Below are 288358 nucleotides of genomic sequence, written 5' to 3'. Positions count from 1 at the left end.
GACAATGCGCTGGCCGGCAGCGGTGGCCGTGCGGTTCTAGGCGCTTCAGTCAGGAACCGCGGGACTGCTACGGTCGCAGGTTCGAATCCTGCCTCGGGCATGGATGTGTGTGATGTCCTTAGGTTAGTTAGGTTTAAGTATTTCTAAGTTCTGGGGGACTGATGACCTAAGATTTTTGAACAATGCGCTGACGCATGTTGTCAGGCGTTGTCGGTGGATCACGATAGCAAATATCCTTCAACTTTCCCCACAGAAAGAAATCCGGGGACGTGAGATCCGGTGAACATTCGGGACATGGTATGGTGCTTCGACGACCAGTCCACCTGTCATGAAATATGCTATTCAATACCGCTTCAACCGCACGAGAGCTATGTGTCTGACATCCATCATGTTGGAAGTACATCGTCATTCTGTCATGCCGTGAAACATCTTGTATTAACGTCGGTAGAACATTACGTAGGAGTCGCGCGGGATTAGCCGAGCGGTCCGCGGCGCTGCAGTCATGGACTGTGCGGCTGGTCCCAGCGGAGGTTCGAGTCCTTCCTCGGGCATGGGTATGTGTATTTGTCCTGAGGTTAATTTAGTTTAAGTAGTGTGTAAACTTAGGGACTGATGACCTTAGCAGTTAAGTCCCATAGGATTTCACACACATTTTGAACATTACGTAGGAAATCAGCAAACATTGCAGCTAAATTGCCATCGATAAAATCGGGGCCAGTTATCCTTCCTTCCATAATGCTGCACCATACATTAATGCGCCAAGGTCGCTGATGTTCCACTTGTCGCAGCCATCGTGGATTTTCCGTTACCCAATAGTGCATATTATGCCGGTTTACGTTATCGCTGTTGGTGAATGACGCTTCGTCGCTAAATAGAACGAGTGCAAAAAATTTGTCATCGTCCCGTAATTTCTCTTGTGCCCTGTGGCAGAACTGTACACGACGTTCAAAGTCGTCACCATGCAATTCCTGGTGCATAGAAATATGGTACGGGTGCAATCGATGTTGATGTAGCATTCTCAACACCGACGTTTTTGAGATTCCCGATTCTCGCGCAGTTTGTCTGCTACTGATGTGCGGATTAGCCGCGACAGCAGCTAAAACACCCACTTGGGCATCATCATTTGTTGCAGGTCGTGGTTGACGTTTCACATGTGGCTGAACACTTTCTGTTTCCTTAAATAACGTAACTATCCGGCGAACGGTCCGGACACTTGGATGATGTCCAGGATACCGAGCAGCATACATAGCACACGCCAATTGGGCATTTTCATCACAATAGCCATACATCAACACGATATCGACCTTTTCTGCAATTGGTAAACGGTCCATTTTAACACGGGTAATGTATCACAAAGCAAATACCGTCCGCACTGGCGGAATGTTACGTGATACCACGTACTTATACGTTTGTGACTATTACAGCGCCATCTATCACAAAGCGAAAAAAGTGGTCCAACCAAAATATTCATACTTCTTTACGTACTACACGAATATGTAATAAAAATGGGGGTTCCTATTTGAAAAAACGCAGTTGATATCCGTTCGACCTATGGCAGCGCCATCTAGCGGGACAACCATAGCGCCATCTGGTTTCCCCCTTCAAGTTAGACAAGTTACATTCTTTGTAGTTTTTTCATTTGACGCTTATTTCGTGAGAAATTTGGCCCGGTCACGATCAATGGACCACCCTGTATAAGATCAATTGTCTATTAACGAACAATTTTTTTTAATAATAGACAATGTACTATGCTTTAATAATAGACAAGATACTATGTCTCTAATCAGTGGTCAAATATAAGATATTTTCATGTCTTCTGATACCAGTTTTGTGTTGTAACTTACAGGCTTTGAAAATGACAGAAAGTCGAAATGCATAAAGTGATTTTGGAAATAATAAGAAAAGTGTGGTCACGACAACACAAAAGTTACTAAAGTGCGTCCAAATTTCCACTTTGTCTCATAGCATTTTCATGCAAATTGCAGATAAGCAGTCACCTTCTCAGCACCTCACTGGATTTGTACTAGTACTGCATCTTCCCATAAGTGCTAGTGCCAGTGTGAAATTCTGTCTGAGCATTCTCAACATAAAATGCTAGGACTGGAGAAGATGTTAGTACCTCCCCAATGACAAGAAAAGATCTATCTTTCTTGTATCTTGTTGTGTGAAAACCTGGCGTCTCCGTGCAATAATTCATGCAACGAGTGTGTCTTCATCTGGAAGCCATTTATGAATCACTGGTAGTACAAGCACATTCCGAGAATCTCCCCACATCACGAATGTACCGAGGAGTGAGAAAATCTGTGAGGTCATTGATGTAAAGGGATAATACTATAAACGAGTCTTGGAACCAGCAGAAGAGCAACATGATGAAACCAGGGCAATGCCGAATCAGTCGCAGCTGGTGAAGGGGCTTCGTTGTCAGTGATTTCACAACGCTGTGGTGATGACAGATTACCTGGGCACCAATGTACAGCACAGCCTGTAGAAGTATTGGAACCCAGTTATGACAGCCGCGAGGTCACCGACAGGTCCCAGGAAGTTCAGCACAGTACATTGGCTGCGGTAAACAACAGAAATCAGCAAGAAGAAGCAGGATTTAAAGACGCTTGAACCAGCCCATCATTGTTGAACAACTGGGTAGTGAGGTGACGTCAGACACGCCAATGGTACAGATGCTTCTGTGTCAGCCAGCACACAAACCGAAGCCTGCAGGCTAAGCCTCTGTGTCCCAGGGGCAGCACTGCACATGGCCACCATCCCAAAAATATGACAAGGAGGTTCCAGCCATCCCTGCCCTCACTGGGACACCAACAGAAGATCTCAATGCTGGAATTGTGATGCAGGCCGAATGAAGAAGTCATTGCAGCGAATATCAAGCCATCTTCAGCTGCCCACCATCCTCCTTCAGCAATGTATTCTAGACCTCATTAAGCTATCTGAGCCATCCCGTTACAATTAGTGTCAGGATGACAGCTGTAGACGAACGTAAAAAAGAAGATGGGCTGCCAGAAGAGAGAAGCCAGAACCTTGGACCATCTGCAGCATGAACGTCCTAAGTAACAATACGAGTAAGTGCCGAATTCAAAGTTTTGTTTGAGCCAGTATGGCTGGTTTCCTATGCTTTCTTCGGCCTTTCATTGTTTGGGTACACTGATACTTGGGTTGGAACGAAGTAGGTAAACAGAAGAGCAAGTTTCGGCCCAAGATGCTATTCAGCTGTAAATAAATCAAGTAGCTGAGTTACAGGCAGAATTAGGGCAACTAAAGGAGGAAAGGAGGGAACGAATGCTTCCTAGTACACTCATCCTGGATACCAACCAACACCGCCACGTTGGTTGCACCATTTTCGGGTTTAAGAAGGGAGTATATCCTTCTATTTTTCCATAATTTGGACACAGTCGCTAGGTTGTGAAATTGGAGTAATGACTAACTGTTGAGTGTAGCCAATCTAAAACTAGAAGGGGACGCTAGAACATATTTAAGGTGCCACGAAAATTTAAGGGAAACATCATTTGATGTCTTCAGGGAAGGGTTGTTAGACAGATACGGGAGGAAAAATACATCTAGATACTACAATGAGCTACTTAACAGTGTGTTTCAAACACGTGGTGAATAAGTACAGAGTTTTGTAGGCCGCATTCACAAAATTAGTATCAATACATATGAACACATGGCAGTCGACAAGGCTAATGGAGCCATCTTTCAGGAAGCTGAGCAGAGAGCACTTGACGTGTTTTTTACGGGGTTCAGGACCAGAAATTTCTCGAAAATTTCAGAGGAATTTTCAAAGACTCTAAACGAAGCAGTAGGAATAGCTTTAGTGTTAGCCAAAACTGATGTATCACCAAGCCTCGGGGAAAGAAGGTGATATTTACTACAGATGTTAAATGTTTTAAATGTAGACATACAGGGCACATGAGGTATGATTACAGAGAATAACAGCGCTAGATATATGCGTGGAAAATGGGCTACCGAAGATGTGATAGCACAACAGCGACACGCCATAGAGAGACAAACGTTTTCCACACTATTTATTACTGAGCACAATGTCCGCCACCGCAGCTGAGTGGACAGCATTCCAGCTTGTCATGCCGGGGGGCCCGGGTTCGATTCCCGGCTGGTTTGAAGATTTTCTCCTCTCAGGGACTGGTTGTTCGTGTCGTCTTCATCATCAGCATTTCATCCTCATCGGCGTGCAAGTCGCCGAAGTGGCATCACCTCAAAAGACATGCACCAGGCGATCACGTATACCTACCTGCCAGGAGGCCTTCGCCGCACGACATTTGATTTCATTTCACTGAGCTCAATATACAATAGACTTGGCCACTGTTTCTATGTTTCGATACAGTGTATCGATACGTGGAACTGTTTCAGTGTTTCGGAACGGCTGTGGTTCACTGTTTCGAAACAGTGGTGTTTCATTCCGCCCCTGTCTCGGATAACCGGACCAGATTCGATCTCGAGCTAGACACAGAAACTGTATCGTTGTTTCAAAATAAGGCTGTTTCAGTCCACCTGTGCTTGGAACGGACTAATTGTATCGAAACAGTGATGTTTCAATCCGCTGTGTCGGACGAGATTCGGGCTCGGCACAGGTACTGAAACACAACATACCACTTCGTGAAACACTTTCCAGAGTGTAGAAATCTTCTTGACAAGCAATAGCATGAAGCTTAAGATATCCGAAGATAAAGCTTCGTTTCTAGCTGACTGTCCTCTTCCGAAATGACATAACATCTGCTTTATAAACACTAACCAAACAATAAAACAATGCATACTATTCACATTCAAAATAATAAATATGTGAAAATCATTCAGTTAAATTACACTTTTGTATAACATACGCTTCTCTGTTCATGTACAGTAATCATATTAAGAAACGCAAGTAAGCCTACAACATTTTGAATAAAAAAGGGCGTAGATTGACAATTAGACATACACTCCTGGAAATTGAAATAAGAACACCGTGAATTCATTGTCCCAGGAAGGGGAAACTTTATTGACACATTTCTGGGGTCAGATACATCACATGATCACACTGACAGAACCACAGGCACATAGACACAGGCAACAGAGCATGCACAATGTCGGCACTAGTACAGTGTATATCCACCTTTCGCAGCAATGCAGGCTGCTATTCTCCCATGGAGACGATCGTAGAGATGCTGGATGTAGTCCTGTGGAACGGCTTGCCATGCCATTTCCACCTGGCGCCTCAGTTGGACCAGCGTTCGTGCTGGACGTGCAGACCGCGTGAGACGACGCTTCATCCAGTCCCAGACATGCTAAATGGGGGACAGATCCGGAAATCTTGCTGGCCAGGGTAGTTGACTTACACCTTCTAGAGCACGTTGGGTGGCACGGGATACATGCGGACGTGCATTGTCCTGTTGGAACAGCAAGTTCCCTTGCCGGTCTAGGAATGGTAGAACGATGGGTTCGATGACGGTTTGGATGTACCGTGCACTATTCAGTGTCCCCTCGACGATCACCAGTGGTGTACAGCCAGTGTAGGAGATCGCTCCCCACACCATGATGCCGGGTGTTGGCCCTGTGTGCCTCGGTCGTATGCAGTCCTGATTGTGGCGCTCACCTGCGCGGCGCCAAACACGCATACGACCATCATTGGCACCAAGGCAGAAGCGACTCTCATCGCTGAAGACGACACGTCTCCATTCGTCCCTCCATTCACGCCTGTCGCGACACCACTGGAGGCGGGCTGCACGATGTTGGGGCGTGAGCGGAAGACGGCCTAACGGTGTGCGGGACCTTAGCCCAGCTTCATGGAGACGGTTGCGAATGGTCCTCGCCGATACCCCAGGAGCAACAGTGTCCCTAATTTGCTGGGAAGTGGCGGTGCGGTCCCCTACGGCACTGCGTAGGATCCTACGGTCTTGGCGTGCATCCGTGCGTCGCTGCGGTCCGGTCCCAGGTCGACGGGCACGTGCACCTTCCGCCGACCACTGGCGACAACATCGATGTACTGTGGAGACCTCACGCCCCACGTGTTGAGCAATTCGGCGGTACGTCCACCCGGCCTCCCGCATGCCCACTATACGCCCTCGCTCAAAGTCCGTCAACTGCACATACGGTTCGCGTCCACGCTGTCGCGGCATGCTACCAGTGTTAAAGACTGCGATGGAGCTCCGTATGCCACGGCAAACTGGCTGACACTGACGGCGGCGGTGCACAAATGCTGCGCAGCTAGCGCCATTCGACGGCCAACACCGCGGTTCCTGGTGTGTCCGCTGTGCCGTGCGTGTGATCATTGCTTGTACAGCCCTCTCGCAGTGTCCGGAGCAAGTATGGTGGGTCTGACACACCGGTGTCAATGTGTTCTTTTTTCCATTTCCAGGAGTGTATATACAAATTTGATGTAGGTATAATTGCAAGCAATCTGTTTGACCTATCACTGTTTTTTTTCTGTTATATTTTGTTATTTATTCGAATTATTTGGCATTATTTGTGAGTCTATAGTCATTGTACCTATTATCCACAATGATTCCCTTTGTGTGCATGGAAATTGGCAGGATGGGTACATTACCCATACTAACGGAATGTGGGAATCCCTGTATCATATCCGTTGTTTCTGCAGTTTGCTCCCACCTCCAGTTCCGTTCGTGGTGGCTCTTCTGTCTTCAGCTATGGCTGTCCTCAGCCAATTGAAAAGTATGAAAGTCACACGACACGAAAGCAGCGCATTTGCTGCATGAAATACGAAATTGCCAAGACGCCTAAGTGATAGTTTCATACTTTCTGCGATATGATTAGCGCTCTCGCACCTCATTTGTGTTTATATGGACAAACTTATACAGTAGACATTCAAGATGATAAAATGTGTAGGTTTATTAAATTACAAAACACAAACTGTTTCTCTGTTTCGAAACAGAATATCGAAACATTACATTGTACTGTTTCATTTGTTTCGAAACAGTTACGTGTTTCAGTTTGCCCATCTCTAATATACATAACTCAGGTAATCGTTACAAGCATAATGACTCTCCTTGCCTCCCAGGGTAGCGATCTTCCTTTTCTCCAGTCAGAGATATTACACCACCGCAAAGCACGTGGGGAGAGGCTGCAGCAGGGCAGCGTCTGTCGGATATGGTGTAGACTGCTGTGTGATGGTGGATTAGATTAGATTAGATTTAGTTTTCATTCCATAGACCCGAAAATTAGATGATTCTCGCGGGTTTGGAACAAGTCAGAGAGTATGACATAAAAAAAATAAAACACTTGAATATAATGCTCACTACCCTGATCATTTGTCAGGAGATTGTCTAAATAGGTGAATACAATACAGTAAACTGGAACTGCTTATATTTACGGAATTAATACACTGTCTGAATAAAACATAGGTACGCACTTTTAAGAAATTTATCATTTATCACACACTAAACATCTAACCTTTAATGCTGTGACCAAGTGCTGCCAAAACTGAAATCTAACAGACTTTTTTACTTAAGCTGGTCAAACAGTCCCTGTTAAGATATTCATCAGTAGTGTAGAAAGAGTTGCTTATCAAAAACTCATTCAAATTCTGATTAAACTGTGCTTTATCTGAAACGAAGGTGGAAGACACATCATAGTCAGTAAGGTGCACTGGGGGCTTGCAGGAAACGCCCAAAGCGCAACGTTGGCTGTGCAACTAACAGGTTGCTGCCAGGAACAGGTAAGGACATAGTCTTGGCTGCGCCTTTAACTGTGCTGGCTTGGCAGTGGTATTTGAAGAGGGAGGCATATTGATGGAGTTTCCTTGCATTGTTGCGTCCATAGGAGGTGCCGTGGGGCCTGCAGCACAATCGAGTGCAGTGCTACACTACACCTCCTAATCAGTGTAATTGGGCTAGATGTTGGCAGTTGTGCTACATTTACAAGCAATTTTGGAACACAGAAAAAGAGGTTATGTCATGATCGCATGGATAGACCTGACATAAAATCGATAGAATACCGAAAAATGACGAGGTAATAAGTATAAATTGACCGAATATACATCGAAATTGAGGAAGTACTTACGTATCTTCTGGTTCGCGCCGGACAGTTTGTAAGTGGGAACAAGTATGCGGCAGGGAATCAGGGAAGCAGCCAATTTTTCTCCGTGAGGCACCATTATACTGTATGACTATTGAGGTACCAGTGATACATGCGAGTTGACTACTGTATTTGATGTTTTTCAGAAAACCAGAGAATCATCCGCCTATAAACTTACTTGCATCTGCGTAAAGGATAACAGAAAGTGGACGAATGTTTATTTTTGTAAAATCTATATTGTTACTTGAATGTAAAAAAAACTAAATTTAAAGTGAGTGAAGTTTTTCAAGAAAGGGAAAGACAAATGAAGAAAGGACTTGAGAAGGAGACAGTCTGTCTCGAAACGTTCACAACAAAAAAGAAAGTATATGTATTTTTAAAGAATATAATTTTTTGTGCGAATTAAATGACTGTTATTTTGATGAATGGATATACATAGGAAAATAGTCAAAATATAGGTAGGTGCTGAAACAGATATAGTTTGTTTTCCTGTGTATGTCTCCTACATAGTGTCCACATGAGAATGTTAGGAAAGACATTGGTGATTCTGCAGTCCGGCTATCCGTTGACGAAACCACGGATTCTTGCGGTCAGTATATGGTGCACGTCATAGTTGGAAAACTCCCTGCTAACAAGGCTGGACGAGGACACCTCATACTGTGCGAAGAAGTGGAACGAACGACACACGCCACGATTGCACACGCAGTGTAGGAAGCATTATGTAAGTTTCACCATTATTGAATGGTTTAAAATAAATTACATGTAATATAAAAGTGCAGTTTTTCACATCATATCCCAAGCCAATAATTAGTTTTTCACATCATGTCCTGAGCCAATAATAAAATAATAAAAAAAATGTCTAAAATTTGTAAAATCCTTTGATTTTCTTTCAGGCGTGCTGTGGAGAAGTGAAGATCAGAAACGTGGGGAGAACAAGGTTTCGGCCATTGTGACAGATAGTGCCACATATATGTTGAAGGCCACAGAGTGTCTCTGGGTGTTTTACCCTAAAATTATTCACCTCACGTGTCTGGCTCATGGCATGCATCAAGTCGCTGAAGAGGTCAGAGCCACACTGCCAGAAGTCAACAGCATTATATCATCGGCAGCGAAGGTTTTCATCAAGGCACAAAGTCGAGTGAGAGCTTTCAAGACTGCTCACCCTGACTGTCCTCTGCCACCTGAACCAGTCTTGACGAGGTGGGGAACGTGGATACCAGCTGCAAACTATTATGCAGACAACCACAGAAAAGTTGAAGCGGTATGGATGCGTATGTAGTTCTGGATAAATTGAATACGCAAAGAAAACGAATACAACATAGAATTCCAATATTAAGCTTATTTCTCTGTACAGCAGTTTTCAGCTTAAACCGACATTCTCTAGGTTACTACTTTCTTGTTCCAAGTCCTGAAGGGTTTTGAAGATAGCAAAAATTTAGCCATACCAAAAGTCAAGGACGCCTTGAAGAATTTCAGCGTGTTACACATCCTATCTTTCATCCGGGCGTACTTGGGTGGCCTTCCACACCTAACTGAGAAACTTGAGACTCGTAACATGGAAGTTACGAAGGCAGCGGCTCTCGACGAAGGACTCAGGACACAGAACAAGAATTGGCCAGGTCCGATCGGTGAGAGACTTAGAAAAAAGTTTGATGCAGTTCTCCATAGAAATCCTGGTTGGCCTACGATTCAGAAAATCGCTCAGTTACTGGAAGAAGAGAAACGCTCCGAGAATCTAGATGAGTTCACGTCGTCTAATGTCGCTGCTCTTAAATTTTTACCTGTCGTGTCATGTGACGTTGAACGATCATTTTCAAGATAGAAAATGTTATTATCTGGCCACAGGAAAAATTTTCATTTAGAGAATGTGGAAAAATGTTGGTAGTTCAAACAAACTCTAATTTTTAGAATTTACCAAATTTATCGTGTAAGTTGTGGTGTCACCGCCAGACACCACACTTGCTAGGTGGTAGCCTTTAAATCGGCCGCGGTCCGCTAGTATACGTCGGACCTGCGTGTCGCCACTGTCAGTGATTGCAGACCGAGCGCCGCCACACGGCAGGTCTAGAGAGACTTCCTAGCACTCGCCCCAGCTGTGCACCCGACTTTGCTAGCGATGCTACACTGACAACTATGCTCTCATTTGCCGAGACGATAGTTAGCATAGCCTTCAGCTACGTCATTTGCTACGACCTAGCAAGGCGCCATTACCAGTTAATATTGAGATTGTAAAACCTGTACAGTCAAGAGCGATGTACACCAATTATGGATTAAAGTTAAGTATTCCAGCAGCAACGTACCTTATTGGCTATATTAATTACATTGTCATTTTCCAGACCTCACGGCAGCCTGCGTGAGCTTAAAAGCGTGCATTTCGGCCTCCTCTAGCAACACGGTATTGGCTCTTCTGCCAACACAATATAAGTACCTATGTTACACTTCATTTTATTCATTGAATTATAGCCATTATTGAAAATATTTGATGGTTATTCATTAATTTTCCCATGTAAGATGCATATTTTAAAGAATTTATCCAAGAAAAATGAATAATTAAAGAATTTTATCTGCATATTTAAAGGCATGTACTGGCAGTAAGAGCATATTTTGACTGGATATTTCGAGGAGTTTTGGCGCATATTTCGTGGGTTTTAAGTGCATATAGAGCCGAACACTAGTGATAATGATATTAGTTTGTAGCCCAGAGTGTGTTGAACTAAATGCACTTTATCTGAAAGGCTTAGGACAATCCACTACTGAATAATTGTAGAAAAATGTAGTTGCTTGCAAATACGAAAAAAACGCATGCGGCCTGGAACGAATATGGCCGCCATTTCAAAATGATAAACAATAAATTAAATTAAAAAAATATTTTTGTGACTACTAAACATTGGGAAATTCACCCAGCAAATATTAAATTTTTCTGAGATGGTCAAGCAACAAATTATTTTTTCCTTGGAACATTTAGTACGGATTGACACTAATGGAAGAGGCACTGAGAGCAGGCCTGAAGCTGAATATGGATAAGACAAAATACCTCATAGTTGGCAGAGAATATGATGACAGACTCTTGAAGCTGGAGGACAAAGACTTTGAAAGGGTAAAAGACTTTAAATATCTTGAAGCTATACTCGATGAAAGGAAAGAGGTAGAACAGGAAATTACCGCATGAGTACAAACAGGAAACAGGTCAAGGTTTGCTCTGGGAAAGCTGTTAAAGCCCTGGCTTCTACTGAGATCCTCACAGACCAAGATCTACAAGACAATAATACAACCTGTAGTCTTATATGGAGCAGAGACCTGAACCCTCACCCAAAAGATGAAAAAAAAGCTCCTGACATTTAAGAATGGCATCCTCAGACAGATTTTTGGGCCAGTAAAGGATGGAGATGAATGGAGGAAAAGAAAGAACTGTGAATTGCAGGAGCTATACAAGTCGATGGACATCGTGGCAGTGATCAAAGAAAGAAGACTGAAGTGGTGTGAACACACAATGTGTCGAGAAGGCCAGGTCATCAGGCAGGTAGTGGAGGAAGGTATTAGAGGCAAAAGACGACGGGGAAGACCACGACTCCGATGCATTGATCAGGTCAGAGAAGATATAAATACGCTGGGGCTGTCTGGAGAAGAATACATGGACTGCGGACGCTGGAGGAGGCTGATTGGTGAGGCCAAAGACGGACTGCGGTTTGTGTGACCAACGCAGTAAGTAAATAGTGATTAAAATCTCCAACGATGATTGCAGTATGATTGTGGAACTTACGTAAAAGTTTTCGGTTGTATCAGGAGATGAATTTGCTGGGCGATAGAATAATCCTATACGATTTTATGCCCACTCCTGATACCGAGTCTTGCCCAAACAATATCACATGCAGCTGCAATCTCTACCTCAATGGATTTGAGTTTCTTGTCTACTGCGACAATTGCTCATCCTTTCGATACACACTTAAATTTCCCCCCAAAATAAGATTTCAACCAGCTTCCTGTACCTAGTATTATGTGAGCTACACTGCTTTTCAAGAGCACTTCAATCTCTGGCACTTTGTTGTGAATACTTCGGCAGTTATCATAAAGATTTTAGTACTGTCATCTGTGGGGGATATTTCTTTCGATCTTACACTTATACTTCTGGGTTTCCTGCAGTTATCGTTATCTGAATTGGATGGATAGTCGCTTAATCTAAAAAAAAACTTGCGTGTATCCCACACACAGTCAGCTACCTGAGTAGCAGCCTCTGATGTTTAGTGCACACCTGATCCATTTAAGGAGATCCTGTAGTTCTCAAACCTATGGCGCAAGTTCAGGAAGTCGCAGCCTAGCTTCTCATAGAACCTACGAAGTCTCTGGTTCAGTGCTTCCACACGACTCAGAACTAAAAGGCCACGATCAGTCCTGGGGACAACGCTGCAAACTGCGAGTTTCGTAAAACTCCATGTGGAATGCTGGACTCCCCAACCTTCTCTGCCAGTCGCTGCAATGACCCAAGAATGTCCTTGGAGCCCGGATGATAGGCATCATTTGTCCCAATATGCGCCACAATCTACAGTTGGTTGCTGGAACAGCCTCTTCAACACGTTGAATGAGGCCTCCAGATACACACAGTGAGTGCACCTGGTGTCCTTTTCTGTCCCTTGCTGCCGTTTCCCTATGAGGAAATGGCAGATTATGCACACTCTACACACCCTACTACAGCACAACCTGTGGAAACAGACGATGTCATGGAGAAAGAGGCAGCCACTGTCTCAGTATCATACACCAGCGCACTATTGAGGAAACTGGGCACATACTGGAAACGTACAGATTAAGAACTGTCTGTAGCCGACTCTGTAAAATGCAGTCATTATTGGAGAGTCTCAAAGACGATCTAAGTTAAGAGAAGTACTGGGTGTACCAGATTCTATGCCAATATGACAATACATATATAATGGGCAAACGGTTTCTGTCTCAATGATCAGTGCCAAGAACACCAGTGATACTCTTGACTAACGTTGCAGAGCACTTTTTGTCCGAGACTCATGCAACGGAATGCGAATGCACCAGGAATGTAGCACAAATGTGCAAATAGTGTTGTCCTTAGAGAGGCCAACACAGTATCCACCAGGGACAGTCTCATCAACTGCGATGTGGTTATAGACACAGCAAAACTTGGGAATCTTCCTTGTGTCTAATTAAGAAGACACTCAGAGAACACAGCGATCTGGTGGATGGGTGGATTGAGTGCCTGAGTCTATGCTATTACATGTCCCTTAGGGCATTTCCGGCCACAGACACTGATGCAATTGCCTCCTCTGCGTCTAGCAAACGCCTCTGGTGCGGACCGCTCACAGAATGTCCGCGAGGGGGGGGGGGGGGGGGGGGGAGGAACATAAGTTGGCCGTGTTTCAGCACATCTGACAATGGCGACATTTCTGATCACTGAAATATTGTGTTTGTTGGACGCTAAGAACAGGCAGTACACTTGTGTACTGTTCGGTCATCATATTCTGATTTACTTAAAAGGATATCGAGATTTATAGAGTCACTTGCCTTAACAGATCACGTAGCCTATAATTTATTATCTAACTAATTTAGTAAAAGTCTTTCATTAAGGGTGACACTTTTTAAAATTGTAGTGTCCAATTTGTAATACCTTTAGTGTGCTTTCAGCACGAGAATATCCAGTGCAGTTTGCAGTTTTATCACGCAGCGAGTCACGCGTCCTGAATGTTTAGAAATCTTTACAAAAATTTTCCGAAGTGGCAGCGTAGTTGTGATTGCCCATCGTTTGTTCACTAGGGAACTGGGCCACCATCGCCGTTTCTCTATTCAAGTTACACCTCCACAGTGTGGGCTAGTTTGACTGAGATTTCACTCTGCACGACCAGAAGTCACCAACGAGACAACGTAAAGCTCGAAGTGAGAACAATATCGCAGCAGTAGCGGCCAGTATTGAGGAAGAGCCGAATGTGTCAGTTTCAACACGATTTCAACGGTCTGAGACATCAGTCTGGCGAATCTTGAGAAAGGATTTGGACCTCCAACCATACATCTACATCTACATCTACATCTATACTCCGCGAGCCACCTTACGGTGTGTGGCGGAGGGTACTTATTGTACCACTATCTGATCCCCCCTTCCCTGTTCCATTCACGAATTGTGCGTGGGAAGAACGACTGCTTGTAAGTCTCCGTATTTGCTCTAATTTCTCGGATCTTTTCGTTGTGATCATTACGCGAGATATATGTGGGCGGTAGTAATATGTTGCCCATCTCTTCCCGGAATGTGCTCTCTCGTAATTTCGATAATAAACCTCTCCGTATTGCGTAACGCCTTTCTTGAAGTGTCCGCCACTGGAGCTTGTTCAGCATCTCCGTAACGCTCTCGCGCTGACTAAATGTCCCCATGACGAATCGCGCTGCTTTTCGCTGGATCATGTCTATCTCTTCTATTAATCCAACCTGGTAAGCGTCCCATACTGATGAGCAATACTCAAGAATCGGACGAACAAGCGTTTTGTAAGCTACTTCTTTCGTCGATGAGTCACATTTTCTTAGAATTCTTCCTATGAATCTCAACCTGGCGCCTGCTTTTCCCACTATTTGTTTTATGTGATCATTCCACTTCAGATCGCTCCGGATAGTAACTCCTAAGTATTTTACGGTCGTTACCGCTTCCAATGATTTACCACCTATGGCATAATCGTACTGGAATGGATTTCTGCCCCTATGTATGCGCATTATATTACATTTATCTACGTTTAGGGAAAGCTGCCAGCTGTCGCACCATGCATTAATCCTCTGCAGGTCTTCCTGGAGTACGTACGAGTCTTCTGATGTTGCTACTTTCTTGTAGACAACCGTGTCATCTGCAAATAGCCTCACGGAGCTACCGATGTTGTCAACTAAGTCATTTATGTATATTGTAAACAATAAAGGTCCTATCACGCTTCCTTGCGGTACTCCCGAAATTACCTCTACATCTGCAGATTTTGAACCGTTAAGAATGACATGTTGTGTTCTTTCTTCTAGGAAATCCTGAATCCAATCACAAACCTGGTCCGATATTCCGTAAGCTCGTATTTTTTTCATTAAACGTAAGTGCGGAACCGTATCAAATGCCTTCCTGAAGTCCAGGAATACGGCATCAATCTGCTCGCCAGTGTCTACGGCACTGTGAATTTCTTGGGCAAATAGGGCGAGCTGAGTTTCACATGATCTCTGTTTGCGGAATCCATGTTGGTTATGATGAAGGAGATTTGTATTATCTAAGAACGTCATAATACGAGAACACAAAACATGTTCCATTATTCTACAACAGATTGACGTAAGCGAAATAGGCCTATAATTATTCGCATCTGATTTATGACCCTTCTTGAAAATGGGAACGACCTGCGCTTTCTTCCAGTCGCTAGGTACTTTACGTTCTTCCAGTGATCTACGATAAATTGCTGATAGAAAGGGGGCAAGTTCTTTAGCATAATCACTGTAGAATCTTAAGGGTATCTCGTCTGGTCCGGATGCTTTTCCGCTACTAAGTGATAGCAGTTGTTTTTCAATTCCGATATCGTTTATTTCAATATTTTCCATTTTGGCGTCCGTGCGACGGCTGAAGTCAGGGACCGTGTTACGATTTTCCGCAGTGAAACAGTTTCGGAACACTGAATTCAGTATTTCTGCCTTTCTTCGGTCGTCCTCTGTTTCGGTGCCATCGTGGTCAACGAGTGACTGAATAGGGGATTTAGATCCGCTTACCGATTTTACATATGACCAAAACTTTTTAGGGTTCTTGTTTAGATTGTTTGCCAATGTTTTATGTTCGAATTCATTGAATGCTTCTCTCATTGCTCTCTTTACGCTCTTTTTCGCTTCGTTCAGCTTTTCCTTATCAGCTATGATTCGACTACTCTTAAACCTATGATGAAGCTTTCTTTGTTTCCGTAGTACCTTTCGTACATGATTGTTATACCACGGTGGATCTTTCCCCTCGCTTTGGACATTAGTCGGTACGAACTTATCTAAGGCGTACTGGACGATGTTTCTGAATTTTTTCCATTTTTGTTCCACATCCTCTTCCTCAGAAATGAACGTTTGATGGTGGTCACTCAGATATTCTGCGATTTGTGCCCTATCACTCTTGTTAAGCAAATATATTTTCCTTCCTTTCTTGGCATTTCTTATTACACTTGTAGTCATTGATGCAACCATTGACTTATGATCACTGATACCCTCTTCTACATTCACGGAGTCGAAAAGTTCCGGTCTATTTGTTGCTATGAGGTCTAAAACGTTAGCTTCACGAGTTGGTTCTCTAACTATCTGCTCGAAGTAATTCTCGGACAAGGCAGTCAGGATAATGTCACAAGAGTCTCTGTCCCTGGCTCCAGTCCTGATTGTGTGACTATCCCATTCTATACCTGGTAGATTGAAGTCTCCCCCTATTACAATAGTATGATCACGAAACTTCTTCACGACGTTCTGCAGGTTCTCTCTGAGGCGCTCAACTACTACGGTTGCTGATGCAGGTGGTCTATAGAAGCATCCGACTATCATATCTGACCCACCTTTGATACTTAGCTTAACCCAGATTATTTCACATTCGCATTCGCTAATAACTTCACTGGATATTATTGAATTCTTTACTGCTATAAATACTCCTCCACCATTGGCGTTTATCCTATCCTTGCGGTATATATTCCATTCTGTGTCTAGGATTTCGTTACTGTTCACTTCCGGTTTTAACCAACTTTCCGTTCCTAATACTATATGCGCACTATTTCCTTCAATAAGAGATACTAATTCAGGAACCTTGCCCTGGATACTCCTGCAGTTTACCAATATTACGTTAACTTTTCCTGTTTTTGGTCTCTGAGGACGGACGTTCTTTATCAACGATGATAATGTCCTCTCTGGTAAGCCGTCAGGTATTTTATCGTTTCGCCCAAGGGGGGGTCCCTCTAACCTAAAAAACCCCCGTGTGCACGCCACACGTACTCTGCTACCCTAGTAGCTGCTTCCGGTGTGTAGTGCACGCCTGACCTGTCTAGGGGGGCCCTACAGTTCTCCACCCAATAACGGAGGTCGATGAATTTGCAACCATTATAGTCGCAGAGTCGTCTGAGCCTCTGGTTTAGACCCTCCACACGGCTCCAAACCAGAGGACCGCGATCGACTCTGGGCACTATGCTGCAGATATTAAGCTCAGCTTGCACTCCGCGTGCGATGCTGGTTGTCTTCACCAAATCAGCCAGCCGCCGGAAGGAACCAAGGATGGCCTCAGAACCCAAGCGGCAGGCGTCATTCGTTCCGACATGTGCTACTATCTGCAGCCGGTCACACCCAGTGCGTTCAATAGCTGCCGGAAGGGCCTCCTCCACATTACGGACGAGACCCCCCGGCAAGCACACCGAGTGCACACTGGCATTCTTCCCCGACCTACCCGCTATTTTCCTGAGGGGCTCCATAACCCGCCTAACGTTGGAGCTCCCTATAACTAATAGGCCCGCCCTCTGTGACTGTCGGGACCTTGCCGGAGAATCGGCCACTGGCCCAACAGGCGAGGCATCCTGTAGTGGCTCGGAAACGATGTCATCACCACTAGGAAGCACCCCGTACCTGTTGGAAAGGGGTAAGGCAGCTGCCACGCGGCCAGATCCCACCTTCGCCTTTCGGCCAGGCACGCGAGAGCCCACCACTGTCCGCCATTCACCCTGGAGTGATGGCTGACCGGTAAGATGCTCACTGCCGGAAGACGCAGCGACATCAGGGGTTCCATGTGATTCCAAGGCCACCGAAGTAGGCATGGGTCTCACCACAGTTGCCCCAACGCCACTACGAGCCGACGCCTGCGCCTCGAGCTCGATGAGCCTAACAGACAAAGCCTCCACCTGCCCCCGAAGAGTGGCCAATTCTCCTTGCGTCCGCTCACAACAACCACAGTCCCTACACATGACTATGTTTACCCTACCCTATACGGTGACAAATTCCCAAGATAATCTTCTGATGAGCTACTCTGATAATCAAGAAACACTCACTGAAATACGAGACGCGAAAACTACGCTAGGTTTTCCCAGAAAAACTATTTAAAAGCTAAGCGCAGCAAATAAGTACAAAAACGCTTTATACAAACAGTACTCGCTGCTGCTGGTGCTCTCGCTCTGGCTGTCACAAGACAACTGCTGATTCAAGTGACTAGTGGCTAACGGCCGCGAAACAAACAAAGACGGTTTTAGGGCGCTTTCTGTTCTAAACGATCAAGAAAACACTAAGAAATCTAACACGAAAACTACGTAAAGTTTTATCAAGAACTGTTAGTTACTATGCAGAGCAGATAAACACAAATAGAATCCCTTCCTTAGTGGAAGGTCGTAAACAAAATGCAAAATAAACGCTTTATACAAACAGTACTGTGCTGCTGCTGCTGCTGGTGCTCTCGCTCTCGCTGTCACAAGACAACTGCTGATTCAAGTGACTAGTGGCTAACGGCCGCGAAACAAACAAATGACGGTTTTAGGGCGCTTTCTGTTCTAAACGATCAAGAAAACACTAAGAAATCTAACACGAAAACTACGTAAAGTTTTATCAAGAACTGTTAGTTACTATGCAGAGCAGATAAACACAAATAGAATCCCTTCCTTAGTGGAAGGTCGTAAACAAAATGCAAAATAAACGCTTTATACAAACAGTACTGTGCTGCTGCTGGTGCTCTCGCTCTCGCTGTCACAAGACAACTGCTGATTCAAGTGACTAGTGGCTAACGGCCGCGAAACAAACAAATGACGGTTTTAGGGCGCTTTCTGTTCTAAACGATCAAGAAAACACTAAGAAATCTAACACGAAAACTACGTAAAGTTTTATCAAGAACTGCTAGTTACTATGCAGAGCAGATAAACACAAATAGAATCCCTTCCTTAGTGGAAGGTCGTAAACAAAATGCAAAATAAACGCTTTATACAAACAGTACTGTGCTGCTGCTGGTGCTCTCGCTCTCGCTGTCACAAGACAAAGTTGTACTGACTGAAGAGTTGAAGTCAAACGATCACGATCGCTGATTGGATCATGAACCAGTTGGAGGCTGATGCTGATTTTAGAGGAAAAATCATTTTCTCAGACGAGGCGCATTTTTGTCTTAAAAGCTTCGTCAGTACGCAAAGTTGTCGTTATTGGAGCAAGAAGAACTCACAAGTGTTCCATGAGGCACTACTGCATATAGAAAAACTCATTGTGTGGTGCAGTTTATGGTGTGTCGGCGTCACTGCATCTTATTTCTTTCGAGATGATGAGAGAAGAACCATTATCGACAAAGGTAACCGCTACAGACCCATGTTAACGCGAATTTCTGTGGCCAGAACTTGAGACTATGATTATTGAAGAAATATCGTTGTAGCAGGATGGCGCTACACGCCACATAGCAGATACTATGCTCGATTTACTGAGCGAGAAGTTTAGCTACCGGATCATCTCAAGACGTGGATATGTGAATTAGCCATCACAATCATGTTGTTCAACACCCATGGATTTTTTCTTTGGGGCTACGTCAAATTCCAGGTCTGTGCTAACAAGTCACAAACTACATTTTGAGGTGAACATTCGCAGACATAACGCCAATAATGGTGGACAAAGTGATCAACAATTGGAGCCATCGTGTGTGTCAGTGTGTTCAAAGGAATGGTAGGCATTTGAACGATATTTTGTTCAGAACATAATAACTGCAATGTCTAAGCTTCACGATAAATGTCGAGTGGCGTTTAATCTAATTTTAGAAGGTTAACTCTTATGAAAGACATTGTCACTCAATATGTAAACAGTTTTCGCAACAACAGGTTCATTGTAATTATACTTCTAGTCTCTCAGGTACAATACAATGTTTATGCTGTCCTAAGAGTACTTGATCATCGAATAAGCGTGTTAACAAATAAATCGTGAACTTGATTTAACACTGCTTCTCACTGGACGTCAATGGAACAGGATACACAAGCGATGTCACCGGCAAATGGTTGTGTGTTTAGATTAGATGCAATGTTGTTAGGTCGCAGAGAAAAACTCCAATACAGAAGAATGTTGAGGCATGATAACTACATTCCACTCTTAAAGATACGCAGCTACTGACACGGTTGACATGCTAATTCCCCTAGTGTCGTGTCAATGCGGGGTAAAACTACTGTAACTACAGTGGACATAGCACTGCATCAATTGCCCGTGAGCGTCATCTACAGCAAGACAGCGAAACAACTCAGAAATACGTAGGCTCGATTACCCAAGCAGAAGCAAAGAGTTCAGTCACAAAGCTCAGTGGACCTGTGTTTCAGGCCAGATAGACTCTGCCAGGCAGTCTTCAAGCAGATTCATTGTGGTCAGAGGGACGACACTAGTGATGGGGAGCTCGTGAATGAGTCGTTCAAATGAACGCTTCACTCCAGTGAAGTGTGAACTAACCACTCAATTTCAATGAACTGGTACTTCAAAATCTTCACAGATAACACACTCCACACTTTCTTCTAGCTCACTCACTCTCTTCCCCTCTCCCTCATCCCATTACATCGGCGCGACGTCACTCATTCTCCCTTCACTTCAGTCCCCCCTCTACTGCCTGTCGACGAATCGCGGTGCGTTTGTGGGAGACTATAGGTTTGCGATGGGTTGGGGAGGTGAAGGGCGAGGGGAAGGCAGCGTCAGCTGCTTCCTGCAGTGCTGACATCATTACCCGTGACTATTTGTGCAGTTCAGTTATACTTCGCGTCTACCGGTAGCCTACCGTTGGCAGCGCTTGCGGACAAATTAATATTACAGATACAAACGAAGAGGCTGGCTGTGTGAGCACGCACAGCCAACATGAAAATAAAAGTTTTGTTAATAACACTGAAAGAGGGATTTTACCTGAAATCGTACCAAAGACTACAGGTGACAGCTTACGTTTTGAATCTGGAGGGTTATATTATTCTCAACAAAAACAAAATCTACAGGAAAACTTCTGAATAATTACTTAACCGTAGATATATATAGAGTTTGTGACAGTGGTAAACATACTCACTCTATTTTGGATTAAATTTTAAAAGGAACATGAAATTGGACTGCACTTTGTTGGTAGCGCTAGTTTTCAGTCCATGAATACAACAAATAATGTTTCACTTGGCAGATAAGGACTATTTTGGGCGCTTCATGAGAAAATGTCGAGCAAGATTAAATGTAATACCTTCTTTATATGTGACAGGCTTCTCTGTTTATCTTTCCTTTGTCCCTTTCGACCATGCTCTGTTTAATTTAGCTCAGACGCTGTAAGAGCGTAAAACGTTGCGTGCACGTTACTGCATAGTTGGCCATCTGTTGGTAAAATTATGAAGTATTACGAAGCTTTATTGTACGAGCGAGGCGCAGCGAGTGTAGCCGCGGCTGAACGGCGAACTGGGCAACTTCGCCTGGCTTCCGTACTTCATGAATGAACTACTTCATTTGAACGCTTCACGGCAAAGAGTGAAATGTAATGTAATGAAGTAGTTCACGGGAATGAACGAGTTCGACCCATCTCTAGACGACACCACCAGTCTGTTCATGGTGAATGCAGCAGGCGATCGGCATGTCACCATCATCTGCACTACCAACAGTCACTAGTGCTTACAAGACTGCTGCACAACGCCAGTGTGCCACCTCAGCAACATACGATGTCTTCAGGTATGGCTGCCTCCACAGCACTGGGTATGAAGGCACTGCATGTCAACGTCAGGCCATTCCAGCGCAATGTATCAATAAAGAACTTTACTGTAATCCATCTTCCTCGCTAAAGTTACCCTCACCTTCAAACGACTCATGACTCCCTCACCCTCATTTGAATTTATAACCTCTGAGTGGGAGTGTGGCTATGCCAGTCAGACAGATTGAAGCAGCACTATGTTGTGGGGAGGTGACTGACTGCTTCTTTTCTTGTCCTATCCTTCTTGTATATAGGAGGATGATGTGTATAATTCTTTCGTCTTCTAATTTACTGAGTTTCGCTTTTAATTAATAAATCTGAGTCGGATAAACTTGTGACAGTGTGCCACCTCTGACTGGAAAAAGGAAGATCGCTGTCCCAGGACCTAGTATGAGTTAGTATTCTCTGTACATTTGTAGGTTAACGATTACACGAGTTATATATATTGTACTCAGCAACAGGTAGGGTGGAAATAGTATCTCTATAGTGTGTCACTGTTCTGCTATCACACCACCGGTACCCCACTTTCCACAGTGGTGATCCCGAATTTCCGCCTCACGCCGCGATTTTGCTGTTAAGTCAAAAATCTGCCGCGTCGGTTACGCCATCGAGAATGCTGCCGTTACAAACGGTGTAATCTCAACGTTTCTTCGGCAATGTCGACAACATCTCTCAACAAGTGGTCGTGAATTCCACGAACTTCCGTGTGCAAAATGGCTAAATATCCGCCAAGGCTTGGACGATACTACAGTGCCGACGACAAAGCGACAATGCTTTCATTGTTCGGCACATCTTCAGACGAAACTCGCGTCGCCGCCGATGTCAAGCAGTGAATTATGCCACGACGAGTGTCGTATTTACAGAATGATTTCACGATGAACATTCCAGGTTGACACCGAGTGAACCTATTCCTGGTGCTTCAGATAAAAGTGCTGCAGGTAATCACAATAAGCAATGGCCGTCAACCACCGTAATAAACGTTAATCTAAATGCTTTCGACGCGTGTTCCAATGCTAATGACAATGAGCAGTATGATACTCGCATTAACGACTTGAGCCATACGGACGCCTGCCGCAGTGCCATTACTGTTGAACAGTAATTGCCCGCGCTATACCACTCTGTTCCTCTGTTTCGTCACACATCTGCCAGTGGACCGCGGGATCAAGGCTTACATCATCTTTCGGCACCTCCATATTCCGATTTTCCAAATCCAGTTCCGACCGTTGTGACTCAACGCGAATTTCATTAGACAGACTATGATGTCACTCATACCCCAGCCGTGCGAGGCATCGCAACCGACACGTTTCCAGTCCAGCACCGTGCTTTGCAGGTTCATCATCCGCACCCAGCACCAAAACCAACTATGGACTCCGAGACCGTGTTTCTCACGACCTGCCTCAGCAAGGTCAGGTACCTATGCCTCCCGGCTCGAATGATGTCACACCCGCGTTAGCCGCATTGCTTATGACTACACGTCCACACAAACTCCTTGAGTGCCTGTGCCTGTGGCACTGGATAATAAATGGATCACACCTTCCTTCTTTACGATATCACGACCTCATGTGGTCTCTCACATACATTTTCTGCCGTCTCAGACATGTGACAATGGGAAAGTCGTACCTACTGCATCGGCCCCGAAACTTCACTCACATGCGCAGCCGTTTTTCGAACACCCACCCGAGTTCTATGCACATCGCTGCGTGGTACCGACGCCACCCACGCCACAACAGGAATCGCTTCGTCACTCATCTCCCAACATCGAACCGCATTTCCTGCCCGTCTCGCGCACCGACACTCCGGCGCCTCCCACGTGTCCCGTGCCCTGCCACGCCCATCTCGCGATGCTCTACACTCAAACCACTGACGGCCATCATAGCGTCCACCACCATCCGAAACTACTGTTGTTTCGCGCGGATTCTCTCTCGATCTCGTATGCCCTCAGCGTTTGATGTCAGCCACTGGAGACGACGAGAAGCTTGCCACTCTTCTTAACCACCTCGGAGACGGTGTGGACCTTATTAGCGACTTGCTTTTGGACGTTCCAGCTTCTCACAAATACCAAACTGCCACGACACTACTACTACAACGACTAACATGCACGCCTCAATAGCAGCTGCCGCTTGTCATCAATGAGACTACTTTAGGCAACAGCACGCCATCTTCGCTCTGGGCCACATGCAGTTTTTAATTGACCCTGATCGCACGCTATGGATACTTTGTTTCCTAAAACTGCCAGAGAATATCCATACAACGATGCCACCGCATGAGGAGACACCTCTGGAGTTTATACTTGGACTCGCTTACAGAATGCAGGCACTATCACAGCACAGCATTGTAACCAGCAATCAACAGCGCTATACTTCAGTCGACGCCCAGAATGCCTGCACCGAAACAGATTTTGCATGCACTTAGCTGAGCTGCCCCGACATTCGGCGCATCCGTGGACTGCTGGATGACAGCCAGGCTGACCTTTACTGGGCTGTGCCTCCCGCGTCCATCACACCGAGCACCTTTCATGGCTCCGGCGGTCAACAATCGCCTACTGGAGATGGGTCGTTCGCGAACTAACGAGTCCAAAGGAACGGTTCACCAACATGAACGGAAGGAGCGATGAACGAATTCTAAGGAACGATCCTTCATAGTTCACCTCGGTCGCAGCTTATTACTTATAGTTCCCGGGAACGGGAAACCGTCGTTCCCGCAACGGCACGTTCAAATGGTTCAAATGGCTCTGAGCGCTATGGGACTTAACATCTGAGGTCATAAGTCCCTTAGAACTTTGAACTACTTAAACTTAACTCGCTTAAGGACATCAAACACATCCAGGCCCGAGACAGGATTCGAACCTGCGACCGTAGCGCCTAGAACCGCTCGGCCACACCGACCGGAACGGCACGTCAGTCGGTCTCGTTCCAGCCTCGGTCCCGTTCCCGTCCCTGTCTCGGTCTCCCTCGGCCGGACTCGTCCTTCTCTGCGTGGTCACTCTTCGCAGTTCCACTGCCGACTGCCCCTAGTTAGTTCAGTGTCGGGTTGTTCGTTTCGTTCGCTGCGCACGCCCATTCTAGATCTGCTTCAAACCTTTCTTGAACTCTAGATTTCTTGTTTTTTCGTAGGCCTATACAGATTAAAATATATTTTAAATATAAAATATATTTTATAATTACGTAAATTATATAAAAATTACGTTGCCTGTAATACATACATCTTACCAGGTAACAAAAGGACATATCAGTTTACTTCATTATTTCGATAAACAGCAGAAGACGTACTTATAAAAAGACAATTTTTTTGTTATTACACATGCAAAGGAAGTCGGTACGGCACACACGAGTGGCCATTTTCCATCTTTTTTAATCCAAGGTAGAACACTACGTTCGTTGTTATGGAAGGCAGACCGACTTATAACCGAATGAAGCCCACGCTCCATAATCGAGTGTCTGGTCTCGTATTTTGTAAAGAGAATATGATAACTTCCACAATATTATTTCAGTGGCACAGTGTGGCGCATGAAAAATCGGCCCGAGTATTAGACTGCTCACTGTCGCCCACCAATCGTTATCTATTGTTTCGAAGTTGCTGTTTGCATTAGCTTATTAGTTATTTCTCTACTGCCTAATCGTTATTACATATTTATCTATTCTGCTAGTAGCGGTCAACAAATCATGCGTACCTGGCGATCAGTCTGTACTCGGGGTGTTTTTTTCGTGTGCCACCTTCTATTAATTCACCCTGATCAGCCACATAACGCTATAGTTCTCTAAACGAGAGGTTTTCCAGAATCATGGAAATTACTTCTACAAGTGTGTGAGAATTCTGTAATGAATGAAAACTCTGTAATACAGGGGGGAGGCTAGTGCCCCCTCTTTGCGCCTTCCATCCTTCAGTCACCTATGCTACTAATTTTAAATTTTTCATAAGAACCATATACCATACACAATAGAACAGTGAAGGAGTAAAAATGAACGGTTCCCAAAAAAGAGCGATCACCAGTGAACTAGTTCCCAAGGACGAACGAGTTTGCCCACTTCTATCGCCTACCGCGACAGCCAAGGTTGTGGCCCCCTCGAGCTGCCCACCGCCCTGACTCTGACTATAAACAAAAGCCACGGCGACCAAATGTATCTCCTGCTTCCACGGCCAACACACAGTACTGCTAATGCTGGTTTCACTCCAGATTTGGGCAGGAAGCATTGCTCTGCAGACGTAGGCGCACCAGGCCGCCCTTCATTAACAAGACGCGCTTCTGCACACCACAGCAAAACAGCACTGATGCAGCATTTCAACGAGAGGTTCCCGACTAATTGTCCATAACAAGTACCTGCACACATATTTCCTCATTGATACTGGGCTGAAGGGAGCACTCTGCCGCCTGCTCTCATGCCTGCTTTACTATCGCCTCGCCACTGCAGCTGTGCTAGGCCAATGTCACTGTAATTGCAATTGCACTTTATAGAAACATACACATCACACTTGATCTTGCAACAGATATGCAAATACCTTGAACATTCCTAGTAGCAGAGGCAGTTGATCCAGATCTGTCAGCCGATTTCTCCAGCATTACCAAATACTTCTGGACTGATTCGCTCCGTCCTGTTATGATGGGGTGGCCAGCAGCTGATCTGTGGACAGCGATACACTACCTGTCAGCACTGCAATGCCCTCGGTCATGCTTGCCCTGATCGACATACCACTCGATCTGAAGCTACAAAGAGAGGCACTTTTCAACCAGCTCTGCTTAAAAGCAGCCGAGTACTCATCATTTCATCATGACGGTGAGGTCAGCAATGAATAACTATGGAAACGAATCGTGGAAGCCACCGCATTATTACACGCAACTCAACTGCATCTCGACAACCTTCGTCACCTCGATACCGACCACTACCATGGCGACGATACTACAGACACTTCTGAGGTTAGTGAAGCATCACAACCCCATTCGATTGCACTCCTGAATCAATGCCGTATGATGTTAACAGCGATGGCGAATCACATCACGCTCTGCCTCCTGGACTCACTTCGTGCTCTCTCATTAGACCACATACAATCTGTGCCATGCGGGATGGTACAGTCTACCACATTACAATCACACAAGGTCCCCCTGTCCGTCGCTGCCCACGTCGTCTAGCTCCCTACAAACGTAAAGCTGCAGTGGACGAACTTTTTGCTAGCTGTCATAGTCTGGCCGTCAGACAGTGTTCAGGCCTCCCCTATTAAACTAGTTCCTAAAACGAACGGTACTTGGCACATATGCGGTGACTACCGCTACCTCTATGTCCATACAGTCATTGACAGTTACCCCGTTCCGAGCACGATTTTTTCCACGTCTTGGCTGGGACAAAAATTTTCAGTGTCGTCGATCGCAAAATAGCATACCTCCAAATTCCGATGGCGACTGAAGTCGTACCATAATCTGCAATAATCACACCATTATGTCTCTTTGAGTTCCTCTACATGCCATATGGACTAAAAAACGCGACACAGACGTGGCAAAGATTTATTGATAGCGCACTGTTCAATTTGCCTGTTTTAATGCCTATCTAGATGTCGTCACAATCTTTTCACAAACCAAGGAAGACCATGGCGACCACCTGCATATCATCCTTGATAAGCTGGCCTCTCATGTGATCATGGTAAACGATGAAAAGTGCCAACTTCGGCAACCTCATGTGACCTTCGCTGGACATCACATCGACGCGTCTCGAGTGCATCCTACTCCTGAGAGAACTGATCAGATACGCCTCCTCCCACCTCCCAACAAGTACTGAGAGCTGCATAAGTTTTTGGGGCTCATAAATTTCTACAGGAACCAATCGCCACACGCTGCTAAGACTTTACTAACACTCACATAAGCATTGCGTGGAAAGAATACATCTAGTAAATAACGCTTCGATTGGACACCACAAATTCGGACGACCCTTGACAAAATAAAAGAACACCTCTGATATGCCATGACCCTCACCCACACATCGCTCGACGCATATCTAATTATCACATCCAATGCTAGTGATCGTGGACCTGGGGCTGTTTTACAGCAAGAAATCTGTAGAATCACTACGCTGCTCAGATTTTCTCGTGCAAACTTACCGATACCCAGAAAAAATTGTCGACATTTGATCACGAACTACTACTCAATACGAAGCGTTTGTCACTTTCAAGACGATGTTGAGGGGAGACCCCTTAACATAAACAGTTTGGACCATTGATAGTGACCGGGCCAAATATCTCACGAAATAAGCATCAAACGAAAAAACTACAAAGAACGAAACTCGTCTAGCTTGAAGGGGGAAACCAGATGGCGCTATGGTTGGCCCGCTAGATGGCGCTGCCATAGGTCAAACGGATATCAACGGCGTTTTTTTAAAATAGGAACCCCAATTTTTTATTACATATTCGTGTAGTACGTAAAGAAATATGAATGTTTTAGTTGGACCACTTTTTTCGCTTTGTGACGGATGGCGCTGTAATAGTCACAAACGTGTAAGTACGTGGTATCACATACCATTCCGCCAGTGCGGACGGTACCCGTGTTAAAATGGACCGTTTACCAATTGCGGAAAAGGTCGATATTGAGTTGATGTATGGCTTTTGTGATCAAAATGCCCGGTGGGCGTGTCCTATGTATGCTGCTTGGTATCCTAGACGACATTATCCAAGTGTCCGGACCGTTCGCCGGATAGTTACGTTATTTAAGGGAACAGGAAGTGTTCAGAAACATGTGAAACGTTAACCACGACCAGCAACAAATGATGATGCCCAAGTAGGTGTTTTAACTGCTGTCGCGGCTAATCCGCACATCAGTAGCAGACAAACTGCGCGAGAATCGGGAATTTCAAAAACGTCGGTGTTGAGGATGCTACATCAACATCGACTGCACCCGTACCGTATTTCTATGCACCAGGAATTGCATGGCGACGACTTTGAACGTCGTGTACAGTTCTGCCACTGGGCACAAGAGTAATTACGGGACGATGACAAATTTTTTGCACACGTTCTATTTAGCGACGAAGCGTCATTCACCAACAGTGATAACGTAAACCGGCATAATATGCACTATTGGGCAAAGGAAAATCCGCGATGGCTGCGACAAGTGGAACAGCAGCGACCTTGGCGGGTTAATGTATGGTGTGGCGTTATGGGAGGAAGGATAATTGGCCCCCATTTTATCGACGGCAATCTAAATGGTGCAATGTATGCTGATTTCCTACGTAATGTTCTACTGATGTTGCTACAAGAGCTGGCCAGTGTGGCTGAGCGGTTCTAGGCGCTTCAGTCTGGAACCGCGCGACCGCTACGGTCGTAGGTTCGAATCCTGCCTCGGGCATGGATGTGTGTGATGTCCTTAGGTTAGTTAGGTTTAAGTAGTTCTAAGTTCTAGGGGACTGATGACCTCAGATGTTAATCTCATAGTGCTCAGAGCCATTTGAAGCATTTTTACTACAAGATGTTTCACTGCATGACACAATGGCGATGTACTTCCAACATGATGGATGTGCGGCACATAGCTCGCGTGTGGTTGAAGCGGTATTGAACAGCATATTTCATGATGGTGGATTGGTCATCGAAGCACCATACCATGGCCCGAACGTTCACCGGATCTGACGTCCCCGGATTTCTTTCTGTTGAGAAAGTTGAAGGATATTTGCTGTCGTGATGCACCGACAACGCCTGACAACATGCGTCAGCGCATTGTCAATGCATGTGTGAACATTATGGAAGGCGAACTACTTGCTGTTGAGAAGAATTTCGTTACATGTATTGCCAAATGCGTTAAGGTTGACAGATATCATTTTGAGCATTTATTGCATTAATATGGTATTTACAGGTAATCATGCTGTAACAGCATGTGTTCTCAAAAATGATAAGTTCAAATAGTTACGTGTATCACATTGGAACAACCGAAATAAAATGTTCAAACGTACCTACATTCTGTATTTTAATTTAAAAAACCCTGCGTGTTACCAACTGTTCGTCTAAAATCGTGAGCAATATGTTTGTGACTATTACAGCGCCATCTATCACAAAGCGAAAAAAGTGGCCCAACTAAAACATTCATATTACTTTACGTACTACACGAATATGTAATAAAAATGGGGGTTCCTATTTACAAAACCCAGTTGATATCCGTTTAACCTATGGCAGCGCCATCTAGCTGGCCAACCATAGCGCCATCTGGTTTCCCCCTTCAAGCTATACAAGTTTCGTTCTTCGTAGTTTTTTCGTTTGACGCTTATTTCGTGAGATATTTGGCTCGGTCACGATCAATGGACCACCCTGTATACTGAGCATCATCCATTGGCAGAGCATTCCACAATCTGTCGACGGAATCTGCACTCAGGAGATTTCGCTGCCTAGATTTCATAGCACAAGTTCACTACGATGTGCGATACATCAAAGATCCCAATAATATTGTGGTGGACTATCTTTCCTGAATCGCAGTTACCTCCACCCAGTTGGTCTTCGATAGGATTGCAGTTACACAAACAACAGACGCCGATCTCCATAACGTATTTAACAAACCAGACACCAGACGCCAGCTGCAGCAACATATGTTACCCAACACTAAACAAGTTTGGTGTGACGTTTTGAATGGACGAGTCTGACCGGTCATCCCAGAAAAATATCTCAGAACAAGTTTTGACCTTCTCCGCAACGTTGCACATACAGGCAAGCGTACCGTATGCCTCATCACAGAATGGTTTGTCTGGTCTAACATTAAAAAGGATTGTCCCACGTGAGCCATAATTTGCATTCCATGCCAGCAGGCAAAAACTTGCCGCCACGCACAGTCTCCCTTTGGTAAAATCCTGAATCTGAAGGGGCAGTCCCAGCATGTCCACAATGACATTGTAGGGCCATTCCCCCAAATCGCGTGGTCACCATTACATTCTGTCGAAAATAGATTGCTTGACACAATGGGTGGAGGCCACGTCCATTTCCGACATATCAGCAAACGCAGTAACAAAAACTTGCGTCAACAGTTGGAGTGTCGGACTCGGCTGCCTGGCTTCCTTAACGTCAGACTAGGGCCAGCAGTTCGAATCCCAACTGTTCAATGACTTATGCCACATATACGAATGCCACCAGTTACACACAACCACCTACCACCCCAGTCCAATGGTCACATGGAACAGTGGCATCCAGTGATGAAACCTGCTCTCATGTGCCACTCAGAATCGTGAGTGTAAGCCCTTCCATTGACTATTCTACATAGTTCACATGGCATGTACAGAATACCTTGAAGTGTGACTCGCCAAAATACTATACTGCAGCCCCTCACCCTATGTATTGAATCTATAGTGCATGAAACGGTCTCCACAGCACAGGACTTACCAGACTCAGCCGCATGTGTGCACAGACATAGAAAAAACATCAGTGTGCCACCCCATCCCATCACATGACACAACAATTTTTTATTCATAAAGACCTGGCCTTATGTTCGTATGTAATGTTATGTACAGATGCAGTGATACCCACCCAACAACTGTCATTTATAGATCCATACCGAGTGCTGAAATGCGATACAAAAACTTTTGATATCGAAATTGCTGAAAAACATACAACGGTGTTGGTGAACCAGCTTAAACTATCGTGGTCTTTAGCGGATCTGCCACAAGCGACACTACTCATTCCACTGTCTCCTATGCATTCGTTAGTCAATTTCCAAGTGCCTGTGAATCTCCATAATTTTCTGCCTGACAAAATATCTATCACATTACGAGTACTGGGGCTACAGGGATGCCACCCCACATTCCAGTGTTGCCAGATGTACCCAAGACGGAAGCACGTAAACTTGGCAACAGAACGTGACATCATCAAAGATGGCGCCTGTGACATCTTTTAAGATGGTGGATTTTGGCAGGAAGTTTAAATTTTGGCAGGAAATTATGTAAATTGGGCTACCTCTAGTAACCTAACCATCCCCTCCCCAGAAAATGGCTGGGAGTTCAAGTTCCATTAGGCAATGCAACATACCAAGGCTACCTCCACTAACCTAATAAAATGGCGGGAAAAACGGCACTTGGGTTACCTCCACTAAACTAAGTCATCTGACCGCCACCTCTTCCTAAGGATTGGTGGGAAGTTTTAATTTTGGAGGGAAGATATGTCAAGTGCCCTATCTCTGCCAACCTAAGAAAATGGCGGGAAAGAAAGGTCACCTCCACTAACCTAAGTCACCTGACCGCCACCTCCTCCTATGGATTGAAGGCATAGGACTCGATCTTTGCTGGACTTAAGTCTTTATTATTTTGCATGCACTATTTTATTTAAACAATGAGAGGCACTACCACCATCCAGTGTGATCGCCAAGGGGTACAGACTCCAACTGACCTAGTACACAGTACCACCACCAGAGGGTGCTGTCATCAATCCTGTGACGTAACCGAAGATGCTGGGAGGAAACGGCGGAAAACAGTGTGATCACCATGGGGTCATACTCCAACTGACCTAGTACACAGTAACACCGCCAGAGGAAGCTCTCATAACTGACATCATCCAAGATGACTGGCATGATGTCAGCTGATGACACAAGTACCTTTATCCAAGATGGCAGGAAACAGTGTGCACACCACGAGGTCTGGGTCTAGTACACAGACCACCACCAGAGATCGCTGTCGTCATATCTGTGACGTAATCCAAGATGGCGGGCTGGGGTAGGGGAAATGGCAGGAAAAGGACTCTGCCTATGCAGGCAGTGTCTCTACCATGAGCTGTAGAGTCCAACTGACCTAGTACACAGTACATCCACCAGAGTGTGCTGTCATCCCTTCTGTGACGTAACCCAAGATGGTGGGAGGAAATGGCAGCAAACAATTTGATCACCATGGGGTCCAGACTCCAACTGACCTAGTTCACCGTACCACTGCCAGAGGACACTCTCATCCATGGCATAATCCAAGACGGCTGCCAAGACGTCATCTGATGATGCAAGTACCTTTATCCAAGAGAGCCTGAAACAGTTTGTTCACCACGAGGTCTAGGTCTAGTACACAGTACAACGATCAGAGGATTCTGTCGTCAGTTCTGTGACATAATCCAAGATGGCGGTCTGGGGTGGCAGAGAAAGGCGGGAAAGGGATTCTGCCTGTGCTGGACATAAGTCTTTATTTTGCAGGCAGTGTCACCACCACAAGATCTAGAGTCCAACTGACCTAGTACACAGTACTGCCACCAGGGGGCGCTGTCACCCTTCCTGTGACATAATCCAAGATGGTGGTCTGGAGGGGGAAACTGATGCGATAATGGCTCAGCCTGCACTGTGCTGCTGGAGAGAGTAAGGAAGGAGTGTACTTTATTTACTTCAGAACCATTTATTTAGGGAGGGAGTATATTTATCACATTGACACAAAACACATGCTCTGACATGCTTGGGGTCACGCCACACAGCCCGAAGTCCTGTAAACAACTCCTAAATAATGCTCTGCAGACATGTAAACAATTCCTAAATTACCCAAATAATTTCAGTACAGACATGCAAACTCTTCCTAAATAATGCAGTACACAGATACGCAGATATGAATTTAACTCATAAACTGTCCAAATAATGTATAACACAGCCTACAGACCTGCTCGCAAAATAATGCAACAAACATGCAATCAACACGTGCAAGCACTGTCCATCCCCCCCCCCCCCCCCCGTCGTCCACTGGACCGCACAGAAGGCCAGTGGCAGTCCCCATGAAGTGATGCGACCATCAGCTGTCAAACCACACAAAGGCCCCGATTCAGGTCTCGCAAAAATGAGGCAGCGACATCACTTTCATACTTGGTATGTGAGAAATTCCTATCGAAATATGAGTTCACCTAGGCACCGTTGCTTGTAACCTCCCCCTCACTTATCGACCTTAATGACAGTTACTGCGTGCATCTATGGAAATTTGGGAAAAGCAATCATCACCAAAGGAAATTTGTCGGTAAAGAGGGAGGAAATGGTTTATCTAAATGAAAGGAAAAATGCAAATGAAACTGGTGGAAATTAATTTTGAAAGGGGTACAGTTAATAAAGAAAGTAAATGTGTGGTCGTTACGTTAACAGTTAACTGACGTTAATTAGACATTTGAGATTTGGGGAAAATTACAGTCGCCAGTCCTATGGAAAACTACTATAATAACTGAAAAAGAAAGGTTATTGCACATATAATTAGCACTAAAAGCGTGGCAACTGAAGGTTGACACATGTTGTGTGAAAACTGAATGTTTGTCAGAAGTAATAAATTTCGCTACACACTGACTTAATTTAGCAAAAGAATTAATAAAACCGGAAAATTGAAAGTTAATTTAGTGACTGAAATTAATAGTGAACTTTGTTTCTGAAGCACTACGAAATTCAATAAAATAAGGTTGGTCTTGGGCTACCTCAACAATCATTTCAAAAGCTACTTGAATCTACGCAATTTGGAAATAAGAGATTTAACTTTGAACTTGAATTTCAATGACACTCGTGTTCATTCCATAAAAGGAAGGGACCCTGCTTGTTAATGCAATTGGGGCAATGAGCAACAAAGGTTCATGCTAAGTTGCTGTATTTCTGTGGTGCAACAGTTTAAAAAGCTTAGGTCTGCCATATGGTTCTAAAACTTTATGTGCTTTTTGTCTTCCTTGTTGGTTGATTGAAGGTTTGCAGTCGTCGATCGAGGAGGTGGCGACAGTCACTCATTGTCAGCCGTTGCTGTTGCAGAAGCTGAATGTTGGTGCACCTTCTTCTCGACACGGTCACCAGGCAAAACGGGCTTTTGATGTGCGCCAGCTAATGCTTCCCGTCTGCGACACCATGTCAGAAACTACCATAGCAAGTCGAGCGCAATTACATGCTGCCAAACCCCGAAAGCGCGGCAACTCGCGGGAGCGTCACACAACACACCTGCTCCACCGCCTACTCCAGCGCGACCCTCTCTACCCGCGCTCTATGCAGCAGAGTTAACACTACCAAAGATCCTAAACACTTTGGTTCTCCACATGACCTATCGATGTAGTCGTTCGATAGCATAGTTTTCCCTAGGCCAGATATATATATATATATTTACAAAACAAAACAATTATACGTCGACATAAATGCATATATATATATATATATATATATATATATATATATATATATATATATATATATATATATATATATATATATATATATATATATAAAACAAATAAAGGAAAAGAATTTATAGTACAATAGATGGAAATAGGAGGATATGCATTTCTGGCGTTCCACGTGCCCCACATTGTCTGAGGTTGTTCGTGTAACCTAAACAGACTCAGAAAATGTCGCAAAAAGGAAAAAAAAGCAGCGGAAATGCATATGCTCAAAATATCAAGAAAATTTAGCATTAGGCTAATTAACCATAAACCAATTTTTAGAACCTTATTCCAGACTGTCATCTTACACAAAAGAAAACAGGTTGGCAACATATTAAAATTCATAGAAAACATAGAAAATGGTTCAACTATTCTAAATCAGCAAAATTCCTAATAGTATCAATAAATGGAATACTCTTTACAATATGAACCAGAGTACATGGTCATAAAAACAGGTACATCAAAATACGCAAATTAACAATTAATTACATAGAGTACACATTTTATATAACCTTTTCATAATTAATATTCTTGTCATGAGAGTCCACTTAACGCTAAACAAGAAAATAATACACACCAGTTCGAAGAAAAAACATAAATATTGACAGCAGAATTCTTTCACATCAGCTGTCCAGGAAGAAAAACAACTCCGCCTTCCGTACCCACAAGTACAAAGAATGCCGACGGCGGCACAAGAGCCGACAGCGGCTCCGCTTCGCCAGTATTGTTGCGCCCGCCTGTGCGGCACGCTTGATCTCACTAGCCTGTCTAACGGCATTTCCAGAACGTCCGTTTCACTGAATTCTTTCGGAAAAACTCACTCCCGAGTAATCTCAAGGAGTCCATTAATACTATCACAGTGGATAACTCAACACAGTCCATCATCACATGCATGTACTCGCCTGAAACTTAAAGCAGCGTCTAAGTCGTACATCGGCAATGACTAGTAAATCACATATTCATGAAACCTTACAGCTAGTTACAAAATCATATTTACATTCCTTAATCTACTGTGACTCAGCTGAAAACTTAAACTAGCAGCTTGGATTTTTCAACTGGTTAATAATCAGTTACTCTTAATCATTTAGTCAAAATTAATTACTTATTAATTACAACTTCTGTAATGTCCTCTTGGTCAGGCAAAAGTATGGCAGTCTAGCAAATCGTTAAATCTTACACTCTATATTTACATACTGTACAAATTACCCATTCTGTGGTATTAATCAATCCTAGGTTGGTACAATTTCAAGTCTACAATGTTCCGTATACCTAATAGTTTTCCAGAGCTTGGATACTCTAAGCAATAAGCATTTGTGTGAGGTAAACCAATGACTTTATATGGTCGATTATAAACAAACTTAAATTTGGAGATTTCATTGTCTATCTCGCTCAATTTCTCATGAGTTTTTACAAGCACTAAGTCTCCGATTGCAAACTCAGCAAAATGCGCTTTAGCGTCATGACGACGTATGCGAGCTTCGGCTTTTAGCTTCATTATTTCTCGCAAAGGATCTTTTTTCACACCAATACTAATGTCAATCTGTGGAGGGAATTTGGTTATCTCTTCCACTAAACTTTTACTTCTGTCATCTAACAGGATTTGCTATGGAGAAAATCCAGTAGATTCATGTCTCAAGGTGTTCATAATTCTCTTAAATTCTGCTACATATTTGCCCCATGCCCTATGGTTGTGATGGCAATAGGTACGGGAAAGTCGGCCTCGTCTTTGTTCGTGTGTTACATTTGACACACCGTCTACAATACTTTCCAATTCACTTTCTACACTATTGTCAATGCCGAGATTCCTCACGTTACAGCAGCTGAAATTCATGGCTACGTCAATGACATCCGGCCAGTTAACAATGCGTATAGGCTGGTATTGCCTATGCACACCGTCTCCTGCCTCGTCAAAACTAACTACTATTGTTTTATCTTGTGACGTTCATGTCACAGTTTTACTTTCACATTTAATCACTGCACGGTACTTTAATAGCCAATCTAACCCGATAATTACTTCTGTAGTTAAATCTGGCACGACGACAAACTCTTGTCCAAATCGTGCCCCACATATCTCGAAGTTGACAAAAATCTGTTTTGTGACCGGTTTACTGGCCTTCCCAGTAGCACCGACAATTTTCACTCCTGTTACTGGCATAACTACGATACCAGGTCTGTCTTCCAGTAACTCAAATACTTTCCCAGATACAGCACTCAATTCTGCACCGGTGTCAATCAACACGTTTAGTTGTAGGTCGTGCATATTAACAGACACTACTATCTGTCTACACTTGTCCTCGACTGTTTCTTTATTTTCCCACAATAAATCCTCGTCTATATCCAGGTCATTCCAGAAAAAAACCATCCGGCTTTGATCCTAAATCCGGCTTATCTGGCGGCTTTTTCAGCCTCTGTTCACATACAGTTTTAATTTCAACACGTTTGTCCTGAGGCTTAGTCTGTAGCTTCGCCTCCAATACCGAAAACCTTTTCCTGTAACTCGTCAACTAGTGAGTGTTGCTTTGCTATCAATTCACTAATTGTCACCTTCGTTGATTCCTCTTTGGTCAGATTGATCTCATCTGCCAATCTACCTGGCGGAATGTGCCCAGTAGTATCTGCAATTACTTCCTCTGGATCTGCGCAACCCACACTGCTACCGTCCGACCGTATAACGTGAGCTCTAACCTCATACACGCTGTAATCTGCGTGCTTTTCTACCAATCGTGTCCGGCTATCACTAAAATTCTCGTAATCTTTCTCCCTAATACTTTCGCAATGTTTAAACTGGAGTTTTGCGTCGGATGGGTCGGCCACTTCTACCACTATAACTTTCGGTAAAGTCTGCCGGTCAGGGCGAGAACTTTCCGTTACTATTTCAACATCTAACTCCTGCGGGACGAAACACGACGAATCTTGCTCGTGCTCCCCATTAACATCAACTATTTCCGGTAAAGTCTGCCGGTTAGGGCCAGAACTCTCTATCACTTCACAAACACTATCTTCCTGCGGGACAAGACGCGGCAAATCCTGCCCGCGCTCCCCGTGAACACTTCTCCCGTACAGGCCCCTATAATCTCTTAGTTCGTCGTATAAACGACCGAACTGCCTTAACCAGACCTCATCCCTCTCTGCATCCCCTCGCTCGATGACGGACGTGTTATCCGACATCTGATCTTCTCTCAAGAATTGCCAATCATTCTTAAACTCAATCTCCAGTTCCGCGGTGGGTGTTAACAGCTGCCACTTTCCGGAACACTACTTAAATTGTTCTCACTGACAGTGAATGTATTTTCTACTGCCGTGTCTACAGCTGATCTACTACTTGTGGGCGCACTCCTTTCTCTTAACACTGGCACACTCTCCCGCCGTTGATTATTCCACAGGGAATTTTCACAACGACGACACCTCGGTTTTCTCCTGTTATTGGGCCGCCAAAACTTCTCAACCCCCGGTCGGCCCCTCACCGTCCGGCTAATGGTTTCCCTGTCTCATCCCAGCAGATCCGCTCCCCGGATGCTGCTGAGGCGGCTTATCACACCCTCTGGCATTATTACTATTCTGTGAAGCCCATATCACGTTAGTATGATACTGGTTTCCGTCATTTATTATTTGCATTGTACCGATTGTCATTACGGTCCGAACCATTATTGTTATTGCTGCCATGGTTGCGGTATGCATTATTCCCATGGTCATCGTTGTTGTGGTTTCCGTTGTTGTTACCACGGCCTCTACCGCTGTCGCGATTATTGCGCCAATTATCTTCGTCCTCAACTCCTTCCAGGAAATCATTGATTGTCTTGTAATTGCTTCCTACGTAGCGTTTTGTATCATCTGGAAGCTTCTTGTAGAGTTCCCAGACTATTTCAGATTCCGTGCGGCGATCACGCAAATATTCCAACTTGCGGATCCAGCCCTCACAAAACTCCTTCATCGAGCCACGCGAATTCGCATCGAAAGGCCTCGATACGACAAATTCGAGCCAGACACTTTGTTGTTTTTGCTCTGACCAGTATTCAGCCAGAAACAAATTTTTAAACTCGTTAAAAGTCAGGTTCGTAATGTTGAGGTTTAAGCCCCAACGCTTGGCATCACCAGCCAACACGTCAATAACCGCATTAATTTTTCTCTCGTCAGTCCATGATCTGGGTAAAACTCTTTCACAATTTTTAATGAAATCCGTCGCGTGTATACCGCCGTTTTTCAAGAGGTCGAACCGCTCCTCTTTCGTCAACAATTCCGAACTATATGCACAGATTGGCACATAGCTCTGTTTTTCGTCAAGTTTCTTTTCTAATTCCGACACACTCGTAATTACTCGGCAAGCGGTTGTCGCAAGCGTTTCCACTTCTCTCTTTTTGTCTTCGCAGGTATTAGCCTGCTCCCTCACTTTAGTATCTACTTCGGACACTAAAACCTTTAAAGTTTCCACCTTCTGTTGATCCTCTTGTTTCACTAATTGAATTTGTTCCGCCACCTTATTCTCGATGATCGGAGCAACTGCTTCTCCTACACTTTTCTCGATTCTGCTAATTTCGGAACCAAAACGAGTATTTATGCTCGCAATTTCCGCCTGGACGCCTATCATTTCCTGTTCAAGTTTACCGATTTCGGTGTTAACTACAACAATATCTTCTTTGATTTTATCAACTTTTGTGTTAACAACTCCAACATTGTTGTTAACAACATTAATAGCTTTGTTCTGATTGTCTAACTTCCTGTCAATTTTTTCATACTGAGCTTCTTGCTTGGCAGGCTGAGCTTCTTGCTTGGCAGACTGAGCCTTGATTTCGTTAATCAAAACATTCAATAAATCAGTTAAATTTCCGGAAACTACCGGTTTTACTTCCATAGCCGGTTCCTCTTTAATTGTACCCCCGTATTTCTCATCAATTGGTCCAGATTTGATTTTCATTTCGGTTCCGAAACATTTTCTAAAGTTTGGAATTCCATTTCTGCTCTTTGTTGCGTTTCAGCGGTCGCGTCTTTCATGCTAGCCGCCTGCCCCTGAACAATGGGTTCCGCGGTGCGCGTTTCCCACTGTTTGACCGATTGTTCCGTACCCAACTCTACCAAATTCTGGTAATTGTTGCCTTCACTTATTTTACCAATTTTCAATATAAATGCCAAATCTCAAATCTAATTAGGATTCCTACCACTACTTATTCTCACTGACGTATCGACCATTTCGTAACCAGTACTTTGTTACGAGATTAGCACAATGTAAAATTCGTGTCCAGAACAACCTCAAACCCGAAGTTTGTCCTGTCACCAGATCGCCACGTGTAACCTCCCTCTCACTTATCGACCTTAATGACAGTGAAAAATTAAACCGCGTGCATCTAATGGAAATTTGGGAAAAGCAATCGTCACCAAAGTAAATTTGTCGGTAAAGAGGGAGGAAAGGGTTACATCTAAATGAAAGGAAAAATGCAAATGAAACTGGTGGAAATTAATTTTGAAAGGGGTACAGTTAATAAAGAAAGTAAATGTGCGGTCGTTACGTTAACAGTTAACTGACGTTAATTAGATATTTGAGATTTGGGGAAAATTACAGTCGCCAGTCCTATGGACAACTACTATAATAACTGAAAAAGAAAGGTTATTGCACATATAATTAGCACTAAAAACGTGGCAACTGAAGGTTGACACATGTTGTGTGAAAACTGAATGTTTGTCAGAAGTAATAAATTTCGCTACACTTTGACTTAATTTAGCAGAAGAATTAATAAAACCGGAAAACTGAAAGTTAATTTAGTGACTGAAATTAATAGTGAACTTTGTTTCTGAAGCACTACGAAATTCAATAAAATAAGGTTAGTCTTGGGCTACCTCAACAATCATTTCAAAAGCTACTTGAATCTGCGCAATTTAGAAATAAGAGATTTAACTTTGAACTTAAATTAAATGATTCTGAACAATTAACAATAGTAAAATTTAGTACGTACCAAGCTGAGCTGCAGTCACAGGCAAGCTAAAATATGGTAACAAAACTCGCACTCTTAATTTGTGCTTGTGTAATCTAAATATTGTAGCCAGCTATGAATACTTTAACTGAACTTTTAAATTAAAGCAGTGAAATGGAATGATATTACTTTAATGCTGGCGTATGAATTTCAATGACACTCGGTTTCATTCCAGAAAAGGAAGGGACCCTGCTTGTTAATGCAATTGGGACAATGAGCAACAAAGGTTCATGCTAAGTTGCTGTATTTCTGTGATGTAACAGTTTAAAAAGCTTAGGTCTGCCATACAGTTCTAAAACTTTACGTGCTTTTAGTCTTCCTTGTTGGTTGATTGAAGGTTTGCAGTCGTCGATCGAGGAGGTGGCGACAGTCACTCATTGTCGGCCGTCGCTGTTGGAGAAGCTGGATGTTGGTGCGCCTTCTTCTCGACACGGTCACCTGGCGAAACGACCTCTTGATGTGCGCCAGCTAATGCTTCCCGTCCGCGACACCGTGTCAGAAACTATCATAGCAAGTCGAGCGCAATTACATGCTGCCAAACCCCGAAAGCGCGGCAACTCGCGGGAGCGTCACACAACACACCTGCTCCACCGCCCTACTTCAGCCAGACCCTCTCTGCCCGCGCTCCATGCGGCAGAGTTAACACTACCAATTCCTAAACACTTTGGTTCTCCACATGACCTATCGATGTAGTTGTTCGATAGCATAGTTTTCCCTAGACCAGACCCAGCGGGACATAAATAAATAAATAAATAAATAAATATATATATATATATATATATATATATATATATATATATATATATATATATATATATATAGTAAAACAATTACAATATATAAGGACACAGAAATGTCATATATTCAGGTAACAAATAAAGGAAAAGAATTTATAGTACAATAGATGGAAATAGGAGGATATGCATTTCCTGCGTTACATGCTGACACAACGGGACGGGATCACAGACTGATTTGCTGTGCGTGACGAGACCACCACAAGCCACCGTCACATGCAAGCCAGTGCGACCCCTTCACTCTCACACCACTGAAGGTGAACGTTGGGCCTATTTTCTAGTATACAGTCAGTGTTATACTGATGTCACAGAACTCCAAGCTGCGTTCTCACCGGTCTCATACATCAGACATCTCTGGACAGCACGTGTGTTTACTGTTGAAGACAGAGTAGCAGAGTGTGCATTGTTGCTAGCGCAACATGCGAGACACGTCTAACAGTGCTTAACTGCCCACTGTGACTGCCGCAACGCCATAAAGTGTGCGGGCGTAGCTACAAACGATCACAAGTGCATCAAACAACGTTCTCAGTCTTATACTGATTTCACATGGCTATACAAAATAAGAACCAAGTTGACCTCTCGGAAATTGTATAGTGTCCATGAAATAATTAACGCTATCTTTCTTAATGTCTCAGCTTGTATGCACGGAAATTCTTACCCTAACAGAACCTGTTTAAGAAAATAGTGCAGAAAAACATCCAATGCAGTCTTCCTAACAGTCCTAATGTGGCATCCTGTCCATCACGTCTTACCCTTCCTGCTTTCAACACATACACAACCATTCCCAATGCTATGTAGAGTCTCCTATATCCCAGCACAAAAGAATGTCTTTTGAATGAATCGAGCATTATGATTGGCTCTTATCGAATTTACTCTCCGAATTACTGCTGCCGCTGGTATCGAAGCACCATCAGACGAGACTTTCAGCGGCAAAAACTATTTCACACTGGTCGCCATATTGCACCGACGACTAAACCCTGCAAAGTTTCCTATGTATCAACAAATATGAAAAGACTCGTACTCAATTACACTGCTCTCTCACCGAGGGCAGGAGCTTGAACATTAGAATGTGTAACTGATCTCTGACCCATCAATATATCACCGCGTACCGTGTCAATGTAGTAAACATACTAAATCGCCCCTTTCACATCATTCGTACATTTACCGCGAAGACAGACGGCGCCGTATATACTCATCCCAGCACTAGATACCCCCTGCGAGTTCGGCGGCCATCCACGCGCGACAGGTGACCAGAACGCCCTCAGCGGACCGAAGTCACTCCCAGAACAGTTCTACATATTCCGGCTCGTTCCCCTCGGCACACACGCGTTACTGTTTCTGGTCCGCACTTGATTGATTGCATGCTTTTTTCTACACACATGTCTAGACTCTAGGATTACAAGAACACATGTATTTTCGCATGGTTTGTACACAGCAGAGGCCTACCGATCGCTCGTGCAACATAATTCCGAAGATAAAGACTGGAAATTATGTCTCTACAAGCTAGAAACTTTAGGCTTATCCCATCTGCGAAGACCTTTACGTGAGAACACGAAACAAATAGAGGAAAGTGGGTATTTCTACTAGCGAATACCGATGTCACTGATGTAACAGATTTCAAATCATCCCTATAATTTACGAAGTCAACTAAGGCATATCTCATGTCTAGAGAACAAGCAAATGTCTCTTACAACTGCTAGATGCACACACCACAATCGATGTTCCCTTAACTAAATATAGGTGCGAAATTTGCACGAGCAGTCAACTGACCAATTTACATGGGAGGGAATAACGGTCCAGTGCAAACACACCTCCATATTCAATCTTCCCAAATTTCCACTCGATCACGAAAGCTATCCAACACATACTAAGTATTAGTTCATTATTCGGTCGTCTAGAGGACAACATGGTTATTCCATCTACATTCCTACACTCCATCAAGCCTCTCCATTCCGACAGCTCATACAGTTAACGTGGAACGTGAATCATTCACGTCACCTGCGCTGCACACTGAGCACACATAGGCAGAATCATCATCCTAAGAAATCGGTTACATACATATTTTATCCCTGTACTTACAACTAAATGTTACGATCGCGGCCTCAGTTGAACGACATTCGACAATGAGCGAAGTATCGTAAATACACCCTGTTGGTGGCTGCGGCTCTGGAAATAGAAATATCTGTACCATTCTTATGACTCGACATATTCTTCCCTCTGATATCACTGTATTCCACAGTCATCTTCATTGCGCATGGCCGAACACAAACACATACTTTATAAGGCTGATGCTCAAAGTGACCTATCACGCATTCCCTACTACTACTAAGTATATTACTTGGCCAATAAATGATTCCAGACGAAACAAAATAATACTGAGAGGAAATCAACCAGTCGTAATCGGCCAGATGTTAAAAAAAAAAAAGCCGATCCCAACAACTACTGTGTGTTTCCAGAATGAGATTTTCACTCTGCAGCGGAGTGTGCGCTGATATGAAACTTCCTGGCAGATTAAAACTGTGTGGCCGACCGAGACTCGAACTCGGGACCTTTGGAAGGTAGGAGACGAGATACTGGCAGAAGTAAAGCTGTGAGTACCGGGCGTGAGTCGTGCTTCGGTAGCTCAGATGGTAGAGCCCTCACTGTGTGTTACTGTCACCAGTGGTTCTGGTTCTACAGGTGCATACAAGTATCAATGTTAAAAGCTATACCTGCTTTACAAATCGAAGTATGACATTACCTCTGAATGAGGTAGTCTTTTGTCCAGAGAAATACCATGATATTTCTACAGTATTTATCTCGATACATAGACATACAGAAAACAGAGCAAACGCTCTCGAAATGTGGAGGTGAGACGACACACTCGCGTACAGTGCTACGCTACACGTCCCGATCTGTGCATTTGGATTAGGTATTTGCAGCTGTGCTATATTTAGAAGCTATTTTAGAACACAGAAGTTATGTCATGATCGCGTGGATAGAACTGAGATAGAAAAATCGATAGAATTGCGAAAAATGATGGGTTAATAGGTATAAAATGACCGAATATACACCGAAATGCGGGGAACTTGAGAAAGTACTTGCGTATCTTCTGGTTCGCGCAGAACAATTTCTACGTGGGGACGAGTATGCAGCATCAAGAGGAATCCGAGAAAACTTCGACATGGAAGCTAAGGGAATCGGGGATGCAGTCGATTTTTTCTCCGTCGAGGCAGCGTTATACTGTATGTCTTTTGAGGTAGCAGTGATACACACGAGTTGACTACGCTTTTGAGGAAGACCGAGAAGCATCCGCCTCTAAACTTACATGCATCTGTGTTAAAGGGTATCGGAGAGTGGATGCAGTGATCGATTGAGATGGAGCTGTAATGAAGTACTATTTAATGGTAGACTGATGACGCATTCTAGAGAGGTGTGAAGTTGCTGCAGATCAATTTTCCACTGTTCTTTCAGGACGCATCACTCGCATGATGTAGCATGCGTTCGACTCGTATACAGCCACGTCCTCTGTATGTGACTTAAAGCACTGTCTGCTTGCGATCGTTAACGGTAAACCTGGAGGTCATCAGAGGACTTCCATCTCATGTGTGACGAAACAGGGCACATTTCTCTAAACGAACTATGATTTACGTGAGGTACTCCACCCCCTGTCGCATCTTGAGTGTAAAATCAAGATTTCAGCTTCCTAACGAAGTTAATGATAGATGCTTCTGAGGCGCTGCAATCCCCATGTATACATTTACCTGACAGATGTGCTGTTAACAGAGTTAGTGACGGAACGACTTGTAATTTTCACATGTCGGACGCTGCTGCTATGCGGTTATCTGTTTCCTTGTAAGAGGTGTTCGCCGTTACTAGTGATCATTTTGTACAGGGCTGATGCAGGCATAGTATAATTTCCGAACCGTGATCGGATGTGAACAGTGGGCGCTATACATCTCCGGAAAGCTATATTGTACTCGTATCACACAGTCAATGTTTTAACGAAGTAGTTTTTTCATTTTACGGTTAGATAAAATAGTTTATAGTAGAGAAACCGCGAAGATGGATGTATGTCTTCCGCTTGAAATATATTTCTTACATTGGGAAATTAACAGCGCAACATTCCATACGACTGATAGGTCGGAAACGCAAGCGATCTAGCATTATAGCCCGTGTTAAGTGCGGAATGTTGTAGCCTTAGGGGTGCGTGTCTTTATGATCTCTCTTACCAATACCTTCCAGGTATCGATCCTACACTCTAGAACAATACTTAAGAGTAGATAGCTTTGTTGTTTTAGGTAAAAATGCGTCGAACTCCAACCGTCTGGAGCTCCAACGTGCAAAAACATCTTTCGTTTCTTGTTCTTTTTAACCGTCTGCTATTACATCACGACACTTTGAAATCTGTTACTATACATCGATAAGGAGTGCTAAGCTCCTCGACATGGGCGCATCTCGAGATATCTTGTGCACTTGGATAGGTGAGGACTCGGAAAGCTCCATTCATTCACGAGACGTGGCGTGTAGCGGTCTACTTCTGATCAGCTGCAAATTAGTTCGGCAACGGTGCTGCAGGAAGGGTTGGTCAATGACAGTGTGCTAAGGGTCTTTCGCTCTCTAATTTTACCCTAAGAGAATGCTCTGTGATTCTCATACGCAGAGAGACGTGCTCCAGGTGTTAGAAATATGTAGAGCGCTGTCTGTATACTTTGATGATTTATGTGTTCGAAAATTAACACTGAATGGATGTACTGCACAGTCATCTATGTACATTCGCAATGATACTCGCAAAGTAGAGAAGGGGCAGTTTAGCTGTGACGCTGAAATTGGGGAAACATGCTGCCACATCATTGGCCGGTATTGAAATTACTGTAAAATTGCTCAAATTGTTCACGCTATCAACTGTGATGCTTATTATTACTGTACATCGGCGGTGTCTTTTCCATCCCATCAGTGCATTGGCGCGCTGTTGGTTACCACATAATGATTGACTGACAGCGCTTGTTTGAGCTGGGGAATGAGTTTTGCGGATGGGTGACGCCTTCTGGGGCTTGTTAGTACCGAAACAGTGATCGCGTACATGAGTGTAATACGAGGAATCAGTCGAAAGGGAACACAGAGTTATCATCTATTCCATCACTGTGACAGATGAGTTTAAATGTAGAGGTCGTGAATCACTTTCGGACATCAATCTGGAAACTCCCCACAATGCAGGCAAATTTTTCTAGTTTCCTTATACTGTAACTGTCTCTTATTTAGAATCATCCACTGTGTGTTGCGTGTTATGGTAGCCACAGTGACAAAATTATTTACAACATGTGATGTCTAATTTTCTGTGACAGGCTATGGATCGGAGTGTCTTAATGTCAGTTTATGACCTGACACAGACCTCGAAGTCGTGGCAGAAAAACAAAATGTATGGCAGTGTACAAAGCATGTTAGAAAACAATGTTTCGAACAACGACACAGGGTCAGAGGGAGTGTCTCTTGCGACTTACAGTATAGTCTGTGGGATATGGTCATCATCCTATAGTAAGGGTGATGAAACCTTAAACTGCCCTCTGCAATGGATCAAAAGTTGTATATTTAATAGGATCGTCCTGCATAGGCAGCAGCAGTTTGATAGGTAAATTCGATGACAGCAGTGTGTCCTGTTAGGAATGCTATTCTGGGGAGCATTGCAACAAGTCTCTCTATGCGCCGCATCCACATCACAACTATGCGTCATCGTGCTTGCAACGGCACCTAGGTGAGTTCTATATCGGATGAAGTTAGTGGAGCTTTTATAGTTCGTAATTTTTCTCTGTTGGATGGTACAGATAAACGATGACAGCATGTTGGACTGATAGATGTGAATGGAACCAGATGTGCTTCGGACTGTATTATCTGTATCTAGTTTGGAGACGTATCACATTGCATGCATTTCCACCAAAGGGTCAACCCACGGTTCTGTTGCACTAACTCAGGTCCTTCTGTTTCTACACGGGTTGCAGAAGGTTGTGGATATGTCTTTCTCCGACTTCTGCTCAGTTCCGAGCTGTAGAAATGGGAGCAGTTGCAAGATGTGTAGGGGCTGACCATAAACAGGTTGGAATTTTACTGTAGCAGACAGGTTCGAGAAAGGTGGCTCGTTTCGAGATATGTGAGTACCAGGTATATGATTGAGTAGTGGTTGTAATCATTAAAGGGATTGTGAATAGGATCCAACAAAAATAAGCACTTGAATGGAAAGACCTGATTCCAAATCATAGACATCATTTCTAGCAGATAGCGTAACACTAGAGATGAGAAATGCTGGTGTACATTTTCTTACGACCTCAATCAGCACACCATCAACTACTGTTTGTGATCCTTCTCAATCAATGATCGCCTATAGCTCAGTGGATATATCACCAGACCTCTGATGTGGGATCGAGACAGAATGCACTACAAATACTGTAAAATATGTAGCTGTGGTGGCGTGAGGGATTCGTAGATACCGGTCTCATACCACGTTCTTTAGCAGAATCGCAATCTAAATTGGGTAATTTTATTACGAGGTTGCACCGTCGGCGACGTGTAAGCGCGCTGTTGGTCTAATACTGTATACTCCTCCGATCGCTGTCACGGTATTTGTCTGGACAAAAACCCACCTCATTCGGAGGTAATGTCGTACCTCGATTTGTAAAGCGGGTATAGCTTTTAACATTGACACTTGTATGCACCTGTAGAACCAGTACCGCTTGTGACAGTAACATACAGTAGTTGTTGGGATCGGGTTTTTTAACATCTGGCCAATTACGACTCTCTTTCTAAGACAGTCGACACACACAAGAAAAACTTATGAGAAACGTCCACCCATAGTTGATATTCTCTCAGTATTATTTTGTATCGTCTGGAATCATTTATTGGCCAAGTAATATGTTTCGTAGCAGTAGGGAATGCGTGATAGGTTAACCTTGAGCATCAGCCTTATAAAGTATTTGTTTGTGTTCGCAATGGAGATGACTATGGAATACTGTGATATCAGAGGGAAGAGTATGTCAAGTCATAAGAACGGTACAGATATTTCTATTTCCAGAGCCTCCGCTGTCAACAGGGTGTATTTACGATACTTCGCTCATTGTCGAATGTCGTTCAACTAAGGCCGCAATCGAAACATTTAGTTGTATGTACAGGGATAAAATATGTATGTAACCGATTTCTTAGGATGATGATTCTGCCTATGTGTGCTCAGTGTGCAGCGCAGGTGACGTGAATGATTCACGTTTCACGTTAACTGTATGAGCTGTCGGAATGGAGAGGCTTGATGGAGTGTAGGAATGTAGATGGAATAACCATGTTGTCCTCTAGACGACCGAATAGTGAACTAACACTTAGTATGTGTTGGATAGCTTTCGTGATCGAGTGGAAATTTGGGAAGATTGAATGTGGAGGTGTGTTTGCACTGGATCGTTATTCCTTCCCATGTAAATTGGTCGGTTGACTGCATCTGCACATTTCACGCCTTTATTTAGTTGAGGGAACATCGATTGTGGTGTGTGCATCTAGCAGTTGTAAGAGACATTTGCTTGTTCTCTAGACATGAGAAACGCCTTAGTTGACTTCGTAAATTATAGGGATGATTTGGAATTGTTCCATCAGCGACATCGGTATTCACGAGTAGAAATATCATTTTCCTCTATTTGTTCCGAGTTCTCACGTAAAGGTCCTCGCAGATGGGGTAAGTTCTAAAGTTTCGATTTAGTAAAGAAATAATTTCCAGTCTATATCTTCGGAATTATGTTGCACGAACGATCGGTAAGCCACTGCAGTGTGCAAATCATGCGAAAATACATGTGTTCTTGTAATCCCAGAGTCTAGAGAAAAAAAGCAGGCAATCAATCAGGTCCGTACTGGAAACAGTAACGCATTTGTGACGAGGGGAACGAGCCCGAATATGTAGAACTGTTCTGAGAGTGACTTCGGTCCTCTGAGGGCGTTGTGGTCACACGTCACGCGTGAATGGCAGCCGACCTCGCAGGGGGTATCTAGTTCAAAAATGGCTCTGAGCGCTATGGGACTCAACTGCTGTGGTCATAAGTCCCCTAGAACTTAGAACTACTTAAACGTAACTAACCTAAGGACATCACACACATCCATGCCCGAGGCAGGATTCGAACCTGCGATCGTAGCGGTCGTGAGGTTCCAGACTGTAGCGCCTTTAACCGCTCGGCCACTCCAGCCAGCGGGTATCTAGTGCTGGAATGAGTATGTACTACTACATCGACACGGTACACGGTGATATACTGATGGGTCGGAGATCGGTTTCACATTCTAATGCTCATACTCCCATCCTAGTTGGGAGAGCAGTGTAATTGAGTACGAGTCTTTCCATATTTGATGATATGTAGGACAATTTGCAAGTTCAGTTGTCGGTGGAATAGGGCGACCAGTGTAAAATAGTTTTTCGCCACTGAAAGTCACGTCTGATGGTGCTTCGATACTGGTGGCAGCAGTAATTCGGAGGGTAAATTCGATAAGAGCCAATCATAATGCTCGATTCATTCGCAAGGCATTCTTGTGTGCTGGGATATAGGAGTCTCTACATAGTAGTGGGAACGAGTGTGTATGTGTTGAAAGCAGGAAGGGTAAGACGTGATAGATGGGATGCCACGTTATGACCGCTAAGAAGACTGCATTCGATGTTATTCTACACTATTTTCTTAAATATGTTCTGTTGGGGAAAGAATTTCCGTGCATACAAGCTGAGACATCAAGAAAGCGTGTGTTAACTATTTCTGGGACACTATACAATTTCCGAGAGGTCGAATCGGTTCTTATTTTGCATAGCCATGTCATATCAGTATAAGTTGAGAACCTTGTTTGATGCACTTGCGATCGTTTGTAGCTACGCGCGCTCACTTCGCGGTGTTGCGTCAGTCACGGTGGGCAGTTAGGCTCAGTTAGACGTGTCTCGAATGTTACGCTAGGAATAATGCACATTGTGCTACTCTGTCATCAATGGTAAACACACATACTGCCCAGAGGTGTCTGATGTATGAGACTGGTGTGAGTGCAGCTTGGAGTTCTGTGACATCAGTATATCACTGACTGTATACTAGAAAATAGACCCAACTCTCACCTACATCAGTGTGAGAGCGATGGGTCGCGCTGACTTGCATGTGGCAGTGGCTTGTAGCGGCAGCCTCCCACTCAGAAAATGGGTCTGCGCTCTCGTCCCGTCGTGTCAGAAATGGTGCCTAGGTGAATACGTATTTCGATAGGAATTTATTAGGTACCAAGTATGAAAGGGATGTTGCCACCTCATGCTTGCGGGGCCTGAATGGGACCTGTGTGTGGTTTGACAGCTGATGGTGGCGTCTCTTCGCGGGGGCTGCCACAACCCTCCTGTGCAGTCCAGTGGACAAGGGGGTTCGACAGTTCTTGCGCATGTTAATTGCGTATATGTTGCATTATTTTACGAGCAGGTCTGTAGGCTGTGCTATGCGTTATTTGGACAGTTTACGAGTTGAATTCATGTCTGCGTATCTGTGTACTGCATTATTTAGGAAGAGTTTGCATGTCTGTACTGAAATTATTTGGGTAATTTAGGAGTTGTTTGCGTGTCTGCAGAGTGTTATTTAGGAGTCATTTACAGGTCTCTGGGCTGTATGGCGTGACACCAAGCATGTCAGAGCATGTGTTTTGTGTCAATGTGATAAACATACTCCATCCGTAAATAAATGGTTCCAAAGTAAATAAAGTACACTCCTTCCTTACTCTCTCGAGCAGCCCATCGCAGGCTGAGTCATCTTCTCGTTATTTTCCCCCTCCAGACAACCATCTTGGATTACCACAGAAGGGATGACAGCATCCTATGGTGGCAGTACTGTGTACTAGGTCAGTTGGACTCTAGATCTCGTGGTGGAGACACTGCCTGCAAAATAAAGACCTATGTCCAGCACAGGCAGAGTCCTTTTCCCGGCATTTCCCGCCCCCCTCCCCTGGATCACTGTCTTCGAATACATGATGGAACTGTCAACAGTGCTCTCTTGTGGTGGTAGTGTGTACTAGAATCAGTGCTTGTGGCAAACACACTGTTTCCCGCCATCTTGGATAAAGGTACTTGCATCATCAGCTGACATCATGGCAACCATGTTGTATTACATCACGTATGAGAGCGCCCTCTGGCGGTGGTACTACGTACTAGATCAGTTGGAGTCTGGACCCAATGGTGATCACACAGTTTCCCATCATTTCCTCCCATCATCTTGGATTACATTGCAGGGTGGATGACAGCACCCTCTGGTGGTGGTAGTGTGTACTAGGTCAGTTGGAGTCTGGACCCCTTGGCGACCACACTGGATGGTGGTAGTGTGTCTAATTGCTTAAATCAAATAGTGCATGCTAAATAGTAGAGACTTATGTTCAGCACAGGTCGAGAACTATGCCCGCCAATCAATAGGAGGAGGTTTTGGTCGGGTGAAAGGTTAGTGGAGGTGACCTTTCTTTCCCGCCATTTTCTTAGGTTGGTAGAGATAGCCCAATTGACCTGTCTTCTGCCGGCCACGGTGGCTGTGCGGTTCTAGGCGCTTCAGTCTGGAACCGCAAGACTGCTTCAGTCGCAGGTTCGAATCCTGCCTCGGGCATGGATGTGTGTGATGTCCTTAGGTTAGTTAGGTTTAAGTAGTTCTAAGTTCTAGGGGACTGATGACCTCAAATGTTAAGTCCCATAGTGCTCAGATCCATTTGAACCATTTTTGAACCTGTCTTCCCTCCAAAATTAAAATTTCCCCGCCAATTCCTAGGAAGGTGTGGCAATCGGATGACTTAGGTTATTGGAGGTAGCCCAAGTGTTCTTTTTCCCTCCATTTTATTGGGTTCTTGGAGTTAGCCTTGGTATGTTGCATTGTCCTGATGGACTTTCAATTGAATTCAAACTTCCAGTTAAAATCCCCCATCTTGCATGATGTCATGCACTGTTGCCAAGTCTGCATGTCGCCATCTTCAATACATCTGGCAACAATGGAGTGAGGGGTGCCACCCCCATAGCTCTACTATTATTATGCAATACCGACCTTATGATTACTGCTACCTTCACATGGTATCACTGCTATTATGTGACCTAAGCAAAGTATTAGATTGCATTCCTGTTGACATACTAACACTACGCGACGACATCACACACATCTATGCCTGAGGCAGGATTCGAACCTGCGACCGTAGCGGTCGCTCGGTTCCAGACTGCAGCACCTAGAACCGCACGGCCACTCCAGCCGGCTACTAACAAGGAAGCAGGTATTTTATGGGGTGGGTGGGAGCACATTGGATGTGATGCATTCTTATTTAAGGAGCAGAAAACATTGTGTATGAGGCAGAAACGTAAATTCCTCCTTAATGGAAATCAGCACACATGTTCCACAAGGATCTGTTCTCGGACACTTCTTCTTCACTGCATCAATCAATGATTTGCCTGATAACACAGCTCATTCTGTCATATGTTGTGCAGATGATACAAACCAATACTGTACATCTTAGAATCTCAGATTTGAATATGATAATAAAAGAAACTCTTGATATAGCCTTGTACTGGTTTGCAGCTTATAAACTCCAGTTAAGTCCCAATAAAACCCAACAACTCCTAATGGGAATGTCTACTGAAATACATTAAGGTATTTACATTGACTCAAAACTCCGCTGGAGGAAATTATCATCGTGTATATGTCAAAATATCTCTTGTGTCATGCTTTATTTAGAAGCTAGGAGATTTAGTGAGCTTAGGGTGACATATTTTGGACTACTCCAGTCACATATGTTATACGGTGTGATTGTATTTGAACACTCCCCTCACAACAAGAATATTAAAAAAAAAAGAAATCTTACATATAACGTGTTACATGGGGTACAAGGAGCACTGTTGTCATGCTTTTTCCAGGCTCAGAATACTCACAATTATAAATGTTTACTTATATCTGTCTGGGCTCTATATCAAAAATAATATTTCAGAATTTGCCACTATGTGAAAACTGCTGGGCACAATGCCAATGCTAAGGTTAATTTAGATATACCAAGGCCCAAGTTAGCAAGGACTGAAATCCTCATGAAGTGAACCCACCCAAAACTTTCAACAAATTACCAATCTGTTTTTGGCCTATGGGTCTAAAAATTTTTAAAGTTAGATGGTACTGCTGACTATCAGATTATCCATTTTAACATATTAAAGAATTATCTGAGATGACTTAGGAGGATTTAACAAATTTTCCTATAGTTTACTGCATCATTATATGGCATGTTTATGTATTGCATAATTATTCTTCTATGTTTTGCATAATTGTTTCCTGTGTACTCTATCCAATTATTATTGCACAGTTTTTGTGTCCTACTACATTATACTGTAGTATAACATATGGACACTAGCTCATAGAAATCATCCTGTAGCATATTTTATTAAGTATGTATACTACAGTTAATTGACATTATTTTATTATTATATACCCATACGTTTTATTACATCCTGTATTGTAGAACAATGGCAAAGCTATTGCCTTGTAAAATGATCAATGGTCAATAAAAATTCTTGATTCTTGATTCAAGGTTTACTTCTAACTGACTCATAGTTGCATTTATTTTTCTGATGATCAGGTTGACCAAAACTGCCACTTCCTTGCTGTTGTGTGTTACAATATTTCGCTGTGTGATTAACGTCATGGCACTTAAAATATATTGGAACAGAAATATAGTATTTAATGTTATGTGCCTGAAATCAATGAACAACTTTCCTCTTTCCAGAAGTATGTTCCTATGTCACTGAGTTACTTCAGTAGTTTCATGGAATCTGTTACTCACCTGATACCTCATCCAGAAGCAGAGTTTTATCTCTTCCAATAATTCAGTATTCTTTACTTTGTCTTTTACGTTCAATTCATAAAAATTTTCTAATACTTACTCATCAGTTGCTTCTTTGGTATTTCATATGTTGCTGGTAGAGATAATTTATTTCTCGATGGTTTGCATTTTATCTTCACAGTCGTTTTAGCTTTGTTGACAGTTCTTTCTGCCTGTTTTGTTTTATGTTTCTAAAATTGTTGTTTTCATGTTGACCTTTTTGTATTTAATTTTAAGATCATATTTTGTAGGGTTAAACTGATTTGGTAAATGTTTCACTCACAACCTTGGCATTCTTGTTGTCTATTGCTAAGCTGAAGCTGGCTGCCGAGTGAGACGACAGGTATTTTCTTTGTCCTCTAAAAGAAATTATTTAAGAGGAAATAGTGTCATATTTAAATTTTCCTTGTTTTGTATGCTTGCTGTAGTGTCAGTTCTTGTTACACAACTAAATATTAGCGTCCCAGCAGAGCTCGTTCTTGAAAAAACTTGTTCTTTAGTTGAAGTCGCGATAATCACGACATAACCCAAAAATTTGCATGACATAAACACAAAAAATTCTATTCACATTTTCTTGATAGTGCAAAATTCGTTTAAAAAGGCAACTACTAGTTTCATCAGTATCTACTGTTGCAATAAAAGTGTAGTTAAACGTTTCTAAATCGTATTTAACTAACACATTTCGTATTGAAAGTTCCTGGCAGATTAAAACTGTGTGCCTGACCGAGACTCGAACTCGGGACCTTTGCCTTTCGCGGGCAAGTGCTCTACCAACTGAGCTACCGAAGCACGACTCACGCCCGGTACTCACAGCTTTACTTCTGCCAGTATCTCGTCTCCTACCTACATTTCGTATTGTTTACTAGCTAGATAGACGCGGTCTAGGCGTAAATTTTCCAAGGTATAAACGTTTAAAAACCTCACCAAACACGCCTGATACCATAAATTCTCTAAAAGCAAAGTAATTACAAATTCATTCTTCTGTCATTGTATCTTTAAACCAGTAAAAAAACAACAACCACCGCACATAAGACCTTTGTGTCATTTTATGTTTACACACAGCCAATCTCGCGTCCTTGTCAAATTTAAAACATTCTTTAAACTTAATTACTCTTTCTAAACTGACCGTGAGTGAGAAATGTGGGAGCTGTTATAGGGTAGTGAACAGAGGGATTTGTTGCCAATCTTGTAGGAAATATTTTCACTGGGGGGATTCAGTTGGGAGAATGTTGGGAGAACAGAAGAGGCTTCCTCCTGGAACTGCAGAGTATGCAGTAGGAACATTTTGATTGGGGAACAGGAAAGGAAAATCTGTACACTTCAGGCACAGTTGGAGGAGGCAAGGAAGGAACTCATAAGGATCAAGGGAGATAGGGGGGAAGAGGATTGGTGGGAACTGGCAGCTGGTAGGAGGATAGGAAGAAAGAGATTGCGATCTGACAGATATCTACCACTGCCAGAGTTAAGTGGAGAAGAGCCTCAGGTAGAATGAGGACCAGGAAATTTCCAGCACATATCAACGAAGGCCAAGAAACCTAGGAATGTACAAAGCATTAGGAAGAAGAAAGTGCTGCTGCTAGGTAGTAGCCATGGGCGAGGTGTAGGCCCACAGTTACAGGAAAGTTTAGGAGCAGCGTACCAGGCCACCAGTATCTTCAAGTCAAATGCAAGGCTAAGTCATGTGATAGAGGACCTAGGGTCTTTTTGCAAGGACTTAACAAAAGAGGACCATGCAGTGATAGTGGATGGGATGGCAAACAGTTTGGACAGGAATGGGGCATATGACATAGTTGGTGACATGTACAAGATAACTTCTCTGACTCATGGCACCAACATACACTTTGTTGAGCTGTTCTGGCATCATGATCGACCACACCTTAATGGAGCTGTGAGGCGAATCAGTGTGGGGATATGGATGGCTCTGAGGACAGCCAACTTTGCTCATGTTTCTCTGGTGCCTGTCGGTACTATCAACAGACGGGGTTTCACTAGGTATTGCCTACGCCTAAACGGGACAAGGAAGGGAAGATTGGTACAGCTGATTCATAGAAGTATAGGGGCTGGATCTCGAGCCACACATGGTCAAATACCTGTTATCATAAGTAGGAAAAGTAGGTCTTTTTAGGATAAATAAATGCAGACAACAGGTTCCCCTGCCTAAAGAGTATCTCCAGCAGTTTAAAAAATACTGAAACAATCACTCACAAGACAGATTTTAACACTTCAAATATCACACATACCAGATGTCACAAAGATAAACAAACCATTGGAAAGAATAACATGGGGCCCTCGGTGGATCAGGTGGATAGAGCGTCTGCCATGTAAGCAGCAGATCCTGGGTTCGAGTCCCGGTTGGGGCACACATTTTCAACATGTCCCCGACGAATTATATCAACGCCTGTTTGCAGTTAGGGTGTCCATTTAATTATCATTTCATTTCTAGCAAAGCTGCATGGTTATCAACGGTAACTGTTCTTTCGGGAACAGATACTACCATCATATATAGTTAAAATATGGTTTCCTGGCCATTGACCTTCTTGTGTGAACGCACACGCTATGCCCGCTCTTGTATGGGACTTGGTAGATTAATCTGCCACGAGTAATGAGTATGATGGGCAAACATCTATTAGGCGCTCTACGAATGTAGTGGTGTGGACATGTTGGGAATGTGGGTCTCACGGGGAGCGTGCAAGGGATAAGTCCCTGCAGGCGCACTATCCTCTGTGCCCTCGGTGGATCAGATGGTTAGAGCGTCTGCCATGTAAGCAGGAGATCCCGGGTTCGAGCCCCGGTCGGGGCACACATTTTCAACATGTCCCCAACGAAGTATATCAACGCCTGTTGTTTGCAGCTAGGGTGTCCATTTAATTATCATTTCATTTAGAAAACATTGTTCTGGTGAAACACAACTAGCTCTTTGTTCACATGAAGTGTTGAGTGCTATTGACAAGGCACTTCAGATTGATTCCATATTTCTGGATTTCTGGAAGGCTTTTGACAATGCACCACACAAGCAGCTTCTAGTGAAACTGCATGCTTACGGAATATCGTCTCACTTATGTGACTGGATTCGTGATTTCCCATCAGAGACGTCACAGTTCGTAGTAACTGACGGCAAGTCATCGACTAAAGCAGAAGTGATTTCTGGCGTTCCCCAAGGTAGTGTTATCCACATGAGTGCTAAAAGGCATCCGTTAAACTTCAGTTACACGATAAATTGATCAAATATAAAGGCCATAAATTCAACTAAATGTCTAGGAATGACAATTACGAAAAACTTAAACTGGAATACATAGAAAATGTTGTGGGAAGGCTAACCAAACACTGCGTTTTATTGGCAGGGTGCTTAGAAAATGTAACAGATCTACTAAAGAGAGTGCCTACACTAAACTTGTCCACCCTCCTTTAGAATACTGCCGCACAGTGTGGGATTCTTACCAGATAGGATTGATGGAATACATCGAAAAAGTTCAGATAAGGCGTTTATCGTTGCAGCGGGATCTTCTCACGAAATTCCAATCACCTACTATCTCTTCCGAAGGTGAAAATATTTTGCTGACGCCGACCCACGTAGGGAGAAACGCTCAGCTTGATCAAATAAGGGAAATCAGAGCTTGTACGGAAAGATAAAGGTGTTCGTTCTTTCCACACGCTATACGAGATTGGAATAATAGAGAATTGACAATGTGGTTCGATGAACCCTCTGCCAGGCATTTAAATGTGATTCGCATAGTATCCATGTAGATGTAGATGTAGACGCTGCACCATCACTCAAGGTGTATTCTCATTGTCTGTTATGTCATGTCATGTCAATTCACTGATCCCAGTACTGTGCGATGAAAGTGATGTTAGGTGTTACTACCCATGATACAGAAAGTCAGAGTATAGTATTGGAATGGAGGAACTAACCACGATAAAGTTTAGTAATGGCCTAAGCAAGCTTCATAACATACGGTCTCGATCAGTTTTGTGTATTACAGTGCTGAGAAGTGAAACAATACTTTAAAAACAGCGACATTTATTTCTAGCAAAAATATATACATACAAACGCATCAAACAATATTTATAAGCGAATAGATATAGCCTTTTTACTTATCCATTATGTTTTTCCTTTACATAACTGATGATCAAAGTATGACTTCGGAGCCCAGATGACAGGCATTATTTGTTCCATAGTGTGCCACTGTCTGCAGTTGGTTGCACCTGGTTTCCAAAATGGCTATGGGAACAGCCTCTTCAGCATGTCGAATGAGGCCCCCAGGCACCTGTTGTCCTTTTCTCCCCCTTGCTGCCATTTCCCTAAGGGTACCATCATTTGCTGTACATTTTAACTACTAATGGTTAATAGACCCCTAACTCTTTGTTCACCTCCTCCTGACGCTGAACAAAATGGGTTTTTCCAAAATATCATAAATGACCATATTTTCCTCCTTCATTAGACCTGATTTTTTTCACTTAAAATGTTGTTTAATCGAAACTGCCTTGGCAACTTATTTATATACAGTGTGACCATAAGCTCTGTTCTGGTATCATTAAACCTAAATAATTTTTCGCTGTCAGATGTCTGACCTCGCTTGTGAAGGAACACTTTATGGAAAAGTATTTGAAATCTGCCATGGTGCATTGCTAGCTGCAACATACAGAAGAAGGACTTTTTTGGGCGTTGCACATTTTCGCGATTTTGACCAGGATACACTCAAGCTGAAGCGTTCTTCTTCGGCATGCCAGATACAGAAACAGCTAAGTGAAATATCCGTGCAACTATATGCACGTTTACTTATATACAAAATCCAACTTTCATTAAATGTTCCTTCATGAGAGAGGTCAGACATTTGAAAGCGAAAAATTATTTAGGTTTTATAATAACCGAACAGAACTGATGGCCAAACTGTATATTAATAATATAGTCTCCTAGGCAGTTTCGATTAAATAACATTTTAAGTGAAAAAGTCAGGTCTAATGAAGGAGGAAAATACGGTCATTTATGGTGTTTTGGGGAAACCTGTTTTGTTCAGTGGCAGGAGGAGGCAAAAACAAGAAGGGGTCTATTAACTGTCGGTAGTTCAAATGGACAGCGAATGATGGAAACCTTAGGGAAATGGGAGCAAGGGACAGGAAAGGACAGCAGGTGCACTCAGTGTATATGCCTGGGCACCTCATTCAACATGTTGAAGAAGCTATTCCGGCATCCATTGCTGGAACAGGATGCAACCAACTGCAGATTGTGGCACACGCTGGAACTTGGATCATTCCAGCGACTGGCAGAGAAGGTAGAGGAGACTGGTCTTGAGCACAGAGTTTCAATAAAGCTCACAACTTGCAGAATTGTCGCCAGAAGTGATCACACCCCTTTGGTTCTGAGTCAAATGGAAGGACTGAACTAGAGACTTCAAAGGTTCTGTGACAAACTGAGATGCGACTTCTTGGGTTTGCGCCATGGAACTGGGAACTGTAGGGTACACCTAAAATTTAGATTAGATGACCCTACATCCAATTTGGATAACGATGACTGTAGGAAACCCAGACGTATCATTGTAATATTGAAGGAACTATCTCCCACAGGTGAGAGTACTAAACTCTTAATGGTTAACTGCCAAAGCACTTGCATCAAAGTGCAAGAGTTTGAAGTGCTCCTAAAAAACAGGGACGCTCACACTGTACTAGGTACAGAAAGATGGTTAAAACCTAAAATTGATAACAGTGAGATTTTTGCGGAAAATTTAAGGATACATCGAAAGGATAGGCTAATGGGAAATGGAGGTGGTGTATTCCTCACAGTAGACAAAAAACTCAAATCCACCAAATTAGAATTTGTCGCCGCATATGATATTGTTTGAGCAAGATTCAGAATCAGGGATGGTCATAAAATAGTAAATGGATCTTTGTATCGCCTACTAAACTAATTTAATCATTCAACGATCGATTGGGAAAATTATAGTTTTGTTTGTGGTGGGTGTGACAAGACATTACTAAACGCCTTCTCTGAAAACTACCTAGAACAAATAGTTCAGAACACCACTCATGATCGAAATATATTGGATCGATTGCCAAAAACAGAACTGGAACTGACTTCTTTGAGGATGTCCACATCGAAACTGGTATCAACAATCATGATGCATTTGTAGCAACAATGATTACCGAGGTATGAAGGACAGCTAAAACAAGTAGAAAGAGATATATGTTCAGTAAACTAGATAAAAAATCAGTAGTTTCATGTCTCAATAAGACTTGAAACTTTCAGGACAGGGCAGGAGCATGTAGAGGAACTATGGCTCAAATTTAAAAGAATCATTGACCATGTGCTGGACAGACATGTACGCAGTAGAACAGTTCATAATGAGAGGGACACTCCTTGGTTTACAGTCGCTGTAAAGACACTTCTAAAGAAACATAGATTACTGCAGAATAAGTGTAAAACAAAGTTGGGACTATAGACAGAGATTTGCTCAATGAAATAGATTTGGCTGTCAAACAGAGAGCAATGGGTGAAACCTTGAGTGACTACCACAGAATATTGTCAAATGATCTTTCGCAAAACCCAGAGAAATTCTGGTCTTATGTGAAGACTGTTCGTGGCACCAAAATTGACCCTATTGAATAAGACAGGAACTGAAACTGAAGCTAGCAAAGCAAAAACTGATATGCTTAACTCTTTTTTAAAATGTTCCTTTATAAAGGAAAATTGTGGAGAATTGCCCCAATTTAATCCTCATGCCACTGAAATCAGTATTAGTGTCAGTGGTATTGAGAAAGAGCTGAAGTTGTTAAAACTGAACAATCTTTCAATGCTCAATGGAATCCCTATCAGATTCTATAATGAATTTTTAACTCAGTTAATCCCTCTTTCAATTATAATCTCTTGTACAGAAAACAGTGCCAAGTATTTGGACGAAGTACAGGTCACACCAGCCTATAAAGAGGGTAGGAATGATCCATAAAACTACTGTCCAATATCCTTGATATTGATTTGTTGTAGAGTCTCAAAGTATATTCTGAGCTCATACATTATGAGGTATCTTGAACAGAAGAACCCCCTCTGTGCCAGCTGGCATGGATTCCGGAAACATCGATCATGTGAAATCTAACTCATACTTTTCTTACATGACATACTAAAGCCTTTGGATCAAGGAAGTCAGGTATTTCAGTATATCTTGACTTCTGAAAAGCATTTGACTCAGTACCACACCTCCGCTTACTACAAAAGTTCGTTCATGTGGAATATCAAGTGAAATTTATACTGGATTAAGGAAATTTTGGTAGGGAAGATGCAGCTTGGCTGTAGAGTCGTCATCAGGTGTAAAGTAACTTTTGGTGTACCCCATGGAAGTGTGTAGAGATCCTTGCTGTTCATGTTGTCTATTAATGAATTTGCAAACAATGTTAACAGTAACCTGAGACTGTTTGCAGATGATGCAGTTACCTAAACGGAAGCACCAAAGAAAGTGGTATAGGCATGTATCTTGAAATACAGAGATATGTAAACAGGCAGAATACGGCGCTGTGGTCGGCAACGCCTACATAAGACAACAAGCGTCTGGCGCAGTTGTTAGATTGGGTACTGCTGCTACAATGACAGGTTATCAAGATTTAAGTGAGTTTGAACGTGGTGTTATAGTCGGCGCACGAGCGATGGGATATCGATGCACGATATTAGGCAGGTGTACCAGTTTCTTTAGCCCTTCGGTATATGAGTGAAATACTGTATGGAAAATACTGCATACATATTCAGCCTGACCTTGATAAGATTTCAAAGAGGTGCAAAGATTGACAACTTGCTTTAAATGTTCAGAAATCTAGAATTGTGCACTTCACAAAATGAAAAAAACATATCCTATGACTATCTTGTAAGTGACTCACTATTGGACTCAGACACCTCTTTCAAATACATGGGTGCAACACTTTATAGAGATATGAAATGGAATGATCATATAGGTTTAGTCACGGGTAAATCTGGTGGTAGACTCTGGTTTGTTGGTAGAATACTGGGGAAGAGCAATCAGTCTACAAAGGAGATTGCTTAGTAATAACTCATACGACCAGTTCTAGAATATTGCTCTTGTGTATGGAACCTGTACCAGATAGGATTTACAGGTGACATTGAGTGTATACAAAGAAGGGCAGTACCAATGGTCATAGGTTTATTTAATCCATGGAAGAGTGTCACAGAGATACTGAAGGAAATGAACTGGAAGACTCTTGAAGATAGACATAAACTGTACTGAGGAAGCCTAGTGACACAACTTTAAGAACCAGCTTCAAATGCCGATTCTACGAATATACTAAATCCTCTACGTGTCGCTGACACATGGTTCGTGAAGATAAGGTTAGAATAATTACAGCACACACACAGAGGCAGTCAAACAATCAATTTTCCCGCGCTCCATATGTGAATGGAACAGAACGAAACTCTAATAACCGGCACAGTGGGACGTACCATGCACTTCATGGTGGTTTGAAGATTGTAGCTCTAGATGTAGATGAAAGCAAAGCACAATAATTGAATGAAGTTTAGGAAGTCACCAAAGCGCAAAATCCACCAATATAGATTAACTTCCGATCTCAACGTACGACATCGTCAAAACTTTCCTCCCGAGAAATACTGACAACACCTGACGGTCATTTGACGGCCTTTGGGAATGCCGCCATTTGATGGCATTGTGGAATGTTTTAACGTGACGACCATTGTGAATTGGCCTTTAAACCACAAGTACACATCCTGTCACCAATTACGTAACACCCATCCACCGATTCGAGATCAGTTTCATGAATTAACTCGGAGAATGAGGGCACCAAAATGGAGCTCTTTACGAACAGTCTACCGGCCAGTAATTACCTGACAATGTGGAACGCCCTGTTCCGTCAAGTGACAATCGACCTGGAACATACTCTCTTTCGTCACTCACAGAACATGTCTCGGCGAAGCTCTTTGCCTCGCTGTCAAAGATGATTTCTGAATTCGTGTAGGTTAGTTTTTATTTACAAATTTTGCATATGCGAAATCTTTGTTGGTGTCAGAAAACATTATTTTCAGTAGTAGAGTGAAATTAGATACAGCTATGGGAGGGAAACATAAACAAGCCCAAAGGACGAAGAATAATGTTCGGGTAAGTAATTAAACATTATGGTTAGTACATATGGTGTTGGCGTATTTTAATTTTCCATGTTTCCGGAACATAACTAATATAATCAGTTTTTCTACTTTACAGCCATCAAGTAGTGGTAGAAGTGCTGCACTGCTAGCAAATACCACGCCAAATTTCCCCGGTTTCGATGCTGTCAAAGAATGTGGCTACATTCCAGCACTATCTGGATTTACAGCACCAAGCCATGAAGATGTGGACCCCAACATTGACGTGAACTTTCAGTTAGTACTGAAGAAAATGAGCAAGAAAGATTCAACGACAAGACTCAAAGTAAGTTGTCAATGTGCTTCCAAAGTGAATTACTCCAATCGTCTGGAAGGTGCCCAATGGTGATCACAATCTGTTGCTACAGTGATAAGAATACAGATGACCATAAAACATTGCGGTGATTTATTTAATTTATAAATGTAGCTTCGTTTACGTTTTAAACATGACTTTCTGTAAGGCAGTGTCCATTCATGCTACATGTATCTGCGGAAGATAGAGCATTGTACCCAGCCAGGAACAACTATTCCCTTCCTCTCGTGCACTGCACCACCCCTCCCCTTCTTTTACCGCTGGAAAAAGAAGTTGATCCTCACAAACCAAATTCCCATCCGTCAACACCACAGTGACTGGACCGAGTGAAGTGGTGCAGTGGTCAGCATACTGGACTCACATTCGAGAGGATGAAAGTTCAAACCCATGTCCGGTCGTCGGGAGGATGAAAGTTCAAACCCATGTCCGGTCGTCCCGATTTAGGTTTTCGGTGATTTCTCTAAATCGCTTCAGACGAATGCCTGGATGGTTCCTTTGAAAGGGCAACGCCGACTTCCTTCCCCATTCCTTCACTAATCTGATGAGACTGATGACTTCGCTGTTTGGTCCCCTCCTCCCACACGAACCAACCACAGTGACTGGTTATATTATCAGTATCAGTTTGAAGATAGCCACTACATGTAATGGTTTCTAACTGTAGTGTGTGTACTCGAAGTCATTTGTCTTTAAATCACAAAACTACATTTGGGAGGGTTGGGTTGTTTGGGGAAGGAGACCAGACAGCGAGGTCATCGGTCTCATCGTATTAGGGAAGGATGGGGAAGGAAGTCGGCCGTGCCCTTTCAAAGGAACCATCCCGTCATTTGCCTGGAAGGATTTTAGGGAAATCACGGAAAACCTAAATCAGGATGGCCGGACGCGGGATTGAACCGTCGTCCTCCCGAATGTGAGTCCAGTGTTTAACCACTGCGCCACCTCGCTCGGTTACATTTGGGAGGGCTTAGAGCTCTGAAAGCGTCCAGTGGTGTTGCTCTTGTGTTTTCCATTGTATTTCTCATGTTACCAGCTGATCTGATACATGAGATATCGCTTGCTGGTGTAAGAATTCGAAGAGCATAGCATGCTGTAGAGATTTTGTTACTAAGTATTTTTACACGCTATTCCCACTTTTAACTGTCGACATCCATTCCAAGGAATTCTGTGTTTTCCATACACTTTTCATTATTTATTTTCACATTGTTGTAATTGGAGTTTTGTTTATGTGGAAGTTCGTAGTACTTATTTTCTTTACATTAAGTGTGACTTTATTGTTTGTTGCCCACTAATTCACATCTAATGTTATTTAGTGCACCGCGGTGTCAAATGCTTTACTAACGTCAGGTGCTTCTAGTACATGTTTTGTGAGATTTGATGTTGCTGTCTTGGTGCCTTCCGTGATTGTAAACATAACTGATCATTGAAAAGGTTGTATTTATTTAAATAGTTCATATGTTTCTCTTTCTCAATAGTTTCTATTATTTTTGCAAAGCACGGGAGTAGTGAGAGTGGCCTGTAATTTCCTGCAAATATTTTCAGTGTTGAAGAGAGGCAGTAATTTAGCATATTTTAAGTAATTAAGAAAGCTCTGTGTGAATGATTGATTTATCATGGTCAGTAATGACGATGTTAGGTTGTCTGTACACTGCTAAAGTGGACAAGTTTGTACTTTGTTCAAACTTGGTGAAATTTAATTTTTCCATTCGCAAATTGCTTTGTAGACTTCCTCCTTTGTTGTGGGCAGTAATAGCATTGAATGTGGCGCACACTTATTCAGCTTTTGACTTAAGGAGCTGTTTGAAATTTTTCATTTAATATTGTTCCTCTAAATAGTAGCTGTCTGTATATTTTGTCAAATCTTTTGGATTTTTTAGTAGTGTCCCCTTGTCCTTAATTTTTCATTTGAGTGGTTCATCTTTCTGTTACCTACATTGTTTTTGTTTTGAGTGGTGAGTATCAGTTTGAAAATATGAGCCTTGTTTGCTTCAAGCAAAACTTTCGTGTATATTTGGCTACAGGCCTACTGTTTATAAAAGTGTGAGAAAGCTGGATTAGATGGGCTGTTTCTTATGGAACTGAGGCACCTCAGTGTTTGGGATGATTTTTTAAAAATCTTTGGTCACCCATTTGTATTGTTCCACTGTTGATAATGGACATAATAATTTAATTAAAGCCTTGTCAAATTCTAGTTTGAATAGTGCTGTGAAATACTGTCAAATTTTAGTTTTAAAAGTGTCATGAAATGTTGCCAAATTTTAGTTTCACTAGTGTCATGAAATTTTTGAATTTTTCATTTGCATCTACCTCTGTGTATTCTACTTCCCATGTTTGATCTGCTGTTTGTTTGACAAACACATGCCTTTTTGTGGCTAAATTTACAAATTGAAGCCCCCTCCCCTGGAAATTTTGGTGGGATGACAGACTGATCTGTAGTCCAGCTCGAGGTCTGGGATTGATTGAAAGATGACAATTTGGTTGCGAGTTGGTGAAGCCAGTGAATGTGGTAGTAGAAAATCTTGTTGTGGTAACAAATTGACTGGTGGTGAAGCCTAATGTTTATTTGTACACCACATTGAAAAATGACAGCAAGGTCCGATGCATTACTTTCACCCTTTTTGATTTAGAAAATATTCATCTGTAGACATGCATTTGCTTTATTTCTGTTGTAGCCACTTTTAGTATTTACAATTTTACTTAAGTAGTCAGATAATCGTAGATCTACTGCACCAACATTACAGTTTTCTTTGTCTCCATCTGTTAGCACATGATCAGTTGCTGTCATTAACTGGTTTGTTATTCTTGTTGCACTGTTAACCTCTTACATTAAACTGAAATGTTGCATGATGCTTAAGAATAAGTTACAGGTAACATCAGGATCAGTGTATTTACAATTATAGAATTCCAGTAAAGGAGTCTCTGAATTCAACATTAAATATCTTAAAAACTAAGATCAACAGATGAGTGCAACAAATCGTATGTTTATTGTGAAAGCTGTAAGAATTTTATTCAGAACTTTTTGAAATAGTCTGAAAAGCTGCTAGCAGATGCCTCTGTGATCACAATATGTAGTGCCTGTAAATGATGTGCCACAGCTCAGAAGGATCATTTCTGTCATTGAAACATGAAAGGTGGGTGGCGTATTGAAGGAAGACCTTGAAATCATATATTCCATTGATCATCATGTTCTTCTGGTGCTGGATATCACAGCTTAGAAAATAGTTCTATGGCAACAAGGCACAGTATTCAAATGTGATTTAATATTCCAAAAGGACCTGCTGTAATATCTAACAGGGAATGTTGCCCCCCCCCCCCCCCCTCCCAGGCAAACTGTGGTTACACCTGAAAATTTTGTCATGTTTTCTAGAATTATTCAGCAAAATCTAAGGAAATCCATCCAAAGAATTGCAGTGGAGACTGGTTTGAAACATTCCAGCACACAGTAAATACTGAAGCAGGGCTTAGATGTTTCCATTCAAAATCCAAAGCCTCCAGGCCATGCCTGTATGAGTTGCTACAATATAGCAGGTCAGCAGCTGGAAGCCGTTAATTCCATAAATTATCTGGGAGTAGGCATTAGGAGTGATTTAAAATGGAATGACCATATAAAATTAATTGTCGGTAAAGCAGATGCCAGACTGAGATTCATTGGAAGAATCCTAAGGAAAAACAGTCCGAAAACAAAGGACGTAGGTTACAGTACACTTGTTCACCCACTGCTTGAATACTGCTCACCGGTGTGGAATCCGTACCAGATAAGGTTGATAGAAGAGAAAGAGAAGATCCAACTGAGAGCAGCGCGCTTAGTTACAGGATCATTTAGTAATTGCAAAAGCGTTACGGAGATGATAGATAAACTCCAGTGGAAGTCTCTGCAAGAGAGACGCTCAGTAGCTCGGTACGAGCTTTTGTTCTAGTTTTGAGAACATACCTTCACCGAGGAGTCAAGCAGTATATTGCTCCCTCTTACGTATATCTCATGAAGAGACCATGCGGATAAAATCAAAGAGAGTAGAGCCCACACAGAGGCATACCAACAATCTTTCTTTCCACGAACAATATGAGGCTGGAATAGAAGGGAGAACCGATAGAGGTACTCGAGACACCCTCCGCCACACACTGTCAGGTGGCTTGCGGAATATGGGTGTAGATGTAGATGTAGATTTTGGAATAGTTTGTTGTCACACTGCTAGCATTGGAAGATGAATCAGACACCAATTGGTCAGTGTAAGATGGAGCCAGCCAGACCACATCGCACGGGACAGTTGTTACACTTTCTTGATGAGTGCTTCATGAATAGAGCCATTGTGTTGGATTATTGCAAATTTACTGGTGCAGGGATGGATCAGCCTCCACATTTGCCTTATCTGACTCCTTGTGACACCTTTCAGTGGGGCACATTGAAAGGTGCTGTCTACCGGAGCCAGTCCACCTTGCTTGTTGTTGTTGTTGTGGTCTTCAGTCCTGAGACTGGTTTGATGCAGCTCTCCATGCTACTCTATCCTGTGCAAGCTTCTTCATCTCCCAGTACCTACTGCAACCTACATCCTTCTCAATCTGCTTGGTGTATTCATCTCTTGGTCTCCCTCTACGATTTTTACACTCCACGCTGCCCTCCAATACTAAATTGGTGATCCCTTGATGCCTCAGAACATGTCCTACCAACCAATCCCTTCTTCTGGTCAAGTTGTGCCACAAACTTCTCTTCTCCCCAATCCTATTCAATACTTCCTCATTAGTTTGTGATCTACCCATCTAATCTTCAGCATTCTTCTGTAGCACCACATTTCAAAAGCTTCTATTCTCTTCTTGTCCAAACTATTTATCGTCCAAGTTTCACTTCCATACATGGCTACACTCCATACAAATACTTTCAGAAATGAATTCCTGACACTTAAATCTATACTCGATGTTAACAAATTTCTCTTCTTCAGAAACACTTTCCTTGCCATTGCCAGTCTACATTTTATATCCTCTCTACTTTGACCATCATCAGTTATTTTGCTCCCCAAATAGCAAAACTCCTTTACTACTTTAAGTGTCTCATTTCCTAATCTAATTCCCTCAGCGTCACCCGACTTAATTCGACTACATTCCATTATCCTCGTTTTGCTTTTGTTGATGTTCATCTTATATCCTCCTTTCAAGACACTGTCCATTCCATTCAACTGCTCTTCCAAGTCCTTTGCTGTCTCTGACAGAATTACAATGTCATCGGCGAACCTCAAAGTTTTTATTTCTTTTCCCTGGATTTTAATACATACTCCGAATTTTTCTTTTGTTTCCTTTACTGCTTGCTCAATATACAGATTGAATAACATCGGGGAGAGGCTACAACCCTGTCTTACTCCCTTCCCAACCACTGCTTCCCTTTCATGTCCCTCAACTCTTATAACTGCCATCTGGTTTCTGTACAAATTGTAAATAGCCTTTCGCTCCCTGTATTTTACCCCTGCCACCTTTAGAATTTGAAAGAGAGTATTCCAGTCAACATTGTCAAAAGCTTTCTCTAAGTCTACAGCTGCTAGAAACGTAGGTTTGCCTTTCCTTAATCTTTCTTCTAAGATAAGTCGTAAGGTCAGTATTGCCTCACGTGTTCCAGTGTTTCTACGGAATCCAAACTGATCTTGCCTGAGGTCGGCTTCTACTAGTTTTTCCATTCGTCTGTAAAGAATTCATGTTAGTATTTTGCAGCTGTGGCTTATTAAACTGATTGTTCGGTAATTTTCACATCTGTCAACACCTGCTTTCTTTGGGATTGGAATTATTATATTCTTCTTGAAGCCTGAGGGTATTTCGCCTGTTTCATACATCTTGCTCACCAGATGGTAGAGTTTTGTCAGGACTGGCTCTCCCAAGGCCGTCAGTAGCTCCAATGGAATGTTGTCTACTCCGGGGTCCTTGTTCCGACTCAGGTCTTTCAGTGCTCTGTCAAACTCTTCACTCGGTATCATATCTCCCATTTCATCTTCATCTACATCCTCTCCCATTTCCATAATATCGTCCTCAAGTACATCGCCCTTGTATAGACCCTGTATATACTCCTTCCACCTTTCTGCTTTCCCTTCTTTGCTTAGAACTGGGTTTCCATCTGAACTCTTGATGTTCATCCAAGTGGTTCTCTTTTCTCCCAAGGTCTCTTTAATTTTCCTGTAGGCAGTATCTATCTTACCTCTAGTGAGATAAGCCTCTACATCCTTACATTTGTCCTCTAGCCATCCCTGCTTAACCATTTTGCCCTTCCTGTCAATCTCATTTTTGAGACGTTTGTATTCCTTTTTGCCTGCTTCATTTACTGCATTTTTATATTTTCTCCTTTCATCAATTAAATTCAATATTTCTTCTGTTACCCAAGGATTTCTACTAGCCCTCGTCTTTTTACCTACTTGATCCTCTGCTGCCTTCACTACTTCATCCCTTAAAGCTACCCATTCTTCTTCTACTGTATTTCTTTCCCCCATTCCTGTCAATTGTTCCCTTATGCTCTCCTTGAAACTCTGTACAACCTCTGGTTTAGTCAGTTTATCCAGGTCCCATCTCCTTAAATTCCCACCTTTTTGCAGTTTCTTCAGTTTTAATCTACAGGTCATAACCAATAGATTGTGGTCAGAGTCTACATCTGCCCCTGGAAATTTCTTACAATTTAAAACCTGGTTCCTAAATCTCTGTCTTACCATTATATAATCTATCTGATACCTTTTAGTATCTCCAGGGTTCTTCCATGTATACAACCTTCTTTCATGATTCTTAAACCAAGTGTTAGCTATGATTATGTTGTGCTCTGTGCAAAATTCTACCAGGCGGCTTACTCTTTCATTCCTTAGCCCCAATCCATATTCAGCTACTACGTTTCCTTCTCTCCCTTTTCCTACACTCGAATTCCACTCACCCATGACTATTAAATTTTCGTCTCCCTTCACTGTCTGAATAATTTCTTTTATTTCATCATACATTTCTTCGTCATCTGCAGAGCTAGTTGGCATATAAACTTGTACTACTGTAATAGGTGTGGGCTTCGTATCTATCTTGGCCACAACAATGCGTTCGCTGTGCTGTTTGTAGTAGCTTACTCGCATTCCTATTTTCCTATTCATTATTAAACCTACTCCTGCATTACCCCTGTTTGATTTTGTGTTTATAACCCTTTAGTCACCTGACCAGAGGTCTTGTTCCTCCTGCCACCGAACTTCACTAATTCCCACTACATCTAACTTTAACCTATCCATTTCCCTTTTTAAATTTTCTAACCTACCTGCCCGATTAAGGGATCTGACATTCCACGCTCTGATCCGTAGAATGCCAGTTTTCTTTCTCCTGATAACGACATCCTCTTGAGTAGTCCCCACCCGGAGATACAGGAAAGCTGCATGCTCTCGGGAAAAATTACGGCTGTAGTTTCCCCTTGCTTTCAGCCGTTCGCAGTACCAGCACAGCAAGGCCGTTTTGGTTATTGTTACAAGGCCAGATCAGTCAATCATCCAGACTGTTGCCCCTGCAACTACTGAAAAGGCTGCTGCCCCTCTTCAGGAACCACACGTTTGTCTGGCCTCTCATCAGATACCCCTCCGTTGTGGTTGTACCTATGGTACGGCTATCTGAATCGCTGAGGCACGCAAGCCTCCCCACCAACGGTAAGGTCCATGGTTGCTTAATAAACTTGTATCAGTGATCTGTGTGGCATCTGAAACCCTTGCGGTTGAGACATTACAGGGTATGATGACAAATTTCATTGTTTGTTTGCATCACCTCTGTATTTTGAGTGGTGGAAATTTCAAAAAAATTGTGATGTAATTGCAAAGACTGCTTGCAGAGAATGAGTTCCATTATGCACGCTGATACTTTATGAGCTGCACAGTGTACAGCACCATCTGTTGACAGTTTTTTTAATTATTTTGGAACATTTTGTATGAATTCTGTGTAAATATTTTACAGCTTTCACAACTGACCATTTGTTGCACTCACCTATCACTCCTTTGGAGTGGATATCATATCAATAATTCGATTTAGTTGTGACAAAAAGATATTTGTATGTCCACTAAGAGATCTGTATAATCATTAAATATGCATTTAATGCATTACTTAACGACTGTTGGCAGTCACCTACCAAAATGTTTAATAATAAAATAGTGTATTTTGTACATTTATATTGGTCCCTTAATTCTATTACTGTGAACTCAAAATGCTTCTCTTCACTATTTCCCAGAGATCGCTTCTGACATTAAATTGATAATTTTGTTTCATATACAGTAAATACAACAGCCTCCATACTCTCTAGATATTCTGCTATATGAACATGCTAAATTGTAAAACTTTAAGACTACATAATTAATTTCTGATTCCAGAATGAGATTTTCACTCTGCGGCGGAGTGTGCGCTGATATGAAACTTCCTGGCAGATTAAAACTGTGTGCCCGACAGAGACTCGAACTTGGGACCTTTGCCTTTCGCGGGCAAGTGCTCTACCATCTGAGCTACCGAAGCACGACTCACGCCCAGTACTCACAGCTTTACTTCTGCCAGTATCTCGTCTCCTACCTTCCAAACTTTACAGAAGCTCTCCTGCGAAACTTGCAGAACTAGCACTCCTGAAAGAAAGGATATTACGGAGACATGGCTTAGCCACAGCCTGGGGGATGTTTCCAGAATGAGACGAGATACTGGCAGAAGTAAAGCTGTGAGTACCGGGCGTGAGTCGTGCTTCGGTAGCTCAGATGGTAGAGCACTTGCCCGCGAAATGCAAAGGTCCCGAGTTCGAATCTCGGTCGGGCACACAGTTTTAATCTGCCAGGAAGTTTCTTAATTTCTGATTGTTCAAACCAGTCATACAAGCAACAGAACTGTCTGTGACCTCGAGCTAAACCTCTAGCTGTTGCACTTTATTTGTTAGACACTGAATATTTAGGTGAACAATTGTTAATTTATTATTACTACATCTACATACATACTCCGCAATCCGCCATACGGTGCATGGCGGAGGGTACCTCGTACCACAACTAGCATCTTATGTCCCTGTTCCACTCCCAAACAGAACGAGGGAAAAATGACTGCCTGTATGCCTCTGTATGAGCCCTAATCTCTCATATCTTATCATTGTGGTCTTTCCGCGAAATATAAATTGGCAGCAGTAAAATTGTACTGCAGTCAGCCTCAAATGCTGGTTCTCTAAATTTCCGCAGTAGCGATTCACGAAAAGAATGCCTCCTTTCCTCCAGAGACTCCCACCCGAGTTCCTGAAGCATTTCCGTAACACTCGCGTGATGATCAAACCTACCAGTAACAAATTTAGCAGCCTGCCTCTGAATTGCTTCTATGTCCTCCCTCAATCCGATCTGATAGGGATCCCAAACGCTCGAGCAGTACTCAAGAATAGGTTGTATTAGTGTTTTATAAGTGGTCTCCTTTACAGATGAACCACATCTTCCCAAAATTCTACCAATGAACCGAAGATGACTATCCACCTTCCCCACAACTGCCATTACATGCTTGTCCCAATTCATATCGCTCTGCAATGTTACTCCCAAATATTTAATCGACATGACTGTGTCAGGCGCTACACTACTAATGGAGTATTCAAACATTACGGGATTCTTTTTCCTATTCATCTGCATTAATTTACATTTATCTATATTTATAGTTAGCTGCCATTCTTTAAACCAATTACAAATCCTGTCCAAGTCATCTTGTATCCTCCTACAGTCACTCAATGACGACACCTTCCCGTACACCACAGCATCATCAGCAAACAGCCGCACATTGCTATCCACCCTATCCAAAAGATCATTTATGTAGATAGAAAACAACAGCGGACCTACCGCACTTCCTTTGGGCACTCCAGATGATACCCTTACCTCCAAGGAACACTCACCATCGAGGACAACGTACTGGGTTCTATTACTTAAAGTCTTCGAGCCACTCACATAATTGGGAACCAATCCCATATGCTCGTACCTTAGTTAGGAGTCTGCAGTGGGGCATCGAGTTAAATGCTTTCTGGAAGTCAAGGAATATGGTATCCATCTGATACCCTTCATCCATGGTTCACAAATATCATGTGAAAAAAAGGGCGAGTTGCGTTTCGCAGGAGTGATGCTTTCTAAAGCCATGCTGACGCATGGACAGCAACTTCTCTGTATCAAGGAAATTCATTATATTTGAACTGAGAATATGTTCAAGAATCCTGCAACAAACTGATGTTAAGGATATTGGTCTATAATTTTGAGGATCCGTCCTTCTACCCTTCTTATATACAGGCGTCATCTGCGCTTTTTTCCAGTCGTTCGGGACTTTACGTTGGGCAAGAGATTCACGATAAATGGAAGCTAAGTAAGGAGCCAATGCAGTAGAGTACTCTCTGTAAAACCAAATTGAAATCCCATCAGGACCTGGTGATTTATTTATTTTCAACCCATTCAGCTGCTTCACAAACCCAGGGATGTCTATCACTATGTCCTCCATACGGGAATCTGTACGAGGCTCAAACAGCGGTACGTTTGTACGATCCTCCTGCGTGGAAGATTTCTCAAATGCTAGATTTAAAATTTCAGCTTTCGTTTTGCTGTCTTCCGTTGCCAGGCTAGATTGATCAGCGAGTGACTGGATGGAAGCCTTCAACCCGCTTACCGATTTTACCTAAGACCAGAATTTCCTTGGGTTTTCAACAAGATCTTTTGCTAAGGTATGACGGTGGTAGTGGTTGTATGCTTCGCACGTCGCTCTTTTTACATCAGCACGAATCTCTACTAACTTTTGCCTGCCCTCATTCTCCCAATCTTTCTTGTACCGCAAGCGCATCTGTCTTTGCTTACTGAGCATTCTCTGAATTGCGCTGTTAAACCACGGTGGGTCTTTTCCATCCGTAACTCACTTTTTTGGCACATGCTTCTCCAATGCGTGATTTACAATGTGTTTAAAATTTGCCCATAATTCTTCCACGTCCATCGTACCAGAAGTAAATGAAGTCGATTCATTTACTAAGTGGGATACAGACAACTGCTTATCTGCTCTTTCTAGTAAGAATACTCTCCTAGCCTTCTTGACCGACTTTTTAACTTTCGTAACCACAGTCGTAATGACAACATCATGATCACTAATCCCTGTCTCAACACTGACACCGTCAATGAGGTCTAGTCTGTTCGTGGCTACCAGATCCAAAATATTTCCATTACGCATTGGCTGTCAATTTAGCTGCTCAAGACAGTTTTTGGATAATATGTTCAAAAGTAATTCATGCAACGGCTTGTCTGTACCACCTGTAAGGAATCCATAGACATCCCAGTCTATACTAGGTAGGTTGAAGTCTCCTCCGACTAATATAGCATGATCCGGGTACTTCTGCGATACAGAGTGTAGACTCCCTTTGAATGATTCTAGAACTGTCATGGTGGAACCTGGTGGCCGGTAATAACACCCAACAATTAACTTTATTTCTCCTAGTCCTGTTAAAACGTGTCCAGATAACTTCACACTCAATCTCTACTTCGACCTCAGTAGACACAATATTTTTGTCAACTGCAGTGAAGACACCACCTCCTATGGTGTCTAATCTGTCTTTCCGATACATGTTCCAACCGTCACTAAATATTTCAGAACTTCCTATCTCAGGGTTCAGCCAGGTCTCAGACCCGAGAATAATTTGCACGCCACACGCTTCCTGGAGGGCAGTAAATTCAGGAACTTTATTCCAAACACTCTGAAAATTTACTGCTAATATCTTGATAGCTGAAGTGTCTTTACACTGAGCGGGTCCTGATTTCCCTGCCTGCACGTCGACTGGTGAGTGTTCATCAGGACACCTCGCACTACTGCCTAGCCTAAAAAAACCCCATGTGCACGCCACAAGTACTCTGCTACCCGAGTAGCCACTTTCTTTGTGTAGTGCACCCCTGACCTATCTAGGGGTGTCCTACAATTCCCCACCCAGTAGCGCAAGTCTAGAAATCCGCAGCCAAGACCGTCACAGAGTTGACGAAGCCTCTGGTTGAGACCCTCCACTCGGCTCCAAACCAAAGGACCCCGATCCACTCTGGGAACGATGCTGCAAATAAAGAGCTCTGCTTGCACCCTGCTTGCGAGGCCAGCGGTCTTCACCAAATCCGCAGCCGCCTGTACGAACTGAGGATCACCTCAGAACCCAAGCGACAGGCATCATTGGTGCCGATGTGAGCAACTGCTTGCAGATGACTGTACACTGTACGCTCGATAGCCGCAGGCAAGGCCGCATCTTGGATGAGGCCCCCTGGCAGACAAATCGAGTGCACGTTGGAATTCTTTCCAGCCCTGTACGCTATTTCCCTAAGGGGCTCCATCACCCGCCATATAGCATTTCCTCTTCTCTCTGTGAATTGGTTTAAGTGCTTCATCATTCCAATTATATTCATGTTTTTTATTTTCAAGAAATATTTTTGAATTATCACCCTCTTAGGACCATCTCAGTTTCCCCTTTTTTTAAAATTATTTTACATATATATCCATGAGCATTTTACTGAAAGTCATTGTGCCTAGTCTATTTAAGTGCATGCCATCCCTTCTCAGACATTTCTCACTTAGAAATTTGTTTGCCAGAGAAGGAACATGTTGTTCCACAAAATTGAGATTGCTGTTTTCTGTTTTAAGTGTTTTTAACCAAAGTATTTAGAGTTGCACCTCCGTAAGACAAATATTGTCCAATTTTTCTGTCTCTTTGGGCTGATGAATATTACTCCAAGTCTGTCACACTGTTCACTAATTCCATTGTTTATTTTGTATGTAAATATTACTCACCAATCTTGTGTGTAAAATTCCACTGAGTGGCAGTCTTGAGCTTGTATGCACCCTTTTGGCTGAGTGAATTAAAATTTGTTTCTCATTCATGTTTTCTTGTCAGCTGCTGCTTCAGATATTACACCATTGTATCTATTGGACACAAATCGGAGTGGTTGCTTTGTGAATTGTTGCACACTTTTTGAATTGTTGCACTCAGAATTTGGCAACCATGAGAGATGATGGGTTTAATTGTTATTGATGCAGTCCGTTGTCCAACAGTTAATATAGAGGGGAAAGAAGAGGGAAGTAAATTTAACCAGAAGAAATATGTTTGAGAGTGTTATTTGATGGCTGTTAAGTAGGTAAGAGCTAAAATGTTAAAAAGTGAGAAACATAAGGGAAGGATCTGGTGTAAATAACATATGATAAAACAATATTCTCTAACTCGCATTATACCTTATTCAAGGAGGGAAGAGGGGTTTGCAAAGATTCTTGTTCCTCTTTATAACAGGTAATTCTCACAATTAACTGAAATCTTATATACCACTTCACCAACTGACAACCAAACTGTTACCTTTCAACCTAACTTATACTTTGCACTATACTTCGGATCAGTCTGTCACCATAACTGACTTTCCAAAAAAATGATATAGATACACACACAAGATAGTCAGCGTTCTGTTCGTTTCCCATTTGCAATATATGACGTCATATGTCACATCATCATTGTGCCACGGTACAAATCTGACATCTGGTATTGGTACATTTCAGTTGACACCTTCCCGTTTTATCTGTAGTCTAAGTGACCTGCCCCCTTTTCTACATCTCGAACCAATTTCTCTCTCCTTGCCAAAGAAGGAGCATGTTGTTCCACAAAGCTGGGATTGCTGTATTCTGTTTTAAGTGTTTTTAACCAAAGTATTTAGAGTTGCACCTCCATAAGACAAATATTGTCCAGTTTTTCTCTCTCTTTATGATTTTTAACAATTTCCTGGTATGTGTGTTCCAGTTTATGTGAGATTTGAACTGATCAGAAATGCCAAAGCATAACAGGCACAATTTTCTGTAAAAGATCAATGAGTAAACCAAAGTCAGAAAAGGTGTCACAGAGAGGAAATAGTGTAATAAGAAGGAGAGAAAAGTTATATTGAGAGCTATATGAAGATATTGTGTTCAAATAATTGGAAATGACATTAGAAGAGACGGGGAAACAGTGATTCATTTGGAGCAACCACAGTAGAGCTACACTTCAGTGATCAGCTTGTGAGACATCTATCTCAGTAAACTGTCTACTGACATAGTGCATGTAATCTGCAGAAACCAGTATTGACAAATATGTTCACTGTTATATTCATCGAAAAAGCTCACCATCCCTGCAAGGCAGCATGAGACTTGGTCAGTGAACACAGAATGAAACCCACCTCTTGATCTAATACCTACAGTCCAGGTGAATTTTACCACATATGTAACAGAAAAGTCTGTTCTCATTTTAATGGTAGTTAAGGAGCACTCTGTATGTGGAGTTATGTATTGCATCTGCAAAAGAATAGCCTGCAGACAAGATGAATGTGTTTTTCATCTTCCAAGAATGAAGTTTTCGGCAGGGTTGCAATGTGAACATCTTAAGAGTAACATTGGGAGGTTTTTATAACACAAATACGCATGTTTCCAGATAGCAATAGTGTACTTATGATGTGTAATAACAACACTCATGCTTTCCCATTTAACGTAATATTAAGGTAGTGATATGTAACATATCAGAAAGCAAAATACTATATCAATTTTTTAGCCAGTACCAGAAGATGGTCCATGCATAGACCAAAAGGTTAAAGTGCACTTATGGTGTCAGCTCTTCTGCTGCATGCTGCTGTGAGAAATTTGTTTCTTTTGACTATAGCCAATTGGCTTATTGTATACAGAAATCAGTGAGAATTGCCGAATCCAATGATTTCTTTTGTGGGAAGATATGATTTAGGCCTAATTAATTTTGTTTTCTGCGTGGGTACCATGAGATTGACAATTATTGACGTGGCTGTTATGGAGTATAAAGTTGATTATTGGTTTTCAAATGTGTGTTTTGTATTGTATGTTTCTCAGAATAGGACAGGATTTCTTGAAGTGTGTAGTTTGGTTGAGAGTTGGTGAAGCCAATAAATATGACAGGAGGAAAACTGGCTGTGGCGATGGACTGATCTGTAACATAGCCTGGTGGTTATTTTGAAAACTCTGTGGGGTATTTTCTAAATGTTGAGGTTGTGCTTACGCAGGAACCTAAGGGTACAGTTTAAATTGTACAGAATATTTTGTTTTATATGACAGCATTCCACACAATACATTCCATTATGCCACCACGTAATTGGATAGACTCCGCATTATGATCACTAGTTTCTCATTGGTTCTGCCATCTTGTCTAATCATCTGAATCATAATGTATTGTGTTCACTTCCCATAATTCTCTGTGCGAACAGTTACTAACTGCAGCATGCAACACAAAGGCCGTCAACACCTTAAGTGCAGTTTTAGCAGACTGAAACTAACAGCGACTTAAGTTTCTGACAGCAGCTGATGATGTAACTAAATAAATTTTTTGACAGTAACTGATGATACAGCTATATAAATATGCCTTCATGAAACGTATTGTATCTGTGGATCACCACTTTTCAGAAATAATATTCATTGCATTCAGTTAATCTGCCAAGTTGTTTGCCAACTCTGACAAAATTTCCTTAAAAGTTTTTATTTCTTCTCTCTAAAATTTTAATTTCCTTTCCAAATTTTCCTTATTTTCTTTTACTACTTTCTCTGTGTACTGATTGAATAACATCTCTCACTCCATTCTCAATTACTGCCTCCCTTTCATGTTATTTGACTCTTATAACTACAGTCTCATTTCTGTACAAGCTGTAGATAATATTTTGCTCTCAGTATTTTATCCCTAGTTACCTTCAGAATCTCATATAACGTACATTTCCTCCTATTTCTCACTCAGCCATACTTAAAGATCATTGATTAAAATATCAGTTTTTAGTGTGTATTGTCTTAGGTTGAATTAGGCTCTTCAGATTATCAGGATAAGTTGATGTATCTCTCCTCGGGAAATGATGAACAGTCTGTACTGTAGTATCTCAAAATCTACAGCTTTGAAATGTGTGTAGTATAATGCTCTAGTAACTGCTATGTGATTTTCAAACCAATTGTGTTTGTATGGCATTTTAGGCTTTACAGGAGTTCACACAGTTGGTATCAGCAGGAGATTCAGCTGAGGCGGTCAAAGTCTTGCTCCCTTGCTGGGCTCGCCTGTTTTGCCAGCTGGTGCAAGACCCTGAACACCGCGTGAGGGAAGCTGCACACGTAGCACAGCGTGCTATTGTTCGGGCCGCCCGCCGCAACTTGGCTCCGCACCTTCGGCAGCTCGCTGGTCCATGGTTCACTGCACAGTATGACACTCATCCCCCTGCTGCCAGTGCTGCTACACTTGCTCTCCAGGTATTGTACCTACGAAGGACATGTGAAAGAGATCATGCCCAATTACTGTATATCAAAAGGATACCCAAAAAAGTCTATAGACATAAACGTAGATGTCAGGTGCTAAGAACAGAGTGTCCAGTCTCTTGGAGGCTATATATCTGTGCAGTACGAGGCCTGTCTGGAAACAAAACTCTTGATGTTTTTTTCAGGACCACTGTCCCGGAACTACATTGTTTATGGAACACTGTACAGTTTTTATCTTTCCAATCTTTGTTACTTCCTTTTCTGAAAATCAGTCACCATTGTTAATTTAGTACCTTTCCTAATTCTCATTTGTTACACATTTGAGTTTTCATAAAAAGCTGCAAACAAAAACAAAATAATATTTTTATTGAGTTAATATTAATATTAATTATTACATAATTTTATCAATATGTGTATACTGAATCAAGATGGGCTTTGTGATGTGATAATTATAAAATGAACTGCAATTAGTAAGTGCTTTCAATGTGATAACTAGAAAAAGCCTAGATCAGAGCCAGTGTTGTACTACTAATGTGTTTTGTGCAGAATGTTGTCAGTGCTTACCTTGAGGAGAGGAAAGAGTATGTGTGAAGCCAGTGAGAGGTCAGTGAATGGAAGATGTGTTTTGAAGGAATATTCACGTTCTCTTGTCAGTGTATAACAACCTCCAACATCATAACACATTCGGAAGAAACAGGCAAATATTTTAACAACAAAAATTAACAATTTAATTTAAGCTGTACTGTTAGGTCCCGACCTACCCACGACCTCGTAATTCATGACATATTCAGAAGAAACAAATATATGTGACGACAACGATCCTATATTTAAATTTTGTGAGTAAAACTGTCATATTCCTCCTAACCTAGGCCTCTGGCTAAGCTACAGTTCAGTCTGTCAGCAAACCAGGTATTTTAGCTTATATATTTGTTGACTTCGCCAACTCTCAACCAAATGGTCATGTTTCAAACTAACCACATCCTTGTAATTTGTTTCGTATTCAGAAAATTCAGTCAAATAATTGTGACAACAAAAATTATATTACTCTTTGTTCTTGGGTAGCATCATAATCACACCCATTGAAGTCATGACATATACAGTAAAAAATAGCTGAATATTTGTGACAAGCAGGATTATAGATTTCACTGCTGCATGCCAAGCTTCAGTACAATTTATAATATTGCTTGTCACAATTATTTGGCTGCTGCAATTGAAGTTGTGCTATTGGTTACCAACCTAACCACAGTCTCACAGCTTGCGACATGTTTGGAAATAGTCAAATATTTATGACAACTGTGAAGGAAGGAATGGTTTCTAATTTCTATTTCAGTGCTAGAAATTCATTATCTCTTTTCTCACCTCTTGTCGTTTATGTGAAAGTGTCGCCCCATTGGCTATGTGAAACTGATGCGTTGCCAACCTGTGAACAGTAGACAAACACCGCCATGACTACCATTACTCCTGATCTAGACTTGAGCCATAATATCTTTTACAGTCTAGGTAACAGTTCAAATGACTTATGACAATAAATAAATTGAATAAATAAATCTGTAGGTAAAATTTCACTGCCCTGGAAGATCATGTGTTATTCACTGTGTTTAAGTTTACCATCATACTGGGGAACTATTGAATGTACAACACAGATGTGGCATTTAAAACTTTCCTGGTGTATAGATTATCTAATAAAGGAGGAGCTCAGTATACTTTTGTCAGTAAACGCATGAAAGTTGCCAGAAGACTCTACACCAAAATATTGTGGGAGCAAGTTACCAACATGTTAGTTCCAAAAGTCACGGACATACCGAAACAGATTTTTTATTTTGGTGCCGTAAATACATGGAAAAGATGTTTTACCAATGGGAAAGCATAGTCTCCTCTCTCATAGGGTTCTTACAATTAGCTGTAGAGACACTCTTTTTGCCTTCGCATTATATGTCCCACCAAATATTGTCACTTTTGCTCCACGTAACATGCATGTAAAAATAACTTTTGGCATGCCTCAAAATACTATTGTGGGACTGTTGCTGTGCACTACATGTATAAATTGTCTAGTAAATAATGCAAAATAATTTTATGAGGCTGTTTCTGAACATTACTGTTGTATACAGGAAGGCTGCAGCACCAAAAGACTGTATGAAATGCAAGAAGAGCTGCAGTGGATCAATGATTGGTGCAGGGACTGACAGCTGACACTGAATGTTATAATGTCATTGATAATGCATGTTTTATGGCCTCTCATTTATGCACCATATTTTTATTTGTTTTAGGATGCTTTTCCACCAAAGAAGATGATTGAAGCAATAATATTTTGCCAACAAGAAATATTAAATTACATAATCGATAATGTCACTGTGCAGACTCCTCAGACCCTGAGTAACCCAAAGTAAGTGAGCTACTCATTTTTATTCTTGAAAGGGCGATTTATGCCACTTATGAAACTCGCTTAATGAATAATATAAATTGAATGCGAAATACACATTTCAAAACATTTATAGAAATTTTTATTTTATGCATAATGTCTCTGAAGATCAGATATTTAGGTAAACGCTCCAGGTTGGAATATCAAAAACTGTGAAAAGGACAGATTTCTTCTCAGTGTAAAGATGCAACATTGAGTTGCATGCAAGCTCCACAAAAAGACTGTTACATACAAAGCTTTCAGCCAAAGCCATCTTCAGAAAAGGAAGGAAAACATACACACCCATTCATGCAAGGAGGCGCACGCGATTGCTATCTCTGGCCACTTTAGTCAGACTGCAACTGTTACATTGAATGAAAGCAGCAGTCCAGAGTGGAATAGAAAAGAGGGAGGGATAGCAGAGTAAGGGTGTGGGAGAGAAGAGCGATGTCTTGCAGAAAGTGGAAAAGGTTGGTGGAAACATTGGCAGACAGTGAGCACAGTGAGGGTGAAGGGACATGAATTGGGAGTGATGGGCAGGATGTGGAGATACTAGGTTATCGTAGATTGAGGCCGAGATAATTTCGGGAGCAGATAATGTGTTGTAAGGATACTGCCAACTATTCAGTTCAGAAAAGTTGATGGTGGAGGGGATGATTCAGATGGCCTGGGTTGTGAAGCGGCCATTAAAAGCAAGCATGTTATGTTCATCTGTCTGTTTTGCCATGGGGTGATCCACTCTGTTCTTATGCACAGTTTGGCAGTGTCTATTCATCCTGGCAGAGAGCTGGTTGGTAGTCATACCAGTATACAAAGCTGAGCAATGATTGGAGCAGAGATGACATGGTTGCTTTCACAGGTGGTCCAGCCTATGATGAGATAGGACACACTTGTGACAGTACTATAACAGGATTGGGGATGTCCTGCATCTGGGTCTTCCAGTGGGATATATGATCCCTGTGGCAGGGGGCTGGGATTGGGTATGTAAAATGCAACACATTAAAATACAGTAGTGCTACTATTACAGTGAAAATACACATGATATGGTCAGTGTCATAAAATTAAATGGAATGCATATCAAACACCTCAACAGCACAACTGTATCGTCAAAGCTGACATGCCCCCTAGGAGGCTCGCCACTCTTTATCGGGCTTGTGCTTGGCTACCATGGGGCCCCAGCCTTTGCAGCATTTTTTCCTTTATGTGCTTTATGTCTGTGCTCTTGCTATTCTTTTCCCCCTCACTTTTGGAACATGTCTGGGATATTATTGGGAATGTTCTGCATTGTCTGTCACTGACGTAAGAACAGTCTCACCTATGTTTTTCGCTCCATTTTCCTTTCCTTGTTTCCCTTCTCCTCTCGTTCCTCCACTTTGGCATTTGAGGTTCCTCTTTTTCTTCTTCCTCCCTGTGCGCTCCTGTAGGACAGCCCATGCGTCTGACGCATAACAGGCGACTGGGTAACACAGAATAACCGGCCCCATGTTGACAGGTAGGGTTTGCACGTACCCCCTGGTACTGGCCAGGCCCAGAAGGGGCGATCGCCTAAGCTGCAACCTTCCCAAATTGCCATCTTCACAATCGGTGTCTACAAAACATAAACATAATGAGGCAATGATTCAATGATTCCCACTGCACCATGTTTCCTCATGGTCTTATGTACTGAAGACAGTCAGTCCTTCGCCACAGTAAATCCATTTATTATTCAGAAAGGTGTTGATCCAATTGCTGGCCCTGTGAAATCCTGCTCTCATTTACGGAATGGCACTTTGCTTTTGGAGACTACTTCTGATTCTCAAGCACAACAATTGCTTGAAGTCTCGCTTCTCCACGGCTACCCTGTTCGTGTCGGGGTCCGTAGAACTTTGAGTTCTTCCTGTGGTGTAATTTACACCAGACTGCTCGATGGTCTAACTAAGACCAAAATTCAATCTTACCTCTCTGACCAGGGTGTCGTTGCCATCCATCGTGTAATGAAATAGGTAGATTCCTCCTTAGTGCCCACCCACATTCTTTTTCTCACCTTTGATAGAGTGGTGCTTCCATCCAAGATCAAAGCAGGCTATGAAATTATCACAGTCCGGCCATATATTCCGAACCTGGTGCGCTGCTACCAGTGTCATCGTTTGAACCACACTAGAACGTCTTGTTGACATCCAGTCGAATGTGTAACGTGTGGTAGGGATGCACCCGATCGCGATTGTCCACCTCCTAATCAAGTGCAATGGCGCCCATGCCATCTCCTCTCGGGATTGTCCCGTGTATCTTGATGAGCGGGCTGTCCAAGAGATCGGGGTAAAGGAAAAAGTGCCTTACCCAGTAGCTCACAGGTTACTGGCTATTCACAAACCCAGCATTCTTCTGTGTGGCACCAATAGTTCTGTTCTTTTTACCCCTCGCTCCATGAAGGACATGCCCACGCAGACGTGCGACCATCAATTCAGCTCTGAGGTTGTGAAATCGCCCAGGTAGCGTCGCTATCTCCCCCGTCCAGCTGTGCAACAAGCCGTCAGACTCTTGCCTCAAGGGGCGAAGCCACCAGCAACACAACCGGTAGGCCGGAGAGGACAGTAGGAGTACTCCTGTGAAGACTTCGTCCATCCCTCCAGCCAAACAACACCGGTGTCTTCCTCTAACCAGTAAGGTTCAAGAGAATCCTCTTTGACGGTGTTGCCCAGCCGGCCTCTGTGTTGCTGGTGTGCACCGCCAACCATTTTTCAACGTTGGACTCCACAGACCGACCGCACAAGCAAGCTGATGCTTCTGTGGACCCCACGGAGCAGGATCCTTCTGCTTCTGTGCCCTGTAGTAGCGACTCTTCACCAGCGGTCACTCGGCAGTTGCCGAGGTGCCACCCCCACATCTCTTCCTCATCATGACTCTCCTCCAATGGAAAGTTCGCGGCCTTCGGTCCCACAAAGAGGATTTACAGCTGCTTTTAGCATCACAGCGTCCCCTTGTTCTCTGCCTTCAGGAAATGAAGTTGCGCCCTCACAACTGTTTTGAGCTTTCACATTTCCTATTGATTCATTTTGACCTTCCCCTGAGGTCGGCATTCCATCTCAATGGGGTATCATGCTGCTCATACAGGATGACAGTCATAGTCAAACCATCTCCCTGATTACTGATCTTCAAGCTGTTGCAGTCCGCCTTTTCCTTTCCCACCTGACTTCTTTCCTCTGTACCATTTATGTCCATCTGTCATTCGATGTCACCATGGCAGACTTCCTTCAGCTTATTGGGCAGCTACCTCCCCCATTTTTGCTACTCAGTCACTGTAATGCGCATCATCCTCTTTGGGGTTCTCCCAGGATCTGTCAGAGAGGTGCCCTCTTGGCTGACCTTCTCAACGAACCTAACCTCTTCCGCCTTAACTCTGGAGCACTCACTTTCCTTTCTGACTCCTTGCACACCTATTCCCATTTGGACCTATCCTGCACTGCCTAGCTTGCCCATCATCTTGAGTGGTCCATTCTTTCTGACACCTACTCAAGTGACCATTTCCCGTGTGCTATCTGGTTGCTGACTCCTACCCCATCCGCGTGCACGCCCAAATGTCAGCTTACTAATGCTGACTGGCAGCGTTACACTTGCCTGGAGACCTTCGAAGAACAAGATTTCCGCAGTTGAGATGGCCAGGTGGAATATCTCACAAATGTTATCCTTACTGCTGCAGAATGTCCTGTTCCTCGCACTTCCTCTTTACCATTTCATGTCCCAGTCCCTTGGTGGACTGAGGCATGTCGTGACGCAATTTGTACACGGAGACATGCTCTCTGCATTTTTAACTGTCATCTTACCATGGCAAACTGCATTCATTATAAACAGATGCGTGCAAAGTGTCGTCACGTTCTTTGGGACAGCAAAAAAGGTAGCTGGATTTCATTCACTAGTTTTTTTTAACAGTTCCACTCCATCTTCTGTCATGTGTGCCAACCTCTGACGGCTCTCTGGGACCAAGATCCATTCCCCAATTTCCGGCCTGACAGTAGCAGATGATGTCCTTGTGGACCCTGTTGCTATCTTCAACACCTTGGACCGCCTTTTTGTGGAAGTTTCAAGCTCGGAATTGTGAATGCTACAATGCCGCCTTTACTATGAGGGAGTTGGATCATGCTCCCAGTTCCTCCTGATCCTCCGCCCCAGGGCCATTCGCCATCCACATTCAGATGTTGCAGCACCTTTGTCTTGTGGGCATGCACTTTCTGCTTAACACGTACAACCGCATCTGGGCAGAGGGCTTATTTCCCGGATGCTGGTGTGAAGCCATTGTCATACCCATACCTAAGCCTGGTAAGGACAAAAACCTTCCTTCTAGCTACCACCCCATCTCTCTTACCAGCTGTGTTTGCAAGGTGATGGAATGTATGATTCATGTCCAGCTGGTATGGTAGCTCGAGTCGTGCAATTTACTGACGAATGCACAGTGTGGGTTTTGAGCGCAGTGTTCTGCAGTTGACCATCTCGTTACTTTGTCCATCCACATCATGAATGGTTTTCTGTGGAAATCCCAGACTGTGGCCATGTTTTTTGATTTGGAGAAGGCCTATGACACCTGCTGGAGAACCGGTATCCATCGTACTTTTTACACATGGGGCTTCTGTGGTTGCCTGCCCTGTTTCCTTCAGGCATTTTTAAAAGACTGAGTTTTCAAAATGTGTGTGGGTTCTGCCTTGTTGGACACCTTTATCCAGAAAAATGGTGTGCCTCAGGGTTCCATCCTGAGCGTCTTCCTCTTAGCTGTCGCCATCAACCCTACAATGGCCTGTCTCCCCGCTGGGCATCTCCGGCTCCCTTTTTGCTGATGATTTTGCCATCTATTGCAGTTCTCCATGGACCTGCCTCACTGAGTGGCACCTTCAGCGATGTGTTGATTGTCTTATGCCTAGAGCATCGACTGTGGCTTTCACTTTTTCAATGACAAAACCGTCTGCATGAATTTCTGGTGACAGAATTGGTTTCTCCCACCATCTTTACATCTTGGGCCTGTTGCCTTTCCGTTTGTTGAAACTACAAAATTCCTGGTGCTCATGCTCGATAGGAAACTCTCTTGGTCCTTGTCTTACTGTACGTGGTTCCTCAATGTCCTACATGTCCTCAATGGTACTTCCTGGGATGCTGATCAAACCAACCTTCTCCATTTGTACCAGTCCTTCGTCCATTTGAGACTCGACTATGGGTGCTTTGTTTATGCATCTGCACGTCCATCCATCTTATGCCGTCTCAACACTATCTACCATCGTAGCATCTGTTTGGCCACAGGCGCCTTTTACACTAGCCCAGTTGAGAGTCTGTATGCTGAAACTGCTGAACTACCACTGCCCTAACGATATGACTTTCTTCTCAGCAGGTATGCACGCCATTAGTTTGCCATGCGTGGCCACCCATCCTATCCCTCCTCCTTTGATGATTCCTTTGATCACCAGTATGGAGCACATTCCTCTTTTCTGTTACCTCCTGGAGTCCACTTTCAGCTCTTGCTACAGCGGCTTAACTTCACATTACCTGTACCTTTTCCTTAATCATGTTGGCTTCGTGAAGTGGCCCATGTTAACCTTGGCCTTCATTCGCTTCCTAAGGACACTACTCCAGCCTTGGTCTGTAGCCTTCAGTTTCATGACCTTCGCATGGAATTTCGCGAGAGTACCTTTGTGTACATTGATGGCTCTCGGACTGACTGTGGGGTCGGGTGTGCCTTCATCATTGGCACCCGTATTTTTCGATATCTGATTCCGGCACACTGCTCAGTATTTACAGCCAATCTCTTCACCCTGTATCAGACCACGGAGTATATCTGGCGACACAGCCTTTTTGATTCTGTCCTCTGCTCAGAATCACTCAGTACCCTTCAAAGTCTATGTGCACTCTACACAGCCCATCCCTTAGTGCAACGGGTCCAGGAAAACTGTCACTTGCTCACTCTTGGTGAAGCCAGTGTGATGTTTCTGTGGTTTCCTGGTCATGTTGGTCTGCCAGAAAATGAGGCTGCTGATGCTGCTGCCGAGGTTGCAGTTCTCGTACCTCAGCCTGTGAGTTCCTATATTCCCTCCGATGATCACTGTGTTGCCATCTGTCAGGAGGTGGTGTCCCTTTGGCATCGCCAATGATCCTTACTTCACGGGAACAAGCTCCAGCTTATTAAGCCTCTCCCAGTGGCTTGGACAACCTCCTCTCAGTCCTCCCCCAGGCAGAGGTCATTTTAAGTAGGCTGTGTATTGGGCACTGCTGTTTTAGTCATCTTCATTTGATAAGTGGTGCTACCCCACCACTTTGTACACATTGCGCCCAAGTTTTAACAGTCCGCTACTTCCTGACGGACTGTCCATTTTTTAACCGCTTACATTCCCGCTTGGGTTTGCTGTCTGATTTATTGGCTGTTTTAGCAAATGACGCGTGAGCTGTCAACCATGTTTTACTTTTTATCCATCAAAGTAATATGGCGAAGTCCATTTAATTTTTAGTTTTGGACCTCCAATTCTGTATGGCGTCTTGTTTTAGCCCTTTTTCCATGTGCCTGTTTTTAGCTGTCTTCTGTTATGTCAGTTGGGGCTGACATATAGTCTTTTTTTTCACCTCCTCTGTCTTTGTACGAGGGCAGTTCAATAAGTAATGCAACACATTTTTTTTCTGAAACAGGGGTTGTTTTATTCAGCATTGAAATACACCAGGTTATTCCCCAATCTTTTAGCTACACAACACTATTTTTCAACGTAATCTCCATTCAATGCTACGGCCTTACGCCACCTTGAAATGAGGGCCTGTATGCCTGCACGGTACCATTCCACTGGTCGATGTCAGAGCCAACGTCGTACTGCATCAATAACTTCTTCATCATCCGCGTAGTGCCTCCCACGGATTGCGTCCTTCATTGGGCCAAACATATGGAAATCCGACGGCGCGAGATCGGGGCTGTAGGGTGCATGAGGAAGAACAGTCCACTGAAGTTTTGTGAGCTCCTCTCGGGTGCGAAGACTTGTGTGAGGTCTTGCGTTGTCATGAAGAAGGAGAAGTTCGTTCAGATTTTTGTGCCTACGAACACGGTGAAGTCGTTTCTTCAATTTCTGAAGAGTAGCACAATACACTTCAGAGTTGATCGTTTGACCATGGGGAAGGACATCGAACAGAATAACCCCTTCAGCGTCCCAGAAGACTGTAACCATGACTTTACCGGCTGAGGGTATGGCTTTAAACTTTTTCTTGGTAGGGGAGTGGGTGTGGCGCCACTCCATTGATTGCCGTTTTGTTTCAGGTTTGAAGTGATGAACCCATGTTTCATCGCCTGTAACGATCTTTGACAAGAAATTGTCACCCTCAGCCACATGACGAGCAAGCAATTCCGCACAGATGGTTCTCCTTTGCTCTTTATGGTGTTCGGTTAGACAACGAGGGACCCAGCGGGAACAAACCTTTGAATATCCCAACTGGTGAACAATTGTGACAGCACTACCAACAGAGATGTCAAGTTGAGCACTGAGTTGTTTGATGGTGATCCGTCGATCATCTCGAACGAGTGTGTTCGCACGCTCCGCCATTGCAGGAGTCACAGCTGTGCACGGCCGGCCCGCACGCGGGAGATCAGACAGTCTTGCTTGACCTTGCGGCGATGATGACACATGCTTTGCCCAACGACTCACCGTGCTTTTGTCCACTGCCAGATCACCGTAGACATTCTGCAAGCGCCTATGAATATCTGAGATGCCTTGGTTTTCCGCCAAAAGAAACTCGATCACTGCCCGTTGTTTGCAACGCACATCCGTTACAGACGCCATTTTAACAGCTCCGTACAGCGCTGCCACCTGTCGGAAGTCAATGAAGCTATACGAGATGAAGCGGGAATGTTTGAAAACATTCCACAAGAAATTTCCGGTTTTTTCAACCAAAATTGGCAGAGAAAAAAAATGTGTTGCATTACTTATTGAACTGCCCTCGTACTATAGTTTTGAATTGGGCACGTGTGACCCCAGTTGTTTTTTTGCGCTAAAGCAAAACAAAACCAAAACCAAAGTTGACATGCATTCAGTTTGATTTTATGATAGTGACCAAGCTATGTGCATGTTCTTTTTACAGTGACAATAATGTATTTTAACATGTTGAATGCTGACTGAGTAATAGAACTCATATGAGGCTTGCATAAATAGTTATATCTTTTTTTTTTTTTTTTTCCTATATGCATTTCACATTCAAGATAATTGTGTCTACACCTACTTTAGCTGTGCGAAACCCTTATTAGGGACACCTTCAAAGATGTATGGAATATATCATGCTAAGTGCATCACAAATTTTGCTGTGATTTAGTATGATAATTGCACAAGGGGATAAAATTAGCTTATCACTGAATTATGAAATAAATTTTTTTTTTTTTCAAAATAAAATAACAGCCTGTGTAGGAAAATGACATCCCCCAAGAAATTTACAATGGCTGTGGAGCCATATGCGCAAAAAGACTGTCAACTGCACTCAGTTACCCTTTATTCAATTTGTTACTGCCCATCTTATAACCTCTATTAGACTGATCTTCCATGTACTTTGCTGTCTCTTGCAGAATCGCAATACCATTGGCTAAAGCTTGAAGCTACTGTTTAATCACTCTGAACTTTAATTCCTTGTTCAGATTCCTCTTGGGTTTCTTTATTGTAAGCTGGATGTACAGATTGAATGACATGGGGCCCCCCTGCGGGTTCGGGGGTTAGAATAGGCCCGCGGTATTACTGCCTGTCGTAAGAGGCGACTAAAAGGAGTCTCAAATGTTTCGGCCTTATGTGATGGTCCCCTCTCGGGTTTGACCTCCATCTTTCTAAATTATTCCGAAGAGCGAGCCAATTGGGGAAGGGCGCCTTACGTGGTGCACTGTATCCGTCGTGCATTGAGACCTTTAGCCGGCTTTTTCGTCGTTGCAATGGTGTCCCACTCGTTTTCCATCTCTTGGGCGAGGATACGTCCCTGGATGCGATTCCCACGCTGCACTTTGCAGTGTTTCTTTTAACTGCGACGACGACCTTGGACAGTTTTGCACCTAAGATCCAGCACAGTAGCCAGTCCATTGTGGTGGGGCCGCCATGTACCCTCTTGGTTGTAGCCCCCTGACAACACAGGGATCACTCTACTGATGCCTGCGCCGTTAACTCCCCACGTATGCCAAGGGGTAGATGCCCGTCTCCCTGGGGCATCAGGACTCCCGGCAATGGACATCCTGCCAGGTGGCTATTGCTGCGGCTGGGTGGCGCCCGTGGGGAGGGCCCTTGGTCGGAGCAGGCGGCATCAGGGCGGATGACCCGCAATGAAGCGTGGTACATCATCTCTCGCTGGCGGCCAGCCGCCAGCAGTCTCTAAGCGTTCTCGGGCTCAATTTAATGCTGAAAAGTACAATCTGAAATCGTTCCCCTCTCTGGCCACGCCGTGGGAGGAGCGTAAGTCTCAGAATGGAGGTAATAGTTATTCGCCCCGATTCTTAGTTTGTACGAGAGCTGATGGGGAGTCTTTTCTCTCCACAAAGCCTCAGTTCTTCGTCGAGCATTTAGAGGACAAGTTTGGGGAGGTGGAGGGCTTGTCAAAAATGCGCTCTGGATCGGTCCTGATCCAAACGGCATCCTCTGCCCAGTCACGACGGTTGCTTGCTTGTGACAAGTTGGGGGATGTTGCTGTTACGATCACGCCGCATAAGAGTTTAAATATGGTTCAGGGAGTTATTTACCATAAGGACCTCCTTTTGCAGTCTGATGACGAGCTGCGCGCCAACTTAGAGCGCAGGGGTGTACATTTCGTCCGGCGCGTTCATCGGGGTCCGAAGGAAAATCAGATAGCTACCGGTGCCTTCATCTTGGCCTTCGAGGGTGACACGTTACCGGAAAAGGTCAAGGTGATGGTCTACCGATGTGACGTCAGGCCCTATATTCCTCGCCCGATGCGGTGCTTCAAGTGCTGGAAGTTCGGCCATATGTCTTCCCGCTGCACTTCCAGCCTCACATGTCGAGATTGCGGACGCCCGTCTCATCCCGATACTCCATGTGCCCCGCCTCCCATCTGTGTCAACTGCGGGGAGCACCATTCACCTTGCTCGCCTGACTGCAAAGTCTTTCAGAAAGAGCGCAAAATCATGGAATATAAGACCCTGGACCGGCTGACCTATACTGAGGCCAAAAGGAAATATGACAGACTCCATCCTGTGAGAATGACATCTTCTTATGCAGCTGCTACAACAACTGTGCTAGCCCCATCAGTTTCGAGACTTCCAGCCAGCTCGATAAGCAGTAAGACTCCTCCTGCCCCCTTGCCCGTGGGGAGCTCTACCCAACCGGTTGCTCCTGCACCACCTACCTCAGGAGCAACCTCCTCCCACCCGTCGGGGACGTCCGTCCCCGCTTCTCAGCCGGAGAAGCGTCTAACTTCTTCGGCTACTCTCGCCCGTAAGAGTTCCCTTGGGACCCTCCCTTCCCAGGGTTCCATCAGCGGGAAGGATGGCGGCCGCCAGTGGCATAATTCCTCCCCAGCGGCCGGGCGTAGGGCTTCACGATCCTCCTCTGTCCCGGAGACTGAATCGGTGAAGCCTTCCCAGCCGGTGCAACCCAAGGTTCAGCGAGAGAAGTCCAAGAGAAAGACCTCTAAGGCCAAAGAACTTGCGGTGGCACCAACCCCACCGCACCTTTCGCGCTCTGCGTCTGAGGATGAAGTCGAGATTCTAGCGTCCGCTGAGGACCTTGATCTCGCTGGTCCCTCAGACGCCATGGATGCCTCTCGTACGGGTACTGAATCGGTGGCAGTGATTGAACAAGCGGCGTAAATTGCCTTCCCAGTCCTTTCACGCCTTTCTCAGCCATGGACAATATCATCCTCCAGTGGAACTGCGGCGGTTTTTTCCACCATCTACCTGAGCTCCAACAACTTATCAGCCTTCACCCTTTCTTCTGCATTGCTCTTCAGGAAACTTGGTTTCCAGCAATGCGAACCCCCACCCTCCGTGGCTATCGGGTTATTATAAGAACCGGGCAGCATATGAAAGGGTGTCGGGTGGCGTCTGGCTCTATGTCCTTCACACTCTGCACAGCGAGTCTGTCCCTCTCCAAACACCTTTAGAGGCTGTCGCTGTTCGGGTGTGGACGCCAAAGGCTGTTACCGTCTGCAGTCTTTACCTTCCACCGGATGGTGATGTCTCGCAGCATGTCCTGGCTGCGCTGATAGCCCAATTGCCGCCACCTTTCTTGCTATTGGGCAACTTCAACGCCCATAACCCTCTGTGGGGTGGGTCAGTGGCAACAGGTCGAGGCGCCATCGTTGAGCATTTATTGTCGCAGCTCGATCTCTCGATTTTAAATGATGGTGCCTTCACACACTTCAGTGTGGCGCATGGCACATACTCCGCCATTGACCTTTCAATCTGTAGCCCTAGCCTCTTCCCGTCTGTCCAATGGAGTGTGCATGACGACCTGTGTGGTAGTGACCACTTTCCAATCTTTCTGTCATTACCACAGCGTCACTCTTCTGGGCGCCCTAGCAGATGGGCTATGAATAAGTCTGACTGGGACTTGTTCTCCTCCACTGCCGCTCTTGAGTCTCTCTCTAATGACGACATTGATGCGGTGGTTCAATCGGTCACCACCGGCATCGTTACTGCCGCCGAATCTGCCATTCCCCGATCTTCTGGGTCCCCTCGGTGGAAGGCTGTGCCTTGGTGGTCGCCTGAGATCGCTGAAGCGATTAAAGATCGCCGGCGGGCGCTCCAGCGTCACAAGCGACATCCCTCCTTAGACCACCTTATCGCCTTCAAACGGCTGCGTGCGCGGGCCCGCCTCCTTATCCGCCAAGGCAAGAAGGAGTCCTGGGAGCGGTATGTGTCCACCATTGGCCTCCATGTCACTCCTTCGCAGGTCTGGGCCAAGATTCGACGCGTCTACGGCTATCGGACCCCTGCCAGCGTCCCTGCGCTCTCACTGAATGGAGCAGTTTGTACTGACTCCGACGTCATTGCCAATTGCTTAGCAGAGCATTTTGCTATGCGTTCCGCTTCTGCGAATTACCCCCAGGCCTTCCGCTCCATTAAAGAGCGGATGGAACGTCGGAGCGTTTCGTTTCGCACCAACCACCCAGAATCTTACAATGCTCCATTCAGTGAGTGGGAATTTTGCAGTGCCCTAGCTGCTTGCCCTGATACCACTCCTGGGCCAGATGGCATCCACTGTCAGATGCTGAAACACCTTTCAGTGGACTGCCAGCGGCGCCTTCTCGATCTTTACAACCGTCTTTGGGTCGAGGGTGTGTTTCCGTCGCAATGGCGGGAAGGCGTTGTCATCCCCGTTTTGAAACCTGGAAAGACCCCTCTGGAGGTGGACAGCTACCGCCCCATTAGCCTCACCAACGTTCTTTGTAAGCTTCTCGAACGGATGGTGAGCTGGCGCTTGAATTGGGTACTGGAGTCTCGGGGCCTTCTGGCTCCGTCTCAGGGTGGGTTCCGGAAAGGCCGCTCCGCCGCCGACAATCTGGTGAGCCTGGAGTCGGCCATCCGTACTGCCTTTGCCCGCCGTCAGCACCTGGTCGCTGTCTTTTTCGACATGCGGAAGGCGTACGATACGACATGGCGTCATCACATCCTTTCCACGCTTCATGGATGGGGTCTTCGGGGTCCTCTGCCGCTTTTTATACACAATTTCCTGTTGTATCGTACCTTCCGCGTGCAAGTCGCAGCCTCCTATAGTTCTACCCACGTCCAGGAGAACGGTGTGCCACAGGGTTCTGTTTTAAGTGTCTTGCTCATTGAAAAATCTATAACTGCTCAACCAACACTCAAGAATGGAAATAGGAGTAATCTGCTGAATTACAGACTCAAATCACTAACATTCATTTCAGTAGGATTTTGGAACACACATTCTGTTTCAACATTATGAATTTCCTTGAAGTAAAAGTTTTATTGACAAATAGACTACACAGAGTCAGAAAATGTCATTCTTGTGAAGGACAACTAGCACTTTACTCTCACAAAGTAGTGAGTGCTATCTAAAGGGGATATCAGATTGATTCCATATTTGTAGATTTCCAGAATGCTTTTGACACCATTCCAACAAGTGACATGTAATCTAATTGTGTTCCTACATAGATAATTTTGCAGGGAGAGCGAATCAAAGACTGTGATTTGTTGGCAGAACACTTCGAAAATGCTAAAGAGACCGTCTGCACTACTCTTGTTCTTCATCTTGTGGAGTATTGCTTTGCGCTGTGGGCTATGCAGCAGATGGATTTATGGAGGGTATTGAAAAGCTTAAAAAAAAAAAAGCAGCTCATTTTGTATTATCTCAGAATGGGAGAGAGTGCTACGGATATGATATGTGAATTGAGGTGGCACCAATTAAAGCAAAGGTATTTTTTGTTGCTACAGGATCTTCTCATGAAATTTCTGTCACAAACTTTCTCCTGTTACTCGGAAAATATTTTGTTGGCACCCACGTACATGGGAAGAAATGATCTTCATAATTAATTCAGAGAAATCAGAACTCGCACAGAAAGATTTAAGTGTTCATTTTTCCTATGTGCTGTATGGTTATGGAACAGCAGAAAACTAGGTTGAATGTTGTTTAGCCCATGTTTGAAAGAAGAACCATCCTTTTGATCTGGCAGTCACTATTAATTAAACACAAAGGAATTGCAGACATTGGTTGCAAGTAAGCATTAATGTGAAACAGTGGAGAAAGTTTAAAATTTGTGCGGGACCGGGATTCGACCCCGCATCTCCTGCTTACTTGGCAGATGTTCCGACCACTAAGCCATCTGGCCACAGTGGTCATGACGACTGGATAGACTACACTAGCATGCTTCCCATCAGACCCAAATCCGCAACTTATCCACACACTATGAATGTAGTGTTCCCTGCCCATTATCCTCATTACATCAGGGCATGTCACCAATTCCCATAAGAGTTTGAGCCTGGTGTGCATCCGCATTGAAGAGATCATTGGCCATATTTGCCTCAGGAGCCTGTTCTTTCATCTGAAAGAATGTGTGAGTAAGTTGAGAATTTGGGTCTGATGAGAAGTGTGCTAGGGTAGTCTGTACAGTTGTTATGACCACTGTGGCTGGGCGGCTTAGTGGTCAGAGCATCTGTCTAGTAAGCAGGAGATCTGGGTTCGAATACTGGTCCAGCATAAATTTTCAACTTTCCCCGTTGATTTACATCAATGCCCACTTGCAGCCAATGTCAGTAATTCCTTTGTATTTAAATCTGAAATAAATAGCAGTGCATTTATATTTATAACAAACAGTTTATTCAGAGTCCAGGCAGTGATGACACCTTAGACTATTGCTTTCTTCACCTTACAAAGGCAGCTAGGTCAGCTGCTGAAATATTCTGCATGAAAGTAGGATCATCAGCGTAGTTGGTCACTCTGAATAATACAGTATTAACAGAGTTATCCTTTGTTGCTAGATATTACATAGACATTGACCCTTTTTTGGGCCATACAGGATATGCTTCCAACTAAATGTATTTCTTCACAGTGTTTAAGGGAGTAAGTGTTACCACTTCTGCACACTCCTGCCATCTAGTGGCAGTTCGCTGCACCAGCTGTGGTTTCCATTTGCTGTGAATTATAGCCTTTAGGACTGTGGGAAGTATATATCTCACCAAACAATGGTTTTTTAATGATTCTTGGGAAGTATGCTTACCACCAATGCAGTTTCTGGAAGGGGCTTGGGAAGTATACTTACCACAAAATTAATTATCATTTGTGTTCCTTGGGAATCATACTTACCATCAACTTAGCGGTATCCCAAAGCTTTTGGGAATATGTCTTACCACCTCTGCCTATGCCTGAAATCTTGTGGTAGTACACTGTACCTGGTGTATAAAAACTGCTACAACAATCAGTTTCTGTTTGTCATGAGACCAGCTGTTATTGGAACACATTGCTTCACATCTGCATTATACATTATTGTGACCTGCATTAGCTCATACCTTATTGCATGATAAAGTTTCTAGGATTATTTTCACATTGTGGTAAGTGAACTTTAATATCGGTTACAAATATTTTTTATATAAAGTAAAAAAATTAAAGTAAATCAAAGTAAATAAAAAATATAGTAAAAAAATAAAAACAGAAAACATTGTTCATTATTTTTTTATGTGTAATGGCAACACATAACAGCTCACAAAAGGAAAGTGGGAAATCTATTTACCACCATAGTTTTTGGTCCTAAATCACAAAAATAAAATTATCAAAAAAATAAATAAATATATAGTTGGCTGATCACAATTCTAATGGGACAGCAAAAAATTATCTTCACTGAGTTGCTACAAAAATGTGCCTGCGAAAGGGTGAAAGTGATTCTTTTCTCTGCATCTGCACCCTGAGTGGAACATACTAGGCTTCATCCTGAGTTAATGTACATAAGAACCAGTTGTAGTTTTATACAGTATCATAAATGTTGTCATGTAATCCTACTGAGGTGTTGTGGTTAATTTGGAATCCTTGGCTAACACTCTCATTGCTTTTGTTTTTTTTTTTTTACCTTCCTTTTGAAGTGTTTATTGTTAATATTGTGCAAAAATAATCTCATCACTAACTAATCTGCATTACTAGACAATAACTGCAGAAGGACGTTGTTTGTGGACAGTGCAGTGTATTGTATGAATAGATATGAGATTAATGTGATTCATGTTTATGCAGGACATCATCTGCTGAAGATATGGAATCCAAATATCAGAGGGTACTTGTGAGCTCCTTACAAGGATATGCATTATTTCTACAGAAGATGCCACCAGAGCATCTTGAGGCTGTAAATGATCTCAATAAAAAACTTGTTTCTTCCAAGAGGTTCTGGAAGCTGGCTTCACATAAAGCCCCACTGGTATGCAGTACTTCGTGTGCAATCTTAAATTATAATTGCATTGAATTTTATATTACTAACTGAAAATTAAAAGATTAAGAAGCATGTACCACTAAACTTGGTTAATTGTCTCTATGCATTAATTTAATTTTGATCAGATGCTGCACAGTTAGATATTTTGATTATCTCACATTTTCCCAACCCAGAATGCACCCCATTTCCACTACTTCTAGCTTACCTGAACACTTGTCGCATTTCACACAATCATTTACACATGCTACCACCAATAATTTGGTTTGGTAAATTTGTAGGTACATTAATTGTGACTAAATGTGTTAATTTGGACATACAGCTGCAAAACTTTTGGTGTCAGATGGGAACACCATCAAGAGGTACTCTGACAAACAAAGATGCTATTGTGTGTGCCCTTTGTGCTCTCTTGAGAACACGCACATCTCTGGGTTCAAATACATCAAGATTGTGTAAAAGGAAAAGTTGAATTCTGAAACCTGTTAAAATCATGAAGTGACAAGTTTGCAAAACATGGATGTAGGTGTAGTACTCACCTTCGTGAGAGACAAGTTACCATAAAGTGTTGGTGTCTGGTGGAACTGACAGTCTTCTCATTGTTTTGACCCTCATTTCTTGAAGATATTGGCACTGAGTTATAGATGCCTTGTTGATCCTTCCTTTCCACCATTAAACAATGATCTTGTTCTTCCCATCATATTTCATAGAAATGACCACAATCACGCAATAGTTCAGTGTCTCTTTTTGAAAGGCTGGCTAACATAATTTCTCATCCCATCTGTTATGGACTTTGCACATGTGACTGTGGTTAAGATATTGGATACTTAGTTTTGATAATGCCGCGAGTCAATTTATAATGCTTAAAAAAACAGTGCAAATTAAACATACAATTTTCCTTGTACACTGTTGAAATGTTATCTACTTTCTACACAAAGGAGATGACATATTGATATTTTTGAGGCACCAAGGTTTAAAGTGAACACACTCATATGCCACGATTGCAGTGTAGACAGTTTTGTTGCTCCAGAATGACCAGTTTCAACAGTCTTATGCTGCCATCAACTGATCTTATGGAACTTGCTATAAAATTGCCATGTTACATTATTTGAAGTCAAAGCATAAAAGGCACTCCCCACATGAACTTGTCTTGATAAAAATCCAGCTGATAAAATACACACAGTGATAAAAAGCACACAGTTAAAATCCTTGTTTTGTCCACGCATACTGGTGATGTACAGGATTCTCACAAGCTTGCATCACGGCACTATGCTGCCAGCAGTGCCCATGCCAGTATTCTTGCATTTTCCCTGCTCCGGTATAGAGCGTAAGTGTCACAAGCTCTTTCATCAGCTGAGGAAATCTGCTATTGTAGAACATTGGCTTGGCACCATCATCATATGGAGTTCAACAAACTGAGATTCTGGTGTGCACCTCCAGCTATTTGGAATAGTGTCATTAAGTATGCAGTTGAGATTAAATTAGCATTTTGCCTCATAAATAAAAATGGAAGTTTTTGCTTAAATTCTGTTTGGTATCGTGCTCTCTCCCAGATGAAATAACAAAGAGAGAGATTTAATGCTTCAAGCTCACTCACTGACAATTCGTACTAACTATTGATAACTTCTGATGTCGTCATCTGTGGTTGTGTGGTGTCTTTCTGCATAACAACAATGTAGGGAAAGATAGATTGCTACTTACCATAAAGAAGACATGTTAAGTTGCAGGTGGGTGAAATTAAAAGACACTTACATAAAGCTTTCAGCCACAGCCTCCATCAGCAAAAGAGAAACATACACCATTCATACCCGCTAGGAAGCACACCTCATGCACATGACTGCCAACTCCAGCAGCTCAGGCCAGAATGCAGCTATCACCTGGGAAGCAAGCAGCAGTCAGGTGGTGGGGAAGAGAAGGGATAGTAGTGTACGGGTGGGGGTAAAGGCGGACAGTCTGGCAGCCTGTGCAGGGACTAGAATACCAATGGGCACAGTGTCAGTAGGTTGTGGGTAAAAAGAGGAGTGGAGTGGGGAAATATGGGAGAGAGTGTTAGCAGGGGGTGGAAGACGGGAATGGGGAGGGGGGGGGGGAGGGGAATGATAGGACAGAGAGGGTGGAAACTGTTGGTTGGAGGGCGTGGGGACAGTATTTTATCATAGGTTGAGGCCAGAACAGTTTCAGGAGCAGAGGAAGTGTTGTAAGAATAACCCCCATCTGTGCAGTTGAGAAAGAAATGCTGGTGGTGAAGGGGAGGAGCCAGATGGCTCGGGTAGTGAAGCAACCACTGAAACAAAGCATGATATGTTCTGCAGCATGTTGTGCCACAGGGTGGTCTACTTTGCTCTTGGCCACAGTTTGGCAATGGTCGTTCATTGTGGTGGACAGCTGGTTGGTAGTCATACCAATATAAAAAATGCAGATGATTGCAACAGAGCTGGTAAGTGACATAGCTGCTTTCACAGGTAGCCCAGCCCCTGATGGGGTAGGATAAACCTGTGACAGGACTGGAAAAGGAAGTGCTGGGTGAGTAAGTTGGCAGGTCTTGCACCTGGGTCTTCCGCTGGGATATGATATTTGTGCCAAGAGTTTGGGGGTTGGGAGTGGCATAGTGGTGGACTAGGATGTTGTGGAGGCTGGGCGGGCAATGGAACATCATTTTAGGAGAGGTGGGAAAGTTCTCGGGTAAGATGTCCCTCATTTTAGGGCATAAGCCGTGATGGAGGATGTGGTTCAGTTGTTCCAGTCCAGAGTGGTACTGGATGACAAAGGGGACACTCCTTTGTGGTTGTTTCTTGGGGGTGATGGGAGGATTGAGGGTATGAGGCGAAAAGGCATGGGAGATCTGTTTTTGAACTAAGTCTGGGAGATAGCGCCAGTCTGTGAAGACCTTGGTGAGGACACTTAGCATACAGAACACGGGAGTTCTTGTCACTGCAGATATGCCGTCCCCGGGTGGTCAGGCTGTTATAGGTGGTTGCTTGCCGATGATGCCATGTTGTACAGTAAGGTGTCGAAGTTGAGTGACAGTAGGAAGATAAAAATGATTTAGACAAAATTTCTAGTTGGTGTACTGAATGGCAGCTAGCCCTAAAAGTGGAAAAATTTAAGTTGATATGGATGAGTAGGAAGAAAAACATGTAATGTTCAGATACAGTATTACTAGTGTCCTGATTGACACAGTCAAGTCTTTTAAATATCTGGATGTAACATTGTAAAATGATATTAGGTAGAATGAGCATGTGAAAACTTTTAGAAAAGAGTAAAGAAGACCAAACATAGGTTGCTGGTGCAACCTATTCTTGAGTATTGCTTGAATGTTTGGTGTCTGCACCAGGTCGGATGAAGGAAGACATCAAAGCAGTTCAGAGGCAGACTGCTAGATTTGTTGCCGGTAGCTTCGAACAACACATAAGTGTTACAGAAATGCTTCGGGAACTCAAATGAGAATCCCTGAAGGGAAGGCAAAGTTCTTTTTGAGAAAACCTATTGAGAAAATTTAGAGAACCGGCACTTGAAGCTGACTGCTAAACGGTTCTGCTGCTGCCAACATACACCGTGCCGTGCTTGAGGACCATGAAGATAAGATATGAGAAATTAGAGCTCATAAAGAGGCATGCAGACAGAAGTTTTTCCCTGCTCTAATTGCGACTGGTCAGGAGGGAAATTACAAGTAGTGGTACGGGGTACCCTCCGCCACGCACCAGTCAGTGCTTGTGGAGTATCTATGTAGGTGTAGATGGGAGGGATTTTTCGCTGTGAAAGGGATGACAGGTGTCAAAATGCAGCTACTGTTGGTAATTGGTGGGTTTAATGTGGACTTAGGTGTAGATGGGGCCATCAGAGAGGATGAGGTCAATGTCTAGGAAGATGGCACGCTGGGTTGAAGAGGACAAGCTGAAGTGCGTGGGAGAGAAGGTGTTGAGTTGGTGAAGGGATGAGGAGAGGGTGTATTGGTTCTGAGTCCCGATCATGAATATATCAGTGAAACTGAACCAGATGAAGGGTTGGTGTTTCCAGAGGCTAGGAAGGTCTTCTCTAGGTGCCTCATAAACAGTTTGGCATAGGAGGGTGCCACATGGGTTCTCATGGCTGTGCCACAGATTTGTTTGTATGACTTTCCTTCAAAGGAGAAGTAGTTGTGGGTTATGATAAGGTCAGTAAGGTGAATGAAGTAGTGGATTTGGAATCTGAAGGATTGTTGATGTATAAGGATGTGGCATCAGCAGTGACAAGTAGAGATCCAGGAGGTAAAGGGGTGTTCATGGTGGAGAGTTGGTGATGAAAGTGTTTGATGTCTTTCATGTGAGAGGCTAGATTACGAGCAGTTGGTTGGAAGTGTTTTTCAGTGAGAGCCGAAATTCTTTCAGTGGGGACACAATAACCAGCCACAGTTGGGCAACCAGAATTGTTGGGTTTGTGGGCTTTGGGAAGCATGTAGAGGGTAGATGTGCAGTGTGTCATAGGGGTAGGAGGGAAGTGGATTCTGGAGAGAGGTTCCAGGAAGGGCCTAAGGCTTTAAGCAGAGATTGGAGGTTGCAGAGTTCATAGGTGCAGGAGTCAGATAACTGTCAGAGGCCTTCTGTGAGGTAGTCACTGTAATTCATAACAACAGTCTGCAGGTGGCATAATTATGTCAAGATTTGTTTTGAGGTTGTGTACAGGAATTCTTTTTCCTACTGAAAAGTTAGTGTTTTGAGGAAGGTACCTGGGGAAGGATGGCGAGGCTACGTTAGAGGTTAGGAATTCCTGGGAGATGACTAGCGGGTGGTTAGGTGGGACGGGGGAGGATTGTGGATGGTGGTATGAACTGGAAGAGGCAAGGGTTTAGTTTTGGAATTTGTTTGGTTTTGATTGGCGGGATTGGCAGCAAAGAACTGCTTCCATTGCAGGGATCGGGAGAAGGAGAGTAGGTCCTTGACAAGTCCAGCATGGTTAAATGTGGTTGTAGGGCTAAAAGTGAGGTGTTTGAATAGGGCTGAAACTTCTGTGGAGCTGTGGGTTTTGCTAGAAAGGTTAACAACAGTGTTACAGGAATGTTTTGTCTATGGATTTGGTGGAGAGTTGGTATGGAGTTTAGGGGGATGTGGCAAGTTGAAAAGGTTAACTAGGTGGGGTTTAGATGCTACGAGGGGTGGATGAGGAGCAACACTGGTGGTAGGATAGGGGTGGTGTCCTGAGGCGGCGGTAGGATTTCAACAGAGTGGATAAATTATGGAGGTGTTGTCTGGAATGCTCCTCCAGGTGCTGGAGAGCAAGGGATTCAATTTCAGAGATGTGATGTATGGAGTAGGGATTGCACAGTAATAATATCTTGTAGAGGGAGTAGAGGTGGTTCTGGCATGCCTGTGACATGAAGAGGTATTTTTACAGTACCAAGTTTGTGAGGGCCAAGGATTAGTTGAATCTGAATAGGTGAAGTAAGCCATATTAAGGTCCTTGGTCAGCATACCCATAGCTGCTGAGCACTTAAATTCCATTGTACAGTGCTCTCTAGTTAAATTTGTGCCTTGGAAATGATGTGGCGTCCACCTGTAGAAATGTTGGTGGTTGTTGAAGGCATTACTTGGGTATCTTCTTGTAAATTATTTGATCATATTGGCCAGCATTTTTGATCTACCCTTGCCAGAAACCCTTGTTCAGGAGAACACTCTGTCAGTCCCAGTGTGCATGATTTTTGGTAGTGTTTCTACACTGCTTGAATTTGGTATTCGCAAGTAAACCACTATGCTTGTTTTGACTCTGGTGTAACATTCAACACCCATGTTCCATCTCCGGTGACAGTAAGAGTGTGAAACTTGTCATGTTTCTTTTAATATCTGGAAGATTATCAATGTTGTGACTATACATTTGGTTTTGAGTTTGTCTGTTTTGAGCAGCAGTGAGTAAAAAATCTGGGGAATTGATGAGTGCCCTAACTGTGAAGGACGGGTTCTGTGAACCTTCTTGTCATACATTTTTCACCAGTTCCGCTGGCACTGGAAGTGCTTGGCCATTACAATCTTTACCGTGCATGTTAGTGATTTGCCTGTGTCATCCTCTAACCATTCTGTCACTCATAATGTGTCGCAGCTGGCAGTGGACCTCTGCTGGAATTTGCTTTTTAGCATGCAGAAATCTGATAATTGCGTGAAGCTCCCACCAGTTTCTCCGAGCACTGTGATATGATCACTGCCATTGTAACACTGAAAGTGCACCACATTATTGTCCCCTGTTCCCTCTCTGCTACCTCAAGGATGCGTTCCACTCCAAATGCATGTGCCATTTTTGGAGACTATTAAACCTTAGTTTCTGGATAATCCTCCTCATTCCAAATTATCAATGAAAATCTGATAAAATTTTGTTTTGCAGCATATGGTGCACATATTAAAACCAGTTTTTTTTTTTTTTTTAAGGGCTCTGTGGCTTGTAATGTATGCTTGTTAGTCAATCTGTACTAACACTGTGTTTGCAGGTACGGAATGCATGGTTTTCTGCACTTATTGCAGTATGCCAGAAAGCACCAAACCTTCTGGAAAACAACGGCAGCCAAGTTACTGTAGCTGTGTTTGGGAAACTTGACGAGACTGACCCAGTCGTACTACCCGCAGTATGGGAAGCAGCGCTGCACGTCCTTACAGTAGTGCAGGTCTGTATGTTTTAGATGTATTGTCCATATACTCTGCCTTAAAAGTTAAAAAGAGGTCATGTGAAATAATGGAAGGCACTGAATGATTGATTGGCTGGCATAACGGAATGCCCAGAATTCTTGAATGAGCATTATTGCTACTTCATTATTGTCATCGTAACTTCTACTTTATCAAAATTTTAATGAAGTAACAGTCAGCATTTTTACACAGCATTTAGGATTTTAGAAGACATTAGTTTTAAATTATACACCTCTCGTTTAGAATGTCCACTGCAACAATGTTTTTTATGAAGTGGATATTGTTATATGAGGATGATAATTTTGTGCATCTAGTTGAATTTCTCAGTAAGTTTATTTCTCAGTTAGTAGGTTAAATAAGTAAAGAACATGAAAGATTAACATAATGTTGGGAAATAATATGAGGGCATGCTGCAAAGCGAAGCCTCCAAATTTATGTGAAAACTCGTAGAACTTTTTAAATGAAATCAGAGTTATTAACATGCTACATATGAATTTTTCAACATAGTCACCCTTGTGACAAACACATTTCTCCCAACGAGAGACCAGTTTGTTGATACGATCACTGTAGAATGTTTGACTTTGTTGATGGGGCCACAATCTTATCTCTGCTTGCACCGCTTCATCACTATCAAAGTGAAGCCCTTAAAGGTGTTCTTAAAGTTTTGGAAACGTGTGAAAATAGAATGGGACCAAATCGTAACTATATGGAGGATGATTGATGAGAGTGAACCCGAGGCATGGGATTGTTGCAGATGTTGCAGCGTTGGTGTGTGGTCTTGCATTACCATGCTGAAGAAGAAGGTGCCCCACATGTGGAAAAACTCTTCAAATTCAAAACTTTATTCACACACTGTTTCTCATGCACTAATATAATTTCATTACACACCACCATGTCACACACCACACTATTTCAAACCCTCCAGCAGTAAAGAGTTGCAACTTGCATCAGTGAAGTGGGTTGGTTGCCCAAGTAGTATGCATGACATGTTATACTTCAACCATTATTGAAAACAAAATAAAACATTCAGACATTACTTTTCAGCATTCCCTTGAAATAATTCTGAAATTTAGTAACAAGGCAGTGTGTCTCCTGTTAAATATAATTTGCTTGAAATAGTATGATGGAAATTTTAGGATGCAAACAAGAAACGACTCACCTGAAAACACTAGCGGGTGGTGCATAAACATATGTTGTGTATGTGTTTGCTTACATACACTACCTGATAAAAAGTTTCCCAACACCTCACTGTAAGGTGGAATTAGCCACTAAATGTCACACGAGGTGGACCAGCCAGTATAAAAGGAGGTGGAGTGTATTGAGTTATCAGTAGAAAAGCAGTAACAGCAGAGTGAATCAGTCGGGAAAGCTCAGTGACTTTGAACATGGAATATTATTGTATGTCATCGAAGTAACAGATACTTTAGGGACATTTCAGCCTTTCTGAAACTGCCCAAGGTGTCTGTTTGTGATGTAACTAGAAGTGAAAAACATAGAGGAACAATTACAGCTAAACCAAGACCAGGTAGATTTCATGTACTGACAGACAGGCGCTGTCGAGGGTTGTGAGAGATGATTGTAACAAATTGCATGAAATCAGTGGAAAGAATCATTTTTGAGCTCCAAAGTGCTACCAGGAGATCAGATAGCATAATGAATGTGTAGGGAGTTTAAAATAATAGGCTACAATGGTCAAGCAGCTCCTTATAAGCCATACCTTTCTGTAGCTATGCCAAGCGACATTTGAGGTGGTGTATAGAGTGACGCCACTGGACAGTGAATGACAGGAAATGAGTTATTTTGAGTAGTGAATCACATTATACCCTGTGGCAAAATGACTGAAGGGTTTGGGTTTGCTGAATGCTTGGAGAATGTTACCTGCCATCATATGTAGTGCCGACAGTGAAGTAGGGAGCAAGTGGTGTCGCGGTATGGGGGTGTTTTTCATGGTTAAGGTGTGATCTCCCTATTGAGCTTAAGAAACTGCTAAATATGAGAGGATATGAATACCTTTTACGGCATTGTGTACTATGTACACAATGTAGAAACAGTTCAGAGACAATGAGTGATTGTTTTCAATGAGTGATTGTTTTACCCTGACTATGGACCCTGTCATCTGTGAGGCAATAGTTTCTGGACAATATCATTCCTGAAATGGACTGGCCTGCCCAGATTCCTGACCTGAATCCAATGAAACACTTTTGGAATGCATTAGAATGTTACCTTCGCTACAGACTCCAGTATCCAACATCACTATTTTCTCTGGTTTCAGTTTTTGAGGAAGAAAGGGCTACCATTCTTACACTGACATTCAAATGATCCATCATAAATGTGAAGAATGGACACACCCTATATTAATCTCCACTAACAAATGTCTGGACACTTTTGATCAGATAGTGTATACTATGAGGAAGAGTAGTAGCTCGAAAGTTAATAAGAATTGTTCAGTGAAATAAGTTTATGTGCCACCCATGAATTTTTAGTTGATGAGCACTTTCCTTACCTCAGTATTGTGCTCTTAAAAGAGTACAAAAATAATATGTAAGATAACATTGTAAGCATTATGAAATCAATATAAAACATATAATGATCAAATCCATGTATTTACAGGTTTACTACCTCATTTATTTCTTTTACTTAGTTTGTATCTTATCTACAAGAATTAATGCAATAATTAAATTGACAGTACATTTAACTTTTGTGTGAAAGCGTATTATGAGTCTCGTATCATGTGTGAAAACTGCTAGTTATGTTTACTAATGACTGCTGTAAGTTGGGCAGCTCGAGTATCGTATTTTGTGTGACCTGGTCTTCTGGGGATATCCTGCTCACATCAGCAACATTTGAAGGTGTGCAAGAAGGCTTTTTAAGTGATTTATGGGGCTGATAATAGCTATTCTGTCTGTACCAGATCTAAAATAGTCGTATTGTGAATGTTTATTTCTACAGTTTGATGAGGTGCTGGAGGAATTTCAACATCAGTGTTATCTTTCCATAAAAGACCACTTTTTGCTGTTTACACACAGTGGTAAAACTGTTGGTCAGACAATGCCTTTTATAGCATAACAGATATGTGTAATTTTGATGTTATTTCTTAAGATATTCACTGCACTGACTGTTCTTCTTACTTTATAATTATCCCCTTCCTATTTCAAATTTTTATTTCAGAAATCCCAGCTCTAATCTGGATTATCTGAGCATTAGAGCCTGGCTTTTATTTGTTTGTTTGTTTGTTTACAACATGTTGCATTACACACTATTTGTAACCCTACAGGTATGCATTTTGTGTGTGTGTGTGTGTGTGTGTGTGTGTGTGTGTGTGTGTGTGTGTCTGTGTGTAGTGTAGTGTTTTTGTTGTATTATGATGATGACGATGAGGAGAAAAGGAAGAGGGTGAAACCCAGTGCCGGGACATAGCTTGCTCCTCATGAATAGCACCAAGGGAGCCACCAAGCTTAACGTCCCCTTCCAAACGGATGGGTCACCATCAACAGTGTCACATGTGCTCAGTTCATGAGAGACTGTGGAGAGGTTTGGTATTTAAACCATGGTGTTGGCACAGAGTCTAGTGATCAGGAACTTTATGCCAGTACCTCTTCTCGTCCCCTTGCCAGCCAAATACTGATAGTGAAAATTTTTTGCAGCACCCGGATTTGAACCGGCTTACCCTTGGGTCAAGCACCACCACACAGGTGTGCTTTAGCAACCTTGGTCACACAGGGGGAACTGGTTCCTGTTGTGATTTAGATGTATCAACTCAAAATATAAATTATTACTTTTTGTAATGTTGATTCCACAAGCTATCTGAGTATTCCTACTAGAACAAGCAATTCTGATTGAGTGAGTGAGAACTTTTCTGTATTCAACTCACAACGAACTACAATGTGTGTCACGTCTAAATTATTGTATCATGTCAGTGTTCTGTTTTTTTCCTTGCAGAATTGTTGGTCACTAGTGGACACTGAAAAACTCGTATTTCCAAAACTATGGAATGTGCTGCGTGAAGGTGGCTATGGAAATGCAGTGACAATTTTCCCAAACCTGCTTCCTTTCCTTAGCAAGCTGCCTGCTTCTACATATGCAGATGATGGTGGCTTTTGTGAGCAGTTCTTTTCCAGTTTGCGGCAAGGGTAAAAGTTTTATTCTTACTTTGTTTTCTAATTTGAAATAAACTAATGTGCCCAGAAATAGTCTTTTGTTAACTACAACCTGACCTTTCTATAGTTTTAAGAGTATGAAACCCTTTTGTCCAGCTCTGCAATGAAGTTCACAACAATGTGACCCTTGCACATTGTCGTCTTATAAGACTTTCCATTTGTGCCTCTTTCTCACTCACTCATTTTGAGATCATCTTATATCATTTCCAAAATCTACCAGAAAACAATGTTACGTATTGTTATTAAGTATAATTGCTTATATAAAATGTGTTAACATAGTGACATTTGTAACACATTAAGCTCCTATATCCACTGTCTATGTGAATTATTTTTGTTCCAATACTCTAAATAATATTTTACTTCAGCATTTGGTAGTCATATCTGGCAGACAGCTGTCACAAATGATGATTCCTGTCTTCCAGTAACAATGACACTTTGAGTTGCAGACAAGCACAACAAAAAGGCTGTTACAAATTTAGCTTTCGTCGAAAGCCTTTCCAGAAAAGAAAACACACACACATTCACACAAGCAAGTACACCTCATACACATATGACTGCCATCCTTGGCAGCTTGGACCGGAATGCATTGGTTGGCACTCCGATCTGAGCTGCCAGAGGTAGCAGTCATGTGTGCATACTTGCTTATGTGCATATGTGCATATGTGTATGTGTGTGTGTGTGTGTGTGTGTGTGTGTGTGTGTGTGTGTTCTTTTCTGGAGAAGGCTTAGGCCAAGAGCTAAATGTCTAACAGTCATTTTGGTGTGCCTGTCTGCAACTCAACATGTCCTCTTTATGGTGAGTAGCAATCCTCATTTTCCTAATATTGTTGACATTCCAATCTGTAGTTTCCATAGTTTGATTATTCCTACCTTCCTGTAGGTTGATTAATCCTGTCTTCCTGTTCTCACAAAAACCTCTTATCCATTGTAACTGATTCCTGTAGTTTTTTCTGCTGTACGATAAGAATTTCTGTTATTTCTGTAGCGCATTGCAAAATACTTGAAGATATTTGAGAAATATATGAGAAGCATAGTGAATGAAAATAGACACTAAGTCTCTTCCCCCAAACAACCCAACCCAACCCCTTGAATCCATTTCAGTTATTAAACACAATCAAATTTTGTTTCAAGCAAATACCTGAATACTATCAGTTCATAGAAATTATACTAGATTTTACAGCATTATATTTGTGAAGTTTACAGGATAGATGGTTGTGTTTAATTATATGCATTAAATACTTAACAGTGACTCTTGTAATATTAACTAAAAGCAATATTTTACCTCATCAGTTACTGTATGTCCTCATCCCAACAATTAACCCTCTCTCATTACTCTTTCCTCTTCCAAACCCTTCATTATCTTTTTTTGTACTGTGTAATATATAACGTAATCTTTATTTCCTTTCTTTCAGATTCAAGCAGAAAACAGTACAGCAGAGCATTTCAGAAAACCATGCTGTTGCCAAATGTTATATTGAATGTTTCCGCTACTTGATAAGCATGAAGAACAATGATATAGAATTTTGCAAATTGTTGCACAGGGAGCAGGTAAAGAACAATATAAACATTGTGTTAAAACAACACTATTAAGGACCTCAGATTAAAATAAAAAGTGTCTAAATGCACATTTTTCCAAAATATACCCAGTCATCAATATTCTAGTTTGGATAATCAATCAGTTTGAAATATTCTTGCACAAAAATTATCACTAATTTCTATGTAAAAGCATGTCCATTTTTCTGTATTAAACTACAACGGTAACAGCATCATAAACAACAATTTGACATCCACTGTTACATAGGATTGTTCTGCAGACTTCACCAGACATTCCAGTCTTCAGCTATACACATCTGTTTTGCACCTGCATGTTTTCTGTTATCATCTATACATCTTCCATTAGTTCATTGGCTTGGTCTTTCCTTGTCTCGTGAAATCCAACGAAGTACTTCCTTGGCCCATTTCATTATCATTACAGTTATAATTACATTTTTCACTGCGGTTTGTTGCTTGTTATATTTGTTTGTCTTCCTTTGTCGCCCAGTAATGCTTCTAACACACAGTTCTGGTTTTTGAGACACTGTACTAACAATCAAGAGGATAGGAATCCAATTCCTTATGTGGACATGCAGGTCTAGGTGTTCTGTGGTATCCCTAAACTGATTAAAGTAAAGACCAGGGAGGTTCCTTTAAAAAGGACACATCTAATTTTTGTATAAAATGATTAGTAAGGAACTAATATTGGCAGCTCATCTGGTGAACTAAGTTGCAGCCCTAGTTGCAGAGCATCAGTAATGTATAACCTTTTTGATATTATTGTTATATTCTGTCAAGCACCGATGAAGAATTCAATGAATTTAATTAATTTGCTACCTAATGAACTGCCAGTGTTCACTATTGTTTAAATGTTCATTTTCTGTGAAATTGGTGGGAACAGAAATTTTACCAACAATTGTCTCCCAGTTCTAAATTTAATGATGTAAAAAATTACTGTTGTTCTATGATCAGATATATTGTACTGTAGACAGAAATTTTGTACAACAATGTATAAATGTGTTCAGAGTTCTGAGTAACACTGTACGTGTAAATATGTTTTGACATTACTCATGCCCATGCACGTAGACTTACATATTATACACAGAAAATAATTCATCAAATGGAAGAATCACTCATAAATTGTAAAATTACAAGGAGGCAGGATGCCCAAGTACTTAACTTTAAGGAGGCAAAATTCCAAGTATTGCTGACAGACATATTTAAAGGTTGTCTGCCTAGGGACACACAATACACAGTTGGTGAGCATGCCCTACAGCAGAATGCCTGCAACACACAAGGGCATTTGCATCGTCTTACCCCCGGTACTAGTTTTCCTGAATTCCAGAGATCAGAATTTGCTATGTGGTATATATCTTCACCCCTCATCACCCTCTATATGTTAACCCTTTCACTGTGTGGCTGTGTATATATGTCATGCCACACTTCCCCACATGTTGAGGACGTGTATATGTGCCTCGCTTGGGTTTTCCTTCAGTACTGTGAATGTCGGAATGCATCCTGAGTTACCACTGTTGCGGATGAGTTACTTCCATATCTGAGTGAATAGAAACGTTTTGAGTATTCATCATGCAACATATGTGCCTCATTGTGTGCTGTCATTTGCAAAAAACCGATTTCAATATCTTGAATCGTTTATGAGATATGACGATTGTTATGACCATATGATTCGCGATGTGCAGGGACATGAATGGGTGCATTGCGTGCGACTGTCCTTTGGATATGAAATGTAATAATTCAGGAATGAAATGAAATATCCTACTCTCAGTTTTAAATAAAATTTAAATATCTTATCTACATTTCATTTGCTGAAATGTTTAAGTTAAAATCAGCCACACACGCGCAAAGTTTATGCAAAGCATTATTGCCTCTCTAAAAATCTTTAAAATTTCACATATTATTTTACTTAATATGATGCAGCAAAGTAAGTATGGCATATAACGAAAAGGAAATCAATCTTTTATTGAATGAAGATATCATACTGTAAGATGTGCAAAAATCATTTTTTTTTTTCCACAAAACAGTTTTATTAAAGACCGGTGAGAAGTATTTCATAGCAGATGACAAGCCCGCATCAACAGAACTGAGCGCATCACACTTGACCATTCATGAGATATAAAACCCAATAACTCGAAAATGAAACAAAATATCATTCTGCTCTCAGTTTTAAATAAAATTCTGATATCTTGTCTATACTTCATTCACTGTAATGTGTGAGCTATGTTTATGCCATTCGTTTTTACCTCTGCACACTCTTTAACATTTCGTGTTGTATTTTACATAATTTGATGCAGTACAGTAAGTATGGCAGTTAAAGAAAAGAAATTCAGTTCTTTATCGAGGTTCTGCATGGAATAGGACAGGAAAGGAATATGTGGAAACACTGACAAGAAGAAGGGACAGGATGATAGGACATCTGTTAAGACATGAGGGAATGACTTCCGTGGTACTAGAGGGAGCTGTAGAGGGCTAAAGCTGTAGATCAAGACAGAGAATGGAATACATCCAGCAAATAATTGAGGACATAGGTTGAAATAGCTACTCTGAGACGAAGAGGTTGGCACAGGAGAGGAATTTGTGGTGGCCCACATCAAACCAGTCAGAAGACTGATGACACACACACACACACACACACACACACACACACACACACACACAAGATATTAGACGGTAAGATGTGAAAAAATAGTTTTTGAAAAATCGAATGATAAGTATTTCATATCGGCCAGAATGCTGGCTCTCAGCGCACCACCAGCACTTGACGAGCAGTACAGCCATAATAAAATCTGCCTCACCATGGAATGCAAAGAGCATGTCAAGTAGCAAAAGGATTAATGAACTTAACCTGTGGTTAGTGTAGTTAAGTCCAGGAGGGTGATGGGGTTCGAAGATATACACTGTACTGAATAGTAAATTTCCATTGTCAGAGTTCAAGAAAACTAGTATCCCTACTACTCCTTTTTTACATTTGGAGGATTCCATTAGTAATTACTTTTTTATTTTTTTATCGCCATTTCTGTCCCTCTTCCTTTCCCCTTTTTTCTCAATTTGGGTTTCTTCCCCTTTCCTTTCCTCTTCTTCATTGTACTATTCATCCCTCTTATCATTTCTCTTTGTCTTAATTGATCTTATTTTGCATTCTCTCCTCCATCACCTTTGAACTGAACCTCTCCCGCTTCATCTTTTTCTCCCCTCGTCCTTGCAGCAAGTGGGACCCTCTCAGTATGGCATCTGAATGACCTGCTCTTCCTTGCCAACCCTCCCCAAGAAATCCCTCTTTCCTTCCTGAGAAAGTAACTGACCATTACGAAAGCTGAGTAGGTTGTTTAACTTTAAAATACATTTAAATATACTGTTTAGGCACATGTGCATATCACCGGTACTCAGTATTTCATCCTCTGAAAGTAAGTACTAGCCATTCATTCCATCCCCTTCAAATTTCGCTAAAGTATACTTCAGTTAAGGAAGACACATGTATTTGTCATTGTGGACTGCTCAAGTCAGTGTTTAAGAAAATTGTAGGTCTTAATTGATATTTATTGTGATTTTGTTTTGCAGCTAATGTCTGTCATTGAACTCGCCTTAACAGAACATACAGTTAACTGTGGAATGCTATTCAGAGAAGTTTCAAATCTCATTCATCACTGGAGCAGGAACAGGCATAATGCTTTGCATGCTGAACTGCTAAGTTTGTTTTGGTGTGGACTATCAGAAATGTGCATGAAGATACTGAAACCTCCAGGGCATGACTCAATGCAGCCACAGGAAATCCCGGCAGAATGGAAGGTGGACCGTGTTGTGGACTTGTGCGCTTTGTTAAAATGTCCCGCTTCTGAGATTCCAAAAAGTGTTTCAAAAGTTAGGTTTTCATCTAAAGAAATAATTGACAATGAAGTGAGTGAAAATGAAAATTGTGAAACTGACGATCAGGTATCATTAACTGTTTTCAGTGAAGATCATGCTGACGAATTTGCCAAAGAATTGAGTCGTTTGAGCTGTGAATTGGCAACTGTGTTTATTAATGAGTTGAAAGAATGTCACGCTTCTGCATATATTAAACCCCTGAAAAATTTGGTGAACTCTGCACTAAGCAGTAATGACTTACTGAATGCTGTGGGGAGCACTGACCAAAATGAAGAACAGAAAATATATGAACTGCAAAAGCTTTTGGATGAAACGTTCTGTGCTTGGTTGCAGGACAAAGCCAGGTGCTCTGAAGCTGTTGTCGAATTAATATTTTCATTTTTGATGCATGTTTCCACCGAAATGAAGGATCGAGTTATTCACCGTTTGTATGAGGTATGTTTTATTCCTAATTTTCTTACCATAGTGTTTGAATTTGAAATTAAGGCTAAGACCAGACTTTACTCTTTCTTAATCTTGGGGACTAAAAAAAGTCACTAAAACAGAGTAAAATGTTACTACTTCAATTTATGGAAGCATCTGAATGCCACACAGGAATGGCCACATAAAACTAGATGTAGGAGAAGGAGATGCCACAGTGAGATTCATTGGAAGAATCTTAAGGAAATGTAATTAGACTATTTAAGAGCGAGCTTACAAATCCTTCAATCATTCAATTCTCAAGTAATACTTGTCATTGTGGGACCCTTATTAGGCACAATTAATGGAGGAAGTAGGAAAAATTTAAGTAAGGGTGGCATGTTTTGTCACAGATTCATTTAATCAGCACAAGAGTGTCAAATAGATGCTGTGGGAGAGGTGTTGTGCATTGTGGAGAGATTTCCTGTTAAAAGTTGTAGAGCATACATTCCAAGACAAGTCGGGCAATGTATTACTTGTTCTATTACATGTTGTATTACATGTTACTAAATGACTGTGATGATTCACCATTAGCAATATGAACAGGATAGGTGTGAAAGTGTAGTGCTAGCACAGGGCTTCACAACATACGTGCTCGCGGAGCAAGCTGTGAGTAGCAAGGCGCGAGCACGGAGCAGCGCGAACACGCTTCCCCCACTATCGGACCAGAGTGGAAAGTGGGGAGAGTCACGTGGGGCACACAACAGCTGCCGCCAGTCAATGTAAATCCGCGGCCACCTGCAGGGATATCACTCACGAATTATTACTGCGACAAATGAAACAAATAAAGGAGAATGTACATGTGCCACATAATTTTATTAGCTTGGTGTATGCCTCTACATTCGTATTAATTTGTGAACTGTTACACAATAAATGGTGTCACTGAAGTGTGGGATTCTCGGTTATCTTGTACTTTTTGTCCTTTACAATTGCGTTTATGTTCGGAGTAATTGTTCTTGTGCATTGTAGGCGCAGTGTGCTGTTTAAATTTTGATCAGACAAAGCGTTTCTCAGGCGCGTCTTGTTACATTTCATTGCAGAGAACAGTTGTTCACAAACATACGTGGAACCGAACATTGATATTATTGTAGCCGCCAGTTTGTGCAAACGAGGAAATCTATCCTGAGGGAAGTGTCTGCAGAATTACAAAATGTTTTTCTTGTTCTGAAATTTGTCTCTATTCTCTGTCACACTGCAGGTCAATAATTTCTAGTTGCAGCTCAGGACGAATCTTTTCAATATTCGCTGAATATGGAGAGGCGAACAGATCAAAATCTCTGTCTAGTGGTGTCAAATCTTGAAAGTGTTGATCAAATTCTTCCTTAAAGGCAACAAACTATGTGAATGACATTCACAGTCTTTGTGAACATCTTTCATGGATGAGAATTTAGGAAAATGAGCTAGATTTCCTGTGTCCAGCTGACTCACACAAAATGTCAATTTCATTTTAAAAGCTTGTATTCGATCTATGAAACGAGTAATTAGCAGATCTTTACTTTGTAGTGAAATGTTCAAAGCATTCAGATGGCTAGTTAAATCTGCTAAGAACGCGAGATCACATTTCCATGAAGGCTCTTTCAATTCAGGAATACACGTTATTTATTTCCATGAACACATTTATCTCATCTAATAGGCAAAAAATCGATTTAATAATTCGCCACAACTAAGCCAGCGGACCTCGCTGTAATAAGGCAGGCTACCATACTGGCTTTCTACACCCTAAAGAAAGCTTTTAAATTGCCTGTGTTGTAGTCCATGGTTCCTTATATAATTGGTTGTACGAACAACAACCATCACATTTTTTTGCGTGATACTCTTTGCACATAAGTTTTCCTGGTGGATCACACAGTGAACCCCCCTTATTTCATTCAGCACTGTCAGTTTTTGCATTTTCTCCTTCAACAGTGCAATGAAACCTGATTTTTTTCCCTGCATTCGGCATGGTCAGTTTTTGCATTTTCTCCTTCAACAGCGCAACGAAACCTGATATTTTCTCTGTCATCGCTGGTGCACCGTTTGTAGAAACTGAAACTAACGAATTCCACGACAATCCTATATTTTCAACACTTTCTTCAACACTACTTAATATATCACCTCTGGTTGTAGTGTTCTTCATGGCTACTACATCGAGGAGCTCTTCCCTCACCTGAAGATCTCTATTAACACCTCTAATAAATATGGCAAGCTGCGCTGTTCCAGTGATAACAACACTTTCGTTCAGAGCTAGAGAATACGCCATAAAATCTTTACAGATATTTGCAAGCTGGCTCTGGACGTCATCTGCCATGTCCTGTATGCGACGCATAATGGTCATGTTAGATAATGGCACAATCCGAAACTGTTCAACTTGAAATGGACACATATGTTCCGCTGCAACTACCAAACATTATTTTATTAAATCGCCATCAGTGAAGGGGCGCAGGGATTTTGCTAAAAGCAAAGCAATTTTGTAACTCACTCTGAGAACTGCCTCAGTTGATTTTTCTTCGTCGTCCAGATCTTCTTTGGGTAGCTTCCTTTTAAGTTTAATAACTTCCTGTGCATGATCTGGTCCATCACATTTTCCACTTCCGTAGTCTTTCGTGTGGTACGACATATAGTGTCGCTGCAAATTAAATTTCCTGAAAGAATTCAGCGTTTTGTGACATACTAAACATTTTGCAACACCATCTTTTTCTGTGAACAGATACAATTCCTCCCAATGGGGGTTGAATTGCGAAAGCATGGTTGGGGTTACACAATGGTGACTTGACATGATTCTTAACCAGCGCAATGACTGTTAGAGCTGATCGTAGTGCTTTAAACATTACACAGTCGGCGCGAATTCAATAGGCACGCTGCGGCCCTATTTAAATGTGCGCACGCATTTCCCATCCCCTCCCTCCCTACTCTGCCACCTTGCACCTGCTCGCGAGCACGTGCCTGAGCAGACGCGAGTACTCACACTGAAAACCGGCCAGTTGTTAAGCCCTGTGCTAGCAGATGTAGCCTTCACTATACACTTTAAGAAGGCATGTGGAGTATAGGTGTTGATGTAACTGTATCCAAAAATAACATCCTGTGTGACATCAGAGTACAATGTGGCTGATAGTTTTCTGCGGGATGTCTCTGCAACTAACATGTACCAGGTTTGAAGTAACACTATTTTGTATGGCTGTTTTGTTTTGTTATGCTGTTTCAACTTTTTTATGTTCCATTTAGTATTCAAATTACATTTTTTCAGTACTTTATATGTTGCTCCACAAATTTTGTAACTATCCTTTAGTTATAAGTGGAAATAACAGTCCTGCCTAATACACTGTTTGATATATCTGGCAGATTTCTGAGTCCCACAGATCAGTGCTTCTGTGGCTCCTGAAGATGTGTGTCAAACACGTTGGTGATAAGGATGTAATTTACTTTATTCGTGGAGAGAAGATGAGTGGAGAACTTGTTGCACTTTCTGGAGAGGTTTCATCTTGTTCTGATTGTGATGGTGGGGATGCCCTTGAAATTCTTCGTTTCTGCCTCAAGACTCCAGCCATTGCAGGTACAACTACATTAATATTAGTTTATAAGTTATTTCAATTAATATATATCTTTATGTATGAGACAGTACACAACACTCAAATTAAATGTCATGAAGAAAAAGCCTTTTGAATATGAACAAAAATAAGCCAGTTTTCTTGATTGTATTTTTAAAGAGAAACCGATGTTTAGAATTATAGTAATCACATATGCTCTTTTCTTCGTGAAACATACAAACTTTGGTATGAATTGTTCAAATGATACACAAAGCCAGTAAAAGAGAAATAATTGTCATTTGGCCACAAGATGTCACTTTAACCAAGCTGGTGCTGTGGCGTTATTGTGGCAGACATGTGAATTTCCAGAGATACCTGCACCACACACAAAAATATCTGGATGAAATAGCATTTTAGACTGTGTTGTTACTATAGGTGAAACATGACGTCACCATTTTTAGCAGCAGAATTGTCTTGGATATGTATGTCCAGGCAAGTACAGCATGCTGTTATTCAATTTTTATTCAAAGAACATCTCTCGTAAAGTGAAATTCATCATCAAATTCAAACTGTGTATAGGGAAGCATGCTTCAAGTCTAGCTGTGTGTAAGAGTAGTGTTCCCGATTTCAGAGTGGCTGAGAAAGTAAAGTAGCATATTTCGTGTGCTGTCAAGTGCTGTGCAAAGACTTTGGATATTAGAAATTTTTTTCTGCAAAATGTACTTTGACACCTTTGTAATGAGCAGAAAGACTTGCATGCGAAAGCTCGTACATCTGATGTGATAACTGTATGAAACAGCATTCTTGGACTGTGTTATGACTATAGATCAAACATGACGTCACCATTTCCAACAGGCAACGTAAAGTGTTGTCAGTCATGGAGAGGTCCATTTCCGCCTAGGGCTGTGAAAGCGCAGTCAACTCCTGTGGCTGGAAGGGTCATGTTGAGTCAGGGACTATTGATTTTGGTGTGAATTCATGTCAGGACTACACACAACTTTCTAAGGATTGTTAAAAACAAGTGATCTGGCAAGTTGTTACAAGTTGCAATTTTGCTTCATGATAACCATGCATTAACAAGGCAAAACAGGATGGTCTACAGTCTTTCTATTGAAATGTATTGCATCACCCTCTGTGTAGTATGAATCTCTCACTTTGCAATTACCATGTGTTTGATTCCTGGATGAAGGCCCTGGAAGGTCATCACTTCATCTGCTGTTGAGTAGCGTCTAATGGAGTAGAAAGTTTTTCCTTCTTCAGGCTTTGACCTTCTTCAGAAAAGGTATACTACAGAAAAACAAGTACCATATTGGGACAATTGCTTAAGCAAGGGGATTGATTATCTGTTGATTGAGCAATAAGTACACTATTTTTGTTCCACTGATTTTTGTTTATTTCAAACTAGTTTTCAGCTTGTTGGGTCATCTTCAAGAAACAACTGACTAGCTTCCGGAAGGGACATGAGTTCTTAGGTAACCAAACATTGTAAGCAAAGATACAATCCACTTGCATAGAGTGTTGTGAATCAAACTTGTTTCTTAATGTTGAAATTACACTTTACCTAATGGCCAATATTAAGCACAATAAATTATTAAACTAAACATTATTACAGGTTAAATGGTTATAATGCTAAAGTCTGTGAGCTCTTGACAGTGGCTGAGAAATTGTTAAATTGAGCTCTCTCCCGAATGAAGAGAGCTCCATTGAATGATTTGTTGAGAGGTGCTTCGAAATTGAAGGATGAAATCTTACGGACTATCAAAGCAGAGGCAGCTTTCTGCTAAGTGAAAGCTGCCATCACCGAAGCTACGCTGTTAGCACATCCTGTCACTCAGGCCCCCCCTCGCTTTGGTGATAGATGCACAGTTAACAGCGATAAGCATTGTACTACAGCAGCAAATAGAACAGTGTTGGCAACCTCCTGCCTTTTTTTTAGCCAGAGGCTTTTACCAGCAGAATGAGGCTAGTCGACATACAATTGTGACCTACATGTGGCACATCCTGCCATTTGCTCGAAGGGCAGCAGTTTATTGTGGTCATCAACCACAAGCCATTGACATTTGCATTTCATCAGAAGCCATACAAGGCATCACCTGACACCTACACCATTTAGATTACATAGGTCAATTTCAGATGCATGTAATCGCATGGGGTAATCTGAATGTCCCAGCGGGTGCTCTCTCTTGTGTTGAAACACTCACAGCTGCAATCAACAGTGAAGCTCTTGCTAAGTCACACCACCTCGATCCATAGCTATGTGCATTACTGGAGCAACCAACTAACCTGCACCTCAATATGTCCCTGAACCACCAGCAAACATGTGGGTGTATTGTGATGTTTCGGCAGTGAAGACACAACTGTTGCCCCTACGGTTTTAACTCCAGGCCACTGCATCATTATATAACTTGGCACTTCCAGGGGCCTGGGTACATTGAATCTTGTAAAACATGCTTTTGTGTGGCTGATTATGGACAAAGCTTGCAACTGTTTTGTGCACCAGTGCATGGCTTGCTAGAGGAATACAATTACTCAATATGTCAAAGCACCATATGGGAATTTCCTGTCACTAAATCAACAATTTGAGAATGTCCATTTAGACATAATCGGCTGTTGCCCTCATCCAAAGGTTTCACTTATCCTTATGCCTCTGGACTGCTTTTTGCCTCCCCTATGGGTGATACAATGACTGAAACTATAACAACCAGATTCATTTCAGCATGCCTCTGCGTGTTAACACAGATCAAGACCAAAAAGTTGAGTTGTATTTGTTTAAAGCTCTCTCCACCCTGCTAGGTATGAAGTATATTGACACTACAGCTGACTACACTGCAGTTAACAGACTTTTGGAATGACTGCACTGGTAATTGAAGGCAGCACTAAAATGTCACAATTCACAACATTGGACAAAAACATTATCCATTGTGCTTCTAGGCCTCCATGCATCCATTGAGGAAAATCTTGAGGCTATATTAAGTGATCTCATATCTGGCCAAACAATACAACTACCAGATAAATTCCTTGAGCATGTACCTTATGACTTCATCGATGCATCTGACTTTGTCTCCAGGCTGTGGCCGCTGATTCAATAACTCCACCTGTCGCACCGCAGTGCCATCTCACTCATCATCATTTTATTTTCAAGGATCTAGCAATGTGTGACCAAGTCTTTGTCTGGTACGACATGGTATGCAAGCCACTCCAATCCCCGTGGATGGGCCTTACACAGTCCTCAGCAGCACTGGAAAGACTTTAAGATTGATATTATGGGTACTCCCACCACAGTCTCTGTGGATCACCTGATGCCTGCATTTTGCAACTTCACCATCGGTACATGCAATCCACCTACTCTGCCTACTGCAAATATAGCACTCTGTTACCATCAACCAACCTGTCATGAACTAGCCACAACAATCGGCAGACACCAAACTTATGGATACTGCAGCAGACATGACTATGCTACAGTGTACTGCAAACAGTAGTCCACAAAATACTGCAGTGGACTCCACGAAGCAAGAGATCATGTGAACAAGACACAACGTCTCTTTCAACACCAAATATCATTGACACTAGTGTGAGTGAGTTATTGATCGCACATTACAGTGACTGTAGTGACATCATGCAGTGTTAAACAATATTATGAAAAGGAAAATTGCTACTCACCATATAGCGGAGATGCTGAGTTGCAGATAGCTTTTGGCCAGCAAGGCCTTCATCAAAAATAGACCACACACACACACACGCACGCGCGCAAGCACGCGCGTGCTTATATGTACGCAACACAGCTCACACACATGACTGCAGTCTGTGGCAACTGAAGCCATACCACAGACTGCATTCGTGCGTGTAATTTGCTCTTTTGTGTGTGTGTGTGTGTGTGTGTGTGTGTGTGTGTGTGTGTGTGTGTGTCAGTCATCTATTTTTGACAAAAGCCTTGCTGGCCGAAAGCTTTGTGACAGTAATTTTGTTGTGCCTATCTGTGACTCAGCGTCTCCGCTATATGATGATTAGCAACTTTTCTTTTCATAATTTTATTACATTCCATCCTGGATTTTCCATTGATTGATTTTTGCCATACAGTGTTAAAAGTATTTATGCTCATTGATACATTCTATAATGTATGTTTAGTCTTTGTTTTGTAGTAGTTAGTTATTCCTTGCTCTTGTTGAATAAATGTTGTATCCTACTTGGATATAGTGCTTCAGTGGTATTAAAGCCTGCGGATAACTCTAATAACCAACAACATATTCCATCATTTTATGCCTTGCCACAAATTAGTGGATTAAAAAAATTAAATACAACGTTAAATTCCATACCAGACTTCAGTTGTCACGACATTTAATTTCAGATCGTATTACAGCTATGGCAGTGAAAGCAAAAGTTATTACTTGTTTGAATACATGCAACACCAAAACTGAATGTCATTTGCGCCTTGCTTGCATTTGAACATTCAGTGATTTGTTAGTGTACTGCTATAGCAATAATATGATCTGAAGATGGTTGCTGTCACAACCAAAACAGGTAATGCAGTGCAATAGTTGGGTGATTTTGTCAGTTAAATAAGTTTTTTAAAAAAATACTAAAGCGTATTATAGTTCTCAGTCATGCTCCTCAAAAATAAAATAAGCATAAAAATAATTTAACACCTGTTCTATTCTGTATTGTTTATATGGATAATACTGGATGTGAGTATGTAAAAAGTGATCAGCTTCTACTCTTTACACATGAAGTCTAATGCTTCTTAAATAATACTTACAGACACAGCAGTGCCAGGCATACTCAGAGAGCTGGCAGTGGGCCTTCGAAGGACTCCACAACCTACAACGACATGCACAATTTTGGCTTGTGAAGCGGCGGCAATGGCAGTGAACTTTGGCTCTGCTGGCATCGACCTCCTGGCAGGCATATTCGCTCTGGCAGTATTGCACAAAGCTGAGGAGCCGGAGGTTGTCGAAGCGTGGCACAGTGTAGCACCTGAAGTTGACATCTTTATAGTTCCGTCATTGGTTGCAGAGATCAGGGCCTTGCTTCATAACTGGTGAGTGTAAGTTCTCATGTCAATATTTATCTGTTTACTGTATAAGGAAAGATATCCAGGGCAAGTAGAATACAGGAAAAAGCTCTGTGGCAGAACTGATGGCATCAGTTAGCTCCTAGCTGCTGTGCCAAGGCCTAATTAATAGTGGGTTTTTTATTTAGCAAATGCCGTAGCAAGCTACAAATTATACACAACAAATGAACATGAATCACATCCGTATAGTCAGATGGTGTTAATTTGATTGTGTCTTTTGTCACTGTGAAGAAGTCAGACCAATGACCAGACTTAGACCAAAAGGACATTCTTCTGTAATTTGGTAGACTGCTTGTGTGTTGGCATCACATTAACCTCTTGTGAAGCTGCCTTTCCCCAGTCATTTGAGGTGACAGGTCTGCTGTAGTTTATTCTTATTCTGCTGGGACTGGTGTAGATTTTCCAGTTGTAATTTTGCTGACCTGTCAGTCATGTTCCATGGTAGTCTTTTTCTCGAAGTTCATTCATCAGTTACACAGAGCTTTAGGTGATATCTAAATAATTGTACACAACATGGTCAGAATACTTTATGCACAGCCCCCGGTGGCTGAATGGTCAGCGCGACAGACTGTCAATCCTAAGGGCCCGGGTTCGATTCCCGGCTGGGTCGGAGATTTTCTCTGCTCAGGGACTGGGTGTTGTGTTGACGCGCAAGTCGCCGAAGTGGCGTCAAATCAAAAGACTTGCATCAGACGAGCAGTCTACCCGATGGGAGGCCCTCGTCACATGACATTTCATTTATTATTACTTTCTAGAACAGAAGCAATCAGCTGTATTGCAATCTTCATACTTTTACACAGCAAGTCAATAAACTTCAAGAAGCCTAACAACACTTAATATGTGGCAATAATACTGTATTTACACACAACAACTGTTCCATACAAGTGACAGTATGTACATAATTCAGCCTGCTGACATGGAATTTTACATGACTGAATGCTAAACACAAACTGATTGCATGAAAATTAATTGATGATTGCATAGTGTGGACTCATTTGAAACAGTGCAGACTGACGTGGAACTTTATGTGATGATTGCTATGTGCCGAGTGACTGATACTGTTTGTAGTCTTTGAATATTAGACATGGACTGACAGTGGCTTGTGTAGCAAAGCCATCAGAAAGGAAAAACCAATTGCAAAATGATTGACAAAATGTATGATGTGAAAAGTGTCAATTGACACTACATAATGAAAAATGTGGGGTCATCTACATTTAGCACTCAAGGGAATCTGTTAAATTTCGGTTACACAATAAACCGCATGAATGTAAAGTTTTTGAGTTCAACTAAATACAAGGGCTAACAATTACAAACAACTTGAATTCGGACAGTCACAAAGATAATGTTGTGAGGAGTTTAAACAAAACACTGTGATTTATTGGCAGCATGCTTAGAAAATGCAACAGGTCTACTAAAGAGACTGTGTACACTACAGTTGTCCGTCATGGTGTAATGTTCCATTTTATGGGATCCATGACAGAGGGCATTGAAGAAGTTCAAAAAAGGGCAGCTCATTTGGAATTACCATGAAATAGGAGTGCCACAGATAAGGTACGCAAGTTGGGGTGCCAGTCATTAAAACGAAGGTGTTCTTCATTGCAGTGAGGTTTTCTTATGAAATTTCAATTTCCAGCTCTCTGCTGGAGGTGAAAATATTTTGTTGATGCTCACTGAATAGGAAGAATGATCACCATAATAAAATAAGAGAAATGTGAGCTCACATGTAAAAAGTTAAGTGTTCATTTATCCCATGTACTGTTCTAGATAAATAGTGTGAAAGTGGTTTGATGAGCCCTCTGCGAGACACTTGATTGTGAATTGCAGAGGGGTTATGTAGTGCAGATGTAGATACAAAACCGTCTGCCCTCCTTTTCCAATGTGCTCTGTCAGTCTTCTCTGGTAAGGATCCTGTACTGCATGATAATACTCCAGAAGACAACATTTTCTATTGATGGCTCCAATTTAAGTTGTTTGTAATCCCTAGGTATTTAGTTGCATTGACAGCTTAAAATTTGTGTGATTTATTGTGTAACCAAAATTGCATTGTTAAATAAACTTATGTTGAAATTGTGTTGCAAAGGAATATGGAATACATATGTTTCTTTGTAGCACAACTGGTAGAGTGCTGCATGTATAACATGGAGTTCGTAAGATCAGTCATCATAGAATGCAAGTTTTTCACATAAAATGTCAACTCATACAAATACTTGGATGTAACACTTTGTAGGGATATGAAATGGAATGATTGCATGGACTCAGTTGTAGGTAAAGCAGGTGGTAGACTTTGGTTTATTGGTAGAATACTGGGGAGGTGCAATCTGTCTACCTTTGTAGACTGATTGCTTACAAATCACTTGTGTGATCCATTTAAGAATATTACTCAAATGTATGGGACCCTTACCAAACAGGACCATCAGGGGCTAGTTTGAATGTATACATTGAAGGGCAGCACAAATGTCACAGGTTTGTTTGATCCATGGGAAAGTGTCACAGAGATGCTGAAGAAACTGAGCTGGAAGACTGTTGAAGATAGACAAAGCCACCCTGAGAAAGTCTAGAAAGTCTACTTACGATGTTTCAAAAACCAGCTTTAAATGATGACTCTCGGAATATACTACAACCTACTACGTATCACTCACATAGAGATTGTGAGGCCAAGATTAGAATGTAATTACAGCATGCCCAGAGTCATTTCAATCATTCGTTCCACACTCCTTATGTGAATGGAATGGTAAGAATCGCTGGTACAGTGGGCCGTACCCTCTGCCATGCACTTCACAGTGGTTTTCAGAGTATAGATGTGGACGTATACAAGACCTAATTGTTGTGATGATGAAAACAAAACAATTGTTGTCACGTACCCTTCATACCCTGCCAAAAAAATGATATTTGGAATGGCCTTGTATTTTAGTTCAGCTCCTGCATAGGCAGTTGTGCTACATCCCAAGAGAGAATGTAATCCCTAGGTATTTAGTTGCATTGACAGCTTAAAATTTGTGTGATTTATCGTGTAACTGAAATTGCATTCTAAAATAAAGTTATGTTGAAATTGTGTTGCAAAGGAACTCGGTAAATTCTGCTCATCAAGTAGCTTCTGTGAATATCATATAATTGTTTTTCAGTTAATTTAGGAATAAACAACTATTAAATACCTTAAAACAAATTCAGCTGTGTGAACCGCTTATAAACTGCCACAGGACAGTGCTGTAGTTGTTTCATGCAAATATCATGTCAGTGCTGAATTTGTACATGAAAATGAGGTGTTAGACAAGCTTTTGTAGGATAGTTTCACTTCTGAGCAGTGATGTTCTGTAAGCCAATATGTACGTGACCTTGTTACATTTTCCACTTACATTAGTTGCAGAGAAACAGTAACTTCAGATCTGTTTGTGTAATATAGGCATTTTGTCACAATCGAAGGTAATCCAGTTCTGTAGATAAATGTTACTTTGTTTACATGTGTTTCCCTGTTCTTATTCTATGTTGTCTTCCTTCAGTGAGGTTGCAGAAATAACAGAACAGCTGCAGCCTCTGCCCACAGAAGTCAAAGCCGAACTGTTAACAGAATTGAAGTCTGCTCGCCGTGATGACAGTATGTGGATGTCGTGGGCATGTCACCTGGCTCATCGGCTACTCGGAGAGCTGACAGGCGATGCTGTCACACCTCCGCCTCTTCCAGGTCCTTCCCGTGACACTCACAGCTTTGCTGCAATCACTTTGCTATCAGTTCAGCTACTACTTTCTCAAAAATCACAAAAAGAAAGCCAGTCTTCTGCTGATGATGATGGAGATACTGACAAACTGCTTGAGCACATGCCGGAGCTGACACATGCCCTGGCTATCGCTGATGATTTTCTTACTTGCTATGTTAATGTAAGTACCACAATCTTTTAGGCATGTGGTCTATATTTAAACTTATGGTACTTCAGAACAATATTTGTAGGTTGTTACCAGTGACTGAATAAGTACATGTCTAACAAGGAGAAGACATTGACTCAGGATCATAGAATATAAGTTAATGTATTTTTGCATTTGTTTTGTTTTACTGCAGGCTAGTAACACAGTATTGAGTACAAAATAACAGCAAAGAGACACATGAAAAGTAACATTTTGCATAAATGTTTTATAAGCAATGTGAGAAATGAAATCTGGCATAGCTGAGTTGTAGAATTGTTCACATTAATAAAGCTGCCTTGGGTCAGAGTCCAACATGTATCATATACAGGGTGGTCGGAAATTCTCATTACAGACTTCTAGAACTTGTAGCGGGGAGTGAGTACATCATATTTTGAATAGGAACCCATGTCCAGAAACGTCATCCAAGACTACAGAGCATCAAAGTTACAGGCGCGGGTGTCTGTAAATGTACATATGCACGGGGTGATTCCATGATGATGTTACAGACTTTCTAGGATGATGGAGAACGATAAATGTATTAATTTGAAGTAAGGATCCCTGTACTGGAAACGAACGAGTCGAAAGTTATAAATAAAAACCGTTCTGATACCTCTGACAGTTGAATACATGTACCGGTTCTTGTGTTGTGAAGAGTGTAGGTTGTTAACTTTCAGTGGTGGTAGTGCGAACAGAAAGGAGAAAAAATGTCCAATAAACGCATGCTCTAAATTGCATACCTGAGGAGCTATGACCATTTGCTCATCTTCGCTAATGTGAAACACATCTCCTCTACTGAGCAAGTGTTCATAGCTGTTAAGGTACGCCCTTTAGAGCCCACATTTATTGGACATTTTTTCTCGTTTTTGTCCACAGTTCCATCTTCACAACACAAGAACCAGTATATGTATTCAACTGTCAGAGGAATCAGAACGGTTTTTGTTTATAACTTTTGACTCGTTCGTTTCTAGTACAGGGATTCGTATTCAAAATGTGATGTAATCACTCCCCTCTACAAGTCCTAGAAGTCTGTAACGGGAATTTCCGACCACCCTGTGTGTGCATTTTTTGTGCTACTTATTAATGTTTGTTTTTACAAAACTTCAGGTTCTCTTTGAGGGAAACTGTAAAAACTTTGTTATTTGTAATATTTATTGTACTAATCCTATACTTTTGTTTTTTTATTATTTTGCTAAAAATGAAAAAACAAAACTTAGGAAAGCTTAAAGAAAATATTCTCGTAGACTATCATGAAATGTTGTCACATGTGAGTGACAGAAGGGATGGTTTTCTTTCAGTAAGACTGACTGGTTTTTTGGTTGTTCTGTCATTTTTAAATAGCATGTGGTAGACTAGTTTCTCTTATCAGACTATACATGCTCGTAAAGAGTGACTTTACAGACACTTGGCTTGATTGGGTTTTAGTTGCAGACTATATTCCTTGGAGAGTTGAGTGTTTACTTCTCTCTGAAATAAAAAAAATTATTCTAGGTGTTTGTGACAAACCTGCTAAAACCATTGCTACAGTACTGTGCCTCGTACCCTAGTAACTCTTATGTGGATCATCTTTATTCCTCCGTTACTCCTACTTATTCCGTGTGCCCACCACTGCCAACCCCAAGTTGGAATCACCAAGATAAACATGTTGTCACTTGTTTATCACCATCATCAAATGGTTCAAATGGCTCTGAGCACTATGGGACTTAACTTCTGAGGTCATCAGTCCCCTAGAACTTAGAAATACTTAAACCTAACTAACCTAAGGACATCACACACATCCATGGCCGAGGCAGGATTCGAATTTGCGACCGTAGCAGATGCAGTTCCAGACTGTAGCACCTAGAACCGCTTGTCCACCCCGGCCAGCATCATCATCATCATCATCATCATCATCATCATCATCATACGGTGCTGATGACACTGCCAAATGTCATCTTCAGTCTCTGCCTGAAATCTCATTGCGAAGCAGTAATGGAAATTCCTGGGTAGAACAATGCATAAAATAAGGGAATGGTAACCACACTTATAGCAGGCTGATGTACATCACATAGACACATGTAACAGAAAACATTGTTACTAGCTTTTGAGTCCTGGCTCTTTTTCAGTAGAAAGTACATGCATTTGGCCACAGTAACACTTATTATTGATTACACATTATTGAGAGCACTTGCCTTGGCTGATAGATGTGGGGAGAGGGTAGAGAAGGACATGCAAGGAAGGAGCGGTAGTGTGAGGCAGGAGTGGAAAGACTCAGTGTCTGCACAATAAGATGAAAGGAATTATGAGGGTGTAGAATATATAAAAGAGAGAGCAAGAGGGAGAGGGGGCAGAGACAAAAAGAGAAACAGGGAAGAGAAAAACAAAAAAGGGGGAGGAGGGCAGAAGTGGGGCTGGGGGTGGGAGAGCTCACATATAGGGGTGAGGGGGAGGATGTAGAGTGGTTGGAGAAGGTAGTACATTATCTGGACAGGGAAGGAGTGGTATGGATGATGACAGAAGAGAAAAATGAAACTGAGACAGTGGGAAACAAACATAGGGTATGCTGGAGAGAGGATTTAGAGGTTTAGTGAAAAGGGAGCTGTGGCATTAAACTGGAAAAATTTAGATTTTGTTGTTTCTAGCATACTTCTATTATATATTGTCTGCCATGTGAACTAGAATGGCAAGGCTCCCACCTTTTCTGCAGTAGTTCAGGAATATGTTCCCCTCAGAATTTTGAGTTAGAGGAGAAGTTATGTCTCTTACTGATGTTTGCTGTGTCAGTGGCAGAGTTACCCTCATAGGAATGTTACAGACTGTTACATAAATTTTATCATATTAGAAGGGCATGTTGTTTATTTTTTACATCTCCCTTTTTAATGCACATTACACACAAACAGTTATTTTTCCCCAGTTTGTAACAGATGTTTGTCTTTTTTTGGTGGTGGAAGTGATATCTCTGGTGCCCCTGCTATGCAGTATTTCAGAGAAACATGGGTGCTTGTGTATCAGAGAATGTTGAAAGGGCTTGCATAAAATGTATTTGTAACTCAGAGAAATAGAAGAGAGAGAATGCGAAGAAGAAAAGTTACGGTGGATGTGAACATGAGTGATGAAACCAGTAAAAAAAATAGGAGCTAAGCAACAAAGACCTGGATAGGGCTACAAAAGCAAATCAGACAGTTCCAATCTCAATTGGTGTAGCTATTCAGTGTTAAACAAAGATTTGTGATTTTTACTAACTGCTAGAGTACTACATTCAAAATGCCCACCTCAGTGGCCTTTTTGAGCATAAGGATTGCAGTCAGGGCTGTGATATGGCAGTGAGCAGAAGAAAGAACTCATTTACTAATCATGTGACAGTGGCTACTGGCACAAAACTTAGAGTATGTTTGAAAGCTTTTTGCAGTATACTTGCAGTTTTGCGGAAAAGAGTTTCAGCAGCAAGAGGAACAGGAAAGTGTATAATGTTGGGGAAGAGTTAGATGGTGATGAAGTTAGCAGTGAATGTAATTCAATGCACCTTGGCATGCCACATGTAGGTAGATGTGAAAGACATGCCAATGTTAAGCATAAAATCAGTGAAGCCTCATTGGATTGTGTTCAAGACCATATTAAAAAGTTACTGAAATACAAAAGTCATTACTCAAGGAATGACAATTCAGGAAAGGTGGCTGAAACACACTATCTGTGTGGATAAGGATACCAGGGTTCAGGAGTTTTACTCCACAACATATGAAGCCTGTGAAAGTTTTCAAAACTGAGCTTTAAGTTATCACACATCACATGTGAAACTTGTGATGAGTGTGCTGCTTTTATGATAGATACTGTTTCTTTCTGTGTTAAAACTGAAGAAGCATATTCTCTCTTGATGGAATACACAATGACTTGTTCCAGTGATGGTTGTGACTACTGTATAATCACCTATGATTTAAAACAGTCACTGCCGGCACCAAAAATTCCAACAGATACATTTTTCTACCAAAGTCAGTTGTGAATGTACAACTTTGGCCTCCACAAATCCAACTCCAATTCAGTTATTATATTATATCACGAGAAGATAGTGACTTAAGGGGTTTGTGACAATTGTATCCTGCATCATGAAAATGCTCCGTGATCCCTTGAATGTTCATTTTGCAATAATTTTTTTTAGACTCTCGTATTTGGAAAAACAGAAACAATACAATGATTGATGTGGGTTATTCTGCCATTGCTAAAGAACTCTGTGATTTCATTCAACATTATTTCCTTGTTCTTGGACATACCTATTTACCTTAGTGATCGAGATTTAGCACAATGGAAAAGAAACTCTGAAAGACAGGTCATATTTACACTCTTGACCAATTGTGCGAAGTTGTGGAAAATGCCAGAGTCAAACAACAGTTAAACAGTGTAAAGAGTGGAATTTTAATACCTAGTGCAAGTTTTAATATCAAGAAAATAACTGCTGTGAAATTTGATAGACAACCAGGTGTGCTCTTTTTTAAAAGACATCTATTCTGAAGTTGAAAAGTGGCACAGATTGGAACTCTTCAAGCAGATGTAATGTCAGCACTCAGAAACCAGAAAAGAAACCATGCTTGATAATCCTTACATGACTAAACTTCTTGAAGAAATATGATTATTCTATCCATACAGACTGCCCATATCATCGTTCTTTCAATATTGTCATGTATCTCCCCCCCCCCCCCCCCATTTTCTCATGGTGTTTACAAAAAACTGAAATCCGCAGGAATTTGGACTGGGAAGATGCACCAGAGTAGATGTAAAATAGTTTTATGTTCTTGATATGTAAGCCTTTTAACATGGTTTAATTCAACAAAAAGTATTTACGCCAGTATAAAGCTCTCTGGCACGCCAGTATAAAGCTCTCTGGCACGCCAGTATAAAATTCTTCATTTTCCGTACAAAAACTATGTATCATACATAGATGTTCATAATAAGTGCTTTTTATGTTGACATTTATGTTTTTGCTTTTGCATAATCTACCTAATAATAAGTTAAGCAGTGAAAACTTAACCTTTATTGTACAAATAATGCCTCAATTTATCTCCTTTTATTGTGAAAGTGGCATGACTCCCTCTCTCAGCAGTGCCCTTAATTCCCATCTGCGTAGTTCAGAGAAATTATTGATAATCAATTATTTAGAGCACTTGCCTGGACTGATAGAATTATTGGTTATCAATCATGGAGAGCAGTAGCCAGGGCTTAAGGATTATTAATTATTGAAAGCAGTTGCCTGAGCTGGTGGGTGCTACACTGCAATAGAAATTCTTCCCCAGCAGTTGGAACAGCATTCCTAGCACTACCTGAGGAGGTAATCCAAGCTGCTCCTGTCTTTTGCTCGCATGGGATTACCTCTAGCCATTCGTGTCAACCCCTCAAAGCTCTCTGATCATACTTTGCTAACTCACTCTGCCTTCCATACCCCTGAAAACTTTCTTCAGCCTCCATGAAACACACTGCTCATTCCTTATCATTGTTGTCAACCTATCTGCCAAAACTCTGACCCCTGCAGAAGTTTCAGTGCTTTCTAAAGGCCTCGTGGGTAGCCCAAAACATAACTTCAGCCATGCTGGACTGCTGAAGTACTTGGTTTCCTTCACTCATTCTCGGCAGTGGGAACATTTCTTCACCAGGAACCACACCAACAACAGCCAACCAAAACTACTAACATAAAACCTTCTTTAAAACATATGTGAGGATGCTATCTGTTGTTTTGGACATGTCCAAAAGAACAGATACCATCTTCATATAGTTAAGGCTAACTGGCCATTGACCTCCTCCTCCTGCACGTGATGCACACACATTGGCTGAACTCTTACAGGACTCAGTAAGATTATCTGCCGCGAGTAATGATTGTCATGAGCAGGGGCACTACGAATATAGTGTGTGGACATTAAGTTGGGAATGTGGGTCTCACGGGGAGCGTGTAAAGGATACATCCCTGCTATCCTCTGTGCCCTCGGTGGCTCACATGGATAGAGTGTATGCCATGCAAGCAGTAGATCCCAGATTCGAGTCCCCGTCGAGGCACAAGTTTTCAGCTGTCCCCATTGATGTATATCAATGCCTGTTGACAGCTTTGGGTCTTGATTTCATCATCATTTCATTCTTTAAAACAGTTTGAACATTTTTCCAACCATGCTCCTCCTCTCCATCCACACAATCGTATCCAGGCTATCTTTCCAAGAATTCCTCACTTCTAACCTGGTTTCACCTTTCTTTCCTAAATCTGTCCCTAGTGAGTCCAACATCACTCGTATGGAACACACAGCTACCTGAAAACCTGTCCGGACTGTATCATCCTTCCTGCAGACAGCCTCCACCACAGTGGTCATTAATCATGCTGACTAAGCAGCTGAAGTTCTCCACCAACTTTCCAACACCTCTGCATACATACCTCACAACCATAATTCCATCCCAGAAGTCCAGCAAAACCTCCAGCAGCTCCTCAAGGCCTAGATCCATCCCAAAACCTAATACCTGACTCCATCTCACTCCTCACACCTGCAACCTCCTGCACTCCTGTCTATTACCTACTCTGCAAACTCCACAAACCCAACCCCACCCTAATAGTCGTCCCATTGTGGTCAGTTACAATATTCTCACAGAAAAAACCTCTGCCTTTATTGACCGGCACCTCAAAATTATTGTCCCTATCCTCCCATGCTATGTTGAAGTCACTTTTCACTTCCTTCACTATCTTTCCACAGTTCCTGTCTTGTAACTGCCAGACTTCTTGTTGGTAACTGAGGATGCAATGTCCTTATATACTACATCCTCGATGCCCATGGCTGCACTGTTCCCAGTATCTTCTGATACCAAACCCACCATCTTTTTCCTAATCCTCCTGCCCAACAACATTCTGACCTACAGTTATTTTACTTTTGAAGGCTAAGTCTATAAACAAATCTGTGACACTGCCATGAGTACTGATTAGGAATCATTCCTATCTCAACAACACCTAAAACCCATTGTCTTGTTCAGGTTCATTAATGACATTTTCGCTCTTTTTTCAATATTCTCAACACCTACTCCCAAATCTGCTTCTCCTGGTCCTTCTCAGCTCAATGAACAACCTTCCTAGACATCGATCTCTGACACCTGTCACCCATTCCATCTCAAAAAGTTTCTCCCTTACAGCCTTGCCACCTGTGGATGTTGCATCTGCAGTGAAAAACAGCAGTTGTCAAAATATACTGACAACATTATCATAACTTTTGTTGGCAGATGATTTCCCATCCAGCTCATCTTAAACAGGTCTCCCATGCCATCTCCTCTGACATCAGTAAAGCTGTTAACCAGCCACTGACTAGCACTCCTCTGATCATCCAGTGTCACTCTGGACTTGAGAAGCTCAGTTACATCATTCATCAAAGCTTCAACCACCTCTCATCATTGTGCTCTGAGGTAAGAGTTATCCTACCCAAAATCCTAACCACATCACCCAGAGTAGTGTTCTGCCACCCACCAAACCTACAGAATTTCCTTGTCCATCCTTATTCCAATCCTGCACACCATCAGTCATTCCCTTGTGGAAAACCCAGGCGCAAGACTTGGCCCATACAGCTGCTTACTACCTCTTACTGCAGTCCAGCCACAAGCCCTTTCTGCCCTACAAATGGTGTGGCCATGTGTGAAGCAGCAATGTTATGTATCAGCTATGCAGGAATTGATGTGCAGCATTCTGTGTGGGCATGATAGGTAATCAACTGTTTACTCATATAAATGGCCACTACCAAACTGTAACCAACCACAAATTTGACCATCCACTTGCTGAACATGCTACACATCACAACACAAATGACTTTAACAGCTGTTTCAGTACTTGTGCTACTTGGATACTCCCTTCTACCTCAAGTTTCTTTGAACTACACAAGTGGGAATTGTCTATCCAATATATCCAGCTTTCTTGCGAATCCTGGCCTAATCCTCCACTAATGTATTCCTGTGCCTCATGTTATCTCTCCCCTTTTTGGTATGTTGTCCATGCCACTCCTTCCCTCTCTAGATTGTGTACTGGCTTCTTCTACAAACTCTTCCTCCCTTCACTCCCATGTGGGCACTCTCTCTCCCCCTCTCCCTCCCCCTCCCCCTTCCTTGCCCTCTCCACCTCCTTCCCCGCCCTCCTCTCACATCCTGTTTCTCTTCCCACTCCCTCTTTCTGTATCATGCACATACCTTACCCCCTCAGAATTCCTTTTGTCTTATTCAGCCGGCTGTCTTTCCCACTTCTGCCTCTCACTACCCTGTTACCCAATCCATGCCTCATACTTCCTCCCCTACCTTCTCCCCACATTCATCACCCCCGCCAACTGCTCTCAATAATGGAAAATCAGTAACAATCATTATTGTAATGGTAGTGTGCATTTGGGTACCTGTGTTGTTGTGTGTGAGCATGAATAATTTGTATTTATCTATTTTCAGCTGCAGTGCAAAGTGCAGTTTACTCATGAAAAAATTAAATTTGAATTTTTATTATTGTCGCTTTGTAAAACCATGATGTAAATTAACATTTTTATTTAATTTGTTTATGATAACATCACACATCCAGTATTGTATTTTCAAACAGTAAGAACTGGTAAGAATATCAACAATGTAGGAAAAGACAGATTGCTACTTACCTTAAAGATGTCACATCATGTTGCAGGCAGTCGCGATTAAAAGACACTCACATATAGTTTTTGGCCACAGCCTTCATCCGGAAAAAAAAAACACACACACACACACACACACACACACACACACACACTAAAGGAGTCCGCCGCTCGTGGTCTCGCGGTAGCGATCTCGCTTCCCGAGCACGGGGTCCCGGGTTCGATTCCCGGCGGGGTCAGGGATTTTCACCTGCCTCAAGATGACTGGGTGTTTGTGTTGTCCTCATCATTTCATCATCATCCAGGAAAGTGGCGAAATTGGACTGAGCAAAGATTGGGTAATTGTACGGGCGCTGATAACCACGCAGTTGAGCGCCCCACAAACCAAACATCATCATCACACACTAAAGGAAGCAAACCTCATGCACATACGAGTGTGAGTGTCTCCTAATTGCACCGGTCTGCAACTTGATGTGTCTTCTTTACGGTAAGTAGCAATCTGTCTTTTCCTACATTGTCAGCATTATATTTTATTGGATGTGATTGACTAAAACCTTTTCATTAAATGTTTACCATTACTATACATTGTTTAGATCAAAGTGTGGTGGTTGTGAGCTGCCTTGATGTTCCATCTTCTTGGGATCTTTGACTGTATTTCAATTCTTTTATCTTGGCGGTTCGCGCATGCCCGCCCAGACGTGGGAGATTGCTGCGTTGCCAGTTGTACGCGCCAAGAGAAGCATCGCCATAGTATAGTTCGCAAACTTACGTTTAGGAGGGAGCGCGCAATTTATGAAGTAAAGCCACCATGGCCGCATTAACCCTTTCGCTGCTACAGAGACGTGCTCCCCGCATTCCGCGATGTGCGTGATTTTGTCATCATTAAACTGCTCGCCTGAACATACACATGGTGTTTCGACTGCTTTGACACACTTTATCATTCGATTTCACAAAAACTATTTGGCCCAAAAATTTGATTTTTACACATCTTCTTGACTGATATATTCCCCCCATAAATGACTTAATTTTGTTTCAAAGTTCAATGCAGTTATTGTGCAGCATTAGATGTTGTAAACCATTGCATGAAATTTTTAAGAGTTTGCAGAGGTAAAAGTTCATACCATATAGTTGCCACTAGAAATTTCAAAAAATTATATTCAAACGAATAAAATTCATGAAGTAAGGCACTTCGATATTGTTTTTAAATAAAGAAAATATTAAGCACTGAATAAGTTTTGAACTCGGAACTTTTCGCTTAGCAGCCATACACCTTAACCATTATGCTAACGAAGCTCGTCATTCAATTTGTCCCCTGGAGGACTTTAAAATATCACGCAAAATACTGACAAACACTTTTGGCATGACTATGAATTAGTCACGTTTTGTCGAAGTACAATAGGAAATAAACAATTACCGCTGTTCTTTATTGCGAAAAAGCGGTTAGTGAGAATGATACAAACACCTTTCCTTGCTATTGCCTGAATTAGGAGGCTTATTGCTTGTTTGGTTTAATTAATTAATAGAATATGAAGCAATTGGTATAAAGAATGCTTTTTCCAAACTTTCTATAAAAGAAAGTCTGCTATCAAGACACTGCTTTTGTTCAATTACTTTATTTATGACTGAACGTTTCTAAAACTGAAGACACTCGTCTGTGCTCTGCACTGCAGTGGAGCTCTGGCAACGTCATTCTCTGTTCATTGGCTGACTGTGTTTTGTGATGTCAGATGCACAGAACGAACCTAAACTCAGCCGCCGTCATAAATGACGCGCACTTTAGTGGCAGGCACAATAAGTATCTGTCTTAACTGTTCCACGTTGACCAGTGCTGGACGAATTTCACAACACCCACTAGTTCTACATAAAAAACAACAAAATGGAATAAATACCCATGAAAATTGAAATTAAATATATTAATTTCATAACATATAAAACTGCAATATGTAATTAAAATTTGAGATTGCCAGTGATTGCACAAGCAGCATGAGTACGTGTAACATTATAGTGTCAACAGTTTTGTTATACTACAGTGGGATACTCATATTGACTTCTCTGCTGTCCATAAAAATGATTTTCACTTTGGTTACTCTTCTTTAATTGTTGTATGAAAAGGTACCATAGGCATTTCCATGCAGATACTGTTTGCTGTAGGTTTTCAACAGAAATAGAAGTGTGTGAGCAATAAAAATCAGATGTTCAAATCCAAGCCATAAATCTTCCTTGCAGCAAACTACTTTGGTATCATTGAGGATGTCCTAGCAGCAGATGAGAACTATTCTGAGAAATGCAGAACATATGTTGAAACAAATCTACCTTCTTTTTATAAATTTTCTTTCAGTTTGGTCCTTTGTAATGGATCATTACATTAATAAAGAATGCAAATTTTGTATCTCTATTACAGATTATTAATTATTTTAGGAAAAGGATGGATTGCTACTCATTGCAAAGGCAGCACATTGAGTTGCAGACAGGCACAATGAAAAGACTTTTACACATTTACTTTCAGTCAAGTCAGAGCTACCAGAGGTGGTGGTCACATGTGCATGAGGTGTGCTTGCTTGTGTGAACATGTGTGTATTTTCTTTTCTAACTAATGTGTTGGCCGAAAGCTAAATGTGTAAAATCTTTTCAGTGTGCCGTTCCTCAACTCACTGTGTCATCTTTACAGTGAGCAGCAATCTATCCTTTTCCGAATGTTGTTGACATTCCAAACTGTGGTTTCTATTGTTTGAAATTACTAATTGTATTAATTTAAAACTCGTATAGCCAGGCTGTACATACATTTGATTATTCTTTCTGTAGCAGGCTCCAATAACATGGTAAATAGTCTATCTTCAGTGGCGGACACGTGGAGAATGTAACAAAGCACAATGATTCTCAGAAAAAACAGTGAAGAAAGTAGACTTATGTTTTCACCAGGCAGCAACACTGTGTGGCTGTCTTGTGTCAGAGAATTTGCCAGCATATAATGGTGTGGTGTTGCTTTCATCTTCAGGCTTCTCCCTTTGTATATAATTTTTCCATTATCATCTGTACTACATAGTGTGACTGTCATATCAATGTTGTACTGTGACTTGAGACTGAGAAAGTATGTAAAATAAAAATTAAATCACATTTGTTAAATGCCTGAGGCTTGAAACAACTGTGTTTTATTTGTCAAAAATAATCTAGTTGTCGGAGTTCAGTAAAGAGACAACTCCTTCCCAGTTTATGCAGGTTGTTTGGCCTGACTTTGTTAATTGCAACTATTGCACAATGCTTACACTGAACATTATGTGGAAGTAGTGAAACATCCTGCAACTTCAAAAGTGAACCTCTGTATATTCTAACAGTACTCTTCTTGAATTTGTATGCAATAGTGTATCTGTAACTCGTTGTTGACAGTGATAAATTGCAGAATCTATTCTGACAACAGCCTCTTCCTGCTAAAATGATCATGAAAGATATTGAATACCCATTTACTTGAGATGTTGATAGTCATTTCAAACTCAAGAATCTTCAATTACTAGTCATACAACACTGTCAGATTTTGTCTCTTCATTTGTAGGCTCCACTAGACTTTTGAATGCTTGACTTCACTAATTCTTGTATGGATTAAATAAACTTTAATGGCACAATTTTTTACTGTACCATAAGATGGAGGAACAAAAATCCCCATAATACTTCTTAAACTTTTCTCTTGCTTCTTTTCTCATATCCCAGTCCAACACTGCATGTTTCATCAACTGTTGGAACTCGCTTTTTTTTTTTCATTTAAGAAACATCCATATATCTGTTATTGATCTTACTCAACATAGTTCTAAGAAATAGATCAAACCAATTTTTTTGGGATATACTCGAAAGGAAAAGATGTTTCACATCAGAGGTAAACAAAAGAGATTTAGTAGTAAATAGTCTTCACGGGTGTACCGCCGGATGACATTGTGCAAATCCCACAATATTTCCTCAGAGCAACTGTCCGACATCATCAGGTGGTTGAACTTCACTGGTGGCTAGGTACGACTAGCTAGGTACCTAGCCACCAGCGAAGTTCAACCACCTCATGATTTCGGACAGCTGCTCCGAGGAAATATTGTGGGATTTGCACAACGTCATCCGGCAGCACACCCGTGAAGACTATTTACAACATATCCGCCGGGAAAGCCTGAAGAGTCACAAAAGAGATTTATATTACTCAGAATTTTTATACCTCTTGTACACACTGGATTTGTTTTGTTTCCATAATGTATCATCATATTCGGAATGTGTTCCCTCAATTTATCTACATCACTACCCTGCAATTCACATTCAGGTGCTTGGCACAGGGTTCACAGAATCATTTTCAGAATATTGCTGGAAGGAGAAAGTTGGTGACTGAAATTTTGTGAAAAAATCTTACAATGAAAAATGCCTTTGTTTTAATGATCACCAAATCAGCTTGCATATCATAACTGTGACACTTGCTTCGCTATTTCATGAAATACAAAACAAGCTGCCTTTCTTTGAACTTTTTGAAGTCCTCTGTCAATCATGTATGGTATGGATCCCATACTGCACAGCAGTACTGTGGCAGAGGATGGACAGGCGTAGTGTAGGCTGTTTCTTTAGTAGATTTGTTGCATCTTTTAAGAGTTCTGCCAATAAAATGGAGTCTTTGGTTCACCTTCCTCACAACATTTACTGTATGATGGTTTCAGGTTAAGTTGTTTGAAATTTTAATCCCTAGATATTTAATTGTACCAACAACTTTTAAATTTGTATTATTTGTTGTGCAACCAAAGTTTAACAGATTCCTTGTAGTATTCATGTGAAGCACAACACAATTTTAAATTTAACAATTTTTTTTTATTACTCATGATGGGGACCTTACATTTTTATTGTCTGTGGTTGATTTTCTGATAACTTTACTAGATGGTAAGACATCATCATCTGCAAACAGTCTTAAGAGGGCTGCTCATACTATCTCATAAATTTATCGAATGAAGTTTACAATTACAACTGCACAGAGAGTTCCCATTCACTGTTAAAGAAATGCTTATATTCTGTTCTGTTTTGTTTCAGACACCTCAAGCAAATGGAATGTCTGCATGTGTTACAGATTTAAAATCAGGATACAAAAAAATTATTCAGCAGCTCAGTAAGAAAGAGATTCAGAAAGTTTCAGATGCAATTATTGAAAGGTAAGCTACTTTCACTTCGTAACTAAATACAAAAGTTTTGGACAGTGTTTTTTAAAGAAAGATTTATTGAATGTTTCCTTTCATACCAGCTGCTCCAGTCACCTACAGAACGTACTGAAAATTACACCAGAAGTATCAGTAGGGTATTTCAGACCTTTATCTTCACATTCTCAAAATAGTGCTTAGGTAATTATGAAGTAGGGATGGTTTTGAAAATATTTCCTAAAGAATTACAAAAAAACAGGAGGCTTGGGATTTTACATGTAGCTGCAACAGGTTCACTTTATGTCTTTTCTACTATTCGTTTACTGTTGGGTTTAGTAACTAGGTTAAGGAGAGGTAAGATTGTTGCCATGATTAATAACCTTGACAAGCTGCTACAATATGAAACATAAATTGGAAATATACACTGAACTGCGAAAGAAACTGGTATGGGCATGCATATTCGAACATAGGGAGATGTAAACAGGCAAAATATGGCACTGCAGTTGCCAATGCCTAAACAAAACAACAAGTGTCTGATGCAGTTGATAGATCAGTTACTGCTGCTACAATGGCAAGTTATCAAGATTTAAGTGAGTTTGACGGTGGTGTTATAGTCAGCATATGAGTGATGGGACACAGCATCTCAAGGTAGCGGTGAAGTAGGGATTTGCCCATAAAACCATTTCATGAATATTAGGGACCCAGTAAAACATCAGATCTCTGACATCGTTGCACCTGGAAAAAGGTCCTGCAAGAACAGTATTAACGACTGGAGAGTATCGTTCAACATGACAGAAATGCAACCTTTCCCCAAAGTTGCTGCGTATTTTGATGCTGTTCTGTCAACAAGTGTCAGCATGTGAACCATTAAATGAAACATCATAGGTATGGGCTTTCGGAGCTGAAGGCCCACTCATGTACCCTTGATGACTGGTCGACACAAAGCTTTATGCCTCGCCTCGGCCTGTCAACACTGACATTGGACTGTTGATGACTGGAAACATGTTACCTGGTCAGACAACTCTTGTTTCAAATTGTATCGAGCAGATGGACGTGTTTGGGTATGGAGATAACCTCATAAATCCATGGACCCTGCATGTCAGCAGGGGACTCTTCAAGCTACCGTATTTACTCGAATCTAAGCCGCACTTTTTTTCCGGTTTTTGTAATCCAAAAAACCGCCTGCGGCTTAGAATCGAGTGCAAAGTAAGCGGAAGTTCTGAAAAATGTTGGTAGGTGCCGCCACAACTGATTTCCATCGTCGAATATATGTAGCGCTGCATAGGCATGCTTTATCGGCACAAAGATAAATACTAGCGCCAAAACCTCCGCGTCAGTAAATAAATTAAAACAAAAAAAAGGGTGGAAGACGAGCCGTCTTCTCCGCCCCGAGTTTCGATCACTGCATTGTAAACATTATCCACGAAGTAAATACAAATTCCGTATTGTTCATCTTCGAATGTAGCAGCATTTCAATGTTGAATGTACTACGAAAATCCGACTGGCAAGACTGTGATGTTTTGACAATATGGTTAACCCTACGTTCTGAATTTTTTCCTACCTGTGAGAAGCGATGGTTGCTAATAGGAACTTTCATGAATTGTGAATCACATACAGTATTCTCTTCGCCATAAGAATAATATGAATATAAATGTTTTGCCGTGTATTCTTTCGTGTTTGCTGCTATCTCATTTAAATCCTGTCTGCCTAATAAACTACGAAACTAGGGTGAGACAACAGCAAACGCGGAAGAATATACATATCATGTCATGTTTATATTCGTATTATTCTTATGCCTAATAGTGATACAGTCAAAAATGAAGCACGGCAACTGACTCGATTTTTAAATCTAAGATGACTAATTTCTGTGCAGAAGGTAATGTACTAAAGAGGCGTCTGCAAAGATTTTCAAACGGAGAAAAATTTTCGCTAAACTCTCGTTCAGAACGCCTTCTATCAAAAGCAGTCTATTATTTGGTTCTTGTTGATCATTATCAAAGAAAGCAGCAGTGTAAGTAACAACAAATAGCAGTCTCTTGTCATTGTTTTGCTATGAATCGATTCCGCTCTTTTTTTATTGTAAACGGCGGTAGCGCGCACGAAAACAAGCCATTCCCTGAGCGGGTACAGGCCGTAAACACTCATTATCAGAATGCGACAAACAGCTCATAACACAGTACAGTAATGGATTTTCAGCTTAGAGTGACGTAAACACCTATAACAAAGAGAACGGCACTTACCAGATCAAAGCAAAATAAAAAATCAATTCAAGCCAGACGAAGCACGTGAAAAAGGAAACGTACCCGTATAAATACGGACAGAGGGCGTGACGCATAGCAATGGCTACCTTGTAAAGCTTAACTGCTAAGCTTACGACTCGAACCTATTGTAGCTGTATCGTCATTCATTCGACCTAAATTGTGTCTCATATTACAATGGACCAACTTTGTTTGGATTTGGAGGTGTGGCCTAAAACTTTTCTCTCCACTTGAATTTCGAGTCTCAAATTTCAGGTGCGGTTTAGATTCGGGAAAACTTTTTTTCTTCATTTCGAGTCTCATTTTTCAGGTGCGGCTTAGATTCGAGTGCGGCTTAGATTCGAGTAAATACGGTAGTGGAGGCAGATGACATGTACATAAGCATCCTGTCTGATCACCATCATCCATTCATGTCCATTGTGCATTCCGACAGCCTTGGGCAATTCTAGCAGTACATTGCAACTCCCCACATGTCCAGAATTGCTACAGAGTGGCTCCAGGAACACACTTCTGAGTAACACATCCGGTGGCCACCAAACTCTCCAGACATGGACATTATTGAGCATGAAACTTCCTGGCAGATTAAAACTGTGTGCCGGACCGAGACTCGAACTCGGGACCTTTGCCTTTCACGGGCAAGTGCTCTACCAACTGAGCTACCCAAGCACGACTCACACCCCGGTTACCCGGTTACCGAACTGGATTTGGTATGCACCACAAGTCTCCTGTCACTGTAAACTGACCATCATGTGGTGCTGCAGTGGAACGTTGTGTGCCACGGGGAACAGGGACATTGGTTTGCCTGCCTGAATCATGAGGACGGTAAAACCCTCTATAAAAAAAGAAAAACGCCATCTTAAGGTGTAGGTATGCTTCCTGCTGATGAGGTGCATGCCTGTTGAGGTGTAACAGCCATTTGAAATTTTTTCTTCATCCTCCCAGTGGAATGGGTAGGCTGCTGGTATGTTCCAGCATCCAGTCTAACAAAAGGGCTTGTATAGCCAGCCATCCACACTCAGGGATGTTTTAGACTTATAGTATGTATAGTAACAGAATTCATGCTGTTAGTCAGATTGTGTTTTTATTGGTTAAAAGGAGAGAAGGAAGCTTTGAAAAAATCTCACCTTTTTACATTCAAAAGGGTTTAGAGCAGACTGCAGGTACATTAAAATCTATTAACCGGTTATGGAATGGGACAATGTTGATCAAAAGCTCAAGTTCCCAAGAAGTGACACACCTACAGAAAGCCAAAAGCCTTGGGGAATATGCCATTGAGACTGAGCTCCATAGTACAGTAGAGGTTTAGTGACGTGCAGGGATACGGTTGACGTCCCCAAAGAAGACCTGAAAGTTGAGTGGGCCCCATCCATTGCATTAATTTAAATGCCAGTGATTTGGGAACACCACTCTTGGATGTAAGGGAGAAGCCACTTGTGGCAGTGGGGTAAGACTGCCCATGAATTAGTTGGATGTTCATCTCTACCGGAGTATGTGAAATGCTTTGGGGCCCATCTTCTCTGGATTAGAGATTGCTGTGCCTTCCTTGAAGAATGGAGGATACAAGAGTTCAAAGTGACAAAGCTCTCCATCCTCAGACTAAAACGATTTACAAGGCCATGCAGCCTGCCTTGTTTGCCTACTTTGCTTCGGTTGTTAAACAGCCAGTTCAGGAAACCTATACTGGTACACAAATGGACTTTGCTAGTGTCAGCTCTGCTACCTGCATTTGTCAGTGCACTTGTGCTGCTGCAGTTACTTCGATCCTTATACTTCCTCCCAGACAAGGCTGTAGTAACCAACATTCCGCATATCCCTGCTCCTCCAAAGGCTGAGTCTTGTCCACCATCCAACATTGTCACTTAACTGCCATAGTTGTGGCTCTGAAGGCTGACCAGGACAAAAAGTCAAATGTCAAGCATCCACCAACCGTTGAAGTCGGGGAGTAAACATTCCGACAGTGTTATCATCATCGACTCTGCCATCTGTCATGATTCTTCTGTAGAACTAATTGACCTTGATGTCTGATTGGGGGCAGTCACTTTGCCCAAGACTGAGTCTCGACCCACTATGGACTCCCTTCCCTGGAGGAAAGACTGGGTGAAAGTGCAACTGATCATAGATGGCTGCCATATTACAATGGAACATCATTGTGTTCAGGACACATGTGGAGGAATTGAAACTGCTAGCACAGGAACACCCCCTGTGCCTGTGCTTACAAGAAAAACATTTTAAAGCCACTGGTGGCCCTGCACTATGGGGCTATACCCTTCACTGAAAGAACTGAAAGAATTACCTGACTGTGGACAGAGTCAAGAGAGGGATTGCTGTCTTTGTCAGTAATACACACCACTCTTCTGCTCTCGCCTTGATTACTGACCTACAGATGCAACTGTTGCTGTCCTTGTGGTTCAGAAGATCACTATCTGTTCCCTGTATTTACCTCCACGGGATGCAATAGACTCTGCAGCTCTTGCAGGCCTTACTGCACAACTCCCCTGCCCATTTCTGCTAATGGGTGACTTCAGTGCCCACAATGTATTATGGGGCTTGAACTATACTTGCCACAGGATTTGAGTCATGAAGAACCTCATGATGTCTCAGGAGCCGTACATCCACACATTTCTCAGCTGTCACTGGATCATCCTCAACCATCAACCTCTCTTTCTGCTCTCTAACGCATGCAGACTCACCGCAGTGGGAAGCAACTGGTGACCTTCGTTCCAGTATCCTCTTACCACCGTAGATCCACTTCCTGGATGGAGGACTGATTGATCGGAAGCCACCAAAATGGATGATCATCGGGGCTGACTGGATGCTGCTCAACCAGCAGGCTGTGTTTGAACACTGCTACAGTGTCTAGGAATGAGTGGACCACATCACATGAGTGATCCATCATGTCGCTGATTTATCCATCCCAAAGTCTTCAGGTCATCTTAGAAGGCAACATGTATGTTGGTGGACTGATGAGTGCCTTTCAGCAATCTGGAACAGGAGTGCAGTTATATGATGGTTTAAATGTTGCCCAATAGCAGACAGCCTCACAGAATAGAGTCGTGAGAGCCAAAGCTTGACACATAATTAAGGAGGGCAAAAAAGGGTATTGGCAAGTGTTCCTAGACTCTATCATCTGTTCCATTTGTTCTACAAAAGTATGAGAAGCTATTCGGAAGATTTCCAGTAAACACAGTCTTTTATCAGTAGCAGCAATGCTGAAAGAGGGTTGCCTCCAACAGTGCCCAGGGACACCACTCAGATGATGGCACAGCATTTTGCAGCAACTACTGCCAATGTCAGCCAGGATACAATGTTTCACCACTACCACACAACTGCAGAGAGGGACAAGTTGGACTTCTGATCACACAATTCTGAGTTTTACACCTGCCCTTTCTCCATATAGAAGTGTCTGAGACTCCTGATACTGCATCTGGTCATGACCAAATCCGGTACTGCACGCTTCAACACTTGCCACCAGTGTCAAAGGAAATCCTCTTCGAATGTTTTAATTTGATATGGCAGACAAATCACTTCCCCAACTCACGGAGAAAGGCAATTTTGATGCCTCTCCCCCAACCAGGAAAGGGCTGCACGCATCCCAGTAGTTACCAGAGTGTTGCCTTAACAAGATGTCCAGGAAAGACTCTGGATTTAATGGTTAGCCATTGTCTGGTCTTGTTGTTAGAGACCAGGCAATTCTTTAGCTGCTCTCAATGTGTATTCTGGAGATTTCAGTCCACTGTCAATAACCTGAACCTACTAGAGGTGGCCATTCAGCAGACTTTTCTACATAAACATTACTATCTCATCAAATTCTTTGATATCAGTAAGGCTTACGACACTACTTGGAGATGCAGTATCATCATGCAACTCTTATCTGCAGGGCTTTCATTCCCATCTTTATATGATCTTTCTTGTTTTGGTGATTTTTTTAGATCACTCTTGGTGGCATGCTGTCTTGCAGTACCGGATTTGGTCATGACCAGGTATAATTTTGAACAGGAGTATGGTGTTCATCAGGGCAGTGTTACTCTCTTTGCCATAGCCATAAACAGTATCACATTTATGGTAAGGAATCCTGTGCAGTGCTCCTTATTTGTAGACAATTTTACTGTTTTCTGTTCGTCCTCCAGTGTTGCAATGATGACACATCAGTTTCAGGTTACAGTACAGAGGTTAGAGGAGTGGGCTGCAAAGATGAGTTTACAGCTTGTTGCAGATAAGTGTGTGTGTGTGTGTGTGTGTGTGTTTTGTTTTTGTGTTTTCATTTTAATCATTGTTGTCATACTTTTAATTTACCTGACTAACATATGAGGGACACCATTCTACATTTAAAGACTCAGTGAGCATTCTGGGACCTAATTTTGACTCCAAACTGTCGTGCTTGCCACATCTGAGAGACCTGATACCAAAACTCAGAAGACACTGAATGTCATAAAGTGCCTTTTCCACAGGTCTTGGAGAGCAAACAGGGCATGTCTGCTTCAGTTTTATTCAGTTTTATGTGTTTGTGGCTAAGCTATAGATGCACAGAGTACAGGTCAGTGAGGCCTTCTTAATTGAAGATTAGTGACGCTATCCACCTTGATGGGTTTAGGCTGGCCATGGGTACTTACATGAACAGTGTCATACCCAAGCTCTGGGCAGAGGTTGGGGAACTGCCACTCACCATCCCGTGACAGCTCCTCATGGTGCATTAGGCATGTGAGTTCCTTGCAGCTCCAACTTCACCTACATACTGTACCGTTATTTGTCCATCTCTGGAATGCCTTTTCTCCTATCGTCCATGAGCAGCAAGGCCATTTGGGATCTGCATGAAGCGAATGCTGGAGTCAGTTGGTGTGAAGCATGTACAACCCCAAATCTATGCTCTTAACTGCTTGCCACCATGGTTACTGCAGAGGGCCCTGGGTAATTTTAGATTTGGTACAGCTCAGGAGAGATTGCACTCATGCAACTTTTTTTAATACATTATTTTATGACATTTTAACTGAGCACCACAACTCTACAGCCATCTCTACGGATGCATCGAAAGAGGGGGGACTCTGTTGGTTGCTCTGTTGTTTTCCATAATAACGTCCTCAATGTCAGGATGCCTCGAGACTGTTATTGTCCTTGAAGCAGAATTATACGCGATCTAACAGGCATTGAAGGAGGTGAGATGTGCTTCAAGTGCTAAATTCCTTGTCTATTCCAATTCTCTGGGTGGTCTTTACTCTCCATGATGCTAGTACCCAGCAGATAAAATAGTCCAGAATATCCAGGACATCCCCCTACAACTACAGTGGCTGGGAAGAAATGTCTTTCTGCTGGGTACCAGGGCACATGGGTATTGCGGGAACGAAAGGACAGATGTAGCAACCAAGGAGGTGTCTCGTGATCCTCAGTTATTTTAGTGTGCCATTTCCCTGCACGCTATTGCCTCACTGTTGAGGTACAGAGTTTTGTGTCAATAGGAAGACAAGTGGCTTGACATGACAGATAATAAACTACATCTAGTAAAGCCCGCTAACAGTCGTGGTGTACCTCCTTTTAGCCACAAAGATGGGATGAGGTCCTTCTTACTTGTCTTCGCAAAGGCCACAGTCCTGTGACACATGGCTTCTTGCTCCAGCATGATGACCCTCCAATGTGTGTACAGATCACTGTGCACCACATTTTACTAGGCTGTGTTTTGTTTTTGAACCAGAGGGCAGCAACAGATTTGCTGACAGATCTGCCCTCTATTTTAAGTGACATTCAAACAAATGTGATGTCACTTTTGAGGTTTTGTGGTTTGTCCAAATTATTTTCAAAAATTTTAGAGGTATTTTGTAAGTGGTCAGCCAGTCACATATACCTGTATCATTGTTTTAGCTCTTCTGTTGTTTTCCTTCTGTTTTCTTCCCAGGTGTAGTACCATTCATTATTTCTCCTTTGTTTTACGTAATATGATATGGAGTGATTCTGTGGATTACCATGATTGAGATAGGAGTGAGTGAGTGTGCCAACATTTTTATCCCCTTTAACTATATTCATTTCTTTTAATATTTATAAGGGTTCTGATAACATCACCGTCGAGTGCTCGTAGGCCCCAAAACTGCAACAGGAACAACAACAACAAAAATATAGTGTAGTTTACTGAAGCTACTGCCGAATCCAGTCTGCTCAATGGGTTGAGTTGCAGAAAGGATGACACTTATACGGTTTAACAATATTCTTGTAAAAACTTTTTACAAAATACAGATTAAGCTTTTTATGCCATGATTGCTTCTCTTCTTGAGGAGCAGTATTATCATTACTTGGTTCCTAAATTTCTGAAAGATGTTCAGCACTGTACTACATCATCAGCTACTAACCAACTAACAATCATATGAAGTATCTTCGCAAAAATGTGATTGGCTCAAGGAATATGTGATTAATGGAACCCAGTATGTTACACTGGAACACTAATGAGAGAGTAATAGGGCATCCAATGTTTTCAGTGTGACCAGAGAATATCATCATTTGATGATCATATGGAATTCCAAAAAGATTTTTAAAGAAATTTCTGATGGCTACTCTCTTTAAACATGGATAAGTATAAGATAATGCTTATAACACAAGAGGTATCTGACTACATGATTAGTGGTTAACTATTGAACATGTCATATCATACAAGTATTTGGGGGTTAACACTAAAAATCAGTGTTCTGTGACAATCAAAAAATCAGCAACAGAAAGTGAATGGAACACACAGATTGTGTTTGGAAAACTTCTGGCAAAATGCAATTCATCTGTAAAGGAAATTACATAAAAGACAGTAGTGAAAGACTTCTGTAGTACTGTTCTGGTGTTTAGAGCCCTTATCATGTAGACACAGCAACAGACATCAAACAGATTCTTAGACACAGTGCTAGAATTGAAACAGGTTGGTGTAGGAGTAAGTAAGTGTAACAGAAATGCTCAGGAAAGTAGATGGGAATCCTTGTAAGAAAGACACCAATGTTCTTGAGTCAGTGGTGGATGAATTTAGAGAACCTATATACGTAAAAGACTGTGCAAACATTATGTGTCACCAACATTTATCTTGTTCAGGGATCACGAGAATAAGAGATTAAGGTTTGTACATGAGCATATATATAGTCATTTTTCCCCAGCGCAATACATTGAATGGAATAGTAAAGAAAGTTGATAATAATGATATGATATACTCTTCACTATGCACTGTACAATGTCTTGCAGAGTATATGTGGATGTATATACAAAGAAGGGCAGCACAAATGATTACAGGTTTGTTCGATTCACAAGAGAACGTCACAGAAATGCTGGAAACCTGCATTGGCAGATGTTTGAAGAGGGTAACAACTATCCCATGAAAGCATACTCATAAAGATTCAAGAACCAGAATTAAATGAAGAATCTAGGACTATGTTACAGCTCGCAAGGTATTACTCCTGTAGATACCACAAGACTGGCTTACACTAATTAGAGTGTGCACAGAAGTACTTACACAGGCATTCGTTCTGTTCTGCATACACATACGAATCGGAAAAGAAGTCCTAATATGTGGTACAGTAGGAAATACCCTCTGCCATGCACACAACAATGGTTTGCATAGTATTGATGTAGGTGTAAAAATGGTTTGTGTGGGTCAGTGCACTGTCTTCGTGAAAAACATACGGAGTTCCAGACGTCACAATTTCCATCCACAGCTTCACAACACTCGAAATAATGTCAAATAAACTTCTTGTATTATGCTCAGACTGGTGGAAACTTTTGTTCTGGCCTCTTGGTGTAATTTTTCAGTCAACACGGAAGCAAATCACTTTGACTGACTCACTTTACCATACCAGTCTCAGACAGCATTTGTCTTAACTTCAGTGTGTAGGTTTCTATCAAAAAGCCAATTCTTCATGTTGTTGGCTCACTTACACGAATAATGTTTGCCCATAATAGCAGTTATTTCCTTGAATTGTCCAAAAGCAGCACTGGAGCTCTTTCAGACACTTCAGATGTCCTCCCAGTGTTGTCAAGTAACAACTCCTCACCAGTGCACTGGACTCTTCATGCAACTGTTATGAAGCAGAGTATTTTGCCACATCATTAATTGTGATTTATTTGTATAAATTTTCATAACTATGTGGAATGATTAATTTGACATTCATATTACACATTCCAGCCTGGAGGTCCCAGGTTCAGTCCCAGATAGAGTGGGAATTTTTTGACTTCCCAGTCCCTCCAGGACAGCCGCAGGTCCACTCAGCATACAATCAAATGAATACCAAGAATCTCTCCTGGGGGATATAAAGGCTGTCCTCTCATCTGAATACAAAATACAGTTTACTAAAATGTGGTGCATTATGAACCGGATGCCACAAGCACCACACATAGGATGGTCCTCTCAGCAGAGCTAGAAGCCATGCATTTAGGGCTGTGTCCAATGCGAAGATGAGTTAGAAGGACCTCATCCCATCTGCTTGGCGAGAAGGAGGTACGACACAACCGCATTGTGGACTTTACTAGATGCAGCTTATTTTCTTGTCACTTCGAGCCGCTCTTCTCATTGGCGCATGAATCTGTATCCCAACAGTGAGGCAATAGCATTTAGGCACTTTCAGCTATTAATATATTACACTTTACAGATCATTAATGTAAAGTTTAATATATTAATACCTGAAAGTAATGTATTGAGGTGTATCAGAATTAGTTGAGGTGGGAGCTGACAACACAGTACAGTGATAGAATAAAGTAAATCATCATTGCCCTCTTTAATGTACACCATCTCACATCTAAGTGGTATCAGATGTATTTGGTTTCTATGATTTTGGCTTTCTGTATGCAGTTTAGTTATATAGGTCAAGTGATATCACATTTTGTTAATTTCTGCATTTTTTGGCTATCTCTACTAGGATTGCCTTTTGGCTTTCTGTTCTGGTATCGCTTTTTGTATTGGTATCGTGAGTCTCGCTTGAGTTGAATGGGTCATGTAACCTTTTCAAATACTGTGTTTTGTGAATTACTGCAAATTTTGACTGCCTGGGTTAATCTCACTTTTTGGCTTTGTAGGTCTCGAGATATTATCGTTGGTTCACACTAATTTTGATTTCCGCCCTCCTCATCTTTGATACCAGTTATTATTTTGTGTTTACCTGGTGGTTTTTGTCTGTATATTTTAGTATTTCTGTAAGGTTGTGATCGTTATTTTAGATTTTAGTTTGTCCCTACCCAGAACCGCCAGTTTCCAGCACTTATCTGAGTAGATTCACTATTTATTATTAAGAATTTGTACAATTCCATAATTGATGTTTATATTTTCGCACCATAGGAATGGGTGATTGTGATGTTGTGGTCTCCATTTTGGAATAATTTTTGTCTTTGGTCAAAGTCAGCTGGTGATACTGAAGGCTTTAGGTAATTTGTTTAATGCCCTTTCTGATTAGTTTATGAGGAAAGCTATTTTCAAATTTAAAAAGTAAAGCAGTCATCAACCTGAAGATTGCTTTCAATGCTTCAGTTCTTTGCTGGGCATGGTCCTGTGGAGTTGGTTTACTGTTGTCTTCCTCAGATATTTGAACTGACTTACCCAGCCAGTACACGGGGGCGGGGGCTTCAGTTTAACATGGATTCTGAACCATGGTGCAACTCGGTAATTTTCACATCAACAAACATTTTCAGAGGTGACAGAAGCCATAAGTGACAGATAAAAAACCTAAGATTGAGTGTCATAATTACGTGAATTTATCATGAAATAGATTAAATTTTAAGTCAGCATTTGGTTTGCTATAAATTTCATTCCACACCATCTCCTGAAAAATATTCTTATTCTTATTTCTTATTATATTGATTTCCAACAAGGGGACTTTATTGTGTTAACCAATATCTCGTTTCTCCTAACTGTTGTTGTTGTGGTCTTCAGTCCTGAGACTGGTTTGCTGTAGCTCTCCATGCTACTCTATCCTGTGCAAGCTTCTTCATCTCCCAGTACCTACTGCAACCTACATCCTTCTGAATCTGCTTAGTGTATTCATCTCTTGGTCTCCCCCTACGATTTTTACCCTCCACGCTGCCCTCCAATACTAAATTGGTGATCCCTTGATGCCTCAGAATATGTCCTACCAACCGATCCCTTCTTCTGGTCAAGTTGTGCCACAAACTCCTCTTCTCCCCAATCCTATTCAGTACCTCCTCATTAGTTATGTGATCTACCCATCTAATCTTCAGCATTCTTCTGTAGCACCACATTTCGAAAGCTTCTCTTCTCTTCTTGTCCAAACTATTTACCGTCCATGTTTCACTTCCATACATAGCTACACTCCATACAAATACTTTCAGAAATGACTTCCTGACACTTAAATCTATACTTGATGTTAACAAATTTCTCTTCTTCAAAAACGCTTTCCTTGCCATTGCCAGTCTACATTTTATATCCTCTCTACTTCGACCATCATCAGTTATTTTGCTCCCCAAATAGCAAAACTCCTTTACTACTTTAAGTGTCTCATTTCCTAATCTAATTCCCTCAGCATCACCCGACTTAATTCGATTACATTCCATTATCCTCGTTTTGCTTTTGTTGATGTTCATCTTATATCCTCCCTTCAAGACACCATCCATTCCGTTCAACTGCTCTTCCAAGTCCTTTGCTGTCTCCGACAGAATTACAATGTCATCGGCGAACCTCAAAGTTTTTATTTCTTCTCCATGGATTTTAATACCCACTCCGAATTTATCTTTTGTTTCCTTTACTGCTTGCTCAATATACAGATTGAATAACATCGGGGAGAGGCTACAACCCTGTCTTACACCCTTCCCAACCACTGCTTCCCTTTCATGTCCCTCGACTCTTATAACTGCCATCTGGTTTCTGTACAAATTGTAAATAGCCTTTCGCTCCCTGTATTTTACCCCTGCCACCTTTAGAATTTGAAAGAGAGTATTCCAGTCAACATTGTCAAAAGCTTTCTCTAAGTCTACAAATGCTAGAAACGTAGGTTAGCCTTTCCTTAATCTTTCTTCTAAGATAAGTCGTAAGGTCAGTATTGCCTCACGTGTTCCAGTATTTCTACGGAATCCAAACTGATCTTCCCCGAGGTCGGCTTCTACTAGTTTTTCCATTCGTCTCTAAAGAATTCGTGTTAGTATTTTGCAGCTGTGGCTCATTAAACTGATTGTTCGGTAGTTCTCACATCTGTCGACACCTGCTTTCTTTGGGATTGGAATTATTATATTCTTCTTGAAGTCTGAGGGTATTTCGCCTGTTTCATACATCTTGCTCACCAGATGGTAGAGTTTTGTCAGGACTGGCTCTCCCAAGGCCGTCAGTAGTTCCAATGGAATGTTGTCTACTCCGGGGGCCTTGTTTCGACTCGGGTCTTCAGTGCTCTATCAAACTCTTCACGCAGTATCGCATCTCCCATTTCATCTTCCTCTACATCCTCTTCCATTTCCATAATATTGTCCTCAAGTACATCACCCTTGTATAGACCCTCTATATACTCCTTCCACCTTTCTGCTTTCCCTTCTTTGCTTAGAACTGGGTTTCCATCTGAGCTCTTGATGTTCATGCAAGTGGTTCTCTTTTCTCCAAAGGTCTCTTTAATTTTCCTGTAGGCAGTATCTATCTTACCCCTAGTGAGATAAGCCTCTACATCCTTACATTTGTCCTCTAGCCATCCCTGCTTAGCCATTTTGCACTTCCTGTCGATCTTATTTTTGAGACGTTTGTATTCCTTTGTGCCTGCTTCAATTACTGCATTTTTATATTTTCTCCTTTCATCAATTAAATTCAATATTTCTTCTGTTACCCAAGGATTTCTACTAGCCCTCGTCTTTTTACCTACTTGATCCTCTGCTGCCTTCACTACTTCATCCCTTATAGCTACCCATTCTTCTTCTACTGTATTTCTTTCCCCCATTCCTGTCAATTGTTCCTTTATGCTCTCCCTGAAACTCTGTACAACCTCTGGTTCTTTCAGTTTATCCAGGTCCCATCTCCTTAAATTCCCACCTTTTTGCAGTTTCTTCAGTTTTAATCTACAGGTCATAACCAATAGATTGTGATCAGAGTCCACATCTGCCCCTGGAAATGTCTTACAATTTAAAACCTGGTTCCTAAATCTCTGTCTTACCATTATATAATCTATCTGATACCTTTTAGTATCTCCAGGATTCTTCCATGTTTACAACCTTCTATCATGATTCTTAAACCAAGTGTTAGCTATGATTAAGTTGTGCTCTGTGCAAAATTCTATCAGGCGGCTTCCTCTTTCATTTCTTAGCCCCAATCCATACTCACCTACTACGTTTCCTTCTCTCCCTTTTCCTACACTCGAATTCCAGTCACCCATGACTATTAAATTTTCGTCTCCCTTCACTATCTGAATAATTTCTTTTATTTCATCATAAATTTCTTCAATTTCTTCGTCATCTGCAGAGCTAGTTGGCATATAAACTTGTACTACTGTAGTAGGTGTGGGCTTCGTATCTATCTTGGCCACAACAATGCGTTCACTATGCTGTTTGTAGTAGCTTACCCGCGTTCCTATTTTCCTATTCATTATTAAACCTACTCCTGCATTACCCCTATTTGACTTTGTGTTTATAACCCTGTAATCACCTGACCAGAAGTCTTGTTCCTCCTGCCACCGAACTTCACTAATTCCCACTATATCTAACTTTAACCTATCCATTTCCCTTTTCAAATTTTCTAACCTACCTGCCCGATTAAGGGATCTGACATTCCACGCTCCGATCCGTAGAACGCCAGTTTTCTTTCTCCTGATAACGACATCCTCTTGAGTGGTCCCCGCCGGGAGATCCGAATGGGGGACTATTTTACCTCCGGAATATTTTACCCAAGAGGACGCCATCATCATTTAATCATACAGTAAAGCTGCATGCCCTCGGGAAAAATTACGGCAGTAGTTTCCCCTTGCTTTCAGCCGTTCGCAGTACCAGCACAGCAAGGCCGTTTTGGTTATTGTTACAAGGCCAGATCAGTCAATCATCCAGACTGCTGCCCTTGCAACTACTGAAAAGGCTGCTGCCCCTCTTCAGGAACCACACGTTTGTCTGGCCTCTCAACAGATACCCCTCCGTTGTGGTTGTACCTACGGTACGGCTATCTGTATCGCTGAGGCACGCAAGCCTCCCCACCAACGGCAAGGTCCATGGTTCATGGGGGGGTCTCCTAACTAGACATTGGTATTTAAAGAAAAAATTTATATTTTTTGCCAAGCACTATTATATCTCTTAAAAGAAATATAATGTTATGTTGTTTATTTAATTAGTGGAAACACTCTCCTAGTAAATTTGTTTGAAAATACAAAAGAGATATAATAAGCAAAATAATGAATTTCGTAGGTTGCCAATTACGTATTATATCTGGTTTTATCGAGCGCCAGGCTCCCTACAAATTACTGTAAATGCAATAGCGTAGTAGTACTCAGCTCTGAAATTATTACTATCACAGAAAATAGACAATTTTTATTAAAATTATTTCACTGGATTACTTCAATTAATCTCACAGAATATTTTTACTTAGTTTCCTTCCGCTCCGGCTATTAGACATAGTGCTGTGAAAAAATATTTTTAAATGTACCGCGTAATGGCGGCTAATGTTAACAGTCAGAGATTACTGTTACTCGCTCTGCAGCAGCTGGAAACATGCTAAATAATTTTCATTAAATATTCTTGTCATAAGATAAATGTGGCGTAGGTTCTTGAAATAACACACGGAGATCACTTTATACTAATATATTCTTACTAGGACACAGTTTACACCATTAAATATTTGCAATTACGTTACGACAGAAACAAATGCTAGCGCAGCACAATAGCTTGCGTACCTTATTCCAGCTCACACCAGAACGAACAGAACAAAACAGTCTAGACAGAAGAATGAGCATTGCATTGTGTTTTATACTCTTACAGAGATGATAATACTTCTTTTAATTACTTACACATTATAATCTCATACACTAAAAATAATGTCTTTTCTGCATTTATCGATATATATTGTATATTTTTACAGTTAAATCAATGATAAATCAATGTTTGCAATTGATTTTGATTCACATACAGTCATTTTTATTTATTTTTCACCTCAGTAATGGTGAATATTGCAAAAGGGACACTACACGGCCCCCTGGGCTACAAGGAACACACTACCTAATGTTTGGTCTTTGTAAACCACGAGTGTCACTTTTCTTTTGTTCGTTGGTCACTTTCAGTTCACTTTACCGTGTATCAGGTCATGGGTACATATTCATTTTGAGTCTTTTTACATAACATGGCTGGGGACAGTTGCAATATAACAAGCTCTTCCATTTGGACGAGGGCCGCAGGGAAACCCCAGAGAAACCTCGGCAGAGCTGATAGATTTAACCCTTTGTGTTACATACATAAGTTGGTTCTACATGTTTTGGTACTACAAATATTTACATCAAATATAAAATTTTTCTGAAAAAGAAACAAACATATAGTTTTTATATGAAAGTGTTCATCAATTTTTTTTTGTGTTGGTAATATTTTGAGTTTTTTTTTTTTTTTTTTTTTTTTTTTTTTTTTTTTTTTTTTTTTTTTTTTTTTTTTTTTTTTTTTTTTTTTTGTCGGCGCATTTCTAGTCGTGTGGTGTGGATGACGCTGTATGTCGCTACCGCTATGCCTCGTGCCCGTTGCCATGGAGCGTCGGCTGGAAACTGTTGTCTTCTTTCTTGTCCATAGGCAGCGGTCAGGATGTGGAGTACAGAACGACGTTATTTTGTCTGCGTTGTGCGTCTGCATTGTTGCGCACCGCTCGTTAAATTTTTCAGCACGGGAGAGGATGTTGACTCGTGCAAATCATGAAACAAATGCACATATGTTATAGAACGGATTTTGTAAGATGTTATGGCTGTGGGTAAGAATTGATTAGTCAACATTATTGCATCATCGAGGCACAGGCTCAGTTACTTGGTATTTTCGTGTTCGTTTGCACGTACTGGTGCTGAATGATGCAGGAGATATGATGCTGAAGTAAGCACTGCACATCCCTGTTGTCATCACTTCGTATGGAATATTTATGTTTCACTATTTTTGTTTGATGGCGTTCCACCGTAGTTGCCGTTGCAGTAACGTCCTACTACATGGTCCGTGATGTCATATTAATTGTTGGCGCACAGGAGGTAGCGTCCAAACTAAAAATGTTGTCTGTACAGTTTCGAACACACACTGATCACAGTTTTGTGTTTTCGGTCACTGCACACAGATATGTTTTGTTAATGTTTGTACATCGCGTTTTTTCAGTTGTACAGCACATAAGTGTTCACTGTCCAAGTTGATCACTAATACAGTTCTCAAAGTTCACACTTCCTCCGCGAATACCAACACACTATTATAGTTCCTGTTAGTACTGCTTACAGCATGACTTTGATACAATTGTATTACATGATTACTGGTTTTTTTTTTATATCACATAGTGACACAGATGTCTGTTCGTTTACACAGTATGTTACAATGAAATTTCACAGATCAAAAGCACTTTTGTTCTGTTGTTGCATACAATTAAGTGTTACATCATACATGCAACGGATTCTGGCCTGACTTGCAATATTTTTATATTTAAGCATTAATAAATTTGTCATAGGGTATAGTCATTTGGGGATTAGGACCGCTGCGCATGTGCTAGCTCCATAAGCTGTTAGCGTAATCGCGTATCCTAAAAAAGGTTTGCCACTGTCAAAAACAGGCTCTAAAATAGAGCTCTTATTTAATCTCAAATATTGTGGCTAGATGCTTATACTTTCTCTTTTACAGTCAAAGCACAGCATCACAGATGTCACATGGTATGTGCACAGTCTTTTGCATACACCATTTCTATTCATTTTTCATGTGACAGATTAGAATATTTAGTGCATTCTTTAAATAAACATTTATCACACAGCATAATAAAATTTATAGTTACTAACTCTGATAACCACTGAAAAACATCTTACACTTACTGATTATGTTTCTAAACAAATACTATCATTGGACTGATGGTCCTTTAGCTTCTTTTTACTCATTTTTGAAGGCTGATGTGTAAAACATTCCTTGACATAAAGACAAAACATCTTACATACTTAGCACAAACAAAACATCAAATTCTTACAACTACACAAAAATATATATTGAAGTCTGTGCAAAACCTACATATTACACAAAAATACGGTAAACCATTCATGTCCTATTGTCAGGTACCACAAATTTCTTTAAGTCCGTATAGGGATACAATCCTTTGATCTTCCCGCTCATCACATCAGCTATAAGGCAGCTACAACCGTGTGGTATTTGTATAATTTTAAAAGGTCCATTATACAGCATTTGCCATTTCTTGTTCTTCTTTGTTATGAGTGACGACTTAGGATGGTTTCTAATCAAAACTAAGTCGTTTATCTGATATGGGACTGTCCGTTTTATTGACTTGTCATATCGACTTTTTCGTTGGGATTCAGTTAGATAACATGATTCTTGTGCTTTGTTGTTAAGGGTTTCGGTCCAGCGAAGCGTTTCGTTGTGAGCTACTTCCGAATAATATTCACCCTGGCCCTTTAAATTGCTGCTTAATTGAAATATGGGCATCTCTTCGCTTTTTACTCGTACGCTCGGGCAATCTTTACCGGGTGTACTTACTGTTCGTGTTAAATCCAGTACAATCTGCTTATTTTCATTCAGTAGGGAGATCTTCCCACGGGAGAAATCAATTTTTGCTTTTTTCTCGCTCAGGAAACCTCCCCCCAGGATGCAGGTTACTCTCAATCCTTTGACTACGAGAAAGATACATTTTCCGTTATCTTCTCCCAGGCATAAATCTACCAGCACCTGATACTGAACTTTCTGTGCTTGTGCTCCCATGGCTCCAATGACACAGCAGTTTTGTACAGGAAATGTCGGTAAGTTGCGGTTTTGGCTCAAGGTTTTGAATAGATCATAGCTCATAACATTAGTAGTGGCACCTGTATCTATGTATATTTCTACTGGCAATTCATTAATTCTAGCTTTTATGATGGTTTGTACTTCAGTTATTTCTTTTTTGTTACATTGGTTTGATTCCATAAGTAAATCATGTTGTGTACTGTTTCCATCTTGGTACCTCAGTAATAATACATTATCTTGTGTATTGTTTCTAGCAGTGCCCCCTGTTTTTTCGCCGGCCATCAATTGGGAGCTTATTGTGGCCGTTGTTCGTTTGACGGTCTTGAACTATGGTGGTTTCCGTCCGTGGTCATTTCTACTATCCTTACGCTGCTATTCGAGTCTGTCCATGTTTGTGGTATTGCATTAGTATTCTGCATAGAATTCCTATTGTCACACTGGTACTGGTTACCATTAGGAGGCGGAGGTGGTGGCATGGAAGTTTGCATCCACTGCACCGGGTAAGTGCGGTTGTTGGCACTACTGCTTTGTTGTGGCCATTGACCTTCATTTCGACGTTTGTTATTGTAACTATTATTACTGTTACTGTAGCCGGGATGTCCTCTATCTTCCCACCTACGTTTTTGATTGTAAGATGGTTGACCGTTTCCGTTCTTCCTGTTTTGTTCTGCGGATTGATCTTCCTTTCCATTTCCGTGGCATCCAAAATTGGAATTGTTGTTGCCATTTTTAAACTTGCGTGGTGAACCATTACTGTTCTCCCGGTCTTTATTTATCCTATTTTCTTCCTGGGAGAGATCGATTTCGTCCAGCACAGACAAGTACCGTTCCAGGTCATTTTCGGGTACATTTATTAATTTGTCTCGTATATGACCGGGCAATCGTAATTTTAAGATTCTGATCATATCATGGGCTGATATGGGGTCATCCCAATATCTAGTTTTGTTGATATATTTTTCAAAATATTTACGGAGTGTACCCTGTATGTGATTGTACATTTTCGGCTGTATACTTCAGTCCTCAGGCATTCTTGAATAGCCTTAGACCAGTATCTGTCTAGAAAAGATTTTTCAAATTGTGCCAGGCTACGGCAATTTTCTATGACTTCATTTGCCCATAAGGCAGCGTCGCCTTGTATATGTGCGATTATGAACTGAATTTTTTGGCGTTCATTCTAGGCACTCGGTAATACATTTCGGAATCCTTTTATGAAGATTACCGGATGCACTGTCTTCTTTTCCGTGTTAAATACTTGGAATTGTCTGTGTTTTTTTAAGCTTTCATCAATGTTATTGCTTGTGGAAGTAGAAGCTGCCCCCACGGGGTTATGAATAGGAATGTTTCCTGTAAATTGTGTGTTTTCTCTTTCCAAATCGCTTTTTTGTTGGCATGAACTGTACGTAATATTCTCATTACCGTACACGTTCCTAACAGGCGTGCCACAGTTGTTAAGCATTTGCAAATGTGCACGCTCGAGTTCAGCTATTCTGTGTGTCATTTCTTGCTGCCACAGCGGTACTGGCAATTTGTATCTCGCTTCGCTTTTTTCACCTGCGAGTGGTAGCGTGTCTACTGTGGGTTGTTTACATACAGCTGCTCCGTTAGTTAATTTTTGCAGAGCAGACTGTATTTTGCTTTCTACACGTTCTGTGATCTGGCTTTCTTTTTCAGTGAGCCAGTCATGGAACTCTTTTTCTACTTTCTGGGCTTGATCATTTAAATGCGTTTCTATGGTTTCTTTTTGTGTCATCTCAAAATTGTCCATTCGGTTCGCAAGCTGTTCTACTTCGTCCCGGATGACTGTGTGTGCCGTCTGAAGCGTTTGCACATCTTGTGCTATGTTGCTTACAATGTTCGGCAGTTCGGCTTGGGCTTTCTTTATTTCTGTATTTCTGAATATATCTTTTCGAACATTGTACCTATACTTTCTATTAAGACCTTTTCTCGTTCTTCGTTTTGTTCCCTTATCTGCTTGACTAGCTGTTGATTCCTCTCTTCCCTCAATCTCTCTCTTTCTTCGTTTTGTTCCCTTATCTGAGTGACTAGCTGTTCGTTCTTTTTCTCTAATTTCCGTAAAAATTCAGCAAATGGATCCGGTATTGGTGAGCATACCGGTGTGGTAGTTGTTCTAATCACCGGAAAATTATCACTAGCCCTGCTAGTAGCACCTATCGGTTTTACTGTTTTCGTCTGCTGGCTACTTCCTGGCATATCACCGGTAACTACATTTTCTCCCCCTCGATCACTATTAATATTTAGTAAGTCAGTGTCACTATCCATATCGCTCAATAATTGCACATTATTTGAAACATTGGACACATTATCTGGTTGCAAATCTAACACACGTCCAACTTTTCCCGTAATGACGATAACTTTCACTGGGCTAACTACAAAAATTGTTCCTAACTAAAATGCGGACTAAGTTCAAAAGTCAAACTGCTTATTGTTTCCAAAATCACACAATATTAATAACTACAACACTGTACACCATGTACCATCTATGATACTATACTTTGATGATATGGGCCTATGTAGCAAGCATTTATGCATAGTGGTCCTTACCTTGATTTCTTTTTTCTTTTCTTTTCTTTTTGCTATCGTGTCCTCTCAGGGTCTATACAGTTCTTCTCCGCTTTCCTCGTTCAACTTTATACATGAAATGGAATTTGATAGACATTAGAGTACATACAATACATGTTAACAATTACATACATACAAACCCTAAAAAAAATATTTTATCTCTTCGAGCCCCACGTAACAGGGCGCTATTTATTATATCTCTTAAAAGAAATATAATGTTATGTTGTTTATTTAATTAGTGGAAACACTCTCCTAGTAAATTTGTTTGAAAATACAAAAGAGATATAATAAGCAAAATAATGAATTTCGTAGGTTGCCAATTACGTATTATATCTGGTTTTATCGAGCGCCAGGCTCCCTACAAATTACTGTAAATGTAATAGCGTAGTAGTACTCAGCTCTGAAATTATTACTATCACAGAAAATAGACAATTTTTATTAAAATTATTTCACTGGATTGCTTCAATTAATCTCACAGAATATTTTTACTTAGTTTCCTTCCGCTCCGGCTATTAGACATAGTGCTGTGAAAAAATATTTTTAAATGTACCGCGTAATGGCGGCTAATGTTAACAGTCAGAGATTACTGTTACTCGCTCCGCAGCAGCTGGAAACATGCTAAATAATTTTCATTAAATATTCTTTTCATAAGATAAATGTGGCGTAGGTTCTTGAAATAACACACGGAGATCACTTTATACTAATATATTCTTACTAGGACACAGTTTACACCATTAAATATTTGCAATTACGTTACGACAGAAACAAATGCTAGCGCAGCACAATAGCTTGCGTACCTTATTCCAGCTCACACCAGAACGAACAGAACAAAACTGACTAGACAGAAGAATGAGCATTGCATTGTGTTTTATACTCTTACAGAGATGATAATACTTCTTTTAATTACTTACACATTATAATCTCATTCACTAAAAATAATGTCTTTTCTGCATTTATCGATATATATTGTATATTTTTACAGTTAAATCAATGATAAATCAATGTTTGCAATTGATTTTGATTCACATACAGTCATTTTTATTTATTTTTCACCTCGATAATGGTGAATATTGCAAAAGGGACACTACAGCACCCATTTCATGACCTTTGACCACTTTGACTCTCTAACCGTACTCTGCACTTCACTTGAACATTTTGGATATTTTGAGATTACTGCTGTTTACTAGGAAAAACAGACAGTGCAGAGCTCAACACTGACCTCTGGTAGAAGAATAATGTAGTGGTAAATTTAAATTTGTCCATGTTGTGGTGACAAACTTGTGTATTTCAAACATTTTAATTCTTAATAATCTTTTCTTAAATAAAGGCAGGATGTAACACAGGTCTATTGCCATTTTGCAGGGCAGAAGTGGAGGGTAATACATGGATATGGGCAATATACAACCTGCACAAATACGCCTTTGGCATAGAAGATGGAACAGCAATATTCTCTTGTCTTATTAAAGAATCCAGACTATTTGGCCTGCCCAGAATGCATACTGAACAGGTGAGAATTTATGACCATTAGTGTATCTCTGTGATAAACAACTTTGAAACACAAGATAACGGAAATTAGGAAGTTCTGTATGAGCAAATTAATATTGGTGCTATTTAAGGATGGCATGACAAGGTAGTTACCAGAAAGACTCCAGTGTTCTGCAAGGTCCCCTCTGACCTGGCATTCCGAGTAATGTTTTACTTGATCCTTAAATATTCCTGCTTTATTCACTCCTCTTTCCCCTGTTGTTCCAGTGGAGGAATGTGTGGAAGCTAGTGTTAATGTCAGCTTCTGTTTACGTGTGTGTTTGCTATGACTTGCTAAGCAGAAATTCCTTTTGCATTTTTGTAGTTCTTGGTTTCTTTTGCAGGGGCTGCTATAATTTAAAAAAGTAGAAATCTTTTAACATTTCTTTTTATCTGTGTTCAGTTTTGCCTGTTGAATTACCACTGTTGATTGAAACACATTGGTCTGTTCCTTGACATTAATTATTTAATTAATTAATTCACACATTATGTTCATAAACCTCAGAGTGCATACATGTTTGTGTGCCTTTTTCTTAACACAAGTATAAAATGGATTGGTAGCCATAGGAGCAGAGGCAAGAGGCAGTTCTTGTTTCTTCCAGTTTTTGTACAGATACAAAATAATGTGGCATGTGCTCTTTTAACCATATTGCAATCTGAAATCTGTTTCTCTAGTTCTCTGCAAAATTAGTTTTTACCACTTTTTCTTGAGCAGATTGAAAGAGTTTCTTTTTAAGAAATCATGGCTAGTTTGCTCAGGTCAGGTGGAATGGTGTGTGGGGGGAGGTGTGGAGGGTGAGAGTGGGTAGGAGGGAAGGTTGAGTGACAAGTGATAGGGAGAGGCAGGCAAGAAATGTGATAGGATTGTGGCACCAGTGAGCTCAAGTTGTGTAACACGTGAAATGTTGGTCTGACTTGGGAGGAGGGGGAAGGGCGGGGGGGGGGGGGGGATGACATGGAGAGGAAGGAATGAGTGAGTGATGGGGCAGGGACTAGTTGAGATTGAGTCCACGAGGATTATGGGGGACAAAGGATATGTTTTTAAGGACAATTCCAGTCTACTTACTTCAAAGAAGCTGCTATTGATAGAGGAAGAGCCAGATGACATGGCTTCTAAAGCAGCCATTGAAGTCAAGTGCGTTGTTTACAGCAATATTTTCTGCCACTGGGTGTCAAAGGAAAGAAATTATTTTCCATCAGTGCAGTAGGAAAGAGCAAGATACATTCTTACTTTCCACTGTAACACCAAGAACTTTCACTTTGCCTTCCTGTCTAAGTGACTGCTAAGAATATCTTGTATATTATTGTATTTTCCAGTTAGAACAGTACTTCATTGGTAATATTTACTGTAATTATTTTGCTCCCTTGGTAAGTTGTGTCATGCGGTATAAAAACTTTACCCAGTACTTTATCAATTACAGATTTTTTATGGCCTTAACGCCTCAAAGAACTGCGATGTGGATTTTGCGGAAACAGAACTGTCAAAAACTTTGCCCACCATTACTTGCTGGCTGAATAATGTGACACGGCCCTTTCATAAAAGTGGTAACATTGTAGTGAGGCATTTCATGGAGCACATTCCAGCATACTGGAAAACAGTTGAAGCACGAATTCCCACGAGGTAAGTACCTCTTGTAAACTTCAGATATAAATGCATGATGAAATGAATTGTTACAATCTGTTTTAAAGACTTTAGAACTCTAAGCATTTATAACATATGTCACATGGACAGTGAGGAGTGATTTTCTATATTCATGAGGATGCAAGGCAAACTGTGAGAATCAATAGAGAATCCAGATGAGGTTGCATGTAAAACTGAAAACTGGCCAATGTGAATTTACACTAATGAGTTGCAGTTTGACAAGTGAGCACATGTTAGGCTGTGAGCAGGATCCGATAGTGAGGTGAAGCCAGTGGGAATTTGTAAAGAGGTGGCAAACTTCTGTAGCTGAATTCACTGGGAGGGGGGGGGGGGGGGGGGGGGGGGAGGTTTGGAAGGTATAGCTATTGAGAGTGGAGTGGAGTTAGAAACCAGTTAGCGCATGAGCATCTTCCACTCAGAATATTGGCAATAAATTTGAAATGCATGGGAACCTACATTTAAATTGAATATCATAAATAGTAGCTCTAAGTTAATATTATTAATGAAAGTGATGATTAATTAATTGGGGATATAAAAATTGCCCTTTGTTTTAATTTGTTACCATTTAGAATAAATGTGATGGCATGAGCGAGTGCAGCTCAAACTAAAGCACAAGTGGAGACAGACAGGTCTCATTTTTTTAAAATCCTTTTTTGTGTCTTCTGTAATATTGCAAGAGTCAGGTTCTCTATGTTCATTCATATATTGTGTAGCGAGTGCGGGCAGCGCCTGCGTGGAAGGGGGGGGGGGGGGGGCTGTTAGAAATTTTAATTGTAAAAGAACCACAAGTTGCAATTACATTTATAATGTTGAAAGAGTGACCAGCCTCAAAAGGTGTATCTTTTGAGGTATATTAATTTTTTGTGTGCTAGGTTTAAATGCTGTCCAAAATTACACCTAAGTGAAAAGTTGGAGACAACTCACTGGCCGTGAGAAATAGGCTTCTGTTCAGGAGACAAAATTCTGATTACTGCTAGTAGATACATTTAAAACTAAAAAAAACAATACCGAGCTTTCAGTACTGTTCGTTCCTTTCTCAGGAAAAAAAGGGGGCTAGATTGGAGAATTTTGAATAAGAGGAACAAATCACTAAGACCCCAGGTTCAGAGCGACCATATATAAAATTACAGTTCCTTGTGACATGGACACCATGAGACACTGACTGTGTTGGCTCACTATCTTGTTACATGACAGCTGACCAACTATCAACTCGTGCAGATCGTTTGGAATTGGGTTCAAGGTGCACAATTGTTCTCATAACTGTGCTGTCAGATTGACATCAGGAGCTATTATGAGTAAAATGAGTCTGTGAAGTGTGTCTCACAGCGTTGTGATACAGTCCAGGAGTAATGAGTTTATACCATATCTTCCTGCAGAAATGAGGTCCACCTTTTAAGTTCTTTCAAGTGATCACTAGATGGAAATGATGAGATGTAGTGTTGCAATTTAAAAAAATATATTTTTTATTGTTTAGAACAATGGCAGCTCAGAAAGTGAGTAAGTGGTTTGTCTAAGTGAATGCCTATAAAAACAATGTTTTGAAAAAAATAGACGTTTCTCATGAAGATTTTTGTTGGATGATTTTTTATGATATTTTAGAGGCCTAACTTGACAACAATTCTAAAAATTAATCCACTCCATCATGACATCTTGGTTGTTGTTGTTGTTGTTGTTGTTGCGGTCTTCAATCCAGAGACTGGTTTGATGCAGCTCTCCATGCTACTCCATCCTGTGCAAGCTTCTTCATTTCCAAGTAAATACTGCAACTTACATCCTTCTGAATCTGCTTAGTGTGTTCATCTCTTGGTCTCCCTCTACGATTTTTACCCTCAACAATTGGCAATGGCACAGCAACGGTATTTTGGCTAATATTAAAACAACTGTAGGATGCACATTTTTTTTATTAACTCAAGAAGAAGGGCATCGTCAGGTTATCTAAGGAATGTTGGTGACAGCAGCCATAGCAGTGCAGAACAAGACCATGTGCGCAAGCTGTAAATATGGCCCCAGACCAAAAAGACACCAGAGGTCCAACCACATACACACAGTATTCGTATGTATGCTCTGCGTGTATGAGGATGAGCATCCGGTACGGGTTTGTTGTGGGGCCATATTTGCGGCCTGTGTGCATGGTCTTGTTTTGTGCTGCTACGACTGCTGTCACCAACGCTCATGAGATAACCTGATGTCCTATCCAAGCAAAATGCTTCATTCTTAAATTAATAAAGAACATTGTGTAAACTATGACAATTTTTAATATAGAGCATTCGGAAATTACCATTATGAACTTCTAGGACTCGTAGAGGGGAATGAGTATGTAATATTTTGGATAGAAACGCATATCTGGAATGTACCATTTACGCTCTACAGTGCTTTCAATTCAGATGCGTAATGCAACCAAGTCTGCTGAGCAAAAGAAAAAAGTCTCTGAGTGGCTTGGTCTGGTACGCAATAGCATAGACAGGATGATGTACACTGCATCGACAGTCACCTGATGTCAGTTAATGTCTGCCTTGCTACGAGACTCCTGTAGAGACAGAGATCTGGCCACTGCACTAGAAATTGAAGACATACCAGATGGGGTGGAGAGAGTGTACCAGAACATGCTTCGTTGTTACAAAGTCTGTAACAACATTGATGTCGCCACATCAAGCTTCTGCTTTAATGTGTTGGTACTGTACACTATGCTGGGTTCTGTTTTGTCTTAGAGTAATGTAAGCACATCATATTTAAGTGTTAATACAAACAAATGTGTTTAAGAGATAATGGATGTTTTGTTATGTTTCTGTTCAAATTGTTACCTAATAATTTACTCTGCCATGCCTAATTCAGCTCCTGAAGCAGAAGTAGATGAGTTATGCATCTGAATTGAAACTGCCATAGACGTGGGTTACTCGAAATATCACATATTCTCTCCCATCTACAAATCCCAAAACTTTGATATTGGAATTTTCAAACACCCTGTATTTGACAACTACTCCTCAAAGTGCTTGTTTCAACTTTCAGTAATTAATCATCTTCATAAAAAAGTTTGTCTGCAGAACAATGCTTCAGTCAGTGAAGAATTTTGTGAAGTTTGACCAGAATTAGTAGTTGTTCTTAAAAAAACATTTGTGCTTTGTGCAATGTGACTAAAGAGGATTGGCATGTGACTTACAATGAAATGGTCATGATTAGTCATATCGTAGTCTGCAGTGTTATCGATTTTCCACAAATATTTATCTGCAAAAAAGTTCTGTTGCTGACAGATTCAAGACAGGTTGATCACGACTCAAAAAGTGGTTCTTCTGAGTTGGTGTGAGGAAAAGCTCAAAATTCAACTGAGAAAATGCAAAATACATTTACAACATCTTTAGAGCATTTGCCTATAAGCTGAAAACACTAAGAAGCCATCAACTGTTTGTGTAACTCTTAATATGAATCTAAACTGATGAAAGTTGTTGGCAAAGCACTTCCAAGAATATTATTACTTGTTTCTTTGGTTACATTAGACTTGTCATGGCTGTTGCTTTATGATTGCAGAACAGTTAGTTCAGAAAGGTATGTAGCAGTTTCTTTCCCACAAGTTGTCAATGAAATCAGGAAAAAAATTTCACCATTCTTCATTGTGACAATTCCATCTGTTACACTGCATATCAAAAAATTGATCATTTGATGAAGAAAAACATTGTATTAATGTCTCATTGCCCATATTCAACAGATTTATCACTTGATGACATCTTTTTGTTCCCTTATGTCAAACAAAAAATGCATGGATAGTGATTTCCATTACCTCAAGAAGGCATTACATCCTTCCAAAACCATACTTTTGAGGTACCAGCTTCAGAGTGGAAGAAAATCAAAGTTGATACAAACTCATGAAAAAGTGTATAAATTTTTATGGGGAATATTTTGAGAGATAGTAAAACGATGTGTACTAACAAAACTTTTTTTCAGTATTTTCTTAAAAACATAAAATTCAGACTTTGTATGGGCCACCTGCAGGGTGCTGTAAGCAAACAAATCATTTCATATGAACAGACAGTAGGTGTAACTATCATTTGCTGGTGAAAGATGATAGCAGACTTACTAGGGTCCCCATTTCATCCTCAGTAAAGATTACTCAAACAAGTGAGCCACATACAACACAACCTCCACGACATGCCCAAATGGAGTACTGATGGGAAGCAAGATGTGGTGCTTTTCCCTATACTCATAGTGAGACCATCCAGATAGTCTTTTTCCATGCTTTGAGCTTTCAGTTATGATGTTCCTGCATCCTTGCTAACCTCTATTACCCTAGGATTTGTTGTGATATTCCTGCACCTTCGCTGACCTCTATTGCCCTAGGATTTGCTGTGAGTAGAGGTTGTACCCCACAGAAAGAGGGTGGTTCTGCACAATGTGAACACTCAATACTTGTTACCATCCAGCATTGAATAGGCAAATGATTGGCCAGTCTCTCCACTGTTAAAATTTGCAGTAGTCAAAAGGAATCCCCCCCCCACCAGTAACAATTGAATCTGGTAGCAGAAGTTTTCCCACAGTTAAGGTACTCTCAGTACACTCTTGACACAGTGGCACATGAGAAAGTACGATACCTTTATGGTTTTGGAGATGGAATACTCCACATATTGTGTACCTGCTTTCTGAGCATGATCAACTGCACAGATATCATATGCCTTGTGTGTCCTCCATTCAACTATCACACTGGCAGCCAGTGCTTGGTCTCAGACCACCTCCTAGTCACATGACATACTGAACTGTTCCCTGCGTGCTCTTTCACAAACACAACTACTACAAAGAGAGGGAGAGAAAGAGAGAGAGAATGGTGGGTGAATTTTGCACTCGCGTGTGAGGATGAGGGGGGCAAGGAGGAAGCTGGCTACAGGATGTGTTGGATAACTGTTCTTTGGATAATTGATCATTTAATAGCAGTATAAAACTGAAGTGGCTGTCATTTTTGTGGCGTGGCTGCCACAACACAAATAAACATCAAATTAAACACAAAACAGTACTGTACATATATATTATTTTTATCATTAATGAAACAGAGAAATGGGGCTGTATAGGCTAGTTTGAAAAGTTCAGAAAGCTGCTGAAGCAGTATTTGCTTTTGCTTAAGAACTGAGACTCAGGATCATATTATGTATTTCACTATCAGTCACTTGCTCTATTTGTCTGGGCCAATCTGCAGCTCATAACTCTGCCTTTGAGTTGTAACGCACCTGCCTTCTCAGTCATATCCAATATTATGTTAATAACACATTGTATCTTCGGAATACTGATTACAGTGATTTAATGTGTTACAGTGAATTGTCAAATGTTGACTGGGAAGAAGTACATAAGTTGATAGAGAAAATACACTTCCTTGCTGCAGTCACGAAAAATGCGTGGCATGTTCTTCCAGTGCGCATGTGGGATTTCATTCTTTTGGCTCTTGTGCAACTCGTAAAGAATTTACAGAGTGCTGTTAAGACTCTCCTTCAAGAAACAAATGCACAACGCACACACAGCACTAGTAGGAGAAACCTAACCTCCTTTGCAGTTGCAACATGCCTCTTGTTTCGAGCTGTTGACAATTTCTTCAAAGAAGTTGCCAAAGAAGACAACAAAGAACTGGACAAAAAAATGTTTAAAGACTTACTGGAAGAATGGAAGCTGGTTTATGTAGGAGAAATTTACAAGACCTTCACAGATATTGTCAAACTCTTGGCAGGTATAAATCTTCATTAAATCTTTTAGTGATAAGTATTAATTAGAATATAGCATACTGAGGAATTAGCACACCTTGACTTTAATGTACTGCTGTATTCCATAATCTGTGTGCATTATTCATGTAGTTCACTGTTGATGACTTTTACCTTTTATTCTGAGATTGATGTGTATTTTATGATAAAGTAACATTAAATTGTACATGATCCTCCAGGAAAAATATTAAGTGGTAGTCCAGACACTTCTGATAAATAGTTTATGAAAATTAATGCTGTGGTACCTGTTGTTCAGCCGAGTTGTTGTTTCCATTTTATGTTCATTATTTGGACAACTGACCCAGTCATCTTCTTCAGGTGCTGCAAGTTGTGCTGTTTTATATACTAGCTGGTTGGACTCCAACCAGACTATGAATTATTGTTGGTCCAGTTAGAGTACAGGCAGTGAGTACGTGTAACAGCACAACTCGCAGCACTTGAAGAAGACAACTGAGTCGGTTATCGAAATATTGTGCATAAAATGGAAATCACAACTAAGCTGAACAGCTAGAATCAAATCAATAATCAATCATGCTGAAAAAGACCTGAAAGGTTACTGTTAGTATCAAGTTCCTCCCATCCGGTCCTGATTTGAGTTTTTGTCAGCTATAAATTACTTATTCCACCATCACCGGTACCATCACCATAAGAGCTCAGATTTAGATGTACTACAAAGTATGATATATTCAATCATCTCCATTCAAAACATCTGGTAAATATGCTCCAAAAATTTTAAAATATGCGTAAAAAATAACGTACCATATTTCAGCTGCCCCACATTTATTAAGCTAGATGAAGTAATCAGATTTGCAAATTAATTTCTAAACTTAGTCATTAACAAAATTAATATTTCTCTCTCTCTCTCTCTCTCTCTCTCTCTCTCTCTCTCTCTCCCCCTCTCCCTCTCCCTCTCCCCCTCCCCCCCCCCCACCCCACCCCTGAATCTGTTTTAGCATTTCTATTGAAAAAAAAATTAAATGTTTTATGTTTTTCACAGTTTTCTGGAAGAAATAGTTTCCTTCTGTCACTTAAATTGTTTTTATAAGAAGATAAAGGTCTCTCTGCTTCACATGAAGTCAGAGCACAGTACTGAAAAGAGGCTTTGCCACTTCCATACTAAGCATTAGGCTGTTTTTCACTTTCTCCTTTTAGCACCTTATTCATATCCTACTCTAAATTTAAACGTGGATTCATTTCATCAGTTTTCTCAAATTTTTTTTGTAAAGATACTTTCGTATTTCTCCTGCTATGTCTCCAGTGACAGCTGTTTCGTATACTTGCAGTGTAGTGGATAGAGGCATCTCTTTTCCTTCCAGACATGTGATTTTAGATGGGAATTTACAAAAATATGTGTTAATAAATACCAATTTACTCTGTTGACTCTTCTTACTGCAAGCACTAAACTAAGAAGGGTTACTCGCTGCTTCACTTTTATGTATTACGTCAAGCACCTTTTCACATTTTCTAATTGATCACTGTAATATAGAATTGCTTCAATTCATGTACCCCATCTCTTGAGGATTGGTTTAGGGGGGTAAACAAGTACCTTTCATCATATCAGCAAGTAATTTCACTTTTTGATGGCACATTCACAGATACTTCATCGCAAAGGAAATTAAGGCTGCCAGCCAGTGAGGAGCGTGTGTTAAACATGTCATATGAAATGCCTTAGGATAAAATACCTTCAAAGCTTTTGCAGCCTTAATCATGTATTCTGCTGTGTCTGTAACTATCAGCAAGAATTACATTATATTACATTAATACTTCCATATATCATGAATACGATATTTTGTAATGATGTGGAATGTATCAGTTTAACATAAGTTTTCATTACACAGTTTTTTTTAGTTACTGCTTCATATCTAAAAATTCATCTATTGAGTAGAAGAAGTTGTCATTCATAAATTGTTTTAATTTGTTTTTAAATATTGGTTGGTCATCTGTCAGACTTTTAATGCTAATTGGCAAATGACCAAAGACTTTTGTGGTAGCATAATTCACACCTTTCTGTTCCTTAGTCAGATTTAACCCAGAATAGTGAAGATCATCCTTTCTTCTAGTGTTGTAGCTATGCACCTGCTATTATTCCTGAATTGGAATGTGTTATTAATAAGAAATTTCATAAGGGAATATATGTAGCGTGAAGGTACTGTGAATATCCCCAGTTCCTTAAATCGATGTCTGCAAGGCGATCTTGGGTGGGCTCCAGCTATTATTCTGATTACACACTTTTGTGTAGTGAATACTTTTTCTCTTAATGATGTATTGCCCCAAAATATGGTGACAGATGAAAGCAATGAATGAAAACAGGTATAGTAGGCTACTTTAGTGACATATTTATCACCAAAATTTGCTATAACACTAGTAGCATAATTAGCTGAATCTAACCATTTCAGCAGATCATCGATGTGTTTCTTCCAATTCAATTTCTCATCAATGCACACACCCAGAAATTTAGAATATTCTGTCTTAGCAACAGGCCTCTGTTTTGAGTGAGAGTCCATTTGCAGAGAACCACTTAATAATTTTCTGAAAGACATAATTTACAATTTCCTCAGCTAATTCTTGTGTACTGGGAGTGATTACTATATATGCATCATAAGCAAAAAAATTACCATTGCATCTTCATGAATGAATGTAGTTGCAAGTCATTAATTATATTAAGAACAATAAGGGAAACAAGACTGAACCCTGTGGGACACCATTCTTGATACCTCTGCAGTTAGAGGACTCTGCTGATTTTTGCAAACTATCTGTACTGTTGATTTCAACCTTCTGCATTCTTCCAGTAAATATGAATTAATCCATTTGTGCTTTGCCCTATTCCCATGATAATACTTAGCTTATCTGGAAGAATTTCGTGATTCACACCATCAAAAGCCTATGAGAGGTCACAAAATATTCCAATGGGTGATGTTCAGTTATTCAGAGTATTAACGTATAGGATGTCAAATCAAACACCTTTCAGCCCTCTAAGGTGTTTGAGTTGACATCCTGTAGTGAACAGCTGAGTCCCGCAACCAACTCTGAAAATATGGACATAAAGACACATTTAATATATGATCAGTGAAAGCATATACAGGGTGTACAGAAAGTCTGGGAACACTTTCAATTATTTATTGCACAAGAACTAAACATTGTACAGATGTCATACATATTGCATTTTGAAGAGAGACTTTGAAAGCTTTTTTTACAAACATTCGGTATGCGAACCACGAGTCACCCAGCAGATGTCATCACCCGGCAGATGTCAATACGGTAATCAAATTCTTGCCATACCCATCCCAGTATGGCATCATCGACTGTGGCAGTAGCTTCCCGTATTCTCTCCCGGAACTCTGCTACATCATATGGTAGAGGTGGTACGTACACCAGATCTTTAATGTGTCCCCACAGAAAAAAGTCACACGGAGCGAGATCTGGTGATCGGAGAGACCATTTCATGAAACAGCTGTCCCCTTCTGTAGCATGGCCGATCCATCAATGTGGCCCTGACTATCAGCAAATTACCAAACTATGCTGTGGCAGTATTAAAAAAAAACTTTCAGAGTTTCTCTTCAAAATGACATATGTATGATTCTGCACAATGTTTGGTGTGCAATAAATAATTGAAAGTGTTCCCGGACTTTACGTACACCCTGTATAGCACTTTCTGGTGAAAAGCCTTTCTATAAACTAAACTGACATTTTGTTAGTACATCATTTTCACAAATGAAGCTTATTCTGATTACATTACTTTTTCAAGAATTTTGGATTAAGCTGTCAGAAGATAGATTGGGCAGTAATTGTTAGCATCAGACCTACCCCCTTTATTATGCAATGGTTGAACAATGGCGTATGTCAGTCTATCTGGGAAAACGTCCTGTTTCAGTGAGCTGCTAATGTTTTCTCATTTTTTTAGCGGTCCACAAAACAGGTAATGCATCATGAACTACCCTAGCAGTTGTTGCGACATTGCCAATAAATGTCCCACACGAGTTGATTGTTTCATTTACAGATAAAAACAAGTTCAAGTAGCTGATATCATCTCTTATTTCTTGTATTACATGAAAAGAATTATTTTTTTGAAAATTGGTAAGGAACAGGGCTGTAATTTGGGGTCTCACTTTTGCGGCAAACAAGTATAAAAAATTTATAAAAATATGTTTCTTCATAATAAACTGAACTAAATCGAAATCTGAGGAACTACAGATCTACATAATTTTGTGTTTTATCTTGAAAATTGCTCTGATTTTTAAAATGTTCTGAAAATAGAGCAATACAACTTATGTAAATCAAATAAGTTTTACTGCTCTTTTCCTTCAGCATTGTACTGTTCTGTCTCCTCTTGCTCACACTTCAGAAATTATGAGTAACAGCACACTAGTTAGAAATTAAAAGTTAACTGAAAATGACACTTTTTAATTCATGGAAATGTTATCGTCACCGCAGATGGCTTCATTTATAACATAATACAAATCGTATGGAGTTTTATGATGCGAAGACCACACCGAACTTTAAATGTTTGCCACATGATTATTGAACACAGTTGTGTTTATGGTAAGGTGTTGAGCGGCATATTTTTGTGCTATATCAGGAACCAGTCATTGTTGATACCTATGTTCTCATTTTTTACTGCCCTTGTATGGATTTAGAAACATGATAAATTACAGTCCTTGTACAAAAAAAGAGCAAAAAAGAGAAATTTGCTCAGGTCTTCCTCTTCTTCTTAAAGTATCTTGGTGTACTATTTATATTTCAAGAATCATTGTTGAAGAGGTAAAATATATCTATAAATATTCACATATTAGTTAAATATGCACTAACCCCTTCTACATGCATTTATATGTACTATCAAGAAAATATGCAAAAATGTGAGCTCTAATCCTCATTTCTTCACTCCATTGTGCTGGGTGTGATTTTGTGTTTGTCCCTCATGTTTATGTTGTTCATTCACAGCCGCTGTTTGTGTATTTTATTCCATGATTTCTCCAGTTTCAAGGTCCTTGAAGATCTGCTGCTGAGGAAGGTGGGGCAATGGTAAGACATTGGACTCACATTTAGGAGCTTGGAGATACAAATTCCCATTCGCCCATCCAGACTTTTTCTGTGGTTTCCCTAAATTGCTGAAGGTAAATGCTTGGGTGGTCTCTGTAAAAAAGAGAGAGCTGATTTTCTTCTCCAGCCTCCAGCCTTCAGCACTCTGCACTTGCACTACATCTCCAGTGACCTTGAAGTCAGTGGGACACTAAACCCTGATCACCGTTCATGGACATCTGCTTGTTCTAGTCATCGTGATCTTTCCTCATGAACTCTTTTGAGAGCTTTTCCAGTTCAAATGTCCTCAAAAATCCTAATGGAAGCCATTCTTTTCCTATGACCACACTACCATAATTGCTTCAGTCTTCTGAAGACTCCATTCCAGTGCTAGCTGTTTCTGAATATTCTCATTTATTACTTGATGCATATTTGTATTTTGTAGGAAGGAACAAAGGAACTTCATCTCTCTTTTCGGGAGACAACTATCAGTTTGTCTAGCAATTGAGCATCTGTTGCTGCATGCAATCAATATGTCTGTATATATACAAGATATGTTAGATACTGCTTGGTTATAGAAATGTATGAAAATGTTCTATCCCTATTGCCACAGAACACCTTTAATGAGGTAAACAACCATGAGTCTACTCGACTATTATTTGGAGATTGTATCTATCAGTTCGTATGGAGGTCAAGTTATATAACTTCTTTCAAGTCTAGAAAGAAAGAAAAGAAAAACAGTAGCTGAAAAAATACTGTGATGAACAGGAAAGTGAATTGAAATCCACATTTCTTGCAACTGCCTTACATGACAATAGGAATCTCACACAAAATGTGGTATTTAAAGAGCAAAAAATGAACCCACAAGAAGAATAGTCATAAAACAGCATGAATATCCTACGGTAACCACAAAAATAATTGTGAGCATTTTTAATTATTGTCCTCTTGAATATTCTGGGACTGGCTCATGAAATAATATATAAAGTTTGTTTATGGTTTGTTCAAATTCACACGTTTTCATAAGTAATGCCAAAAAGCAAAAGTGTGTATCTGTAATAACACTGAACTAATTGTTGTTGTAACAGCTGTCGTCACATTTATGCACCAATAAGAAGGGAAATTTCAATATTATTCTAATTACTACTAGCTTTAGTCGTTACTCATTAATTGAAGTTCTCCCCAAAAGATCCAGGAAAACTTATGATAGTTGATTTATGAAGAGCCAGTTATCAAACAATGGATGTTACCTCATGAGTTCATCTTGAAAGCTAGAGTGCTGTTCTGTTATTGGATCCATTGTGAAGTGCAAACCAAAATCTAAATTGCAGTATTAATTTCATTGGGCAACAAAAACACATGAACTATATCTGTTCAGAACAAGATGTAAGTTTAATGTTCTCCACTGATACACTATGTGAGCAAAAGTATCCAGACACCCCCAAAAACATACGTTTTTCATATTAGGTGCATTGTGCTGCCACCTACTGCCAGGTACTCCATATCAGTGACCTCAGTAGTCATTAGACCTCGTGAGAGAGCAGGGTGGTGCACTCGGTGGAACTCACAGACGTCAAACGTGATCAGGTGATTGGCTGTCATTCGTGTCATACATCTGTACGTGGGATTTCCATACTCCTAAACATCCCTACGTTCACTGTTTCTGATGTGGTAGTGAAGGGGAAACATGAAGGGACATGTACAGCACGAAATCGTATGGGCCGACCTCATCTGTTGACTGACAGAGACCGCCGACAGTTGAAGAGGGTCATAATGTGTAATAGGCAGACATCTATCCAGACTGCATCAGGATCCACTGCAAGTACTATGATAGTTAGGAGGGAGGTGAGAAAACTTGGATTTCATGGTCGAGCGGCTGCTCATAAGCCACACATCATGCGGGTAAATGCCAGATGATGCCTTGCTCGGTGTAAGGAGCATAAACATTGGACGATTGAAGCGTGGAAAAACGTTGTGTAGAGTGACTAATCACGGTGCACAATGTGGCAATCCGATGGCAGGGTGTGGGTATGGCGAATGCCTGGCGAACATCATCTGCCAGTGTGTGTAGTGCCAACAGTAAAATTCTGAGGTGGTGGTGTTATGATGTGGTCGTGTTTTTCATGGAGGAGGCTTGTACCCCTTTGGGCTTTTATTCATCTTTTCTGCTGAGGCATCAATTTATTTGAAACGAAGTGTTTAGTTTCACACAATTCGCTAGTTTCAGCTGTTCACTGTATTTCAAGTACACTTATGGCATTATGCACGAAATTCCGATGCTCTTGAAGTATCCTCTGATGTCTTGTTTCTTTTATGACATAATGTAAGATCTTTTAATGTTTTACACGTAGCAACATCGGGCTTCCTGCGTCATCTTAGCTGCGCAAGTGCGGTGACGCTTGTTATCTGGCATTCTCTGCTAACTGCCGAAACGAACTTATTTCTAACAGGTCGTGGGGAAATATTGCGAATGGTGGTTTGAAAAGTGTTACATTCAAAGCAAATTTCCTTTTACACAAGATGAACTATGTGCGAAAAAGTACGATGAATTTCTTAAATCACAAAGTGTTTGACTCTCATTTAAAAATCAACTCTTTGAGGAGGACGAAGAATTTTGAGCCCAGAAAATCAGACATTTAGATCATTATTAAAAATTTTACAGGCACATTTGTGTGATGTGTCTTAAAGTGTTACACGCACAAAGAAGATCAACATTATATGTGCAAGCTTAGCTTCTCTTGCGGCTTATTAATCTTAGAGACGAACATTATATGTGAATGCTATGTATATTAATTTAAACCATTGACTTTTCTGATTTGTGTGTTCGCACTACTTAATAAGAGTGATGTTGCTATTGGCTGACTACATCACATATCGTGTGCTGTCATCAGCTGGCAAGATCACGAGATCACGTGACATGAGCTATGACTGGCTTACAAAAGCACATCACAATCTCGATTTCAATGCTTCGGAAAGTAACATGCAGTGTTTGGTGGAATCCGAACTAATACCTTCATAATACGAACATGTGTGTGTACATGTTGTTGCACGTCACAGGTTTTTCAAAACATCCCCCCCACCCCCGAGTTTAGTTTTCTAAAGTGCCAGGAAATTGTACGATGGTATGTGAGACCATAAACAATCAAAGGATTGATGAGTGACAAGGAAGAGTATACTGTCACTTAACACAGAAAGAGTATATCTTGACCCGGGAGAAACTGAATTTTTAACCGGGACAAATCCGGGAATTTTTTTCCTTGTCCACGTATACACCCTGATTGTACTTCCAGCATGACGGAGCCCAAACACATGTTACCTGACATATGAGAGAACATCTCAGCCATACTTACCTTAATTGCTGGATTGGCTGTGATAGTATAGTTGATTGGCCACCAAGATTGCCAGACCTTACACCATTAAATTTTTGTTTATGGAGTTGGATGAAATCTGAATTGTACAAATGAAAGGTGAGTACATGAAATGAAGTGCTTGTTCGCATCATGAACACTGTTGCCCTCATTAGGAAATGTGCAGAGGCACTCAAACAAGCAACACTACATGTTCTTCCAAGAGTGCACAAATGAGTTGAAGTTGGTGGTGTATTCCGACATTTATTGTGAACTGTACAACAGCTGAAATGTGAAATGTATGACAATGGTTAGAGGTTGTTGTTGTTGTTGTTGTTGTTGTTGTTGGTATTGTTGTTGTCTTCAGTCCTGAGACTGGTTTGATGCAGCTCTCCATGCTACTCTATCCTGTGCAAGCTTCTTCATCTCCCAGTACTTACTGCAACCTACATCCTTCTGAATCTGCATAGTGTATTCATCTCTTGGTCTCCCTCTACAATTTTTACCCTCCATGCTGCCCTCCAATGCTAAATTTGTGATCCCTTGATGCCTCAGAACATGTCCTACCAACCGCTCCCTTCTTCTTGTCAAGTTGTGCCACAAACTCCTCTTCTCCCCAATTCTATTCAATACCTCCTCATTAGTTATGTGATCTACCCATCTAATCTTCAGTATTCTTTTATAGCACCACTTTTCGAAAGCTTCTATTCTCTTCTTGTCCAAACTATTTATTGTCCATGTTTCACTTCCATACATGGCTACACTCCATACAAATACTTTCAGAAATGACTTCCTGCCACTTAAATCTATACTCGATGTTAACAAATTTCTCTTCTTCAGAAAGGCTTTCCTTGCCATTGCCAGTCTACATTTTATATCCTCTCTACTTCGACCATCATCAGTTATTTTGCTCCCCAAATAGAAAAACTCCTTTACTACTTTAAGTGTCTCATTTCTTAATCTAATTCCCTCAGCATCACCTGACTTAATTCGACTACCTTCCATTATCCTCATTTTGCTTTTGTTGATGTTCATCTTATATCCTCCTTTCAAGACACAGTCCATTCCGTTCAACTGCTCTTCCAAGTCCTTTGCTGTCTCTGACAGAATTACAATGTCATCGGCGAACCTCAACATTTTTATTTCTTCTCCATGGACTTTAATACCTACTCCGAATTTTTCTTTTGTTTCCTTTACTACTTGCTCAATATACAGATTGAATGACATCGGGGACAGGCTACAACCCTGTCTCATTCCCTTCCCAACCGCTGCTTCCCTTTCATGCCCCTCGACTCTTATAACTGCCATCTGGTTTCTGTACAAATTGTAAATAGCCTTTCGCTCCCTGTATTTTACCCCTGCCATCTTTAGAATTTGAAAGAGAGTATTCCAGTCAACATTGTCAAAAGCTTTCTCTAAGTCTACAAATGCTAGAAATGTAGGTTTGCCTTTCCTTAATCTATTTTCTAAGATAAGTCATAGGGTCAGTATTGCCTCACATGTTCCAACATTTCTACGGAATCCAAACTGATCTTCCCCGAGGTCGGCTTGTACTAGTTTTTCCATTCGTATTAGTATTTTGCAGCTGTGACTTATTAAACTGATAGTTCGGTAATTTTCACATCTGTCAACACCTGCTTTCTTTGGGATTGGAATTATTATATTCTTCTTGAAGTCTGAGGGTATTTCGCCTGTTTCATACATCTTGCTCACCAGATGGTAGAGGTTTGTCAGGACTGGCTCTCCCAAGGCCGTCAGTAGTTCCAATGGAATGTTGTCTACTCCCAGGGCCTTGTTTCGACTCAGGTCTTTCAGTGCTCTGTCAAACTCTTCACGCAGTATCGTATCTCCCATTTCATCTTCATCTACATCCTCTTCCATTTCCATAATATTGTTCTCAAGTACATCGCCCTTGTATAGACCCTCTATATACTGCTTCCACCTTTCTGCTTTCCCTTCTTTGCTTAGAACTGAGTTTCCATCTGAGCTCTTGATATTCATACAAATGGCTGTCTTTTCTCCAAAGGTCTCTTTAATTTTCCTGTAGGCAGTATCTATCTTACCCCTAGTGAGATAAGCCTCTACATCCTTACAGTTGTCCGCTAGCCATCCCTGCTTAGCCATTTTGCACTTTCTGTCGGTCTCATTTTTGAGACGTTTGTATTCCCTTTTGCCTGCTTCATTTACTGCATTTTTATATTTTCTCCTTTCATCAGTTAAATTCAATATTTATTCTGTTACCCAAGGATTTCTACTAGCCCTCGTCTTTTTACCTACTTAATCCTCTGCTGCCTTCACTACTTCATCCCTCAGAGCTACCCATTCTTCTTCTACTGTATTTCTTTCCCCCATTCCTGTCAATTGTTTCCTTATGCTCTCCCTGGACCTCTGTACAACCTCTGGTTCTTTCAGTTTATCCAGGTCCCACCTCCTTAAATTCCCACCTTTTTGCAGTTTCTTCAGTTTTAATCTACAGTTCATAACCAATAGATTGTGGTCAGAGTCCACATCTGCCCCTGGAAATGTCTTACAATTTAAGACCTGGTTCTTAAATCTCTGTCTTACCATTATATAATCTATCTGATACCTTCTAGTATCTCCAAGATTCTTCCATGTATACAACCTTCTTTTATGATTCTTGAACCAAGTGTTAGCTATGATTAAGTAATGCTCTGTGCAAAATTGTACCAGATGGCTTCCTCTTTCATTTCTCTCCCCCAATCTATATTCATCCACTATGTTTCCTTCTCTCCCTTTTCCTACTCTCGAGTTCCAGTCACCCATGACTATTAAATTTTTGTCTCCCTTCACTACCTGAATAATTTCTTTTATCTCATCGTACATTTCATCAATTTCGTCATCATCTGCAGATCTAGTTGGCATATAAACTTGTACTACTGTAGTAGGCATGGGCTTCGTGTCTATCTTGGCCACAATAATGCGCTCACTATGCTGTTGGTAGTAGCTTACCCGCACTCCTATTTTTTTTATTCATTATTAAACCTACTCCTGCAGTACCCCTATTTGATTTTGTATTTATAACCCTGTATTCACCTGACCAAAAGTCTTGTTCCTCCTGCCACCGAACTTCACTAATTCCCACTATATCTAACTTCAACCTATCCATTTCCCTTTTTAAATTTTCTAACCTACCTGCCTGATTAAGGGATCTGACATTCCACGCTCCGATCCGAAGAACGCCAGTTTTCTTTCTCCTGATAACGACGTCCTCTTGAGTAGTCCCTGCCCGGAGATGCAAATGGGGGACTATTTTCCCTCCGGAATATTTTACCCAAGAGGATGCCATCATCGTTTATCCGTACAGTAAAGCTGCATGCCCTCTGGAAAAATTACGGCTGTAGTTTCCCCTTGCTTTCAGCCGTTCGCAGTATCAGCACAGCAAGGCCGTTTTGGTTAGTGTTGCAAGGCCAGATCAGTGAATCATCCAAATTGTTGCCCCTGCAACTAATGAAAAAGCTGCTGCCCCTCTTCAGGAACCACATGTTTGTCTGGCCTCTCAACAGATACCCCTCCGTTGTGGTTGCACCTACAGTACGGCCATCTGTGTCGCTAAGGCACGCAAGCCTCGCCACCAACGGCAGGGTCCATGGTTCATGGGGGTAGGGGTTAGAGGTAAATTTGTTAAAAATACATATTTTTCAATTAAATCTAACACTGAAAAATCCAGGATGGAATGTAACAATATTATGAAAAGGAAAATTGCTACTCACCCATATAGCACAGGTTCTGAGTCTCAGATAGGCACAACAAAAAGACACTTACAATTAAAGCTTTCAGCCGCTAAGGCCTTCGTCAACAGTAGACGACACACACACACACACACACACACACACACACACACACACACACACACACACACACACACTACTGCAGTCTCAGGTAACTGAAAACACACTGCAAGCAGCAGCACCAGTGCATGATGGGAGTGGCAACTTGGTGGGGGTAAGGAGGAGGCTGGGATGGGGAGGGGGAGGGATAGTATGTAGTACGATATGGGTGGCAGACAGTGAATTACTGCGAGCTAGATGGAGAGCATGGGAGAGGTAGGGAGGGGAGGAAATTGTGGAAAAGGAGAGAAATAAAAAGATTGGGTGTGATTATACTTGTAAAATGCATGTTGTAATGCTTACTGTAGTTGAGTCGGTGTAAATTAATCCCTGACAGCTGTTATGGGCTGGGTGCAGCAGCTTCACAGGCCTACCTCAACCAATAACGTAACGCAATTTTTTAAACATATGGCAATGTCTTGATGTTGTCACAGCTCTATAGACAGCTATTGTTTGACCTGCTGCTGTTAGTGCTTCACATTCGAAAGCTGGCAACAGTGGTACAAACTGTCAGTCGTTATCTAATGTCAACCCATTTATAACTGTCGCATATGTGGAGTGTCTTTTAATTGTGCCTGTCTGCAACTTAGCGTGTCTTTTTTATGTTAAGTAGCAATCTGTCTTTTCCTGTATTGTTAAACTTGACAATGTACAGAATAAAACAGAAAATAAATGACAATGTGCATCAAATGTGTTCTATCTTGGAAACTGTTTGGAATAGAGTGTATCTCCACCCATACGAAGTTTTTTGCTTCAAATGGGCATTCCTGTCATATCTCAGAATACTGATTGTTCCTTCCTGAGACACCCTGTATACCTCACCATTTACAAGATACTGTAGCTAACTTAGGTATAGATCTTCCTATCACATTTCTTTTGTGTAGCATGTTTAACATGGTAAATAGTTTTTTGCAACACACTGACAGAAGTCACCAGTTATAAGTCTTAAATACAAATGTTATTAATTTCGGAGATAATAAAAATTTATGTCTTTGAAATTATTTCACCTGAATGCACATACTTCTCTGATCACTCCAAGGTGGCACTAGGTGTTTACTCATGGTGCGATCAACTTAAAAAAGGTGCCCTTTGTAGATGCTAAATAAGTAAATAAGAAAACATTTAAATGCTAAGTGTGCAAAACCAGTCACATCGCAGTATCCCTGTGCTACATGATAGAGCTTGGAAGCTATCTGTATGGTACAGGCTGAGAAAAGAATTCTACCTGCATACTAAAAGCTGTACACTATATCTCTCTTGTCGTCTACAGTTCTCAATATTGACACACACTTCCAATATGCAACTGCAACATATGACTGTCTCACATTACTCTTCAGTTCCGGCCTTTCAGTCAGTTCCTCGACTTGCGCCATAGGGTGGTGGGGTTTCGGGTTCCGCTGGATAGGTCAGGAGTCCACTACACGCAACAAGCGGCTACACGGGTAGCAGGGGTTGTGTGGCGTGGGCTGGGCGGTTTTTTAGGTTAGATAGCCTCGGGCAAGTGCAGAAAGGGCAACAGCCTCAACGGGTGCGGGGCAAAGTCAGGACATGCGGGGACCAAGCAGCAATCGGTATTGTAATTGTAAACTGTCGAAGCTGCGTTGGTAAAGTACCGGAACTTCAAGCGCTGATAGAAAGCACCGAAGCTGAAATCGTTATAGGTACAGAAAGCTGGCTGAAGCCAGAGATAAATTCTGCCGAAATTTTTACAAAGGCACAGACGGTGTTTAGAAAGGATAGATTGCATGCAACCGGTGGTGGAGTGTTCGTCGCTGTTAGTAGTAGTTTATCCTGTAGTGAAGTAGAAGTGGATAGTTCCTGTGAATTATTATGGGTGGAGGTTACACTCAACAACCGAGCTAGGTTAATAATTGACTCCTTTTACCGACCCCCCGACTCAGCAGCATTAGTGGCAGAACAACTGAGAGAAAATTTGGAATACATTTCACATAAATTTTCTCAGCATGTTATGGTCTTAGGTGGAGATTTCAATTTACCAGATATAGACTGGGACACTCAGATGTTTAGGACGGGTGGTAGGGACAGAGCATCGAGTGACATTATACTGAGTGCACTATCCGAAAATTACCTCGAGCAATTAAACAGAGAACCGACTCGTGGAGATAACATCTTGGACCTACTGATAACAAACAGACCCGAACTTTTCGACTCTGTAAGTGCAGAACAGGGAATCAGTGATCATAAGGCCGTTGCAGCATCCCTGAATATGGAAGTTAATAGGAATATAAAAAAAGGGAGGAAGGTTTATCTGTTTAGCAAGAGTAATAGAAGGCAGATTTCAGACTACCTAACAGATCAAAACGAAAATTTCTGTTCCGACACTGACAATGTTGAGTGTTTATGGAAAAAGTTCAAGGCAATCGTAAAATGCGTTTTAGACAGGTACGTGCCGAGCAAAACTGTGAGGTACGGGAAAAACCCACCGTGGTAAAACAACAAAGTTAGGAAACTACTGCGAAAGCAAAGAGAGCTTCACTCCAAGTTTAAACGCAGCCAAAACTTCTCAGACAAACAGAAGCTAAACGATGTCAAAGTTAGCGTAAGGAGGGCTATGCGTGAAGCGTTCAGTGAATTCGAAAGTAAAATACTAGGTACCGACTTGACAGAAAATCCTAGGAAGTTCTGGTCTTACGTTAAATCAGTAAGTGGCTCGAAACATCATGTCCAGACACTCCGGGATGATGATGGCATTGAAACAGAGGATGACAAGCGTAAAACTGAAATACTAAACACCTTTTTCCAAAGCTGTTTCACAGAGGAAGACCGCACTGCAGTTCCTTCTCTAAATCCTCGCACCAACGAAAAAATGGCTGACATTGAAATAAGTGTCCAAGGAATAGAAAAGCAACTGGAATCACTCAACAGAGGAAAGTCCACTGGACCTGACGGGATACCAATTCGATTCTACACAGAGTACGCGAAAGAACTTGCCCCCCTTCTAACAGCCGTGTACCGCAAGTCTCTAGAGGAACAGAAGGTTCCAAATGATTGGAAAAGAGCACAGGTAGTCCCAGTCTTCAAGAAGGGTCGTCGAGCAGATGCGCAAAACTATAGACCTATCTCTCTGACGTCGATCTGTTGTAGAATTTTAGAACATGTCTTTTGCTCGAGTATCATGTCGTTTTTGGAAACTCAGAATCTACTATGTAGGAATCAACATGGATTCCGGAAACAGCGATCGTGTGAAACCCAACTCGCTTTATTTGTTCATGAGACCCAGAAAATATTAGATACAGGCTCCCAGGTAGATGCCATTTTCCTTGACTTCCGGAAGGCGTTCGATACAGTTCCGCACTGTCGCCTGATAAACAAAGTAAGAGCCTACGGAATATCAGACCAGCTGTGTGGCTGGATTGAAGAGTTTTTGGCAAACAGAACACAGCATGTTGTTCTCAATGGAGAGACATCTACAGACGTTAAAGTAACCTCTGGCGTGCCACAGGGGAGTGTTATGGGACCATTGCTTTTCACAATATATATAAATGACTAGTAGATAGTGTCGGAAGTTCCATGCGGCTTTTCGCGGATGATGCTGTAGTATACAGAGAAGTTGCAGCATTAGAAAATTGTAGCGAAATGCAGGAAGATCTGCAGCGGATAGGCACTTGGTGCAGGGAGTGGAAACTGACCCTTAACATAGACAAATGTAATGTATTGCGAATACATAGAAAGAAGGATCCTTTATTGTATGATTATATGATAGCGGAACAAACACTGGTAGCAGTTACTTCTGTAAAATATCTGGGAGTATGCGTGCGGAACGATTTGAAGTGGAATGATCATATAAAATTAATTGTTGGTAAGGCGGGTACCAGGTTGAGATTCATTGGGAGAGTCCTTAGAAAATGTAGTCCATCAACAAAGGAGGTGGCTTACAAAACACTCGTTCAACCTATACTTGAGTATTGCTCATCAGTGTGGGATCCGTACCAGATCGGGTTGACGGAGGAGATAGAGAAGATCCAAAGAAGAGCGGCGCGTTTCGTCACAGGGTTATTTGGTAACCGTGATAGCGTTACGGAGATGTTTAACAAACTCAAGTGGCAGACCCTGCAAGAGAGGCGCTCTGCATCGCGGTGTAGCTTGCTCGCCAGGTTTCGAGAGGGTGCGTTTCTGGTTGAGGTATCGAATATATTGCTTCCCCCTACTTATACCTCCCGAGGAGATCACGAATGTAAAATTAGAGAGATTAGAGCGCGCACAGAGGCTTTCAGACAGTCGTTCTTCCCGCGAACCATACGCGACTGGAACAGGAAAGGGAGATAATGACAGTGGCACGTAAAGTGCCCTCCGCCACACACCGTTGGGTGGCTTGCGGAGTATAAATGTAGATGTAGAAGAGTGCCTACCAGTGCCACACATGTTTACATGTGTTGAAATGTTGGTACTATATTTCCAGAATAAATCTTATAATCTGTAATTGAGTATCCACTGTTTCAAAACTTCCTGGCAGATTAAAACTGTGTGTAAGATGTGGAACCTACAAAGGCGGTCCGAAAAGTCTTTCCCTGATTACAGAAATTGATAACTCAGGCTAGAAGTAAGATACAAATATGAAACTGGTGTCTAATTGTTTACAAACTATCAAAGTTTTTTTTCACACATCAGTAAACTTCCACATGAGCACCCTTGGTAGCACGTAGCACATGTAGGCGATATTCAATTTCCGTCCACACATTAGCCAACATCACTGGAGGGATCGATTCAACGACTGTGGTTATCCGTTGCCGCAGGGTTTCAAGATCTGGTACACATGTTCGGTAGACCTCGTCATTGACATAACCAATTATAAAGAAGTCTAATGGGGTTATGTCAGGAGAGCATGGAGGCCAAACCGTTGGCCCATCACGACCAATCCATCGCCCAGGAAAGGTCATATCGAGATAGGCACGGACGTCCAAACCCCAATGAGGCGGTGCTGCATCTTGCTGAAACAAGACATCAGGGTGACACTGAATCAGCTGAGGAACAGCATACAGTTCCAACATATCCAGATACACTGCAGATGTGATGGTAACCTCAGCGAAGAAGAATGGCCCAATAATTTGATCGTGAAATAGCGCGCACCAAACATTCATCTTTGGACTGCCTCTGGTGCACTCCATGACCTCGCCAGGGGGTTGTGAACCCCAAATGCGCACATTATGGTGATTCACTACTCCACTGACAAAAAAGGTCGCTTCGTCGGAAAAGGCAATTCATATGAGATAACCATCATCGTCCTCAATACGTGATAGCATTTTGACTGCAAAGTCATATCGATGTGTACTGTCATTGGGCAACAAGGCCTGAACAATTTGCACTTTGTATGCATGAAACAATAAGTGTTTGTGTAAAATGTCATGGAGACAGCTTTTTGGCATCTGTAATTCACGTGAGCCCCTGCGCACCGATTTCTTCAGACTTCGCAGAAAAGACTGCCTTACAGCTTCCACCCTGTCTGCCTTACAGCTTCCACCCTGTCTGCTGAGGTTCTTGGTCGACCAGACCTCGGAAGGTCAGCAACAGATCCTGTGTTCTTGAACCTCTCATACCAGGCTTTAATGCTCTTGACATCAGGTGGATTCTTTCCAAATGTTGTCTGGAAGTGTGCCTGCACTGTGGTTGGTGATCGTGTCTCATGGTACCACAGGGCACACTGTGCCTTCTCCTGATTGGTTAACATGGCTTCTTGGGCACTGCACCTCATCCACTACTTACGTACTGCAAACCTAAAGCAGAAAAATAACTTTGATAGTTGTAAACAATTCGACACAAGTTTCATATTTGCATCTTACTTCTAGCCTGAGTTATCAATTTATGTAATCAGGGAAAGACTTTTCGGACACCCTGTATTTCATAGGCAATGCTCTTACCAACTGAGCTTAAGCCATTTATTTTTGAAACAATGTCCCTTCTTGACCAATTTACAACCTCCCCAATATGAAAGTCTTAAACAAAGATTGAGGCTCTACACGATACTTCTCCTCTGTACCACTAACTGCAAATGGGAGAGCCAGAACGAAGATATTCTATTCTTGATTATCAGCCTTTTTTCATCATGTTCCTATGTTTTCCTTTAATTTCCTGTTATGTTGTAGTTCTTATTATTTTGAAGTTGTGCAGCACATTGCTATTACTAGGGAATGTGTATCTCAACTATTGTAGTCTGTTGTTACTTCCTTTCTGTAGCTATTTGGTCTTATCTCGTGTGGATAGCAGATTGTCCTACCTCCCTCCCCATCACTTCTCACCTGAACCTTACATATTTCCATTGCCTTTTCCATGTGCCCGTTCTCTTTGTTTTCAGGTGAAGCACTGGAGAGGAATACAAGTTAGCAGTCCAAGAAGATTTTGTACTCTTAATTAACATCCTTACTTGCTCTGCTTCAGATGCTGCTAAAGAAACAGATGTGACCCTAGACCGACAGATTTTACTCCAAGAAATTGGCAAGTCTCTTATGTGTGCTGATGTTGGGCAGTATCTCCAAGGAAGTCAGCATGAAGCATTCATAGAAAGCTGTGAAAAATTAATTTACTCACCACTAAATGTGCTCCAGCTAACTGGTTTTCAAATGCTCAAAAAGTAAGTTTGATGTAATTTGCATCATTACTATTGTGGTAGCTGTATCTGTTGCTCTCTCTCTCTCTCTCTCTCTCTCTCTCTCTCTCTCTCTCTCTCACACACACACACACACACACACACACACACACACATTATAGTTGTAAACATCCAAAACTGTGTCTATGGAGTAATCTCAGTTTGAAGTTAATTTTGTGTCTATAAGATTCTTAAAACTGTTGGGTAAGTGGTGAAAGTTTTTTATGGCTGAATATCTCACTCTTTTCTGTACTGCTCTAAGAACAAGTGATGACTAGTTTAAATTATTCCTCATCGTGTTGTTAAATTATTGATGTTACTGCAATGGTCTAGTACATATTATGTGGGCTGTACATCCACAACAACTTAATTCACTGGTGTGATTCATTTTGCATGATAATACTAAAATATTGCACAAATTCACAGCAATAAAGTATGTATGTATGTGTATGTACGTACGTATGTGTATGTCTGGAATCTTATCCCAAACCCCTCTATTGATTTTAACAAACTTTGACACAGAAACAGCCAGCATCATGAGTATCAGCACTGTGCGGATTATAAATTACAAATCCGAAGATTCGGGATTTGATCCCAAGTCAGTATAGGTGTTGTGGCATTTATCATGTTAACCTCTGACATTGCTGTGAGTTTGTAAAACATGTATTTTACACCATGGTTAAGATTTCGTGTTAAATTGTAATTTCCACCTTCTTAAGGAGCAGTTTTCAGTCAAAGTGCAGTGGAGGCTACCATTTTCAATAAGAGCAAACATATTAAGTCACTATGATGCTCAAACAAACCCTTTCTAAATGTCAACATCTGACTTATATTGCACTGTAATTTTAAGTAGTGTGTGTTTTGATCTGTTACTTGGTATTATTATATTAACGTCAACACCTTGAACAATGAAATGCTGTGTGTGTGTGTGTGTGTGTGTGTGTGTGTGTGGGTAGGTGGGTGGGTGGGTGCGTACACATAAAGGGCATCATTGTAATTGTAAGAGTAACTCTTGTTAACTTTTATTTCAGATCTCATTTGATAGATCTGTTGTGTGGAGGTAATTTTTCATTTCATATCACTTCATATATTTGCTACTCATTATTGCACACAGATTATCTCGGTTTCTGTACTTTCAGGTTGGTGCCATTCTTTTCTGCAAAAGATTCAAGCATGGGACAAGTGACTGGCGAGGAGATGCCCACTCCAGGCCTCAGCCTCCTGACCAGTTTGCTGGACAGAGGTGAAGCCGCGACCGGTGCTCTGCTTACTGAGCTGCGTATGGGCGAGAGCTGCACTCTGGAGCCGTTCACAGAGTCACATGCCTACTGCAGTGCCTATCTGCTGCTGTGGTCGCTGACCCTGGAGCTCTGCGCTCATGCATCGCCACAGCTAAGATACCAATATGCAGCTAAACTCAGGTACTGCATTGTTTTTCATCTCCCATGTTCTTCTCCTTCCTCATTTACCTTACCACTGAGTCTCACTTTTAGCACATTGTAACGAAACAGGCTGTATTGGGTCATTCCGTGTACCCAATACAGTAGATTTCGCAGTATGCGATACACACTAAAACAGATGTGGGTAGTGTATAAAGACGCTTAGTGAATAAGGTCACTTAGTGTAACTTTGTGAAATAGTGTAACAAAAATGTTAAACTGTGTCACACACCAATTACTGTAAATTAATGTACAGTTAGGATAAGTCATTACCACTTTGATATGAATTTCGGTATGTTTTGAAGAGAAAGAACAAGATTGGGAGTCAGTGTTAATAGTGTATAAATGTTAATAACCTTTTTCATTCAGTTTTGTTATAATAATTCAATTTGTAAAATTCATTGTTTACCATAACGTAAATTAAGTCTGTAAACCATTAATTTTGGAAAAGCCTAACATTTATGTATCTTTGCAAGTCAGGACAACATATCCGTATGGAAATCACCAACTAAATAAAAATCTGTAACTAAATTCGTAATTAATGTTTCTCGAACATTCTATAGAGAAATTCAATGCAATGTCCACATATTACGAAAACTAGAGAAGATTCATTTAAATTGGAGACCTAACCTGATTCAAAAAGACAGTTTGTATCATAAATAATGTTAGAAGAACGATTCATTAATCTGTTGTAACACAATTTAAAGATTTTGGGTTGTACGTAATTATTCCACATTTTAGCCTTCAAATGTTTTAAAAAAGTCATAGCATAATAATGTCAAATAACGTAATTGTTAAAAGATGTATAAATTCACATTGTCCAAAAAGCTAGAGAAGAGCAGTTGGAGGATTAGCTTGTGTGTTGCAGTGCCTGTTAAGTTGTGACAAATAACCAAGTGTTGCTAACAGATTAATTGCTGTATGTCTGGTAGTGACCCAAGACTTTCTGCAGTGATGCTATCACCTCCAAAAATGTAAAACGTGCTGCACTTCTGGATCTGGTTATGTTTTAACATGTACTGTTTCCACTGTTACTGCTGAAATATAATGTTACTCATAGTACCACAGCATGTTGTTGTTGTTGCAGTCTTCAGTCTGAAGACTGGTTTGAGGCAGCTCTCCATGTTCTACATCTACATCTACACTCCGCAAGCCACCCAACGGTGTGTGGCGGAGGGCACTTTACGTGCCACTGTCATTATCTCCCTTTCCTGTTCCAGTCGCGTATGGTTCGCGGGAAGAACGACTGTCTGAAAGCCTCTGTGCGCGCTCTAATCTCTCTAATTTTACATTCGTGATCTCCTCGGGAGGTATAAGTAGGGGGAAGCAATATATTCGATACCTCATCCAGAAACGCACCCTCTCGAAACCTGGCGAGCAAGCTACACCGCGATGCAGAGCGCCTCTCTTGCAGAGTCTGCCACTTGAGTTTGTTAAACATCTCCGTAACGCTATCACGGTTACCAAATAACCCTGTGACGAAACGCGCCGCTCTCCTTTGGATCTTCTCTATCTCCTCCATCAACCCGATCTGGTACGGATCCCACACTGATGAGCAATACTCAAGTATAGGTCGAACGAGTGTTTTGTAAGCCACCTCCTTTGTTGATGGACTACATTTTCTAATGACTCTCCCAATGAATCTCAACCTGGTACCTGCCTTACCAACAATTAATTTTATATGATCATTCCACTTCAAATCGTTCCGCACGCATACTCCCAGATATTTTACAGGAGTAACTGCTACCAGTGTTTGTTCCGCTATCATATAATCATACAATAAAGGATCCTTCTTTCTATGTATTCGCAATACATTACATTTGTCTATGTTAAGGGTCAGTTGCCACTCCCTGCACCAAGTGCCTATCCGCTGCAGATCTTCCTGCATTTCGCTACAATTTTCTAATGCTGCAACTTCTCTGTATACTACAGCATCATCCGCGAAAAGCCGCATGGAACTTCCGACACTATCTACTAGGTCATTTATATATATTGTGAAAAGCAATGGTCCCATAACACTCCCCTGTGGCACGCCAGAGGTTACTTTAATGTCTGTAGACGTCTTTCCGTTGATAACAACATGCTGTGTTCTGTTTGCTAAAAACTCTTCAATCCAGCCACACAGCTGGTCTGATATTCCGTAGGCTCTTACTTTGTTTATCAGGCGACAGTGCGGAACTGTATCGAACGCCTTCCGGAAGTCAAGAAAAATAGCATCTACCTGGGAGCCTGTATCTAATATTTTCTGGGTCTCATGAACAAATAAAGCGAGTTGGGTTTCACACGATCGCTGTTTCTGGAATCCATGTTGATTCCTACATATTACATTCTGAGTTTCCAAAAACGACATGATACTCGAGCAAAACACATGTTCTAAAATTCTACAACAGATCGACGTCAGAGATATAGGTCTATAGTTTTGCGCATCTGCTCGACGACCCTTCTTGAAGACTGGGACTACCTGTGCTCTTTTCCAATCATTTGGAACCTTCTGTTCCTCTAGAGACTTGCGGTACACGGCTGTTAGAAGGGGGGCAAGTTCTTTCGCGTACTCTGTGTAGAATCAAATTGGTATCCCGTCAGGTCCAGTGGACTTTCCTCTGTTGAGTGATTCCAGTTGCTTTTCTATTCCTTGGACACTTATTTCGATGTCAGCCATTTTTTCGTTGGTGCGAGGATTTAGAGAAGGAACTGCAGTGCGGTCTTCCTCTGTGAAACAGCTTTGGAAAAAGGTGTTTAGTATTTCAGTTTTACGCTTGTCATCCTCTGTTTCAATGCCATCATCATCCCGGAGTGTCTGGACATGATGTTTCGAGCCACTTACTGATTTAACGTAAGGCCAGAACTTCCTAGGATTTTCTGTCAAGTCGGTACCTAGTATTTTACTTTCGAATTCACTGAACGCTTCACGCATAGCCCTCCTTACGCTAACTTTGACATTGTTTAGCTTCTGTTTGTCTGAGAGGTTTTGGCTGCGTTTAAACTGGAGTGAAGCTCTCTTTGCTTCGCAGTAGTTTCCTAACTTTGTTGTTGTACCACGGTGGGTTTTTCCCGTCCCTCACAGTTTTACTCGGCACGTACCTGTCTAAAACGCATTTTACAATTGCCTTGAACTTTTTCCATAAACACTCAACATTGTCAGTGTCGGAACAGAAATTTTCGTTTTGATCTGTTAGGTAGTCTGAAATCTGCCTTCTATTACTCTTGCTAAACAAATAAACCTTCCTCCCTTTTTTTATATTCCTATTAACTTCCATATTCAGGGATGCTGCAACGGCCTTATGATCACTGATTCCCTGTTCTGCACTTAGAGAGTCGAAAAGTTCGGGTCTGTTTGTTATCAGTAGGTCCAAGATGTTATCTCCACGAGTCGGTTCTCTGTTTAATTTAGAGTACCCTGTGCAAGCCTCTTCATCTCTGCATAACTATTATAACCACCATCCACTTTAACCAGCTTGTCTCCCTCAACAGTTTTTACACGCCCCACTTCCTTCCATTTCATTTTCATTCATACTCTGCCAGCCACCTTACAGTGTGTAACGGAGAGTACTTTGTGCTCCAGTGTCACAACCCTCATTTTCCTGTTCCAGACACAAATGGTTTGTAGGAAGAATGATTGGTTGTAGGGAATAATGATTGCTGTTAATCTTGTGTGTGGACTCAGAACTCTCTAATTTTATCTTCATGGTCCTTTTGTGAGTTATACATAGAAGGAAGCAATATATTGTTTGACTCCTCTAGGAAGACACTATTGGAATGACCACAACGTGACGCAGAATGCCTGGCTTGCAACATCTGCCACTGGAACTGATGAGCATTTCTGTGATGTCCCCACACCCACCAAGTGAACCTGTGACAAAATTTGCTGCTGCTCTTTGGATCTTCTCAGTTCCCTCTTATCAGTCCTGTCTGGTACAGATCCCAGATGGACAGCAATATTCAAGTATCAGTTGAACAAGTGTGTTGAAGTTATTTTCTTTTTTTGGTAGACTACATTCACTGGGGATTCTTCCAATGAATCTGTCTGGCATCTGCCTTATTCACGAATAATTTTATTTGGTCGTTACACTTCAGATCACTCAGTATGCATACTCTTAGATATTTTATGGAAGTAACTGCTTCCAGTGATTGTTCTACAATTTTGTAATTGTACAATAAAGGGTCTTTCTGTCTATGTATTCACAATATGTTACATTTGTTTATGTTGAGGGTCAATTGCCACTCCCTGCACCAATTGTCGATCCTCTGCAAGTCTTTCTGCATATCACTGCAGCTTTGTAGTATTGTGACGTTTCTGTGTACAATGGCATAATCTGCAAAAAACCTTCTGGACGTTATCTACTAGGTAATTTAGATATGTTGTGAAAAGTAGTGATCCTATAACACTCCCTTGGGGCATGCCCGAAGTTACTTTTACCTCTTAAGACTTCTCTCCTTTGGGAGTGACACGCTGTGTTCCATGTGCTAGAAACTCTTCAGCCCACACACAAATTTGGACTGATATTCCATATGCTCGCATTTTGTTCATTAGGCGACAGTGTGGAAATGTATTGAACACCTTCAAGGAACATAGTATTTACCTGAGTACCTGTATCTACTGTTTTCTGGGCCTTGTGGGCGAACAGAGCGAGCTGGGTTTCACACAGTCATTGTTTTTGGATCCCATGTTGATTCCTACAAATTTTCAGGCTTCGCAACTGTTGTAATTTGTGAGCATGAAATAGGTTCCAAAATTCTACAGCAGTCCAATGTGAGATATACAGGCCATAATTTTGTGCACTATTCAAGACCCTTCTTGAAAAATGTGACAATTCTTTGATGCTTCTGGATGTAGCCTGTCAACCAAACCCTTCTATTTGTATAGTTGTGCCACAAATTTCTTTTTTCCTTATTTGGGTCAGTACATCTGCGTTAAGTAAACTGTCAAACCTTCAGCATTCTTCTGCAGCAGCACATTTCAAAAACTTCTATTCTCTTCTTATCATACAAGTTTCACTTCAGTGCAAGCCTATATTCCAGAAAAATACTTTCATTCCTAACATTTAAATTTATTTTTAATGTTAATAATTTTATTTTATAGAAACATATTTCATACTGTTGCTAATCTCCATACTTGCAATTTTTCCGATAGCGAAAAACACTTCTGCTGGATTTGGGGCTCCAGTAAAGGTGGCTTGGAGCTGCCAACCTGTAATGCTACTGACATTTCTTTATTCACAAAATGTATTTCCCATTAACAGATATGTTCTCGGTGATTGTATACTCAGATGTGATTGATTTCAGAGTTACTAAACTCCATCATTGGGCCCCATACCAGATTCCTTTGAATCACTGATATCACAATTTGTTGCTCAGAAGCTCACTTGTATCTAACATCCAGCATGTAGATGTGCTGATAAGTCAGTGCAGTGATGCCACAATACAGGTCAAGTTGGATAATGCTGAGAGAGGCAGAGAGAGAGAGAGAGAGAGAGAGAGAGAAATGCAAATGTGTTTACATCCCATTAACAAAATTGAAGTATCTTTCTTATATGATGATGTTTTTCTCTCACTGAATAGATAATCTTCAATTTGTACAAAAATAAAACTGCAAGAGGCATTCAATAAGTAATGCAGCCCTTTTCTTCTTCTTCTCTCTCTCTCTCTCTCTCTCTCTCTCTCTCTCTCTCTCTCCCTGTTTTTGAAAAATGCTGAATTTGTTGTGAGAGATTGTGGAATACTCTGCTACAGCTCCTATAGTTTCATGAAGTTTTGGTGCCGGATGCCCGTCCTGCCACCACCCCGTACCCCCCGAGACGGAATTAGTGTACCCCAACTGTCTGCGTCTAGTGTAATCCATGGAATAGTGTGAATGTATTCAGATGTCTGTGAGCCGTGTATCTCAGGCGGGACGTGGGGATCAGCCTGGTATTAACCTAGTGGGATGTGGAAAACCACATCCAGGCTGGCCAGGACTGCGGCCTCCATCGTTAATCCGCCGGGTGGATTCGATCCAGGGCCGGCGCACCTACCCGAGTCCAGAAAGCAGCACATTAGCTCTCTCGGCTAACCTGGCGGGTATGACAGCACTATACATAGCATTCAAAATGGCATCATCTGTAATAGAGGTGCATTCCAAGCAGAGAGCTGTCACTGAGCTTTTTTTGGCAGAAAACCAGAGCATTGGAGATATTCATAGGCACTTCCACAATGCTTACAGGAACCTGGCAGTGAACAAAAGCATGGTGAGTTGTTCGGTAAAGCATCTGTTATTGAACAAGGATGCACCAACCTATCTCATCTATGTGCCTACCAACCACACACAGCCTCAGGAAGTTGAAGAACTGACTTCAGTGTGTTCGTTGGCAGAAAAACGCAAATGAACATCTCCTCCTCCATGGCCATGCAAGGCATCACATGAGTCTGCATTCCTGAGAGGAGCTCACAAAACTTCATTGGATTATTGTTCCTCATCCACCCTATAGGCCAGATTTCACAGCTTCTGACTTCCATCTGTTTGGTCCAATGAAGGATGCACTCCACAGGAAGCAGTACTTAGATAATGAGAAGGTTACTGACGTAGCAAGACATTGCCTCTGATGTTGACCAGTGGAGTGGTACCTTGCAGGTATACAGGCCCTCCCAGAAAGGTAATGTAAGGCCATCACACTGTTCGGATATTATGTTGAAAATGGGCTTTTGGAGCCAAAAAAGAGTGCAGAATAATATGATGTATTGGAATCTTGAATAACACCAACCTGCCCTTCAGAAATAAAAAGTGTTGCATTAATTACTGAACAATCCTTGTCTGTTCTCAACTGTTTCTCATAATAACCAAAGACAATTAATTAAAAAGAAGTACTAATTAAATCATAGGGAGTTGAATATGTGACATTATTGAAGAGCTGCAAGAAATCAATACTTTCTTTTCTCTGTTACAAAATAAATCTGTTTTGTGTTACTTCTCTTATACATTTTCAGTATATGTGAAAAAATTGTTTTAGTGAAAACGGTAGTCTGAGGTGTCTGCTGCAGAACCTGTTTTGCCTAATGCCAGCAGAAGTTCTCAGAGTGTCTGATATAAAGCCAAAACCACCGAAGGCCTTTATGTTTAGTGCGGAACCATCACTTCAGTTTTCAGAACCATGTGACGGGCAGTATTTACAGCATCTGGCATGTTGGGTATGTTTTCAATTTTTTCTATAATTCCAGATAAAAGAATGCAGCATTTTATTAAATCTGTCTTGAAGCTTTGTTCTTTTATTATCTTTTACTCCAGAAGTATCCTATTAACTGGAGTTTTGCATTAATTCTGTAATTCCTTCAAATTATTAGTCACCGTTAATGTCCCAGTTGTAACATAAGTTTATTAAGGAATACATTGAATAAATCTTCCCACAGCTACTGTGAGGACTTTTTTAGTTATAGACATGAGTAGTTTTGAGACATTTAATCTTATTATCAAATTATGGTCAAAAATTTAACAGTGTGATACAGTGCACAGCCAGGTGTGTGTGTGTGTGTGTGTGTGTGTGTGTGTGTGTGTGTAGACAGTTTTCCGCTAGGTATGCAATATCATGGAAAATAATTTTAAAAAATCCATCATAACATTTCCATCAGTTCAGCTGCTCCCAGTGACTTCCACCAGATTCATTAACAACGTGCATATTCTTAGTGTGGTTATCTCATTACAACTGAACTGAATTGCATGTATTTTACAGAACATTTTCTAGACATTATTGATGAAGTTCAAAGTTGTCTTATTCAAGGCACTGTATCAACATCTGCAATGTTGGAAGCTCTTTGACATACTTGTCATGTAAACGCGTCTACTGGCGAGCTCCAGTCACCGCGTGCCACCCATGGAGCACCTCAAACAGAATAATAATACCACTCCAATAGATATATGTACTCACATAATACCACATGCGAAATGTAGACCTGTGTGCTGTTCTAATATTAAAAACTCCACAGTTAAATTAATTAAAGGAGACAACAAGGGTACAGAAAACTTTGCACTTTTTGTCTTAAAAGGGGAAATTCCCCAATTTAATTATATGAAATTATGTACCCTCACAGTGTGTGTGTGTGTGTGTGTGTGTGTGTGTGTGTGTGTGTGTGTGTGTCTACTCCATGTAATAAAATGAACTGCATCCCTACTTGAAGCATGCATGGGAAACGCTGAATTTATTGTCTATATCCCACAAAACGTGACTGAGGGAGTTCAGATGTATGCTTCAAGAAGATATGCAGTTCATTTTTATGCATGGAGTTTTGGTGATGGTCAGACGTACAAGAAAAACTTGTCTGATTGTTGCTTATCCTACAATTTAATAATTAGCCATCCACTTAATGATCTACTTAACATCATGTAATAATGAGGTTGAATATCTATAAGCATGTCATGTAAATAGACAAACTAAAGAGTGTTAACAATGCTTGTGGAAGGATTATTCAGTGTATTCCTGTTCCACTTCAGCCACAGATCATCAAAAAAGTCAGGGTGAACTAAGCCTTGTGCAAGCTTTTTAATTTTAATCTTTATTCAAATTTTAAAATACTTTGTTTTGGGGGCAGACAAAAAAATCAGCATTACTTGTGGCACTATCGATGTTTGAAAAGAGACATAAAGTCTTGAAAGATATCAATGAACATGGTCAATTAATATTCACAAATTGCAGATAGTAGTGGTCTTGTTGTGATCAACACTGTACGTAGACATCAATTCCAGTTTAAATATGATCTGAGGATGGTTGCTAGTAACCAGAGCTAGAAATCATTGTATCATAATTACAGTTTATCGTGATCAATACCATTAAAATTTATAATAGAGCATGGTGCTCTTACACAGTGAAAGAATGGCTGGATAGTACTTTATTATTTATCCATCCATTACGTGACACTTTTACATGGGACAATTCAATTAATGTATTCATTATTGGTTTTTCCCCCACAAATCTGATGGTGATATCTGTCCAAATGTGTAATTTAGTTGATGATTTTCTGAACAGTTCTCTTATTATGTAACTAAGTTTTGTTGAGCTGCTTTTTCTGGTAGAGCTTTCCTTGGTAAGCACTGTTGTCTGTTTGTTTGTTAGGTATTCGTGTGCTGTTGCAGGTGTACTTTTCTACTTTAAGGCGGCTGCCTGCTATGGTGCGCCAGTGGTGGGGAGAGGTGGAGCCCCGTGTTGCTAACATGGTTGACAAAGTGACGTCTTGTTACGTATCGCCGTTGCTTTGTATACAGGAGATGCAGGCTGTTCAGCAGCAGGATGTCAAATACAACAACATGCAGGTAGTTAAAAACAGTTTAAATTGGCTTGCAGTATCCCATTGTATCGGGCAGCACTGTAGGACTGTGGAGGTTATAATTTTGGTATATTTGTCTGCGAGACAGTTTTACTAATCTATTTTATTTGTTGTATCTCACTAACATATTTTATTTGCTATAATGTTTTTCAGGGTTAACACATTCATCATCAGCCCTTAAATTCTAGAATTTTGCACAAAATATTTGCTTTGTTCATACATTAATTAATAGTAAATTATAGTTATGATACATAAAACAAATTGTACAAAAGAGCACCCATGATTGAAATATATGATGACTAGTAGCAACAAACAGAGCTTATCTCTTTGAGGATGTCCATGTTGAAATTGGCACCAGTGATAACAAGGCAGTGGCAGCAACAATGACTACCGAAGTACAAAGGATGACTAAAATGAGTCGAAAGATTTACATGCTCAGTAGGTAATGGGCAGTCGTATCGTATTTCACAGAGAAACTCAATACATTCACCTCTGTGCTGGAGCATGTAGAGGAATTGTGGATCAAGTTCAGAAAAATAGTTGACCATTTATTGGATATATACACAGTAGAAAAGTTTGTGTTGGAAAGGAGTTTGTATGCTCAGTAAATAAGCTTATAAATAAATAGCAGTTCATCAGATTACCCTCAATTAGGAATGTGTGGTGTACTCAGTGACTGTGATATGATGCACAAATGATAGAGCACAGCAATCAGTCATCCTTTTTTTTGTAGGTTTTATTGGTTAAATCTGGATTTTGGCTATTGCATAGCCATTATCAATGCACTATTTCATAGTATCAATGCATGTCAGTCCACTGTTGTTCAGGTATCTGTCACAGTTCTTTCGTGCATGATAATGGCTAGGCACTAGCCGAAATCTGGATTTGCCCTATAAAACCTGCAAAAAGGGTCGACTGATTGCTGTGCTCTGTCATTTGTAAACAGCAATTACTAGACAGTTGGGTTACATATAAATGTGAATTACATATAGATCTTAAATTAAACACATGTCTGTCAAAAGTGAAATTCATGAAGACTTCGACAATTACTACAGAAGGATATTATCTAAATAACTCTAAAACCCAAAGAAATTCTGTTCATATGTGAAGGCACCATAATTAATGTCCAGGTACTTGTACATGACAGGAAGTGCAATTGAGGGCATCAAAGCAAAAACAGGGACACTGGATTCCAAAAACAGAGACAATGAACTCCATTTTGCTTTACAAAGGAAGATACAAAAGCATCCCCAGTTCAGTTCTCGCTCCACTGCAAAGATGAGTGATAGGTAGAAGTTTCACTGGTACAGAAGAATTGGTGCTGCACAGTTTCACAATTTTTACTGAAATAAGCTCTTGCTGTGGTCTTCTTCTTGGGAACACCATTGTAGAAATTGGCCCAGAAACAGCTAATTAAAACAGCTGTACAATTTGTGTGTTTATTAATATGTAAAAGCCAACTTCAGAATTTTCCTTTGTGCAAGCAAGGTGTGAGCAAGATTAATGTACTGATTTGAAATTCTAGATTCGCGTATTTTACCATCTGTGTTGCTTCTGCATAATCTTTCATTGATTGTATCAGTACCCATTTGTATTCTGGTATATTTTAAAATTTTGAATATTCACAATTGCCACGATAAACTCATACTGTTATCATCAATTGTAGGCTTAAAGTTACTTGTGCACTTTTAAAATTTTTGAGAGCAGCAGGCTTATCTTTGTTCAGAACAGTCATTCTCTAATTTCATTGTATAATTATGTAAGAAATAGATTAGTTTTGAGAATTTTCAGATGCAAAGAATAGCCCACCCAAATTTCATAGTACTCAAAACTGATCCAAACATCAATCAAAAACAAAAACAGTAAAAATCCAGGCAAATCTGTATACACAATTTCAACAGAGCAATGTACAATGCAAGTGTGGTTGTGAAGTGAAAAATTCATTATTTATTTATATCCCCCCCCCCCCCCATCCCCCGCCAGTCGTGTCACAGATTCCAGTGGTACTGCCTAGACTGAGGATAGTATACAGACTTAAAGAGTTTTCACACCAATGAAGAACATTTAATGGTTTTATTGAATTTTCAGTGTTAGACAAAGTGCACATTATGTACCAAGTAGATATTGCTTGCCACATTAATATAAAGACATGCAATGACAGTGTGTCAAAGAATCGGTATAGTGAGTAAACTTATAGACTAAATTAAGTTGTGCAGCAAATTTGAGCTTGCCTTAAGGGGCCATGATGAAATAGGAAAATCCAAAAACCCAATAATTTTTTGAGGGCTAATTGGCCTAATGTCAGAACTGAATGCATCTTGAAGGAGCACATTGAAAAATTGGGTTTTCTTAGGTCGGTCCAGAACAATTCAAAATGAACTCCTTTAACCAATTATGAGATACGCCTGAATCTCTGACTGTGCAAATTTGTTGTAACTGATCATAATAATTTGGCGTTTGCTACTGGGGAAAATAAATGAAATATTTATTTTCTTTGTACAGCCAAACTGTCAAACTGCAGATGTTGGTATAGTAACTGTCTCAGCAAGCTAGACAAAAGAAAAGTAAATGAAACACCTGGGAAACTGATAGCTCAACATTACGACAGTGCTCCTGTTATAAGTGGCCACATAACTGGAGCTTAAGTTAGAATTGAAGAGAAGTGTAAAAATAATTGAAAAGATAGCAAGAGTAAGATTTCTTCTTCTGGTTTCATTTTTTTTAATAGGGTCGTACCTCAATGTGACATTCTGTTTGATGAATTACTGCAAAGGAATATTGATGCAGATAAAAACTGTTGAATGTGTATCTCACTTGGCAATATTTGTTCAGCATGTTAGGCCTGTACTTGACATTGACTATAACTGGGAACAAGAGGAACCAAGTGCAAAATGGGGACTTTTCATGGAATCGAGAATGGTTTCTGCGTGAGACATCTGTGACCCCATCTTGACTCAAAATAGTGGCCGATTAAGATTTAATGATCTCTTGTCAGTTGCAGAGCTCTTTGAATTGTAGCTGTTTTTGGAACATCATATTGTTTTCCCAGAAAAATAATTGAAAATAGCTGTTAATTTGTTTAAACTAGTGTTCAGAGTTAATTCATGAACTGAATGTATTGTACAGTCAAAAGGATTTAGTGAAAGCATCAGGTGCTTTGACCTTCTTAGGTTTTCTGCATGAGAAGCGGTAACATTTGTCAAGTATCTGGGTGTGACTATTCAAAATGATCTCAAATGGAACGTTCAGATTACACAAGTAACGGGTAAGGCGAACTTTAGATTGTGGTTTATTGGTAGAATCCTGAAGCGATGCAGTCCTTCAACAAAGGAAATTGCTTAAAATACTTTAGTTCATCCAGTCTTGGAATATTGTTCGTCTGTATGGGACCCTTACCAGTTGGATCTGATTCAAGAGATTGAGAAGGTCCAAAGAAGAGCGGCATCCATCGCAAGAGCATTACAAATCTCATAGAAAGTGTGAAGTGGGACATACTTGCAGATAGACGCACTAAACGAAAGGGGCTGCTCGCTAAGTTCCAAAATCCAACCTTTGCCGAGCATGTAGAGCATATATTATTACCATCAACTTTCATATCGCGCAATGACCACAATTCAAATATAAGGGAAATTAGAGCTCGTATTGAGGCTTTCGAACAGTTATTTTTCCCTCACGCAATCCGTGAGTGGAACAGAGGGGGGGAAATATGACTTTGCCACGAATAGTGCCCCTCCGCCACACACCACTTGATGCGTAGCAGAATATATTTGTAGATGTAGAGAACAACTTGGCAAAAGATTTCCCTAAAAGTGTTAAACTTCTACAGATGATGTGATCTTCCCAGTGGTGACTGGTGAGGCAGAACACTGCTTCACAATGCTAAAGCAGATGAAAATATTCATGCAAAATGCTATGACAGAGAACAGACATTGTGCACTTGCGATTTGTTCTTTTGAAAAAGAAACATTGATCATAAAAATTTCAATGAAACAGTCATAGATCATTTTGCAGTGCAGAAAGGTGTTAGGAAGCAATTCTTTTGTTATAAATACCCATTTAGCATACTAAATGAAGTCTATAAAAAGGGTGATTACATGTTTATCCACCAGTCACATTCTCCGACACTTTAGCACAGCAGTCCTTGCTAAAAATGACACATTTTGAAGATATCTTTAATGCGGTAGTACATAAACCATATGTTTGTGTAATACACGACTATAAATATGAAAACCAACAAATATGGTATGTTATAAATGAAAATAATCAGTTTTTGAAAATGTGATGTAATTACATGGATAAAAAATCTACTTATCAAGCAGTGGCAGAAGAACACACATATAAAAGGTATTACAGTTTGCAAGCTTTTGGAGCCCTTGGCTCTTTCTTCTGGGAGAAGGGTTGAAGGGGAAGGAAGAGGGGTGAAGGAAAATGACTGGTGAGGTTTAGGAAAAGGGGTGGAGTTCAGAGAAGCTACCCAGAACCCTGGGTCAGGAGAGGCTTACCGGACGGGATGAGAAGGAAAGATTTATTGTTGGGGAATGTACCGAATGAGATTTGAAAACCTGAGAGCTTAAAGGTGGAATATACAGTAAAAGGCAAGACAGAGATTAGCTAAAACATTGTGGATAAGTTAATAAAAGCAAAAAGCAAAGTGCATTGTATGTGGTGGATGGGGATGGCAAAACGTAGACAGGTCAAAAAATGAAAGCTTTAGAAAACTGAAAGGGAGTCAAGAAATGAATAGTTAATGTGAAGAAATGTTAAGACTGAAGGAATTAACGTAATTAAGGCCAGATGAATGGCAAGAACCAGACATGTTGTAGCCCCAGTTCCCACCTGCGGTGTTCTGAGAAACTGGTGTTTGGGGAAAGAATCCAAATGGCACTTGTGCTGAAACAGGCACCAAGATCACAACTGTCATGTTGTCGCTGCCCTATGACTTGTACCCCTGGTACCGCCCCTGCTGCAAGACTTGCTCGATGCACCCTCCTACCACCACCTATACCAACTCTGTGACTGGCAATACGTATCTTATCAAACGGAGGGCCACCTGTGAAGTGACACATCATACACTAGCTGTAGTGATGTTCAGTTAATTATGGACACCACAAAATCTTGAAGAAGATCCCATCACAGGGGTCAAAATGTCAATCTCATTGAAGAAATACGATTCAGCCTAACAACCAAGAAGATTTTATCTTCAGTAACAACAGCCACGAATGTCTGCAGACTTACATTAATTTACCGTTCTCACATTCACATGGAGAATCCACATTTTTCAATAACAAGATGTGGTGTACAAAGACAATCAGGTAAGTAAACTCCATTCGGCTATAAATAAAATACTGCAATAATGTTACAAAAAATGGTAGTCATAACTAAAGATGGAAAGAATATGGTACAGCTTTCGGATGACCCCACACCGAGGACTACTGCCACCACATTAGTATAGGAAACCAATGTCTTTTCTCCTGTCACGATCCTGCTCCATAGATCACCTCCTTCTGCTTCATAATGGGAAGTTAAGTCGAGCAAAATAGTCATTTGGTGAGTTTTGTACTTCTCAGAAAGTTTGGACACCATGGTAAGCAAAAAACTTGTGGTACCTCAGTTGTTTAGTGTCATACTCAAATAAAACATTGAGAAATCCATGGAAATTTACCAGGTCTTTGAGGTACTGTGAAATGGCAGTTTTCACTATCTTTTCATCAATTTTCTGCAACATTTGGGTGGTGGCTACAGTTGCATATCCACTTCTGCCAACATCATTCATCCCACTTCTGTCATCATCATTCATCCAGTCTTCATGTTCCATAGATTCTGTAAAACCAGAAAACTTTAAGGGGTGTGGAAAAGTCATGGTATATGTCAGCAGAAGGCAGGCAAATATAGAAATGTAATATGTATATTATAGTGCTTAATACTATTTGTCATTGTGTCAGCTTTATTAATCCTAGAAAATTCGAAAGAAAGCTGCTGCTTTGAAAAAGATACTCCTTCCTCAGTTATATTAAACAGCTGCTTTTTTATCTCCTATGGTTGCTTAATATTTACTTGAGTATTTTTTTGAAGAAAATAGTTACCTACATCTGTAAATAAAAGAGTCTTGTTTACTGCTTGTCATGCAGCTTTCAAACGATGACTGCTACTTGCTATGTAGCAAACAGAACTTCTCAGTCCTCAACATGAACATTCATCTCCACTGTTAAGCAAATGATAGCATTGACATACACCACCTTCACTTATCACATTTAGTCAGTATGCAGCATAAATTCCACGAAGAATTCCAACTGTTTTGTGATACTCTGCCACAAAAAATTCTATTCAGATTTCAAATTTGGCAGGATTATCAACTGCATTGCTCATTTTGAATAGCTATTATAAGCAAATGAGAAGCAGTATGGCTTTATCGCTATCACAGCTGTTAGCTCACTGACCCACTGCATGAGTCAATGTAGTGACTATTGAGTTGACTCAACTACTTCCCCTGCTACATGAAAATTGAGGTTACTTTCCAGATAGTTCTCATAGTAGCCTCTGATCCTTCTCACTGATGTCACTTTGTACCTGTTGCTGGGTAGACATATAGTCTGTCTGTTACTAATCTGTTATTTTGCAATTGGACGCAAAATTTGAAAATAAAATTTATTGGTTATAGTAGCTAGTGGACACTGTTACACTACCAGTGTAAGAAGTAATAGATGTGTTGTGCCACTTAAAACATATAATTTTGATAATGATGAAAGTGACAGTGCCCTAAAGTTTGAGATTGTGTAATGAAATAATTCATCTTGTCAGCTAAGAATATTTTATTTGTGAGACCTGAAATGAAAAACTTATGCACCAGGCACAAATCTCTGTTTGCTCACATGTGTACCTCTCAAGTATCAGTATATGCTTTAGGAGAAAATACAATTTTCAAAGTATTTTGTGCTTCATGACACATTACAGTAGATGGTTTCCTTATCACAAGTTAGAAGACTACCAGTAAACCCCACTCCTATTCTTTAAAGAATGGAAGTCCCTTGTATAAAATAGCTTCAGACATCTGATTACTTTATAAATGATTTCACGTGTTAAATATTTGAAGCTAAGGATGTAAGCAACAAAAAGTTTAGAAAAATTTGAAATAATATTTAAAGTTTGTCAGAAGTCACTAAGTGCTCTCATCCCCAAATGACAGATAATTTAAATTCCCTTTTAAGCCAAAGCTAGTTTTGCACAAATCACATTGTGCATAACATCAATTCTCCTTAACTATGTAATGTACAATGATATAATTTTGGCAGATTCATGCAGTGGTATATGTTGTTACTATCCGCAGAATGTGTTGCAAATAGAGTTAGTAGTAAAGAAGTAATAAATTAAAATATCATGGCTGATGTTGAAGTTTTACAGAACGAAGAGTTGAAGTTTTACAGAATGAAGAGTGAAAATGTAGTACATGCTAAACTGTTTTCCTTTAATTATTTTTGTGCTGTGTCAGTAAAAAAGAGTCTCTTATTACATGCAAAGCTTGTTGTGGAAGTAGCTAAGTGCTCTCATAGTGTATGATTGTAGTCTGGGTAATTCGCCCACCACGAGATTCACTGCCTCAAGACATATACATACAATGGTGGTTTCAAAAGTTCTCGGAATCACCATGAGAGGTCAGCGCTAGCTCAACAAGTTGTTCATATGATATTCATTGGACTATTGTTTGTAGACATGTGCCATGTCAGTGCCCTTGGAAGAGAGTTGTGGCAGTGACATGGCTCTGTTGTTGTTCCAAGTGGACAAATGAATTTAAATGTGGTCAGGAGAGCTTAGATGATAATCCGTGCAGTGGTCAGCGAAGATGTGTCACTACTCCAGAAATCATAGCAAAAGTTTACAAAATGATCATTGAGGATCGCCAATTGAAAGTGCATGAAATTGCTGATGCTTGCCAGATGTCATGTGAAAGGGTATATCACATTTTAACTGAAGAATTAGAAATGAAAAAATTATCTGCAAGATGGGTGTCGTTACTCGTGTAGCTGGATCAAAAACGCATGAGAATGGACATATTAGAACAATGTTTGGCCTGTTTTAGGAGAATTGAACAAGATTTTTGCACCGCTTTGTGACCACAGATGAAACTCGGGTGCACTACTATACCCCAGAGACAAAATGACAGTCAGAGCAGTGGAAACATGCTGATTCTCCACCACCAAATGCCCGCATCTCGTGGTCGTGCGGCAGCGTTCTCGCTTCCCACGCCCGGGATCCCGGGTTCGATTCCCGGCGGGGTCAGGGATTTTCTCTGCATCGTGATGGCTGGGTGTTGTGTGATGTCCTTAGGTTAGTTAGGTTTAAGTAGTTCTAAGTTCTAGGGGACTGATGATCATAGATGTTAAGTCCCTTAGTGCTCAGAGCCATTTGAACCATTTTTTTTCCACCACCAAAGAAAGCAAAGACTATTCCTTTGGCGGGAAAGGTCATGTCATCAGTGTTCTGGGATGTGAAGGGGATTCTGTTTGTAGATTATCTCCCCACTGGGCAAACAATTACTGTAGAATACTATGCTAACCTCCTGGACAAATTGCAACAAAAGATACGTGAAAAAGAGCAAGGTTTAGCAAGAAAGAAAGTCATCTTCCATGAAGACAGTGCGCGCCCGCACACATGTGCCATCACCATGGCAAATTTACACGAACTAAGGTATGAATTGTTGCCACACCCACCTTATTCACCTGATAGGGCTCTATCAGACTTCCATCTCTTCCCATAACTGAAAATTTTTCTGGGTGGACAAAGATTCACTTCAAACAAAGAATTGATAGATGGAGTTGACAACTATTTTGCTGGAAGTACTTTTTTTCTACTCCATTCTGAGAACTTTTCAAACTACCCTAGTAATTTTGAACTGTGAAACTTGTCTTACTGTATTGAATTTTTAACATTATCTCTTAATGAATAAATGGTAGTAGCATTTTAAATTTGGTTGGTTAAAAACTTTTTGTTCCCCCTGGAAGTCATTAGGTGGCCTATTTTAACCGGGTTAGCCATTTAGTAATATAGATGAGTCTCATGTTTGTTAATTATATCTTACAGTAACTTTCCAGTGGAATCCAATCCTTATCAACTGACACATGGTGTAGTACTGTTGCATTTATCACTTTCAGGAGATAGTGCTGATAACACCTTCAGAATACTAATTCCAATTTACCATTTGATATTTAAGTGAAAAAATTAATTACCTTTGTTTGCCATGTAGATTTTGGTCGGTATCATTACTCAAACAACAAACAGATTTACAGCATACTTTATAAGGGATATTGTACAGAGACGAGATTAAGTATATGTCTAATTACAGTTGTTTCATGAGGTCCCTTATTATCTTGCAGGTGAAAGTACATGCAAGTGTTCGTGAAGTAGTTGTAATCTACTCACTTGATGAAGCACGTGTTGAACTGGTGGTGAAACTGGCTCCAAATCATCCACTGGGGCTTGTGAAGGTGGAGAGTGGTCAACGTTTTGTTGGATCAGGGCAATGGCGGAACTGGATGTTGCAGCTCACAATCTTCCTCACACATCAGGTTTGTACAGATAAAATCACTACATCAGATCAGTAATTCATCTGCCTAGTGTCTCTTCAATATGAAAATGTTTTTTTTTTTCTTTCCTGTGTTTACTCAGTGTATTTATTATTTTTATTGTTTATTGATTACCACTCATCTCACAAGGTCATTAGTGACGTACATTTGACTGAAGATGGCTGCAGTAGACTGCAGAAATCGGTCAAAGTGTGTCACTAGCTTTTGGTTGTAGCTGTTTAATAAAAAATATAAAAATATGAGTGCAATGATAGACCTCCAGATGTGATAGTTGACAGTTTTGCCACTTTTTATTAAAGTAATCATTTGAGATCAGTGGTGTTCATCTCAGGGATATAAACATGTCTCTTCAGTATGTCAAACATGTATAATGATAACATCTACTAACTACATAAACGTCTCTTTGCTAGAATGGTTCTTTGTGGGATGGACTGATGTTGCTAAAGAGCAACCTTGACAAACGGTTTGAAGGTGTTGAAGAATGTTACATTTGTTTTTCTGTACTGCATGGATCAAATTTCCAACTGCCGAAACTATGCTGCAAAACCTGCAAGAAGAAATTTCACTCTCCTTGTCTTGTAAGTAATTTAGCTTTTATAGTAAGAAAATAATAAAATATTGAGGGATACACCACAACTGTTTTCACAAATTTCACACACACACACACACACACACACACACACACACACACACACAGGCAGTGTGCAATGGAAATATTACTTCAACAGCACTTATTTATCAAGTATGCACATATATTTGATGGAATACTCTAAGGAAACATACTGTTGTGGGTTAGAATAAATCTGCTTTATTATGTTACTTAGCATAAACGCATTGTGCCTTGGGCATATTTGATGTAACAATGTACAATCACTACGTCACTCCCCCACTAAATGCTAATGGTATCTTTGACTGAAGTAGATTTGACACCTGGATTGCATGACAAAAGGTTTTGCTGCTGCTGAGGCATCATAGTCAGTTTTCAGTGTCTGTTGTGGCTTGTTCAAAACAGACAGTGAAGGGGCTGGTGGTTCTGTATTCTCTGTGGTTGGTGTGTCAGGCAATTTGCTCATACCAGCATAGGCAGTGCTGAATGTGGATCATGGTAGTCAGTGAAGATTGGTGTATTGGTGTCGAGGGTCCCATGACGTCTACCTCGAAACATTTTGCCACCTCTGCTGGGGACTGGACATGGTCCATCATATGGTTGCTGCAGAGGTTTGCAGACAGTATTGTGGCAAACAAAAACTTCATCGCATTTGCGTAGACTGGCAAAGACAAAAGGGCAACAACTCTGTTGATCTCTCATTGCAGCAGGATGGAGCTGCCAGACTACGTGCATAGTTTGTTGACAAATCTGATGCCTCATTAAAAGTGTCTGACATGTTGCTGAGGAACTCACTGGGCAGTCAGATCAGTTGGCCGTTAACAAAATCTGGTGCTGTAGAGTTTGTCATTATTGATGGATGTACAGAGGCCAAGGAGGATGATCAGCAGGGTTTCTGTCTATAATTGCAATTCAGGGCACCAAAGTGGTACCTTTAACTGTTGGTGCAGGTATTCCACTAAGCCATCTGTTGTTGAGTGATAAACCGTTGTTTGAATGTGCATCATGCCTAACAGGACATGAGTGCCTTGAACAGGTAGGATTCAAACTGCCTGCCCTGGCCAGTGGTACTGCAAAGTGGCACTGCAGAACAAAAAATCCATCTGCAAAAGAATGTGGTTGCGAATGTTTCAGTGGTAACCACGGGAAAGACTTCAGGCCAAAGAGTGAAGTGGTCGGTGGCAGTAAGGCAGTAAGTACATCCTTCAGAATGCAGTAAATGCGTGACTTTGTTGATATGTATGTGGTCTGATCGCTGTTTAGGTGGGACAACTGTGCCAAAGAGTGCACTTACATGGCGAATGATTTTATTTCACTGGTGACGATGATGATGTCTGGTTTGTGAGATGCTCAACTGCGTGGTCATCAGCGCCCGTACAACATCCCAATCTTTACACAGTCCATTCTAGCAACTTTCATGAATGATGATGAAATGATGAGGACAACACAAACACCCAGTCTCCGGGCAGAGAAAATCCCCAACCCTTATTTCACTGACAGGCTGTACACTGGTGCACAAATGCTTTGCAGTCTTTGTCAATATTTGGGCACCCAAAATTTCATTTAACCAAATACATTCTACTTTGGACCCCTGGATGAGACAAATTGTCCACAGATGCAAGTTAACAGTCACAAATGGTCGTGGCTTCAATGTGGAGATGTCACAATACAACAGCATGCATGGCCGTGGAACGGTGGACTAGGTTTCTTGGCCGGTAAATCATGAAGCTTGTTGTCGGATTGCTGCACCAAAGCAAGTGCTTCGTAATTGACTGCACCTTTATTGCTTCTATGTGAGAGAGGGTATCTGCTGGTATGGTGTGGACTATATGTTTCGTAAATTATCCTATACAGTCTAACTAGCATAGTTCATGCAGCAATGCTTTGTCCAGTATCTAAGGGAAAGAATACATCAGTGGCTTGCGGTCAGTAATGAGCGTAAAGTGTTAATCTTTGGTCATGTGCCAGAACTTCTTGATTAAAATATACTTGATACAACTCGCGATCATACATTGACCAGCTGTGCTGTAGTGGATATAACTGCTGGTTGAAGAATGCTACAGGCCGCCAGTGTTGGTCTATTTGTTGCTGAAGTTCACCACCTATTGTGGTTGCAGATACTTCAAGCATTAAGATACGTAGCACTTTAGGGGCAGGATGGGCTAAAGGTGCAGTCTTAGTGATAGCAGTCTTCACACTGTTGGAGGCTGCCTCGGTGTCACCTGTCCATGGCAACCTGTCATTCGGTTTTTAGTGAGCCATGTAAAAGTCCATTTGATGGGGCAAGTTTTGATGAACCTTGTAAAAGTTAATTCAATGGGACAATGAAGAATGCATGGTTGTGCATGAAACAGCAGTAGAAAATGGTGATGCCAAGACATCTTCGCAACTTCAGCAGTCACAGGCTGTGGGAAGGTGTTTATAGCTTCAACCTTGTCCTGTGGCAGGCATATTCCTTGAGCATTGATGGTGTAACCCAGGAAGCAGACTTTGGATGCCCAAAAGATGCATTTTGATGGGTTTATGAGTAGTCCATGCGAACAGAGGTGAGTAAAGATCTGGCATACATGTTCCAGGCGTTCAGATTTGGGACTGGACATCACCAAGACATCGTCCACGTCAACATAATGGAAGTCGAGATCTCATGGTACTTCATCCATAAAGCATTGAAAGGTCTGCTCAGCACTGCATTGTCCAAAAGGCATTCTGATAAACTGAAAGAGAGACAATGGAGTACAGGCTGTTTTACTTATGTCTCCTAGAACAACAGGTAGTGGGTAAAACACATGTACCAAATCGAATTTGGAAAATACACTGAAGAGCCAAAGAAACTGGTACACCTGCCTAATATTGTGCAGACCCCCCGCGAGCACATAGAAGTGCCGCAACACGACATGGCATGGACTCGACTAATGTCTGAAGTAGTGCTGGAGGGAGCTGACAACATGAATCATGTAGGGCTGGCCATAAACTGTAAGAGTACGAGGGGTGGCAATCTCTTCTGAACAGTATGTTGCAAGGCATCCCGAACATGCTCAATAATGTCCATGTCTGGGGAGTTTGGTGGCCAGCGGAAGTGTTTAAACTAAGAAGAGTGTTCCTGGAGCCATTCTGTAGCAATTCTGGATGTGTGGGGTGTCACATTGTCCTGCTGGAATTGGCCAAGTCTGTCAGAATGCACAATGGACAGGAATGGATGCAGGTCATCAGACAGGTTGCTTATGTCCGTGTCACCTGTCACAGTCGTACCTAGACATATCATGGGTCCCATATCAGTCCAACTGCACTCGGCCCACATCATTACAGAGCTTCCACAGCTTGAACAGTCCCCTTCTGACATGTGAGATCCATGGATTCATGAGGTTGCCTCCATACCCATCCACTCCATCCACTCAATACAATTTGAAATGAGACTCATCCGACCAGTTAACATGTTTCCAGTCATCAACAGTCCAATGTTGGTGTTGATGGGCCCAGGCGGGGCATAAAGCTATGTGTTGTGCAGTCATCAAAGGTACACGAGTGGGTCTTGGGCTCCAAAAGCTCATATCGATGCTGTTTCGTTTCACCCGCTGACACTTGTTGATGGCCTACCATTGAAACCTGCAGCAATTTGCAGAAGGGTTGCACCGCTGTCATGTTGAACAATCTCTTCAGTCGTTGTTGGATCTGTTCTTGCAGCATCTTTTTCCAGCCACAGCAATGTCAGAGATTTGATGTTTTACCGGATTCCTGATATTCACGGTACACTCATAAAATGGTCGTAAGGGAAAATCCCCACTTCATTGCTACTTCAGAGATGCTGAGTCCCATCGCTCGTACGCCAACTATAGCACCACGTTGAAACTCACTTAAATCATGATAACCTGCCATTGTAGCGACAGTAACCTTTTTAACAATTGCACCAGACACTTGTTACCATATTAGGCATTGCCGACCACAGCACCATCTTCTGCCTCTTGATATAGTATATCTGTATTTGAATATGCATGCCTATAGCAGTTTCTTTGGCACTTCAGTATATTTGCTTGTCATGGATCTTGAATGCAAAGTCTTCAGCATGCGGGACCAGATAGCAATCCGGTATTGTTCAAACATTAAGCTGCCAGTAATCACCCAAACGCACCATTCATTGCTCTTCTTGGGAGCTATGTGTAGTGGTGAGACCCATCTACTGCTTTATGGGAATAGATTCCTTGCAAAAACATACAGGAAAACGGTTGTTATCTAATTCCAACTTTCCTGTTGTCAGGCAACGATGTTGAGTGTGAACGGGCAGCCTCGTGTTGTCACTATAGTGTAAGCAACTGCGGGTTATCTCCGGGAACTGTTTAAGAAGTTCCTTATACAGAGAACCATCTGCGGTCATTCGCAGAGCAGTATTGTCCACACAGCGTAAACACCCATGGGTGATGAAATTAGTGGTAATGTCTAGGAGATGATGATGATGACAAAGGTCCTGTAGCAGGCCGTAAAATGGTAAGAAGCCTACCCCGATAATAGAGTGCATCGCATCTGCCACAATAAATTGCCATTCGAACTTGCTATGTAGGCCTAGGTTCAGCAACAATGTGTCACACTACCATGTGTCTGGATGGTAGAACCATTGGCAGCGAAGAGACAACAATCATCACTACCTTGGCGAGGTAGCTGGAAGATGGATACACTGATACATCAGGTCCTGTGTCCACTAGAAATTGCAGTTTCGCTACCAAATAGTGGATGGCTGCTATTTGGGAAGCCATTCATTGTCATTACTGATCTCCAGGCCTGTTTCCCATCTCACATAGAGGACTGCCAATTGTATCAGCAAAACTTCGTGGCTGAGAGCGACTGGCTGGATTTCCTCACTGATCTGTAGCACCACAATTGGTGACTGGAACGCTGTGTTTGCAGTCCAGCAACTTGCACATTAACTTCAGCAATTTGACCCCATAATGGTGCGATAGTATTATCCGACTGAGCAATAACTGCTACATCTGCGGACAGATACATTTCTATGATGTGGTCCACAGTGAGTACAAGTGTGTCAAGATATTTTCTGCACCTGGTGGTTAAGCGCAGCAGCCAGATGTTCCTGGATACCCTTGATGTGAGTGTTCCTCACTAGAGTCCATAGCTGGTGCAGTAACTGTGAGGAAACGCAGTTGCCTAACTCCTCTGTATGCAGTAACTTCTCTAGGCACTCTACTTCAGACTGTGACAGGCAAGTGATCAGGGGTGTTCTTGCTGGTCAGTGTTTGATGGTAAAGCCGAAATGTCCTGCACTTCCATACCCATGTCTTCATTTAATGCAGCAATTATATAACTGTGTTTGGTTTCATGAGTGGTAACAGCTAGCACAAACTGACTCTCGAACAGCGCCAACCACAAGACTAGGTTTTCCTGCCAGAATCATGGTGGTTTGGCCATGAAGCTGCTAACCAGTATGCTTGGAGGTGCATCAACAGTTGGTGGTGAATCTGACATAGCAAAACTAGGATTCAGGATTCGATATGTCGACAGCACACGGCGTGGTTGACGTTCGGGACAGAACTGCAGTTCAATACACAGACATCACGCAACATGGTCAGTACATACTTGCCGTTTGAAGTGGAACTGTGTGAAATGTTGATTAACTCCAGGGATTCACAGCAGCTACCACCAGATATTATGTCAGTTGGCACCTGGGATCACGTCAGGGTCACCAAAAATGTCGCCGATTAGAGTAAATCTGCTTTATTGTAACATTTAATGATGTGCAAAAACATAAAACAGTCTGAGAATACATAGCAAGAATCAATACTAGGAATAATTATGAAAACCAAAGAATAAGCGAATGTAAGCGATAATATTGTTTAGCATAAGCACTTTGTTCCTTGAACATACTTAATATAATGATGCACAGTCACTGCAGTACAATTTAATACAGATGTGGCTGTCCCATACTCATTATAGAGTGTATCATGCACCAGGAAACCTATCAAAAGCTACCCTTATTTTCCTGTATGGTCAGTAAGAGCCTACGGAATATCAGACCAGCTGTGTGGCTGGATTGAAGAGTTTTTAGCAAACAGAACACAGCATGTTGTTATCAACGGAGAGACGTCTACAGACGTTAAAGTAACCTCTGGCGTGCCACAGGGGAGTGTTATGGGACCATTGCTTTTCACAATATATATAAATGACCTAGTAGATAGTGTCGGAAGTTCCATGCGGCTTTTCGCGGATGATGCTGTAGTATACAGAGAAGTTGCAGCATTAGAAAATTGTAGCGAAATGCAGGAAGATCTGCAGCGGATAAGCACTTGGTGCAGGGAGTGGCAACTGACCCTTAACATAGACAAATGTAATGTATTGAGAATACATAGAAAGAAGGATCCTTTATTGTATGATTATATGATAGCGGAACAAACACTGGTAGCAGTTACTTCTGTAAAATATCTGGGAGTATGCGTGCGGAACGATTTGAAGTGGAATGATCATATAAAATTAATTGTTGGTAAGGCGGGTACCAGGTTGAGGTTCATTGGGAGAGTCCTTAGAAAATGTAGTCCATCAACAAAGGAGGTGGCTTACAAAACACTCGTTCGACCTATACTTGAGTATTGCTCATCAGTGTGGGATCCGCACCAGATCGGGTTGACGGAGGAGATAGAGAAGATCCAAAGAAGAGTGGCGCGTTTCGTCACAGGGTTATTTGGTAACCGTGATAGCGTTACGGAGATGTTTAACAAACTCAAGTAGCAGACTCTGCAAGAGAGGCGCTCTGCATCGCGGTGTAGCTTGCTCGCCAGGTTTCAAGAGGGTGCGTTTCTGGATGAGGTATCGAATATATTGCTTCCCCCTACTTATACCTCCCGAGGAGATCACGAATGTAAAATTAGAGAGATTAGAGCGCGCACAGAGGCTTTCAGACAGTTGTTCTTCCCGTGAACCATACGCGACTGGAACAGGAAAGGGAGGTAATGACAGTGGCACGTAAAGTGCCCTCCGCCACACACCGTTGGGTGGCTTGCGGAGTATAAATGTAGATGTAAATAATTACATTAGTATGAGAATTGGATAAGTTAACATATGTTACCAATTTTAAGTGAATTGGTGTTGAAACCAGGAACAAATTCTCTGGTTCTTCCCACAAGCCCTATAACTAGAGAAAAGTACAGATAAATAATCTTAACTAGACCAATAACCGTTCAACTTAGACCAAGCAAGTCCGGTCCAATATCCTACACCCTCACCTTTGTGTATGTCCGTTTCAAGTCTTTGAGTTTGCAATACACATCATCCACTTGATATGTAACTTTCATACATTTCTTTTTGTCTTTGTCCCGGTTTTTATAATTAATTTCTCCAAAAGTGATATTAATAAAAAAATTAAAACATCTAGTGGTTTTGTATGATAATTTGAAGTTTCTTAAGATCAAATGAAGGATACTAGTAACCAAAGGAAAGAAAGCAAAAATACTGCAATATTTATGGTTAATTAAAATTTGTTGATTGACTAATAATGACCAACAGTGAAGTAATACTTACTAAACATAGATGTGGTTTTTTACTTAATTTTCCCTTCCGCCCTATGGACACACACGCTTGCGCATATGCGCGCACCTTCACACATCCGTGTGCGCCCACACACACACACACACACACACACACACACACAAGAAGTGTTGTTTGTCCCTTTTTTTGGTATGAAGAAGTTCCATTACTGTTTTTAATCATAGAGTATCCAGTTGAAAGTAAAAAGCTTTGCAAGCAGTCAAATTTATTACTCTTCACATGATGTGTGTTGGATTATATCTCCATCAACACATGGATTTATGTCAGTTTATATGACGTGGACAATTAGCATGTGTACTGGTATGTGCACAATGCGTGGCTCTGTCCTTCAGTGGTCACAGGTTTCAATTTTAGTCATGTTTCAGTCATATACATTTCCTATAAACTCAACGTATTTTACTTGTTTGTGTCTGGTCTGTCTGTATTATTAAGGATCCTCCTGTATACTAACAGACTGTACACATTCTATTCATATCTGCTTTCTGCTATAGTTCTACTTCTATTGTAGAAGTTACAGCCATACATCACAGGAAGCCTCTGGCTGTTATAGTAACATGTTAGTCAATTTTAATATGGGAATTTTAATTGTCATTTTCACAGAGTTTTATTTGCAGTATTTGAGGCTGCTACTTATTGTTTGTTTCTTTTTCAGTACAAATGGTTCAGCACAAGCAACAAGTCAACATGCCCTATATGCAGAAATATATTCTGAGGAATGTTCAGAATTTTATTTATGTGTAATAATGTTTCATACAAATTAATGTGTTACACATGTTTGTAAAGTGCAAAAATGTAAATTTTGTGTAAATATTTGAGGGTGAAATTCTGTACAAAATTTATAATTTATTATTAAATAAATTTTTCTAAGAGTTTCACAGTGTGCTTCAGTTCTTCAATGTTGAAAAAATTAACAAAATAAAACCACTTTTACCTATCAAAAGCATCATTCTGACACAAACTCGCATGAACACAATTAGATGGAAAGATAAACATAGTAAGTACACTGGTGAAAAATGCAAAGTCATAGTCAGTCACTTGTGTGACAAAATAAATGTACTCACATAAGTGTTGTATTCCCTTAACAGTTTCTTTGGAATTACCAGTTTCAGTAAATTGTTGCATGTATTCATAGGTAGTCTTCCTAATCCTCAGGTTCAACTGTCAAATCACTATCTTGACTGTTAGTTGGTGAATGAAGCAAACCAGCTGCTGTGTCATTCACCAACTATCATTATCTAATGGCTACAGAGTTCACAAGATCCACCATGGATAAAATAGCTATTTTGACTGCCCTGAACATGGTTTGCACCACAACCGCTTCATTAGGCTTTTTTACAACAATCCAAATAACTGCAATTAACATTAAATATAGTAGGAAAGATATGGTAGACTGTAAATTATTTAGGGGTAAAGGAGACAACTAACTGAATAGCAAAAGCACTGAGTCACGACAGGCACACAAAAACTTGCCATCTTTCAGAGTCAGTCTTTTCTTGAGCTGAAGTACAAATACACAAGCACCTCTGTGCCCCTACATAGTGCCACCTGGACACACAATGCCACAATTGCAGTTTGGCAGCCCGATTGGGTAAGGTGAGGGTTGTGTAGGTGGGGCAGATAGAGGAAGAGAGAGATGGAAGGCAGAAAGAGAGTTTGGGGGTGAGTGGGGGTGAGTTACTAGTGGACGAAGGCAGTGGTTTGCTGGTTTGGAATGCAGGGAGGGAGGGTGCCAGGTGCATGGGCGGTGCCTGTGATGCATACCGTATTTACTCGAATCTAAGCCGCACTTTTTTTCCAGTTTTTGTAATCCAAAAAACCGCCTGCGGCTTAGAATCGAGTGCAGAGAACGCGGAAGTTCTGCAAAATGTTGGTAGGTGCCGCCACAACCAACTTCTGCCGTCGAATACATAGCGCTACACAAGCATGCTTTGCAGGCACAAAGATAAATACTGTCGCCAAAACCTCTGCGTCAGTAAAAAAAAAAAAAAAAAAAAAAAAAAAAAAAAAAAAAAAAAAAAAAACGTGGCGGAAGACGAGCTTTTTTTCTCCGCCCCGAGTTTCGACCACTGCATTTCCTACATTATCCAACGAAGTAAATACAAATTCCGTATTGTAAATCTTCGGATGTAGCAGCATTTCAATGAACAACGAAAATCGTACTGGCAAGACTGTTTGGGATGTTAGTCAATATGGCCATTCTACGTTCTGAATTTTTTCCCACCTGTGAGAAGAGATGGTTGCTACTAGGAACTTTTATGAATTGTGAATCACATGCAGTATTCTCTTCACCATACGAATAATGCGAATATAAACATTTTGCCATGTATTCTTTCGTGTTTGCTGCTATCTCATTTAATTACTGTCTGCCTAATAAATTATGAAACTAGAGTGAGACAACAGCAAACGCGGAAGGATATTTATATCCTTATTTCATGTTTATATTCGTATTATTCTTATGCCTAATAGTGATACAGTCGGAAATAAAGCACGGCAATTGACTAGATTTTTAAATCTAAGATGACTCTAATTTCTGTGCAGAATGTAATGTACTAAACAGGCGTCTGCAAAGATTTTCAAACGGAGAAAGATTTTCGCTATTCTCTCGTTCAGAACATCTTCTATCATCCGCAATCTATTATTTGGTTCTTGTTGATCATTATCAAAGAAAGCAGTAGTGTAAGTAACAACAAATAGCAGTCTCTTGCCATTGTTTCGCTAATGAGACGATTCCTCTCTCTCTCTCTCTCTCTCTCTCTCTCTCTCTCTCTCTCTCTCTCTCTCTGTCTCTCTCTCTGTCTCTCTCTCTCTCTCTCTCTCTGTCTCTCTCTCTCTCTCTTTTTTTAATAGTAAGCGGCGGTAGTGCACATAAAAGCAAGCCATGCCACGAGCGGCGACAGGCCGTAAACACCCATTATCAGAATGCGAAAACAATGCATGACGCAGTACACTAATGCATTTTCAGCTTAGAGTGATGTAAACACCTATAACAAAGAGAACGGCACTTATCAGATCAAAGAAAAATAAGTTATCAATTCAAACCAGACGAAGCACGTGGAAAAGGAAGGGTACCCGTATAAATACGGACAGAGCGCCTGACTCATAGCAATGGCTACCTGGTAAAGCTTAACTGCTAAGCTTACGACTCGAACCAAACTACTGTAGCTGCATCATCATTCATTCGGCCTAAATTTTGTCTCATATTGCAATGGGCCAACTTCGTTTCGATTTGGAGGTGCGGCCTAAAACTTTTCTCTCCCCTTGAATTTCGAGTCTCAAATTTCAGGTGCGGCTTAGATTCGGGAATTTTTTTTTTTTTTTCCTTGATTTCGAGTCTCATTTTTCAGGTGCGGCTTAGATTCGAGTAAATACGATAAGTGATGGGGCCGACGGGTGTGACACACGATGGAGGTGAGACGGAGATGTGAGCTGAGAGGGGGTAATAGGAGAGAGGGAGGGGAAAATTTGCATGTGTGGGGCCAGTGGGCTAACAGATAGGCCAGGATAGTTACGGGAGCGAAGGATGTGTTGCAAGGATAATGCTCATCTGTGCAGTTCAGAAAATCTGGTAATGGAGGGAAGGATCCAGATGTCCCAGATGACCATCAACAATACCTGCGTTTCAACAGTTATCATCCCTTCCACACCAAAAAATCCTTCCCATACAGCCTCACCACCTGCAGGCAGTGTATCTGCAGATATTAGAGGTCCCTTGCCTAGTATGCTGATGTTCTGATGATGGCCTTCACAGACAGGCACTACCACCCAAATCTAGCCTACAAACAGATTTCCCTTTCCATATCCTCACACACTGCTAATCCTCCCACCATCCTAAAGAATCAGCTGTAAACGAGCAACCCCCCCACCCCCAATCACCACATATCATGCTGGACTTTAACAACTGAAGCATGTGCTTCTCCAAGCTTTTGATTATTTTACTGTCCAAAATTGAGATATATTCTCCTCAAGAACCTTCTCACTATTCTTGAAGTGGTATTCTGGCACCCATCCAACCTACTCAACATCCTAGTCCGTCCCTATGCTAATCCCACTTCCAACCCCTCACCACATCCCTTGCAGCCCCTTCCATCCCTTTCACGCTCTGGAAGACCCAGGTGCAGGACCTGTCCACTCCACCAACCCAACACTCCCTGCTTCAGTTCAGTCAGAGGCTTATCCTACCCCATTAGAGGCAGGGCCACTTGTGAAAGCAGCCATGTCGTATACCAAATCAGGTGCAATCACTGCAATTTTTTTATGTTGGTATGACAGCCAACCAGCTGTCCATCAGAATGAATGGTCCTGCCAAACAGTGGCCAAAAACAAAAGTAGATCACCAGTGGCACAACATGCAGCTGCACACAACACGCTCAATTTCAATGGTTGCTAAACAACCAGGGCCGCATGGATACTCCCGTCCACCATTAGCTTTTCTGAACAACATAGATAGATGCTATTCCTTGCAATATGTCCTTCACTCATGTAACCTCCCTGGCTCTGTTAATTCACTGTTCCCACACCCTCCACCTAATAGTTTCTCCTTCCTCTGTCGTATCAGTCCCTCCCAACTCATATGTCCACATCACCTCAATCATGTGCCATACACGACTGGCTCCATCAGTTGTGCATCACCTGCCACCCATCATTTCACATTTCTAGCCAGCAAACTGGCTGAGCTGCCTAACCTCAACTTCTCTTTTTGCCTCACCTCCCCCCCCCCCTCTCTCTCTCACTCTCTCTCTCCCTCTCTCTCTCTCTCTCTCTCTCTCTCTCTCTCTCTCTCTGCCCACCCTTCCAACACAACCTGCAGCCCGCCAGTCCACCCACTAAACTGTAATCACAGCATTGTGTGTCCATCCAGCACTGCTTATGGGCACAGGTGTGCACGCGCATGTGTGTACTCCAGCTTGAGGAACGATTAGTCGAAAAGCTAGCAAGTTTTCTTTCTCTTGTCTATGCCTGTCGACAACACTTCTGTTATTGGATGAGTAGTCTTCTATACGTCTACGTTGTTAGAAGTAACCTTAAAAAAGTACACCTGTCATCCACCAGAGTGGATGAGTGGCAAGTGATTTATCTTGGCATAACCCTATTTTGGTGGTATGGCATTGCCTTCCTTCCAGTTTAAACTAACTTGCCCTGTCATTTTAACAGAACTACAGATTAACATGGACACCAAACCACACCACAGCTTTGCATTTTTCGCATTGACAAACATTGTTAAAAGTTGAAAGGAGTGGAAAGTGATGGATAAAATCCGAAGGTAATCTTGACAGCTCTTGGGTAACAATGAACTTCTGGAAGGTACTTAAAACTACATTATTTCAAAACACAAAAACCATGACAATGTTCACCATGTGAAGAACAAGTTCGTACAGTGTGGTTGTTCAGTTGCTTGGTGGTATATGCAGCTGTTCATGCATGAGCAAGTGGGTACTCGGATGATCAAAGCAATGTGGATCGGTTGCTATTGTATTCAGTTGCCTGCAAGTTTTCATAGCGCAAAATGGTGTAGGAGGCACAATTTGACACCAAACTTTTTGTTTAAAAGTGCTTTTCATGGTGAGGCCTCCAAAATATACTGATTTGATAGACACCAACTATCCCACAAAAGCATATTTACAAAGATTCAAGAACCAGTTTTAAGTAAGGAATGTATGAATATATTACAGTCTCCTTCTTATCATTTCCATAGGAACTGTGAAAACAAGATACAACCAATTACCACATGCACAGATGTATTTGAGCCGATTCCTCCTGCTCTCCTTATAGGCCCTGTGAATGAAATAGAAAGAAAACTTAATATGTGTCAAAATGGAAAGTAACCCCTGTAATGTACTTAACAATGTATAGCAGTAGTATGCACCATACACAGGGTTACCCCATGTGGAGGACTGAGACCAGAAGAATTGTGGCCCATGTTCAACTTCATGTAGGCCTAATACATTTACATGAAAGTACAGTAGGAGAGTTCAGGGAATAGACGTAATTCTTCAACACCACCTATGACATGCATTACATGATGATATACCTAAGGGAACTTTCCAAATGCATAAAAATAACATACAGGGTTACCTATTGTATAAATGCAGTAAATTAAAAAACTTTGGTAAAAATTGGGAATGGCATCAAGCACAAAAACACAAAACCGTATAATCCTCACGGGTCCTTTGCTGAACGTGTGAATCGCAACCTAAAATCAGCTTTAATAATTTACCATCAAGTTAAACCGAGTAAGTGGGATACTAACTTGCCCTGGATTAATTTTGCGTTTAACACTGCGGTTCATGAGGCATTGTAGACTACTCCGGCCTCTCTCTTATTGGCCTATCGTATCAATTCGCCTTTGTCTAACTTATGGCACATTCAAGACTTACTTCCTGAGCGGGTATCCCCGGGGTTAATTAGAGAGAACTGGAATCAGGCTTGTCACAATATAGCGGCTCCCCATCGCAGCTTTGGTGTCTCCCTCTGGTGGGAAAGGGGAAAGGTTGCCCGTTCACGTGCATTTTTAAGGGGCACTGTCAGCTCGGCAGTTGGTCAGTCCGAGTGAGGCTGGGTCAGTCTCGCGTCACCAGTTGCTGGTCTGTCTCTCGTTCACATTTGTGTGGCAGTGAGTGTCTGTCTGTCATCGGAGTGCTAGTATGGCTGTCATTTGGATCAAACTTTAAAGCCAGAAAATGAGGGTCTTGCCACTCCGCCAGTAACAGAACTCAGTTAGTAGTCGCCCGGTCGGGACTGTGTTCCTGCATCTGAGTGTGCGCGTTAGGCCGCCAGTTTGCTCAAATTGCTTGGGCAATGGTCATTGGCGGTTGGATCGATAGGTCGGATGGTCGGTCGTGCACTGAGACACCAGATGACTGGTCCACCTTGAGTGTCGGCATATGTGAGGTCCCCACGTGAGTCCAGTGGCCCGTGCTGTATAGAAAGGGGTAGTGGCTTCGCGGTTGACACGAGAAAAACAGGAGTCAACCCACGACGTCGGGCTGGCCGGGGCAAGCTGCGACGCCGTGAGACTGAGACGGGAGATTGGCGCGCCTTCCCGCGTCCGTTGAAGTGGCTGGCAGCAGACGGTTCAGGAGAGCATTGGGGGTTCTGTGACAGGTCTTCGCCAGAAATCGCAGTTTATTAGAAGTTAAGTGATTGGAGATATGTTGTTTCATTTACTTGTTAAATTCTACTTGTTTTCTTAGTGAGGTTACCAGCCGCTTTGTTTTGGGGTTGTCCCACCATTCTTCTTCGTTTGCCCACCCGCGGGAAGGTGGTTATTTATGAATTGGGTGGTCTGTTTTCCCCTGTGGAGTTGGGATGGGTTAGCGCAAACTGTGGTTCGGGTTGTTCAGTAATCCCCCTCTCAATCTGCTATACGTTAATAGCTGCCTCTGCCATGTTTGTCAGATTTGGTGTTAAGGAATTTATTGCTTAAAGTGTAAAGGCCGAATTCCTGAAATATGTTTTTATCTTGCCTATCATCTTTCGAGGTGGTATGTGTGTAATGTAGAGCATGTTGGTACATTTTATGTAAAACTGCATTTCATGGATTTTATTTAAACGGTCATTTTAATATATAAAGTTGCCACCCTTCCACCGTAAGAGTTCTTTTAAAAGCAAGTTGCACTTTTGATGGCAAATAATTTTAATGTGAGTGTTTTCTACCATTTCCATCCCTTTTACAGGGTGCATTGTTTATGTGTTTGTGTCAGTTGTTAAAATTTTTAGTTTAAAGTAATCTGGTGTGTTGCAGATTTGCACCAGTGTAGCCTTTCAGAGGTTGTGAGCGGTCATCACTATGGCCCTGTTAAAAGGGAGCGGCAAGGTTCTCAGTCCGAGGAAAAAAAAAAGTTATTTCTGCCTCTGAATAAATTGTAACTTGATATTTACAGCGTGCTTCTGATTATAATTTTAAATCTGTTTAAAAAAGGCTTTTAGGAATAAAATTTCCATTTATTAAAAAAATTTAATTTGTTTCTTCAGTTACCATTGGCAACTACTTCCACACTCACATGTTGTTGTTGTTGTAGTCTTCAGTCCTGAGACAAGGCTCTTCATCTCCCAGTATCTACTGCAGCCTACATCCTTCTGAATCTGCTTAGTGTATTCATCTCTTGGTCTCCCTCTACGATTTTTACGCTCCACGCTGCTCTCCAGTACTAAATTGGTGATCCCTTGATGCCTCAGAACATGTCCTACCAACCGATCCCTTCTTCTAGTCAAGTTGTGCCACAAACTCCTCTTCTCCCCAATTCTATTCAGTACCTCCTCATTAGTTATGTGATCTACCCAGCTAATCTTCAGCATTCTTCTGTAGCACCACATTTCGAAAGCTTCGATTCTCTTCTTGTCTAAACTATTTATCGTCCACGTTTCACTTCCATACATGGCTACACTCCATACAAATACTTTCAGAAACGACTTCCTGACACTTAAATCAATACCGGATGTTAACAAATTTCTCATCTTCAGAAACGCTTTCCTTGCCATTGCCAGTCTACATTTTATATCCTCTCTACTTCAACCATCATCAGTTATTTTGCTCCCCAAATAGCAAAACTCCTTTACTACTTAAATGTCTCATTTCCTACTCTAATTCCCGCAGCGTCACCCGACTTAATTTGACTACATTCCATTATCCTCATTTTGCTTTTGTTGATGTTCATCTTATACCCTCCTTTCAACGTCCGCCGCTCGTGGTCTCGCGGTAGCGTTCTCGCTTCCCGAGCACGGGGCCCCGGGTTCGATTCCCGGCGGGGTCAGGGATTTTCACCTGCCTCGAGATGACTGGGTGTTTGTGTTGTCCTCATCATTTCATCATCATCCAGGAAAGTGGCGAAATTGGACTGAGCAAAGGTTGGGAAATTGTACGGGCGCTGATAACCACGCAGTTGAGCGCCCCACAAACCAAACATCATCATCATCACCCTCCTTTCAAGACACTGGCCATTCCGTTCAACTGCTCTTCCGAGTCCTTTGCTGTCTCTGACAGAATTACAATGTCATCGGCGACCCTCAAAGTTTTTATTTCTTCTCCATGGATTTTAATACCTACTCCGAACTTTTCTTTCGTTTCCTTTACTGCTTGCTCAATATGCAGATTGAATGGCAACGGGGACATGCTACAACCCTGCCTCGCTCTCTTCCCAACCACTGCTTCCCTTTCATGTTCCTCGACTCCTATAACTGCCATCTGGTTTCTCTACAAACTGTAAATAGCCTTTCGCGGCCTGTATTTTACCCCTGCCACCTTCAGAATTTGAAAGAGAGTATTCCAGTCAACATTGTCAAAAGCTTTCTCTAAGTCTACAAATGCTAGAAACTTAGGTTTGTCTTTCCTTAATCTTTCTTCTAAGATAAGTCGTAGGGTCAATATTGCCTCACGTGTTCCAGCATTTCTACAGAATCCAAACTGATATTCCCCGAGGTCGGCTTCTACCAGTTTTTCCATTCGTCTGTAAAGAATTCGCGTTAGTATTTTGCAGCTGTGACTTATTAAACTGATAGTTCGGTAATTTTCACATCTGTCAATACCTGCTTTCTTTGGGATTGGAATTATTATATTCTTCTTGAAGTTTGAGGGAATTTTGCCTGTCTCATACATCTTGCTCACCAGATGGTAGAGTTTTGTCAGTAGTTCTAATGGAATGTTGTCTACTAGTGTGATTAAATGTGTTGTGTGTGTGTGTGTGTGTTGGGGTTTTAGGGGAGCTCAACATCGAGGTCATCAGCGCCCTGATTAAATGTGTTAATGTTCTTGATGAATCGCTAGTAAATAAAGCAAATGCTTAAGAAAAGGTTTTGAAAGTAAATTCACGGTTCAGAATACCTCAAAATTTCCGTCCTAGTGAAATCCTCTATCTATTCCTGGATATTTAGAGAACTAGTTACCTAATGTTCAATTGATAACAAGGCGTGATTGGAAATTCGTTCTTCTTGCATTGTAGCACATAATTTGCCCTTGGTAACTAGAGCTAGTTTGGAGCATCCTCTCTGAGCTTCACATTTCACAATTGGTACGGTGAGGAAAATCCCTAAACAATGATAACTGGAACACCTACATTTGGAAAAACGTCACTAAGGTCATGCTCAAACATTAATTCATATATCTTGATATGGCATTGGAGAGTAGTTGATTATGGCTGTCAGTTTCGCCTTGCCAGTATATCTTCCTCATCGAGACCACAACATACCTACTAAGGAGAATAACAGCTATAAAATCCCGCATTTCATTTTCAGTGCAGTCTTCCAGTAAGTTCCCCCCCCACCCCACCCCACTGCGTACTGATTGGTATATGTAATGTCGTTACATAGGAAGAGAGTTGACTCCCGTAAATTTAAAAATGTAAAACATTGAAGTGGTCTTGATTCAATTTGCAAAAAACCTCGTCTCTCCACAAGTGTATTTTATAGACAAGACAGGAGTAGACACCGTCGCGCACGCACCTGCACGCCGCTCCGCTCCATCTCGCTAAACGCTCTTGTCACGGGGAGCACAAAGCAAAAGATCTGGAAGTCAACTGCGGAAGGCGCCGCGCAAACAGCTCACCACTGAGGCGATGAGGAAGAGCGTGTCCGCCACCGGCAGCGTCAATTAACTCCACCACTACAGGCCGGGAACAGTCGGCCTGCGAGAAATCCGCCGCTACCAAAGGAGCACCGAGCTGCTCATCCGCAATCAGGCGTTCCAGCACCTAGTGAGCGAGATCGCCCAGGACTTCAAGACCGACCTGCACTTCCGGAGCTGCGCCGTCATGGCTCTGCAGGAGGCCAGCGAGACCTACCTCGTCGACGTCTTCGAAGACACCAACCTGTGCACCATCGATGCCAAGAGCATCACCACCATGCTCAAGGACATCCAGCTCGGGCGTCGCATCCGCAGAGAGAGCACCTAAAGTGCCCTGCGGCAGGCACAAGCCACAACCTGGCTCGACTCGTCATGGCAGGCGGCCAGAAAACAAAAATATATCTCTGTTTCCAGCCAATAGCTCAATACATAGTATCAATACCAGGAATAAGAGCAATCTACATAAAATCACATACCATGGTCCAAAAAGGAATCCAGTATTCAGGAATACTCATTTTCAATAAATTGCCATCAATCATTAAAAACTTGATTTCAGATAAAGCACAGTTTAAACAGAGTTTGAAAGACTTTTTGATAGGCAACTCCTACTCAATAGATGAATATCTTAACAGGGACTGTTAGACCAGCTTCAATAAAAATGACTGTTACATTTCAATTTTGACAGCACTTGGTCACAACAGTCAAGATTAGGTATTTTGTGTATGATAAATTTATTAAAAGTACGTAACTATATTTCATTCTGACAGTGTATTAATTCTGTAAATATTAGCAATTCTAGCTTACTGTAATGTATTCACCAATTTTGACAATCTCCTGACAAATGATCAGGGTACTGAGTATTATAATCAAATGTTTTATGTTTCACTTTCCGACTTGTTCCACACCCACGAGAATCATCTCATTTGTGAGTCTGTGGAATGAAAACTGTATCTAAACTGTATCTAATTATTGAGACTGATGATGTGAAAATTGGAACAGATATTTATGTGGTTCCTAGAGAGACAATGAATTTAGCAGTGGGAACTGGAAACGATTTTAAAGGGCAGCTCATCTTACGTTAGATTAGATTAGATTAGATTTACTTTCATTCCAATTGATCCATAGTGAGGAGGTCCTCCAGGATGTGGAACATGTCAGAAAAACAACAATACATGACAAATATTTACAACTAAAACAAATAAGCTAATGTACCATTCCACAGGTCCCAAGTGGAATGATCGTCATTTTTTAATGAACACTAAGAGTCATTTTACAAATACTAATCCACTGAATTTAAAATAAAAAAGTTTTTTATTTATTTATAAGGTAATAAACATGTAATACAACTACTGTAATACTTATTTACAATGAACACATTTCATCAATGGAGTAGAAGGAGTTGGCCACCAATAAATCCTTTAGGCTTCTCTTAAACTGAATTTCATTGGTTGTTAAGCTTTTTATGGCTGCTGGCAAGTTACTGAAAATGTGTGTTCCTGAATAATGCACACCTTTTTGTACAAGACTAAGTGACTTTAAATCCTTGTGAAGATTATTCTTATTTCTAGTATTGACTCCATGAATTGAGCTGTTGGTTTGAAAAAGTGATATATTTTTAATGACAAATTTCATTAAGGAATAAATATATTGGGAAGCAGTAGTTAGTATCCCTAGTTCCCTAAACAGGCTTCTGCAGGATGTTCTTGAGTTCACACCACATATAACTCTTACTGCACGTTTTTGTGCCCGGAAAACTTTAGCTTGGCTTGATGAATTACCCCAAAAAATAATCCCATATGACATTATGGAATGAAAGTAAGCATAGTATGCCAGCTTTTTCATTTTTATATCCCCTATGTCTGACAAAATTCGCATTGCAAACAGAGATTTGTTAAGACACTTCAGCAGTTCTGTGGTGTGCTCCTCCCAGTTGAATTTATTATCAAGCTGTAATCCCAAGAATTTAACGCTGTCCACTTGTTCTATCTTCTTGTCATCGTATGTTAGACATATACTCTTGGGACACCCCTTACAAGTTCTGAACTGCATGTAGTGTGTTTTTTCAAAGTTTAGTGACAAAGAATTGGCTAGGAACCAGTGATTAATGTCCACAAATATTTTATTGGCTGATCTTTCTAAGACTACACTTGATTTGCTATTTATTGCAATGTTTGTATCATCGGCAAACAAAACAAACTTGGCATCTGGTAATGTTACTGATGCAAGGTCATTGATATACACAAGAAAAAGTAAGGGCCCGAAAATGGAACCTTGTGGGACCCCACATGTAATTAGTTCCCAGTTGGATGATGCTTGATACATGTCTCTTTCCTAATATCACCCTTTGTTTCCTGCCAGAGATATAAGATTTGAACCATTTTGCAGCATTTCCCGTTACACTATAATATTCTAGTTTACTTAAAAGGATATTGTGATTTACTCAGTCAAATGCCTTTGACAGATCACAAAATATACCAGTTGCCTGCAATTTTTTGTCTAATGAATTAAGCACATTTTCACTGTAAGTGTAGATAGCCTTCTCAATATCAGAACCTTTTAGAAATCCAAACTGTGACTTTGACAGTATGTTATTTGAGATAAGATGGTTATAAAGACGACTGTACATTACTTTTTCTAAAATTTTTGAGAATGCTGGCAACAGTGAAATTGGATGGAAATTTGATGCTATTTCTTTATCTCCCTTCTTAAACAATGACTTAACTTCAGCATATTTCAGCCATTCAGGAAATATTCCACTGATAAACGACTGGTTACACAGATAGCTTAATATGTTACTTAGCTCAGAATCACATTCTTTAATTAACTTTGTTGATATTTCATCATACCCACTAGATGTTTTTGATTTTAAAGATTTTATGATGGACATTATTTCTGTTGGGGTAGTGAGGGTCAAATTCATATTATGGAAGTTACTTGAAATGTCTGGTCGAAGGTAATCCATAGCAGCATCTATCGAACCTGACAACCCCATCTTTTCAGTAAGAGTTGTAAAATGTTTGTTAAAAAGTTCTGCAACACTATACACATCTGTCACCAATATATCATTTACTCTTAATGCTATTTGTTCCTCTTCACGTCTGGTTCTACCGGTCTCCTCCTTCACTATATCCCATATTGTCTTTATTTTGTTATCTGATATGACTATCTTTTCCTTGTAATATATTTGCTTTGACATCCGTATTACAGTCTTTAATATTTTGCAGTATTTCTTATAATGTGCTATAGCATCAACATTGGAAATGTTTCGGATTGACAGATACAGTTTTCTTTTCGTTTTACAAGATACCCCTATTCCTCGAGTAATCCATGGCTTCTTTGTAGACTTTGCTCTAACCTTGGTAAGTCTTGGGGGAAAGCAGTGTTCGAATAAGGTAAGCACTTTATTAGCAAAAATGCTATATTTTTCATTCATGCCATGAGCACTGTAAACATCAGTCCAGTGAATGTCTCTGAGGAGTGTCCTAAAATAATCAATTTTTGGCTTACTGATTACCCTCTTGAGCTCAGATTTAACAGATTTTATATCCTGTTCAGTATTAACATTTAACAGAAGGAACTGCATGTCATGGTCTGAGAGGCCATTGACTATTGGTTTTGTAATATAATTTTGTTCATTGGACTTTTCTATAAAGATATTATCAATGGCTATTTGTGAGCAAGTGGCTATCCTAGTGGGGAACTTTACAGTGGGAATTAAGTTGAATGATAGTGTTACTAACTCAAATAAGTTCTTATTGGGAGAGTCTTTAAGGAAATCTACATTGAAATCACCAGCAACCACTATTTCTTTGTTTTTGGTTGTTGAATGTGCCAGTACAGCTTCAATGTGGTTTACAAACAGATTAAAGTTACCAGCAGGTGCTCGATATACACTTAATATTATGAAGGATTTTTTGTGAAATTCTAATTCTGTTGCACATGCTTCCATATGCTGTTCTAGGCAAAATTTATGAATGTCTATGTTCTTAAATTTATGACAGTTCCTGATGAATGTGGCAACTCCTCCTTTCTCTATTTCTGATCTACAAAAGTGAGATGCTAACCTAAACCCTGTAATACTTAAAAGTTCTATACCAGTGGTCACATGATGTTCAGAGGGGCAGATTATGTCAGCTGGGTTTGAAGACTCTAATTCATCTATGCAGATAGTTAATTCATTAATTTTATTTCTCAGTCCTCGAATATTTTGATGCAATAAAGATAGCTGACATTTCACATTGACTGAGTCAAAATTGGGTGGAGTTAAAATATCTGCTGACAGTTGAAAATTCTTAACCAATGGCTGTTTATGCTGATGTAATAAGCTGGAATTATGTTTTTTGATTTCTTTCTCAAACTGAAGGTTTGTCTCAGTTCTAACCTCTCTTAAAATTTGCTTTCTTTCTGTCCTCCCTACCCTAAAAAAGGGTCTTTTCTGAATCCTATAACCACTGGTATTTTACCACTCATGACAGTGCCTCCCCCCTTTAACTTTCCTGCTATTTCCCCAGCCAATTTACCCTTCCCCTTCCTGTTGAGGTGGAGGCCATGCCTAGTATAATCCCACCTACTGAGAGAATCAACATGAACCACACCAATGTGTGACCCCGCACCCGACATGAGCAGCCGTTCCAGCTCCAAATGAACTCTCTTGACAGAAGAGTTCAAATGAGGTCGGTCATGGCGCCCAAGAACAGATACAAACTCAACACTAGTATGCTTCGATGCTGATGCAATCTTCGCCAGGTCACACTCTATACTGTACCCAGGATCTCTGTCAATACTGTTACCTGCCCCGCCCACTATAACCACGGTGTCTTCCTTAGTGAAATCTTTGCAAAGTGATCCTAAATCCTCTGTCACCTGCTCCAGACCAGCACTAGGTTTAAAAAAATTGGTGACCTGGTATTCTGATCCTAGTTCATCATGCAAAAGTTGGCCAACACCTCTTCCATGGGAACTACCTAACAACAACACTTTCTTTCTCTTTACTGATTTCCCTACATTCTTACTTTTCAATTTGCTGCTGAAAGTTTGTTGTGCCCTGTCTACACCTGCAACTGCTTGAGGCTCACCAGCTTCTAACTGAAGCAACAGGTCAAATCTATTTTCCACATTCACCATAAAGCTGTCAGACAAAGTTCTAGGCCTGTTCCTCCTGTTGCCTGTTGCCACTTCCCACCTCTCTTTACCCTTCTCCCTCCTTAACCTGTCAAGATCTCCCCTGGCCTTGTCTAACTCAGCCTAAAGGGCGGCAATTTCCCCTCCTGTTCTAGTATCTTCCTATCTCTACTACAAACCCTACAAAACCACTGATGAGTCTCATTTACTTTCCCTATTCCCACGCCACTACAGTCACCCACATGGAAAAAACTACAGCACCCATCACACCAAAGCCCCGACCTAACAATTCTACGGCAAGTCAAGCACTTTTCACTCATGATAAACGTAATAGTTTATTAAGAATAAGTCAGTTAAATTACAGATAAACAGGAAAATATGGTTTCACAAATTTGGCCTATACGCAACTGTGTGTAAACAAAAACAAAAGTGCAAAGTTTCTGAAACAACAACTCAAACTTTACGCTACTTTCCGGAAATGCTAGTTAAATAATGAAGAGGTACGCTAAGTTAAATTGCTGAAGAGAGCAAGGAACAACTAAACGAAATTCTATAGATTTGCTGCAGCAGAACGTAAACAGAAAATACGACTGTACGGTCTTTTCGCGTTTTCTGCTATATTACGTACAGAAAAATGAAACCTTTAATGGTACATATAACGGCACACTAATACACTTATTTACCACGTAATCACTACTAATCTATATGTTTTATAATCTAAAATGACTTATCTTTACGAGAACACCAAAACTCGCGCTAGTCGCCTGGCTGCAGGGCTGCCGTGTAATACACTCCTGGAAATTGAAATAAGAACACCGTGAATTCATTGTCCCAGGAAGGGGAAACTTTATTGACACATTCCTGGGGTCAGATACATCACATGATCACACTGACAGAACCACAGGCACATAGACACAGGCAACAGAGCATGCACAATGTCGGCACTGGTACAGTGTATATCCACCTTTCGCAGCAATGCAGGCTGCTATTCTCCCATGGAGACGATCGTAGAGATGCTGGATGTAGTCCTGTGGAACGGCTTGCCATGCCATTTCCACCTGGCGCCTCAGTTGGACCAGCGTTCGTGCTGGACGTGCAGACCGCGTGAGACGACGCTTCATCCAGTCCCAAACATGCTCAATGGGGGACAGATCCGGAGATCTTGCTGGCCAGGGTAGTTGACTTACACCTTCTAGAGCACGTTGGGTGGCACGGGATACATGCGGACGTGCATTGTCCTGTTGGAACAGCAAGTTCCCTTGCCGGTCTAGGAATGGTAGAACGATGGGTTCGATGACGGTTTGGATGTACCGTGCACTATTCTGTGTCCCCTCGACGATCACCAGTGGTGTACGGCCAGTGTAGGAGATCGCTCCCCACACCATGATGCCGGGTGTTGGCCCTGTGTGCCTCGGTCGTATGCAGTCCTGATTGTAGCGCTCACCTGCACGGCGCCAAACACGCATACGACCATCATTGGCACCAAGGCAGAAGCGACTCTCATCGCTGAAGACGACACGTCTCCATTCGTCCCTCCATTCACGCCTGTCGCGACACCACTGGAGGCGGGCTGCACGATGTTGGGGCGTGAGCGGAAGACGGCCTAACGGTGTGCGGGACCGTAGCCCAGCTTCATGGAGACGGTTGCGAATGGTCCTCGCCGATACCCCAGGAGCAACAGTGTCCCTAATTTGCTGGGAAGTGGCGGTGCGGTCCCTTACGGCACTGCGTAGGATCCTACGGTCTTGGCGTGCATCCGTGCGTCGCTGCGGTCCGGTCCCAGGTCGACGGGCACGTGCACCTTCCGCCGACCACTGGCGACAACATCGATGTACTGTGGAGACCTCACGCCCCACGTGTTGAGCAATTCGGCGGTACGTCCACCCGGCCTCCCGCATGCCCACTATACGCCCTCGCTCAAAGTCCGTCAACTGCACATACGGTTCACGTCCACGCTGTCGCGGCATGCTACCAGTGTTAAAGACTGCGATGGAGCTCCGTATGCCACGGCAAACTGGCTGACACTGACGGCGGCGGTGCACAAATGCTGCGCAGCTAGCGCCATTCGACGGCCAACACCGCGGTTCCTGGTGTGTCCGCTGTGCCGTGCATGTGATCATTGCTTGTACAGCCCTCTCGCAGTGTCCGGAGCAAGTATGGTGGGTTCTTTTTTCCATTTCCAGGAGTGTATATAAAACAGAATTAGATACTGAAAGCTCTGTTAGTGATGAAACAAAGAAACACATCGGAGATTTTGTGACTAATTAAGCCCTGACAAAGTCCACTGGTGTCAGAATGAAGATTATTGAGAGAGAACAACAACCGATACGTAGCAGACCCAGAAGTATGTCACCAGGAGAGAAAGAAGTTCTTGACAACCAAGTCCAAAAGTGGCTTGATCAAGGAATAATAGAACCAAGCCAGGTTGTAGCTGTAAAATAAATAAATGAAGGAGATTATCGCGTCTGTATAGGCTACAGAAAATTAAACAAATTCACAGTAAAGATCGTTGCCCACTGCCCCTCATAGAAGATCTTTTAAATAAACTACAATACGCCTGTGTGTTTTCCACACTAGACCCCAGCAATCTTTTTTCACGTTGATGTTAAAGAAGAAAGCCGAAAATATACCTCGTTTGTGACACACTCAGGGCAGTTTCATTTCAGGAAAGTCCCATTTGCCTCATCAAATTCACCTGCAGTGATCCAGACGAACACTGTTTTTTGGGCACTGGCTGGAGAGAGCATCGTATTTATGTACACGGACGATACAAGTATTACAATACCAACAAAGACTGATGATGAGGCACTTCAGCGGCTTGGTCTAGTATTAAAAACAGTAGCAGAATATGGCTCAAAATTAATTTTGCAAAATGCCAGTTCCTGAACGGGACTGTTGAGTTACTTAGGTATGTCATACAATGTGGACAAATCCGACGTGCTTCTGAGAAGACAATAGCTATTCAGGCTGTCCAGAACCGAAATCTGTTGCAGAAATACAAAGTTTCCTAGATCTAACAGGACACTGTAGGAAATTTATCTCAAATTACTCTACAACTGCCACACCTCTGAACCATTTACCGAGGAATAACTGAGAATATAAATTTGAAGAAGAGCAGTGGCAAACATTCAAGATACTCCAAGTTATTCTGTCAACGCATCCAGTCTTAAAAATCTACAGCCGAAAACGCGAAACTGAACTACTCACGGATGAAAGCAAAGAAAGAAGGTCTTGGGACCACGTTATTGCAAAAATCTCTAGATGACGACAAGTTCCATCCAGTCTCGTATATGGGTAAAAAAACACAGTCTCAAGGAGATGAAATACAGAGTCATGAGCTCTAAGTTCTAGCTTTTGTTAATGCCTGAAGGAAATTCTGGGTGTATTTACTAGGAATACGTTTGAAAGTTACAACAGGCAGCACTGCATTCCAAAAGACTATGAATAAGAAGAACTTATCACCAAGAATAGCAAGATGGGCTTTAGTCTTGGAAGAGCGTTCCTACACAATCGAACACCGATCTGATAGATGCCTTAAGTCATTGTATGAATGTACTGTTTGGTTTTGTAGATGGTTTAACAGCGAGAATTAGGGAATTTTAAGAGAATGATGATGGTTCAGCAGCAATTAAGTGTTCGCAAATAACAGCCTTCAGAAAACTTTTTAATGAGAGATGGAATTGTTCTCAAGTTCTATGATGGGAGAGAGACTGTGGTACTTCCACACACTATGCAACATGAAATCATCAAGCTTGTGCTTGAGAACTGTCATTATGCAGTTAAGAGAATTGAGGAGGAAGTAAATCAAGGTCATGAAATACTAAATTTGACTGATCAGGTGAAAAGAAATTGTGAGAAATGTTTAACTGTGAATAAGAAATTCCGAAAGAAGGAAGGTTTATTTCATCCCTTATTCATAGAAAGTGATCCATTACACACTTATCACAAGATCACATTGTACCACTTCAATTAATGCACAAAGGATGCAACCACATTCTAAGTATTATTGACGCATGCACTAAGTTTACCTGACTGTATCCTGTAACGACTACAAAATCAGCAGAAGCAGTAAGGTCGAATTACAGAAAACTAATTTTGGTACTTCAGTCCAAGTAATTACTGACAGAGAGACTTGCTTTACTTCTCAAGAATTCGAGGTGCGCTGCGCTACAGAAGGAATTGAACACGTTTCAATAATGACAGGACCCTCTAGAGCCATGGATAGCTTGAGGGGATTAATTCTACTTTGGGTAAAATAATTGCTAAGCTTGGTAATGATAGCCTTAATGAAGGGTACAAGATGGCACCAGCAGTTCAACATGTCATGAATTCAACATACAACAGAAGTATTGGGAAAACACCATCTGAACTTTTGTTAGGAGTTAATATGTATACACAGATAGATATTCACTTCACAAAATTATTAGAAGAAGAAATTATTAATTCATTTGAAGAGAGACGAGGTAAACTGAAGGATGATGCTAAGCTACAGATCAGCATGGTGCAAGAAGTAAAGCATGGTAGCTTCAACCGAAGTCTCGAAATACGAGTACAAAGTTGGTGATATGGAGGCAATAAAACGAACACCCACTGGACCAACACAAAAGCTGAAGCCCAAGAATTTAGGTTCCTGTCGAGTTACAAAAGTTAAAGCTAATGATACCTATGACGTATGCCGAGAAGGTGATGACCACTTGTGTCCCGGGACTACAACAACATGTGCTAAATTTATGCAACCCTTGCAAAGTGACTGTTCATCGTCCGAGTCGGATGATTGTCGGGATGACCGAATGTGAGATTCGGAAGGGTGGCTTAAGTGTTTCTGTGCTGATGAGACTGGCCAGAGGAGCTGAGTACTGGACAGCAGTTTTGTCTGTTCGTGGAGATACAAAGCTGGAGAGACCTGCTACTATTCTATTATGCGACTGACTGCAGATCACTAGAAGCAGTAACAGTCGTAAAAAATGTGTGGACATAAGCGCATGCATGGTGGTAAATTTCTCCCTGAACTTTAGTGTGCTGTTTTTCTCTTTGTGACAGCTCACCGCATAGCCAGTGATGGTAGAGGACTGGACAGCCTTCTAACTAATGAAAGAATGCTGTGGCGTCGTGGTGGGATTTCGAGAGAATTAGCAGCGCTATGTGACTTGGTTGGGGATACCTAAAGCCAGTGTTACAGATCAAAATCGAGTAGGTACAAATGCCTTACATCGAAGATTGGAAGATTCATGAGAATTCTCTTGACAAAAGAGAGTCTGAGTGGTGATATATTTATTGCTTCTTCCGAGTGTTGTGTGGAAACAATATTGCTCCCTCACACACACATCTCGCAAACTGACTGCAATGAGAAAATTAGTGGCGATACCTGAATTGACTGATGAATTTATCGAGGAAGTACAGAAATGTTCATGGAAAGACATAAAAACGGCTATATAAATACCTTAGGAATTAAATAAATAGGAAGTGCAGGGCAGCCAGAACGATATCGCTACAGGAAAAAATGTGAAGAAATCTAAAAAGAAATTATCTTCGGAAGGACTGCCCTGCTTATAATAAAGTCAAAACAAACCTTGATGACATTAAAAGCAAGCGTGGTGACGATAAGAGTGCAATGGGAACTCCACTGTTAAACACAGAGGAAAGAGCGAATAGGAGGAAAGAATACATTGAAGGACTCTGTGAGGGGGAGAACTTGTTTGAGCTGATAACATCGGCGTTGAGCACCCGTAAGCTCCGACTTTTTTCATGAAGTGAGAGACGAAAAAATTCGAGTCGATAAGGAAGAAATAGGAAATCCAGTACTACAGTCAGAATTTAAAAGATCTCTGGAAGACTTCTAAATAAAGCAGAACGGATAGAGAACATTCCACTGGAATTTCTAAAATCATTAGAGGTAAAGATGACCAAACGACTATTCAGGTTGGTGTGTAGACTGGAGGCATATCGTCAGACTTTCGAAAAACTGTTAACCACACAATTAGAAGATAACAATTTCAGACAGGTGAGAAAACTATCACACAATCAGGTTAACATCTCATGCATCCAAATAGTCGACAAGTTTAATATACAGAAGAATGGAAAAAGAAAATTGAGGATCTGTGGCGACATTACTTCGATAATGTAGGACAAATTACGCTTACACATGAGCATTTGTCAAACAACTACACTGAACATTATGACCACCTGCTTATTAGATTGTTTGTCCGTCTTTAGAAAGAAATACATCACTGAATCTGAGCATCAAGAATCCGACAGTTTTGTTGGTAGGTTTGTGGAGGTATGTGGCATTAGATGTCTACGTACAGGTCATGTAATTCGCGTAAATAACGGGTCGCTGACTTGCGTACGCGGTGATGGCGCCCAGTATCGATCCAGATGGGTTCCATAGGAGTTACATCAGGCGAAGTATAATGCTCCTCAGACCACTGTAGCAAGGTTCTGGCTCCGAGACAAGGAAAATTATACTGCTGAAAGATACCATCGCCGTCTGGGAAGACATCAAGTATGAAGGGATGCCGGTGGTTCGCAGCTGTCAGCGTGTATCCAATTACTACCACGGATCCCACGCAAGCGCAGGAGAATGTCTCCCGTAGCATAATACTGCTACCACCAGCCTGCACCCGTGGCGCGCTGCACTCTTCGAAACGCCGTTCACCTCTGATGGCTTTTGTGGAGGCGACCACCGACCTGATTTATCAAAACTGTGGTTCACCCGAAGAACCAACACGTTTCCTTTGATCGACGGTCGCATCACGATGGTCCCGTGCCCACAGCAATCGTAACTGACGATGTCGTTGGGTCAACATGTGAACACTTAGGTGTGGTTTGCTGTAGAGCTCCATGTTCAACAATGTATGATGAACAGTTGTGCGTGCACCAGCTTGTGCACTTTCGGCAGCGATGCCAGAGATCACCATCTATCCTACTTTACAGAGCAGACAAATCTCCGAACCCCACGTTCTGTGACTAATTGTGGACATCCAACCATTTAGCGCCTAGTGGTAGTTTCACTGTTCTTCTACCTCTTTTCGAAGATGCTCACGACATAGCACATGAACATTCAATCAGCTTCACCGTTTTCGAAATACTCGTTCACAGGCTATGCATAATACACACACCAAAAAAGTGTTGCATCACCTCGGTTCCGAGAGTTCCAGAACCTGTACAGAAAACTGGAATAGAGACCAACATAACCATCACTTCCGCTCTTTTTATTGCTCATGAAAACACACATTGTATGTAGTACCACCATACAGCGAGACCTTCAGAGGTGGTGGTCCAGATTTCTGTACACACCGTTACCTCTAATACCCATAATACCCAGTAGCACGTCTTCTTGCATTGATGCATGCCTGTATTCGTGGCAAACTATCCACAAATTCATTAAGGCACTGTTGGTCCAGATTGTCCCACTCCGCAACGGCGATTCGACGTAGATCCCTCAGAGTGGTTGGTGGGTCACGTCGACCATAAACAGCCCTTTTCAATCTATCCCAGGCATGTTCGATAGTGCTCGTGTCTGGAGAACATGCTGGCCACTCTAGTCGAGCGATGTCGTTATCCTGAAGGAAGTCATTCACAAGATGTGCACGATGGGGGCGCGAATTGTCGTCCATGAAGACGAGTGTCTCGCCAGAATGCTGCCGATATGGTTCTACTATCGGTCGGAGGATGGCATTCACGCATCGTACTGCCGTTACGGCTCTTTCCATTACTATCAGCGGCGTACGTCGGCCCCACATAATGCCACCCCAAAACAACAGGGCACCTCCACCTTGCTGCACTCGAAGAACAGTGTGTCTAAGGCGTTCAGCCTGAGTGGCTTGCCTCCAAACACGTCTCTGACAATTGTCTGATTGAAGGCATATGCGACACTCATCGGTGAAGAGAACGTCCATTCGGCATTTTGTTGGGCCAATCTGTACCGCGCTGCATGGTGTTGTGGTTGCAAAGATGGACCTCGCCATGGACGTCGGGAGCGAAGTTGCACACCATGCAGCCTATTGCGCACAGTTTGAGTCGTAACACGACGTCCGGTGGCTGCACGAAAAGCATTATTCAACATGGTGGCGTTGCTGTCAGGGTTCCTCCGAGCCATAAATCTGTAGGTAGCGGTCATCCATTGCAGTAATAGACTTTGGGCGGCCTGAGTGAGGCGTATCATCGACACTTCCTGTCTCTCTATATCTCCTTCATATCCGAAAACATCGCTTTGGTTCACTCCGAGACGCCTGGACACTTCCCTTGTTGAGAGTTCTTCCTGGCACAAAGTTAACAATGCGGACGCGATCGAACCACGGTATTGACGCTCCAGGCATGGTTGATCTACAGACAACGAGAGCCGTGTACCTCCTTCCTGGTGAAATGACTGGAACTGATCGGCTGTCGGACCCCCTCCGTCTAATAGGCGCTGCTCATGAATGATTGTTTACATCTTCGGGCGGGTCTAGTGACGTCTCTGAACGGTCAAAGGGTCTTTGATACAATATCCACAGTCAACGTTCTCTCAGGAGTTCTGGGAACTGGGGTGATGCAAAACTTTTTTTGATGTGTGTAATGGCTCAAATGGGTCTGAGCACTATGGGACTTAACTTCTGAGGTCATCAGTCCCTAGAACTTGGAACTACTTAAACCTAACTAACCTAAGGACATCACACACATCCATGCTCGAGGCAGGATTCGAACCTGCGACCGAAGCGGTCGTGCGGTTCCAGGCTGTAGCGCCTAGAACCGCTCGGCCACTCCGGCCGGCTGTGTGTAATGATCTGCCCTTTGTCAAAGTCACTGAATGGTGTGCAGGTCTGCGTGGGGAAAGATTATCATCCCTGGGACTCTGTCATCTATTTCGCGAATATGCATAAATGATTCACCATTCGTCGAAAAAAATTTTTTTAGATATCATTCTATTTATTAACGATTCTATACCACGCAGAAATAGTCGAGAGAAGGAGTGAACAAGCGTGATGTATGGCAATCTTTTTTGTTTTGTGTGAGTTTGCCTGCCGGCCGGACTGGCCGAGCGGTTCTAGGCGCTACAGTCCGGAACCGCGCGACCGCTACGGTTGCAGGTTCGAATCCTGCCTCGGGTATGGATGTGTGTGATGTCCTTAGAGTAGTTAGGTTTAAATAGTTCTAAGTTCTAGGGGACTGATGACCTCAGAAGTTAAATCCCATAGTGCTCAGAGCCATTTGAACCATTTTTTGTGAGTTTGGCGTACCTTCCAAGTGTTGTGGGGATAAAACAGTCTTCACCCTGTCCTTCGACGTGCTGTAAACTCATTATTTCCTCTCCGTTTCTGTATATTTAGAAGAAGAGACGCGTTAAGCAGTTCTGAAATGTTACTGTTGCATTACGCTACAATGCCTTGAAAAAAAAAAAAAAAAGCAGCACATACAGCGCACCGCCGATTCCGCGCACATGTCTCAGACTTGTCTGCCACGATTTTTGTTTTGTTCTCTCTCTAGTTGAGTATGGCATATTGTTTTACCCGTAGACAGCTCTCCTGTTAATGTCCGTTGGTAAGTGTCCAGATACTTCCGATCACTCTGTAGAACACAGACTGCTTATCGCAAAATCGTGCATCTGGGTGGAAGTGGTCAAACCAAATTTATTAATCGTGACAAGTGCGGGAGGTTTTCATAGAGTCGGACAGATGTGTACCGTCTTGCACTCGGGCTCAGACGTGGCACAACATCGGCATGCGACCTGTGGCAACAGGTCACACAAAGCTCTTCTGTCATTACCTCCCTCTGCGTGCTAAGGATGGGTGAGCGCAATGCTCCTGCGAGGCAGCACGGCGTCTCATTCACTACACGCACACGCTGTGCGACGTACGGTGTGGTGCGGTGAAGCACAACGTGACACGATAGGGGTCACTGTGCGGCGTACGGAAATTTCTTTTTATCTACATTTTTTAAGTGGCCACTGCGCTGTGCAGTATTTATTTAACTATAGACGTGATTATCCCAATACTACCGTTGCAGTTGTAAGTAGGCTGTTTAGGTTTTCTTATTGGTAACGCCACGTAGCGCTCTGTATGAAAATCACTGGCTGTGCTGTGTGCAGTCTGTGGCTAGTTTGCATTGTTGTCTGCCATTGTAGTGTTGGGCAGCTGGACGTGAACAGCGCGTAGCGTTGCGCAGTTGGAGGTGAGCCGCCAGCAGTGGTGGATGTGGGGAGAGAAATGGTGGAGTTTTGAAATTTGTAAAAATGGATGTCATGAACTGCTGTATATATTATGACTTTTGATGACTATTAAGGTAAATACATTGTTTGTTCTCTATTAAAATCTTTCATTTGCTAACTATGCCTACTAGTAGTTAGTGCCTCCCGTAGTTTGAATCTGTTATTTAGCTGGCAGTAGTGGCGCTCGCTGTATTGCTGTAGCTTGAGTAACGAAGATTTTTGTGAGGTAAGTGATTTGTGAAAGGTATAGGTTAATGTTAGTCAGGGCCATTCTTTTGTAGGGATTTTTGAAAGTCAGATTGCGTTGCGCTAAAAATATTGTATGTCAGTTTAAGCACAGTCTTATATAATTGTTCTAAGGGGACGTTTCACAGTTATCTCACTAAAATACGAAATGTAAGTGATGGTTAGATACGGTAGGTGGCTGCAGAAACATAAGACTCCACTGGTCTAGTGCGGGCTTCGCATCCCTAAAATGCATAGCAACGGCGCGAACTAGGCAGGAAAACGGCTATACGCTAGGTGCATGGAAAAAAAAATCAGCACTTAAGCGATCGCGGATTACGTTCCAAATGTGTTGTTTAGAGTCAGTTTTGTCAGGAAGTGTTAGAAGACGGTTTAATTATCATAATTTTGTTGGTATAAATTAACTGGTAAATCGTGGTCGTGATCATTGAGTATGAGCGGCAGCCATCAGCTATGCACTCTATTTGGAGAGTAATTGCAAGTAAAATCTGTTTACTTGAGAGAATGTGTCCAGTTGTATTTAGAAGACGAAACGTGTTAAGGGAAACTTGGATTTGGTGAATGTTTTGTTGTTAAATAAAAATTGTTTAATGTGAATATCCGTGTAATTTATTAGATTACGGCTATTTGGCGTTTACTGCTCTTTCAGTAAACGCAAGACGCTGTTCCAAAAGCGCGCCAGAGAGCTCATTTGCACTTATTATTGGACTGAATAAGGTCTGCTTCCAAGATGTGCTTCTTTACATGCATGGTTTACTTCCAGTTGTTGGTCATAATCTGAATTCAAAATGGTTCAAATGGCTCTGAGCACTATGGGACTTAACATCTGAGGTCATCAGTCACCTAGAACTTAGAACTACTTAAACCTAACTAACCTAAGGACATTACACACATCCATGCCCGAGGCAGGATTCGAACCTGCGACCGTAGCAGTCTCGCGGTTCCGGACTGAAGCGCCTAGAACCGCACGGGCACCGCGGCCGGCTAATCTGAATTCACAGTATTTCTGTGTGTAGCAATGTAACATAGACTATTGGTGAAATTTCAGTAAAAGAGGACACAGGGCTTTATACACCGATGGTCCTTAAACGGCGGTTGGTGACTGAACAGTTTGCCGCAGTTAAGAGGTAACTCCATCCTTGGGTAGATTGGAGATACATATTTTGTGGCAAAAATTTCATTCATTCTCTTCAGGAAAGTAGTAACTCCAGTCATTAATACGTTTATTACTCAAGAGTTGTGTATCTCGTCGTTGTGTTGTATGAAAGAGCCTACTTCTGAGCTACTTCTTTGTTGCGTCAAGCGACCGGAGTGCCCCAGGGAAGTTTTTTTGGCACCCTCGTTGCTCATTTTATATATCAGTGACCCAACAGACGATATTAATAGTAGCCGTAATCTCTTGAAGATGACGCACTTATCTGTAAAATAGTACCACTCGAAAATGAGAAATCTGGGAATGTTTTGGTGCCATCTAACATTGCTTCGGTAGGGGCCGTGAAGCCAATACTGGTAACTGCGTGTACAGCGGCACTAAGCGGTCATTCTCACGCTCTGTACGCAAACCCTAATACATCGGAAAATTGTAAGCACCATTTTCCATGTACTTCACAATTTTTTGTAGGCTGTGGATGTAGATTTCAGTTTCAAATAAAACAATTTTCTGTTCGGTGTAATAATTCGATTAGAAACGTACTGTAACTGTGTCGGAACGTGTGTATGGCAGACTTCTTTTAGGTATTGGTACCTTGCACCTGTGTAAGTCTCCAGTAAAATTATTTTAATGAAAAACTCTGAAGATACGTAGAGACTGTATTTTAATTCCAATGGAAAACTGTTACTAGCAATTAGAAGAGCTACTACAATATCTTCTGGGTAAACGTTTTGGCCGGCCAATGTGGCCGAGCGGTTCCAGGCGCTACAGCCTGGAACCGCGCGACCACCGCTACGGTCGCAGGTTCGAATCCTGCCTCGGGCATGGATGTGTGTGATGTCCTTAGTTTAGTTAGGTTTACGTAGTTCTAAGTTCTAGGGGACTGATGACCTCAGAAGTTAAGTCCCTTAGTGATCAGAGCCATTTGAACCATTTAAACGTTTTGTGTCTTGCAATTCTATCTGTTTAATACCTCCATACTTGAGCAATAAACAAAAAAAGAGCCACTTAAATGATTGAATTTCCTCTTAACACGCCTAGAATAAAAAAAATTATTTTGGGTCAAAAGAAATACATAAATCCCACAACAACTTTCAGTGCGTTGGCGGGAATAAAAGCGAATGCTTCCAAGAGACATGCATCCTAAGCATTCACTGAAAAAGTTATTGTGCGCCGTAATGCAGAACTGGAGGAACACTGTCACAGCATACGCCGGCCGCGGTGGTCTCGCGGTTCTAGGCGCGCAGTCCGGAACCGCGCGACTGCTACGGTCGCAGGTTCGAATCCTGCTTCGGGCATGGATGTGTGTGATGTCCTTAGGTTAGTTAGGTTTAAGTAGTTCTAAGTTCTAGGGGACTGATGACCACAGATGTTAAGTCCCATAGTGCTCAGAGCCATTTGAACCACAGCATACGCCGCTTTGTACAAGTTGGACTCCTCAGACGCACGAATTGTCAATGTCGCGCCCGTCTGGCGTCACGACAGAGCTGTGGGGGATAGGCGCTTGGACCTGTTGCGCTTCGACAGACGCACGTGCGCCAGCTCACGTGTGCAGTTACGGATGGCAAATGGGTCGCGTGTCTGCGGCCGACGTGAGGGACAGCGCGCTGCAGTCTAAACACAGCCACGCCTTCGTGGAAAGCAGACGCGGCTGCAGCAGCACGTGACGTAATGCCTACGTGCGCCGGCGCATGCGCAGTAGTCTGGCGCTGAGTCACGCCAGCTGCTGAGTGCTGACATTCGAAAGTACCTGAACCACTAGAAGCCATAGGGTTCCTGACAGTGTATAGACACCGCGGGAGCTGCTTTAGCTGTTTAAACGTGTTTCCCGTTTCTTCACCCCTACCCTGCAAGCATCCAGCAGCTGTTGTGGAATTAGCTTCTAACATTCTGCCACTCTCCTCAGAGGGCTGTTGCAACTGCAGATAAATGAAACAAGTTTTTGAGCGAGCCACGTATTTTATTTACATGATAACGTGTTTCTATGGTTTATTCTATGTAGTCCCTGACGCATCATCGTTCTCTGCCTACTAGCTGCTAATACTTTACGATACATTGTGAAGTAAAGGGTTCTCGCAACATAAATGCTTGTATTCGTGAAGCAACTCAGTGTGGGACAACGAAACGGTAAGTAAAGGTTTCAGTGGGTAAAAGCGATAATTCAGGTCACAACTTGGTATTTATTGTCCCCAAGGACGCACACAACCGGAGGCAAGGCTCCCCCCCCCCCCCTCAACTCTAGCTCTCAGGGAAGGTAAAAAATACAATGTAGTCAGGTGTTCTTCTTTTTAAAAAATTATTTAAATGTCGGTATTATGCAGGTTTTTAACAGGATTGGAACTGGAGCATTTTTTGGCTTCTTACACGTCGCCACCTGTCTTCCAAAATATTAAAAATACTCGCTACCCCTAGATCTCGTCCCCTCCCCCCACGCCGTACAAACTATCGTATCAGCGGCCTCGATAACCATTTTCTGTCCAAAAGAAAGTTCACATAAAATTGATATTACACTGACAGAAAAAATCACAACACCAAAAAATAATCAGTGTAGAGTAATGAAACTTCGGGTGTACATTTGCGTAGGTAACATATTTAAATGATAAACATTGCAAGACCACAGTTTAATGTATGCGCGAGATAAGCTATTGCAAATGTAAACTACTGGTACGTTAATAACCGGTGTAATCGCCAGAATGTTGAATGCAGGCATGCTAACGTGCATGCATTGTGTTGTACATATACTGGATATCAGTTTGTGGATGGAGTTCCATGCCTGTTGCAGTTCATCTGTTTAATGTAGGGACGGCTAGTGCTGTTTACGGATGACGCTGGAGTTCATCCTATGGTGTGCCATATGTGCTCGGTAGGAGACAGATCTGGTGATCGAGCAGACAAAGGCAACATATCGACTTTTTGTAGAGCCTGTTAGGTTACAGCGGCGGTAGGTGGGCGAGCGTTATCCTGTTGGAAAACACCCCTTGGAATGCTGCTCATGGACTGATGACCATAGATGTTAAGTCCCATAGTGGTCAGAGCCATTTGAACCATTTTGAAATGCTGCTCATGAATGACAGAAAAACAGTTCTAATCGCCAGGCTGACGTACAGACTTGCTGTCAGGATGCGTGGGATAGCCACGAGAGTGCTCCTGCTATCATACGGATTCGCACCCCTGACAATAACTGCAGGTACATGACCAGTGTGTCTAGCACGCACATAGGTTTGTTGCAGGTCCACAACTGGCCTCCCTCTAACCAAGACTCCATCACTGGCACCGAGGCAGAATCAGCTTTCATCAGGAAACAGAACAGACCTCAGTCTTACCCCCCCCCCCCCCCCGATGAGCTCTCGCTCACCACTGAAGTCGCAAATGGAAGCTGTTGCTGGCGTTCGTGGAAAGCATGGTACACGGCATCTGGCTCGGAGCCGTCCTTGAACTAACCGATTCGTAACAGCTGGTTGCGTCACTGTGGTGGCAACTGCCGCTCAGATTGCTGCTGCACATACAGTGCGATGCGCCAGAGCTATACAACGAACACGACGCCGGCACGGTAGCTCAGCGTGTTCGGTCAGAGGGTTGGCTGCCCTCTGTAATATATAAAAAAAAAAAAAACTGAGTTAATGGATCAATAACGAACTTCAACGGGCGTCAGGGGACGTCCGCCACGAACAATTGCAACGAACTATAACGAACGAAATGAGACTAAAAAAAAAAAAAAGAACACGATGTTCTTCCTTCCCGGTAGTCGCCTCACATAAAGCCCTATGGGCGACGCCGAGCTACTGTGGGCGACAGAATCCTGCCGCCAGAGAGCAACACCGACTCGAAGGAAGGCCTCGGCGCTTGTTCGTGACGTCACGTCAGCAAGGCACGGCGAACGCCAGGTCTGCTGCAGGCAGAAACGCCTGGGCGTGCTTATCACTATAAATCTCTTCTTTTTGGACAAAATTTTTGGTATTGTTTTGGATTCTGCAGTTTTATTTAGATGAAAGATTTTCTTACTACCGTAAAGCTACAAATGAAGATCATAGTTCTGTAGTACATAATCCTGTCGAAACAAACGTAGATCAGTATGAGAAGATGCCTTGCCCCATTGCAAGCTTCGGAACTTTTACATTCAAGTAAGTGTATTTAGTTGATCCATTTTGTTATCGAAACTTACCCCAACCCCCTTACAATTAACTCGTTTCTTTTATTTATTTACTTACTTTCGGTTGACATCGTCACTGGAATGTGAATTAATTTACGTGAGTAAATGTCCAACTGTCGGGAGTCATTAGATTACAGACGTTTTCAACGAAAGGAATTCTAAACAGGAAACAAAATAGCTTCATACATCGAAAATACTACTGAGCTTAAACTTTTTTAAACATGCACATTAGAAAAGATAAATATTCGCCTGTTGCAACTGAAAGGAGAAACTTCATAACATAGAAAAAAATTTTATTTGATAAAACAAGTATCTCTCTTTTGCCTCTTCTTTTTCCCCCCACCCCCTCCCCCAACGTGTACAATCGCAAGACATTTCATTAACATTCAGTGCTCCTCACCCCATAGTCAACCAAGATACCTAAAGAAGAGCACCAGTATGTTCACAGTTTCTTCTAAAAGCAACCCAGTACAAACGTAACTTCCTCAGATTTACAAATAAGGTAAAGAAGCACGAATTCTGTTGCTGCTGGGCCATGAAGTTGTTTTTGTACGTCAATGCTTAAACAGGTGGAAATTTAAGTTCAGGAGTACACTCTTTGTTAAGAAGTGTAATGAATTGCACAATTAATTGATTGCAGAAATCTCTCAGAACAATGTGTGTTGGTCAACTACCGCCAACACTTTCACATTTTCCTGTCTCAGAGAGGGAGACACCACCATTATGAGTATGCCTGCAACAGACCTGGCGTTCGCCGTGCTAGCTGACGTGACGTCACCAACAAGCGCCGAGGCCTTCCTTTGAGTAGGTGTTGCAGAGGGGAACCCGGTCATTTAAAGGCGGATATGACGGGGCCGCCCGGAGCCCGGTCCTCTTGTCATCACTGCCAGCAATCATGTACAGTGGCTACAATCCTGCCAAGTCTTTCTGCAATATCACAGAAGGCACAACAGCTTCTCGTAGCCCCATTACGCGATCTCGTTCAAACTCAGTGAGGTGTTGATAATGGCGTCTTTGTCGCCTTAAAATTCTTGACTAATATCAACTCACCATGTCCTATCTCAAGTTATCTTTGAAACGTCTGAAAGCAAACCTCTTCCAATAATCGTCGGAAGTATCCAGGCCGGAGGAGGGAGCGTTATAGTGTGTGGCATGTTTTCGTGGCATTCCCTCGGTGATCTCGTCATTCTGGAAGACACAAAGGTCAACACAAGTACGCAATCATCCTCGTCGACCATGTCCAACCCTATATTCAGTTTGTTTTTCTTCGGCATCTACCAGCAGGACAATGCAACGCGTCACACAGTTCGCAGTGTGAGTGTGGCACAGGATGAATTTACCGTACCCCACTGACCACTAAACTTCGAGAATCAGTGGGACCCCTCGATCGGACTGTTCGTAGAATGGATCCTCATCTAGGAAACTGGAGTCGGCAAGGCTTTACATTCATGTCAGTATCTTCTAGAATATCACTGAACGTCTTCCTGCACGTCACGCACTGGTCCAAGCCGCAAAACCTGGTTATTCAGACTTTTGACAGCTGGTCACATTAATATGACTGAACAGTGAAGAATCATAACAATGTTATCATATTCAAGTGAAAAATTACGGGGATTACAATATTTTAATGATTAATCAGGGATGCTGCAAACGACTTTTATTTGTTTCTGTAGCAAGTTAAATGACGAGCAAGTTATATGTCGTCTTGAGTTGATGATGAAAAAAAATCTTCCATCAAAAAGAGGACCATACTATTCAATATACGTCATACAAAAACTGTGACTGAGCAGTAGTAATAGACTTACATCTGGGGCACAGCTAAGATGCTGCATATTGCTAAGGGGTGATGCTCTGGTCACTGTGCATTCTATCACTTTTAGCTCAGATGCTCAGAAGATTTTATTCAAAAACTGATTACATATGCGGACAAATTGAGAGTTTCGTACTTGAAGTATTTAGGTGAAATCTCTGGACGCACAGGGGAGGAACGATAATACAAAAAGTTCGGATGCAAAAGCTTAGAGGAGATTACGGTAAAATCTACAACATCTACAGCAAAAAGTGTATGTTCATACACTCGAAAAACAGGCACTGTAACACAGTTATAAATAAGTACACAAAATTCTAAGAAAGATACGGTCGCAAAGGAACATAAGATGGATGCAGACTACAATCCCGTAACACGACGGAAAAACTATCGAATCTCGCGTGAGACATCAGAAAGAGAAGGCAAATTTTATGAGCATATCCACAACCCCCAACAACAAGACTCATTCACAAAATTGGAAGATACAATAAAACAACTCAAAAGCAACCCTAGATCCAGCAGGTCAAAAGCGATTTAGAAAAGAATCATACTGCATAGATCCGTCAGACATTTTCAACAGGAACTAATACAGACAAAGAATTAGCAAATTGTAAGTACCTCCAGAGAACGAAGTCACCACCAGACAAAAAGAAAGTGGGCTGAAGAAATAAAAGGAGTTCACGCAGAAAAATTGAGAGCTCTTGGAAACTCTGAATATTGAAAGATAACAACTTTGCGTGGTCCGATAGGGTGCAGTTGCACCTAATAATAATAATAATAATAATAATAATAATAATAATAATAATAATAAGAGTAATATTTAGGTCAGAGTGGGTCTCATCAGTCGGCAGCTATGAACGTAAAAATTACTTGCCTTCGTCGGAAAATTTGGCACATTGTCCGTTATAAATTGACGAATCCATACCTTGAGATATTTAATCTTTCTGGATATATTGTGGATGACCAGTCTTCCTCAGTTCCCGTACATAAACTGCTCGTTATGCGTTTTCAGCTCTGTGACATTTATTGTGCAGTGTGAAGAAAAAATTGCTGCACCTGGCGGTCGGCATGCGATTGCTCATCCCAGTTCGGGACAAAAATGCATCTAGCAAAACCTACTCCCGCCAATAGATTTAATAGGAATGGAATTTAAAAAAAACAGGCTCTGGCAACGCTGTAACTGCGTACATCGTGGCCGAGAACAGGTAGCGTCAACTCTGTGCTAGGCTTGAGCTGTCCCACTAGCTCCGTGAGGCGAGGCTATACAGTGGGGAACGAATGTGCAGATTCGCCGATGTAGGAAACATATTCGCACCAAATACTTTTTTTCCAGTTAAAGAAACAAGCTGTATCCAATTTAAACCTTCACAATAGGGTATCTTGTGTATTTTTTTCTGTTACTGTTACCTTTGTTTAAACATTAAGACATCTTTGATTTTGGTCAGTTAGTAAATCTCAAGTATCCGCCTTCCATCTTAGGAACAAACAAGCTAAATGGAAACTCCGAGTCATGTGGCAAGGGGAAGAGCTGAAACATACAAACAGCCCAAAATACCTGGGAGTAACATTGGACAGAGCACTTACTTTTAAGCAGCACTGTCACAACACAAAAAAAAGGTCTGTGCCAGGAACAACATACTGCAGAAGCTAACAGGTTCATCGTGGGGAGCTCAACCACATGTTTTGCGCACCACGGGTCTGGTGCTGAGTATCTCAGCAGCGGAGTACGCGGCGCGCCGGCCGAAGTGGCCGTGCGGTTAAAGGCGCTGCAGTCTGGAACCACAAGACCGCTACGGTCGCAGGTTCGAATCCTGCCTCGGGCATGGCTGTTTGTGATGTCCTTAGGTTAGTTAGGTTTAACTAGTTCTAAGTTCTAGGGGACTAATGACCTCAGCAGTTGAGTCCCATAGTGCTCAGAGCCAGTACGCGGCGCCAGTTTGGAGGAACTCTGCCCGCACTAAGCAAGTTGACGTCGCCGTAAACGAAACTGTACGTATTGCCACAGGATGCCTCAAACCAACTCCCACAGACATCATTTATCCCATCATAGGCATAGCACCACCCACTATCCGCAGACAAGTAGCCGCCGTGATCGAAAGATCAAAACAAAAGAATGATCCTCGACACCCGATGCATATGCACCGAAAACAACGTGTCCGGCTGAAATCCCGCAGGAGTTTCATTAAAACTACTGAAGAGCTAGCCACCAAGCCCGTCGCAAGGCGGCTATCTCTTTGGGAAGAAATGGTGCCACACTCCACAATGGAACTACTTGAGGAGGGATCTGCAGGATTTCAACTACCTTTTACAACTTGAAGGTCACTAAACCGGCTGCACACTGGAGTAACTGGGTGCAAATCAAACCTATTTAAATGGGGTTACAGTGATAGCGATAGGTGTGAATGCGGAGCAATACAGGACTTGGACCACCTACTGATCTGCCCAGATATGTCTATAACATGCACTAAAGATGATATTTTGAAAGTCAATGACAAAGCAATCTACGTTGCTAATTACTGGGAAGGGAAGATATAATTGGTGCATCCGGACACGGAAGAAGAAGAAGAACATTAAGACATAACATGAACCCCTTACAGACGTAAACGACCGCTTTATTTCGTCCATGACACAAATAAAGAAAATAGAAAATAATAGTAAATACAGTAACATCGTCTGTATCCAACGAGGCACAAAAATCTCAATAGGTAGGCACATTAAGCTACGCACATTAACTCCATTCTGTATGTTTGACGCTCAGGCTTATCTTCATAGAGCCAGTACACACACGTACGAAAACGTTCGCTTTACAGAAGATGCTCAAAGCGACTACCTTGCATTTACAAACACTTCACCACTCGCTGCATCATACTTTTCTGCACCCTACGAAACACACCTGCAGGCACCACTGCCGAAGCGGCATGCACATGAGCTATTAGTTCGTGTACAACTATAGGTGGAGTACTACAAACTTCTTCCATTAAGTGTCCCCACAAATAAAAATCTAGTGCATTAAGGTCCAGGGAATCTGGAGGCCAGAACATAGGACCTTCACGAGCAATCCATATAGTTATGCACATTCATTCAGAAGTGTGACAGTGTACTATCACGCTGAAACCATAGCTGTCGCCGAACACTAAGTGGAACGGTTCCCAATGCGTCAGGCAAAGTACTGCAAAGAAACGTACGATACAGTGGCCCATTCAACTTGCCCAACGGTAGGTAATGGCTCAAAAGCACACCTCCCACGATTTCAGTTCACAGGTTCATGCAAAAGGATGCCCGAAAGCCATCGTTCACAGGGGACATGTACACTGGTCATTAAAATTGCTACACCAAGAAGAAATGCAGATGATTCATTGGACAAATATATTATACTAGGACTGACATGTGATTACATTTTCAGCAATTTGGGTGCATAGATCCTGAGAAATCAGTACCCAGAACAACCACCTATGGCCGTAATAACGGCCTTGATACGCCTGGGCATTGAGTCAAACAGAACTTGGATGGCGGGTACAGGTACAGCTGCCCACGCAGCTTCAACACGATACCACAGTTCATCAAGAGTAGTGACTGGAGTATTGTGACGAGCCAGTTGCTCGGCCATCATTGACCAGACGTTTTCAATTGGTGAGATGTCGCCAAACACGGATGCGACCATTATGATGCTGTAAACAGAACCTGGATTCATCCGAAAAAACGATGTTTTGCCATTCGTGCACCCAGGTTCCTCGTTGAGTACACCATCGCAGGCGGTCCTGTCTGTGATGCAGCGTCAAGGGTAACCGCAGCCATGGTCTCCGAGTTGGTAGTCCGTGCTGCTGCAAACGTCGTCGAACTGTTCGCGAAGATGGTTGTTGTCTTGCAAACGTCCTCATCTCTTGACTCAGGGATCGAGACGTGGCTGCACGATCCGTTACAGCCATGCGGATAAGATGCCTGTCATCTCGAAGGCTAGTGATACGAGACCATTGTGATCCAGCACGGCGTTCCGTATTACCCTCCTGAACCCACCGATTCCATATGCTGCTAACAGTTGGATCTCGACCAACGCGAGCAGCGATGTCGGGATACGATAAACCACAATCGCGATAGGCTACAATCCGGCCGTAATCGCGATAGGCTACAATCCGACCGTTATCAAAGTGGGAAACGTGATGGTACGCATTTCTCCTCCTTACAAGAGGCATCACAACAACATTTCACCAGGCAACGCCGGTCAACTGCTGTTTGTGTATGAGAAATCGGTTGGAAACTTTCCTCATGTCAGCACGTTGTAGGTGTCGCCACCGGCGCCAACCTTGTGTGAATGCTTTGAAAAGCTAATCATTTGCATATCACAGCATCTTCTTCCTGTCGGCTAAATTTCGCGTCTGTAGCACGTCATCTTCGTGGTGTAGCAATTTTAATGGCCTGTAGTGTATGTTGTGTTCCGACCAAAATGGCTGTTGTGGAGGTTGAAAATACGTGAAGCTAGATTCGCCAGTCCTTATCATGTTATTTACAAAATGTGTGTTATGTTCCACTTGGTGCAAAAGTGATTCAGAAAACTATACTCGTCGAATGGGGTCTACTGGCCACTGGCGTTAAATTAGCGTGTGATGATATGAATACAGTTCTTCATCGTGCAACACTTAAGCAGTCAGTCTTTGAGATATCTGAAATGCCTCAGGTACTTCGCCGAGGTGACTGATGAACAGTTTCAAGAATCGCTTTCTCTGTTTGTGGAGTACGCCTAGCCCTTGCACGACCTATATCCATTACTTGTGGATGAAAATTATCTGCTTCCCGGATGCGCTGCTCCAGACGACGCAAAATATTCTTATCGAGTCGGCGCCTTTGAGGGAACCGTGCATCATACACACGAGCAGGAGCAAGCAGCACCTGCTTTGGAACCAGCGGGCTCCCCTTGTAAGCAGTGTACGGCACCACCTTTTGCTGTGATGGTGGCGACGATGCATGGTGCTGCGGAGTCGTCTACGCAGTGAAAGCGATGGGGAAAAGCCTTAGGTCGCAGCTGGATCCAAGATGAAGGAAGACGGGAAGATTGGGGTGTAACGCCCCATCGAAAACGTGATACTATAGACGGATCGCGAAGGGCGATTGAGAAAGAATGGCGAAGGCATTTAGCCATGTCCATTTTCAAAGGGACAGTCACCCCAGCATTCCTTTTAAGCGAATTAAGGAAAATCGCTTATCTGGATAGCTGTACAGGCGTTTGAACCTCTTAGTCCATGAATGCAAAACCAGTGTGTTCCACTGCTCCATCCCGATTGGTATTTTGCTTCATGGCGTTCTACATGTGCCCGGCAGGATTGAGGGCATATTACTTGTTAGAGAGCCTAATAGCACCCTTGTACATGTGGACTGTTTCTTCAAATACACTCCTGGAAATTGAAATAAGAACACCGTGAATTCATTGTCCCAGGAAGGGGAAACTTTATTGACACATTCCTGGGGTCAGATACATCACATGATCACACTGACAGAACCACAGGCACATAGACACAGGCAACAGAGCATGCACAATGTCGGCAATAGTACAGTGTATATCCACCTTTCGCAGCAATGCAGGCTGCTATTCTCCCATGGAGACGATCGTAGAGATGCTGGATGTAGTCCTGTGGAACGGCTTGCCATGCCATTTCCACCTGGCGCATCAGTTGGACCAGCGTTCGTGCTGGACGTGCAGACCGCGTGAGACGACGCTTCATCCAGTCCCAAACATGCTCAATGGGGGACAGATCCGGAGATCTTGCTGGCCAGGGTAGTTGACTTACACCTTCTAGAGCACGTTGGGTGGCACGGGATACATGCGGACGTGCATTGTCCTGTTGGAACAGCAAGTTCCCTTGCCGGTCTAGGAATGGTAGAACGATGGGTTCGATGACGGTTTGGATGTACCGTGCACTATTCAGTGTCCCCTCGACGATCACCAGTGGTGTACGGCCAGTGTAGGAGATCGCTCCCCACACCATGATGCCGGGTGTTGGCCCTGTGTGCCTCGGTCGTATGCAGTCCTGATTGTGGCGCTCACCTGCACGGCGCCAAACACGCATACGACCATCATTGGCACCAAGGCAGAAGCGACTCTCATCGCTGAAGACGACACGTCTCCATTCGTCCCTCCATTCACGCCTGTCGCGACACCACTGGAGGCGGGCTGCACGATGTTGGGGCGTGAGCGGAAGACGGCCTAACGGTGTGCGGGACCGTAGCCCAGCTTCATGGATACGGTTGCGAATGGTCCTCGCCGATACCCCAGGAGCAACAGTGTCCCTAATTTGCTGGGAAGTGGCGGTGCGGTCCCCTACGGCACTGCGTAGGATCCTACGGTCTTGGCGTGCATCCGTGCGTCGCTGCGGTCCGGTCCCAGGTCGACGGGCACGTGCACCTTCCGCCGACCACTGGCGACAACATCGATGTACTGTGGAGACCTCACGCCCCACGTGTTGAGCAATTCGGCGGTACGTCCACCCGGCCTCCCGCATGCCCACTATACGCCCTCGCTCAAAGTCTGTCAACTGCACATACGGTTCACGTCCACGTTGTCGCGGCATGCTACCAGTGTTAAAGACTGCGATGGAGCTCCGTATGCCACGGCAAACTGGCTGACACTGACGGCGGCGGTGCACAAATGCTGCGCAGCTAGCGCCATTCGACGGCCAACACCGCGGTTCCTGGTGTGTCCGCTGTGCCGTGCGTGTGATCATTGCTTGTACAGCCCTCTCGCAGTGTCCGGAGCAAGTATGGTGGGTCTGACACACCGGTGTCAATGTGTTCTTTTTTCCATTTCCAGGAGTGTATAAGGTACAATTAGGAGCGATGAGTGGTGAAAAGCACTGGATGCCGTAGCCGAGAAATCGGGCGCACTTGATCGGTCGGTAGGACGTTTTCTCGCTCTCCAGTGAGAGATGTTGCAAAATGCGATATTGCACTGCCGCTGCTATTCTGATGACGATGCGCTGCGGCGACCACAGCCATTACGAAGCACATTAGATGAATTCTCAATTGTAAGTAATGACTACCATCATCTGTAGAATGGAGTGACGACAATGAAAATTTGTGCCGGACCGGGACTCGAACCCGGATTTCCAGCTTATCTCTAGCGGTCGTCTTACCACTTGGCTAGCCGTGCACGACTCATGGCAAGACCCAGACTTCCACCGGGTAAATATCGTATTAATATGCCGTTACCGGGCATTCGACTTTCAACCACAACGTCTGACCTGTACAGGAATACACATAATGGGTGTTCGAGTACAGGTCGTAGACGTATGGTTGACGACATGTGGAAGTTTGGGTCTGTCTGCGAGTCATGCACGGACAGCCAAACATCACGCCAGCACGCTAGCTCAGCGTGTTTGGTCAGAGGGTTTGCTGCCCTCTGTAAATAAAAAATACTGAGTTCATGAATGAACGATGAACTCAAACAAGAATCACGGAGCGTCCACTCGAACAAATACAACAAATACAACGAATACTAACGAACAAAATGAGGCTATAAAAATGGTAAGCTAAACGGGAAATTCGGGTTCGAGTCCCGGTCCAGCAGAAATTTTCTTTGTCGTCACTCCATTCTACAGTTGATGGTCGTCATTATTCGCAATTGCGAATTCGTCTAATATGTTGCTGAATGTACTTACACCCAACGTTCTGAACTATTTTCTGGATGTTTCCGATCTCTCTCCCCCCTACAGTTTTTACCCCCTGCAGTTACCTCTACTACAGGGGTTCCCAACAAAATTTTCTCGAGGACCCCCTCATAGTGCGTGATTGGTACCCTGTCATATCACAGTATCAAGTACCTAAAAAATCCAAATTAAGAGTCTTTTTATACGTTTTCTGTTTTTGGTACTTAGAAAAAACATTGACATATTCATTATTGAAAAAATATTGAGCTTAAAACTTTTTCAATTTAGCCATCATTGTTATTGTTAAATTTTTGATTATTGCTCAAAATCTTTGTGTTCAAATCTGAGTGTGTAATAAAACAAACTCCTTAAAAGAATAAAAATTGACTATGAACTGAAAATGAGAGGAAAAAATTAAAACGAGTTTATTGGTCTTTTAAGTGTACTACACTTGAGATTTCATTGAGTAGACATGTGTGAAAAATAAGAAAACACTAATTTCATATAAGGTATTATTTATTTGAAAAAATGCAGTTACAACAGAGTACTCCATCAGTATACAGTTAGTTTTAATTTTCATGGACCTTGCCGTTGGTGGGGAGGCTTGCGTGCCTCAGCGATACAGATGGCCGTACCGTAGGTGCAACCACAACGGAGGGGTATCTGTTGAGAGGCCAGACAAACATGTGGTTCCTGAAGAGGGGCAGCAGCCTTTTCAGTAGTTGCAGGGGCAACAGTCTGGATGATTGACTGATCTGGCCTTGTAACATTAACCAAAACGGCCTTGCTATGCTGGTACTGCGAACGGCTGAAAGCAAGGGGAAACTACAGCCGTAATTTTTCCCGAGGACATGCAGCTCTACTCTATGATTAAATGATGATGGCGTCCTCTTGGGTAAAATATTCCGGAGGTAAAATAGTCCCCCATTCGGATCTCCGGGCGGGGACTACTCAAGAGGACGTCGTTATCAGGAGAAAGAAAACTGGCGTTCTACGGATCGGAGCGTGGAATGTCAGATCACTTAATCGGGCAGGTAGGTTAGAAAATTTAAAAAGGGAGATGGATAGGTTAAAGTTAGATATAGTGGGAATTAGTGAAGTTCGGTGGCAGGAGGAACAAGACTTTTGGTCAGGTGATTACAGGGTTATAAATACAAAATCAAATAATGGTAATGCAGGAGTGGGTTTAATAATGAATAAAAAAATAGGAGTGCGGGTTAGCTACTACAAACAGCATAGTGAACGCATTATTGTGGCCAAGATAGACACAAAGCCCATGGCTACTACAGTAGTACAAGTTTATATGCCAACTAGCTCTGCAGATGATGAAGAAATAGATGAAATGTATGACGAGACAAAAGAAATTATTCAGGTAGTGAAGGGAGACGAAAATTTAATAGTGATGGGTGACTGGAATTCGTCAGTAGTAAAAGGGAGAGAAGGAAACATAGTAGGTGAATATGGATTGGGGGGAAGGAATGAAAGAGGAAGCCGCCTTGTAGAATTTTGCACAGAGCATAACTTAATCATAGCTAACACTTGTTTCAAGAATCATGAAAGGAGGCTGTATACATGGAAGAAGCCTGGAGATACTGACAGGTTTCAGATAGATTATATAATGGTAAGACAGAGATTTAGGAACCAGGTATTAAATTGTAAGACATTTCCTGGGGCAGATGTAGATTCTGACCACAATCTATTGGTTATGAACTGCAGATTTAAACTGAAGAAACTGCAAAAAGGTGGGAATTTAAGGAGATGGGACCTGGATAAACTGAAAGAACCAGAGGTTGTACAGAGTTTCAGGGAGAGCATTAGGGAACAATTGACAGGAATGGGGGAAAGAAATACAGTAGAAGAAGAATGGGTAGCTCTGAGGGATGAAGTGGTGAAGGCAGCAGACGATCAAGTAGGTAAAAAGACGCGGGCTAATAGAAATTCTTGGGTAACAGAAGAAATATTGAATTTAATTGATGAAAGGAGAAAATATAAAAATGCAGTAAATGAAGCAGGCAAAAAGGAATATAAACGTCTCAAAAATGAAATCGACAGGAAGTGCAAAATGGCTAAGCAGGGATGGCTAGAGGACAAATGTAAGGATGTAGAGGCTTGTCTCACTAGGGGTAAGATAGATACTGCCTACAGGAAAATTAAAGAGACCTTTGGAGAGAAGAGAACCACTTGTATGAATATCAAGAGCTCAGATGGCAACCCAGTTCTAAGCAAAGAAGGGAAAGCAGAAAGGTGGAAGGAGTATATAGAGGGTTTATACAAGAGCGATGTACTTGAGGACAATATTATGGTAATGGAAGAGGATGTAGATGAAGATGAAATGGGAGATAAGATACTGCGTGAAGAGTTTGACAGAGCACTGAAAGACCTGAGTCAAAACAAGGCCCCGGGAGTAGACAACATTCCATTAGAACTACTGATGGCCTCAGGAGAGCCAGTCATGACAAAACTCTACCATCTGGTGAGCACGATGTATGAGACAGGCGAAATACCCTCAGACTTTAAGAAGAATATAATAATTCCAATCCCAAAGAAAGCAGGTGTTGACAGATGTGAAAGTTACCGAACTATCAGTTTAATAAGTCACAGCTGCAAAATACTAACGCGAATTCTTTACAGACGAATGGAAAAACTGGTAGAAGCCGACCTCGGGGAAGATCAGTTTGGATTCCGTAGAAATGTTGGAACACGTGAGGCAATACTGACCTTACGACTTATCTTGGAAGAAAGATTAAGAAAAGGCAAACCTACGTTTCTAACATTTGTAGACTTACAGAAAGCTTTTGACAATGTTGACTGGAATACTCTCTTTCAAATTCTGAAGGTGGCAGGGGTAAAATACAGGGAGCGAAAGGCTATTTACAATTTGTACAGAAACCAGATGGCAGTTATAAGAGTCGAGGGGCATGAAAGGGAAGCAGTGGTTGGGAAAGGAGTGAGACAGGGTTGTAGCCTCTCCCCGATGTTATTCAATCTGTATATTGAGCAAGCAGTAAAGGAAACAAAAGAAAAATTCGGAGTAGGTATTAAAATCCATGAAGAAGAAGTAAAAACTTTGAGGTTCGCCGATGACATTGTAATTCTGTCAGAGACAGCAAAGGACTTGGAAGAGCAGTTTAACGGAATGGACAGTGTCTTGAAAGGAGGATATAAGATGAACATCAACAAAAGCAAAACGAGGATAATGGAATGTAGTCAAATTAAGTCGGGTGATGCTGAGGGAATTAGATTAGGAAATGAGACACTTAAAGTAGTAAAGGAGTTTTGCTATTTAGGGAGTAAAATAACCGATGATGGTCGAAGTAGAGAGGATATAAAATGTAGACTGGCAATGGCAAGGAAAGCGTTTCTCAAGAAGAGAAATTTGTTAACATCGAATATAGATTTAGGTGTCAGGAAGTCGAATCTGAAAGTATTTGTATGGAGTGTAGTAGCCATGTATGGAAGTGAGACATGGACGATAACTAGTTTGGACAAGAAGAGAATAGAAGCTTTCGAAATGTGGTGCTACAGAAGAATGCTGAAGATAAGGTGGGTAGATCACGTAACTAATGAGGAGGTATTGAATAGGATTGGGGAGAAGTTTGTGGCACAACTTGACTAGAAGAAGGGATCGGTTGGTAGGACATGTTCTGAGGCATCGAGGGATCACAAATTTAGCATTGGAGGGCAGCGTGGAGGGTAAAAATCGTAGAGGGAGACCAAGAGATCAATACACTAAGCAGATTCAGAAGGATGTAGGTTGCAGTAGGTACTGGGAGATGAAGAAGCTTGCACAGGATAGAGTAGCATGGAGAGCTGCATCAAACCAGTCTCAGGACTGAAGACCACAACAACAACAACAATGAGATGAGTTCAATCTGACCTATGAGTCAGTTATTTCTGAAATATTAGGTTCCAAACTTGAAACTTTCACACTGAAATCCGACTGCATGTCGAGCCGATTCCTATATTTGTTTTTCATGAAACACATTGAAGAAAATGCTTGCTTACAGCGATATGTGGTTGCAAATGGAAGGATCTTTCTCATTGCCTTATCTCTAAGTTTCTTGTAGTTCTTGCGTGCTGATGCCCAGAAGTCTGTAATTTTGTCGTCGATGAAAATGTTTATCATTGTACCACAGCTGGACAGATCCACAAGTTGATCTTGCTCTTCTTCAGTGAGGCCTTGGATTTTCTCTATTTCCTCACAGCTGAAGGCATTTCGAATCCAACTGTCGTCAGGGTCAGGTTCAGAGAAATACTCTCTAAAAGTGGTGGCTAGACTGCGTAGATGCTCGGCTACATTGATCTTAATCTGGTCAGGCAAACTCTCCTCTGATGACTCCAAGAATTGTTTTAAAGTAGAAAAGTTAGTTAGTGACTCGTTTTCTATCCTCGACGCCCAGATCTGACACTTTTTGACCATAGCACTAATCTTATTCACAACTTTGAACATGTCTACATTTTTTTCCCTGTAAACTCAAGTTTAACACATTCAAGTGTTCAAACACATCAGCTAAGTACGCAACTGAGCAAAACCAAGAGAAGTTAGTGAGAAAATCCGCGTACTTTGTGTCAAGAAGGAAGACACGAACCTCGTCTCTAAGTTCAAAAAACCTTGACAAGATCCTACCTCGAGAAAGCCATCTTACTTCTGTATGAATAAGAAGTTGCTCATGCTCACTACCGATCTCTTTACATAACAAAGAAAATAATCTGGATTGCAGATGTAGAGTTTTAATGTAGTTGATGATCTGAACTACTTCGTTAAGTTATCTTTTGCAAAGGTTCAGGTAATCTTTTGGCTACTAAGGCTTCACGATGGATACAACAGTGAGTCCATTTCAGTTCTGGGGCTACTGCTTTGATACGAGCTAGAAGTCCTGTTTTTTTGCCAGCCATTGACTTTGCTCCATCCGTCGACAAGCCTACACATTTTTTTCCAGGAGACATCTTGTTCATTGAGATAATTATTAAATGCAGTAAAAATATCATCTGCTGTTGTATGCAGTAGTTAGCATGAAAAAAGAAAATCTTCGAACACTTGGTCCTCCCATAAGAATCGTGCGAAAACCAACATTATAGCTTATTTGATATGTCTGTGCTTTCATCCAATTGTAGAGCGTACATGTCACTCATGCAAAGTCTAGCCAGCAATGTTTCTTCGATGTTAACTGCTATATCAGTAATTCGTTATTATTTGAGAGCGGGACAGACCTTAGCAGCTGCATCACCTAACATTCTCTTGCAAAGTATTATTGCTGATGGCAGTATAAGTTCCTCAGCAATTGTGTGGTTTTTCCCACATTTAGCAACAAGCAACCTCGTAAGATGCAAGGGTTTCATTTTCATTGACATTTGCAGTATTTGTTAATTGTTTTACGAGATGTTTTCAAATCTCCTAATTTATTTTTGAAAAAATCTAATGACTTACTTGTACGCTGGGTGCTTTGTTTCAAAATGGCACCGGAGTTTTGCTGGTTTCATACATTCATTCGAAAGGCTTTCATAGCAAATTACACATTGAGGTTTAGGCTGTTGCTCAGGTCCAGTGAACGTAAAACTGATTTCCAAGTAATCAGAGTAATATTTCCTAATTTTTCCAGTAAGCTTAACACCGATCTTGGAAGGGTTAGGTTCAAGGGACGCCAACGATTTAGGTTCAATGGACACTGACAACTTCGGTTCGAGAGTCACTGACTTACTTGCTTGAACATCAAATGCATTATCTTCCTCTTCATCTGTAGGTCTTCCTCGTTTTAACGAACCACTTTTTAACCAATGGTCCATTTTTAACCACGCGAACTCTAGCTTCCGCGAAAAACAACGCTTTACAAACACTATTGCTTTTATACAGAATATTGAATATGTAAACATCACGGTCTGTGAAGCACTGGCAATAAATTAACAATGGCCGATTGTCGTCTGAAAAGCGAGTTTCTGTGTAAAGTGACTGTCAGTTGTCAGCTTCAAAGAGGCAGCGCGCGCAGTCTAACGGCATACAATAGACCTATTCGCCTCTATCTAATTCTAGTTTTGCGCTGGAGTGTGCTAGTGTCAGATGGCTCTAGGAAGACGCTAGACGCAGAAGTTAGCGTTCGCTAAAGCTCTGCTCATGCAGGAAGCGGCCAAAACAAAAAATCTGTTATCATACGAAATATATTTAATATATTTTTTTATTCTAATAGCATCTTGCGGGCCTCTCTGGCATAGCTCGCGGTCCCCTGGGGGTCCGCGGACCATCAGTGGGGAACCACTGCTCTACTACGATTGAGCTTGAAAGGTAGGTATCTTATTTACCATTACAATTTTCAAGAAGTTTTGACCATAAATGTAAAAGAAGTTGTGAATCTGATAAATGTACTCAACGTCTGTAGTATCTATATAATCATATTCTTTGTAAATCTTTTTTTGAGACAGCAGATGTTGGCCAGAGAGGTTACTTCCTTTGAAGAGAGTAGCGGGCAGTGTGTGTTAGACAGTCTGGCTATGTACTTGCTTTGAAAAGGAAGGAAGCGGGCCTGCCGTGTAGTGGAGACAGCATTATTTAAAAAGGGTTTTGTAGTATGGCAAAATCATATCGACGAGTTCATCGTTTGTGTACACCATCGGCAAGCCACCCTACATGAGCTCGACTGGATCAGTTATGGTTGTGCACTGCGCGGTCAGTAGACACACGCATGCAGTTTATCGGATACCACTCTCATGTGATAAGCTATTGTTATGTGACAAAATGATGTTCTGCGTATGAACGACGAGAACTAGGCAACCGACATCAAAAAAATAAAAGAGGAACCTCCGGCGAATTCGAAACATAGCTCCATTATGTGTGGGGCGTTTGATGGCCCAGCAATCTACTCAGTGAGCTACGACAGCTCGTATGGTAATTTGGGATGACAACTTGTACATTCCGAAGCCCTCTACCACGTGACAGTGTTGCCAGTCCCTTGTGTCTTCAAAATGCAATGCGGCATTTTTTTCTTCACTCTTTAGATAAACGCAGTGCGAGAGTTGTATTACCTATACGAAAAGACCCGACATCTTTTGATTATCTGATTGGTGACCATTCAGCGAAATTCGTCGCAGGTGCCAACTGTCTGAGGGGAGCGAATTAATTTCTTTGGGTATCTCTATTTACATTTTCGATTGGGATGTATCTACTTGGTACGATTCTACTAGCATGCTTCCTAATACGTTGGCTGTGTGCTGTCATGCCTACTTGATAAAATCTCCAAATGCAGAAACAGTAGAAATTCTCGTACTAGTGTCTTGTAATGTTTCACTCTAGCTAGAACAACAGGACACGAACCCAGATTTCCACAAATTCCGCTTGCAATGGAACACCAGCGAATGGAACCAAATCTGGCCTGAATTTCGCAGTGACGCAAGATGTACGCGGCCGCCAGATGTTCGTTTGCTGCAGTTGGCAGCAGTTCAGTCGGGAAATCGGGGGCGAATTGCAGACAAGTGCGGCTGAGGAATTACTCGCAGCATGACACAACGCGAAGCGACTCCAAAGCGAGGAATCAGCTTAGCAGTGGAAATGAATCTTGCAAGTGGTAGGCACTGCTTCATCTCCATAACAATTTAAGAAAACGTGTTGAAATGCCTGCCACACGTTAACGCCTGATAGAATTCTGTTAATATTGCCCCCCCCCCCCCCCTTATTTCAAGATGAGTCAGTCTTTTAAAGTTCCGCTCACCGCATGCATAAAATGACCCTTCAAGATAATCATTAGTTGCATGGGCGGAACACAAGTAACGCAGGAAAGGAGGGAGTATGCATCTTCGAGGGTGAAAAAAGGGGGCGGGAGAGTTGCAGAGAGGTAGATCAAGACTTAATTACAGTAAGTAGGATCCAATGTATGTAGGTTACAGTAGTTACGCAGAAATAAAGAAGTTTGCATGGGGTAGACTAACGTGGAGAGCTACATCAAACCAGTCTTCAGGTGGTGACAACAACTTACCAGAGCGAAGAAAGCTTTGTTTCCGTTTTGGGACTACTGAACAGTCAGGCTCTTCTATGATCGTAGTTTTCCCATTGTGGAATCCCATTTTGACTTTATGTAGAACACTCCTTTTAAGTCACCCCAATAGCCTTCTAGAAAGGCATAATGATTGATTCTTCCAGATGAAAACTGTGTGCTGTATCAGGAGATACACACATGGGCCGACTTCTGCGACGGGCGTCCTCCAACGAAGTCCATGAGTTTTCGGCGAACCGGTGGCTGAATGTTGCTCCAGCAGGGGAGCGCGCTCACGGCGGCTACTCCGCAATCTCTGTCAAAAGATTTTAAGGAAACTATTCGCTAAAAAAAATTGGTTTTTACATAGTTTACAGCTTTAAACGTCAGCTTCATGATAAAGTGCGTATGTTTCGCTAATGGTCATAGTTATTGTGATATTTCGCGTATAAGTAACTCACTGCGTAAGTCCGCCATTTTCGCCTCTGATTACCACGGGTTCGATTCCCGGCTGGGTCGGAGATATCTCCGCTCGGGGACTGCGTGTTGTGTTGTTCTCATTATCCTTTCATCATCACCGACACGCAGGTCGTCCGATGTGGCGTCAACTGAAAAGACTTGCAACTCGGCGGCTGAACTTCGCCTGGTGGGGGCTCTCAGCCGTCAATGCCGTACGATCATTCCATTTGCACTGTGTAAAATTCCAAAAGTTTGCACTGAAAAATACGGGTCTTGATGATTTGCGTTTGGTGCATATTAAATCATACATTGCCGTGCGTGAAATTTGATAACATATTGAATTTTTCTTTGGATTTGGGAAAGGGTCTCTATTACCGATCTCGAGAAAATTGATGTTATGTAGCACACTCATTTGCGATCACATATGTCATCAATAAAGCTACAATGAAATACTCACAACACCCGTCGCATCTAAACAACGGTTTGAGATATCGAAATGAGATTTTGGCATATGATAGCACACAAAGGGAAGAGTATTTTGCGATATGCTAAACAAGCGCAACATTCTTATCTACCTTGATGTACGACTAACTGTAGACTTTTTCAGTGGAAATTTTTTTTAACAGTCCTCGGCAATTGGTGAAATGAGAATTAGTGTGGCTTTGCACCAAGGTGAGTGAAGAAGTTGCACGTTTATATTTACACCGACTTTGTTCTTTTTCATAAGTTTTGCACCTGATTTGTCCTCGGTTCCTTCTTTAATAAACCACTGTTTCAGGATTCTGTTGCATTTGCAGTTTCGTTAGGATGTTAGCGAGGTGACAGTGTGTAAACGCCACTTTGTTCTAAAAAAAGAAGTAAATTTTAATATGGCGACGGTAAAAATGTAGGTGATACTGGAAATTTGCCACCGATGAATAGGTGATTTGCAGGTTACAGCAAATGTTATTTACTGCAAGTATAGGAAAGGCGTGGACCAATGACCACATCAAAAACCTTGGGCAACAATACCATGAAATCTTGATTGTCAAAACTGGCACATGAACATTAACAAACAAGACTGTAAAACATATGACTTACGGAGAGATCGTTCAAACATTTCTAGACAGTATTTCAGCTGCGAACCAAAGCGTTATAAAAACTAACAATATTGCCAAACGAGGGAATGCGTCAAAAACATGCAAGCATGCAAACATGATGTGAGCGAAAATCGGACATAATACATCGTAAGTAACATCAACATCTTCTGTAATAAACTGCTTTTAGATGCAGAAAACAAGTCAGATTGTAAATAGGTTTCATTACAGACCACTGATGATGCTTTTTTCAATAAAACGAAACGCATTTGGTGATAAAAATACGCATTTCTTGTACTTGCAAAGACAGTGTTAAAATTTTAGGTGCAAAGACAGAGTTAAAATACCTGCAATAATCTGTGAAAGAATCTCAGTAAGGTGTAAGTCTCTTGAAAGAAGTGTAAAAGGGGGGAGAAGGAGGTGAGTTGTATAAAGCAACAAGCAACAAAAATGGCTCTGAGCACTATGGGACTTAAAATCTGAGGTCATCAATCCCCTAGAACTCAGAACTACTTAAACCTAACTTACCTAAGGACATCACACACATCCATGCCCGAGGCAGGATTCGAACCTGCGACCGTAGCGGTAGCGCAGTTCCAGACTGAAGCGCCTAGAACCGCTCGGCCACAACGGCCGGGCAACAAGCAACACTATTGTGCGTGCCAACAAAATGTTGCTTACACGACTGTATGTTGGTTATTGTAGGCTATCCATTTAGCAGTCAGTTCAGCGTCGTGGGTCGGCGCAACCTGCTCCATGGAAGTCCACCTGCCGTTCTGGTATATGTAGTGTGTAATCCTATTTCAGTGTATAAACGTTACTGTAAGGATCCCTCTAGTTGTATACGTGTTATTTCAGAGTATGAAGATGATCATTAAGGATTGAAACCGGTCACTCCGATTAAAAGAAATTTGCGATCAAGACTGTTTTTTAATTATCATATTCCCCAGAACTGTGCTGTGTCCATTATTTAATAGGTATTACGAATTACTATACTTTATAAAGGTTCAACTATTCATCAAATGCCACAATTTTTTTCCTATCATCGTCCATTCTTTCTCTCGAAGACGTAAAACAACAGCTGATTCCTCAAACTGGGGGGGGGGGGGGGGGGGGGCTATCAGGTACGGGGTCCCACAGGGTTCGGTCTTAGGTCCTTTACTGTTCTTGATATACATTAACGACTTACCATTCCACATTGATGAAGATGCAAAGTTAGTTCTTTTTGCTGATGATACAAGTATAGTAATAACATCCAAAAACCAAGAACTAAGTGATGTAATTGTAAAGGATGTTTTTCACAAAATTATTCAGTGGTTCTCAGCAAACGGACTCTCTTTAAATTTTGATAAAACACAGTATATACAGTTCCGTACAGTAAATGGTACAACTCCAGTAATAAATATAGACTTTGAACAGAAGTCTGTAACTAAGGTAGAATTTTCAAAATTTTTAGGTGTGTCCATTGATGAGAGGTTAAACTGGAAGCAACACACTGATGGTCTGCTGAAATGTCTGAGTTCAGCTACGTATGCTATTAGGGTTATTGCAAATTTTGGTGATAAGAATCTCAGTAAATTAGCTTACTATGCCTACTTTCATTCACTGCTTTCGTATGGCATCATATTCTGGGGTAATTCATCGTTGAGTAGAAAAGTAGTCATTGCTCAAAAACGTGTAATCAGAATAATTGCTGGAGCCCATACACGGTCATCCTGCAGACATCTGTTTAAGGATCTAGGGATCCTCACAGTAACCTCACAGTATATATATTCACTTATGAAATTTGTTGTTAGTAATCCAGCCCAGTTCAAAAGTAATAGCAGTGTGCATAGCTATAACACCAGGAGAAAGGATGATCTTCACTATGCAGGGGTTAAATCTGACTTTGGCACAGAAAGGGGTAAATTATGCTGCCACAAAAGTCTTTGGTCACCTACCAAACAGCATCAAAAGCCTGACAGATAGCCAACTAACATTTAAAAATAAATTAAAAGAATTTCTAGATGACAACTCCTTCTACTCATTGGCTGAATTTTTAGATATAAATTAAGGGGAAAAAACTTAAACATTAGTGTCATGTAATATTTTGTGTAATGTAATATCTTGTACAGACATCTTTTATTAACCTGACACGTTCCACACCATTACGAAGTGTCGTATTCATGATCTATGGAACAAGTATTAATCTAATCTAATCTGATCTTCGAAGTGCGAAAATATGCCACAATAAATGAAATGCCTATGAAACTTCGCACGGAACTACGTACTTGCGGTGAGATGCAGTCGAAACTCCTAAAATCCATCGCCAGTGCCATCTGGCCTGTTGTGCATGCATGGGAATCTTGGATCCGCGGATAAATCGCGAAAACCCGCCGATCTGCACCTACACACGAATGGACCCGGTCTGCGGGCTGACCGTAGAGCCAGATCCGAGGGGCGGAGACTGCAAGTTGGGGAACGGCGGACCTCAGATCGGCGATACAGACCCGTCAGAGACATCCGCGGAACTGGCCAGCGGTGCTGGCCCACTGAGGAAAACCGCTCGTAACCCAAAGTGCGGAAGGCCTGAAGAAATATTCGCAAGTGATGGACCATTCTTCGGAGGCTGTGACTGATAAGATAATGCGCAAATACAGGAAGGAGCACAGCAAATGCATGTTTTTTAAACAGCCAGTACTTACAAGGGAACCTCCCCATCGCACCCCCCCCCCCCCCCTCAGATTTAGTTATAAGTTGGCACAGTGGATAGGCCTTGAAAAACTGAACACAGATCAATCGAGAAAACAGGAAGAAGTTGTGTGGAACTATGAAAAAAATAAGCAAAATATACAAACTGAGTAGTCCATGCACAAGATAGGCAACATCAAGGATAGTGTGAACTCAGGAGCGCCGTCGTCCCGTCGTTAGCGTGAGCAGCTGCGGAACGAAACGTCCTTGGTTCAAGTCTTCCCGCGAGTGAAAAGTTTACTTTCTTTATTTTCGCAAAGTTATCATCTGTCCGTTCGTTCATTGAGGTCTCTGTTCACTGTAATAAGTTTAGTGTCTGTGTTTTGCGACCGCACCGCAAAACCGTGCGATTAGTAGACGAAAGGACGTGCGTCTCCAATGGGAACCGAAAACATATGATCGCAAGGCCATAGGTCAACAGATTCCTCCACAGGAAAACACGTCTGATATATTCTATACGACACTGGTGACGGCATGTGCATCACATGACAGGAATATGTTGTCGACCCACCTAACTTGTACACTTGGCGAATGGGTAAAAAGATTCTTCTACCTTGCCCGATTTAGGTTTTCTTGTGGATGTGATAATCACTCCCAAAAAAGTGATGAAAACATAAGAGTTTGTCACATAATCTGCAACAAATGAATGCAACAGTTTCACAGTCGCACAGTTTTCCCTGTGCTCTGTCGAAACATATGTTTTTTAACGTTTTCAATTTTTCCGTGTGTAGACCGTCAAATCCTGCATATATCCAAGCAAATCTGAACATGTCCTGGAGTTTTGGAGAGCGAAGTTGATTATATAAAAAATTGAACTTTCCTCTCGAAGGAAGACTTGATCCAAGGATCTCTGGTTCCGCAGCTGCTCACGCTAACCACGGGACCTCGGCGCTACTAAGCTCAGACTATCCTTGATGATGCCTATCTTGCCCATGGACTACACTGTATATTTTGCTTATTTTTTTCATAGTTCCACATAACTTCTTCCTGTTTCCTCGATTGATCTGTGTTCAGTTTTTCAAGAACTATCCACTGTGCCAACTTATAACTAAATCTGAGGGGGGGGTGGGGGTGCGATGGGGAGATTCCCTAGTTAGTGGAGAGTGATGTATTGACCTCTGGTGACCTCTGTAGGACGGCTCAAACAAAGCAGTTTCAGTCACTGTGGAGCGTTGGAGCCCAGAGCATCGTGGGTTTGCTGTCGAGCAGTTTTTTAGAAACAGTCTGTTGTCATGGTTCCACGTTTTTCCCATGGAAATTTTAATGCCGAACGCCGAGGTGCGGTCCCAGATCGAAACGCCCTACTCTGAAGGGTTGTCTGTTTAGATATACTGGGTCTGTGATGATGAGAAAACCACGTGTTCTTTCTCGTTCATTCCGAATTCGAGAATATGTGAACACAGTGAGAAGGACAGTTCCTGCTAGTCCGAAACGGTCCCCTAGGCGTCAGGCTGTGGTTCTGGGTATGTCATGTCGTTCACTTCATTGTATCTTACTTGATGATCTCAACTGTGGTGCGCTACGAACCATCCTTGACAGGGGTTAACAACGGCTGTGGAGATGTGTACGGGCGAATAGATGTGCAACTGTTGAGCAACTGACCGCCCAGGTGAACCAAGGGGCTACCAACAGTGTCTCCTCAACGTCCGTTCAGCGAACGTTGCAACATGTTGTAACTGGGTTTTCTCTTTTGATGCTAATCAATTGTCAGGATGACATTACTGCAAAGGGCATTTGATTCGAAAGTATTATGACAGGGTGAAAAACACTAAATAAATTACTTGTTCTCTCTTAACAACATGTGGGCGGGGTGGGTTCTTCCTTGGCTCGGGTATGAAGTAGAATGAAACAGCATTTTTACATAAGACAACTTTCATTGAAAGTTTTGTGCAACTGTTTCCTTACTGGATTGTTCTGGGTGGGAGAGCGGCAGCTGTGTCGTTCGCGAAGCCTTCTGCTGCGGCAGCGGCGGCGTCTGATTACGCCTGGCGGTGTGTATCTCGTGTCGCCGTCTCGCCCAGTTGACTGGAGATCCGCAGTGCGAGGTGGCCCGTTTAATTATTGAGAATGAAGTCGTGAATTGGTTGGTGATACCTTGGATGTGGCGTCCCAGTGTTTCTCTTCTCTATGAAGCCGCGTGTGACAGTGTTGTGCGTGGGCCAGCGGAGCGGCGCGGCGGGGGAAGGCCAGCATCCCGGACTCGAACAACAGACTCCAGCTTGCCAGTCTTCGACTGTCAGATCTTCATCCCCAGCTCACAGGTGACTGCTGATGTGAGGCCGTCTCCTTCCCGTCCTCACGAGTCACCCGGGTACATAAAAAGCAGTCTTCAAATACCTTCTAACTTCTGTCTTCTGGTGGCGAGGCTGCTGCTTGCTATTCCATTACAGCGGCAGACTTGGTGTTTCAGTGTATGATGTAGTCTCTTCCTGCATGACGGTCTTCAGCACCGAAACTGAACCGATAACTACTCCTCTTGGGCCCACTGCATCTCGCGTATTTATTCACTTCAGTTTGCGAGGTGCCGGGGCTAGCAGTGTTTTTAACACTCAATTCTTCTAGAATTTACATATGTACATGATGCTCTAAGCCCCCCCTATTCTAACTCCAACTTTTTCTGTTGCACAAGGATAAAAAAAATACGCGAACTGACTCTAATCAACCCTGCCAGTGGAGTAGAAGAGAGTTTGGCACCTGCAATAATTTAATTTGGTAAATAAGTTAAATAAACGAAGGTTTTATTAACATAGTGAGGAATGATGGGGTTGCTCTACCGATTAACAGAATGACAGTTTGGTCCAAAATAACAATATGATTTATTAAGACTAAACACAAAATAATAAACAAAGACACATGAACATTTACAATACATCAAATTGGCTCAAATGGGATACTCAAACAAACGCTGTGAAGGTGAAGTTGTCCCTAAACTAGATTGCGAGGATTATGACGAAGTGGTATGTGCAGCCAATTCCTTCCAACTCAAATGTTAGAGAAAACACATAGCCAACCCAACATTAATTGCTGCTACCCATGACAGAACAAGGTTAGAAAAAAGACGAACAGGCGCGCTCTGCTGAGCTCTGATTATCACCTAGGAAAATCCCTATCTGCCGGTGCTGCGGACATACATTACCAAACTGTCTTCTTGACTGCCAGGACACGATCTGGCGTACCGGAGCTGTTGGCTGGTTGCTTCGACGTCCTCGATCGAGAGGTGAGAGCCAACTACCCACAAGAGCACCCGTACCAAAAACCGAACACAGAACATTCCCGCCCCCACGACAGTGGCCGTGGTTAAACGTTCCAATCAGCAACTCGAAAACCGGCGGAAAATTCCACTCCATTGCCGGAACGCTACCATTCCACCAATGGAGATCCTTGGCGCCAATTTCTGCGCCGATCTTGCTACGTCACGGAGCTATGCCCTGAGCAAGCCAATCACAGTTACTATTTTGCAGAAAGTGCGGGAATTTTCCCGCCACAGCTGCCTGGGTACACAAGTCATCCCCACGCCTCGCTGGTAGCCCGCCAGAAAGTGTTTTCGCTAAGTTTCTGCGAAGTAACGGAACCTCTAGCCCAGCCGCTACTTCAAGCTCTGCGGGCGTGCCTCTTGACAATGTCGGTGTCTGCAAAGCATTCACTCGACTTCCTCACACCCGTCGGCTTAAAGCTTTCCAGATCAGCAGAGCCCGCCTGTCACCGGACCACCCGGGTGACGAGAGACGCTGCGTGGGAAGTCCGCGTGTGAAGGAATAGCAACATTCCACCGCATGCAATTAGAGAGGAGAATCATAAGATAGAAATATGAGAGGGGGCTCATGCCACCTCTCAAGTTCACTGGAGGTGAACGACTTCACGGTCATTACCTCTTCTGTCACGTTGAAAAGCTTCTCGAAGAATCTTCTTAACGTCGGTCATTGGCTCTTGGAATGTAGGCGAGGGACTTTGAGCACATGTGACAACTGAGAAACACGTGAGCCGGTCATTGCCCCTTCTGTCACGTTCAAAAGCTTCTCGAAGAATCTTCTTAACGTTGGTCATTGGCTCTTGGAATGTAGGCGAGGGCCTTTGATCACATGTGACAATTGGGAAACACTTGAGCCGGTCGGGCCATGGCCTGACGGCTGAATCGACAGCTTCCGCTTATGTGGGGAGGGCGATGGCTTCTCCTGACGTGCTGACTTCATGGTCATTGGCTCTTCTGTCACTGCTGCTCTGCCCGCTGTTTGGCAGTGTGTAATTCTTCTAAACTAAACTAAGCTTTTCATTTATTTTCTAATTTATTTACCTATCTTAAGTACCACTCAACAGTGTAGGACTCCACAACAAGCGCCTGATTCGTGCACAAATGCTGCTGACTGCTGTTGATTGGCGATGAAGGCTGGAATCTGTATACGAGTACCGCACTGGACGGCCACTGATCGGCAATAGGTGGCCTTTTCAGATGACAGACGGCCGTTGGCGTGTACGGTGTGAAACATCTGAAAGAAAACACCCTGCGACGATCGTCGGAAGAGTTCAGGCTGGAGGAGGGAGTATTATGGCCTGGGGAATGTTTTCGTAGCTTTCCCTAAGTGATCTCGTCATTCTGGAAGGCACTATGGATCAACACAAGTATACATCTATGCTTGGGGACCATTTCTATCCGTGGATGCAGGTAGCTTTTCCTCGGAACGATGACATCTACCAGAAGGACAATGTAGAACGTCATACATCTTGTAGTTTACGTGTGTGGTACGAATAATCACGTACTCCCCCGGCCACCGAAAGGGCTTAGGACAGGCTTTGCGGAAAGTACATAGGAATGTTAAAATGTATACTTTTCATTTTTAGTCTGATTAAAGAAAGTACGGCTTTTTCCGAATATGTCGCGATTTCCGAGGGTGTAATGATAATTAAATCAAGACCCTACGCTGTCGACTGGCGTTTATACACATACTGTTGAAAACCCGGGATCTCCTGCTTACATGGTAGGCACTCTATCCATCTGAGCCACCGAGGGCACAGACGATAGTGCGAGTGCAGGGATTTATCCCTTGCAAGCTCCCCGTGAAACCCACATTCCCAACTTAATGTCAAAACACTACATTCGTAGTGCCCCTGCCCATTACTCGCAGCAGACAATCTTATCGAGTCCCTTAAGAGTTCGGGGAATGCGTGTGCACCCACACAGAAGAAGGTCAACGGCCGGTTAGCCTTAACTATATGAAACAGCAGATACTATCTTCATATTCCGATGGTGTGGTTACACAGACAGGAACTTAGAATACGACTTAAAATGCTACGAGTGAAACGAGCAGCATTGCCGCGTCGAAGGAAGCCGCAACAGCGGCGGAGAGTGGTCGTAAATTCCACGGTGAAATTCTGGTTGTCCGGAAGTGCCACAGCACTTGCGGCACCTACAAAACGGTCAGAAGCGCCACGGTCGCAAAGTCCACAGAGTCCTTTACATGTCTGACATATTGTTGGCTCTGCAGATCATAACTCATAACGATGTCCAATGTGCCAAATGTTGGAAGGTATATACGGGGATCCGTTCAAAAAGTAACCAAACTTATTTTAACAATATTTTCCGTGGTAGCCATAGTGGCTTTCTTTGGCAAAATAGGCGCTTTGGAATGAATGGACAACTTAACAGTACACCGAGATGACACAAGTCATGGGATATTGATATGCACATATACAGCTGGCGGTAGAATCGCGTACAGAAGATATAAAAGGGCAGTGCATTGGCAGGGAAGTCATTTGCACTCAAGTGATTCGTGTGAAAAGATGCCCGACGTGAATATGGCCGGATGACTGTTAATTAACAGACTTTGAACGCGGAGTGGTAGTTGGAACCAGACGCATGGGACATTCCATTTCGGAAATCCTCAGGAAATTCAGTATTCCGAGATATACTGAGTCAAGAGTGCGCCGAGAATGCCAAATTTCAGGCATTACCTCTGACTATGGGCAAGGCAGTGGCCGACGGCCTTCACTTAACGACCGAGACCAGCGGCGTCAGAGTCGAGTTCCCAGTGCTAACAGATAAGTGACACTGCGTGAAATAACCGCAGAAATCAATGTGGAACGTATGACGGACATATCCGTTAGGACAGCGAAGCGAAATTTGGCGTTATTTGGTTATGGCAGCAGACGACCGACGCGAGAGCCTTTGCTAATGGAATGAAGCGCCTGTCCTGGACTTCTGACCATATCGGCTGGACCCTAGACAACTGGGAAACTGAGGCCTGGTCAGGTGGGTTCTGATTTCAGTAGGTAAGAGCTGATGGTAGGGTTCGAATGTGGTGTACACATCACGAAGCCATGGAGCCAAGCTGTCAACAAGGCACCGTGAAAACTGGTGGTGGCTACATAATGGTGTGGGCTGTTTTTACATGAAATGAACTGGGTTCTCTGGCCCAGCTGAACCGGTCATTGATTGGAAATGGTTATGTTCGGCTGCCTGGAGACCATTTGCAGCTATTCATGGACTTCAACGTTCCCAAATAACGGTGGAATTTTTGTGGGTAACAGTTCGCCATGTCACTGTGCCACAGTCGTTCATGATTAGTTTGAAGAACATTCTGGACAATTCGAACGAATGATTTGATCACCCAGACCGCCAGATATGAATCCCATCGAACATTTATGGAACATAATCGAGAGTTCAGTTCATGCACAAACTCCTGCACCGGCTACGCTTCTGCAACGGCTATAGGGGTAGCATGGCTCAGTATTTCTGCAGGAGACTACCTACGACTTGTTGAGTCCATGCCACGTCAAGTTGCTGACCTACGTCGGACAAAAGGAGGTCCGCACGATATTAGGAGGTGTCCCATGACTTTTGCTACGCCCGCATCTCGTGGTCGTGCGGTAGCGTTCTCGCTTCCCACGCCCGGGTTCCCGGGTTCGATTCCCGGGGGGGGGGGGGGGGGGTCAGGGATTTTCTCTGCCTCGTGATGGCTGGGTGTTGTGTGATGTCCTTAGGTTAGTTAGGTTTAAGTAGTTCTAAGTTCTAGGGGACTGATGACCATAGATGTTAAGTCCCATAGTGCTCAGAGCCATTTGAACCATTTTTGAACTTTTGCTACCTAAATGTGAAGATCATCTACAGTCTTTTCAATAACGTTTCTACTTCGCCAGTGTACATTTTGCAGAACAGCTTCATCAGCGTGGCTTCTGCATCTACACCTATAGTCTGCAAACAATTGTGAAGTGCACGGTTGAGCGTACTTTCCATTGTACCACGTATTAAGGTTTCTTCCCAATTCATTTGCGAATGTCGAGCGGCAGGAATGATTGTTTATATGACTGTGTGCGCCATAATCAATTTAATCTTCGGTTATTGGTCCTTACTGCCGCGAAATGTAGTAGCCTATAATGTATTCCTAAATTCCTCGATTCCTAGATTCCACACTTAATACTTCTTTATCTGTGGCTGACGATGTCTCTGAGCCGGATGCAGTCGTCCACTCCGCAAGGTCTGGGCATTCACAGAGGGTGGGTTTGCTGGTAGTTGGGAGCTCCAACGTTAGGCGCGTAATGGGGCTCTTAGGACGTGGCTGCCGAGGAGGGGAAGGAAGCCAGTGTGCACTCTGTGTGCATTCCGGGGGGAGTCATTCCGGATGTGGAAAGGGTGCTTCCGGATGCCATAAAGAGTACAGGGTGCAGCCAACTGCAGGTGGTGGCTCGTGTCGGTACCAATGACGTGTGTCGCTTTGGATCGGAGCAGATTCTGTCTGGTTTCGTGCCACTAAAGCAGAGTTATTAAACACGGTTTTCCGAAACTCCTTCATCAAATAAGACGAAGTAAATATTCCTGAATTCCAATCAAGAACAACTGCCAAGATGAGAAACATAGAAGTAGATATCCTCGGTGTAACAAAGCAGCTTAAATCACTTAATAAAGGCAAGGCCTCCGGTCCACATTGTATACCAGTCAGGTTCCTCTCAGAATATGCTGATAAAATAGCTCTATATTTAGCAGTTATATACAACCACTCGCTCACAGAAAGATACGTACCTAAAGACTGGAAAATTGCTCAAGTTACACCAATACCAAAAAAAGAAAGTAGGAGTAATCCACTGAATTACAGGCCTCTATCACTAACGTCGATTTGCAGTAGCGTTTTGGAACATATACTGTATTCGAACATTATGAAGTACCTCGAAGAAAACGATTTATTGACATAGTCAGAACGGGTTCAGAAAATATCGTTCTTGTGAAACACAACTAGCTCTTTATACTCATAAAGTAATAAGTGCTATCGACAGGGGATGTCAAATTGATTATATATTTTTAGATTTCCAGAAGGCTTTCGACACTGTACCTCACAAGCGTCTGTTAATCAAACTGCGTGCCTACGAAGAATCGCCTCCGTAGTGCGACTGGATTCGTGATTTCCTGTCAGAAAGGTCACAGTTCGTAGCAATAGACGGAAAGTCATCGAGTAAACCAGAAGTAATATCCGGCGTTCCCCAAGGAAGTGTTATAGGGCCTCTATTGTTCCTGGTCTATATTAACGACATAGGAGACAATCTGAGTAGCCGTCTTAGATTGTTTGCAAATGATGCTGTCATTTACGGTCTTGTAAAGTCATCAGATGATCAAAACGACTTGCAAAATGATTTAGATAAGATATCTGTACGGTGCGAAAAGCGGCAATTCATCCTGGATAAAAAAAAGTGCGAAGTTATTCACATGAGTACTAAAAGAAATCAGCTAAATTTCGATTACGCGATAAGTCACACAAATCTGAAGGCTGTAAATTCAACTAAATACTTAGGGATTACAATTATAAATAACCTAAATTGGAACGATCACATAGATATTATTGTGGGTAGAGCAAACCAAAGACTGTGATTCATTGGCAGAACACTTAGAAGGTGCAACAGGTCTACCAAAGAGACTGCTTACACTACGCTTGTCCGCCCTATTCTGGAGTATTGCTGTGCGGTGTGGGATCCGCATCAGGTGGGACTGACGGATGACATCGAAAAAGTACAAAGAAGGGCAGCTCGTTTTGTATTATCGCGAAGTAGGGGAGATAGTGTCACAGACATGATACGTGAATTGGAGTGGCAATCATTAAAACAAAGGCGTTTTTCGTTGCGACGGGATCTTCTCATGAAATTTCAATCACCAGTTTTCTCTTCCGATTGCGAAAACATTCTTTTGGCGCCCACCTACATAGGGAGAAATTATCATCACGATAAAATAAGAGAAATCAGGACTCGCACGGAAAAATTTTAGTGCTCGTTTTTCCCACGTGCCGTTCGAGAGTGGAACGGTAGAGAGACAGCATGAAGGTGGTTCATTGAACCCTCTGCCAGGCACTTTATTGTGAATAGCAGAGTAATCACATAGATGTAGATGTAGATGTGAGTTGACTTTTGTGGGGGTAGTTGTCGTGCCGTTAGCGAAGATATTCTCGTCTGTCTACTGCTACCGTAACCCAGTAACGTCAAATTTCGTCGCACTGTCCTAATGGATACATTCATCGTACTTCCCACATTGATTTCTGCAATCATTTCACGCTGTGTCGCTTATCTGTTAGCACTGAGAACTGCACGCCAACGTCACTGATCTCGATTGTTAAGTGAAGGTCTCGGCCACTGCGCTGTCTGTGGTGAGAGGTAATGCCTGAAATTTGATATTCTCGGCACACTCTTTGTAGAGTCTTGTACAGTAGGAAGCAAGGTAGAGGATATGGTTACGGGTAGCCAGTACATTCTTTCTACAACACCAATGCACACGTGGATTAATTTGATGCTTTATTTACATGAAGCTGCTACTTAACTTGAATAGAGTCCATCTTCGTGGTACAAGCTCTTCAGTAACTGTCCTCTTGGAGACAATATCGGTATTAGTCACTAATCTGGTCGCTGTGCACTATCGTAGCCTGAGAGAGCCAGTGACTCAGTGAGACCCTCTGGTCAGCAGCGGCGGCCTAAATACTTGCTGTCGAGAGGACGTTGGCGGCGTGTTGCTTGTCGGTGTTTCCTAAAAATGTTCAAATGTGTGTGAAATCTTATGGAACTTAACTGCTAAGGTCATCAGTCCCTATGCTTACACACTACTTAACCTAAGTTATCCTAAGGACAAACACGCACACCCATGCCCGAGGGAGGACTCGAACTTCCGCCGGGACCAGCTGCACAGTCCATGACTGCAGCGTCTGAGACCGCTCGGCTAATCCCGCGCGGCAGGTGTTTCCTCTGGCCTCTCGTGATAGGAGCGTTTCATCCAGCGCCTCCTATCGATCTCCGTACTACATCTTTGCCGAGCGATGTGCTGGCGACAGCTTACGCCAGCACATTCTTAACATTGTAGATCTCGGAATACTGAATCCCCTAACGATGCATCTAGCTCTAACTACCATTCCGCATTCAAAGTCTGTTAATTCCTGTTGTGCGGCCATAATCACGTCGGATACCTTTCCACATGAATCACCTGAGTACAGATAATAGCTCCATCAAAGCACTGCCCTTTTATACCTTGTGTACGCGATACTGCCGCCATCTGTGTACGTTCGAGTGTGGTGCATACACGACGAAGCCATGGACCCACGTTTTCAACAAGGCACTGAGCAAGCTACTGGTGGCTTCATAATGGTGTGGGCTGTTTTTACATGAAATGAACTGGCTTCACTATCCCATGACTTTTGTCATGTCAGCGTATTGTCGTCAGACAGATAAAATCTCGATAATAGTCCGAAGGAGGCCACAAGTTACATTACGTGTTTGTTGACAATTATCAGGGGTGCTATCACCAAAGACACTGCGAATACGTCCCGGATCATCGTGTATACGGGCATTTCAGCACGCCAGTGTCATTCTGTTTAACTTGCAAGTAAACAGTCAGCTTGCAGTTACGTGGATTCTGCGAACAAGGTGACCGGTACAAATTAAGCACGCAGACCTGCTGTGTCGCAAGTTCTACTTTTTTCCGCTCCGCTGGCCTTGAGATAATCAAGAACTGCTGGAGAAGGTGATTAGTTTAGAGGTGACAGACAGCGAGCAGAAGACATGCGATGTGACCGGTCACCCTAACAAGCAGATTACATTCGTCTCATTTCTATTCATCTTAGGAGGTTAGGTCTTCTGACCACCTTCAGGTCAGGCGGTTAACAGTTCACAGTGTACACTGTCAAGGGCGTACCCAGGATCTGAACTAGGGAGGGGCAGGTCATACTAGTCTTAGGAAACAAGGACTCGAGACAACATACAGCGCTTCTTATTAAATAAAACAGTAAACCGGTGAAAAACTGCTTTTAAAAAATAAACATTTTAAATGCAAGAATGCACTTGTACAATCCGAGAAAACATGCAGCATTTCTTATTAAATAAAACAGTAAACTAGTGAAAAACTGCGAATATCTTCTGCGGGTGGGGGGTGGGGGCGGGGGTTGCAGCTGCCCCCCCCCCCCCCTGTCCCTCGCTGGGTACACCCATGTACACTGTAGATATACAAACTTTTACATGGCGAAAGCAGTACATGGGGATACATACCCTCACTTATAATAACGATAATATCATCTACAATTTGTAGAGAAACCACACTGCAGTAGTGACTTAAAAAGAAGTTACAACATAGACATCTATAAAAGTAAAGCAAGAATATTGGAATATAGTCGAATTAAACTAGATGATACTGGGACAAGTAGATTAACAAATGACACGCTACCACAGTAGATGTGTTTTGCTATTTGGGCAGCAAAATAGCTGTCGAGATGATACGAAATTAAGACAGATAATAGTAACAAAAGCTTTTCTCAATAAGGGAAAAGTAACTTAAGTTTAAAAATTCTTTTCTGCAAGTAATTAACTGGAGTGTAATGATAATTCAATCGACACCCTAGCTGCAAACAGGCGTTGATAGACATCATTGGGGACATGTTGAAAATGTGTGCCCCGACCGGAACTCGAACCCGGGATCTCCTGCTTACATGGCAGACGCTCTATCCACCTTTTTTTTTTATCTCATTTTGTTCTATATTGTTCGTTGAATTTGTTCGTGGCGGACGTCCGATGACACTCGTTCAAGTTGTTCGTTGATCCATTGACTCAGTTTTTTTTATTACAGAGGGTAGTTAAACCCTCTGTCCGAACACGCTGAGCTACCGTGCTGGCTTAAAAATGGAAATGAGCGTTTGGCGTTATTGGCCGGGAGATTTTGTTCGATATAATTCGTTGCGTTTGGTTTGGGCGGACGTCACAAGACATCCGTTCAAGTTGATCCGGTCAAGATCCCTAAGTATGTAGTTGAATTTACAGCCTTCAGATTTGTGTGAGTTATCGCGTAATCGAAATTTAGTAATTGTTTTAGTACTTATGTGGATAACTTCATATTTTTCTTTATTGAAGGTCTATCACCGCTTTTCGCACCATAGAGTTATATTATCTAAATCATTTTGCAATTCATCTGATGACTTTACAAGACGGTAAATGACAGCCATATCTGCAAACTATCTAAGAGGGCTACTCAGAGGCCGGCCGCTGTGACGGAGCGGTTCTAGGCGCTTCAGTCTGCGGTCGCAGGTTCGAATCCTACCTCGGGCATGGATGTGTGTGATGTCCTTAGGTTAGTTAGGTTTAATTAGTTCTAAGTTCTAGGCGACTGATGACTTCAGAAGTTAAGTCGCATAGTGCTCAGAGCCATTTGAACCAACCAAGTCCCGTACGAGTTGGGGCATAGCGAGTGCGTTCGCACCAGAAGGTCAATGGCCGGGTAGCCATATTTTAACTATATATGAAGGTAGTACCTGTTCCCGAAAGAACAGATACCATTGATGACCGTGTAGCTTCTCTAGAATTCTAGAGAAGCTGCACAGTCATCAATGGTATCTGTTCTTTCGGTAACAGATACTTCCTTCATATATAACTGGAGTGTAGCCTTGCACGGAAGTGAAACGTGATGATGGATTCATTATGCTAAATCCACCCCACATCTACATAAATACTCCGCAATCCACTGTACGGTGCGTGGCGGAGAGTACGCTTTACCAGTATTAGTCATTTCCTTTCCTGTTCCACTCGCAAATAGAGCCAGGCAAAAACGACTATCTATATGCCTCCATATGAGCCCTAATTTCTCATATCTTATCTTCGTGGACCTTATGCGCAAGGTATATTGGTGGCAGTCGAATCGTTTGACAGTCAGCTTCAAATGCCGGTCCTCTAAATTTTCTCAATAGCGTGTCTCGCAAAGAACGTCACCTTCCCTCCAGGGATTCGCATCTGAGTTGCCGAAGCATCTCCATAATACTTGCGTGTTGTTCGAACCTACCGGTAACAAATCTAGCAGCCCTCTGAACTGCTTCGATATCTTCCTTCAATCCAACCTAGTACGGATGCCAAACACTCGAGCAGTACTCAAGAATAGGTCGCAACAGCGTCCTGTATGGGGTCCCTTTACAGATGAACCACTCTTTTCTAAAATCCTTCCAATAAAATGAAGTTGGCCATTTGCCTCCCCTGCCAGTTATCACATACTCGTTCCATTTCATACCCTTAGCAACGTTACGCCCAGATATTTAGGCGAATTGACTGTGTCAGTAATACTGTATCCGATCATTACAGCTTCGTTCTTCCTACTCATCCGCATTAACTTACAAAAAAAAAATGGTTCAAATGGCTCTGAGCACTATGGGACTCAACATCTTAGGTCATAAGTCCCCTAGAACTTAGAGCTACTTAAACCTAACTAACCTAAGGACATCACACACACCCATGCCCGAGGCAGGATTCGAACCTGCGACCGTAGCAGTCCCGCGTTCCGGACTGCATTAACTTACGTTTTCCACATTTAGAGCTAGCTGGTATTCATCACACCAATTGTAAATTTTTCCAAGTCGCCTTGTATCTTCCTACAGACACTAACTTCGGCACCTTTCCGTACACCACAACATCATCATCAAACAACTGCAGATTGATGCCCACTCTGTCCGGCAAATCATTTACGTACATAGAGAACAACAGCAGTCCCATCACACTTCCCTGGGGCACTCCTGACGATACCTTTGTCTCTGATGATCACTCGCCGTCAAGGACAATATACTGGGTTCTATTACTTAAGAAGTCTTCGAGCCACTCACGTATGTGTAAACTTATTCCGTATGCTCGTACCTTCGTTAATAGCCTGTAACGGGCCACCGTGTCAAAACCTTTCCGGAAATCTAGAAATATGGAATCTGCCAGATTCCCTTCACCTATACTTCGCAGTATAGCATGTGAAAAAAGGGCAAGCTGAGTTTCGCCTGAGCGATGCTTTCTAAAACCATGCTGTTTCGTGGACATAAGCTTCTTAGTCTCAATAAATTTTATTATATTCGAATTCAGGACATGTTCAAGGATTCTCAAGCAAACCGAAATTAGGGATATCGGTCTGTAACTTTGCGAGTCCGTTCTCTTACCCTTACAGACCAATATCCCTAATTTCCGTTTGCTGCAGAATCCTTGAACATTTTGCCGTAGGGGAGAGGGGAGAGAGTCAGTCAATACATGGACGCTCTTTATTGAATACGCCCTGGCCGAAGACGAATATGGCAGAGTAATCACGTAGATGTAGATGTAGATGTAGATGTATGCAGTTGAACCTGCTTACTGAATTCATCTCTAGATCTCCCTCTACACTCTCTATATGTCTCTCTCTCTACCAAACTGACGATTTCTTGGTGCCTCAGGATGTATCCTATCAACTCATACCTTCATTTAGTTAAGTTGTGTCATATTCGTCTTCGGCCAGGGCGTATTCAATAAAGAGGGGAGAGAGTGTTGAGGTCATGGGAGTCACAACAATGTTTTGATAAAAGCATTTATATTTTTATATATTAAATTTCCAAATTTTTCCGCTAACTTTCAGAGGTTAAAGCTTCTTCCTCAAACTCGACGTTTTGGCCTCTCTGTTGGGTAATGTAAGCGCGGGATAAGCCACTGCAAACGTGAAATGCTGGTACATTAACAACCAATGTAACCGCCAAACTTTTGAAAGCAAGCATTCAAAGTGCAGGCATTGTGTTGGACAGGTGCTGGATATCAGCTTGTGGGATGGAGTTCCATTTCTGTGGCAGTTGGTCCGAGGATGCTGAGAAAACAAGAAACAGAGGCTGTTGCTCTTGGTTCAAAAGGAAACGCGTATATGACGACAAGCGACCGTTAGTAGAGATTCGTGCGTTTGTGAAAAGATCTATACACGAAGCATACAACTACTACCACCGTCACATCTTAGCAAAAGATCTGACTGAGAACCCGGGAAAATTCTGGTCTTACGTAAAATCGCTAAGCGAATCTGACTTCCACTCACTTCCTTGTTGACCACTCTGGTGCGGCAGTTGAAGGTAGCAAAAAGAAAGCCGGAGTTTTAAATCTCACGTTCAAGAAATCATTCACACAGTAGAATCGTACAAACATATCGTCATTTGACTATCGAATAAACTCCCATATGGATGAATAGAAATAAGTATCTCCGGCGCAGAGAAACAACGGAGAGATTTCAAAGCAAATAAATCACCAGGTCAGGATGGAATCCCAATTCGGTTTTACATAGAGTACTCTACTGGACGCCTAATGCTGTTTGTAGATGACGCTGCAGTTGTCGTCCGATGTTGTCCTATATGTGTCGTTTGGAGAGAGATCAGGTGATCGAGCAGACCAAGGCAACATGTGGACACCCTGTAGAGCATGTTGCGCGACAACGCTATCCGGGCGTTGGGTTCTTCCACAGGAGTCATCTGTTATTTTTGGGTGGCTGAACACTCTCACTTCATTCAGACACTGGGAGACACCATGTTGCAATGTTAATCACTTAAATATGTTACCGACACAAATGTATTCCCATAGTTTCATTACTCTACGTTACCACCCAACTGTTGAAAAAGATCCCAGCAGAGGGGTCAAGTCTGGCTGCGACACTGAAGACGACTATGACGAGACCAAAATTACACGATGTTTTATCTGCATTTGAGAGTGTTATTCATTGTCAGCCACGAATGCCACCGGGGACTAAATGCGTTTCGAAAACGGCGAAAAGTTCTAAAAACTTACGAGCTTCTTTTAATGTAGGACAATTTTCGCTTGCTTTCCTGAGTGTTAGCCACGTGGATTGACTTGTAGCCTGACTGGCAGTAGAAAACAATTCACCCAGCAAGAAGACTCACTTACTTCATACATACTGCCAACAAAAAATCTGGCACGGTTCCTGGGTCGACAGGTGGGACCGGTAAACCACAGGAAGATGCTTGGAAGGCAAGACAGAAGGGGAAAGATGCTCCACTAACAAGGGAACCTCCCCATCGCACCCCCCTCAGATTTAGTTATAAGCCGGCACAGTGGATAGGCC

The 288358-nt window shown here is 41.9% G+C and overlaps 1 protein-coding gene and 2 non-coding genes across 3 annotated transcripts; 2 read left to right on the top strand and 1 right to left on the bottom strand.

Moving 5' to 3' along the window:
- The first annotated feature begins 57078 nt into the window (after positions 1–57078).
- Trnat-ugu (transfer RNA threonine (anticodon UGU)) lies at positions 57079–57153 on the top strand. The gene has a single exon. It is a non-coding gene; the product is annotated as a tRNA-Thr (tRNA).
- Positions 57154–63270: 6117 nt separating this feature from the next.
- LOC126092275 (E3 ubiquitin-protein ligase listerin) lies at positions 63271–219834 on the top strand. The gene is made up of 23 exons (XM_049907795.1): positions 63271–63457; positions 63560–63766; positions 79745–80014; positions 82288–82403; positions 98066–98246; positions 104704–104877; positions 108836–109026; positions 110466–110601; positions 114163–114903; positions 118246–118456; positions 123186–123465; positions 126996–127371; positions 141012–141130; positions 164164–164308; positions 165747–165946; positions 171259–171665; positions 190298–190490; positions 191645–191926; positions 198928–199105; positions 201042–201218; positions 210601–210792; positions 211221–211388; positions 219612–219834. Exons 1-23 carry the CDS (start codon positions 63410–63412, stop codon positions 219669–219671), a joined length of 5052 nt encoding a protein of 1683 aa, XP_049763752.1. The 5' UTR covers positions 63271–63409; the 3' UTR covers positions 219672–219834.
- Positions 143966–144040, bottom strand: Trnas-uga (transfer RNA serine (anticodon UGA)). Its single transcript has one exon. It is a non-coding gene; the product is annotated as a tRNA-Ser (tRNA).
- Positions 219835–288358: the final 68524 nt, after the last annotated feature.

This window comes from Schistocerca cancellata, chromosome 1 (assembly GCF_023864275.1).
Source record: "Schistocerca cancellata isolate TAMUIC-IGC-003103 chromosome 1, iqSchCanc2.1, whole genome shotgun sequence".
NCBI classification, from domain to species: domain Eukaryota; kingdom Metazoa; phylum Arthropoda; class Insecta; order Orthoptera; family Acrididae; genus Schistocerca; species Schistocerca cancellata.
This window is presented reverse-complemented; position numbering and strand designations above follow the sequence as displayed.

Excerpts from the sequence above, each read along its gene's own strand:
- LOC126092275 (XM_049907795.1), top strand. The coding sequence starts at position 63,410 with ATGGGAGGGAAACATAAACAAGCCCAAAGGACGAAGAATAATGTTCGG. Across the intron at positions 191,927-198,927 it reads CAATATGCAGCTAAACTCAG|TGAAAACGGTAGTCTGAGGT; the intron begins GTACTGCATTGT and ends AAATTGTTTTAG. Across the intron at positions 199,106-201,041 it reads TACAGCATCTGGCATGTTGG|GTGTACTTTTCTACTTTAAG; the intron begins GTATGTTTTCAA and ends GTGCTGTTGCAG.